The following is a 272,280-nucleotide window of genomic DNA, read 5'->3' on the forward strand; positions in this document are numbered from 1 at the left end:
CTAGCATGTGTTCCTTTAAATTTTGTTTGCCAAAAATTAAAATTCTTTCAATTTTAAGTGAGGCTGGGACATTGAGTATTTGTCAAGGAACAATAGGATTGCCTTGGCTGCCTCTGAGTAATGTGTGTGGTCCATCCCCTGGGGATGAGCCCTCTGCTCTCTCTGGGTTCTACAGACAAAGACAGAATCATAATCAACAATTAACTGTGTGCCCTGATCTGGCCCAAGTGAGAGTACCTCCCTGAGCAGTGGTGTCAGTGGTCTGAGGCCCCAAATGTTCATACCCAGGCAAACAGTGCCCTCTGCAGAGCTCAGGAGTTGGAATGCCGGGCTTGTCCACCTCTTCCCTTGCAGTGAAGTATCCTGCCTACATTAGTTTTGTCTCGTGGACAAGATCTCGAGTCTCCTTTGTAGCCCTTACGATGAGTGGATGAGCCTGGCTGGCATGGCTCAGTGGTTGAGCCTGGACCTATGAACCGTGAGGTCATAGTTCCATTCCCAGTCAGGGCACAAAGCCAGGTTGCAGGCTCAATCCCCAGTGTGGATCCCCACTGTAGGAGGCAGTAGATCAACAATTCTTTCTCATCATTGATGTTACTATCTCTTTCCCTCTCCCTCTTTCTTTTTTTTTCTTTTTTTTAAATATATATTTTATTGATTTTTTACAGAGAGGAAGAGAGAGGGATAGAGAGTTAGAAACATCGATGAGAGAGAATCATTGATCAGCTGCCTCCTGCACACCCCCTACTGGGGATGTGCCCGCAACCAATGTACATGCCCTTGACCGGAATCGAACCCGGGACCTTTCAGTCCCCAAGCCGACGCTTTATCCATTGAGCCAAACCGGTCTTGGCCCTTCCTCTTTCTTGAATGAATGAATGAATGAATGGATGAGCAGCCAAGGCACTGACAAGGTATGATGATCCTGACCAGCAGCTCTCCAGTGCCCCCAGGAAAGGCTGTCTAGGGCCAGGCCCTCCTGAAAGATCTCGATGGAGACTCTTCCTTGCCTAGTTTTTCCCATACAGTCTCAGGTATGAGCTTTCTACTTAGGAAGGTGGAGGACCACCTTGGCTCCATCATAGGACTGCCCTCCTCAAGCTCCAGCTCCTCACATCCATTTCTCCATCTATCCATCACTAACTCTTCTCTTGGGAGAACTTTATGATTACATTTATTTTAAATGGATCATCTACCTCAATGTATCATCTTCCTCAATGTATAGACAAGAAATTAGGCTTAGAGATTTTATGTGATTTTCCCAAAACTTAACACCCTGAGGAGTGGTCGGGATTCGAACCTGGGCCTTGGCTATTAAATTACTTTCAGAGTGGTGCGTCTTTGGCTTATCCCAAGGAGCTGGTAGGCAAGTTCTTTAGCATCAGCCAAGTTCTAGATTCCCCCGATTCCTCAACATCGTCCTTTAGTGGAAAACGTCAGTGGAAAACGTCCTTGAAAAACGCTAACAGTCTTTTGAGCCTCGGCCGCACCCGTCCTTTGCGTATCAACCGGAAGTAGCGGGCAGTTGGCCGGAAGTGGGGCTGTGAGGGGCAGGTGTACCTGGAGGAGTCGCCGTGTTGCCGCGCTCCGCGGGGTCTGTGATCTGTGATTGTGGTGTCCGTGCTGGCCGGGCCCAGGTGAGTGGCGGCGGCTGGGTAGAAGGGCGCACCGGCCTCTCCGTGCAAACCTGGCCCGTGGCCCGCGCCTCCTGGTCGGCCCGAGGCCCGCGCGCGCAGAAGCCGTGCCTCCCCGCACTTCTCCGTGGGTGTGACGGGCGCTTCTCACAGGCCCGGCTCTGGAGAGAACCTTGGCGACCCCAACCGCCCCGGAGTTCTGTGACCTGGCGAGCGGCTTACCCGAACCTGTGTTTTTGAGTTGTGAGCCAGAGAGAATAACAGTGCTTGTCTCACAGGCCTGTGGTGAGAGTGCACCTCCTCCCACTTCAGTGTGCTGCGGATCCCGTGGGGATCTTGAAGATTCCGATTTTGTAGGTCGGGTGGGGCCTGCGATTCGTTTTCTTACCGTTTAGCTTCCCTGGTGAGTCTGATGCGGCTGTTCCTCAGTATTTTGAGCAGTATTTTGCTTAGTATCAGGGATGGGGTGAGTCTTTAATAAATATCAAACGGTGTTTTCTTGTGCTGTGTTTTTGTTTAAGTTTCAGGTTGCACAAGCCTAACTAAGGATAGTATTGAGCCCCACTCCCTTTTTTCTCTCCAGGAGTAAGACAGATGATTACCTTTTCTCTTCATGTACAAACCATGACACAGCTCTTCTGCCCTGACTCAGGAAGTTTGGGCCCTGCCTCTGCCAGTTAGGTTCTACTGAGGTGACACTTCATTGCTCACTCGCTGTGGATCCTCGGATAGCGCTCATCCCTTGGAGCTGGTAGCCAAGTTCTTTAGCACCAGCACAGCTCATGTTTTACGCTTTAGTAATGTGCTGCTGCTGTGATATGATTGCATGTTTTCCGTACTTTGGGCACACTGTGAGTAGTTCTAACAGCTACCTTTCCAGAACTAGATTCTGCAACTCACTGCTCGGAATGGCGCTGGGATGACTTGACTACTGCCTGATAGGACAAAATGTAACCTGAACCGGGCCCGGGGCTGGGAAGGAGACCTCCCCCCAAACCCGCAGACCCAGGGGTAGGTGGCTGTGGACTTGGCCCCTTTACCAGGGGGGTAAGGATCGACTCCCTCCTCCCCTCTCCCCTTTTTTTACTAAAAACAAAACCCCCTGCCGAAGCCGGTTTGGCTCAGTGGTACACCCCCCCCCCCCCCAGGGGGTGTGCAGGAGGCAGCTGGTCGATGTTTTTCTCTCATCTCTAGCTCTCTCTCTCTCTCCCTTCCTCTCTGTTAAAAATCAATAAAATATATTTTTAAAAATGTTAGATATTTCTCTTAGTAACATTTAAAAAAAATAAAATAAAAACCCTGAAGACTCAGTGCCATATACAGTACAACTGAGAAAGTGAGACCTTTGTTAATTACACAGCTCTAATTTGTCAGTTTGGCTTTCTTCCCAATTCATTGGCTTATTTTTCTTTCTCTTATTTTTCTTTCCCGAATTATTTTTCTATTCCCCTTGTCATTCATTATGTAAGTAAGTCAACTTTGATATTAAAGAATTTGGAAGTTCCCCCTTCACTTGCCTGAAATACTGTATTGTGCAGCCTTGCAAATTTAGGAAAACTGATATAAAATCAAATGTGTGATGGAGTTAGCACTGATAGGTACTTGGACCATTTATTTGGGAATTTTCCCACATAACTGGGTATAGCTACTTCTCTCTACCTGCGTGGGTTTTGTCATTTCTCTGCTAGTCCCATTCAGATGGGCTGAGAGAACATGGGTTTCTGCTTTTTGTTACAGTCAGAGATTGTTTAACGATGAGTCTTATCACACCCTTACAGAGCGAAGGCTCTAACAGAATTATCTGTGAGGCCTTGCCAGACTATATCCTCCCCAGACCCTTCTTGTCATTCTGATAGAGAAAAAGTAGTTTTAGAAGGGGAGGAGAAGGCTAAGAACGCTAAAAGAGTTTCACAGGTTATTGTGATGTGCTGTTTTCTCACCCATAAGCATGGAACCTAGAATGAAGTAGAGGGGATAGGCTTGTTAGCCTTGATTTTGGTTTGCACGAGTGCTTTACCTTCCTGTAAGCTGTGTTCCTGTGTGGAAATAAGCATAGAAGCATCTAGCCCAGTTAGCATCTCTATTAACAGCCAGGGGTCCATACTGTCAGCCGTTAAACCCTCACCATGGGCTTAAAGCTTTGTAAACTGATCAGGAGACTCCAGCATCTAGAAAAAGTTAGTTGTTTTAATTCTTAGGGTTGCCCAATAAATTATTTACTAAGAAGAATAGGTTTTGAAGTATCCATTTATTTGTGGCAATTTTATCAGGATATGAGGTTTAAACCTTTCTAGCAGAAAGATCAGAAATCAGAATTAAGGAATGAGATCTGATAACTGGTAAATTGAAAATGCTGAGGGTGTTATATACTTAATCGACAGTTAGCATGGCTGCCTTCTTCCACCTCGCTCTCTAACTCCTGGACTGTAGTTTAAAACGAAGCTATTCGGCCTTGCTCAGACCTGTACCTGGAAAATAGAAAGGTAAGGACCTCACTCCTATGAAATCACATGATTCAGGGTGATTTGGGCAGTGCTGTTCAGAACAACCATGCTCCTGGGGTCTCCAGGGTCCACTCTGGTTCGTAAGAAACCCTGAAGAGAAGGTAGGTAGCAGGGTATACTTGGGGCACTTAAACTAGGAAAGGGGCTTTGTGGAATGATGCCACATATCTTTGAGTCTTCATAGAGGCATCAGGAGTTATTGGGCATCTCATGGTGTCCTCAGCTTTCTTAGGGATTCTCTGGGAGTCCTTAAGTAAGGAAGAACTAACTCAGCTGTTTTCTCTTACCTGGGTGACACATCCTTACCTCCTTTTCTCCCCACATTTTGCTTTGTTAGTTCTGTATCGTATTTCTTTCCTTTTTTGCAGATATAAGACCCAATTTCCGAAGTGATTACATTTCATACCTCTATATATAGATATTAGAGGCCCAGTGCACAAAATTTGGGGTGGGGGGAAGTCTCTTCAGCCTAGCCTGCATCCTCTCCAATCTGGGACCCCTTGGGATATGTCTGACTGTTGATTTAGGACTGATCCTGCAGGGCTCCTAATTGCTTGCCTAATCACCTCTAACTGCACCTTCCCCACCACCAGCCTGATCGCCCCTCACTGCCTCTGCGTGCTGGCCTGATTGTCCCTAACTTACCCCCCTGCCAGCCTGGTCGCCCTTAACTGCTATCCCCAACCCCCACCCCTGCTGCCAGCCAGGTCACCCCCAACTGCCCCTCCCTCCCTGCATGCCTGGTCGCCCCTAACTGCCCCCTCCCTGCCGGCCTGGTCACCCCCAATTGCCCCTCCTTCTGGCCTTGTCACCACCAACTGCCCCCCTCCCCTGCCAACCTGGTCACCGTTCACAGCCCCCCGGCCAGCCTGGTGGTCCCGCATAGCCTGCTGTTCAGTTGTTCGGTTGTTCCCTCACTAATCCCTCTGTGGCCTGGTCCCCCCACGTAGCCTGCTTGTTCAGTCGTTTGGTGTTCCCTCACTAACCCCTCTGTGGCCTGGTGGCCTCATGCAGGCCTGCTTGTGAGGGTATGACAGTCAATTTGCATATTACAGCTTTATTATATAGGATGGTGTCTGCGCACTTAACACTGAAAGTTCTGTGATGAAAAAGTAAGTAGCTACTGTTTGTTTATCTGCAGTTTGGCTCTGCATGCCTCTAAGATTATTCTGTTATCATTTCTGCCCATTCCGTGGGCATCCATAAAGAAATTCTAGAGACAGTAAAAAGTGCTTGCACTGGGAATAACTTTTCAACATTTTCCTTGAATATTAAGGTTACTTTCTCTGTTCACTGATTATCTTCTTCTTTTTTTTAAGATGAGTTTTGTTTTTAAAAAAATATATATTTTATTGATTTTCTACAGAGAGGAAGGGAGAGGGATAGAGAGTTAGAAACATTGATGAGAGAGAAAGAAATATCAATCAGCTGCCTCTTGCACACCCCCCTTCTGGGGATGTGCCTGCAACCAAGGTACATGCCCTTGATCGGAATAAAACCCAAGACCCTTCAGTCCACAGGCTGACACTGAGCCAAAATGGATTCGGCTGATTATCTTCTTGATGAATACTTTAATCTCCTGTTAGCACATGCATTTTGTAAATTTAAATTTTGTCAGTTATATATTGATATGGTTTACATAGTCAAATAGTTTGATAGAGCTTATAACACTAAATAGTAATTTCCTCTTTCTCTCCCTTTAATTTTGTTTTCTAGAGGCACTTTCAACTGTGTGTCTGTTTCTTTGAGCATTTATCGGTATACTAGAGGCCCAGTGCATGAAATTCGTGCACAGGGGTGGGGGTGGGGCGTCTCTCAGCCTGACCTGTATACCCTCTCCAATCTGGGAGCCCTCAGGGGATGTCCAACTGCCAGTTTAGGCCCAATCCCTGGGTCTTGAAATCTGGGACATCTGGCTCCTAACTGCTCGCCTGCCTGCCTGTCCTAACCACTCTGCCTGATCCCCCTAACTGCCCTCTCCTGCCGGCCTGGTCACCTCTATTCACTTTTTTTTTTTTTTTTTTAAAATATTATCCCCTTCACACACAGTTATATTTGACTTCCTTATTGACTTCTCCCTGTCACACAATTTTTCTCTCTCCTTTATGCAACACTTTTTCCTACTGACTCATCATTTATAAACTTTTCTTTCCTCCTTATTTCCTACTTCTGTTCCATCATCCTTCTTCCCATCTTTCTCCTACCTTCCCTCCCTCCCCACATTCCTTCTTTCCTTTATCTTTACTCCTTCCTTCCCTCCCCTTTTCCTTCCTTCCCACCTTAATTTTTTTCTTCACTTTCTCCTCGGACCTGCTTTGCTCCCTCCCCCATTTCTTTCTCCCCATTCTCCTTTTAAGCTCTATCTGCTCCCCTTTAAAACTTTTCTTCCCTCCCTCTTTTTCTCTCATCCACATTCTTCTCTACTTCCACTGTTTTAATATCTAAATACCTGCCTAATTATTCACTATCATTTTTTTTTTCTGACTCCTACTTTTAAAATCTGTCCCCAGTACACAACTATACTTGATTTTCATTATAGCTCCTACAGTTCACTCACACATCCTCTTCCTTCTTTAACTCTGTTCTCTACTAACTCCTTTATAAAGTTCTTCCCTCCCTCCTTTTCTTCTTAAAGCTTCCACTGGAGAGGGGAAGCGTTAACTCCCAACCCAGGGCTCAGCCCTGGCCAGGTGTTTGCCGCTCCCCCTTCCCCGGCCTCCCCACCACTGTCCTGCTCCTGCTCCCTGCCCGGGACACCCGGCCCAGCTGCGTGGCCGAGGCCCACACTGTCTGGGCGCTTCCGCGAAACAGGAGCAACTCCGCCCAGAAGGTTTTGGATGGTCCTCCCTTCCTGGACCCGGGGGTGACTCCCCACCGATGGCCGCCATCTTCCTCCTCCTGTGTCTGGGTGGGGTTCCCCGCCAGGCGTACCTGCTCTGCCCCCTTGCAGTCACCACCCCCTTCCGTGTGCAGTTTCCTTCCCTTTTCCATTCCTGCGGATTTTCTTGTTCTCTTTCTATATTTCTGTTTCTCCTTTCAGCCTGTCTGCATGCAGGCCTGTCTTCCTCTCCCTCTCCTTTCTTTCTTTTTTTAAAATATATTTTATTGATTATTTACAGAGAGGGATAGAGAGAAATATCAATGAGAGAGAAACATTGATCAGCTGCCTCCTGCACATATCCTTCTGGGGATGTGCCCGCAACCAATTCCTTGACTGGAATTGAACCTGGGGCCCTTCAGTCTGTAGGCCGATGCTCTATCCACTGAGCCAAACTGGTTAGGGCTCCCTCCTTTCTTATCCCCTCCTATTATATTGTATCCTACCTCGGACCTGCAGCTGCCTGAGAAGAGGGCGGGATACAGCCTGCTGATCCGGTCATGTTGTGATGCTATAATGGATAAATTTGCATACTATTCCTCTATTATTAGATTAGATTTATGAATAACATTTATGTTGCTTTTTTTTATTTCTAGGTTATCAAATTAATAGCTATAAAAATATTTTGACCTCTTTATTGAGGCTCTAGATTTCTTGTATCATTATCCACTTTCCCTAATCCTCTTCACCTCCCTTTATCTTCCAAATATAGTTTGCTAGTATTTCTTTTTTAATGTATTTTTATTGATTTCAGAGAGGAAGGGAGAGGGGGAAGGAGAGAGAGATAGAAACATGAATGAGAACCTTTGATCGGCTGCCTCCTGTATGCCCCACACTGGGGATAAGCCTGCAACCCAGGCATGAGCCCTGACCTGGTATCAAACTGTGACCTTCTAGTTCATAGGTTGATACTCACTGCTGAGCCACGCTGGCTGGGCCATTGACTTTTTTTAGGGAGAATGGAAAGGGGAGAGGGGGAAAGAGAAAAACATCAATGTGAGAGAGACACATCGATTGGTTGCCTTCCTCATGTGCCCTGACTAGGGTTGGAGATGAAACCTGTAATCTGGGTACATGACCTTGACCAGAAATCAAACCCTTGACCTTTTGGTGCACAGGACAATGCTCCCTGAGTAACACCAGCCAGGGCTGGTTGATTCTTACATGTACCCTGTCGAGATCAAACCAGCAATCAGTTTAATCAGGAAGACACTCTAACCAACTGAGCTACTTGGCCAGGACCAGTTTACTCATCATAATTTTTAATTATGTTGATATGCAAGGTTTATATTAATAAGATTATATAAATAAATATTTACAGTTGAGCAGGGAGTATATTATATTTTATTTTTTATTTTTTTAAAATATATTTTATTGATTTTTTTACACAAAGGAAAGGAGAGAAAGAGGGCTAAAAACATCGATGAGAGAGAAACATCGACCAGCTGCCTCCTGCACACCCCCCACCAGGGATGTGCCTGCAACCAAGGTACATGCTCTTGACCGGAATCGAACCCGGGACCTTTCAGTCTGTAGACCAATGCTCTATCCACTGAGTCAAACCGGTTTCGGCTATTATAGCATTTTAAAATTTTGTGCAACTTTGTTTTCCTGGAGTTAATTTTTGTTATAGTTAATTTGTTTGGTTTTCAGTCTCCCTTACCCCAGGTATCACTTAGAAGTATAAATCTGCTTTCCTCAGTAATAACCATCTCCTCCTGCATGAACTGCTTACTCTTTATGTCTGCTCACAGCTCTAGTCCTAGAATGTTTTTTCTTTTTTCTTTTTAAACCTTGCCTGAGGATATTTTCCCACTGATTTTTAGAGAGAGTGGGAGAGAGGAAAAGATAGAGAAATATAGATGTAGTGGTTGCCTCCTGTACACATCCAGACTTTGCCCTGGCCAGGGGAGGAGTTTGCAACCGAGGTACATGCCCTGGACCGGAATCGAATCCAGGACCCTTTAGTCCTCAGGCCAACGTTCTATCCACTGAGCCAAACGGGATAGGGCGTCCTGGAATCTTTTTCTCATTTTTATCCTGGGGTTTTCCTTTGCTTCTCTCCTGTGACGAACTCTAAAATCTGGATCCCATATCTCTCTTCCCAACTTTCAGGTCTTCAGTGTGACCTCTTTGCTTTGATACTGGTGGCATCTTGTAAACCCTCACCTTTATATACATTTCCCTCTGAGGTCTTTGTTCTTTCTGTGAGTGGTATAAACTAACCATAGTGATAGTTAGGGACCCAGACCTCTAGAGGTGGGTGGAGCTTTTGACCTTATCAGGCTCTAATCCTCTAGCTCTCTGGCATCCTAGAGATTGTTCAGTGTCTTCCCTACTTCCCTGTCTGCAATCTGACTCCTCTCATGCCTCTCCAGTATACCAGCAGTGTTAGTTTGGGAATGTATCAGACAATCCTTGATGTCAAACCCACTGTGTGCCTTGGCTGTGTAACCTTTGGCAGGTTTCTTCATCTTGTGAAGTCCTCTTTTCCTCATCAACAGTAGGGAGATGATAAAACCTACCTTACAGAAATGTTATAAGAATTGGAATCAATGCAGATAAAATAGCTCATAAAATGCTTGGCACAGAGGAAGCCCTAAGAAAAGTGTGGCTCTTGTTTTTTCCATATTGGGACTTTGTTTGCATTTTTACAAATGAAAAAAGTGCCACATTAATTCAAAACATGGGTTATACACCAATGAGACATTGATGTTCTAGGAAATGATTCTTGTTACTTTGAAGACCATGCATAGTAATTTTATTAAGTATTGTTAGGTAGTATTAATTGAAGTAATTTAAGTGCACTTTTAAAATTATAATTTATAACGATATTAGTTAAGTTAATCCATATATTCTTCTGTATTATCACTTTTAACCCCCCAAAATGTGGGAAAAGTTAGTTTAGCAAAGGTATTACAAAGTCTCTCTTGCAAAGAAGCAATGTATTTTAGGTGATGGCACTCATTTGTGTTCTGTTTGTTCCACTGATATTTGTATGTACTTTTTTATGTACTGCGTATGTACTGTGATTCCTGCTACACAGTTACTCTGTAAACCAGCCTCCTCCTTCTGGATGAACATTTGGGGTTGTTTTTTTTCTTTTCTTTTTTTAAAACAGTTTTTTGTTTAGATAACACAGCTATTTTTGTAAAACAATATTTTGTCTTTTTTTTTTTTTTTTAGTTATTTCTTCAGATCTACTTTCTAAGATGAGATGAAGGACTACAGATATGAATAGTTTTTGACTTTAGTTGTACATTGTGATGTACTAAATTTACATTCCAGGATCCAAAACAGGTCTTTTTTTAAAATATATTTTTATTGATTTTAGACAGGAAGGGAGATGGGGAGAGAGAATCATCAATGATAAGAGAGAATCATTGATTGGCTACCTCCTGCATGACCCACACTGGAGAGCGAGCCCACAACCCGGGCATGTGCCCTGACTGAGAATCGAACCATGACCTCCTGGTTCACAGGTCAACACTCAACCACTGAGCCATGCTGGCCGGGCCAAAACAGGTTTCTTAACAGCCCTGTTTTGTCAACTGGAGAGTCTCATTACTTGCTCTCTTTTGATTCCACCATGCCTGTGCTGCAGTATTAATTGAGATTCCTAGTGACTGTTTTGAGGCATAAATTGTCAATTATCATCTAAATATTAAAGGAAAATACAAAATTTAAGTATTATTTTCCTAATGTTTTCTAATTTTAAAAAAGTTGGCTACATGCATTTGTAGGAATAAACTTCATGTAAAAGGAAACATAGTAGATATTTTATGCTTTGTAGGCCATATATTTTCTGCCACAATTGCTCAATTTTGCTCTTATAGAGAAAAAGTAGTTATCAACAATAATGCATGGCCCTTGCTTGGTCAGATGATAATACTTTACTTACAAAAATAGGTGGAGGGCTATTTTTGAGCCATAGTTTGCTGATACCTGGCCTATGGCATCTGAACCCATAGATTGAAACTTGGTGTGCAGAATGGGTCCACAGGCCACAGAAGAGAACCAAATGTATAATGATTTCATGTGAAATAATTCTGCTCTGGTTCACAAAGAAATTGGAAGCACACATTCCTGCCATCCAGAGAAGCCTTTCTAGCTGAGTTACCTGAACAAAGCCACTAAACTGCCCGGTGAGCTCTGGAAGGAGGCTGATGGAGGTGGGCAGGCATTTCAGAAAGTCATTCTGCTTCCCTCGGAACCCTCAAGGGATTTTCTGCAATACCGGCTCTATCTGGTCCATATTTTGGCAGCTCAGGGCTACCTGGATTTTGCTTATTAGGCTTTGGATTTCTTAAGTGGAAGGAAAGACAATAAGCATTTAGAGAAAGCAGGAGTTGCCCAGCTGGTGTGGCTCAGTGGTTGAGTATCAACCCGGTCAGGGTACATGCTGGGTTGGGTTGTGCAGGAGGCACCATTGATGTTTCTGTCTCTCCCTCTTCCTTGCTCTCTAAAATCAATAAAAATATATTTAAAAAAAAAAAGTTTTGTTCTTTGGGAATAGGGAGGGTTATTTTGAGTGTAATTAATTAAACTTTATACCAAAACCTATTTTTACTTTTGGTATTAGCATAGCAGCTTTTACCAACTTTTTTTTTCTATATGGGTCTTTTATTCATTGATGTCACAGAGAGGGAATAGATTGCTCACTTTTGTTCCCAGTTGTTTTTTGTTTTTTAAATATATTTTGTTGATTTTTTTACAGAGAGGAAGGGAGAGAGATAAGAGAGCCAGAAATATCGATGAGAGAGAAACATCGACCAGCTGCCTCTTGCACACCCCCTACCGGGGATGTGCCCGCAACCAAGGTACATGCCCTTGACCGGAATCGAATCCAGGACCTTTCAATCCGCAGACTGACGCTCTACCACTGAGCCAAACTGGTTTTGGCTTTTTTTTTTTTTAATTTTAAAAAATTAATCCTCACCCAAGGATAAATTTCCATTGATTTTTAGAAAGAGTGAAAGGGTAGGAGAGAGAAACATCAATGTGATTGGTTGCCTTCCACATGGGACATAGTCAAGCCAAGCAGCCAGCAACCGAGGTTAGTACCCCTGACCGAAATTGAACCTAGGACCGACCCTTCAATTTGTAGTCCGACACTCTTATCACTGAGCCAAGCCAGTTAGGGCTCCAGTTTTCTCTTTGAAAATTGGCTTTCCTTCCTCTTGGAAGTTAGTAGAACAAATGTCTCTTCTCTGACCATCACTACATTTACCATGAAGGCCATGAAGGCAGTCTAGAGGTCAGAGGAAGTACAGAAGGAAGTCTGGACTGAGCAGCATTCTGCAGATCTGCCTAATAGTACCCTGGTTTTGAGGTTTTCTTCTGTCTTTATGCAAGTCACAGAGTTTATTCTTGATGTATGCTGTCTTTTGGTTTGGGCATCCACTAGTGTTGTATTTAAGTGGACAGCAAAGTTTTAGCCCATTTTGTATAATGTATAATTGTTGGTATTGTGATAGGTGGAAGCCACTTATTCTTCATCTATCCTTTTTTCAGTATCTGGCACCAATTCTGGCCCAGTCATTTGTGATCCATGACTCTTGTGATATGCCGAAGATTTCCAGGCAGTTTCTGTGGAACGCCTCCCTGTCCAGCTCTAATCAAGCACCATATAAACAAGAAATTGCCTGGTCAGACCTGTGAGGACTGTGTTCTGACTGCCAAAACGATCAGTATTGACACCAGAATGGCAGCCACTCTTAAATTAGTAAAACCGTTAGTATATCGAGCGTTTTGCAATCCTTTTGCCTACAGTGCAACCCAGAGTGTGGCATATTGGAATGTGGGAAGCTACACACGGCACAGGGGACAGGACCCTCCAGAACACAGCAATCTCTGCCATCCTGCCAAAAAAGTTGAGAACATTTGTAGCACCTCCTCTTCTCAGAGGATCCTGACAACCAGCAGAGCCCTCCTGGGTTTGGAATTCAGCAGGGCTTCTGCCTCTAAAGCCAGCACGTTGAGACTGGGCTCACCTAGGGCCATGAAAGTTGATGAAGAGGATGTAGAAGTTTTTGATTCCTTTGAAGACCCCCGAGTTTTCCTACAACTAAGACCAGAGTACCAGCTTCACAGCTATAACAAATCTGAACCTTGTCAGCCCCTATCTGTTTCAGAAGGCGAACTAATTTTGCACAAAGTCACAGTTTATCAAGATAATCTCCAGCCTCAAATCATTGCCGAATATTTCTGCAAGCTGAGCTCTATGCCTGCAGAACAACATCCTGTTTTGCTGTCTAGTGCCAAATTTACATTACTCTGCCAGCTGAGTGTGAAAAACATACAGCTCTTTGATACCCTCGATCTGATCAATATTTTAAAAGCGTTTGTCAGTTTAGGAATCCCTCATTCCCACTCAATGCTAGATGTGTATGAAACCAGATTTTGCCATAAAGTATGGGATATGAGTCTGGATCAACTACTACTGGTTGCTGATCTCTGGCGATACTTGGGTCGCAAAGTACCTCGGTTTTTTAAAATCTTTTTTAGTTACCTTAATTTGCACTGGAAAGACCTATCCTTGTCTCAACTGATTCACCTGATTTATATTATAGGTGAAAGCCGTCAAGTACCCCAGGACCTAATGCAAAAACTGGAATCATTGATCCTCAAGTATATAGATTTTATCAATATAGAGGAGGCTGGTGCAATCTGTTTGGGGTTCTTTAAATCAAGTAGTAGTCTCTCAGAACTTGCCATGCGAAAAATTGGAGACTTGGTGTGTGCTGATATGCAGCACCTGAGCAGTTATGCCTTAGTAAACATTCTTAAAATGCTCCGTTTCACTCACGTGGATCATGTAAATTTCATGAAGCAATTTGGGCAGATTGCTCCTCAGCGAATTCCTTCCCTGGGAGTTCAGGGTGTCATGCACTTGACTCTTGCCTGCTCTGCCTTACGCTTCCTAGATGAAGGGGTAATGAATGCTGTGGCTGCTTCTTTGCCTCCTAGAGTATCATACTGTCGAAGTAAAGATATTGCCAAGTTTCTGTGGTCATTTGGAGCTCTGAATTATAAGCCACCCAATGCAGAAGAGTTTTATTCTAGCCTGATAAATGAGATTCACAGAAAGATGCCTGAGTTCAACCATTACCCAGAACACCTGCTCACTTGCCTGCTGGGCCTGGCATTTTCTGAGTACTTTCCAGTGGAGCTCATCAATTTTGCTTTGAGTCCAGGGTTTGTTAGGTTAGCTCGGGAGACAACTAAGTTTGAACTCACTAAGGAGCTGTATACCCTTGATGGTTCAGTTGGTATTGAGTGTCCAGATTACAGAGGCAACCGTCTTAGTTCTCACCTTCAGCAAGAGGGGTCAGAAATACTGTGGAATGCAGCTAAGAAGGATATGTGCTCAAAACCTGAATTCCTAGAAGCTCTGTTTTTACTTGAGACCATGTTGGGTGGGCCCCAGTACATTAAGCACCATATGATTTTGCCCCATACCCGGTCTTCTGACTTAGAGATCCAGCTTGATGTTAATATGAAGCCATTGCCATTTAATAGAGAAGCCATACCCTCTGAAGATTTACTAGCCAAATTAAGGCTCAAACATGTGGGAATCAGTCTTACAGATGATTTGATGAATCAGTTATTAAAGGGGAAATCAGGAGGGCATTTCCAGGGGGAAACTGAGTCAGAGACTGGGCAACGGCCCATGGAATTAGAGAAGAAAGCAGTCATGCCCTCGGAGGCCTCTCTGTACAATGTGGCTGGCAGATTGGGGGCTAAGGAGATGGTCGGCCAATGCCCACCAGCCAGCATGCAGGCCCCACAAGTGAAGCTGGCTATTCAGTTGACAAACAAGAACCAGTATTGCTATGGTTCCAGAGATCTGCTTGGACTGCACAATATGAAGAGGCGGCAGCTGAATCGGCTTGGGTACCGTGTGGTAGAGTTATCCCATTGGGAATGGCTCCCACTTCTTCAACGAACTCGCTTTGAAAAGCTGGCATTCCTCCATGAGAAGGTGTTCACCTCTGCTCTCTGAAGGACCTTTGGGCATTTCTGCTTATAAATGCTGTAGATATACACTGTACCAGGTATTGTGAAACACTTATAAAAGCTAGAACGTAGGTTTGTAATAAAATTATCTATTGAGGAGACCTACTTGTGTCCTTATCTGTGGCAGATTGAAGGTAGTATATGTTATTGTGAATTAATTGTAACCTAATTTGTGCAGGTACATAACAAACATCTTAAAATGTCCTATTTTCAATTTCTCTCATTTTTCTGTCTCTGTTTATCAGCCTCTGTTCCTGAGGGGCGATCGGAGTGGCATTCGCCTTTTGCATCCACTGCCTACAATGGCCCCACTCGCACCTGCTGCTGGTGCCAGCCCTGCTCGCAGCTGTCGCTGGACCAATACTCACACCTGATCACCTCCCCCTGTTCCTGAGTGGCAATCGGGGCAGCAGCTGCTGCTTGAACCTGCTGCTGGCGCTGGCCCCAATGGCTCCGGCCCCAATGCTGTTAGTAGGTGTGAGTGGGGCCGGCGCCATCAGCAAATGGGAGCAGTGGCAGGGCTGCCGGCAGACAAGGGACCCGGGGGCCAAAGCAGGAGGGGCTGGGCGGATGTGTGGAGGATGAGCCAAGACTTGCCCCTGTGCCGACTATAGCCTCATGGCCCACAGTTCCTTTCAAGGTGCACTGGTCCTCTAGTCTTATATAACTTCACTTACATTTAAGGATTTCCCCCCATGCATGTTTTTTTCTTCACACCCTCCAAAATTAAAGTCCTTTTTATTGTTTAGGTTTGGTTGGTTGTCCCTAGTTGCTGATTCTTCCTGCTTTAAAAAGCCATTTCAAAATTAGTGAGCTTACTATCTTCCTCTTAGCCCTGTCTTCTGCATTTTGACTTCTTTTTTACCCCTGGAATATTTTCTCCCTAAAATTGAACTTAGTAGAATTATATGAGTGCCTGTTGGATCAGAGGTTATCAAATATGACCAGGCAGAATGTTTTTCATGGCAAAGTAGCTCAGATGAGAAGGAAACTCATTACTGCCCTTAACAGGAGCAGTCTGGCTTGGTTGTATTAGAGCCAATTTATGATTGTATATATGTAACAATACAAGTAACACTTGTAAATACTGGGGAGTCTCTGAGAATTTCTCTTAAAAAGGATCCCTCTTTCATTACTAGGTCTCCTCATTGGCCTGGACTGAAGGGTCCTGGGTTTGATTCCAGTCAAGAGCACATGCTCACATGCCAAGGTTGTGTACAAGAGGCAGTCTATCAATGATTCATCATTGATGTTTCTATCTCTCCCTCTCCCTTCCTCTCTGAAATCAATTTTATATATATATATATATCAAATTTTTTTAAGAGGGTTTCGACCTGGCTTTGTGGGCAGTTGGAACATCATCCCATACACTGAAAGGTTGCAGGTTCAATTCCCAGTGTGGGCACATACTTAGGTTGTGGGTTTGATCCCTGGTCAAGGTGTGTGTGGGAGACAACTAGAAAACTGATTGATGTTTCTCACATTGATGTTTCTCTCTCCCTCTCCCTCTCTCTCTTAAATCAATGAAAACATATCCTTGGGTGAGGATTTAAAATAAATAAAAGGTTTTGTATGTCAGTTGCTGGAGAGAGAACAATTAAGACTAAAACTGAAAAATCACTAATAAATTTGGTAACCAGGATATTACCAATAACCCTAACAATAGCAGTTTGAATTGAATTGTCGGCAAAAGCCAGATTGCACACCTGTTGAATGAGAGTTAAGGAAAGGGTTGCAAATGTTGAAGCAATTCTTTGAAAACTTTAGAAAAGGAGAGGAAAACTAGCAGAACTTAGAGCAGGATTAGAATTGTTGGATAAAATACAGGTTGCCCAGTTAAATATAAGTTTCAGATAAGTAATGAATAATGTTTTGTGGTAAATTACACATCAAATTGGCCATTTTAAAAAAAGTGTACAATTCAGTCATTTTTAGTGCATTGATATTGTGCAAGCAATCACGACTATTTAGTTCTGGAACATTTTCTTCACCCCAAAAGAAAACTCCATACCCATTAAGCAATCACTCTATATTTTCCTCTTTCCCCAGAGCCTGGCAACTACTAATCTGCTTTCTGTCTATGGATTTACTTACTCTGAATATTTTTTAATGAAATTATATAATATGTACTTTTTTGGGGGGGTCTGCCTTCTTTTATGTAGCATCATATTTTTAAGGTTCATCCATGTTATAGCATATGCCAGTACTTCATTGGGTAGATATACCATATTTATCAGTTGATGGGCACTGGTTTGTTTTGGCTATTATAAATAGTGCTGCTTTGACTATTTATGTGCAAGATTTTATTTGAACACCTGTTTTCAGTACATTTGAGTATTTTTACCTAGGGGTGAAATTGCTGGGTCATACGCTAATTCTATATTTAACTTTCCTACAGTGGCCGTACCATTTTAAATTCCCTATAGCAATGTACTAGGGTTCCAGTTTTGCTAACACTTGCACTTGCTATTTTCTGTAATTTAAAAAATATTCTGGTGGTTCTGAAGTGGTTTTAATTAGTATTTCCCTGGTGACTAATGGTATTTAGCATTTTTCAAAAATATGTTTTATTGAATTTTTTTTACAGAGAAGAAGGGAGAGGGATAGAGAGTTAGAAATATTGATGAGAGAGAAACAGATTAGCTGCCTCCTGCACACCCCCTACTGGGGATGTGCCCGCAACCAACGTACATGCCCTTGACTGGAATCAAACCTGGGACTCTTCAGTCTGTAGACTGTCGCTTTATTCACTGAGCCAAACAGGTTAGGGCTCAATCTTTTTTTTTCTTCTTTTTCTCCTCACCCAGGGATATGTTTTTATTGATTTTAGAGAGAGGAAAGGAGAGAGAGAGAGAGAGAGAGAGAGAGAGAGAGAGAGAGAGAGAGAGAGAAAGAAAACAAAAAACACAGCAATCAGTTGCCTCCTGTACATGCCCCAACCAGGGATCTAACCCTCAACCTGGGAAGGGAGAGGGAGAGATAGAAACATCAATGATGAGAGAGAAGTCCCTCACTGGGAATTGAGCTCACAATCTGGGCATGTGTTTTTGTTTGTTTGTTTTTAATATATTTTTATTGTTTTCAGAGAGATAGAAACATGAATGATGAGAATCATCTATCAGCTGCCTCTTGCACGCCCTACACTGAGGATTGAGCCCACAACCACGGCATATGGCCTTCCCGGGAATCAAACCACAACTTTCTGGTTCATAGGTTAATGCTGGACCATTGAACCACACCAGCTGGATAAGGCAGAGTTTTTTAATAGGCTGTTGAGGGCAGAAACTTGAATGTTGTTTCCATGTTGAGGAAAGTGTCTAGTAGTCAGAGATAAGTTGAGGATTCTGTAGAGAGAGGCAAGAACAGATGGAATAAGGCCTGAGTAGAGGGATGAAGTTAAGGTCTCATCTAGTTTCCCACAGAATTTTGCTGGCACTGCTATTAAGGTGTTGAGTAAATGGTATTAGAACTCTGAGTAAATACCATTTACTCAACACCTTAATAGTAGTGTCCTTAAAGAGTCTGTGGGTCTCTTTAAAATAAAAATAATACCCAACTATGCCTTGCTTTGAACCTATGAATTTTTAAAAACTGTCTTGTGCTTAGCATAGTACCTTGCACATATTAAACCTTTGAAGGGTAAATTGGCTCCAAGTGAGTAAGATTGCAGGCTTCTTTTGGGCCCATAGCTATGTTCTGGTCTCTGTGTACCTCTTACTGGTGGGTGTCTGTGTGGGATAGGCTGGGACAGCTATCTTTCATTTTAACAAGCTCTAAGAAGAATTCACATAAGTCAGTTTTGTTTTTTTTTTCATGGATGGACAAGTAACTCAGTTTTGAAATTATAAGAAGCATTGTACTTCTTTAAAAGCTGAAGTACCCAATTTATAAAATTGCTCAGTGCATTGGTATTCCACCCACACTTTGAGGTTAAATGCTTTTCTCTTATTTGACAGGTAATCTTTTCTTCTTCTTCTCCTCCCCACTCCCACCCCCACCCTGTAACCTGCTTGAGCCTAGACTTCAGACTGCCAGAATTACTTCCCATTACATTTTCGGGAGACTACTCAGCTATGGCAACTTCTTTGTAGGCCAAAAGAAGATGGGTGCTGAGGTGTTCAGTAAGTGTCATGGTCACCTTATTCTCTTCAAAATTATCCCTCCACACTTCCCCACCCCTACGTTCTGAGTTCTCAACAACAAAAAGGTTTGTGTAGCTGCTTCAAGCTCCAAAGAAGCAGAGACAGAAATCTTCCAGATAGGATGACCAGCTTGTCCAGTTTACCCTCCTGGTTTTAGTGCTGAGAGTTCCACATTCTGGAAAGACCTCAGTCCTAGATAGACCACATGGTTGATCAGCCTACCTTCGGGTCTCTTCTCAGCCCTTCCCTTGCACTTTCCCTTACTCGGCCTGACTGCTGGGAGACAGAGAGAAAGGTCTGTCTCCGTCTGGACATCCAATCCTATAGGGGCTGTCAGTTACAAGAAAAACGGTGGGCATGCATATAGAGTCATATTCCTCTCTGATACCGTCCTGAGACCTCAGGAACCCATGCAATTATTTAACTACTCACATCAACTTAAACATGAAAGGAAAAAAAAAAAAAGCTTATCTGACTAATATATTGTATATTTTAAGTTTCTGCATGTTCACTATTACTTCCCAAACTCTTCAACGTGTACATGTTCTTAATACAGATTTCTAACTAATGTGTGATCATAATTCTATTTTGTATTCTTTTTTTATATATACATATACATATACATATATATGTAGTGTTTTCCTACATAGTCATTTATCATTTAAGTCACCAAAAATAAATGTGTCACTCAAGTTTATTTCTTATAATGTGGGCAGTGGAATTAACTGGAGTCTTCACTTGAGGGGCTTAGAACTTAAACACTTTCGTGGTATTAGAGTATTTGGACATATAAAGTAAAAGGCTTCTTAAAGGGCCGTACAAGACATCCTTGTGAGGGAACTGTTCTGTGTCTTGATTATGGTAGTGATTACACAAATCTATGCATAGAATAAAATGTCATAGAACTAAGCACATAGGCACACACAAATGAGTGCATGCGAGACTTGTGAAATCTGAATAAGATCCATGGATTGTATCATTGTCAATTTCCTGGTTATGTTGCTATACTATAGCTATGTAAGACCTTATCATCAAGGGAAACGGCTTAACAGATCTCTCTGTGTTGGTTATTATGACTCTACAGGAACTTACAGTGATCTTAGACAGTTAATTAAAATTTTTTAAATGAAAGATTTCTTATAAGGTAGCTTTGAAATCCTTGTGAGAGATTTGGTAATATATTAAACATAGTCCATTTTTTTTCTTCCTCATCTTAAAGAATTCCCTCCCTCATAAAATTTAAAGGAAGAAAGTGTTAAGGGAAAAATGATATTGCTAGTTTATTTCTAAGTAGTTTGTACTTTGATACTCATTTTTAAAAATATATATTTTATTGATTTTACACAGAAAGGAATTGAGAGGGATAGAGAGTTAGAAACGTTGATGAGAAAAACATTGACCAGCTGCCTCTTGCACAGCCCCCACTGGGGATGTGCCCGCAACCAAGGTACTACGTACCCTTGGCCGAATTGAACCCGGGACTTTTCAGTCCGCAGGCCGACACTATCCACTGAGCCAAACCGGTTTTGGCACTTTGATACTCATTGGATGTCTTTAGGAAGCCATTTGCAAAGATAGCCCCTTGTGTGGTACAAAAAAAGATGATAGTAACACATCAGCTAGAGAAAAGGAAAACCCTGGGAGGGCAAGTGCTTCTGAGTGGTTCAGAATTGCTGCTGTTATCCAGGAGGTTAATGACAGACTTTTCATTAGTGTCATTTCTCTTCCTGGTTTTAAGCTTTCCAGGACTTCTCTCTGACCAGTGGCTTTCAACTTTTTTTACAACCCTTAGTAAGAAATACCTTTTACATCAAAATCCAGGATGGGAAGGAGGGAAGGAGAAAGATTTAGATAACTATATCTGAAACAAAAGTTTCACAAAACACTTTTCATCCTCATGTGTGCTACACTCTGACATTTTCTTTCTATTAATGTTTTTCAGTGTGGATTATGGCTTAGTAATTTAAGTTCATGATTCTTAAACATATTTCTTTATTTCAGAGAGGAACAGAGAGCGAGAGAGATAGAAACATCGATGATGAGAGAGAATCATTGATCAGCTGCCTCATACGCGCTCCCTACTGGTGATTGGGTCTGCAACCCAGGCATGTGCAAAACTGCTCTCCCCCCCTTTCCTTCTCCCTTCACCCCAGGCGGTGAAGACAATGGTTTGCCAACTACAGGTAGATGATTTTTGATCTGTGGTTTGGAAAAACAATCCCTAGGCCACCAGGTAAAGTAGTGTGGAGCCCCCTGGCACAACTTTCAAGGCCCTCACCATCTGGTTCCCTCTTCCTTTCCAGCTCTGCCTCCTCCTTCGCCCTCTAGCTAGAGGCATATTCAACATTTCTTGAACCTGCCTCACACTGTCCCATCTCTATGTCTTGTCTCTTACTGTCCTCTCCCTAGTACCATTCCTCTTCCTGTTTTCTTGAGTCTTAGCTCCTATAGGCAAGCATATATTGTCCATTGTACCATTCCTATGTCCTCTCTGTCACTCCTCAGAAATTGCCCATGAGGTCAGGCATGTGTCCTAGTTGTCCCCAGTTCAAAAGTTACTCCTGTGAATTCTTTCCTGACTTCTGAGTATACGTTTGGCTAGTGTTTTTCAATTTTTTTCCTCCAAGAGTACAATCAGAAATACATTTTATATTGAATCTGATATATACATTTGCTGTATATATTTGTATGAAACAGAAACAAAAGTTTCATCACATGCTATGTGCACTTTAATATTTTGTATTCTTTTTTTTATTCAACCCATGACTTGATTTCAAAACCACAAATTGAGAAACATTTATTTAAGCCATTCTTACCCACTCTGTCATCTGCAGAGTTCTGTTATAAACCTTTACTTTCCATAATCACTGTTAGAAGGAAGCCTGTAGTACTTCAAGACTTGCAAACAGGACCATGAAGTTAAAATTAAAAAACTACATATTAAACCAACTTACACATTTCAACATAGAAACCTTAATAATGCTTATTAAAAAAGCAATTATAAAATTATACTCATGGTATATTGTCATTAAGGTATATTAAAAATACATAAAACTACTCTATGCTGTTTGTGGATACACACACATCTATACTGATTTGAATGAGAGAAACCAACTTCACATACTTGCTTCTTGATAAAAAGGGAGAAGAAATAGGATTTGGTGGTGGTTTTTGTTTATGTCTTATAAATTTTGCTTTTGACACTGATATGAGAAGCAAACATGCTGAAATGTTAACATTTGATAAATCTAGGTGATGGATATATTTTATTTATATTATATTAATTATATTATACTATATTATACTATACTAGAGCCTCATGCATGAAATTCGTGCACAGGAGTGGGGGTCTCTCTGCACCCTCTCGCAATCCTGGACCCCTCGGGGGATGTCCAACTGCAGGGGGATGTCCAGCAGTCAGACATCCCTCTTGCAATCCAGGACAGCTGGCTCCTAACTGCTCTCCCGCCTGCCTCCTTGATTTCCCCTAACCTAGGGGTGTCGAACTCAATCAGAGAAGGGGCCAAAATCTAAAATCCAGCCTAAATCGCGGGCCGAATGGTTTACTGAACAGTCATAAACTGACAATGTCATAAACTGACAGCGGAGTGCAGTGATGACAGCGCGGTGCGGGCCACACTGCAAGGCCTGGCGGGCTGGATTTGGCCCGCGGGCCTTGTGTTTGACACATGTGCCCTAACCACTATGCATTCCTGCCTCATCGCCCCTAATCACTTGCATGCCTGCCTTATCATCACTAACTGCCTCTGCCTTGCCCCTGCCACCACAGCTTCATCTGGAAAGTTGTCCAGAAGTCCAGTCTAATTAGCATATTATTATAGATTATAATCTTTACCTTTTTATCTGAAATATTTTGTAATAAAAAGGAAGATAAATCTCTGTAATGAAAATTGACATATCTGCTTATAATCCTCTGTTAAGTTGCTATCTTATAATGCCATTATTATCTGGCTCCAAGCTACTAATCTGAACTGCAGGGAATTTTAATATCTCATTTAAAATTAAATATGAGCAATCAAATTTAGTTCAATTTGAACAACATTTTAGGAAAATCTGCCACAATCAAATAGAACCTATCCTAGGAATAAAAGTAAAGTTTAGAATTAGAAAAATGTGTTATATCTCAGTCTGTTAGATAAGAAAAATAATAAAACAATATGCAGAGAAAATCAGAACACAAAGATGTTGCTGTTGTTTAATATGTTGTTGTTTTTTAAATGATTTGAGAGAGAGAGGAAATGAGCCGGGTAAAGATTGGGGGAGGGAGAGAGAGGGAGAGAAACAGAGACATTGATGTGAGAGATAAACATCAATCGGTTGCCTCCCATACCCACCGATGAGATAGAGCCCAAAACCTTGGTATGTGCCCTGACCAGGAATCAAACCAGAGACATTTCAGTGCATGGGATTATGTTCAATCAGCTGAACCACACAGGCCAGGGCCATAGTTTTTTGTTTTGTTTTTTTGTTTTTTTTTTTAATTATGAAAATTAGAATGCTTTGTTAACTAACATAAGCAGAGTATTTCTATCTATACAATCAACCTTATGTTCAAAGATGAAGCACTGGAGTCATCTTCTAATGGGAGCAAAACAAGTAAAGCAACTCTATTATTTCTTATAATTCTGGAGGTTTTAGCTATGTGTAATAAGATGAGAGACAAATAAGTCACCATTTTGAGAAAAGGGCTCTCATTATTGAGATTGCAGAAGCCTCCAACATAACCGAAAATCTGTTAAAAATCAATGAGTTCCATCAATGCGACAACTGAACACATAATGAAGATACCAAAGTGAAAAGCTTTCCTATATATAGGAATAACTGGCTAGATAATTAATGGGATAAAATAATCCTATTCATAAATAGCAAGTTTAACAAGAAACATGTAGAAACCTTTTAGAAAAAAAGTCAAAACTGTACTAAGACACAGGATAAAGTTGCAAAAAACCTAAATGTCCAACAAAAGGAAAATGGTTTATCATTTATATACCGTCCTGTTTCAAAATTATTTTAGGGTAGCTTTCACAATATATACTGTGACATAAAATTAAGTAAAGAATTCAGGTAAAGATAAATTTGAGGGATGGACCACAGACTTTATTCTGAGCTTTGTAGCAGCCAAAGTAAGGATGATCATGATTAATTATATAATTCATATTTATACCATAAAATATCGAGTTGATTGGAAAAAATAGCTGTTCCTAGTACTGAGACTAGCGTGTTCTCATGTTCCCCAAAAGAAGATAACTGCTGCGTAGAGATGATCATTTTGATAACGTAATGCCGGGCTTTATAGAGCTGTTTCTACTGAACTCCTTGCTAAGGGGCCGCATAGAACCAAGCTCTAACAGTTTGGTAAAGATGTTTGCAGTGGAGCCGAAACTGGTTTGGCTCAGCAGTAGAGTGTCGGTCTGCGGACTGAAAGGTCCCAGGTTCGATTCCGGTCAGGGGCATGTACGTTGGTTGCGGACACATCCCCAGTAGGGGGTGTGCAAGAGGCAGCTGGTCTATGTTTCTCTCTCATTGATGTTTCTAGCTCTCTATCTCTCTCCCTTCCTCTCTGTAAAAAATCAGAAAAAAAGATGTTTGCAGTGGAGGGAGGAATGGTGACGGTTATGGCTGGGATAAACTTGAAGATAATGTAGTGCACTATGAGGGACTTCTCTATGGAGTAATACTTTAGAGACTAAAATTGTGGTTCTCAGCTGAGGTACTGTGTTACCCTGGTGTCCTGTGACTCTTCACAGATAGGCCACACTGAATTTTTGTCAATGTGTTTATTTTTTGCTATAGTTGAGGGTCCACGCTGCTAAGAAGTCTGGAATATGAATGCACAAGTCACCAGGGAGGCCAGACAAGGAGGCACAAAGTGCTACTCAGGCTGGCAATAAAAAGAATTTCATGTGGATGGACTGAATAGTCTTCGTAAATATTCTCTAAAATTAGATTTTGGCCGAAACGGGTTTGGCTCAGTGGTAGAGCGTCTGTGGATTGAAAGGTCCCAGGTTCGATTCCGGCCAGGGGCATGTACCTTGGCTGCAAGCACATCCCCAGTAGGGGCTGTGCAAGAGGCAGCTGGTCGATGTTTCTCTCTGTAAAAAAATCAATAAAATATATATTTTTAAAAAATTAGATTTTGGTAAGTACTGTGTAGAACAAGTAGGTTGTTTCTGTCAGATATAGGTTCAAATGTTTTAATAGTTGACTAATGGAACTAATTTCGGATGAGGTAAGATACTAGAAAGCTAGCCTACCTAAAGAGTTTCCTTAAAACACAATTTAAGGTTTGATCTAGCACATGTTGGAAAGGGCAGTCAATGTTTCCAAATTCCTACATAGTAATATTAGCCACCTCTCAGCATTTTTATATTACAGCAAAGTCTATATCTTTTTTCTTACCAAGTCTTTCCCATCAAGGCAAATAAGGTAATATAGAACTCCCTGTGACAGTGTATACACACACATACACGGTGGGTAAAAGTATGTTTACAGTTGTGAATATGCGAAACGGTTTATTCTTTTTTAAAAAATATATATATTTTATTGATTTTTTTACAGAGAGGAAGAGAGAGGGATAGAGAGCCAGAAACATCGATGAGAGAGAAACATCGACCAGCTGCCTCCTGCAAAGCCCCTACTGGGGATGTGCCCGTAATCCAGGTACATGCCCTTGACCGAATCAAACCCGGGACCCTTCAGTCCACAGGCCGACGCTCTATCCATTGAGCCAAACTGGTTTCAGCAAAACAGTTTGTTCTTATATTATTATTACGCTAGAGGCCCCCTATGCATGAAATTTGTGCAAGAATGGGCCTCCCTTCTTCTGGCTGCCAGCACCTGGAACCCAGGCTTTCCTCCAGCTGCCGGCACCCTGGACCCAGGAGACCCCACCCACCCGCCACAGCCGGCCAGTCAGTGGCCTAGGCCTCCCTCTGCATGGGGTGATGGCCATACCCCAAACTAATCACATTACACCCACCTTGGCTGGCCTGGCGCTGGTCGGTGTCATAGCATGGTCTCGGATGGTTGTCTGGATGGTCATTCCACTGTTCTGCCAGGTCAATTTGCATATTACTCTTTTATTATATAGTATTATTTTCATGGGAGGAACTGTAAACCTACTTTTGCCCCACTCTGTATATTTATGTATACATAAACACATGCATATATACACACACGCACAAATACTGTAATAGTAATGAAAAGGATAATTTTTTAGAAATTTAATAAAATTGATAGACCTCTAGCAACACTTATGAAAAAATAATAGAAGAAACATTATCAATATGAATGCAAAAGGAGATCCCTCTGCAGCTTAAAGGAACACTTTTTAATTGAGATAATAAAATTTATTCTCATGTGTAAATGTTTAGGTATGATCGTACTGGAAGGCATAAAGAAGTAATCAGAAGCTTTTACCAAGATATAGAATCACCTAGAATATAGACAGATGCAGACTGTCAAGTGTATTAGCATTGCTCTCAGTGCTGTGGTTTGCAGAAATGGTAAACACCTCTTGGTAAAGATCTGAACAAAAAGTACAGTCTTCTTATGACTTACATGGAAGTTCCCTTCCTAGAAAATTTAGCATATATTAAAACCATGGCCGAAACCGGTTTGGCTCAGTGGATGGAGCGTTGGCCTGTGAACTTAAGGGTCCCAGGTTCGATTCCAGTCAAGGGCATGTGCCTTGGTTATGGGCAAATCCCCAGTGGGGGGGGGGGGGGGTGTTGGAGGCGGCTGGTCGATGCTTCTCTCTCATCAATGTTTCTGACTCTGTTCCTCTCCTTTCCTCTCTGTAAAAAATCAGTAATATATATATATATATATATATATTAAAAATAAATAAAACCATGTTAAATTTACTTGGTGTTTACAGGTAAAACTGTGTTAGGGACTAGGCTGAGATAAATATTTAAAGGTCCCATGGCAGATCTTCACTGTGCAGAACCTGCCCCAAAACATTACAGGACACCCCACATGCCTGGCCTCTGCAAAGGGATTCACAGAGGGTGGCTCTGTCCCTGTTGGGCTAACGGAGTTTTTCATGGTCTTGTCGGCCAGATGGTAAAGCATAGAATGGCACCTGGCCTCACTCCAGGAGCGCAGATCCATTGGACAAGCTTGCCACTGGAAGGGATGTTCCTAGCGGCTTTTCTACGCCTCTATAGAGAGTACCAAAAGCTATTGGACATTGGATATTTTTTTCTCCCAGTTTTATTGCATTATAATTGACATAACATTGTAAAAGTTTAAGATGTACAACATAATGATTTATATACTGCAAAATGATGTAATAAATTAGTTAACATCCATCACTTCACATAGTTTTTTATGTGCTGAGAACTTTTAAGATATACTCTCTTAGCAGTTTTTAAGTATACTAGTACAGTATAGTTGTAGTCACTATATTGTACAGTATACTTTTAGAACTTATTTCTCTTATGATTAGAAGTTTATACCTTTTGATCATCTTTACCTACTTCCCCCTTCTTGGGCTTTAGTCATTAAAATGACTATTTGGTTTAGCTGTCCTTAATAAGGTGCTTTCCAATCCTAAGATTTTCTATTTCTCAATAATGTTTATTTTCCTTGTTTTTGTTTTAATAAGAAAATGTAATTGCGTGGAAGTGTTAAATAATAATGCTTAGTGCCATTGTGATTGTTTTCTGTGACCCTTTTCATCCGAAACCCTCTGGGTAAGGAGGCTTGTTCTTCCTCTGAGCTCGGTCACTTTTGGCCCTGCCTTTCCTGTGGGGAGACCCCGGCCAGCCGGGCAGACAGCCCCTCGCCTCTGGGCTTTAGAAGAGCTCCAGCCCAAGAACCAGCAGTCTCTGGATCCTGCTCAGTCTCCTCCATGTTTTTCAGACTATTTTCCCCAGCATCACATGTCGGATAAAAAGAGAATGAGTGTAGGCCAGGAGAGGTGTGTTTATGAAAGTTTTTGTTGTTATCCTATTTGATTCTCTTCTCTTAGGAATGAACTAAACGTTTGCAATTGAATTTTAACTTGTCTAATACTGAGTTTTATTTTTTATTTAAGGCTATTTCTGATGCTTGGAAACTATCCTTTCGGCCACAAAGATGGTAATAAATCTTTGCCTCCCACAGTTCAGACCAAGAATTTACTGCAACAAGGTAAACAAAAGAAGTATATACACATAAATAAATTCACTACATCTGTTTTCATGTGTGTGTTCCCCCCCAACCCCCACTCACTGCCTTGTATAGTGAACTTAAGTCAGGCTTAATGTGCTTTCACAAACCTCGTTATTTTAGATCCACCTGATGATATTGAGATAAGATTGGGTCAGGCTGCACCTCTAGAGTCAGTTCCATTGCAAGGTGAGCTGTGACTCATTTTGTGGATAGTCATATTTATTGTTCTTTTCCCTCTGATGATAAATTTTAATTTTACTCAAAGTCAGTTAAGGTTAGAGACCCTCGTTCTCATCTTTCTCACCCCCCTGTTCTTATAATTTTAAATGCTAGAAATGATGGCTTATATTTTTTATTTGTATTCCTTGTGGTCTTTCTTTCTTTCTTTCTTTCTCTTTCTCTCTCTCTCTCTCTCTCTCTCTCTCTCTCTCTCTCTCTCTCTCTCTCTCTCTCTTCTTTTTTTTTCTGTCTGACTGCCTTTATTCCTTGTTCCTTTTTTTTTTTTTAACATCCCTTAACTTTTTTAAAAAATTATTTTTTTTTTATTGATTTCAGAGAGGAAGGGAAAAGGGAGAGAGAGATAGAAACATCAATGATGAGAGAGAATCATTGATTGGCTATCTCCTGCATGCCCCTTACTGGGGATTGAGCCCGAAACCTAGGCTTGTACTGAAATCGAACTTGGAATCTTTCACTTGGCAGGCCAACACTATCCACTGAGCCAAACTGGTTAGGGCTTCCTTGTTCTTTACATGAATTAAGTTGCCTCCCCTTTTGTACAAGGATAGTGTGTTTCAACAGCTCAGAGCAGTGCATAAAGAAGTTTGAAGGGGAGAATTGAACCCCTCCCCTAATTTGGAGTTTCTGCACTCAGCATACTATTTTAGGTTCCCAGATTGTTAAGGTGGCTCCTTTAGATAAAGATATCTTAAAATTTCCATTGGTTGTAACAAGTATTAGATTAAAAGATGAAGAGATTATTTACAATCCCATCTTTTATACATGCACCATTTTAAATTTTCCATCATATTTTGTGATCCTTGTCCTTGTGCGAACAATTTTTTAAACCAAATTCCATCATTTATAGATTTAGAAGAAGCTTGTTAGTTATGCCTTCCTAGGGACCTTGTTGTAATGTGTAGTCCAAATACAAAATTGAGAACTTTAATGAACATATTTTTTACCCCCTAAATATGCATCTTTTCATTTCCTGAAATTAAAAAAAACTACCAATTTATATGCCGTGTTTCCACAGAGATGTTATTTTCAAGGGATTTTGGCTGGGTTGGGCAAAGCTTTCTTGCTCCTATTTTTTTAAGAAGAGACAGTACTTGGTGGATACTATTGCCTTCATATTGGGTGCCTACAAAAAAACCCAGGAGAATTTGAAGTAATAGAGGAAATTTTAAAATGAGGAACTTCAGATTTTCTTTAAGAAATTTTCTTAGGGAGAAACCAAGATGGCGGCATAGGGTAGACACCCGAATGCAGCCTACCACAACAAATTTGAATTTAGAATTGGAAAACAGGGGAGGCATTGCCCTGAAGCACCGGACGGCTAGCTGAGAGGAGGCTCTACCATCTGGGAAGGAGAGAGAAGGCACGCTGAACCTCAGGAACTGTGAAGAGGAAAACAGAATCACCCTATTGCTCTGATAGACGGCCCCAGACAGGGAGAGGCCGGACTGTCAGGCAGCCGGCAGAGATCTCTCAGAGGTGTGTGAAGCCAGAGGCCATTACTGCGGGACTTGGGAAGAAGCTGATAGGAAAACAAAGCTTGTTTGCACCAACCCGAGACTCCGCCCTATCCAAGTTGAGCACAGAAGCTCTCCCAGAGGCTGCCTTTCTCTAAGGAGGGACTGGCCAGAATCTAAAGCTTGTCTGCACCTTTACCAAAGAAGTGCGTGCGCCTGCAACCAATCTTCCGAAACTCACCACGAACAGGACTTTTCTAAGGCGAGACTGACAGGGAACCAAAGATTGTCTGCGCCACCCCAAGACCCCGCCCCATCCAAGCGGAGTACAGAAGCCCTCCTAGCTGAGACACTGCTGACCCTCACAGCCAATTGGCTTGGAGATCAACGCTTCCCAGTGATACCAACAATAAGTAAGGCTTAACAACAAGACTGCACACAGCCCACAAAGGGCTACATCAAGACTGTCTGCCACAGGTAATTGGGAAGGCTGTGCTATTGGGCTCTACCAGAACACCTAGCACACAAAGTTTTGATTCCATCAAAACAGGGAAACAACTAAAATGCAGAGAAGAGGCAGGACACAAAGGAGATGGAGGAAAGGAAAAGATTGGACATTGAGTTCAAAACTACAGTTATAAGGTTATTCAAGAATATCCTAAAAAAGGCCGATAATATAAATGAGACCTATGAGGATATGAAAAGGGAGCAACTAGAAATAATAAGAGATCAACTAGAAATGAAGAAAACATTGTCTGAAATAAAAAATATTACACAGAGTCCTAAAAACAGACTGGAAGATCGCAAGAATCAAGACAAAGATTTAGAACACAAAGAGCCAGAGGACACTCTTCCACAGAAGCAAGAAAAGAGAATCCAGAAAGTTGAAGATAGTGTAAGAAACTTCTGGGACAACATCAAGCGAACCAACATCAGAATTATGGGGGTGCCAGAAGAAGAGAGAGAGCAAGATACCGAAAGAATACTGGAAGAAACAGTGACAGAAAACTTCCCCAACCTGGGGAAAGAAGTAGACTTACAAGTCCAGGAAGCCCGCAGAACCCCAAACAAAAGGAATTCAAGGAGGACCACACCAAGACACATCATAATTAAAATTCCAAGAGCAAAAGACAAAGAGAGAATATTGAAAGCAGCAAGAGCAAAGCAGGTAGTTACATATAAAGGAGCACCTATACGATTATCAGCTAATTTCTCAACAGAAACCATGCAGGCCAGACGGGAATGGCAAGAAATATTCAAGGTGATGAATAGCAAGAACCTACAGCCAAAAATACTCTACCCAGCCAAGCTATCACTCAGAATCGAAGTCCAGATAAAGAGCTTCACAAATAAAAAAAAGCTAAAGGAGTTCATCACCACCAAACCAGAATTATATGAATTGCTGAAGGGGGTTATTTAGGTAGAGGAAGAAGATAAAGATAAAAATTATGAACAAGAAATATGTAACTATCAACAAGTGAATCTAAAAATCAAGGGAATTAAAAAATCAGATGAACAATATTAACTGTTGAATATAATAGAATCAGAGAGGTATGGAAGGGGAGTGGACTGACGATTCTCAGGGAAAAGGAGAGTGGGGGTGCGGGAAGAGACTGAACAAAAACTGTGTACCTATGGATGAGTTCAATGGGGGATGGGGAAAGGACAGAGGGTGGGGTGAGAACCTGATGGAAGGGAGCAATTGGAGGGGGGTGGGGGAGGAACACATTTGTAATAATCTGAACAATAAAGATTTATTTTTTTTAAAAAGAAATTTTCTTAGAAATGGCAAATTCTTGAAAACTAGTTGTCTTTATTTGGGACTCATCAATTTGCCTCATATTTGTCATTAAATCTGTAGATATCAGCTGATGGCTATGAAGTAGAAAATCTCATCTCGGAAGACCTCACAAAGAGAAGTCGTGGTTTTAGGACGGAGTATTTTATTAAGCCACCCGTCCACGTGACTGTTTCCTTTCCCTTCAGTGTGGAAATCTGTAGGATTAACATGGACCTCTCAGCTGGGGGAGGCCACAGTGTGACCGGCCTGGAAATGTACACGTCCGCCTCAGCCAGCAGAGCCCCTTGGAATGCCCCTGAGGGCCAGACCCTGGGCCCTGCTGAGCCGTCCCTCCCGGACAAGGAGGCGTTCACCTTGGTAGGCAAAGTCTTGTTGAAAAACCAAAACCAGGTGGTGTTTAGCCACAGGGGCTTCAAGGCCAGGCCACCATTTGGCCTGATGGAAGCCACACTCCCCTCCCCTGCTGCTGTGGCCCAGGAGCTCTGGAATAAAGGACCTCTTTCCCTTAATCACGTGGCCCATCTCAAGATCTGTATCACCCACGTGACGGGCAGTGGTATCCCTTGCATCAAACGGTTGGAAGTGTGGGGTCAGCCCAACAAAACCTGCTCTCCGGAGGTAATAGATAGTGTCCTGCTGGTTGCTTCCAAAACCCTCTCCCAGGACTTGGCTCCGCAGGTACCGGCCTTGCCCATGGAGAGTGACTGTGACCCTGGGGGGGAGTCTGGGGGCCGGCAGGCCCCCTCCAGCCTACAGGAGCTGGCTGAGGTATTTCAGGATGTGCCTGAGGAGTTCCTGGATCCCATCACCTTGGAGATCATGCCTTGCCCCATGCTGCTGCCCTCAGGCAAGGTCATCGACCAGGCCACACTGGAGAAGTGTAACCGCAGTGAAGCCACGTGGGGCCGCGTGCCCAGTGACCCTTTCACCGGGGTAGCCTTTACTCCACACTCCCAGCCCCTGCCTCACCCCTCCCTGAAGGCCCGCATCGACCAATTCCTGCTCCAGCATTCCATCCCTGGCTGCCACCTGCTTGGGAGAGCGCAGACTATGGGGGCATTGACCCCTTCTTCCATTGCTCTGCCATCTCGGAAAAGGAAGATGGAGCAGGCTGAATATGCCCCCGACAGTAGCCTTGACGTAAATGCTTCCTGTTTTTCTACCACAAGCCTGGTCTCACCCACTACCTCAGAGCACACTGCTAAGAAAATGAAAGCTGCCAATGAGCTCGGTCTGACACACATGGACTGCTCAACAGGTAATCCACCACCCTGTGTCCATGCCCGTTGTCACTTTACTCCTCCCAGGTGACACTCGGCACTACTGTCCTTTTTTTTTGCCTTGCCAGCCTAAGTTACCCCAAATCTTACTGGCTTAAAGCACCACTCACTCATTACCACAGCCCCTTTAGTCAGGAATCACGGTGTTGCTTGGCTGGACTGTGTGCTCCAGGCTCTTCCAAGGCTTCGGTCAGTGCTGGCAGGGCTGCAGTCATCGCAGGGCTTGGCTGGGGAAGAATCCCCCTCCAAGCTCGCTCACATGGCGGTGTAGGTTGCAGTTCCGTGCTGAACTGCGGCACTGGAGGCTTCACTTCCTTGTTGACCGGTGATTAGAGACTACACCAGTTTCTTGCCATGTGGGCCTCTCAAAGGCAGCACACCACATGGTGTCACAAGTGTGTGCAAACAAGGTGGGAGTTGGTTTTGAGTAACCATGGAAATGACATCCCATCACTTTTGCTGTATTTTGTGAAAGACAAGTCACTGAAGTCTAGCCCACTCTAAGGAGGGGAGGGTATCTCAGGGCACGAGGTGGAGTTCACTGGGACTCATTCCAGATACTCGCCCACACCACCTACTCCTGTGTTAGTCGCTGTGCTCATCTAAGACGATGATTGAATTTTTGTCTAATGTCTTTTCAGTATCAATGGAGATTAATTATAATTTTTCATCCTTAGGTTTTTAATGTGAGAAAGACATTAGTAGACTTATTAATATTGAACCATTGTTACATTCCTGGAGTAAACTCCATTCGGTCTTGCTTCTTTTAATGGGTTGCTTGATTCTGATTGCTAGTGTTTTATTTAGAATTTTTGCATTCATTGGTGAGACTGGTCTGCAATGTGTGTGGGTGTGGGTGTGCATGCGCACCATATTTATTCAGGTTTGGTGTGGATGATTTATTTGCTTCATAAGACAAATTAGAAGTTTCTTTTTCTAATCTCTGAAACAATTTAATATTAGCATCACACTGTTTCTGTTTGTCAGTCTTCACCAGAGGATATTTTTCCATTGATTTTTAGAGAGTGGAAGGGAGGGGGTGTGAAGGGAGGGAGGGAGGGAGAGAGAGAGAGAGAGAGGGAGAGAGAGAGAGAGAGAGAGAGAGAGAAACATCTATGTGAAAAAGACACACATTGACCGGTTGCCTCCCACATGCCCTGACTGGGCCAGAGATCAAACCTGCAACTCAAGTACTTGCCTTTGACCAGGAATCAAACCTGTGAGCCTTCGTGCCCAGGCTGATGCTCTAACCATTGAACATGGCCACCCAAGGTATATATTCACTCTTTACATGTTTGGTTTATTCCCTGTGATTGCCAGTGCCTGTTGCTTTGGGAGCTAGCTCTTTGGCAGTCTTTTCTTTTTCTTTATGAAAATTCATCAGTTTAGATTTTGTTCTTTTAATTTCCTCTCTTACTCTAAAAATCCTGTGCAAGTAGCACACTTAAAGGTTACAGCTGTGTCGTCTCTGTTTTCGAGTGTAATTTGTAGTTAACGTGACCCCCAGCAACTCCTGGAAGCACCTGCAGTGTGATGGGTGAGACCAAGAGAAAGGCCTTTAGACCTGGATGTCTGTGCAGGTCTCCACTGGTGTTGGCCTTGACATTTATTGGTGACACAAGACCATGCTGACCAGTGGTCCTTGAAGGGTCCAAGCTGATATCCTGTGTCCTATAAACATAGACAAAAATAATGCACTCTCCACTTCGGGCAGTTTTGTGAACCAGGCAGGTGTCTGTGTCCTTCCTTGGGCAGCTGCCCCCCTCCACCCATTGCCTTCATCTTGTGCCTATTGCTTGGCTTTCTGTAGACCACACCGAGAAGGCCCTGGATAGTGCAGTGGCAGAGTGAGCTCTTCATCGTCCCACTCAGTAATAACTGCTTTGCTTTACCCAACAGGAGAGTGTGCAGGCCAGCATCCCTGCAGAGCAGCGGGGTTTCCAGAGGGAGGAGATGGAAAGAGCGGGTTAAGGCTGCTGGGAAGGGAGAGCAGGGGTACAAGGCTGGATGTTTGCTGGCTGCAGTCATTCCCTGACCCACAGGGAGGCCTTCAGAAAGTAGGGTGCAGTTCTGCAGGGGAGCCACAAGGTGGCCCCCACCCGCCCAGCAGTTGTCCAGAAGGAGGAAAGCTAGTGCAAAGCCCAGGAATCCAGAAAGCAGCGTGGTGTGTGTGGGTAGCAACTGCCAGGGTCCCCAGTTGTGATGTATTCTCTCATCACAACCCACTAGTAGACATCGGGAGGACTTTCCTTACATCTGTGTCAGTTTAAAGTTGTAGTCCTCAGTGGAGTTTTGGTCTTTTTGGTGTTTGGGTCTTTGTTTTGCAAACCTCTCTCTGGATATTGTCAACAGAGCCAGTGTCCCATGAGCAGAAGCTGTCACAAAGCTTGGAAATTGCCTTGACATCCACCCTTGGCTCCATGCCCTCCTTCACGGCGCGGCTGACCAGGGGACAACGCCAGCACCTCGGCACAAGGAGGACCAGCACTTCCTGGAGGGCAGGCACTGGCCCGGGTAACATGGGGCCCGTCCACCTCCTTGGAGCCCTTGAATGGGGTGCTGAGCCATAACGCTGGGTCTCTCTGGCCCTTCATGCCCAGCTTCTTAGCTCCAGTACCCAGGCCTGGGGGGAACCGGGTCTCTTCCTTCTCCAGCGGGGAGCTGACAGGCTCTTCATAAAAAGAGCTTTCTTTGGGCAACTCTTAGTAATTCTGTGGATGTAGATACCCTGCTGTGTTTGTTTGTTTGTTTGTCTAATGTAAGATCTATTGTTGATTGTTCTGTCCTGAGAACTTTGGTTTCTCCTCTTTATTTATTTTTTAAAATATATTTTATTGATTTTTTACAGAGAGGAAGGGAGAGAGAGAGAGAGCTAGAAACGTCGATGAGAGAGAAACATCGACCAGCTGCCTCTTGCACACCCCCTACCGGGGATGTGCCTGCAACCAACGTACATGCCCCTGACCGGAATCAAACCTGGGACCTTTCAGTCCGCAAACTGATGCTCTACCACTGAGCCAAACCGGTTTCAGCTGGTTTCTCCTCTTTAGTTTATTTTTCTTATCTAGTCTGTCTCCCATCTGACATCTGGAGTATGTTACTTAAGTGTGAAGTTTGGGGTTGAGTATGTCACCTTCATTCTTTCCTATTAACATTTTTCTAGTCTTAGAAAAGAACAGTGGTAGCTTACTGAACCAATTTTTGCCTAAAATGAATCTGGGACCATGTGAATAATGGAACTGATTAGGATATTAAGTGGAGGCCTGATGGAATGCTGGGGCGTCTTCCCCAAGATGAGACCTGGTGGGGCTACTGATGAGGCGCTCACTTCTTCCTCCTGCCCACCCAGAACCAGGCCCTCCACTGCTGTCCAGACCACAGGCCATTGTTCTGCCTTCGTCCCGAACTCTCTGGTGTTTCCATCCTGACCATTCCCCAAAACTTGTCTTGTCCAAATGACCGGCATTTCCATGACCATAAAGAAATGGTCACTGATCCTCTGCACAATATCTGAGGTGGCTGACCGGTCCCTTCCCCTCCTCCTCCTCCTCCTCCTCCTCCTCCCCTCCTCCCCCTCCTCCCCCTCCTCCCCCTCCTCCCCCTCCCCCTCCTCCCCTCCCCCTCCTCCTCCTCCTCCCCCTCCTCCTCCCCCTCCTCCTCCTCCCCCTCCTCCTCCTCCCCCTCCTCCTCTCCCTCCCCCCCTTCTCCTCCTCCTCCTCTCCCTCCTCCTCCCCCTCCTCCTCCTCCCCTTCCTCCTCCTCCTCCTCCTCCTTCTCCTTCTTCTCCTGCTCCTCCTCCCCCTCCTCCTCCTCCCCTTCCTCCTCCCCTTCCTCCTCCTCCTCCTCCTCCTCCTCCTCCCCCTCCTCCTCCCCTTCCTCTTCCTCCTCCTTCCCCTCCTCCTCCTCCTCCTCCTTCCCCTCCTTCTCCTCCTCCTCCTTCTCCTCCTCCTCCTCCTCCTCCCCTTCCTCCTCCTCCTCCTCCTCCTTCTCCTCCTCCCCCTCTTCCTCCCCTTCCTCCTCCCCCTCCTCCTCCTCCTTCCCCTCCTCCTCCTCCTCCTTCTTCCTCCTCCTTCCCCTCCTCCTCCTCCTCCGCCTTCTCCTCCTCCTCCTCCTCCTCCTTCCCCTCCTCCCCTTCCTCCTCCTCCTCCTCCTCCTCCTCCTTCCCCTCCTCCTCCTCCTCCCCTTCCTCCTCCTCCTCCTCCTTCTCCTCCTCCTCCCCTTCCTCCTCCTCCTCCTCCTCCTTCCCCTCCTCCTCCTCCTCCTTCTCCTCCTCCTCCTCCTCCTTCCCCCTCCCATGCTCCAGCCCCTGCCTCCCTGCTCTCCATCTCATCTGGAGCCACACTCATGCCGCACACCCTCTGTCTTCTTTCTTTGATGGACCAGCCATTCCCCTTCCTCCTCCTCCTCCTCCTGCTCCTCCTCCCCTTCCTCCTCCTCCTCCTCCTCCTCCTCCTCCGCCTCCTCCTCCTCCTCCTCCCCTTCCTCCTCCTCCTCCTCCCCCCCTCCTCCCTCCCCTCCTCCCCCCTCCTCCTCCTCCCCCTCCTCCTCTTCCTCCTCCTCCTCCTCCTCCTCCTCCTTCTTCTTCTTTTAATATGGAACACTTCACGAATTTGCGTGTCATCCTTGCACAGGGGCCGTGCTAATCTATCCTTCCAATGTTAGTAAACGTGCTACTAAAGCGAGCGTGCCCTTTCTTCTGAAACACCTTCCTATCTGTTGGCCTTCTAAACGTTACACTCTTTTTCTCCCTATTCTCAGTGACTCCTCTTCAGTTTCCCTTGTTGACTCTCCTCCTCAATACTCTGGTCCTGGCCCTCTTCTCTCTGTCCTCTTTGTCACCCAAGTGAGAGCCCGCTTGGCCAGTGACTGCTCATGTTAGCCTACAGCTTTGGTCTTCCCTGGAACTCAGACCCCGACCTCCCTAACGTGGAAAACTCATGGAAATCTTGAGTGAACTTCTTAACTGAGGACTGCTCCAAAGGTTCTCCCACCCCCATCCCCTCCCACACCATTGAGGACCAAGAGCAACATCTTCTCCCATTTGCTCAGGCCCAGCACATGCAGGGCATCCTTAGTTTTCCTTCGTGTCCTCACAGTGACGTTCTGATCACCATCAGATCGTGTTCATACTCCTCCGGAGTGGATCTCAGCGTGGTCCTCTCTCCGCTGCCTCCCTGCTGTGCGCCCCAGGCCCGGCGGCAGCCCCGCTACTTCCTACCAGCCACCCTTCCCCCGCCACAGCTGCCGTCTCACAGGAGCCGGATCATACTCTTCCACTCAGAATTCCTCCATCGCATCCCGCTGAACTTGGGATAAACTGAAACTCCTGCTGCCTGTGAGGTCCCGCATGCTCCAGCCCCTGCCTCCCTGCTCTCCATCTCATCTGGAGCCACACTCATGCCTCACACCCTCTGTCTTCTTTCTTTGGTGGACCAGCCATTCTTTGTCCTTGCTGTCTCTTCCACTCTGCATGGCTGGCCCCTTTTCATTCTTACGGCTCCTCCCTGAGAGGCCAGCCCTGCCCCCTCCAGAGGGGTGTGGGTTAGAAGAGAAAGAGCCTCCTTAGGCAAGGCCATGGGAGAAGGAAGAACAGGTGAGCTTCGGGGAGGGGTGGTGGGCATCTGTCCGCCGTGGCTCTCACTCAGGAGCCCCTTTGGGAAGTGTGGAAGGAGCGGGAGCCAGCAGCACGGGGAGGGGACTGATGGTGCAGGAGGGGAGCTGCCAGGCTGCAGGGCGAAGGAGAAGCAGGCCCCAGGCTCAGCTGGCACGTCTGCTGCCGACCGATCTCAGCTCTGCCCCTCTAGTGACTTCTCTACCCCCTCGACTGCCCAACCCTGGCACACAAGAGCATTTTCTGCTTTTTCCTTTGTCCCCTCACCTTGTAATTTATCAAGGTTGTCAGTGTGAGCGTGTGCCTTGCTCTGGCCTTGGGAGCCTGTCCCAGGGGAAAGCGCTGTCTGGCTGCCCTGAGAAGCCAGCGCTCTGAGCATTTGTAAGAATGCCAAGATTTAATGATCTTGTGGGGGCCGTCCAGCTTCCCTCCTCCCGGGCTCCTCGGCTCTCAGGCCGGCCAGAGTGGCCCAGGCGGGGTGCAGCTAGACTGCTGCAGGGGCGGAGGGTGGGCAGCTTCTCTCTCGCGCCAGGCCTGTGCCCTGCCTCCAGGCTGGAGCCTGGGCTGGGCGCAGCTCTCCCTAACCCTGTCCTGTTTTCCTCCCCGATTTACCAGAGCAGCCTGGGAGTGTCCTGGGTCCCGAGTGTGCCTCCTGCAAAAGAGTCTTTTCTTCCTACTTCAAAAAGGAGCCGGTGTACCAGCTTCCCTGTGGCCACCCCCTGTGCCGGCCCTGCCTGGGTGAGAAGCAGCGCTCCCTGCCCATGACCTGCACAGCCTGCCAGCAGCCTTTCGCCAGCCAGGACGTGCTGCGGGTCCACTTTTGAGTGACTGGCCTCAACCCGAGAAGACCTATTCCTGGGAGGAGCGCAGTGGGGGTCACAGCTCCCTGGGATCTGGCCAGGCCCCAGGCACAGAGGGGCCTCTTCGTTCCCAAGGGCTTTCCCTTCTTTGCCTCCCGCAGTGTGGCACAGGCCCGGGGGAGGAGAGGGGAAGGCGGCACTCCACTCCAGCTCAAGTGGCAATAGGATAACAGAGCCATACCTGGGGCTGGGAGGCCGGGGGAGATGTTGCTGCCCTCCTGGACCTCCCTGCCACCCCCTTTCTGCCAGAGCCAGGGCCTGCTACAGCCAGCCCCCCCAGTTATTTGCACACACACACACACACACACACATACACACACACATACACACACACACATATACACACACACACACACACTCACACACACATACACACACACACATACACACACATACACACACATACATACACACACACACATACACACACACACACGTGTGCATGGGGGGGGGGCTCCCCCATCCTGCAGGGTGGATGTGCATGGAGCACAATAGTGTGTGGCTCGGGGTCTCAGAGAGCCTCTGTCTTCAGTGTCATCCAAATGTGGGTGAATGACTCAGCCCCCGACCGGCAGGCGGCGTGGAGCCTCAATAAAGTGATTGTTGGCATCGGCTGTGGGCTTCCTCCTGATGGATTGCCTGTCTGTCTGTCGTCATACTCCTGTTCCCCATCCCACCCACCTCCACCCCCCGCCACCCCCATACATAGCGGAGTTGTCCCAGGGCAGCCGTCAGCGGGCACCGCCACCCGGCCAGCTGTGACTCGGTCAGGTGCTGCTGTGAGGGCTTGCAGTGGGTGTGTGGGTGGGAGGGGGGTTGGGGCTGGGTGCCACACACACTCCCTCTGAGGGGAAAGGTGCCTCTCCCCAGGGCCCATGTCAGGAAAACGACTTGTTTGTGGGCTGCAGTGTGTTTTTCCATTCAAAATTCACTGTGGAGTCGCAGAGGGAAAATGTGTGCTTACAATTGTCTGCTGTATGGAGTAGATTCTAGTCACTGGAGGAAGGTCAGTGAGAAACTACACTGCGCTTTTCCCTCTTCTGAGCGGCACTGAGCAGCTCCGTACGTCATCCTGAGGCTCCACCGCAGGCTCCTGTGGACAGGCCGGGCCTCTGCCACTTGCGGGCTGGAGGCCGGTATTCTCCCTGGTTTTTAAGCTCTGCACACGGGGCAGGGAGAACTCCAGTCCTTGCACTGGATTTTATTAAAAATTCAGCTTCTTGGACTGCAGTCCAAACCCAAGATTCAGAGATCTGGGGTTGGGGTTCAGGAAGCTGCTTGTTAAAGCGTTCCTGGGGGATTGTGTCTCAAAGGTGGCTGCGTCCTCCCCTCTGCCTCCTGGTGGCGCTTCCCCGGAGACGCCAGGGTCTGCCCTGGTGGCTGATGAGGCTCCTGTGCCCTTGGCTCGCAGCGGCTGGGCCGTTCCAGATTCCTGCCTCACCCTCCTTCATGCTTGTGTTCTAGGAAAAGCCCCAGCATTTGTAACAGAACCACCGGGGTAGGGGTGTGTGTGTGGATTTTATCTCCAGCCTGTCGCGGTCTCGGGAACAGCCTGGCTCTCACCAGGAGGCTGACGGCCTCGGGGAGCCCCTCTCTCTGGGGCTCCCTGTTTGCCCCACCTGGAGCCAGGGGAAGCCACCAGCCTGACATGCTCGGATGAGGGCAGAGCTGCCTCCTTCCTGCCTGGGAGCCTCTGGGCTGGACGGTTCCTGTTCTCTGACCAGGTAGAGCCATGCCTGCGTCCTTGGGGATGCGCTCACTCGCATCTAATTTAAAGAGCTTCCAAAGGAAGTGGGGGTCGCACCACCCTTGTCAGAAACGCACCAAGCCCTGCTGGGCTCCGCTCTCCCCCAGAAAGTGGGAAGAACCTCTCGTGCCAGCTCGGTTCAGAGGCAGTTTGTTTCTCCCTGGAGCCTGGGGCCAGGCACAGGGCGGCAGGCACCAGGGCTCCACGGGCTCAGAGACGCGGGGCTGCACAGCCTTGAGAGACTACCATGCCCCACCATAGGCTCTGGGACACTTCTCCGCTCTCCTGTATCATGTTCTCAACACAAGCCTGTTTGGGACACGCAGCCCAGGGCCCTCCGACAGCAGGAGGCTGGGCACGGCCCCGAGGCTTTGGGGGGTCGGGCCCTGGTTCTCATCCCCACGGAGCAGAGTGAGGCCTTGCCTGCGTCCTGCTGTCCTCCCCATGGGCCAGAGGCCCAGGCCTTGAGCACTGTCCGTCCTCACTCACAGGGCTGGGCCACGCATGCTCTCTGCTGGAGCAGACGGGAACGAGGGCCGCTCAGAAGTAGTCCTGGAGGTAGAAGACGTAGAAGAACTAAACTACGAAGAAGATGAGGAGTGCTCAGTGCTCACCGAGTATGGCACCTCCTGGAGTCAGGCCGTTGGGCGCTGCTCCTGGGCCCTGGGGCAGAGCGGGTCCCCCATCCCCACGCCTGGCCTGCCGCCTCCCGCCTCCCGTGGGTCTCCAGCTTGAGGCTGCTTAGCTGCTGGGTGCTTTTCTATTCGGTCCTGGGCCACCTAGGCGGCTGTAAGTAGGTCTGTAGACAAAGAGATCTGCCCCCGGAGGAGACTGCCTGCCAGGCCCCCGCTCGCCCCCGCCTGTGGCATTGTGATGCTGGGCCGGCTGCCGCTGTGACCATTGTGAAGGCCGCGGGGTGGGTTGGGGCTGCCTCAGACCGACCCCCTCCTGCACAGCTGGCCCCTCTGTCTCCTCAGCTTCCTGCCTGGCCTCACACAGGCAGGATCCTTCCTTCCAGTTCTAGGAAGGGGAATGGCCAGGCTGAGAATTAGCCAAAGATGCACTATCCCATGTAGAACCACTAGCCTCATGTGGCTATTTAAATTAGTTTGAAATAAATTAAAACCTCAGTTCCTGAGTCACAGCAGCCACATTTCAAGTACTTCATAGCCACACGTGCTAGTGGCTATCCTATTAGACAGCAAATAGAAAACATCTCCAGGATAAAAACAGTCCTGTTAGGGCTGGCCAGGTAGGAACATGTGAGCCTGGTCCTTGGTTTTCCTTAGCTCCGTGAACCTGTCTCCTGACAGAGGCCGTAACCCAGCCCGCCTTGCTGTAATGCAGTGTTTCCCGAAGTGTGGCACGTGTGCCCCCAGGGGTATGGGAAGAGTTTGGTGGGGGTACGCGTTGCACCGGAGTTTGGTGGGGATATGCACTGCACCGTGCTTAGCTGCACCTAATTCTACGTTCTCATGAGTACAAGGGGTACTCAGCGTTACGAAAATTATAGAAGGGGCACACATATGTCAAAAGTTTGGGAGACACTGCTGTAATGCATCACCTCTCGTACAAAGAGGGGCATAGTCCAGAGGGGTGATAAGATCTCAGAGGGGACAGGGATGAGATGAAGGAGGAAGAGGCAGTTGGTAAGTTTTCATCAAGGTTTATACCAATACGAGATTATGCTACCCATCACCATACTAACAAGAGACAACTTCACAGAAGAAAAAGATAACTTCACAAGCATTTTGGATCTTTTCCCTTCCAATATCTATAATAATAAAAACATAATATGCTAATTAGACCGGACGTCCCTCCAGATGTCCTTCCAGATGAAGCCACTGCGCCTGCGAAGGCTACTCTTGCACGATTTCGTGCATCAGGCCTCTAGTTTTATTATAAGGGGAAAACGTCTGTGTGTACTGTGTGGTCGTGCTGCCTGCTAGTTCCCTTAACATTTCATTAGACACTCTTCTTCTTATAAAGATCATCTTGAAGAACAAGCCAAAATAACGGACAGTTTGAGCTTAACCCACGAATACGTAGACCAACAAAATGACTAAAAATCCAGAAATAGGTCCGGTTGCACATGGAAATGCAGTGTGCTCTGGCCGTGGCACTGGCAACGAGCTGGGGAGAGGCAGGCCTTTCCTAACTGGTGCTGGAGTCACTGACACCGTCTGAGAACCAAAAGTTTCCTCCTGAGAGAGAAACTTCCCTGAATCAAAATCCAGGTACACTAAGGCCAAAGATGGATCAATTTGACTACATTTAATTAAAAAAAAAATCTTCTAGTATGTTAATAGAAAAATATAACATCATTACAAGTAAAAATAAATTACAAGATTGGGGGAAACATATATTTTTTAATCCTCACCCGAGGGTATTTTTTCATTGATTTTTAGAGAGATTGGAAGAGAGAGGTAAAGACAGAACTATCGATGTGAGAGACACATGGCTTGGTTGCCTCCTGCATGCGAACAGGGCCCAGGCTGGCGAGGAGCCTGCCACTGAGGCATGTGCCCTTGACCAGGATTGAACCCAGAACCCTTCGGTCCGCAGGCCAATACTCTATCCACTGAGCCAAACTGGCCAGAGCTGGCAAAATATGTTTGTCACTTGTTTTGCAGTGGTTAATATCCCTAACATATAGCTCCCAAAAGTTAGAAAGATTCACAAAGAAGGGCACATGGTCTTTTAAACATGTCCAAAGATGCCCACCCTTGCTCATGATAGGATGAAATAATAACCCTGAAACACCGTTTCCTGTTCAGAAAATTGACACAAATCTCAAAGTCTGGCCACACTCCCCGGTGAGGCTGACTGTCCTGTGCTGCTGGGAGTGGCTCTGCGAAGGGAAACGTGGCAATGCCCAGGGAGGGTGCGCACCCATGGACCCCCGACCCAGCCTTCCCACTTCCAGGATTCTAGCCCGAGGATTTGCTGGCGAAAATCTGAAGAGAACACTCTCTGCTCTACCAGCAAGCAGCCTGGACAGCAGGGCAGGCCCCTGGGAGCTGGGGAGCCATCACCAGACCCCCCCCACCCCCCACCCCCCACCTCCTGTGGAAGGGCCCGCTGCACCCACATGTCTGCGCACACTACCAAGGATGCTGGGGAGACGTAGAGGGCTATCCGTGTGGGTTAAAAAACTTTGCATTCAAAAGCTTAAAAAGTTTTTATGTGTTGAGCACGCTGTCCTGGGCATTGTGCTCTGAGCGTATGTATTATCTCATTTAATCCTCACATTTAAGCTCTGGGAGGAGAGGAAGCTGAGGCTCAGTTCCACAAAGAGCTGGTCTGACTGACTCCAGGGGCTCCACCTCTTGACTCCGGAGATGCTCTGTCTGTAGCAGAGGCTGGAGAGGAGCTGACTCAAGTCCCCTCCCCCACAACAGTGTGGCCACCGCAGGGTCCTCACAGACCCTCCATGGAGCTGGGACCTGTGCAGGCCACAGGGGCACCGACGGGGCACCGAGCTATATATTAGGGATATTAACCACTGCAAAACAGCCCGCCCAGCCACCATCCACAGGGACCTAGCCACTAGGGTCCACGCTCATCAGACGACCAGAACCGGAGGCACGAAGAATCTAATTATGGAGTAACTCGTGACTAAGCTTTTGAAAACTCAATAATATTACATCTCGGGGCACAAAAATAAAAGATGTTTCTTTAATAAACGCTCAGCAGAGTTCACTTCATGTAAATGGATAAATCTCTTGGCTGAAATGCCAGTGGAAAAGTACCCGCCATGCAGTTCCTGAAGGAACGGGGTGTGGGGAGCAGGTGCCAAGTGGCTCCATCCACAGTCTCGGGCAGGCTCTGGCCACCAGCCATGGGCGGCTAGGGTCCTACCAGGTGTGGCTGCCATACTGCAGTGCCCCCCGCTGTGCGATACAGTGGCTGAGGGAGATTCCGTTTTTTGTTTTTTTAAAAAACATTTATTATTAATTTTTATATATTTTATTGGTTTTTGTTTTTTTTTTTTACAGAGAGGAAGAGAGAGGGATAGAGAGTTAGAAACATCGATGAGAGAGAAACATGGATCAGCTGCCTCTTGCACACCTCCTACTGGGGATTGCCCGAAACCAAGGTACGTGCCCTTGACCGGCATTGAACCCGGGACCCTTCAGTCCGCAGGCTGATGCTCTATCCACTGAGCCAAACTGGTTTCGGTGAGATTCAGTTTTCAAGAGAAATTGGGTGTTGTAAAACAGTAACTAAGTGAGCCCTGTGTGGTCCTGGTGAGACGGGAAGATATGAGGGATGGGCAGACTGGGGGGAAGGTGGGGAGTCCCAGGGCTGTGTTAGGAAGAGAAGGGAAGAATGGGGGCTGCTGACTCTCTATGTCGGTGGGGAGAGCTGGGTTTGAACAGAGGGAGCAGAGAAAAGGGTGGAGGAGACAGAGATACAGGCTGGTCTCCCCCTCCCACAATTCCTGCCGCCCTCCCCTTGGGCCCAGGGCTTAGCCATCGACTGTGACGCAGCTGATGAGATGCAACCCCATGGCTCATTAATTAGGAAGCCCGGAATTAGCCTGTCCCAGGGACCCGCATCCTCCAGAGAGAGCCCCTCTCACCTGCCTTCCTCTCCCTCCCAGCCCTCGATGAGATCAGGCTCCGGGGAGCTGGCCCCGGGGAGTGGGGCCGGGGAAATGAGATGCCGGGGCACGCGCGAGGCAGGAGGTGGCCTTGGCAAATTGACCTTCTCTGATGAGATGACGGAAGTGATGGCGTGCGCCTCAGGCCTTAACATCTTCTTCATTTAAGAATCTGGGGGCGGGCTGGGGGGCAGCCTTTGCTCCTGCTCCAGCCATGGGGGCCGTCTTAGAGCGAAAGAAGCACAGATTCAGGAACCAACCTGCCATTTCACACTGATGTTACTTCTTTAAATCCCCCTCTTACCCTCCACCTGCCTCCCGCGGCCCTTTCCTGCAGCTCTCCCATACCTCGCAAAGCTCCTTGGAAAAAAATCTAACCCCAAAACTCAGTCCCCCTCTTTTTCTCCCGACTTCACCCCCCTGTGACTGCTGTACATGACAGGTTGCTTGGTATTTGACACGTGTTCCATCCGAAGGGGTGCTCTGTTCCTTCTCCTGACTCTGGACAGGCGTGTGGTGGCTTCGGCCCACAGCATGTGGCTGCAGGGACCCTGCTTGACTCCGAGGCTGTCATAAAAGGCCACCTGCCTTCTGACTCATTTCCCGGAACTCGCCGGTGTCCAGCACACCCCACCGGCTGTGAAAAGCCACACACAGAGGCCACGGGGAGGCAGGGTCCTCGGCCCAGGCGCCCGGGCATGTGAGTGACGAGCCTCCTCCGGGTGACTCCAGCCCCGGACCAGGCAGAGCAGAGAACAGCTGTGCCCTGTTCGGACTCCTGACCTTCAGAGCCCACGAGCTTAATGAAATGGGGCTGCTTTGTGCACTGCGTTGGGGAGGTGTTTGTTACACAGCAAGCAGAAACCAGAGCAACCACAAAACCCTCAAGCACTCCTGCAGCGGGGTCTAGGAGGACCGGAGGGCGAAGCCAGAATCCTCTTAGCAGAGCGGGAGGGGCAGCCTGAAAACGTTCCCGTGTCCTGACAAATGTAGGCAATCGCCACCGAGAGAGAAGCTGAGGCTCATCGGGGCTGGCCAGCACGCTAACTCATTTCCTGAAGACCCAGAGTGGGCCAACGCAGGGCCTGGGGGCACACCGAAGGCAGGGACTCTGTCTGGGAGGCGGAGAGACAGGGACCTGTGAACGAGGCATTTCTAGGTCAACCCCACCAGCCTGTAGGAGGTTAGGGTGGGGGCAGGACCAACGGGACCCTGGTTCTGACTTCAGAAAGACATCTTGGGGATTTGGGGGGGCTTAGCTCCACCGTACCCACTGTCCCTTTATAATATCCTCCTGGTTTTCCTTTAAGGCATTGCCATCTCTCCCCTGGATGCAGTCGGAGGAAGCTCTGTTTGGGCGCTTACCGGAGAGGAGAGCGTATGAGCCAAGCTAAGCCAGCCAGACAGCCTTCCTTGGGATGGGAATCCGGCACAGGGACAAGGCCGGTGAAGCCATCCCCAGAATGGGCTCTGGGCTCTGCACCCCTCCTGCCCAGGTGCTGTGGGAACTGGTTGCTAATGGCTTGTTGCTGGCCTGTCTCCTCAGCCTGTGCCAGCCACCTCACCAAGAAAATGCCTGGGAAGTTCCTTCTCCCCAATCTCCTTGACCAATGACTGAGTAGTATGCAAATTAAGTATATGTGTAACGGCCCTGGCCAATGTTGCTCAGTGGGTTGAGCATTTTTCCTTTCACTGAAAGGTCACCGGTTCAATTCCCAATCAGGACACATACCTAGGTTGTGGGTGTGATCCCTGGTGGGGTGTGTGAAGGAGGCAATCCATTGATGTTTCTCTCTCTCTCTCTCTCTCTCTCTCTCTCTCTCTCTCTCTCTCTTTCTCTCTCTCTCTGTCTTTCTCTCTCCCTCCCTCTCTCTTCCTTCCTCTCTCTCAAAAAAAAAATTAAATGAAAACATATTTTTAAAAAATTGACCCTCTTGCCTCATGGTAGGACAACTCTGTGGTGCCACTCACACCCGGAGCTCTGGGGGACCAGGCTGAGGCTAGACTCCAGTTGAAACCCCATCTTTACCTGGGCTTCTCTCCTCGTCCATCCTACTTCCCTCACTCCGAGAGCCTCCCTCAGGAAGGTACAAGAGTCCCATCTCAGGCCCTGCTCCTGGGGGACCTGACACACCATTTCGTGACACTTTATGGGTTCCTGTTTCGTGGCCCTCAAGAACTATAGCTTCCAAGCCTGGCTCTGGACTCTTCCCTTAAATCGTGAGCTCTCAGTAGCCACTAGTAAATTCCTTCTGCTCAAATCATCCAAAACAGCACGGACCCAGCAGCAGAGGCCGGAGACAGGGAGCTGATGTTCATCTTCCGGTTTGGACCCGTGTCCCATGGAGGCGGGGAGGAGGCTGAGTCGTTGCAGCCACGTGCCTTCCGAGGGCCGGGCGCTGGCAGACTCAGGGGCTTAATGCTGAAGACCCAGACAAGCAGGCCCTGCCCTTGCCTTAGAGGCCTGCTCTGGCCCTCCCTGGGGTGAAGCCAGGGGAGAGAGAGAGAGAGAGAGAGAGAGAGAGAGAGAGAGAGAGAGAGGGAGAAAGACATCAACTTGTGGGTTCATTGGTTGATTTTTGTTTGTGCCCTGACGGGTTGAACCCACAACCTTGGCAAACTGCAATCTTGGGGTATGGGAACGATGCTCTCTAACAAACTGACCTACCCAGGCAGGGCCCAGAGGATTTAAAAAAAATTATATATTATTGATTTTTTACAGAGAGGAAGAGAGAAGGATAGAGAGTTAGAAACATTGATGAGAGAGAATCATCGATCAGCTGCCTCTTGCACACCACCACTGGGGATGTGTCCGCAACCAAGGTACATGCCCTTGACAGGAATCGAACCTGGGACCTTTCAGTCCTCAGGCTGATGCTCTATCCATTGAGCCAAATCGGTTCCGGCCCCAGAGGATTTTTCTAAATTGAATCCAGGAGCATCTATTAGATACCAGTTCCAAATACGCCTTCTCACTGGAGAAAATCAGCACGGTCCCCGGCTTCTCTGCAGCTACTGACTTCAGGAGGACGTGTTTTTCTTTTCTCCATCAGGAGATACAGAATACCCAGCTGTCAAAGAGGGGGGGAGTGGAGTTGTAATAATAATGAGTAGTGAGGGGCCTTGAAAACAAGGTGAAGGCCCATTTGGGGTAGCGCAGAGGTTGAGCATCGGTTCCCAGTCAGGGCACATGCCCAGGTTGCAGGCTCATGCCCCAGTGTTAGCACCATCACCTAGGAAGTGGAGAAAAAATGGATACAGGCCTGAGCCTGGGGTGCTCGGACATTAGAAGCCAAGGTCAAAGAGGAAGAGCCAGAAAAGGAGACTGCCAGTGAACATCCAGCGTGGTGGAAGGAAAACCAAGACAGCGTGGCATCCCGGGAGCCCAGGAAGCATGTTTTTGAAGAGGACAGTGCTCCCCCCGTAGATGCCGCCCGGGGATTAGGGGAAATGAGAACATAGACGTGGCCGCCGAATTGGGCAAGATGGAGGTAGCTTATCATCTTGATCACGGGCGTTTCCGTGGGTTGGTCTGGGCAGAAGCCTGAGTGGAGGGAGTTGAGAAGGAAGTGCTGATGTGTACAATCGGCAGCTGGACCACAGCGGGAAGCCAGGCGGTCCCTGCCTCCGGGAGACGCAGTAAGTTGTTCAGCGATGGAAAGGTCATCATCATAAGCCCCCGGCTCAGCGTGGAGGGCAAGTTTGCAGTCTAGCTCAAGGAGGAAAGTGAGGAAGAGGAGTCTTGGTGAAGGTGGGGCGAAGGAGAGGGAGTGGGGTACCCAGAGGGTCCTGGTGGCAGGTGAGGAGACGCATCTGCAGTGCAGCCAGCAGAGTGAGGAGACTCCCCAGCCCATGCAGCCCCAAGAAGGCAGTCCTGGGAGTAGCAGGCCCTCTGGCGTCTGTGTGGAGGTGGCGTTCGGGTTCCTCAGGGGTTCTGGTGGGGCTAGGCTTAGAATGATGATGCTGGCAGACAAGGCTGGTCTGCCCCGGGGCCTGAGCCCCTGAGTTAGAGGTGAGTTAGACGGTGACTCAGACCTGCAGGGCGGAGAGGGAGGGATGCGGGCGTAGCCCCACAGCTGGCCCCGCTGGCCCTGGCCTCCTCCCTGGCCGGCCCCGGTCGCACAGTCTCAGGAAGACCGCAGTGCACACCAAGCTTCCTTCCGGTCCGGATGGAGTGAGCCTGCTCCTCCTGGGTTCCTCCCGGGAGATCCTCACTCTGACATACGCTTGTCGGCTGTTAATAAGAATAACGGCGTTAGTAATAAGTACTCCTCCTCATTAACTTCACCCTGGCGAGCACTTTCTGAAGCTCCCACAGCGGCCCAGGCGGTGGGCGTCAGTCTCCCTGCTTCACACGGGACGGAGTGAGGCACAGAGCGGACACGGGGCCTGCCCACGTCATGTTTCCGGCAGCAGCAGCGGCCAGATGGGGCCCCAGCGTCCTCACAGCCCCTCAGGGACGTTCCCGAAAAGGTGGACACCAGGTTCTGAGGGTCGGAGCCCCCCTTCCTGGGACACTGGACCCTTCATAGCACTTTGTGGGGAGGAGGCTGCCCTGTTCCCCCTCGCCCCCCCTTCTAGAAGCTTCCTTGCAGGACCCCGGAGAGGAGGCCAAGAGCCTGGGGGCTGGAAGAGCTGGGGCCACAGGGAGACCCTGGTGCCCTGGGCGGAGGGAGGCTGAGTCTCTTTAACCCATCGGCCTGGGCTCCTTCCGCAGGCTGGGCCTCTGGCTGTGACTGCTCCCTTCCTTCACCCACAGCCCCGACGCCCTCGCCCTCAGCCAGTCTGGAGATGGCACCTGCCCTGGTCCCCGGGAACGAGCGTCCGGGTGGGGTGGCATCGGGGCAGGCTGGCTGCCAGGTTCCATGGGCCGAACCTCGCTGGGTTCCCAACCCCCACGTTCCTGCTGGGAGGGAGAGATGGGGACGTGCTGAGACGCTGCCCCGGCCGGGTCTCTGAGGCCCTCGCCCGGCTCTGGGAGTGTGCACGGGGTGGGAGCACCCCAAATTCCCCGGAGCCTGCCCGCCCGCCCTGTGGGAACGGCCCCTGCTTCCTGGCCCCTTCCCGGCGGGGCCGCCTGCCCCACAGGCTGCAGGCAGAGGCTCCTTTCCCGGAGCCCAGCACAGCCCCCTCCAGGCCGGTCCACCACCCATCCCCTCACTGGGTCAGCCCTCCGAAGGGGTCCTGCAGGCCGGCGGCCTCTCCCCGCCATCCTGGGCCCGCCAGGAGCCCCGTGAGCCCCCCTCACTCCCCCACAGGAGACAGATAGGGAACATGCACCCCGAGAAAGCTTAGAGACACCCCCCAAGTGACCCTCACGTGTCCCTCTTCCGAGCCCCTGGAGCTGCAATCACAGCCACAGCAGCTCCCGCCTCCCCGTGGCCACCCCACCGCGGAGACAGTCAGGAGGCGCCCCCCTCCCCGCACAGCGCGGCCCACGTGCGCCCCCAGGGGCCTGAGTCACCGCTGCCGGCGGGGACGGGCCCTGGGCTCCTGGGGAGCCACCGGGAGGGGCGGCGGCCACGTCACCTCGGAGGAAGCACCTGCGGCCATAAATAGGCGGCCGCGGAGGCAGACGGCACAGCCTGCCCGGAGCGCCCCACGCTGTGCCACCTGCGCCAGGATGCCCGACGCCCTGCTGCCCGCCTGCCTCCTCGGCCTGCTGGCCGTCACCTCGGCCTGCTACTTCCAGAACTGCCCGCGGGGCGGCAAGAGGGCCATGTCCGACCTGGAGCTGAGACAGGTATGACCAGGGCTGGGGAGAGGGCTGCCATGGGCTGGGGGGTCCGGACCAGTGCCCGGCAGGAGCGAGGCCAGGAGCGGGTGCAGAGGGGACCAGACCGGGCAGGCGGGGACGGGCTGCAGGGCTCCCTGGACAGTCCCATCCCGGCGCGGATGCAGGAGAGCGGTTCCCGCGGTGACTGGGCTGGGCCGGGCCGGGGCAGGGAGAACGGGCAGGAAGGCCTCTCTCCCCATTGCTCACACCCAGCATCTGAGGCCTCCCATCCAGCCCCAGCCTCTCCCGCCACAGGCCCGGCCTCCACACCGTCAGGAGCTTCCGGGGTGCTGGGTGGGTGCCGGCCCGCACTCAGTGAGTTCTGCCCACTTCTCTCCTGCGTGTCCCTCCCTCCCTCCTGCTCCGCTGCCACCGGAGCTGGTGAAAGCCCAGGCTCCGGCTCCGCTCGGCTCTGCCCAGGCCGCAGGAGGCTGGTCCCGAGCTGCTGACCCAGGAGCGGGGCAGCTGGGCAGACAGACTTCCTCCCGCTGCTCTGCTCGGCCTTCGGGCCTGAGTCACCCAGGAGCCTCGGGCCTCCTCTAGGGCTCAGGACCCTGCCCCTGGTTAGTGACAGGCAGGCGAGCAGAGGCCCCAGCTTTGGGGGGAGGGCAGGGGAAGGGGGTGGCGGGTGAGGGAGTGAGGGGGCCCGGCCAGGCCAGAGAGGGGACAGGAAACAAGGAAGGGCCTGGGGGTGGGGGGTGGGGACAGGGATGGTGCTAGAAGGGCTGGGTTAGGGGTAAACCGGTGGGCAGCGCCCGATGCTGCAGCCCTAGGAGACCCCTGCAGGGAGGTGTCTCCCTCTCTCTCTCTCTCTCTCTCTCTCTCTCTCTCTCTCTCTCTCTCTCTCTCAGGGGGAGGGAGAGGATGCTGAGTGCTTCACAGGGGGAGTGGAGGCACCTGTAACAGAGGGAGGTTGGTGGATGTTGGCTTCCCTCCTGGGTCCCTTTTGGGGCCAAAGCAGCGCCAAGGCGACCCCGAACCTTCACCCCAGGCCTCGCTCACCCTGGCTTCTCCCCCCCCCCCCCCCCCAGTGCCTGCCCTGCGGCCCCGGGGGCAAAGGGCGCTGCTTCGGGCCCAGCATCTGCTGCGGGGACGAGCTGGGCTGCTTCCTGGGCACGGCCGAGGCGCTGCGCTGCCAGGAGGAGACCTACCTGCCGTCGCCCTGCCAGTCCGGCCACAGGCCCTGCGGGAGCGGCGGGCGCTGCGCCGCCGACGGCCTCTGCTGCGACGAAGGTGCGGGGCCGGGGGCAAGTGGAGAGGGGCGGGGGGTTGAGGGGACCTTGGGGGCGGGGGCCTGGGGGGACCTGGGGGCGCGGGGGGGCCAGGGGGGTTGGAGACCTGGGGGCGGGGGCCTGGGGGGACCTGGGGCGCGGAGGCGCCAGGGGGGGTTTGGGGACCTGCGGGGCGGGCCTCCGATCCCGTGCGCTGAGCCTGTCCCCCTGCCCCGCAGAGAGCTGCGAGCCGGAGCCCGAGTGCCGGGAGGGCGGCCTCCCGCGCCGCGCCCGCGCCCACGAGCGGAGCAACGGGACGCAGCTGGACGGGGCGGGGGCGCTGCTGCTGCGGCTGGTGCAGCTGGCGGGCGCCCCCGAGCCCGCCCCCGGCGGCTACTGAGCCCGCCCCCGCCCCCCTCCGAGCGCGAAATAAACCTTTTACAATGCACCGGCTGGTGTCTGTCTGTCTGCCCGGCTGTCTATCTGGGGGTGGGGGGTGGAGAGTGGGGGGGCTTCCCGACCCCAAGACACAGGCAGATCCACCCAGCGGAGAGCCTGCCCTCAAAGGTGCCGCCGGAACAAGGACAGGCGCCGGGCGGGAGGGGAAAGAGGGCCAAGGCAGGGAGGGGGTCTGAGGGCCGAGGGGTGGGAAGAAAGGGATAAGCGTCGGGGGAAGATGTGGACACCATAGTGAGAGAGAGACAGAGAGACAGAGACAGAGACCTTGAGAGTGACGGGAGAAGAAGAGAATGACGGGAGAAGAGAAAGGCGGGAGGGACCAGCCAAGAAGCCAGCAGGGGTTCGGTCCCCATTTACTCTCCGGAGGCTGAGGGACCGGCAGCTCCAGGAACCCATCCTGGGCCCCGGGTTCTCAGCCCACTGTCTCCGTCACCCACGGCTGTGGGGTGTGTGCACGGGTGTGTGTGTGTGTGTGTGCGTGTGTGTGTGTGTGTGCGTGTGTGTGTGTGTGTGTGCAGGTGGGTGAGGGCGGGGATGGGACCAGCATGCCCAGACCCAGAGGGAAGCCACAGGAAAGGCCACCCCCTCTGGCTGTCAGCCGGCCTGAGTGACAGGCGTCCCCAAACCCTGGCCGCACGCTCCCGGCACAGCCGCGCCCACCACGCTCCCTCCGACACAGACAGGAAAAGAATGGCGAGGGCGTGCCCCGGTTTCCTGCCACAGTCACAGACACAGTCCGAGGTACACCTTCAGAAGCACAGTCACACTCAGGAACAGACACAGCAGGCCTGAGGACAGGCAGGCCCTGCACACACACACACACACACACACACACGCCACCCTCTGACACATGCCACTTCAGGGCAAAGATGTGCACTAACAGGCCAACACTGTTCTCTGTCCCACGTCCTCCTGTGCCCTTTGTCCATTTATCCCCTTTCCCCTCACTCCTCTCCCTTCCCTCCCCCCTCAACTCCAGGCCTTCTCTCCTTGTGCCCCTGCACCCCTCCCGTTCTCTTCCGCCCTCTACCCCTCTGTTACCCCTGCCCTCCTTTCTCTACCAGCCTGTTCTCGGCAGCCTCTCCCTGGGGTGTCTGGCTCCAGGGCTTGGAGGCCACGTGGAGCCCAGGCTGAGAAAAGCCCCTCTGAGCCCTGACCCCAACAACCAGCCTGGGGCACGGCCCCCTGACAGCCTCAGCCAGCCCTGAGCAGCGGAAGCCAAGGCCACGCTCTCTCTGGCCTCAGAGATCTGCTCTGCCGTCACCCCTGCCCAGGCAGGTCAGGAGGGCTTCTGGCCCTAATCAGCCAGGGCTGAGGGAGTCTCGCTCCTTGTCCGTGGTCTTGATCTCCAGGAACCCTAAGCTGCAGGGTCAGCGGCATTGACAGTGTGACATAAAAGTAAGTCACAGCAGGAGATGCTCCCTGGTGTAGCCAACACTTCTTTCCTCAGACTGGAATGCTGTCCACGGCTTCACGCTCCTGTGGAGCTCACCTGTGTGGCCCACAGTCCTCTGGGTGCACATATAGGCTTTTTCACTTTACAAATTAGTGATATTTCACAGTCCGTATGTACTAATTTGCACCATTTAAAAAAAAAATACGTTTTGCTGAAACCGGTTTGGCTCAATGGATAGAGCGTCGGCTTGGTGCCTGAAGGGTCCCGGGTTCAATTCGGGTTGTGGGCACATCCCCAGTAGGGGGTGTGCAAGAGGCAGCTGATCGATGACTCTCTCTCATTGATGTTTCTAACTCTCTCTCTCTCCCTTCCTCTCTGTACAAAATCAATAAAACATATTTTTTTTAAAAAGAAAAGAAATAAAGAGAGAAGACAAGAGATAGATTTTAAGCTGGGAGCTGGGTAGGCCGCCATTCTGTCTGTTGGAGAGGCAGGAAGAAGATGGTGACAATGATGCCGATGACCCCTCCCAGCGCATTTATTTTATACCCCCAATACCAGGAAGCAACACCGAAACTTAGGATCAAAGTAGCTTATTTGCATTTTTTTAAAATATATTTTATTGATTTTTTACAGAGAGGAAGGGAGAGGGACAGAAAGCTAGAAACATTGACCAGCACAACCAAGGTACATGCCCTTGGCCGGAATCGAACCTGGGACCCTTCAGTTTGCAGACCAACGCTCTATCCACTGAGCCAAACCGGTTTCATCTTTATTTGCATTCTTAAGTAGGCCCTATCATTCCTGTTGCTGGTCTGGATTTACATATCTAGTCCCGCCCCTGCTGATTCTGGGCTGATATGAAGGCCAAGCTGACAACATATCCACCATCTTGGGAAACATGTTCCCAAGGCGTGGCTCAGCCTCACCCTGAGTCCCGCTGACGGTAATTAAGGAAAATTGCCCATGTGCCTTCCCAGGTGGCTCTACAGCTTTTCATATCAGAACATTTACCTCTGCCATCATCTTTTAGTTTCGCAGGTTTTTATGATGAGAAATTTCAAATAGACCAAAACTAGAGCTACTTAGACCAAAACCCTGCAGGCACTCACCACCCTCAGTGATGACAATTATCATCCTGGGGTGGCTTGTTTCATTTCTACCTTCCCTCTCCTGGCCCCTGAAGTCAAGGCCAACTGTCATACCATTTCCTCTACAAACCTTCCAGGGCACATCTCAGAGATATATGGACTGTTCCGATAGCCGTGACCACAGACTGTGACCACAGACTGTTATCACTCACATGCAAACCCCAAACCAAACCTCGACCACATCTCACCACAGGCATACCTCAGAGACATGGCCCCACAGGAAAGTGAACATGGCAATAACGTGAGTTGTCATCTCTGTTCTAGTGGAGCGTCTTGCCTTCAATTTGTAAAACATGCAACATCTGTGAAGCAGAATAAAGTGAAGCAATAGAACGAGGTGTGCCTGTATCATCCAGTGTTCAGGCGTTATTCACATCCCCGCAGGCACAACAGAGAATGCTAATCCTCATGCCCCTTCTGCACCCTTGTTTCCGGACCCTCCTGCGGAGAGCGGCCTCCTGTCTTCTTCCTGTGCTCCTCACCAGCAGGTGTCACCAGATGGCTGTACGGTGTGTATGTCACCTGGAGTTATTTTGCGTGTTTAGTTACGTATTAAAATAATCATATTTAGTAATATGTTATTCTTCTTTTCTCTATGTTGCTGCCAAGACTAATTATATATATATTTTTGAAATTGAGTGCAGGTAGGCATATTATCTAGGAATTTTTTTAAAAATATATATTTTATTGATTTTTTACAGAGAGGAAGGGAGAGGGAGAGAGAGCTAGAAACATCGATGAGAGAGAAACATCGACCAGCTGCCTCTTGCACACCCCCTACCGGGGATGTGCCTGCAACCAATGTACATGCCCTTGACCGGAATCGAACCTGGGACCTTTCAGTCCTCAGACTGACGCTCTACCACTGAGCCAAACTGGCTTCAGCTATCTAGGAATTTCACTGCTAGGTAGCAAGGTGGGTTCACAGAGTACTCGTGAGACAAACGAAGAGTTGGAAACCACTGTCCTGACAAGCGCCAAGCGCTTCAGTCACCCCAGAGGCCCCGGGACTGAGCCAGGAAGAAGCGGGAAGAATGACAGCAGCTCGCTCTGCGCCCGTCTGTCTGGCCCCTGGACAACTTCACGTGGCCCTGGTCCCCTCAGCACCTCTCCCCACTCACCCATGGGACCTCGCTTGATGTCCTCAGAAAAAGGGTTGTTAATCAGACTCTGTTTTTTTGTTTATTTTTTTATTGATTTCAGAGAGGAAGGGAGGAGATAGAAACATTAATGATAAGAGAGACTCATTGATCAGCTTCCTACTGCAGGACCCTCTACTGGGGAGCGAGCATGTAACCCAGGCATATGCCCTGACTGGGAATTGAACCGTGGCCTCCTGAGTCATAGGTCGATGCTCAAGCACTGAGCCACGCCGACTGGGCCAGACTCTATGTTTTATTTTTATTGACTTCAGCGAGGAAGGGAGAGGGAGAGAGAGAAAGAGAAACATCAATGATGAGAGAATCATGAATCGGCTGCCTCCGGCATGACCTCTACTGGAGATCAAGCCTGCAACCTAGGTTTGTGTCCTTGACTGAATTGAACCTGGGACTCTTCAGTCCACAGGCCGACGCTCTACCACTGAGCTAAACCGTCCAGGGCCGGACTCTGTTTTATGATGGTGGAAAAGAAAATACTGCTGGCCTTTGGATTTAGGGAAAGAAAGGGACAGTGGATGGAATGTTGGAAGGAGGGGAACCTGAATTCAGTCCCAAGGTGAGAAAGCTCGACTGATGCTCCTCTTCTGTGTAAGCCCCTGGGGGTGGAGCAGATGCAGGGCACTTAGGCTGAGACAGAGGTCCCGGGGGGGGGGGGTGGGGGGCGACTCCGAATTCCCGCAGATGCGGTGGGTGGACACCAAGCTTGCCAAGCACAAACCCATGACCACAGCTCTCCAGCTGAGGAGCGTGGTTCCCTGTGCGGTGTCTGAGGGGCCACAGAATTCGTACGACTTTCCTCAGATATCAGTTTGCGTGAGTCACACACTTCCCCTTGGGGGCTTTGAACAGGACTCTGCTTTGTCACCTCCTGATCCTTTCCTAATAACCCCTGACTACTGCCCAATGCGGGGGTCCTGGGGACCCCAGCAAGAACCCCAGTCTAGATGGCTGTTGGTCACTGGGCCTTCCATTTCTATTATCTTCAAACCCTCAGCAATGACCTTTTTCTCACTTTTGAAAGCGTATATGCCGGTGTAGCACATACGCAAACGTGAACAATGCACACGTGTGCAGCTGGCGGGTACCATAAACGGAGCGCACCCCGTTCACCAGCTCCGGCCCAGGGGCAGACCAGGCCGCCCCAGAGGAGCCCCCACGTTCCCATCACCGCCCTCCACGACCGCTGGCGCCATGGCTGAGCGCTGCCTCTCTTTGTGATTTATATGAAGAAATTCTTCCAGGCCTCGGCAGTACCGTGTTTCCCCGAAAATAAGACATCCTCCGAAAATAAGACCTACTTACAGGTTTCCTTCTGAGTAAAATATAAGGCATCCCCCCGAAAATAAGGCCCCCCTAGACTAAACATGAGATTTGGTCCACTGATTCTGAAAGAAATGGAGTCACAAGAAATTCACCAGGAAATTCAGGAATTGGATTGTTATGATGATGTTCCAGAAGATGATGACATGATTGTCATTGAATAAATGAGTAAATTCTTGATACTGTAGGATTCACAGTTTGTCTGGTTTGTGTTGACAACTACCGTACTACCGTATACAGGTAATAAATTTCCTTTATTTTCATTTAACAATAAATGTGTACCGTATTCTTCTTCATGGAAAAATAAGACATCCCCTGAAAATAAGACCTAGCGCATCTTTGGGAGCAAAAATTAATATAAGGCACTGTCTTATTTTTGGAGAAACAGGGTATTTTTTTCTCTTCCCACTATGTCTGTGAGATCCACACAGTTAGGTGTGTGTGTGTGTGTGTGTGTGTGTGTGTGGAGGGGGGTGCAATATTCCAGTGTGAGAAAGCCACAGATGTAACTTTAAAATATTTTTTTTTATTGATTTCGGAGAGGAAGGGAGAGGGAGAAAGAGAAACACTCAATAATGAGGGAGAATCACTGATTGGCTGCCTCCTGCACGTCCCACGCTGGGGATCAAGCCTGCAACCAGGCATGTGCCCTAATCAGGATCTGAACCACGTTCATAGGTCGACACTCAACCACTGATCCACAGGAGTTACTTGTGCAGGGCAAGTAACTTTTATTTTATTTTATTTCTTAATCACTAACAGATGCGCTGTGCCCCGTCTTGTGTGGAATGGCTGGCCCAGCGGAGGTGAGTGAAGGGGTGTGCTCTGGGGAGAAGGACTAGGCTTTTATGGATTCCCAATAATCGATGAGAAGAGTCAAGGGTCATTTCTGTGGCCGTGCGTTCCCAGGAATTGGCCACATCCAAGCACCAGGGGCTCCTGTGGCCGGAGCCTGCCCTCAGCGCCTTGGGAACGGGCCTTCAGCCGCGGAAGCCCGAGGGCCCTGCCCAGCCCGCAGGTGCGCGGCCCCGTCAGGTGTGAGAAGTTTCACCTCCACCGGCCCCGCGTTAGGCCCTTTCCCCGCGGCGCGCACAGCCCCGGCCCTCCCGGGGCGGCGGCCCTCCTCTCCCCGCTGCCCCCGCTGCCAGACCCAGCCCTGCCCCCTCCTCCACCCGGGGCCCTCCCAGGGCTCACACAGACGCCAGGCGAGTTAGAGGGGAAGGTGCATTAGTTTATTGTCATTATTTCAGGGTGGCTGTGCAGGGCGCGAGGGCTGCGCCAGGTCCGGGGCGCGATGGGCTCCGCGCTGGGCGGCGGCCTAGGGGTCGCAGGCGGGGTCGGTGCGACAGCCGTCTGCGAGGAGAGACGCCGGTCAGGGCTGTCCCCGTCCCGTCCCCATCCCGGTCCCCGGCCCCGGCCCCGCCGCCGCTCACCGGGGCTGCAGCAGAGGCCGTCGGCGGCGCAGCGGCCCTCGTCCCCGCAGGGCCTGTGGCCGGACTGGCAGGGCGACGGCAGGTAGGTCTCCTCCTGGCAGCGCAGCGCCTCGGCCGTGCCCAGGAAGCAGCCCAGCTCGTCCCCGCAGCAGATGCTGGGCCCGAAGCAGTGGCCCTTGTCCCCGGGGCCGCAGGGCAGGCACTGGGGGGGGGGGGGGGGCGAGAGGCTGAGCGGGGTGGGGGTGGGGGGTAGGAGTTGGGGAGGGGTGCCCTGTGGGTGCGGGAGGCCGGGACGGAAGGGGCGCCCGGAGCTCGGTCCGCCGCGGGAGGAGGAGGGAGCGCTCACCTTGCGCACGTCCAGGTCCAGGGCGGCCCGCTTGCCGCCCACGGGGCAGTTGGTGATGTAGCAGCCGGAGGTCAGAGCCAGGAGGCCGAGCAGGCAGCAGGCGAGGCTGGGGGCCGTCATGGTGTGGCTGGGGTCTGACGTCCTCGGCTGTGGCCGGCTCTCCGGTCCGTCCTTTTATGCCCGGGCCCCGCCGGCCTAAGAGGGCTGGCGGATGCCTGGGCACGGCCGGCCGGCCGCCCGGGTCAGGCCCTGCGCGCCCTCATCTGCAGGGGTCGGCTGGTCCAGGTCACTGTGTTGGCTGCAGCCATGTGCGCGGGGGAGGGGGGTGGTGGCAAGGAAGCCTGTGGGGTGGCCTGCGCCCAGCCAGGGGTTATGCAGCTGGACTCCCCATACCCGGGGGCGGGGGAGGCACAGGAGGGCACTGGCCGCCTCCAGGGTGGAAGAAGTGTGGCAGGACGGGCAGGCCTCCCCCACCGTCCTCTACCCCTGCCACAGGCATCCTGTCCCCTGTTAGGGAGGTCTCTTCCTGAACCCACATTTCTTGGAGCTCACTCCCCTCCTCTCACCCCCACGCCCACACCAACATCCGCTTCCCCGCCTGGAACTTGCACGGGAAAGGCCTTTCTTTTCCTCTGACCTCTCACTGAAACACAGCCTTCCCTTCCCCTGTGAGGGAGCAGCAGTCCGCAGGGCAATGTGCAATACCTGGGGCTTCGTCCAAACCGGAGAGGACAGGTTTCCCCGTCACATCGCAGCTGCTGCAAAGCTCTCTGCGCAGCGGCCAGACCCCCACCCAGACCACCACCCGTCTGTACGTGGGCAGTTCCTGGACCTGCGCCAGACCTCTTACCTAAGGCTTTAAGCAAACGAGCTGCCACTGTCACAGGTGGTTGTAGCATTTGACACCTGGATGTAAATCTGGTCGGTTTCCTTGGTCTTTGTGTCATGCACTTAAAACCAGTGCTTTTTTTTGGTGTAGCATTTTAAACATATCTCAAATGAAATAATTGCACATAAAGGACAGACAGATGCCTCAGCGAAGGGCTGTGGGTCAGTGAACAAGGAGATGAGCAGCACAGATTCTCTTCAAGACGGGACGTGTCACCGAGCTGGTGGCAGCCGGTGGGCAGACCGGCCTTTGGTCCAGGCTGTGCCTCAGCCGCTGAGAACCCCCTGGCTCGCGGGCACACCTGTCCCAGGTGCCCACGGCGGACCATGCGGACCCGATGCTGGGCACCTCGGAAGGACTATTCATTCCGGACCGCCCTGTGGAGCTCGTTGCCCGAGGCCAGCGCAGAGGTCTCTCTGCCCAGCCCTGTGTCTACCCCCCCTCCCACAGAGGTGGGCCCCTGTGATAAACATCCAGCCCATTCAAGCCCATCTCAGGCTGCTCCCTGGGGAACCCACTTTGCAAAGGCGGGGACGGGATGAGTCCAATGTCAGAAAGGACAGACTCAACAGCACCAATCCCTTGAGGTCAACCCAGGGCAGAGGAGATGGGGGGGGGGGGGGAGACGGGAACAGCCAGTCCTGCACTCTCGTCTGCTCTCCCAGAGGAGGTGCTGAGGCCACCGGGGCACGGAGCCTGCTGACCCCCAGCCGCTGGGGTGAGCTCTCCAGCTCCTCCGAGCTGGTTAGGCCACCCGGGAGGACCAGTCAGAGGCCGGCCTTGTCTCTCAGCCAAACCAGCTCATTGGCATTGCTGGACGGAAAGGCCAAGTGTCTGACCCTGGAGGCGGCCCAGAAAGCCTCCCAGACACTCCGTGAGCACACTGACCTCACCGGGTTAACACATGCGCATAAATTACTGTAGCTAACGGCCCACAGCCCCGCATCCCTTTCTCTGTTCAACACGCTCATCTGAAGATGCACTGGGTCCCGGCCCAGAGGCTTGGAAACACCGGGGCACCAGGGGCTTATATTCTGTGTGTGTGTGTGTGTGTGTGTGTGTAGGTAGAGAGGGGATGGGAGGGTGACGTGAAACAATACTCTTATTTCAGCAGGTTAGGGGGCGGCGTGTGCTATGGAGAAAAGGGTGGGGCGTGCCTCAGTTTCCCTCACGGGGCTCAGTGTAGGCCTGTGAAGGTGGCACCTGCCCCTTGGAGGAGGGAGGGAGGAAGCCACGAGGATATCCGAGGGCAGACTCATGTCCTGTTGCTGTGTAACAATCTGCACAAACTGAGCAGATGGATACCCTCTTACTCTCACCAGCGTCTGTGGGTCTGGGCCAGGCCTCGCGGGCCCTTTGCTCAGGGTCTCAGGGGACGTGGCCAGGCTGTTCTTTCTGGAGCCGGAGGTTGTTGCAGGATTCACTTCCCTGTGGCTGCCGAAGGGACATGGCTTCCTGAGGCCGGCAGCAGACAGGCTCGGAGCTACGAGTTCCTGAGCTTGGGGACTGCCATCCTGTTAGCTCAGTCACGGGGATTAATTTGGACAATTGGGGCCTTAATTACATCTGCCAAACCCCCTCCCATTATCACATCTTGTAGGATAATCATGGGAGTTATACCCATTAGTTTTGCCTGCTACGAAAGTAACAGGCCCTATTTACATGCCACAGGAGTTCACAGGAAGGTGTGGATGCCAAGGGCAGGAGCCTCAGGGGTCCATGTTAAAGCTCTGCCTGCCTCGGAGGGATATTCCAGCCAGAGGAAGCGGCAGTGCTGAGCGGGGAGTCTGTCTGGCGAATTCACGAAACTGTAAGCCCCACACGGCTGGAGTGGAGTGCCCCGGGGTCAGAATGGTCAGCGAGACGGGGTCACAGAGGGCCGATGGAAATGGGGAAGCAGAGAAGGGTCTGAGCGGAGGAGCGACCCAATTGGGTTTGCATGTTCTAAGGCAACTGTGGGTACCGTGTTGTGAAGAGACCCTGGGGGAAGGTGGAGGTCGGGAGGCCAGGAAGGAGGCTCCTGTAGAGGCCCTGAGTGTGAGGACGGTGGGGAGAAGTGACCCATTCTTTGGAAGAACGTTTGGGGTTTGGGGTTTGTTGACAGGTTGGATATGGGCAGGAGAGAGGAAGAGGAGTCGAAGATGGCTCCGAGGCTTTGGGCCTGAGCAGTGGGATCGATGGCGCTGCCATCAGCTGGGAGGGGCACCCGGAGGGTGGCCAGGTCTGGGCTGGGAAGGGCAGAGCGCAGGGAGGACATGCAGACATCTGAGGCGGCCTCACACCCCCAGAGGAGACTGGGAGTTTGCATTTGGGTTGAAGAGCCCGGAGTTCAGGCAAGAGGCTCGGCTGAGGATCCATTGATCTGGTTTCACTGAAAGGCACAGGCCGGAGTGAGAGCACTGAGGAGGGGGCGGTGGGAAGAGGACCACGGGCAGAACTCTGAGGAAGGTCAGAAAAGAGGAGCACGGCGTGAAGACGGGAGGAGGAAGGGACCAGCTGAGCCAAGTGCTGTGGGCGGGAAAGTGAAACCTCTCTATTGAAACCATTTCCATCAGGCAGAGTCTCCTCGCCACCCCCTCTGCCCGCCGTCGGTGTGCACTGCGATGGTTTTCAGCGAGCAGTTGGGCTGAGAACACTGCCAGCTCCACAGACGGCCCCTCGCCCCATGGGCCATGGCTCTGCTCCAGCCCCAGAGGCCGCCGACGTGGGCGCCCCCTTTACAGCGCCACGTGCCCGCGGGGCTGGGCCGTGCGCCGTGACTCCCGCCTGCTCCCTCCTCTCACAGAGCGCGTGTGAGGTTCGCCCTCGGGACTGCGTGCGTCAGTCGTTCATTTTTCCGTATTACTGAGATGTAGTCCGAGCATGGACCGCGTTTTGTTAACGATTCACCCGCTAATGAACACTTAATGGCTTCTGATTTCAGCTCTGACAGTCACCTCGCCATGAATACTCATGTGCAGGTCTTTGTCCGGCCACGTGTTTTCATTTCTCCTGGGCAGTGGCCTCGGGGTAGAACTGCGGGGTCACAGGGTGAGTGTCTGGTTAGCTGTTAAAGAGGTGAGCGGTGATGGCCGCCCCTTCGGGGCACGTGCTCCCTGAGGCCCCGGTGTGGAGCCGGTGGAAGCCGCGGGGACTGGGCCCCCAGCGGCAGCTGGAGAAGACAGGGCGGGAGGACTTTGAGATGGGCATAAGAAGCTGTTTGACACAACCTTGGTTTTTTGTTTGTTTGTTGTTATATATTTTATTTTTTTATTTTATTTTTTTTACAGAGAGGAAGGGAGAGGGACAGAGAGCTAGAAACATCGATGAGAGAGAAACATCGATCAGCTGCCTCCTGCACACCCCCCACTAGGGATGTGCCCGCAACCAAGGTACATGCCCTTGACTGGAATCGAATCTGGGACCCTCGAGTCCACAGGCTGACGCTCTATCTACTGAGCCACACTGGTTTTGGCCACAACCTTGGTTTCTGATGCTGAAGCTGCCATCTCCATCCTTTGGCCAGAGTGGCTGAGCAGTGTGGATGGAGTCTCCCAGCTCCAGAGCGACCGCAGCCCTGGCAGCAGTGTCTACTCTCACTGAGGTCTTTGTTACTGTTCATGAGTTCTTCTTCTTTGCTGAGGCTGCCCATGCTCTCCCACGTCGCCGGCTCTGGGGAGACAGCCTGCCATCGGTGCAGAATATAAAGTACCCTGAGTTCTCTGTGAGCTGGAACCACAGTCAGCCTGCAGGAGGCTGTTCTGCTGTTCTCTGAGGCAGCTGCTTCTGTTGGGTGGTGCGTGGTGAGACCGGAGAATCCATTGCCCTCCTTCTTTTCCTTAGTCAAAAGCAGTGTGGTGGGATAGCTGTCATGCTGAGGAGGCATGCAGGGTGCCTGCCTGGCTCCGGGGAAGGATGCCCCCCCGGGTCTGTGCTATGGAGAGGGGGGCTTCCAGCAGTGGTGGTAGCCAGGCCGGCCTTGGTGATGTGAGGTGCCTGTGGTTGAGCCCACACAGGGCCTCAGTCCCTGCCACCACGGCCACTTTGTCCAAGAATCCCGAGAGCACGGATGGCGGTGGATGAGGTAGGAATGCCTGGTGTGCACAGTCACCTGTGCAGTGGGTCTTTGGGGCACAAATATTTTCCAACCTTAGGTCCATTCTGGGAGGTCCAGCCACATTCTCTCCACAAGCTGCCTCGCTTCCATCCTTCGAACACATTCCTGCTAAGTCCCAAGCCTTGGGTCATCCCTGCAAATCATTAGCTACTTCTCTGCAGTCTCTAGGATTCTCTGTTCCAGGTACAGTGGTTGCAGTGCCGTGTTCCAGGGGAAGAAACTCACCCAACGTCCTTCAGGGCTCCTCACGTGCAGGACAGGAGCCCCACGGCCATGGCCATCTGGCTGGGAGCCGCCTGAAACCTGGGCTCCATTGTTTTGCCTCTTGGTCAACAGGACATTTAAGACTCCCTATGAGATCACAATTATGAGTGAGAAAGAAGCAGGAGTCCAGAAAGAGTCTCTCTGCCTGAGCAGCTTATCTGCCCCCCAGCGAGCACACATGCCTGAATGAGCCCAGCCCGGAGCAGTGCATCAGCTGACCCACAGTCTCATGAGCAGTCATAAGTGTTTACTGTCTCGTACTACCAAGGCGTGGAATGGCTTAGTATACAGAACTAGAGGTCCGGTGCATGAATTTGTGCACAGGTGGGGTCTGATTGGTGTAGGGAAGCAGATCAAAGGCTGGGCTGGCTGGGGGGAGGAGCCACCCCCTGGTCAAACTCTTGGTGGAGGGGACAATTTGCATATTAGCCTTTTATTACAATATATAGGCTAAGCCAGTGGTTGGCAAACTCATTAGTCAACAGAGCCAAATATCAACAGTACAATGATTGAAATTTCTTTTGAGAGCCAAAATTTTAAAAAATATATATTTTATTGATTTTTTACAGAGAGGAAGGGAGAGAGATAGAGATCCAGAAACGTCGATGAGAGAGAAACATCGACCAGCTGCCTCCTGCACACCCCCCACCGGGGATGTGCCCACAACCAACGCACATGCCCCTGACCGGAATCGAACCTGGGACCCCTCGGTCTGCAGACTGACGCTCCACCACTGAGCCAAACCGGTTTCGGCGAGAGCCAAATTTAAAAAAAATATATACTTTATTGATTTTTTACAGAGAGGAAGGGAGAGGGATAGAGAGTTAGAAACATCAATGAGAGAGAAACATCAATCAGCTGCCTCCTGGGGATGTGCCTGCAACCAAAGTACTTTCCCTTGACCAGAATTGAACCTGGGACCTTTTAGTCCGCTATCCACTGAGCCAAACTAATCAGGGCGAGAGCCAAATTTTTTAAATTTAAACTATATAGTAGGTACATTGTTATTAACTTAATTGGGGTATGTGGTATTTTGTGGAAGAGCCACGGTCAAGGGGCCAAAGAGCCACATGTGGCTCGTGAGCTGCAGTTTGCCGACCACTGGGCTAAGCTAAGTGATATGCAGGCAGTCTCTAACAGGGCTGGGGGGAAGCAAAGAGCTGTCTTCAGAAGGAGCTAGTGCTTTCTCAGAAAGGGATCTAGCTTTGTTCCACCAGCCTGGGGCTTCTGACGTGACTCCCCCGGGAGCTGGCCATAGGCCCCCAGCGTTCTAATCAGCTGTGGACGTGGTGACCAGCGGGGACTCCTGGGCCACACGGCCTTAAAGGCAGAGCTGCCTGCCTTACAGCAGGGTCTGCTTTGGTGTCCTCTTACCTCGGTGGCTCTCACAGCCCTCCGCCCTCCGGTCCTGGTGAATGGGTCAGAGCAGCACGCTCCCCTGTGGCCAGTGAGGGCTCCAAACGCAGAGGCCCACCACGCACTGCATCTCTCTCAGGGACAGCGGCTTGTCATCATTGGGGAGGGGGTGGGGCAGAAAGACGGTCTCTTTTCTCATTACTATAAGAGCAATCACAGTGGTATACAATACCCAGTTATAAGAATACACTATCCTATATAATAAAAGCCTAATATGCCAAGTATCCGATTGTTCGACCAATCAAAGCATACTATGCTAATGATATGCTAAGGTAATTCCACTGCTCTCTATGATGTGCACTGACCACTAGGGGGCAGATGCTCTGACTGGTAGGCTAGCTTGCTGCTGGGGTCTGGCCAATTGGGACTGAGCGAGATGGACCAGACATGCCCTGGAGCCCTCCTGTGGTCCTTCCTTGGATGGCCAACCTCCTGCGTCCCTCCCCAGCCCCATGCAGGAGCCACCCCTGGCGGTGAGCGCACTCCCACGGGGGAGCTGCTTAGCGGCTGCAGGCAGATGGTAAGGAGCGAGGGGTCCTGGGCTGATGGAAGAATGTCTGACTGCCAGCTTAGGCCTGATCGCAGGCCAGGCTGAGGGACACCCCCTCCCCCTGCTCCAGTACATGATTTTTGTGCACTGGGCCTCTAGTACTAAAAGAAAAAGGAAAAGGAAAAGAAAACAATATATTATACTGTGCTTATCCATTATTCTGTTGATGGACTTTTGGGTTGTTTCCAGGTTTGGCTATTATCTTTTGGTGGACATAGCATCATTTCTCTTAGGTGGAATTGCTAGACTCAAGACTGTGTGTTTAGCTTTTCCTACCAGCACAGCGTGAGAATTCTCTTTCAGTTTGACAGGATCCAGAATGCTCACCCTCACTCCTCCCCTCCCCCCACCCCAGCATTCCCGGAAACTTCATGGACATGCAAGGCTCCGTGTTTTCACAGGATTTATCACCCACTTCCCAGCGCACGTGTTCTCTAAGGCATGATGTTACCTCCTGCCTCCTAGGCCCCCTTGTTTCCTGACTACCACAGGCCTTAGCTCTGCTCAGTGGACGGGAGTGGAACTCTGGGTCCCCAGTGATTCCAGGAAGGTCTGGGTATTTTTTTTAATAGTTCATTTAAATATATATATATATTTAAATCAACTATTAAATATATATATATATATATATATATATTAAATTATTATTATTATTATTTTTTAAAAGAGGTAAAAAGAGATAAAAACATCAGTGATGAGGATCATTGATTTGCTGCCTCTTGCACACCCTCCACTGGGCATGTGCCCTTGACCAGAATCAAACCTGGGACCCTTCAGTCCACAGACTGAAGCTCTATCCCCTGAGCCAAACCAGCTAGGGCGGTCTGGGTATTTTTCTTTCCTCACTGCAGTCCCACAGGTTACAAGACTCTTTGAGAAATTCTAGGAGGAAGATTTATAGTGAAATATATAAGGTGATTTCTGGGTCCTTCCTTCATGTGATGATCTGGTTACTGAGTAAAGAACTAGGGTCTATATTGTGATGGATCAGGCTAGGCCTGATCTTTTGTAATAAAAGAAACCCACATGACAATTTCATGAGAAACATCAAAAGTGCTTTATTCAAAGTAATGTCCATCACTAGCTACACATTTCCCCCATCTTTCGGGTAATTTGTGGATACCGTCTCAATAGAGCTTTTCTTGTTTTGAGGCAAACCATTCAGAAGCCTAATTTTCTAATTATTCGTAGGTTTTGAAGTGCATGTGCCATGGGTCGGAACAAGTAGTAATCTGAAGGAGCAAGGTCTGATGAATACAGCAGATGGGTTAATACTTGTCAGGCAAGATCTTTTAACGTGTCTTTAACTGGTTTTGAAGTGTGTGATGGTGTGTCATCATGAAGCAAAATTACTTTGCCGTGTCTTCTGGAACATTCTGGTTGTTTCACGATCAAAGTGTGGTTCAAATTGATTATTTGTTGTCGGTAGCGATCAGTATTAACGGTTTCACCTGGTTTTAGAAGCTCATAATACACCACCCCTTCCTGATCCCACCAAATGCAGAGCATTGTCTTCTTTCTGAAGCGATTTGGCCTTGCAGTCCATGTTGATGGTTGACCTGGATCAACCCATGAATTTGTGCATTTGGGATTCTCAAAGTTAATCCACTCTTCATTACCAGTCACAATTTGATGCAAAAAAGACTTTCTTTCGTACTGTTGAAGCAACATTTTACTGATGACTTTTTGGTTTTCCATTTGTCTTTCATTTAGTTGATGTGGCACCCATTTTCCTTCCTTTAAAATCTTTCTCATTGCTTGTAAATGATCAGAAATTGTTTGCTAAGCAAGGTTTAATCTTTCTGCAAGTTGTTTTTGAGTTTGACATGCATCTTCATCCAATAATGCTTGTACTTGTTGGTCTTAAAACTTTTTCGGTTGTCCTGGGTATTCTTTGTTTTTCACATAGAAATCATCACTTTTAAAGCGTTTAAACCAGTGTTCACAAGTATCTTGAGATGGAGCATGTTCACCATAAGCTTCCCAAAGTATACAATAATTTTCAGCGGCACTATTCTTCAAAATAAAGCAATGAATTAAAACTTCCCACAAATGCTTTTTGGGCACAGAATTCAACACCTTTAAGCATAAAAATATCTATGATGTTAACACCTTCAGAAAATTTGACATATGAAGTTTTGAAGCTTTCTGTCAATACAACAAAGTAGCATACATATCACACTGCAAATATATCATTATATGTACAACTCTATTCTATTGGGAAAAAAAACACGCATTATTAACCGGTACACCTGGTAGATGGCACAGCTGTTTGGGAAAGCTGGCAGCATTACTAAAGCTGAGCATATGCACACCGTGTGATCCAGCAATTCCACTCCCGAAGTGCATGCAGATGAGCATCAACAGACGTGTCCAAGGATGCTGATCACAGGGCACTGTGTGTCAGAGTCCAAAACTGGAGACAGCCCAGATGTCCAGCAGCAGGAAATTAAAATAAATTTATTCAGTAGAATACACAGTCCCCCCTTCTCTGTGGTTTTGTTTCCTGTGGTTTCAGTTACCCATGGCCAACCACAGTTAGAAATTATTAAATGGAAAATTCCAGAAATAATTTCTAAGTTTCAAAGTGTGTGCTGTTCTGAGCAGGATGACGATCTCTCAAGCCAGCCTGCCCCGGTCCTTCCGGAATGTGCATGTCCCTTTGCCCAGCATGTCCATGCCGCATGATCTGCCCACTGTTAGTCATTCAGTGACTGGCTGGTTACCAGATCGATGGTCTGTCATGGTATCACTTGCCTGTGTTCAGGTAACCCCCATTCTACTTAATAATGGCCCCAAAGCACAGAGTAGTCACGCTAGCAATTCAGATATGCCAAAGAGAAGCCATAAAGTGCTTCTTACAAGTGAAAAGGTGTGTATGTATAAGAAGAAAGCATAGTAGATATAGGGTTTGGTACTACCTGCAGTTTCAGGCATCCACTAGAGGTCTTACAACATATTCCAGGAGAAGGGGGGAGCGGGTAATCGAGCCAAATTTATTAATCTTACATTTTACATTTGAAAGGCCCTGTCACTGTATTGAGGAGGCTGTCATCTGCTGGAGTTAAGGGGAACTGCAGGGCAGATCTTGTCCAGCAATTCATTCCCAATTTGGCTGTATATGGCACCTGATCTTTAGTCCCTGCTATGAGTTTGAGGCCATTCTCTACTTTCATTAAAATTAATAATAATATTCGCATTGAACATGTATTGAACATTTATTATCTCCAAGGCACTTAATTCAACTTTACATGAATTTCACTTAATTGCTACAACAGTCTTATAGGTTGATACCAGTGTTTTATTTATTTTACTTTGGGGAAAACTGAGGCACAGACAGGCTAAGGAATATTTCCAAGGACACTCGGGAAGCAAGAGGAGAGTGCACTGGTGGAGGGAATGCAGCCTGGTGCAGCCACTGCGGAAAACAGCACGGAAGGTCCTAAAAAGTTAAAAATGGAATTGCATTATGACCCAACAATTCCACTTCCAGGTATATATCTGAGGAAACAAAAAATACTAATTTGAAAGAATATATGCACTCCTATTTTATTGTGTTATTTATAATACCCAAGATATGGAGGCAGGCCAAATGCGCACCATTAGAAGAGTAGATAAAGTAGCTGTGGTGTATAGATACAATGGAATATTATCTGGCCATAAAAAAAAGAACAAAATGTTACCATTTGGGTGAGCATGGATGAACCTAGGGGGTATTATAAGTAAAATAAGTCAGAGAAAGACAAATATCACATGATTCACTTATATGTAGAATCAAAAGAGCAAGATGAACAAACAAAAGTGAAACAGACTAATAGATACAGAGAAAACACTGATGGCTGCCAGAGGTGAAGTGATTAAGAAGTACAAATTGGTATCACAGAATAGTCCCGAGATGTAAGTGCAGCCTAGGCAACATAGCCTATAATATTGTAATACCTATGCACAGTGCCAGGTGAGTGCCTGAACTATCGGGGGACCGCCGCATAAAGTATGATTGTCTTACCACTATGCAGTATCTATAAAACTATCTACATTAATAAAAGCGAAACATGCAAATTGATCACCACTTCGCTACACCCACCAGCCAATTGGAGCGAGTATGCAAATTAACCCAGCAAAGATGGGGGTTAATTTGCACACACAGGCACAAAGCAAAGACTGAAGACAGGGTAGAAGAGAGAGGGAGGGAAAGTGGAAAGCGGGGTGGCAGCGGGCGGGAAAGCGTGGGGCGGTGGCAGGAGGGAAGCTCGCCTCGTCGACCTTAGCTCCCTGCTCTGCTTCGCTCAGGCCACAGGAAGCCCTATTCTTATAGGGATCTTCCTGCAAAGGGCCTCCAGTTACAAAACAATATTGAATGTAACCTGCAATTAAAAAAAAGAAAAAGGAACAGAGCACAAGGCTCCATTTAGGCTCCATCCTTCAGGACTGGACTCAGCTCTTAGGGACTTGGTTTGCCTCTGAGGGTCTTGGCTCTGCACTTTGGGTCTGGGCTCAGCTCTTCCGGGCTAGGTTTGGCTATCTGCTGGGGACTAGCTTCTCCTTTTTAGGCCTCGACTTGACTCCTTGGGCCTACCCTAGGCCCTTAGGGGCTAGGCTGCAACCTTTTGGATGGACTCAGCTGTTCGGGGCTAGGCTCCGCCCTATGGAACTTGGCTCCGCCCTCGACTGGGATACACTTTCTCCCCCTCTCCCTTCTAGCCTGTCTCCAGTCTTTGCTTTGTGCCTGTGTATGCAAATTCACCCCATCTTTGCTGTGTTAATTTGCATACTAGCTCTGATTGGCTGGTGGGCATAGCAAAGTGATGGTCAATTTGCATGTTTCTCTTTTATTAGGCACTAGGGTCATCCTTTCAGGATTAGCTGTAGCACTTAGGGCTAGCCTCAGCCCTTCCTGGCTAGACTTGGTTCTTTGGGGTTCCCTCAGCTCTTCGGGTTAGCTCTGCTTTTGGGGGTATACTCAGCTGTTCTGTGAGAGGCACATCTCTGAAGAGAGCTGAGCTTAGCCCAGAAGAATGGAGCCTATCTCTCTACTGGCATAAGTAAGCAAAGAAGTGAAGCATTCCTTAACAGAGCAGAGGGCTTTCTCTATTTTCAGTTTATTCCTATGGATTTCTGGAGGGAAGCAGTAAGTAGGGCAATCAGGCAAACACTCCCATCTCTCTTGGAGATTTCTTTACAAGGTCTTATGTTACTTCTGTAACTAGAGGCCCGGTGCACAAAATTTGTGCCGTTGGAGTGGGGGTGGTCTCTCAGCCTTGGCTGTGCCCTCTCAGTCTGGGAGCCCTTGGGGATGTGTGACTGAGGCTTGGGCCTGCTCCCTCAACTGGCAGTTGGACATCCTCAGCGCTGCCACGGAGGCAGCAGAGGCTCCCACCACCACTGCTGTGCTCGCCAGCCATGGGCCTGGCTTCTGGCTGAGCAGCGCTCCTCCTGTGAGAGCACACTGACCCACAGGGGGCAGCTCCTGCATGGAGCGTCTTTCCCCTGGTGGTCAGTGTGCATCATAGTGACCAATCTGCCATTTGGTCGGTTTGCATGTTAGCCTTTTATTATCTACTAGAGGCCTGGTGCACAAATTTGTGCATGGGTAGGGTTCCTTGGCCTGGCCGGCAATTGGGGTTGATCAGGGCCGGCCAGCAGCGGGGAGGGGCCATGGGACGTTGTCTGGCCTTGAGAGGTTGGCCAGCCATGGGAGGTTGGCTGTGGGAGTTCACTGACCACCGGAGGGCAGCTTCTGCATGGAGCGTCTTTCCCTTGGTGGTCAGTGTGTGTCATAGCAACCAGTTGACCAGTCGTTCGGTTGTTCAGTGGCTTAGGCTTTTATATATAGAGACTAGAGGCCCTATGCACAAAATTCATGCAAGAGGCCTTCCTTCCCTGACTGCTGGCACTGGCTTCCCTCTGGCACCCAGGACCCAGGCTTCCCTCGGGCTGTTGGCAGGCACCCAAGACCTGGGCTTCCCTCACAGCCCCGGCTTTGTCCAGAAGGTCGTCTGGAAGGACATCTGGTCTAATTAGCATATTACGTTTTATTAATCCTGGACGTCCTTCTGGACGAAGCCATGGTGCCCGGGGCTGAGGAAGAAGTGGCCCGGTGGTGGGAGGGGGCCGAGCCCCTGGCATGAATTTTGTGCATCGGGCCTCTATTATAGGATAGACCAGTGGTTGGCAAACTCATTAGTCAACAGAGCCAAATATCAACAGTACTACTATTTCTTGTTTTTAAAAATATATATTTTATTTATTTTTACAGAGAGGGAGAGGGATAGAAAGTTAGAAACATGGATGAGAGAGAAACTTTGATCAGCTGAATTCTGCACACGCCCTTCTGGGGATGTGCCTGCAACCAGGGTACATGCCCTTGACCAGAATCAAACCTGGGACCCTTCAGTCCATAGGCCAATGCTCTATCTGCTGAGCCAAACTGGTTAAGGCTGAAATGTCTTTTGAGAGTCAAAAAATTTTTAAAAAATGTATTTTATTGATTTTTTACAGAGAGGAAGGGAGATAGAAAGCTAGAAACATCAATGAGAGAGAAACATCGACCAGCTAACTCTTGCACACCCCCTACCAGGGATGTGCCCGCAACCAATGTACATGCCCTTGACCGGAATTGAACCTGAGACCTTTCAGTCCACAGGCCAATGCTCTATCCACTGAGCCAAACCGGTTTGGGCATCATATTTTTCAAATTAAAAGACACACTAGTGATATGCTATGTTTGTAGTTACAGATAACTTTTGTAGATTTTCAGAAAGTATAAATCCCAAATTGTCAACATATATTATAGTCTCAAATTTCATCTTCTTATTCTAAAAGTCCCCATGAAACAATTCTGTCCCACTCTAAGTGCTGTAAATTTTGAGAAACAGTGCTTCTAAAACATCGGTTTGTACGGTTGTTCATCCAAAACCTACAGCTCCTCAGGACTTCCTTTGCCACCTGGCTTCTATTATGGCAACACCCAGGAGTCACCGCAAAAGATCTGTTGTTGAGGCCAGAGGAAGGGCAGCCCCTCGGACCCCTCTGCTTTGAGGTCTGAGGCCTCGTGGCAGCGGCAGCGGGTGGATGAGTGTGGCCGGGGTTCAGGCAGGGGCTGTGGGTCAGCCAGCACCTTGCAGGCTCTGGCAATGACAGCGAAGGTGTGTGTGTGTGTGCCATGATGGACATTTTTACCTCAGTTAGGCATTTCCCAGACACAAAATCCCACTCTCTCTCTCAGTGGCTAGTATTTAAAAGGAAAAACTAGCCCAGCGGATGTGGCTCAGCAGTGGAGCGTGCCCAGACATTTGGGGGAAAGTAGTGGATGTGTGACCGCAGAGCCGCTGCGGAGCGCGGGAGGGACGGTCTGTGCAGCTCTGAGCTCCGTCAGGTCACTCCACTGCCTTTCGTGGCAACACAGGGGGACCCTTCCTTACAGGTTCTTGGCCTCAAGGCCTTGTAAACTTAACTGTGAATTTGATCCAGATGCTGTTCTGTTTCTTGACATGGATGCTCCCTTCAAAACAATTCATTAAGCTTCAAATTTATAGTTTAAGTGCCTTCCTATCGGAGGAAATACTCACCATGGGAGAAATGACCAGCATCACCACCAGGCCTGTCTTCCTCAGGATTTGGGGGTTGCAAACACTGCTTTTGGCTTGGGTAGTTCCAAGCTTGACTCTTCCTGCCAGAACTGCCCACATTTCAGCAGTGGACTAGGTATTTATTTTACCTCTACACTTACATCCGGGAAATAACCACAGGTTAAGTTCAGGGGGAACTTGTATGTGTGTGTGTGTGTGTGTGTGTGTGGTGATAACATTAAGACTTACTTCTTAGCAACTTTCAAGCACACAATACAGTGTTAACTAGTCACCACGCTGTATGTACATCCCCAGGATGTATTCATCTTATAACTGGAAGTGTGTGCTCTTCGACCCCCATCTCCATACCCTGACAACCACCATTCCACTTTGTTTCTATGAGTTTAACTAACTTGAACCTAATCGACAAGGCTCTCTGCTCTGGCTCATGCTCTCCTCTCCAGCATCATAGCGCACTGCAGCCAGCTCTTCTCTCTTATGCTCACATCACTCTGAAGTACCGAGTCCTTCTGATGTTCCCTAGCACTGTGCCTGACTCACATGGCTCCCCTGTGAGTGCCTGCACCATCTTTACTTCCTAAATACTTCTCTAGGTTTACCTCAGGCCTCTCCTCCACTGACCAGCATCCGGGCTCCCTGCTGGCCCATCCAATTTTCAGTCCCACCCTTCTTTATAAACCTGTTTTACTCCACAAAGACTTTCACCAAAGCACCTAAAAGCATTATTGCGTTTACTGTGTCAACTGAAGGTCACTGCCACCAACTCAATGCTAACGGGAATCCCAGTTTCCATGTGGTGAGGGGAGAGATGCTTTATTCCGTGCACACAGTTCAGTCCTGAAGTAGCTCCAGCGCGGCTGAGGCTGTGCGGTGGCTCCGGAGAAGCCAGTGTTCCCGCTCCGGTGCCACAGGTCCAGCCGCTGAGACAGCTCTGCTCCTGTGTTGCAGCTCAGCCAACACTGCAGCTCTAGTTGGGTAACACAATCTTCAATAGAAAACTGAAAGTGTGCTCTCCCAGGGGGGACCTTTACAGAGAGTTCAAGGACTGTTGTGTACCTGAGCCTATTCCATGCAGAAAATGTGGAGGATACTGGGAAACCATGGGAATGACTTCAGGCTGGCTCGGGCCCGGAGTGGTCTCCATGGCGGAGTAGATTAAGGAGGCACCCAGCACCCATTCATGAGGCAAATATTCTTCTCTTTTCCTGTCTACTTGGTCCACCACAAGCAGCTCTCCTTCACCTGGCAGTACATCACCACCAGCCCAAGTGGTGAACAACCACAGGTTTGTACAACTTCATCTTCAAGACCCTGACTACCCACCAGGACGTCACTTCACTGATGTCCTGCTACTCACCCCGGAGAGCTGGAGGGGCAAGAACCCAGCTGTCTTGGTAAAACATCTGTGCTTATGGGGGAGATGAATCCTGGGGTGTGTGTGTGTGTGTGCGCGTGTGTGTGCGCCTATCCAGCAAAGTTCCTGGGGGTAAAGAAAAAAACATCAGATTTTCTTGACTATCGGTGGGTAAAAACGAAGCTTGGTTTAGAGGTGGTATCAGCAGTGAACATCAGGAGTGACAGCCCCATGCAGGATACTAAATAGCAGTGAAGGGAAAACAGCCCAAAGGCAGAACTTCAAGAACGTATCACACCGTCTCCTCCACTTAAAGACCGATGACTTGTGTCTACACCCCGACTCAGAGGGGAAGGGACTTGGGAAGAATGAAACTGGACTTCCCTACACAGGCCCAGGGTCCCATGTGAGAGCTCCCCGCGGCTTCCAGGCAGGGACCAGACGGTCTGTCCACTCCTCGCCATCAAGTCCAAGGCTGTGGGGACAGCTGCCAACCCACGGCCCACATGTGTGCCCAGCAGCTCACCCCAGAAGTCATGTGGAGCATCTGAAAGGACTCCACTGTGCTGTGTCCAGGCTTAGCACCAACCGGGGAGAAGAAGGGCCATGACCAGCCTGGGGAAGGAGGCTACTGCTCCGAGGGGTACAATGCCCTGATGGGGGCGGGGTGCAGGCACAATGATAACCACGGGCTCTATGCTTACACCTGTTGCCTGCATCATCACCTGAATGTGGGGGGCTGCCCATATTTTCTAAAAGGTTTTCATTTCTTGGGGTTCCCAGACCCGCTCTACAATGTGGGAGTTCAGGAAAAGCAGCTGGGACTCTGTCCTCTTGTGGTAACTGGGCGAGTTCAAGTGAATGGTGGCCGCGGGGCTACAGCTCTGGCTCGGAGAAACAGCTCTTCCTCATCCCAGATGTTGCTCCAGAGCTTGTATGAACAGGGCAATGATCTATATGTTCACTTATTCAATATTGTGAACGTGAACTTTAACCACAAGTATTTCTGGTTCCCTCAGGGTTTGATCCAAGGGCTTGACAAATAACACTGACCTTGTAATCCCTGTATCAACCAGGCCTTCCCTGCTAGCACCCATCTGCTGGGTGGTCCAAGGAGGCTGCTAGTGCCAGGATAGAGGCAGGTCCCTGAGGCCACGGGTGGAAAGGGCTTCTAGAAGAAATGGGGTCTCCACCCTGCCTTCTGTGTCCCGAGCCACCAGGTCCTGGACAGCAAAGCCCATGGTCAAGCAGAAACAGGTGTTTGGCCAGTGGTTGGCTTGTCTCAGGTACCATGTGATAGCTGATCCTGGCCGGAGCCCTAAAACCCTAGATCAGAGGTCAGCAGACTTCTGTAAAAGCCATATAACAGCCCCTGCCAGTTTGGCTCAGTGGATAGAGTGTCAGCCTGAGGACTGAAGGGTCCCGGGTTTGATTCTGATCAGGGCACATGCCTGGGTTGTGGGCTCAGATCCCAGTAAAGGGCCTGCAGGAGGCAGCTGACCAGTGATTGTCTCTCATCATTGATGTTTCTCTCCCTCTCTCTCTGAAATCATATATATATTCAAATTATTACTTGCCAATCTTTTAAAAAAATATATTTTGTTGATTTTTTACAGAGAGGAAGAGAGAGGGATAGAGAGTTAGAAACATCAATGATAGAGAAACATCAATCTGCTGCCTCTTGCACACCCCCTACTGGGGATGTGCCTGCAACCAAGGTACAGACCCTTGACCGGAATCGAACCTGGGACCTTTCAGTCTGCAGGCCAAAGCTCTATCCACTGAGCAAAACCGGTTGGGGGGGTGGAGGGGGAAAGAATATATATTTAAAGCCATATTAACAAATATTTTAGGTTTTGCAAGTCATATATGTCCCTGTTGCAACTAATCATCTCTGCCATCGTAACATCCAAGTAGTCAATGAATGGGTGTGGCTGTATTCAAATAAACCTTTATTTACAAAAACAGGTAGTACACCAGATTTGGCCCATTTGCCAATCACTGACCACCCTCAATGATACTCAGGAGGTGATCGCACGACTGTGGTCCAGTCCAGTCTGCCCCTCTGTGAGATGGAAACCTTAGTTCTGTGCTGACAGTTGTCATTGGGGCAGAAAAGGGCACTGCTCAAGTGGTAGATGCAGAGGCCAAAACAAGAGGGCCACAGTGGAATAGGCTGAGCTTCCTCCTTCAGAAGAAACACCACTGCTTTATCCCAGGTCATACCCGTGCACACACACAGTCCTTACCGGGCCCTTAGCTGCCCTGGGGCTGTGGCCTGACCACCTGTCCCTCTTTGGTGACGGCCCAGTGGTAGCTCTTTGGGGATGGGGAGTCCAACGCTGCTTCTATCCGAGCATCCAGGTTCTCCCGGGTGATGAAAGTTTTTACATCCTCCTATTGAGAGAGAAGGCCAGCTGAATGGGAGCCCCTGGCGCAGGCCAGCCCGCCCACACTGCCTCCTGGCCTTTAGCCCACTGACCGCTCCAGCTCTCCTCTCTGAGTGCCTGGTCACCTTCCTCTTTCTTAAACATCCACTGGACAGCTCTGCCAAAACCACAGCACACCAGCTGTGACAATTTACCTCTTAGTCTCTCTCAAACGCCTCCTCCTCCCTCCATTACTTTAATTCAAGCCTCATCCACTCTTGCTGGGTCACTCCTGCCAACCTAGCCAAAATATTTACCCCTTCAGTGACACCACCCAAAAGACAAAATACAAGCTCTGTGGATTTCAGGGGTCCTCCCTCCCTCAGACACCAGTTTACCACCCACTCGCTATTTGGACACTTTACAATGTCAACTCTCATTCCAGATCTCTGCGCCTGCCAGGCACTCTCCCTGCACTCCTCTCCCAAATCCTCACCCGCTCTCCCAAGACTGCCTCTCCATCTGCCGTAGCCCGTGTCCCACCTCGCTGCACCCAGACCTCTGCCGGCCTCCCAGGACGAGCTCCCGGCCTCCAGCCCCACCCCGTGGAGACGCGACCCACCTGCAGCTGCAGCACTTCTCGCTCCTTGAGCTGCACCCAGGCCTCCCTCTCGCGGGCCTTACGGGCCTTCTCCTCGGCCTGCCGCTGCTCCTGCTCCCGCGCCTCCAGCCGCAGCCTCGCTATCCTGGGAGGAGCAAGAGGCCGAGACTGAGCGAGCTGGGTTCCCGCGGGCCAACCAGGTGGCCCGGCCCCGCCCCGCCCGCCGGTCTCACCGCAGCTCGTGCAGCCGCTGGTTCTCCGCCCGATTCCAGGCCATCAGCTCGCGGTGCTCAGTGGCGTCCTCCAGCGCCTTGCGCTCCGCCAGCACCCCGGCCCGCGCCTCGTGTACTTTCCTCCGCACCTCGGACACGAACTGCAGCCTGCCAGAGACGCGCCAAGGTCGGCACCCTCAGCCCGCCCACCCGACACTCCCGCGGCCGCCTCCCGGTTCCCGGTCCGTCACACACACCTGAGGGCGCGCATGATCTGGCGGTACTGCCGGTAACGCTCCGCCAGCACGTAGAACTCCGCAGGGTCCACCGCGGGCGGGGTCGCCACGCGCCCGACCTTGGACTTGGCCGGCGGGTCGTAGCGGGTCTTGCGGCCTCGCACGAGCAGCAGCAGCGGGGCCGGCGGCCCGCACAGGGGCCGCGCGCCCAGGTAACTCAGCGGGCGCAGCATGACCGAGGCCGCCTCGCGTCCGGCGCGCCGCAGGGCATCACGGGAGCCCGGAAGCGGCCGCGGGGCACCAAGGGACTTGAAGTCCAAGGTCTATCCTGCTACCCAGTACCCGGGAGCCACTCCAACGGCGCCCAAGGCCCTGCCCAAGTCTGCCGCCCCCCGCCGCGGCTCTGGCTGCGCCCTTTCTGCGGGCCCGATCACGTCCGTGTCCCTTCCGTTTGCGGGCCGGGTCCGCGTCCCTCCAGAACCCAAGCGGGGAAGGGGCTCAGTGTGAGAGGAAGACAGAACTTGACGCAACTTCCGGAATCTCATTAACTTTACTGGGCGGCAGTGCGTTGCGCTCGGGTCCAGTCCGCCGGGGAAGGGGACGGTCATTCCAGCGGAAGCTCAGGTCAGCTGGCCCGGCTCGTCCCTTCCCCTCCGACCTGGCTCCGCTGAGGCAGGCTCCTAGCCTAGAGGACCCAGGACTTCACCACCCTGGGCGTTATCCACCCTAAACAAACCTGATATGTAAAAACCTGAGCTCACACGGATTTAAGTTAGGCAGTAAGGTTTGCCATATAGGAATCTACTTACTACTTTCACCTTTAGTTACCATGCTCTCCTGGTGCAATTTAAAATACTATGTGCAGCCCTAACCGGTTTGGCTCAGTGGATAGAGCGTCGGCCTGCGGACTGACGAGTTCCAGGTTCGATTCTGGTCAAGGGCATGTACCTTGGTTTTGGGCACATAGCCAATAGGGAGTGTGTAGGAGGCAGCTGATCGAAGTTTCTCTCTCCTTGATGTTTTTAACTCTATTCCTCTCCCTTCCTCCCTGTAAAAAAAATCAATAAAATATATATATTTAAAAAATAAAATACTATGTGCAAAATAGTAATAATCCATCTCCACACACCTGTGTTCTGCTAGGGCTTTGGAGGACTCTGCAATCACTACCATTTCTAGTCAGTGACTCCCTGTCAGTGTGAGGTCCCACCTCTCACCTCTTCCCACTGGCAGGGGAACACAATAATTCCCTAGAAAACAAAGAAGCCTGGGAGACCCCACTGCAGTCACTATCTTTCTTTCAGAGGTTTTTTTAGTGCAGTACAATTATTTCCTACTCCATTAGTGACTTCCAATCTTCAATGTAAGTATCTTATAAATTGTTTAGTTTCTGGGAAACAGAATAGCAGACAGCACCCTGCTTGTAAGAAGCCGGGGCACTAACAGCTGGGGGTGCTGTGGTAGGGATGTCTCAGTGCTGTCTACCCCATCTTCCATTCACATGGCCCTCAGTCCTTAGCCACTATGGCCCCTGGTGGTCAATGCCTGGGGCCTCTCACCCTACTTACCAGCAGTGTCTGCACCAGGTACTGCTTCCTATGGAGGGTCCCCTGGCCTGTGGTCCTGCCCTCCCAGGGCAAACTTTGCCCCTGGAGTGTGTGTGTGTGGGGGAGCCAGGGCATTGCTTTGGAGGCTATGGCAGCCTGATCTGGGCTGCTTGCTGTAGTGCCCAGAATCCTTCCTCAAGATAGCTGAGGCTGCCCTCACTACCCCAACCCCAGGATCGAGATGGGTGAAGGAGTCCTAGCCAGAACCTTCTTCCTCCCACTCAGACTGGGGAGACCCGTCACCCACCTGGGGGCCTTGGGGCATGCTGGAGGCTCACTTTCCTCCACTGTACCAGTTGTGGGACCGTGCCCTTTCCCAGTGCTGAGTCTTTGAGGGTCCAGGTTGGGTGGGCAGCGGCAGCAGCGGCAGCAACAACAAGAGGCCTAGCTTGGAGCTGGCATGGCAGGGCTGCTCCTGATGGGGAACTCAAGAAATTAATTTTTTAGATATGTAGTTAATAGGCTTGGTCATGCATGTAGTAAAGCTATTGTTCCAGGGACTGGAATGTATGACTGGACCTGCCCACTTCAGGAGAAACACATGCAATTTGACCTTTATTCCCTAGGAGAGCTCTAAGCGACCAAGATAGTATCTGAGCCACTGTGCCCCAGGAAGAGGTCAGCTGCCCGGGATGTAGATAGAGAATCAGCACCAGTCAGCAGATGAAGGGATGCTCAGGAAATCACTTGACTGCAGCTTTTATCTGATTAACCCTTTTCCCTGAATTCCAAACCCCTCACCTACTTTCTCCTGAATAACAAACCCTTTACCTACACTTAGTGTGGGTCAGCTCAATTTTCTATCGCCTGGGGGTGGGGGACGGGCAGGGCAGCAGAGGCCTGTTTATAACAACCAATCACTGCATTTGAGCTGAAAAGCAAATGCAAAGGCCTGGCAGGTTTGACATCAGTCACTGGGAGTACAGGTGCATCAAGTCCTGTGGTAAAGATGGGGGAGGGAATGGCATAATGGGCATCATGGTAGGTCGTGGGCACCTGGAATTCAGCTGCCCAGGCAGGAGGGCATAGTACATGGATTTCCAAGTTGACTTATTTAGCAGGGACCTGAAATCGTGTTTAATTAAATTGTTTTGAGGGGGAAAAAACCAAACAGTCTTTGTTCTTAGATGCATGGATTAACCAAGTAGTTTTTAGGAAATGTTTGCTTTGTAGTTTAGTAAACATGACTGAGTTTAACATGACTTGGCTTTATAGAATGTTTATTTTAAATGGGGATGCCCTTTTTCTGTAATTTTTTGTTTTTGCTAAAAAATCCAAACCAGAACTAAGCTTCCCAGTGGAAGCACTGGGCCCTTTCTTTCTGACAACATACCTAGCTTTTCAGGAATGTTGGCTGTCCCCTTCCAGACTATAAATTCTGGCACTGATCCTCCTATTCTCAGCAGGACACAGAAAGCCATTTGTTCACTAAGTTCCAGCTGATTCTCTGCCTTGGGGAGAGGACATCCTTAGTCTGGGAGTTCTTATATGGGGAAAGGAACAAAATGGAGAAGAGGCAACACAGGAACTGCCAGGTGGGGTGGAGGTGAAAGGGGTGCAGAGAACGCCAGAGGGCTGCAGCAAGCGACAGGTGCTGTGGGTCATCCCCCCAGCAGGAAGCGGGGTATGTGGACCTGGGGCTCAGGAGGGGACTTGGGCTCGGAGAAGGGCTGAGGATCCACAGCATACAGACAGCAGGAATGCCTGACCCTGAGGAGAGAGACAGTGGACTCACTAACACCAAGGGGGACTGCAGGGGAAGTGTCCCTGGGGCTCAGTGCACAGGTCACCTTGGTAAGAACAGGTAAGAAAGGAAATGAAGTGGGAAAGAGGCAAGAGTGAGAGTGCAGACTTTTTTAAAGAAGTCTATTAAAGGGACAGAATGTAAGCCTGGAGGAAGAGATCTGCTGGGGGAAGTGATGAGAGAAACAGAAAACCTAAGAGGGAGCTGACTAGTTGAAGTGAGGTCTCTGAAGGTGTGGCAGACCCTAGAGTTCTTGGTGTGGGGTGGGCAATGGACACCACTCTTCCCCTTTGAGAAATCCTGGCTGAGGGGTGGGAAGTAGTAGCCCTGCCCTTCCCACTCAGTCATGTGTGTGAGCCCCAACACACTTTCCTTTCGGCCCAGACCAGTTCCTGTTGGGTTTGTCCCTTGAAATCACATGAACCCTGCTTGAAGATATCTGATAACCAGGTGGTATTTAAAATATTGGCCCAGCCACTGCTCAAATCAGCAAGGACTCCAGCAGAAAACCATTGGGCCAAAATAGTGTGCAGCTGCTCAGTACCCGCCTTGGTACCAGTTGGGCAGCCTGCTGGGAGGAGGGGAGCAGGGCCTGTGGAGGGCTCTTCTGCTTGTTCTGGCACAGCCCACTTACTGACCCACAGCCTGCCCTCCTCCATCCGCCTGGACTTGGTCACACAGAAGCACCGAAAAAGTAGCTTGTTCCAGGAGCCAGAGTCTTTTTCCCAAACATGGCTCCTCTCATCATAAATTTTTCAGATTCTATCACTGTTTAATTTATCCAGGCTTCTTTTAAAACTACACATACTCACCTCTTACAAGCTTCCGGAGGTGGTCTGTTGTGTCCCTGCAGACATCCTGAATGTGGCACAAAGCCTGGCCTTGGAGCCACTGTGTCCTTGTTTGCTTGGCTCCCGAGGTCCTCTGTAATGTGGCTTCATATCATCTTTCCTCCTTTCACATCTAAATATCCAGCACCCCCTGGGTCCAGTTCAAGTCCCATCTCCTCCAAGAAGCACAGCAGCACTGATATCTCAAGGGTGCCTTCCTGGACCAGGTTAGGGCCTCCTCAGTCCTGAGCTTGAGAAGGCTCAGGGCCTGGCCCTGCTCCTTAAGAGACGCCCTGCAGGCCACGCTGCAAGCCTCTCTCAGTCCTGCACTGACAGCCACAACCACCAGCTTAATCTCTTGTTCTATGATGAGCTGCTTGTGAGGATAGGAGGCAGTGGACAGGCCCCCTCTCCCAGCTGTGCTCCCAAAGACTACATTTCCCAGCCTCCCTGTAGCTAGGTGTGGCCTTATGACTAGGTTTTAACCAATGGGATTATGTATGAGAATGAAAAGTGCAAATTTTGCTTCATGTCCTTAAAAATGAAGTCGCTTGCTCTCTACACTGTTTTGGGTTCTCCATGGGAAGAGACACTGATCCAGCTCCAACCGTGAAGAAAAGAATAACACCCTAAGGGGACCCAGAACCACGAGATGGGGGGATACTGGGCCTCTGACTGGGCAATTACATGAGAAATAAATGAACATCCAACTTATTTGAGACACAAAAGTTAAATACTTTTGCCTAATATTCAGGATCAAAATAAAGTTGGAATCTAAGACTCCCACCATCCAGAATCTGAGGCAGTTCCACATAAAAGTCCTGGGAATGAGGACAGAGGTGAAAGAACATTGAAGCTATTTAACACAGTAAGTGTGAGAATAAAGACTTATTCTGGGCGCAGTGACACAACCCAGATAGTTTTGTAACAAAGTACCAGAGAGGTCAGAGGCCTTAGCCAGGAGCCTCCTCTTCTCTCCTCAATGCCCTAGGCCACCTTCCCAGAGTGCCAGGCTGGCTGGGACCACTGCACCAGAGATGGGCTGGGAGGGGAAGGCGGGTCCTTGGCATGTAGCCAAGCACTAGAAGGGCTGCACTTACTGAAAAGGAGGAGTCAGGAGGACTGGCCTCTCCGGGCGTTGAGACAAAACAGTGCCAGGAAGGTCAGGAGTGGCCTAGGAGAGCCCGGCTCTGGTATGGCTGCCCCACCCCAGACAAAGGGAGACGTTTCCTCAGGGAGGCAAAGCTTTTATTTCCTGATAATCCCTGGTGGTGACAGAGGGACCACTCTGGTCCCCTGACTCCCATGATGGTGTGGTGGCGGGAGAAGAGGCTGCGTGGAGGGGGAGGGGAGGGTTACTCACAGAGCAGGGAGGGAATAGCGGCCTGACAGGGCCCTGGGACAACCAATTTCCTCCAGAGCTCTGAGAGCTTTGTGCTTTTCTCTTAGCTGGTTCCAAGCTACCTGGAAAGGGTTTTGTGTTTCCTCTTTAGGAAAAGTTGTATAAAATACAGAACAATTCAGCCCAACTTCCAGGCAGAGAATTTCACGATATCAGTCCAAACATCACACCATTTAATTCCCCAATAAAACATTGGAAAAAGGAGTATCAGTGCTAACACATTTACATATAAAATCTCCACCTAATAAGTAATAGAAGCCTATGTACCAATTTCTAAAACAGTTATAAGATATATACACAATTTTGGGTATATTAACAAACAGAATATTACAAAATATTAAAGGCAATGCTCCTGTCCACGGGCCTCATCACCTTACTTGAAGTTGGCATAATCTGAGAACGCATCGATATATTCCTGCACCACCCTGTAGCAGAACTCGTACTGTTCCTGGAGAGCGAGAGGAGGGGAGAGGCAGGGTTACTGATGAGAACACACATGCGGTTCCTGCCCGAGTTCTGACAGCATCCCCTCCTGGGAGCGCAGCTCATCTCCTACAGGCGGAGGCGACCGGAGAAGCGGTCAATGTGTGTTGATTTGGCAGCGCCGGTGGGGAGATGGCTCTGTGTGGCCCACACCTCACTAAGACTGTCAGTTCCAGCCACCTCGTTAACTCCCACATGTCTTAAAATTTACTTTCCCCATACTCAGTGGTTACTGGTCAGACTGTCAGGAGCCAGACCTCTCCACAGGGAGCCAGAGCAGAGAGAGGAGGCAGTCCTGAGTCTTCCCTTCCCCGGGCTCATGGGAAGTGTAGACAAGCCCATGAGGCGCCCTGCCCAGGCCGGGCAGGGGGGCACCAGGAAGAGTTACTGGTGACCTGCTTTCACTGCCTCCCAAGGCTCGTCTGTCTGGGGAATTACATAGACTCTGACAACTAGGAAGAGCCTCCCCCGAGCTGCCCTGACGAAGAAGCGCTACAGTTGGTGTGGACACACGGGGCAGCATACCAGTGTCTGGACCATGTGTGGCCTCTGCAGCCGCAGGCTCTTGACGGTTTGGAAGACATCCAGAATCCCCTCTGCTTTCACCCGTTCCAGGACTGTGCTTAGGGCACAGAAGGTCCCTGTCCGTCCTGCCCCCGCACTGCAATACAGGAGACAAACAACATGCCAACCCTCTGAGCCGACAAGGTGATTGAAAGTGGCAGCGAGTAGATAAAGGCTGAAGCTGGTGCTGGGGTGGAGCAGGAGGCCCGCCTGCTCCTCACCACATAAGCCCCTCCTCATTCAGCTCTGGGGAGGCAGCTGCACCCCTGCTGCCCTCTCTGCACCGCCTACTTTGCCTGGTGAGGGACTAGCCCAGGGGACAGCACTGATCCTTTGGTGTCTACCTACAAACAAGCCTGGACTGCCCTGACCTGCTGCTCACTCATGTTAAGAGTTCTCATCCTTCTCATTCCTGTGTTCACAAGGAGGCCAGGTTCCCAGGCGCATAATGTGTGAAGTTCAAACACCAGGATCCTCTCCTATCATCTGGCCCAGTCCTAGGGTCATCAAACTTGACGGCCACGTGCTCACCAACAACCTGTTCTTGTCCACCCATCCTCACTGTCTGATCCATGCTCATGATTGCCTCCCACGGGCCTGGCTTCTCATCACTTTCTTTCTCTCCCCTCTGAGGGCTGGGATGGGCGGTACCTGCAGTGTACGGTGATGGGGTGGTTCCCTGACTGCTGCTGCTGCTTCTGCACGGCTGCGATGATGTTGATCATGCCCTTCCCATCGCCGGGGATGCCCACTTCAGGCCAGCCGTGGAAGTGGAACTGTCGGATCTGCCGGCTCTTGTTCTCCTTTGGAGGAAGGACCATCAGAGAGATAGGGGCACCCCGGTTTCCCTGTGGGAGAAGCCTCATCCACCAGCCACCTTACCCTGGTGTTGGTGACTAGGAGGTCTCTGACGGTGTAGCTCTCACATTCCTCCTCCTTCTTCAGCTCCACTGTGATGTCTCCATAGGACACCAGTCCATCTGAGGGCCAGTACTGGGCACACTTCTCCTGGAAGGACAAAAGAGGGAGTGTAAGGGGCTCAGGACATCGTGTGTGGAAGAGGCAGGGCTGCCCCATGAGCTTCTTGCCCTCTTCTCGGCACAGCTACCTATTACCCAACACACTTCACCCCCAAAGTATTGAAAACTCAGAGGGCCATAAAGTTACTTAACATTACTCCAGGACATCTATATTTAACAACTTATTTCCACTACCACAGATAATCAATTAAGTATTTGATATTACTTTGCAACACTGTCAGTCTTTGAAAAACTCGACCATCACCCCATAAGGGCATCCAACACTCAGTGGCAGGATGGAGGGAGAGGAGAAGTGAATATCTTTGTTCCAACTTCTCCCCTCCCTTTTTTTGTTTCCTTGGAGTGTTCCCACATCTTATAGCTGTTTACATGCCAGACTGCTAATCCAGAACTGAGCCCTATTATATCTCCCTTGCCTAGCCATGGTGCTTTACTGCAGCCTAGTCCACAGCTGCCGTCATTCTTCTTTCTCTATTTCTTTCATCTGCAAGGGTACATTAAAGTTGCTAGCACTTGCATGTCTGTCCTTGCTAGTGAGAAGATGGTTTGCTGTTTGTTTTTATTTTAAAGATTTTTTATTGACTTTTAGAGAGAGGGTAAGGGAGGAAGGAGGGAGGGAGGGAGGAAAGGAGAGAGAAAAAGAGGGAGGGATGGAGGAAGAAGGAGAGGGAAAAGAAAAGGAAAGGAAGAGAGATGAGAGGGCAACACTGATCAGCTGCCTCCTGCATGCCCTCTACTGGGGATTGAGCTTAAAACCTTTCAGTGCACAGGACAATGCCCAACCAACTGAGCCACACTGGCCAGGACTATCATCTTTTTTTTTTTTTTTTTTTTTTTAATACCCAACTCAGTTCCCTCTACAGCTTTTTGTGGGCTGCTTCTCTTCATCTTTGTATTCCCAGCACCTTTCACAATGTCTGCCTATGCTAGGTCTCAGTAAGTATCTGGTAAATGAATCTGTTAATGTCTGTAGAACAACCCAAGGAATATGTATAAAACAAAATCCTATTCATTTCTTTTGAGCATTTTAGGGAATATCTTAGATATTGAATTACTGGTAATTTAAAAATCCTTAATAACCTCTACCGTTGGCCTGCGGACAGAAGTGTTCGCTTCTGGTCAAGGGCATGTACCCTGGTTGCAGCTCTCAGCCCTGGTTGGAGGCATGTGGGAGGCAACCATTGGATGTGTCTCCCTCACATTGTGCTTCTGTCTCTCCCTCTCCATTCCACTCTCTAAAAATCAATGGGAAATATATCCTTGGGTGAGAATTTAAAAAAAAATCAATAAAAACACATTTAAAAAAATCCTCAACTATAAATGTGCTCTATTTTCATTATAAAAGATTTGGGGAAATTGTGTATAAAAGTAAATACCACTGATAGTTTCTCAGTCTAAATAAAATCACTACTAAGAGTCCATTTAAAAAAAATACTGCATGTTACAAAGTATAACACAAATGTACTGAATAACCATTAAAGCTTTCTGACTCTAAAAGAAAAAAAGTCAATTTCAGTAAACTTTCTTGCTTTTAATATAGTTGTGATCACTCACTATGCCCTTATACATAATAATGAGCTTATTTTAAAACACAGGGTTATTGGCCCTGGCTAAGGGGATCATTTGGCTCGATCGTTGTCCTGTTCACCAAAAGGTTGCAATTTGATTTCCAGTCCGGGTGCCTATGGGAGGCAACCAATCGATGTTTTTCTCTCTCACATTGATGTTTCTCTCCCTAAAAAGCAATAAAAAATAAAAAATGTATCCTTGGATAAGGATTAGTGGTGGATCAAATAAATGCCACAGACCAGTGCTTTTATACGTGGGCCCACTAGGAGCCAGGGGTTGCCTTGGGGTGAGTTCCTCTTTTCATTTTTTAAAAAAATATATTTTATTGATTTTTTACAGAGAGGGAGAGAGATAGTTAGAAACATCGATGAGAGAGAGACATCGATCAGCTGCCTCCGGCACACTACCTACTGGGGATGTGCCTCCAACCAAGGTACATGCCCTTGACCGGAATCGACCCCAGGACCTTTCAGTCCGCAGACCGACGCTCTATCCACTGAACCAAACCGGTTTCGGGCCCTCTCTTCATTTAATTCTAAATAAGGATCACCTTAACATAGATTATCCTGGTTTTTAGGGCACTGGCAGGTAGAATAAGTTTTTATTATATTATATTTATTATGTTATGTTATGTTATGTTATGTTATGTTATGTTATGTTATGTTATTTTTTTCTCTCCTCCCCCCGCCCCCCCAACTCGGTCTCTTTTTTAAATTGAATTTTACTTTTTAATTGATTTTTAGAGAAAGGGGAAGGAAAAAGGAGAGAAACATCAATTGGCTACTTTCTGCACATCCTTTATTGGGGAAAAACCCTGCAACCTGGGCATGTGCCCTGACCAGGAATCCAACTGGCAATCTTTTGATGCACAGGACAATGGCCAGCCAACTGAGCCACACTGGCCAGAGCTAGAATTAATTTTTCTACCACAGTTCCCTCCCAACATGCCTTTTACACAGTTAGGACTGAAGATTGGGGCTTTTGAATTATTAGAACTGATGGCAGGAACTTATCCTACTCAGCCAGATGAAGGCTACTGGATTTATTTAATCGAGCCCTCCATGTGGACAGAACAACACAAACAAGGAAGCAGGTAGGCTTAAAGCCAGCTACTTGAGAGAAAAAGAACGGAAATACATGGAACTCAAGGGTGCCTCCTGTAGCTGTGAGGTGGGAGATGGCAGGGAGCTGTTACTGAGGCAGCACTAGTTCCAAGGCTGAGTTGAGCTGCTGGAAGGCAAGGTTTTGGGGGAGAAGGTACAGGCTTTGGAATATTTTAAGAGAGCAACTTCAGTGTAGAAATCATGACTCTCCCCTAGGCAAAAGGGCAGGGACTGCCTGCCTTCCTCAGGAGGTAGAACGTGGGCCTGAGGAATCTGGACCAGGGGCTAGCAGCGGCTATACCCACTGTAGCCCAGGCTAACAATGCCTTGGGATCCCGTTGAGGATGGAGTCCTGCCCTGCCTGGGGAGGGGGGAGGAGAGCACAAAGCTAGGCGGTGGGTAGGGAGGACAAACTGTATTCAGGAGAAGAGAGGGTGTGAGCTGTCTGGAAACTGAATGCAAGCTCAGACCACACTGCTCTTTCAGTCCTGAGAGAAGCTACTGATGGCTCAGATACCAACTGGCTGGGCAGTACTGCCAGGAGCTGGCTCTTTGGGCAGTTCAAGTTAAAGAAAAGGTCCAAGCATACCTCCCCAGCTTTCATGTGGCCCCTGTCTCCTGCAGCCCAGGACCTTTCTGTGCTCACCTGGCCTCTCTCCTCCAGTTCGGTCAGCATCACGATAGAGCAGGATTTCCACTCCCAGATCATTCGCCAGAAGTCCTCGATCGTGTGGAGAAGAGGGCCCTGGCTGGCGATGTAGGAGTCCTTCTGCCGGTAGCCCTGTACAGGCCATGCCAATGGTAACAGTGAGGTGGTTTAATCAGGGAAGGGCTAGTGGAGAAGAGGCTACTAGGAAGGGATGGGGCTGCTTGGAGGCAAATCCATTTTAGGCAGAGATCCCTTTTGATCAAGGACCAAACTCTGTCTGATAAGCTGGTCTTTTTCTCTGAGGGTGAGGGAAAGAGAGAAAAGTGGGCCCGGTTGGTGATGTAGTCCTTTTGCCGGTGAATGGGAAAGATCAGAGGTTTTCAGCCTTTGGCTGTGGTTTGTGTTGTGAACTTTTCCCTGGTATAGCCCGTTTCCCACCACCTTCTGCTCTCTGGGACCTGACAGATCTAGGGTAGGGATCAGTTCTAAACTGATGATTGACTCAAAGATAACTTTCCCAGCACCTGGGGGAGGAGGGGAATGCCAGGCCCAGATGCCTCTCCATGGAGCTCTGGAGACACAGATGGCACTTACATCGATGAAGGATGCGTTCACGTAGTCTGTGTTCTCCTCACCCCTCTTAACTGGAATGATCACTCTGTTGAACTCATCTGTAAGAAGGAGAGCAGATTGTGGTTCCTTAATATCACTTGTCCTCTCTTCCCTCTCCTTCTATCTTTCCTCTCCTCCCCAGGCTCTGGGCAGATAGAATCCTAGCTGGGCAATAACATGTCTGTTCTCTGACCAGGAGGGAGAATCCCTTTGGCCTTCATGCTCTTTTATTTTCAGAAGCCATTCAAGAACAGGGGCAACGAGAGGCAATGCCGTAATTCTTGTCTCCAAGCTGATCATTAACTAGAACCTGAGAAGTGGAAAGGTGTAGGGGAAGGGTTGGAGGTGAAGGCTTTGGGTGTGGGGAGAGGGCTCTTACATGGAATGATCTGTAAAACCCGGTTCTTCTTCATGTTGGCTGGAAGGTTTCCAGTCCGCATCTTGTCATTCTGGATTTTGATTGATGTTAATTTCTGAATTGGGAAAGGGAGGGAAAACATTACTGATCCCAGTAACTAAAATTGACAAGATTACTAGTATTCCTGTCACTGAATCTGTGTCTCCAAGCCATTCTGGGTGTATACAGCTCCTCACTGTAACCATGATCTTCATTTCCATATGTCTTTGTTGGGACACTTTCTTTTATCTTTAAGCTTGGTCAACAAGTGAAAAGAGTGTTTGGGAAACTGCCTTCCTTCCAGCTCCTGTGGACCCTCTGGATTCCCCTGGGCTGGAATGTAATGATCCTGGAGCCTGACAGGAGGTCCACCTTCCCGCTCCCGCTGTTCCAGCCCAGAGGCTGTCTCTGACTCTTAGGAAAACCTTACCAAATGTATACCACTTTCTGACTCGGGTGAGGACTAACAATAACAACAACAAAAAATACCATTGCTGCTTCAGCCATGTGGCTCAGCTGGTTGGAGCGGCGTGCCTTGCACTGAAAGTTGCGGGTTTGATCCCGTCGGGGTGTGTACAGGAGGCAACCGATCGATGTTTCTCTCGCATCGATGTTTTTTCCCTCTCTCTCCCCCCCTTCCTTTCTTTAAAATCAATAATCATATCTTTGGTGAGGATAAAAAAAGTTACCATTGCCTGTTCCTCCCCAAAACAAACCAAGTGATTCTAATGTGCAGGGTGGGTTGAGAATGACCAGGCTTTGAGTAAAGGGCCAGAGATCCACCTCCTTAACCACTCACATACCCTGTAAGTGTTTTCACCATTTGTTGGTAAATCTTCAAGGAGTTCAGCAGCCCACATTTCCCAAATCACATGATTCCTTCAATCTGAAAAGGTGGTTCAGGTCCAACTCACCTTAAACTCCTCCTCTAATCCATTGTTGCTGGTCCCTGGGATTTTGTTGTAAATTTTCTGCAGATGTGTATCTAGAGAGGTCACTTCCAGTTCCGTATCTCCGTAGAGATAATGCTCCAGAAGGGCTTGGTATATGAAGACGTACTGCATCTGAAATCGGATGGTGCCCGAGTTCTAAGTTACACACATCACTGTCCTTATGGTGGCAGACCTACCCCCTCCGACCCCCATTTCCCTCCAGTCCACTTCTCCTCTGATTGGGACACTCTAATTGTCCCAATTCAGTGACACAGGACTTGAAATTCATGAGTCACTCTGGGGTGCTGAGCCTGGGAGGGAGGGTCCTACTCTGACATCCTTCTGGAGTGAAAGCCTGGAGAGAAAAACAAATCCAACTGCTGCCTATTCTGAGAGCAAAGATTTGATAGCCTGAAGGGACGATGAAAATCTGGGGACACACAAAACCTGTGCCAGCCTGCCTCCAGCACTGAGGCTAACCATAGGGTTGACCTCACAGTAAGGATAGGCTGGATGTAGCTGAACTATGTCACAATTCTGCAGGCACTACTCTTTCAGCTGCTGTGTGCCTGCTTCCCTCAGGGCCTGCTCCTTATCCTTAGAGCCCAGTGAAATGACACCTGCCTTCCCAATTCCCCTAGGTACAACGCCCTCTGTGCTCCATGTCTGTCTTAATACACAATTTACCAGGGCCCTTCATCACACTGTATGATCATCATTCACAATAACCTGGGAGGCTGAGGTGGCAGATGTTTTGGTCCTGAAATGCCCCCACCTTGCTTCACCCGCAAATCACTCACATCTGTTTGCACCATCTGGCAGCGCTGTGCCCGGATCCGGCTCACAAAGCCATACACGTCCACCTTCCGCTCTGTATGCATCATGTCCAACATGGCATCGATGACGACAAAGGTACCTGTCCGCCCTACACCCGCACTGTAGCCAGAGAGTAGGGGTGTTACAAGCTGGCCTACATGCCTTGTGGGAGCATGCAAGGAGGGGGCAGCACAGGCCAGGGCTCTTTCTTCAAGCCTCTAAATTCTAATTCTGAATTAGGCAGAGCTGGGACTCTCATGGTACCAACAAACCCCACTGTACCTTGAACTCCTTACCTCTAGAATTAGAGAACCTTTACACTTAGAGGGGCCTGAAGGCTCCTAGTGCACAAGGCAGTACTCAGCCTGGTTTCCTGGCTTCACAGCAGTGGTCCAACCCCCACCCCGCCCCCAATCTTAGAGGACTGCCCTTCCCTTTTTCCTCGAGTAATCTCCAACCAGCACCAGAGAGGAGTCCAACAGCTCCTCTGCGCTATGCCTCCTCAGCCAGGGCCTGTGCTTCCCCTTGGGAGCAGTGTGGTATAAGTGGGAAGCCAAGGGTCAGGCCACACTGACCTGCAATGGACCACGATGGCCCCTGCATATTGAGGGTTACAGGCCTTCACCTTCTTAAGGAACTTGAGCATACCGATGGGGGTGAAAGGCACCCCAAAGTCTGGCCAGCTGGTAAAGTGGAATTGAGTGATGAGGCGCTGTGGCTTTCTGTTGGTCATGTCGCCCACCTGTGAAGTAAAAAAAATACTGTGTGTTGGCCCTGATACCCTGGGATAGGTGGGGCAGTCCCAGTGGAGGGACGTAGGGGCCAGGGCCAGTTGTGGCTGTTAGTGACAATAGGGAAATGAGGGTGTACCCAAGAAAGTTTTAACAATGAACAGAGAATCTTCCCAGGAACCCCATTGGGTAAACTATTACTATTTTTCTCAGTCTACATATATGGAATATAAAATGACCTGGTCAAGGTCTCCTGACTCTTGGTAAGCTCCCTTTTCATAAGCACCCTTTTCACAGTTTACAGAAACACGATCACCTCAGCCTATTTTGCCAGTACTTGTTTAAAATAAATAAATAAATAAAAACAAAATAAACATAAAAAGGTGCCTTCTAACTTTATCAGAGTTTGATTGCTGCCCAAGAACTAGAAAGATATCCCCTCACACAGTAAATGGCAAGGTCAGTACTAAAATGCAGGTCTCCTGACTCTTGGTAAGCTCCCTTTTCATAGCACTACACTGCCCTCAGCACATGGCGACCTCTGCTTAAGCCTCCAGGGCCACTCTGGAGGGCCAGGAGCAGGGCTTATCACATCCTGATGTTAGGAGCCTTTGGAATAAAAAGAAAAAGTGAGTCGAGTACCCAGATTATACCACCTCTTGATGCAATTGATTCCTACTAAGATGATAAAACTCCATCTCAATATTCATGTTTCTCCCAGTCATAAAAACACTCCTCCTCAGTTTTCACAAAAGAAGTTCCCTGGGAGCCCAGAACTCTGGTTTCAGAGTCCAAACACAACACACAATCATCTTTCTTGACCACCCTGAGGGAAAGGGGAGATTGCCCTCTTAATGGTCAGCAGAGCCAAAGCGAGAGCTGAGAAAAGGAATTAGAAAACAGTACCTGCTGAATGCAGAACTTTCGCACTGTGTAGTCCACCAGGACGGTCACATCTTCTACGGACACACGGATATTCCCGTAGGTCCAGCAGCCTTGATCTGGCCAGTACTGGGCACACTTACACTGGAAAGGAACAGACATGCATCCCCTGACCTTAAACCTCCCGCCCTTGGTACGTGGAAAGGGCCGGAAAGAAAAGGACCACAATAGCCCAGAATGAAGTCCAGGGAAAGCCCTATGGTCTGTTCTCTCACCTCAGAAAACTACAGACTTATTTGTTTTATCTGCTCTTTTTGCAAGTTCCTGAGTTTTTATCCTGTTTAGCACAGTCTCTTAACATACACCATATACTTCTTGTTCTTTCCCATTCCCATTATTCCGTCAGTTCAGGGCAAATTTGCCACACTCTAGAGGTGAGCTTGTGGATTGATGCAGACTGTAAACTTGCCACAAGAGGCCCAAGGTCTTCTCTGGTGTCTGGTCCTTGGACAGCTTTCAAGAGCCAGAGGTCTGGTTGTAAGAAATAAACCTAAAGCCCAGACCAATGACATCCTTCCCCAGCACCGTGGAGGTGCTGATCAGCACATCAACACCCTATGGGATCAAGGGGACTCAAGGGCCATCCTGGGGGAAAACTGTCATGAATGGGGATTCCTCCCTGGGGATTAGTCCAGGACTCAGGACTGGTGTTGGCTGTGACCCAGTGATGGAGCTGGGCAGGTATGTACTTGGCAGTCAAAAATAAAAAGACCGATCAGAAGGCTGCCTCAAGAATCAGGCCAGGGCCGAAACCGGTTTGGCTCAGTGGATAGAGCGTCGGCATGCGGACTGAAAGGTCCCAGGTTCGATTCCGGTCAAGGGCATGTACCTTGGTTGCGGGCACATCTCCAGTGGGGGTGTGCAAGAGGAAGATCAATGTCTCTCTCTCATCAATGTTTCTAATTCTGTATCCCTCTCTCTTCCTCTTTGTGAAAAACCAATAATATATATATATATATATATAAAAAAAAAAAAAAAAAAAAAAAGAATCAGGCCAGGGCCTCAGCTTCCCTTGCACATGGCGCTGGGTCTCAGTTTCATATAGCTCCCTCTGCCAGCCCAGGAGGAGGGACAGGAAACCACAGGAAGGAGGAAAGGAGGAGCTAGAAAGCCAGGGAAGAAGAGCCACTCTGTGGTGCTTTCTTGGCCAATGGCCAGTCTTTCTGCCAGGCCGTTTGGAACCGGGGTGAGTTGTCTGACTACCAGTCAGAGGGAACATGCCCTAGGCACCCCTAGGGTTCATCGGAGGTCTTTGGACACAGGAAAGTCTGGTAGGCATATTGGCCTGGGCTCTGTCTGCAAGAACGACTGGCAAGGAGCCACAAAGGGTGGACAGTCCAAACACAAACACAGCTCCAGCAAAGACCTTCTGCTGGTCACGCCTGTATCAGGGGCCCTCCTAATAAATTTTCCACTTACCTCTTTTCTCTCCTTCAGGTTGGTCACCATGACGATGGTGGCTGTGTTTTGTTCCCAGATCATCCTCCAAAAATCATTTACCGTTTCTTCTTTTGGTCCTAAAGCAGCCAATAGCAAAAATGAGAGCCCATGGCAAGGGAAAGAAAGATGCTGGGAAACTGGAAACATTCATTCTTCTCTTTGGAAGCCTGCGTTCACATATCTCCAGCTAAATATCTAATGTACTGATCCATCCACCCACCTGCTAACTGAACATTCCCCAGGTATTCACCAGGCATTTGACTAAAAAGTGAAGTGGGGGTGGGAGGCTGTCAAAATATAAAGAGAACATGAACAGTGTCTCCCATAGGTATTATTGTGGGGATTTGAAAGCATGACTATTCACTCAATATCACATTATGGGCCAGATAGTGAGCTAAGTGTTTCATATCTCATTTATTTCTTTCCACCATGTTCTGAGGTAGGTGTCATCAGCCACAGAGGGGTTAGGTAAGTTGCTCAGACTGGAATTTAAAATTTACTTCCCACACAGTCCTTCCCAGAAAGCCACTAGAAGATTTCCAAACAAAAATGAAGGAGTCAACATCCATGTATCTGAATTCTTGAGAATATATTCCTAGAGAAGAATTTGGGGGTGGGGGTGGGGAGTTGAGGGAGAATCAATGTTAGCTATATAAAAACCTAAGTGAATAAGAAAAAAGGATAATCATTAACTCTCAGAAAAGAGAAAACCAAAACTGTACCAAGAAAAAAAAATCATATATTATGTGTGCTTCAGTTGTAAATGAAGTTGGTATAGTAATAATGCAAACAACAATGTTATCTTAACTTCAGATTGTAATTTAACTCTATTGGGAAGAGTGGACAATGGGGGGAAAAAGAGACATATGTAATACTTTAAATAAAGAATTAAATTAAAAAGGAAAGAGTGGGGAAAAGAGACATGTATATGCATGTCTGTCTGACTGGGTGTGAGGTTGTAAGAGAATTAAATAAAATATGTCATCTACCATAAGAAGTCAACAGATAAAAATGGTTGCATTAGATTAAAAGAGTAAGGGAGAAAAGTTATTTTTATAACCTTTGTAATAACTTTGACTTCCTTAACATTTATATTCCCCTTGGTAAAAATGAAAAAAAAAATTACAGAGGAAAAACAATGATAGAGGTGAACACATGCTAGAAAGATGTACAGAAGAATAATTGTTTCATTGCCGAGAAAGGTCAGGAAAAATCTACTAGAGTAGGTGACATCTGAGTTATATGTTAGGGTAGATGGGAGCTCAGAGAGGAAACAGGGAGAATAGGCGGCTAGGAGTAAGAAAGAGCACGAGATACCAGGGATGTAAGGAATTCAGTGAGGTAACTGTGTGGAGTGCATGGAGTGGTGGGAGCTGGAGCTGGAGCTGGAGCTGGAAAGATAGGTAAGGTACAAGGCTTGTCCTATAGACAATGGAAAATCATGAGGATCCTGACAAAAGTTTTCCTTGAGAAAGGACACTCTGGTAAAGAATGCAAGGAGCAAGGGTGAGGATTAGAGGAATCAGTCAGTAGGCTACTGTAATAGAGCTGGAAGAAAAGATGGGAATAATGCAATGTGTCAGAGAAGACATATTTTGGAGCTGGAAATAAGAGGACTAGTCATATTTAGACTAAGGGACAGGTAGAAGATCTGGATTATCCTAAATTGGCTTGGTTAATTGGATAGTTTACATTCCAGTCATGGTGATGGCCAAAGAATAAAGGAGGAAAGCAGTCTGGGGTCTAAGGAAGAGTCATGTTTGAGTTTCTGATGTTAAATCTAAAGAGTATGTGGGAGCCAAAACCGGGTTGGCTCAGTGGATAGAGCATTGGTCTGTGGACTGAAAGATCCCGGGTTCGATTCCGGTCAAGGGCATGTACCTTGGTTGCGGGCACATCCCCAGTAGGGGGTGTGCAAGAGGCAGCTGATCAATGATTCTCTCTCATCGATGTTTCTAACTCTCTATCCCTCTCTCTTCCTCTCTGAAAAAAATCAATAAAATATATATATTTTTTAAAAAGAGTGTGGGGCATCCAGATGGAAGGGCACAAAACTAGTTTGAAAATGTGGCTTAGGAGAGGTCCAGAGAAGCAGCAGCCAAAGGTGAGTATTAGATAAGCTCTCTCTAAAAGAAGACAAAAAAGAAGGGGTCAGACAGAGAATGCTGAGGACCCTCAGCAATATTCAGTTCAGATAGAATAAAACCCTGGGAAGGAGACTAAGAAGGAGCAGATGGAGAGGCAAGAGAACTGAGGGAAAATGGAGCCATGAAAGAGAGCTGGAGTCTCAAGGAGTCACCCACACATTTGGGAAGAAGCTACATTTAAGGGGCAGAATGAAGAATAAGAGCCAGGGAAAGAATATTTAGAAAAGTGAGAACAATAAAGGTAAGTGAAGATCAGGAAATAATGGAGGGGTTTCAAGGAGTGTGAAGTACTGTGGAAAGGCTTAAGAGGACGGGAGTTTGAAAAAGTCAACCAGTAAGTCACAGGAGACCTTAATTCAACAAATATTTTAATGTCAACAAAGTCCCATGGCAAATAATGAGAGGAAAATATCGCACATGGTTGTTGGTGCCAAAATCATCACTGAGTAGGTGTTAGCACAGTTGGGCCTCAGAAGGTAGATCTGAATTGACAGATGGCTATAGAGGAAAGGAAAGTGGGCCTGGTTACGAAAAAGCTTGACCCCAGTGGGAGACTGCGAGCGTAAGGAGGCTCTGAGACTTTTCCTAACTTAGTTGATCTCAATCTCTATGTTATGTCTAACAGAACTTTCTGTAATGGTGAAAGTTTTATATCTGCACTGCTATAGAAGCCTCTAACTATATGTAGATAGTGAGCTTTAAAATGTGACTTCTGCCGAAACCGGTTTGGCTCAGTGGATAGAGCGTCGGTCTGCAGACTGAAGGGTCCCAGGTTCGATTCCGGTCAGGGGCATGTACCTTGGTTGCGGGCACATCCCCAGTAGGAGGTGTGCAGGAGGCAGCTGATCGATGTTTCTAGCTCTCTATCCCTCTCCCTTCCTCTCTGTAAAAAATCAATAAAATATATTTAAAAAAAAAATGTGACTTCTATAATTGAGGAACTGAATTTAAAAATTTAATTTTAATTAATTTTTTAATTTTAAATGGCCATATGTGGCTATTGACTCCTGTATTAAGAGCATAACCAATTACGAAAATTTCTGCTTGTTTCCCTGTAAATCGTCCTCCACTAACTAAGGGGTCCATGGTACTGGGTCCCTGCTCTAGGGTTCCTAGACCACTCATCTATAATAATAAAAGCACAATAAGATAATTAGACCAGAGAGCTGAATGACCTTCCAGATGTCCTTCTGGATGACCTTCCAGACAAAGCTGTGAGGGCTGCCGAAACCAATTTGGCTCAGTGGATAGAGCGTCAGATTGCGGACTCAAGGGTCCCGGGTTCGATTCCGGTCAAGGGCATGTGTACCTTGGTTGCAGGCACATCCCCAGTAGGGGGTGTGCAAGAGGCAGCTGATCGATGATTCTCTCTCATCGATGTTTCTAACTCTCTGTCCCTCTCTCTTCCTCTCTGTACAAAAATCAATAAAATATATATTTTTTAAAAAGCTGTGAGGGCTGAGGCAGCCGCCCTGGCTGCAAGGGCCAAGCCCCTTGCATGAATTTCGTGTATTGGGCTTCTAGTCTATTAATAATAGTGGAGCTCAGGCCCATGAGTGGCAGGGAGGAAATGAGCCAGCCTGGATCTTGGGAGGTGGCCAATCCTTTTTGAAGATTGATTACAAATTCAAATTCTGAGCAGCCTAACTAGAACCTCATGTTCCCAAAGGATCACGCCATAAGTGTATAGCCTTTGCCAGTATTTTCTTCTTCTTCTGTATTTATTTTTTATTTTATTGTTTAAGGTATTACAAATAATAGTACATATGTCTCCCTTTTTCCCCCCACTGACCTCAGCCCAGCCTCCCCTACCCCCTGGCACTTGCCCTCACCATCCCACCACCCCCCGCCAGTGTCCTGTGTCTATTGGTTGTGCTTATATGCATGAATACAAATCAGTTGATCTCTTTTTTTTATTTTTTATTAAATTATTATCTGTGTACATATTTTAACATTGCCCCCCCCTCCCATACATACCCTTCCTCCTCAGAGTTTTATGAAATCAGTTGATCTCTTAAGCCCCCCTCCCCACCTTCTCCTGCCTTCCTGCTGTAATTTGACCGTCTGTTCGATGCTTCTTTGCTTCTATTATTGTTCAACAGTTTATAATGTTCTTTATATTCCACATATGAGTGAGATCATGTGGTACTTATCTTTCACTGACTGGCTTATTTCACTTAGCATAATGTTCTCTAGTTCCATTCATGCTGTTGCAAATGGTAAGAATTCCTTCTTTTTTACAGCAGTGTAATATTCCATTGTATAGTTATACCACAATGTTCTAACCCACTCATCTGCTAATGAACATTTACGCTGTTTCCAAATCTTAGCTATTGTAAATTGTGCTGCTATGAACACAGGGGTGCATATATCCTTTCTGATTGGTGTTTCTCTTCTCCAGTCTTGTTATGCACACTTACAAAAGGACTTCTTTTAAATGACCCCTGGATACTAAGTCATCAAGTTCAAGACCTTTAGTTATAAACTTGCAAGGTAGATTGCATTATTTTCAGATAGTAATCATTATAGAAAGGCATCTGCATTCAGTTTAATCTACTTAGCATTTGGAAGAAATAACCCAAACTCTATGAGCTCAAGGATAAGCCTGAGTAAAAAATTATCATTACTTGACCGGCTATAGTGGCTCCGTGGTTGAGCATTGACCTATAGACCAGGAAGTCAGAGCTCAATTCCTGGTCAGCGCACATGCCCAGGTTACAGGTTCTATTCCCACTAGGGAGTAGGCAGGAGGCAGCTGATAAATTGATTCTCTCTCATCACTAATGTCTCCCTCCCTCCCTTCCTCCCTCCCACCCCCTTTCCTACCTGGAATATTTTAAAAAAAAAATTACTTTACCTTGTGCAGCAATGAATTTGTTCTTCTCTTGGTAACCCTGAGGGGAAAGGAGAGTGGGGAAAAAAAGAAAGTTAAAACCAAAAATGGGTTGGAAATAATATTCTCCAGACTCCCAACAAGTTAACAAGTCCTCTCTGTGAAAAGGTCCAGGCAATTAACAAGAATTTCCATTCTAGAAACTTCCAAGGATTAGCTTTGGAGAGCAGGAATAAAAGATTACATGATCTAGGTAGTCTTCTCCAAATAAATTATTAATGAAGAATATCCAAATCCCAAATCCCAGGCTAGACCCTATTTCTGACGTGTTCTCAGAGCCTTACAATCTGGGTCTTAACGTTAATGGATAAAAACTCTCCAAGGCAGAAGCATATGTGATGGTTCCAGGGATGAAGCTGGGCTCATACTTGGAAGGAAAATGGTTATTTTCTTAATGATGCTTTACCCTGGTACAAAGACTTCTGGGGATAACCTGTGGGTATAGCAGGTCAGCTCCCAGTGTTCTGGGTTCTCCGCTACAGGCAATGAGAGAAGCAGAGGAGCGCTGGGATATAGCTAAGGAGCCTCTGAGAAACTGACAACTGATAGTAACTTCTAAAGACCTTACACACTCTTAGACATCTAAAGGTGAGTGAGGAGACTGGTTCCTTCTAAGACTTCAGGCTGGAAGCCCATCTGCCAACTATGCCACTGCCTGCTTTGTCTCCCCCTGTGACCAATGTCAAGTTTGCTTTCAGACCTTTGTGTTTCCAAACCACAGGTTCTAATCTCCACTGGCTGTTGCTACCTTTCCTTTCAAGATCCATCTGTGATCTTGGCTCTCTGCAAAAAGGATTGGGAAGTGATTGCCAGGGGTGGGAATGGGATTAACTGTATCTGGACAAGAAGTTTTATTGAGGTAATCAAAATGTTCTAAAACTAAGAAGCAATAACTAAAAGGGTACAGGGCTCCTTTTTGGAGGTAATAAAAAGGTTGTAAAATTGACTGATGGCTGCATATATCTGTGAATATACTAAAAACCACTAAATTATATACTTCAAATGGGTAAAAATTATAGCATATGATTTATATAATGAAGTTGTTAAAATTGTTCTTAAACAATTAGGGTGATGGTAGCATGACTTGGTAAATTTTATAAAATATACCTCAATTAAATGGGAGAGAAAAAGGATTTGGTAGGTAACTGGCAGCTTATAACAAATGGCCTTGATTTGCTTCAAAGGACACTGTCTACCCCTATACTCCAGGTCCAAGGCACATTTGCTCCCTCTTTCTCACTACATCTCTCATTTGCACCTAACCCTGCTGACCACTAAACATTTCCTCCATGCTTTACTTTTTGCCTCTGAGATGCTCTTCTCTCCCAGTCTCCTTTTATCTTATTCATGAGTGTCTCTTGCTCAATGTGTATGGCAGAGGCTGGTGGGCCTCAGGGCCCAATCTTCTCCTTCTAAGTAACTTGCAAGACCATAGCTTTGGAATATCTCCTCTGAACTTCAGGTGAATATTACCAACTCTGTGCCGATACATCCACATGGATCACTCTATTCTCTATAAGCTCTACTCTTGCAAATATACAATCAATCACCAAATCCTGTTAAGCCTACCTACAAAGTAGCTTTTATTTTGTTGCTTCCTCTTCAACCTTCCTACAGGCCCTCATCATCTGTAACAACTACTGTAACAGCTTCTATTATAGTTGGCCCTCCTAAATCCATGTTGCATACAGTAACCTGACTGACCAATATAAATGTGGCCACATCACTTATCTTTAATATCTTCGATATTACCCCATTGCCCAGAGAATGAATTAAAACCCTTAGCTGTACTGAAAATTTGCAGATACTATACGGTGGCTTACTCATTCTCACTCACTGCTATCTTGACTTTCTTTCTTTTTTTTTTTTTTAAAATATATTTTATTGATTTTTTACAGAGAGGAAGGGAGAGAGATAGAGAGCTAGAAACGTAGATGAGAGAGAAACATCGACCAGTTGCCTCTTGCACACCCCCTACCGGGGATGTGCCCGCAACCAAGGTACATGCCCTTGACGGGAATCGAACCCGGGACCTTTCAGTCCGCAGACCGACGCTCTACCACTGAGCCAAACCGGTTTCAGCTATCTTGACTTTCTTACTACAGAGGCCAAGACACTAAAAGCTAAGTTCCCTAGATTCGTTCCTTGCAGCTCAGTTTGGCACCAACCTAGCAGATGCTCCCACATAAGACCTGGGGTAGAAGTGAGTGATGTGAGAGAGTGATTGTGCTAGCAAGATTTGGTCTTTGGGCAAGCATGGCAGCAGAAGCATCCACGTCTTCTGCAGAACTTTCACTATGAGAGTCACAGGGGTAGTTGGGTATCTCTAGGAATGCTCTATTCCTCACTGAGCAGCACCTTAGCTTGTTTCATTGGCTTGCCCATAGATTTTGTAAGCTATCCAGTATCTTATTATTATTTTTTTTTAAATATATTTTATTGATTTTGTACAGAGAGGAAGTGAGAGAGATAGAGAGTTAGAAACATCGATGAGAGTCATCCATCAGTTGCCTCTTGCACACCCCCTACTGGGGATATGCCCGCAACCAAGGTACATGCCCTTGACCGGAATCGAACCCGGGTCCCTTCAGTCCCCAAGCCGACGCTCTATCCATTGAGCCAAACCGGTCTTGGCCCAGTATCTTATAATAACCCCCTTTTGCCCAGCTGGTGTGGCTCAGTGCTTGTGCATCGACCTATGAACCAGGAAGTCACAGTTCGACTCCTGGTCAGGGCACATGCCCAAGTTATGGGCTCAATCCCCAGTGGGGGTGTGCAGGAGGCAGCTGATCAATTATTCTCTCTCATCATTGATATTTCTCTCTCTCCCTCTAAAATCAATAAAAATATATGAAAATTAAAAAAAAAACAACAACTTTGTTTTCAGTCACTTAAAAAATTAGATTCCTCAGGGAAAACTTGAAATGACAAATACTCTTAACATGAAGCTGGGAAGGACTCAGTTCAAGGAAATGATGAGAAAGCTTGAGTTACTTACATTGATGAATGAAGCATTGATGTAATCGGAATCTGGAACTCCTTCAACTGGTGTCAGATGGACTCTAGAGTGATCATCTAGGGGGAAAAATAATCTTTAAATATTTAGTCAATATTAAAATAGTTAAATCCAATCTTATTTCTCACTGGTCCTGACACAACCAGGCCAGATAAGACATTTGTGCCTGTGTGTACAGAGACACATATGTATAAAGATGTCACTGAAGCAACTAATAACAGCCAATATTTGGACATATCTCAATCATCATTAGGGGACTAGTTAAATAAATTAAGATATGTCCACAGATCTGGCCGGTCTGGCTGTTGGTTGGGGATTGTCCTGTGCACTGAAAGGTTGCCAGTTTGATTCTGGTCAGGGCACATGCCTGGGTTTCAGACTTGATCCCTGGTAGAGGGCATGCAAGAGGCAGCTGATCAATGTTTTGCTCTCACACTGATGTTCCTTTCTCTCCTTCTCTCTCTAAAAATCAACAAACTATTCTTAAATGAAAAAAAAAAATATGGAAGAGTAAGCAGTTGATAAAGAGGAAAGTGAGTACTTTTGTTTCTCAACAGAAGAATTGACAATATTTTTAAAAGAAAAAAAGGTCTGCCCTGGCTAATTTGGCTCAGTGGTCAGTGTTGACCCAAGGACCAAAGGTCTCAGGTTTGATTCCTGGTCAAGGGCAAGTACCTCAGTTGCAGGTTCTCCAGCCCTGGTAAGGGCAGGGCGGGGCGAGGGGGCAACCAATTGATGTGTCTCTCTCACATTGATGCTTCTCCCACTTTCTTTTAAAAAATATATATATTTTATTGATTTTTCACAGAGAGGAAAAGAGGAAGTAGAGTTAGAAACATTGATGAGAGAGAAGCAATGATCAGCTGCCTCCTGCACGCCCCCCACTAGGGATGAGCCCGCAACTAAGGTACTTGACCGAAATCAAACCTGGGACCCTTGAGTCCTCAGGTTGATGCTCCATCCACTGAGCTAAACCGGCTAGAGCCTTCTCCCACTTTTTCTAGAAATCAATAAAAAATATATCCTTGGGTGAGGATAAAAAAAAAAGGGGGGGGGGTTCCTGAACAATGTATGTATCAATTACATTAAATATATAAATACATACATATATTCATATACAAATAGGAAGATATAAATACAGTATACTAGTATATAAATATATAGTGATCTCTAATATGTTATGCACCCAAAAATATACCAGAAGATCTTTAAAGAATAAATTATATAATTTATACACAAAAAAAGTCATTATAAAAACAAGGCAAAGTTCAAATATTTTGCTCTCTTATCCCACTGGATTATGTATATCCCACATTCTGGAGATCCCTGGTCTAGAAAAATGTCTATTAGGCTATATAGGTCAACTGATTAGTAATGACTAACTCTGGGAAGGTTTATAAAGAGAACTCTGTTTCATAATTTCTTTGCAATGAGCACTACAAAAAAACAACCACCCGTAAACAAACCACTTCCTTTCTGGTCCTAGTGAAACTGCTCTCTCTAACCTCCTAGAAACTTTAGGCCACACACACACACACACACACACACACACACACAACAAAACAAAACAAAAAACCCCACACACGCTAATTAAGCACCCCTATTGACTTTGTAAGTACTGGGGTCGCATTGGGAGCCATAAAGGCAATTTTAGCTTGACAGAAGACCTGACCTTACTCTCTTTACCAATCTCCCTATGATCAATCACAAAATTCTTTCCAGGCTCAGAAAAACTGGCTAGAGATGCAGTTTCAGATTACATTCCTAGAAACCCTACAAACACTCACAAGGCAAGATGTTTACATATCGATTTTTTTCCTTATTTTCCTCCTTGGAGGCAGCTTCACAGGTGGCCTGGATAGGACAAGCAGGGAGAGCCTGAAAGGTTAAGAGAAATTAGAGGAGTTACTAACAGGGATAAACACCAAACATGCAGACTGCTACACCAACTCTCCACCTGGCAGCAAGTTCTACCTTTCCTTGAAGGAAAATGATGGGCCCAAGGGAACACTTGCAGCCTAAAACAGAGAGTGCTCCTTTTTCTTAAGACCCTGCAAATTTTTTAAGAGTTTACCACCAAGAATCCCCAGGAGCAGAATGCCCTTCCTGTTATTATGCAGCATGCTCTTTATATGGTTACTATGTGGTTAGGGGCCTATTACAATGCTGGGTTAAATTGGACCACCCTGTTAATTGGAGTGGAGACATAAAGGGATGAGCCATTTACCCTCATGGTTACACAATGCAAAGATAAGATGCATCTCAGAATGAACCACACAGGAGTGCCTGGACGGTTAGCTGAGTTAGGTCCTCTCTACGGCCCTGACAAAGGGGCATGGCAACCCAGCCTCTAGTATCAGGTAGCAAGGAAACAAGGATAGGCAGGTGGGTGGGAGGGCAGGCATTCGGAGGGATTCAGCAGTTAGGAAGCAGAGGATCTGGTGAGGTGGCAGTGACTATGCAGCAATTTTGAAGGACATGTGTATTAGGTAGGTATATGGATAAGCATAAGTGGTTTGACACGAGATAGTCTGGATTGTCTGAACTTGAGCAAAACAGTTAAACTTTCAAACTCAAATTCCCTCATCTGTAAAATTGGGATACTAATATCTTACACATAAGGAATAAATAAAATAATCTGTCAGGGTTAGAATAAGCATTTAATAAATTAATTTTTAAAAGGAGCGGGAAGCTAAGCCCTTACACAGATAATAATTTAATTTAAAAAATGTAAAAAACAAACAAACAAACAAACAAATAAATAAAAGGAGTGGGAAGCTAAGCCTTATTATTTGAACTGTTTTCTTTTGGTGTGTCCCATATATTCAAACCTAAGAAAGCAAAAAAGAAAACAGTTAAAAATTCCAACCTAGAAACCTTTCTAATATGTGATTTGGAAATATGTTTTATAAGCTTTAAAAATAAAATTAAAAATATTCATACTCTTTGATCTAGCAACTCCACTTCTGAGAATCTAGCCTAAAGAAATACAAATCTCTATGTTCAAATTATTTACTTCATCATTGTTTAGAATGACTCAAAACTGAAAACAGCTTTAATATTCAGAAGTAGGGAAAGAGTTAAGTAAATTATGGTTCATGTGTTATTTTTCACTTATTCTAACAAATATATGTTGTATACCTCTCAGATACTGGGCTAGATACAGAGCAAACAGTGTTGAATCAATCACATATACAGTTCTTGCTCTCATAGACAATACAAACTTGTGTGTGAAAGACGACATTAAATATAAAATAATGCATCACAATATATGCAATGAAAGAACAAGACATTATTAGAGAAAGAACACCCAAACTTAGAGGAAGGATGATTGTGGAAAACAGTACTCTAGGCACAGTGATCAGCATCTGTGGTGACTGGAGAGAGAGGAGAAGGTGTGGCTTGTGGGAAGAACTAAAAGGTCAGTGAACCTATTACATAGAAAGTGTGATTGGTGGGGATGGTGAGAGGAAGTGGGAGATGAGCTTGGTAAGGCTAATTCACACATTTCCACATAGGCCCTTCAATAGGGAGCTTGAATTTTAAGTGGATGAGGAAACCATTTAAGTTTTTAAATATGCAATCAGTCAATATACATGTTAAAGAATTACTTTAGCTGATACATGGAAAATGGAGTGGCAAACAAGAATAGAAACATGGAAAGGTGATGGTACAAGGAAATAGATGCATTTGAGATATATTCTGGAGATAGAGTTACTAGATTGAGAGATGGAATAAAAGGAATGTAGATTGGATAGAAAGGGACAGGAATAAAGGATGACTTTTTGGTTTCTAATTTTGATAATAAAAAAATATATATAATTAAATAAAGGAAATGACAGACTAAAAGGAACTAATTTTACCAGATGAAAGCAAGATCTCTAAGAAGGGAACAAACATGTTTCTTGGGAATCATTAAAGACAGTAATAAAGAGAAATTAAAAGATCCTAAGATAAAGGGAGTCAGAATCTTATAGTCCATCTGCCTTCACTTACCATTTTCCGTTCAGAGTTAAACTCCTAGAGGTTCTACATGTTATTTTATTGAGAAGAAATTTCTTTAGACCCAGTGCTGCTAATACCTAAGGCGGGGGGCGGGGGGAAGAGTATCCTGAGCAGGGCTCCTACACATGAACAGAGACCCTACTTAAGACTGAAATTTCCCAATTCACAAAGGCTAGATTTCCATGTTTCCACCATGGTCAGAGCAGGATAAGATACAAGTTTTTAAAGCCCCAAAACTAATTCAGAGGCATTACTTTCCCTGTACACTTGTCTTAAATGATGTAGAACAAAGGTAGAAAGCAGGATTTGAAAATAGTCCCCAGGGTCAGTAATAATAACCATGACCACAGTCCTATCAGCATCCCTAGCTCCTCAGGTCACGATGAATAAAAACTAGGTCTCCAGCCATGCTAAGTAAGGTTCCTAAAATAAAGTGAGGAAGAAACAGGAGCTATTGTTTGACAAGAGAAAAGGGCCTGTTCTAGAGAACATGGTGCTAGATGCAAAGGGTCAGGCTGAAGAGCCTGTCAGGGATGAAAGCAAGGAGAATCTTTCTGCTTTTCATTTCTGCCCTGAAAAACCTAGCCCACAGAGTCAGCTAACCAGAAAGCTTTAGATGTTAAAATCTCTTAGAACACTAGGTGGCATCAAAGACCATTTCATCCCTTATGTAAGCCTTCACTGGAAGCAAGATTAAGCCATTTTTAAAAAACATGTTGTTTTTTAAAACATTGTTTTTCAATTTTTATATTTCTAAAAATACAAATATATCCATCACACAATTTAACTTAGAAGTTTTCTTTTGGTCTTCCCCTCATCATATACTCCTTCTTCTCACAAATAAGCTTGAAAATATTGTGTTTTTTCATTACCTTGCTTTAATTTATTTTGTATCCTATATATCTTGTATCCTTAAACAATGTGTTTTTTTATTATGTAGTCTATTTTTAAAAAAAAATATATAAAAACTGAATCATAGCCGAGACCGGTTTGGCTCAGTGGACAGAGCGTCTGCCTGCGGACTGAAAGGTCCCAAGTTCGATTCCGGTCAAGGGCATGTACCTTGGTTGCGGGCACATCCCCAGTAGGGGTGGTGCAAGAGGCAGCTGATCGATGACTCTCTCTCATCGATGTTTCTAACTCTCTATCCCTCTACCTTCCTCTGTAAGAAATCAATAAAATATATTTAAAAAAACAAAAAACAAAAAAACCCTGAATCATAATCGGTAATAACTTGTTTTTATTTTGTCCAATGTTAAGTTTTGAAGATTCATCTAGGTTGTTCCATGTAGCCAAATTCATTCATTTTATTTTGCAGTGTTCCATTTTGGGTCCATACCAACATTTATTGTCCATTCTACTACTGATGAATACTGGGGTTGTTCACAATGAACAATCCTACTTCAAACACAAATTGGTATGTTTCCTCATGCACATGTGCAAGAGTTTTAGGTATGAGTATCTATAACTTTACCTGATAAGGCCAAATTGTTTTTCAAAGTAGTTGTAACAATTTACACTCCCATCAGCAATGAAAAGTATTCCTAGTTGTTATTCCTCATCAACATTTGCTATCATCAGTCTTTAAATGTATCAAAGGTCGTAAATTTATAATTCTCCTGATTTATTAATGACGTTGACCATTTTTCCATAGATGACTGGTCAACAGGGTTACTTCTTCTGTGAACTACCAGCAAATATTTCCCCTATTTTTCTCCTGGATTGCTTGTTTGTTTTCTTGCAGAAGTTGTTTATATATTCTGGATACTCACTCTTCATCAGTTATAAGTGTTACAGATTTTTTTTTTTGCCAAGTTTATGGCCTGTCCTTTCATTTTTTTATGGTACCTATTTATGTACAAAAATTTTACATCATAATGTGGTCAAATTGGTTAATCTTTCCCTTTATCAACATTTTAAGTCTTAAGAATCCTTTCCTACTGTGAGATTATATTTTCCTACATTCATTCATGTTTCATCATTTTATCTTTTAGATTTCAGTGTGCATACTAACTGGGACTGATTTTTGTTTCTGGTATGAGATAAGAATTAATTTTCAATTTTCCCCATAGAATTACCCAATTGTCCCAGCATTATTTATTGTAAAGACCATCTTTTTATCCAACAAAACTACAACTGCATTTCTGCATTGAGTAGGCTTCTCTTTACACATAAATCTGCTTTGGGGCTCTCTATTCCATTGATCAATCCGTCTATCCCAGTGCCAATACATAATTGTCTTAATTACTAGATTTTATAACTCTTTATATCTGGTAAGGCAGATCTCCTCACCTTGTTCTTCTTCTTCGGGAATGTCTTGACTATTCTTGAATCTTTTCTCCTCCATATAAATTTTAGAATCAGCTTGTCAAGTTCCACAAAAAACCTGTTGGGATTTTTATTGGAATTGCATTGAATCTACATATCAGTTTGGGGAGAATTGACATCTTTACAATACTGAGCCTTTAATTTAGGCTGTTTCTTTAATGTCTTCAAACATTTAAATACTTTCTCTAAAGATTTTGTAAATATAGTTAAATTTATTCTTAGGTACTTTACATTTTAAATGCTACATTAAATGGCCATCTTTTAAAAATTACTATTAGATTCTGACCATGGCTTATGCAAAGAAATGCATACATTTTTAATGCTGTTTTTATCTCTATCAATCTTACTAAAATAACTTACCAATCCTGATAATTTATCTGATGAGACTTTGCATTTCTTTGAGGACACTATTCTATTCTGTGAAAAATGCCTATTCTGTTTCTTTCTTTCCAATCTTTAATACCTTTCATTTCTTTTCCTGTTTCACAATGCTAAGATCTCAAATACTGTTTTGAATCTCATTCATTCACTTTTATGTTTGAATTCCCTTTTAAATACTCTCACCTAATAGCTACCAGTGCCTGAATATACTGTTGTAATGGGGAATCAACACCTGCCAAGGTAGTTTATCTCATCCTAAAAGAGTTTATTTGGAAGGACCCAATACCCAGATACACAATTTCTTTTGCATTTCCCTTCTACTGACTAGTGTAAAACTCAGATGTAGCTGGCACCTTCTCTGCCCCTTGGAAACTCTGAAACCCCAATTCCCTAGAATGCTAAATTCAAAGCCCTTGACACAGCACCTGCTAATTTCCTATTAGCCTTTGGCTCCAATTAATTTGTTTAGAGACAACTTATCAATGTAGATGCTACTTTGCTTCTACCTCACTCCAATGTCACACAGTCCTGTCACCAGATTACACACACAAGCCTTTTCATCTGGAAATCCAAGAATTAAGCTCTTAAAGATGTAGGATCCTAAACAATGGGGTGTCACATCTTGTAATGCACAGATTTTAACCATCTCACTAGCTCCACCTCATTCCTTCTCTTCTCGCTCCTTATCCCCTCCCTCTCAGGAGCTAACCAAATTTTCCTGTGTGTGTGTGTGTGTGTGTGTGTGTGTGTGTGTGTGTGTTTCAAACTTGAACATGTGTTAGGGACCTCAATAAGTGATTTTTCAAAATGTTTCTTTTAAACAAATTCAGTGCTTCCTTCTAAGACAAATAAAGTCGCAGCTTATAATTCTAGGACAAACACAATCTCATGGAACTTTCAAACATGGTAGGGTTTCATCAAGAGGCTACACTCTCGTTTTAAAAAGCCTGGCAAATATCTGAAAACAACTGTTGTGTCCTACCTATGCTTATTGTTCCTTCAGCTGTTCACCCCCATTGGCACATTTTTTTTTCTCCAAAACAACTTCCCATTCCTTTTCACAGAGCCCTGACCACAAGACTCCTGGCATAGTTCAGGCTAGGGACATCAACTCTATTCTACATGCAGTATATCTACCCTAAATCTAAGTTCCATTAGCTTTATTTACCATATATGTTTTTTTAAACCTCTGCTTTAAAAAGACGTTATAAAAAGAATATACTTGTTGTAAAAGTCAGTCAAATAAATTCAGAAGAGGAAATTCCCTATCATGTCTCTCCTATATTCTATTTTCCCTTATAAGTAACCCATTGCTCACAGTTCACAGTATTATTCTTCCAGATTTTAAAAAAAAATGCATTAATACACTCATACATTTTTAAAGGGGTATTATACCATGTCTGTAATGTGTTTTCTATATTAACAGTACAACTTAGATCTTCCTGTGCCAACACATTTATTTTAATAACAATACAGAATTTCATAATGGACATAAGAACTCATTTAGCCATTCTGCTATTTGATAGATATCTACTTTTTATTTTCTTTACTATTAGAAATAATGCTGTAATGAACATCCACATACAAATACATATTTGGTTTTCTACTAGAGTCTCAGAAGTTAGGTCAGATAGTGCAGATATTTAAAATTTGCTTGATACTGTTAAATCATCCTTCCAATGCTATACCAATTTGAACTCTTTTTACCTGTCAATGACAGTATATGTTATCAGTCTTTTAAATTTTTCATATCTGACAGGCTCAAAATAATGGTTAGTTTTAATCTTGCCTTCCCTGATGACTAGCTATAGTTCAGCTTTTTTTCATGTTTATAAACCTTTTATTTTTCTGTGAATTGCCAATTTTGCAATAGCAATGTTTACTGTTTCCTCACAAGTTTGTAGAAGCTCTTTATTATGGAATATTCTGTTTACCAGTGGCATATAGCTTCTCCCAGTTGGCCACTTTTTAGGGAGACATTTTTCATAGAGACATTTAACATTTTAAATATATTTCAATTTATTCTATTTGGGGCTGAATCCTGTGTTTTGCTTAGAAAGGTCCTCCTTACTCCATAATCATAAAAATACTATTCTATGATAGTAGACACAAATTGGTGTGTTTGTGCTAAGTGTTATCATCAGCCTCTTTCCTGATAAGGCTGACTGATGCAAGCACAGTCACACTTGCCCCACCCTGTGCCAACCAGATTCTCTTTGCCAGGACTTTGAAAGCAGCAGAGGCTTCTTGAAAGGACCCTAGAGCCGGCAGAACAAGGCCTGTTCTGCTCAAGGGCTGATAGTCTACCTCATCTTCTGGTTCTGTCAACTTCTCCAATGTTTCCCCAACTGACAGTTTTGTTGTTTTGCTTCATGTAGTTGTATTGACTTCTCTGGTTTTTAAATAAAGGACCTTAACTGACTTAGCAGTTAATGTCAGTGAGTGGGTTGTAGTTGAGAAACTGATGGGGGAAATGTGGGTGATGTAAATCTGATTCTTGTGTTCAGATAAAGAGAAAGGAACTTCAGTTATTGCTTGAATCACCTAGAATGTGTTTCAGCTGTTGGTAAAGGGGTGGGAGAATCCCAATTAAAAGTAGATAAGAAATGTTGACACTGAGTAGAATTACTTCTGACAATATCGTGTAACAAAATAAGAAGCAGCCCAGCTCCAATATCAAATGCTCACCTCCACAAACAGGCAAGGCTCAGGGCCTTTCTATGACCGTGCTATGTTTTTTGCTGAACCAAAGGATAACATTTCAGAATTTTGATGGTTGCTAAATATTAATGACAATGGAATTCACATCTTTTCTGGGTTGCTTGTGTGCAAAACAGGGCCTTGGTGAGACAATTGAAATAATGCTGAAAGGCAACAGAGGAGTTGGCGAAGACAAACTTCTAAAAATCTCTCTACTGTATCTTGTTTTCATGATGAAAAGTTCTCTGTAACCTACCTCTCACTGCTCAAGGATATAACACGACCTAGAGGATAAAATACATAAGATAGAAAAGCAAGGAGCTAATAGAAGAAACTGAAGTAATTAATTGAGTTAGATCATCAAATACCTCCAAAAAAGGAAAGGAGGGCTTAATTTTTGTATAAGGTCAATTTGTAATTATGGTATGGTTAACTAAACTTCTGAGTTAGTATAACAGCTCAGAAAACTGGCCAGGATTCTAAAGGTGGGCTAGGTTGGCCAGTGGAAACCTGGGCTGAATTGGATTCAGTTAGGTAACAATGAAAAGTCAGGAAATCCTTGGCACAAAGTAGAGGTCAGTGTTACATGGGATCCAACAGGCTCAATCTTTTTACTGATACTTTCACCATGTCCTTGATGGGATCCACAAGTGCCTTGCTAGAGAGTGTACACTTCGCTCAGAAGTGCTTTCCTGGCTGTCTTTACCACAGTGAGATGCTGGTAGAAGGGACTGGCTTCTACCACATCAACATGCATACACCATGAACCGTCATCTTCATTTCCCCCTAAGATTCTGCAGCCATTTGCCATGGTAACTTCACTAAGTAAAGGGGAATCACCATTTGGGGTCTGGCCTTGAACTAATTCCTGAGAACCCAGAATGTCATTATTTTATGCCAGCTAGAATGGAGCTTTTGCAGGCCAGCTGATGGAAGGAGTTTTGGCCTGAACTGGCCTCACATTAGGAACAAAGTATTTTTCCAAAGTATGGTTAGAATAGATAGATATCTATAGCAAGCAGCAAAATACCTCCACTAGATTGGATGTTTGGATAAGGACTACTACAGTAGCAAGAGCAAACGCAAATTGCTGGAGCAGCAATCTCTACCAAATGTTAAGACCCTAGGTGAGTCACAGAAATCCTAAGTGCTATAGAAGACTTAAAAGTTGCAGGATAATGATGAGATAATCCATTTATATGTCTAAGTTTAGTGATGGCATAAAGTGAATGCTCAATAACTACTAGCATTAGCTAGTCTGATGCTTCCTATTACCCTCCATGCAAGCTACCAACTACACTAACACAAAAGACTACGTTTTTAAGATGTCAGTAGATTATAACAATGAAACATGTGGAGCCACAGATTTGCAGTTGCTTTTCCAGATGTACTCTCCTTCTTATAGATTAACTTAACCCCTGGTACCTGGAATATCACTATCAATGAGGCAAGTGCACGTTTTTACCCCTTTATGGTACACAATGACTACATGAAACAACTTCCCTTTCTCAAGACAGAAGCAGCCCCAGTAATAAGTCATTTTAACCTTTGCAATAATCTGGTTTATTAGGATTTTGTCTTACTGTTTTACAGGACATAACCTTGACAAAGCTGGGAGGCCTTGAAGAGCAGATACTATGTATCTTAGATGTACATGCTAGACATAAAATACAGTGGTCTGCTACCTCAGTCAGGTTTCTGAAAGTCAAAGGCTTTCGCATGTGAGGATATCCACTAAAGGACAAGTTGCTGCTTCTTCCCACCCCCATCCCAAAGGAGGAGTCATGCTTGCTGGGCTATTTTGGATTTTGGAGATAGCATATATCACATGTTGATGCCCTGCTTTGACTCATTTATCGAGTGATCTGAAAACAGAAGGCTCTCCAGCTGATCATAGCCATGGAGAAACTGGCATATGGGGCCATGTGTCTAGGTAAGGTTGAGCAGGAGAATCACATTAGAAAACCTTAAGATTTGGTAACAAGACCATGATCTTGTCAGTATACTCTGGTAGAGAATGTAAGTCTAACCATGGGACAATAGATAATGACTTCAACTAAGTATTAACAAGCCATAAATTTGGACATATCTAGCAAAACTCCACCACCAGCTGGAAGTGATGTGTACAGAACATTTGCCACACACCTACTCCCTTTAATAGGCACCTCTGACTTCCCGATGATTTCAACAGTTGACTGACAAAGCAAAATATCCAGCCTAGTATACAAATGGCTCTGAGACATGCTAGCCCATTTTGGAGGTAGATTGCTGTGGGATAATTGACTTAAGGAATGGTCCTGAATGAGAAATCCTTCTAATTTGAACTGGGGTCAGCCAGTTGCAGTAAGCCTATTTCTCCCTTGCTTATGGATGGTTTAAAAAGAAGCATGTGACAAGGGAAGTCTCCAGAGCTTTTGGGAAAGTTTTCCTCATTGATAAAAGGAGACACACAGAAAGAAACAGTCATCCTTTGTCCACTTGCCCTGGTGAAATCTCCATGTGGTATCCTGAAGTGGGGTAGCCATTTTGGTGTTACAAGGGGTGCCAGCCTAGGAGACAAAGCTCACACACACGCTTCAGTTGAAAGGTGTAAGGAGACTGAGAGTTTACCAATGCCCAAGTTGGTCCAAGGAAGTTCTGACCTGGGATCAGAACTGATGGGCTAGAATCACCGACTGGTAGAGTCATAAATATGTTCTGCTTTGTTGAAGGAGTTATAAAAAAAATATGAATCTAAATTCCCAAGATGAGGCCTTACTCTGCAGTTTGCCATGGTTCTCATTTTCCACACTGAGCTACTCCTTGACTACTTTAAGACACTCTGGGATCCCTAATCCAAACTCTAAAAGGCCACTGTTAATATAGGCTCCTACTACTATGCGCCAGTCCTTCATGTCCTATATTGCTATTTGAACTTATTTTTTTTGTTCTTATTTATAGACAGTGAATTTCTTGAGTGTAGAAACTAAATCTGTTTTTGGTCTCCGGCAAATCCCTGGAACCTAACGCATATTAGATGCTTAATAAGTATTTATTTAAAAAAGTAACAGATGTGATGATGAATGAATAGATGGATAGATAAGGGAGGTAAGACAAATTATTCATTTCCTGTCCATAATTACTTAGGAAAGGAGTCAGAAGAACTTGTTAAACATTTTCTCATCTCTTAACCCATTAAAAACCTGTTTTCTCCCCCAAGATCTGAGGTCTGCCTTCCTCTCTGCTGACACACTAGTCTCAGCAAAGAACTCACGTTGAATTCTTCTCTGAAGAGTTTGTTGTCATCGGCCATTCTCCGGTTAATCTCCTCTTCCAGCTTATCTACGGGCAGAGGTGGATACTTCCTATTGGTGCTTGGGGACCTGGCCAGAAGTGGCACGCTCTGGGGTTCTGCAATGCACAAGAGGGAAGGTTAGTCATATGTCCTGGGGACTAGCCCTTCTCTGGAAACTATTGTAAATTGGGGATTCTATCTCATGGGCCGAGCTTCCAAGAACTAGAGCTGCTCTCTTCAAGTTGTCTTCTTTTTAGGATATGGAAATCACTAATTTCTTATTTTTCTTTTCCATGAAGATTTCCCATGCCATTAAAGAGTTCCTTACCCACATCCTCAGTGCGGCCATTGGATAAGCGGAAGGAATTGGAATGGCTTCCAGCTTGCTTGTATTTCTTAAACCTAATGAGAAAATGTGAAAAACTAAGCACAGAGGCAGAAGAGACCAATCATTGGCTTTGTATTTCCAATTACCAATTTAGCCTTTCTAAATCTTCTTTACCAAATAAGTGGGATCTTTAAAAAAAATGTTTTTAACTGACCTCAGAGAGGAAGGGGGAGAGAAAGAGAAAGAGAAGGAGAGAGAGAGAGAGAGAGAGAGAGAGAGAGAGAGAGAGAGAGAGAGAGAGAGAGAGAGAGAGAGAGGAGAAAACATGTGATGAGAAAGAATCATTGATTGGCTGCCTCCTGCACACTCCTGATTGATGACTGAGCCTGCAACCCGGGCATGTGCCCTGACCAGGAATCGAACCTGGGACTCTTCAGTCTGAAGGCTGGAGCTCTATCTACTGAGCCAAACCAGCTAGGGTTAAACAGGCTCTTTTAAGAGATAGGTCCTGCACGTGCTAAGGCAGCTCCATTCCATGGTGCTCCTGCTCATCCTTAGCACACTAGAAAAGCAGCTGCCAACCTTTCAGACCTCCAGGACCACCAGTGATCACGGACCACTGGTTGGCGACCACTGCACTAGAATCCAACCCAGGTATCCCAAGAGTATATTCTAGCTTGTGTGACTCTGTGCAGCTACAGTTCCAGAACTCCCTGGAGATCATGCCAGGTGAAAAAAGGATGAGTGGGTAGAATATAATAGGGGGAAGGGAGTAGGTAAGAATATCCATATCAGCCCTAACTGGTTTGACTCAGTGCATAGAGCATCAGCCTGCGGACTGAAGGATCCTGGGTTCGATTCCGGTCAAGGGCATGTACCTTGGTTTCAGGCACATCCCCAGTGTGTGTGTGTGTGTGTGCGCGCGCGCAGGGGGCAGCTGATCAATGTTTCTAACTCTCTGTCCCTCTCCTTTCCTCTCTGTACAAAATCAATAAAATATACATATAAAAAGAATATCCATATCAAACAAAAATCCTGTTATTTTCCCAGTGCAACCAGGGAAAAGACCAGAATTTCAGACGGGGTGAGCACAGGTCTGGTCTCAAATCTCCTGCAGGATAGTGAATACACATGACAAATTATAGGGGTGTCCAACGTTCCCCTCTCTTTATATCTGCAGAACAGAAGGAGCACACAGAGCAGCCCAAGCCAAAGATAAGGGCAACGTTAAACCTAATTAGTCAGGGCAGTAGGAAGATAACAAACACACTTCCTTCTTCTCTCCCTTGGGTTCCCCTTTCTTGCTTTTGTTCCCTCTTTGAGTAGTATTATCTGGAAGACCTTGAAAGAAAGTCAGAAAGAGGAACCCTATAACTCACACAGGTTTAGTTCAGTATGCCAGGTAAGGAGTCCTAGAGGAGTTTGGGGACAAAGCCCCAGGTATAAATATTTTATATGCTTTATTATATAGAGACCAGGGGATTTTTAGGGGTTGCTTCAACAGGGCTAGATATGAAGATCTTAAACACCTATCAGTAATAATACAGACTGTGGCTTCTTCCCTCAACCTCCAAACCACCATCCTGGACTTCAGATTGCAGTAGAGTTGGGGGCTGGACTTGGATAGGTAGAAGCCAAGAGAAGGGGCTGGATTTTGAGGAACACTATGTAGCGCTTTTAAATAATTTCTAAGTAGAATTTTAATCTTAGGAGCACTATCCTGAGTCATTTCCCTCTATCTTCTTAATTATCCTTACCCTACTGTCTTCTGAGCTGTGTAGGCTTGAGCCCTGGGGTTACTGAAATAGAGTCCATGAGAACGGAGAAGCATTAGCTCACATGCTCACCTTAACATGTACAGAACTATGATAATAAAGACGATCACTAGCAGAGAGGACAGGGCCACCATCACTGCAATAATTGGTGTCTCATCTGAAATTGAGAAAAGAAAACATGTCATTACCACTGTATGCAATGGAGGACTCAGGTTGATTGCTCAGGGAAATACCCAGGAAGAAGGGCTCATTCAATGCTTCTGTAGAGACAGGGCATGGACAGAGTGAGAGAGACAGACAACACTTCATACTGTTACCCTTCTCTGCTTATCATACCTTTGTTTTCTGTCTCCCTGCATTTAAAAAATATTTTTATTGATTACAGAGGGGAAGAGAGAGGAAGAGAGAGAGAGAAATATCAATGATGAGAGAGAACCACTGACTGGTTGTTTCCTACTGGGGACCAAGTCCACAATCCGGACATATGCCCTTGACCAAAATCAAACCTAGACCCTTCAGTTTGCAGGCTGATGCTCTGTCCACTGAACAAAACCAGCTAGAGCTGTCTCCCTGCATTTGAATAAAAGTTCTTTGAAGGCATAGACTGTTTTGTTTATTGCTATAGAGCCTAAAACAGAGCTTAGTACATAAATAAATATTTGAAAGCATGAATACATCCAATCCTGATGGCAATCTAGGTATGAGGGTCAACAACATACTCTCTCCCAGCCTTAATAGGCTTCACATAGAGGAAGACAGGAGATAAAAGAATTTTCCTATCATAAACTCAGATTGTTTCTTGGCATAGAGAATACTGTTCCTTGATTGAGCACTATGTACCCAAAATGCTGGTACTCTTTTCTTCTACTTTCCACAGCCAGAATCCCAACTACAGCAAGATATGGCTTAGAGATATATTGGAAGGCAGGTTCTTGGATTTCCATTTCATAGGGCCTGGCTTCCCTTCCATCCAACACTTAGCCTTCTTTCTTATGGCAGCTAACCAGGTGCTGGCTCATCTTCCTCTACTCTCAAGCCCCTACCACCAACTACACAAAGTCTTGAGTTTGTAACTATCTTAATCATTTTCAATCCTACTAAAAGGGAGGACAAGTCCCTCCCATGTGAAAGTCAATCCTGTCACACATCTATTGCTGTTACCTCAAAAACTTGTCTTCTTGACCTCATTTTTTCTCCTCTAGACACCAACAACCCCATGCTTCACGGTTAACTTCTCACAATAGTTGTCTTATAAAACAGTCATTTTCTCTAATTCTTTACCTCTGGATAACACCTTAGCTTATTTTGTTCTTGACTCCTACCTCAGTGCTCCATTTAAACTGTTCATCAAGCGTAGCTGGTGTGGCTCAGTGGTTGAGCATAGACTGATGATGAAGCAGGAGATCAACTGTTCAATTCCCAATCATGGTACCTGCCTGGGTTGGGGGCTTGATCCCCTGTGGGGCCGTGCAGGAGGCAGCCAAGCAATGATTCTCTCTCATCACTGATGTTTCTATATCTCTCTTCCTCTCTGAAACCAATAAAAATGTATTTTAAAAATAAATAAATAAACTGCTCATCAAGAACACACAAATGGCATATTCCCCAATCCAATGGAAACATTCTCATTCACACCTGATTCAACCTCTTAGCAGCATTCATTAAAAAAAAAATTTATATAATAGACCAGCAATTGTATGCCAGCACTGTTCTAAACCATGGGGAAAGAAAAGTGAGGGGATACTGTTCATTAACAAGTAAACATAATTTCAGAAAGGGACAAGTGCTATGAAGAAAACAGTATGATTAATTCAAATGGTGGCAGAGTAAGTGGAAAGCACACTCACTTCCTCTCAGGATCAAATTGAAATTACAATTAAATTATAAAACAATAAACCTGATAACGAACTGAACTAGCTCAACAGAAGTCTTATAACCAAAGATTTACTGAAGCAGCCTGGCAGGAAGGGTGGAGTTGGGAAAAGGGCTGGTCGCACACCCATGTGTGGGGGCTGAGAATCTTGAGGGGTATCTCAGGTGCAAAGGTTCCCTCTAAGGAGGGAGGAGTCCAACCCCATGTGGGGCTCCCCAGCCTGGAGCACCGGAGCAGGGAAGAGATGCTCATATAATATCTGGCTGTGAAAGTTGGTGGAGATTCTGTCCACCAAGGAGAGATAGGAGTGTGCCAGAAACCCAGGCACCTTCTTAAAGGACCAAAGCACAAACTCTCATTTGTGGGCACTCACCCTGGGCTCCAGTGGAAGAAAGGCAGCTCAGAGGGTTGTGTGGCTTTGGGGAGAAGGCTAAAGGATCAGCTGCCAAGGTTCCTGTGCTGATTCCCTCACTGCATTGCCAACAGAAACCATCTTTCCTAGGTCAAGCACTCCCCTCCATATAGCATCAGACTAAGAAAATGCACTAGTCCCACTCTCCCAAGCTCCCCTTCCTCCACATAGCCAAAACTTGGTCTGTTTTAGCTTGATGAATTCTGCTGGCCTCACTGTGACCCCACCCACCCACCACAAAGATCCTCAGGCCCCTAGTAGGTGGCAACTGGCCTTATTGTGTACCCTGAGATTTCTGCTGAGTAGTCAGATCCAGTTCTGGTGCCAAGTCTTAATTTGTATCAACCTGGGGAACACCAATAGCCCCTACATTGTGATTCACTGAGAAGCTACCACACAACTTGCCTACCACCAGAGACTCGGTAATTTAGCCTAACAGGTAGCTGGTGGCAGATCTCAGGGTATCTTGGGCTTTTTGCTGACTTGTCCCTGAACTTGGTGCCCATAGAAGCCAGCCTTAGTATGCAATTTGCCCTCTCTCATGCATACCCATGCCCAGCAGAGGCAACCACAAACCCAAACCATGGATTGCTTTGTAGCTCCAAACATGTAGCCGAGGGCCAGGCACAGGCAGCCCCTGATACTCATCTGCACCGGAGTCCTTCTCAAAGAGGCCCCAGAACCAACACACCTGGTGACAGGCGCTTCAGACCACAAGTGGCATACCCAAAAGGAGCTCTTGGTAGGCACCAGACCCTGCAGGTGTGAATTCCATGTTGTGGGGTCAGGCCTCATACAGACAATAGAACATTGTGGTTGGTGTTGATTCTCATAGTCAGCCAATCTGAGATTCAATCCCACTCATGGACAGGCAAACTGCAAGACTCAACTACAAAAGGAGGGCTCACATGATCCACACAAGAAACATTCCCTGAGCACTTAGCACAGGCGATCAGGGAGACTGTGCCACTGAGCTCCACAAGGCACCAACTACATAAAGCCACAACACCAAGAATGGGAAACACAGCAGATATACCTAATACACAGAAACAACTACAGAGAGGCAGCCAAAATGGAGAGGGGGGAAAAAAAGCCTAAAAAAGCCTTATTTTTAAAAAAAAAGCGTAATGCCCAGTAAAAGAACTAAATGAAATGGAGGCAAGCAATCTACAAGATACAGAATTCAAAACAATGGTTATAAAAATGCTCAAAACACTTAGGGAAAGAATGAATGAATTTAGGAAGAACTTAAGCAAATATATATAGTAAACATAAAAAATGACACAGAAACCATAAAAAAGAACCAGCCATGATTGAAAAATGCAATATCTGAAGTGAAGAATATACTAAATGCAATCAATAACTTTAGGTAAAGCAGACAACTGAATCAGCAATTTGGAAGACAAGGTAGCAGAAAACATACAATCAGAGCAGCAAAAAGAGAATTTTTTTTTTTTTTAAATGAGGCTAGTTTGAGGAACTTCTGGAACATCAAGTAATAATATCTGCATCATTGGGTTCCAGATGGTATTGAAAGAGAGCAAGAGACTGAGAATCTATTTAAAGAAATAATGACTGAAAAATTCCCAAAACTGGTAAAGGAAAAAGACTCAAAAGTCCAGGAAGCTGAGAGAGTCCCAAACAAAATGAATCCAAAAAGGCCCACACCAGGATACATCATAATTAAAATGGCAAAGGTTAAAGACAAAGAGAGAATCTTAAAAACATCAAGAGAAAGATAGTTAGTTACCTACAAGAGATCTCCATAAGACCGCCAACTGATTTCTCAGCAGAAACATTTAAGGCCAGAAGAGACTGGGATGAAATATTCAAAATGATAAAAAGCAAGGACCTATAACAAAGACTACTCTACCCAGCAAGGCTATCATTTAAAATTTAAGAAGAAATAAAGAGATTCACAGACAAGAAAAAACTAAAGGAGTTTTCATTACCACCAAAACAATATTACACAAAAATGTTAAAGGGACTTCTTTAAGAAACGAAGAAAAAAAGAGATTGAACTAAATGCTCCAATTAGACATAGTACAGCTGAATGCGTAAGAAAATAACAGCCATATAAAGGATGGGGCAAAAGTCTATAGTTGTTTGTATGGAAAATAATACAATAATAAATAATATTCTAAGAGTAAACTCTACGTTTCACGTATTCACAACTATAAACCTACTTTTGCCCTACCTTGTATATGCTATTTACAACAGACCCACCTCAGAATGAAAGATATACACAGACTGAAAGTAAAAGGCTAGAAAAGGGTATTTCATGCAAATCAAAACAAAAGAAAAGGTTGGTTTGCAATACTTACATCAGACAAAACAGACTTTAAAATAAAGGCTGTAATAAGAGACAAAGAAAGACATTACCTAATGATAAAGGGATCAATTCAACAAGAACATAAAACCCTTGTAAACATTTATGTACCCAACAACATAGGAGCACATAAATATATAAAGCAAATACTGGCCCTGGCCAGGTAGCTTGGTCAGTAGGAACATCATCCTATACACCAAAAATTTCCAGGTTCGATTCTGTCAGGGCACATGTCTGGGTTACAGGTTTGATCCCTGGTTAGGGTGCACCTGGGAGGCAACTGACCATTAATTCTCTCTCACATTGATGTTTCCCTCTCCCTCTCTCTGCCCTCCCCACCCTCCCTTCCTCTCTTTCTAAAATCAATAAAAACGCCCTGGCCGGTTTGGCTCAGTGGATGGAGCGTCAGCTTGCAGACTCAAGGGTCCCAAGTTCGATTCCGATCAAGGGCATGTACCTTGGTTGTGGGCACATGCCCAGTGGGGAGTGTGCAGGAGGCAGCTGATCAATTTTTCTAACTATCCTTCTCCCTTCCTTTCTGTAAAAAATCAATAACATATTAAAGAAAAATAAAATAAAATCAATAAAAAGATATACTCGGGTGAGGATTAAATAAATAAATAAAGCAAATATTGAAGAATATAAAGGGGAGAGATCCAAAGTAAAAGCCACAGTAGGGGATTTTAATATTCTACTGACATAAATAAATAGTTCTTCCAGACAGAAAATCAATAAGGAAACAGTGGCCTTACATGATACTCTAAACCAGCTGGATTTAATTGATATTTTCAGATCATTTCACCCCAAAGCAACAGAATATACTTTCTTTTCAGATGTACATGAAACATTTTCCAGGATAGATCACATATTAGTATGCAAAACAAATCTCACTAAATTTAAGAACAATACAATCATATCAAGCACCGTAATAGTTTAAAATTAGAAATCCATTATAAGAAAAAAACTGAAAAACACGAACACATAGAGGCTAAATAATATTTACTAAAGATGAGTAAGTTAACAATGAAGTCAAAGGAAAATTTTCAAGAAATACCTGAGACAAATGAAAATGAAAACACAAAATCTATGAGACACAGTGAAAGCAGCCCTAAAGGGGAAATTCACAGAAGTGCAGGTCTACCTCAAGAAACAAAAAATATCAAGTAAACAATCATGCTATCTGATATCAAACTACTAATATACTACAAGGCTATAGTAGTCAAAACAGCATGGTACTAGCAAAAAACAAAAACAAAAAACAGACACATAAATCAATGGAAAAGAATAAAGAGCCCAGAAATAAACTCACACCTATATGGTCAAGTACTATTTGACAAAAGAGACAAGAACATGCAATAGGGTAAAGACAGTGTATTTAATAAATAGTATTTGAAACAGTGTACAGATAATATGCAAAAAATGAAATGAGACCACTTTCTTAAATTATGTAACAGATTAAAGATTTAAACTAAGACTCAAAACCAAAAAATTCATAGAAGAAAACAAGGTAGTAAAATCTCTGACATTTTTCTTAGCAATTTCCCCCCCCTGATTTATCTCCTCACAGGGAAATGAAATAAAACTAAAACAAAGAAACTGGACTACACCAAACTAAAAAGGTTTTGCAGAGCAAAGAAAACCATCAGTAAACCATCTACCAAATGAGAGAGGATATTTGCCAATGATAATTTAATAAGGGGTTAATATCCAAAATTTATAAACAACTCATACAACTGAACACCAAAAAAAACCCCACCAATTCAAAAATGGGCTGAGAACTTGAATGGACACTTTTCCAAAAAGGACATACAGATGTCGCCTTTCCCATTTACAATAGCTCAGTGGACAGAGCATCGGCCTGCAGAATGAAGGGTCCCAGATTCTATTCCAGTCAAAGGTACATGCCTGGTTGTGGGCTTGATCCCCAGTGGGTTTGTGCAGGAGGCAACCAATCAATGATTCTCTCACATCAATGATGTATCTCCCTCTCTGAAATAAAAAAAATAAATAAAAGGCCGAAACCGGTTTGGCTCAATTGATAGAGCGTCGGCTTGGGGACTGAAGGGACCCAGGTTCGATTCTGGTCAAGGGCATGTACCTTGGTTGCGGGCACATCCCCAGTAGGGGGTGTGCAAGAGGCAGCTGGTCGATGTTTCTCTCTCATCGATGTTTCTAACTATCTTTCTCTCTTCCTCTCTGTAAAAAATCAATAAAATATATTTAAAAAATAAAAAAAATAAAAAAAATAAAAGGACATACACATGCCTAATAGACATAGAAAAAGATACTCAATGTCACTAATCACCAGAGAAATGCAAATTCAAACCTCAATGAGATGTCAACTCACACCTGTCAGAATGGCTATCATCAATACATCAACAAACAATAAGTGTTGGCAAAAATGTGGAGAAAAGGGAACCTTCGAGCACTGTTGGTGGAAATGTAGCCACTATGGAAACCAGTATGGAGGGTCCTCAAAAATATTTAAAATGAAACTGCCTTATGGCCCAGCAATTCCACTTCTGGGTATTTATCCAAAGAAATCCAAAGCACTAATTCAAAAGAATATATACACTCCGATGTTCATTGCTGCATTATTTACATAGCCAAGATATGGAAGCAACCCAAATGCCCAATAGACAAGTGGATAAAAAGGTTGTGGTATATGTATACAATGGAATTTTACTCGGCAATAAAAAATAATGAAATCTTACCATTTGTGACAGCATGGATGGACCTAGAGCAGTGTTTCCCAAAGTGTGGTATGCGTACCCCCAGGGGTACGGGAAGAGTTTGGTGGGGGTATGCATTGAACTGGAGTTTGGTGGGGATATGCACTGCACCGTGCTTAGCTGCACCTAATTCTACGTTCTCATGAGTACAAGGGGTACTCAGCGTTACAAAAATTATAGAAGGGGTACACATATGTCAAAAGTTTGGGAAACACTGACCTAGAGGATATTATGCTAAGTGAAATAAGTTAAAGAAAGAGAAATTATTTCACTTACATGTGAACAAAATCAAAACAGACTCATACAGAGAACAGACTGATGGCTGTGTGTGTGGTTTGCAAGACTGGGTGATAAATGTGAAGGAAAGGATTAAGAAGTAAAAATTGGTAGTTAGAAAATAGTCCCAAGGGAATATAGTTAACAATACTATAACTATGTGTATAATGCCAAGTGGATACTGGAAATACTGGGGAGGAGGAAGCATTTTGTGAAGTATAAGATTGTCTGACCACTGTGCTCTATACCTGAAAATAATACTGAATGTAACCTGTAATTTTTTAAAAAATCAATAATTTAAAGAAAGAAAAGAATGGTAGGGAATCGCCGAAACCGGTTTGGCTCAGTGGATAGAGCATTAGCCTCCACGTACCTTGGTTGCGGACACATTCCCAGCAGGGGTGTGCAAGAGGCAGCTGATCGATGATTCTCTCTCACCCATGTTTCTAATTCTCTATCCCTCTCTCTTCCTCGGTAAAAAAAAAAAATCAATAATATATATAAAGAATGGTAGGGAATTAAGAAGGAGTGATGGATAAGAAGGGGTAGATTCAGCTATTTTAGAGTAGTTTGGGAAGGTCTTACAGATGCCAAAACATTGTTGAAGTAAAGAGTAATCAGTTCAATCTTATACTAGTGATAGATTAAGTAGAATGAAGATAGAGAAGTGAAATTGAATTTGACAAAATGGCAGCTACTGGTAAACTTTTTAAGATTGGTGAGGAAGCCTAAATGGAGTGAAATAAAGAGGGAAAGAGGAGAGAGTAAGATACCAATTCCTTATTTGAAGTGAGGAATTTTACCATAAAGGAATGCAGAGAAAAGGAGTAGCAGGTGAGGAAGATGTGGAGTGCAAAGCTGTGTTGTTTTTTTTAAAGAGATGGGAGATGACAATTTTCAACATTTCCTGGTATGTGCCTCTCATCTTAAAATGAGCATTCAAACTGGCTGACCACTCTCTCCTCTTTGAAAACTTTCCTCTTGGTTTCTACAACAGAGCACTCTTCTGATTTTCCTTCTATCTCTTGGCTGCTCCATCGTGTTTTCTTTGCTAGTTGTTCCTCTTCCAACACGAGATCTTATAAATGCCTGATTTCCTCAGGGCTCTGTCCTTGGCACTCTTCTCTATACTTTATGTAGTTGATCTGATCAGATTGTTGGCAGTGAGCAGAAATGATATGCTGGCAATCCCCACATGTGCACTGCTTGTTTAGACCTCTCTTCTGGGCCTATGTAACAATGCAAACTTTCTGTCTAAAACGTTTTCCTTACCATTCAATAAGCTAGTTCTGCCATCCACCCTGTTAAACAAGAAATGTGGGCCATTGTAATGAATGTGGATGCTTTTCTTCTATATTCAACTCAGCTGCAAGTAATATATTCTCAGGCTAAAACGAATGCCTCAAATTTCTTTGCCCTTTTTAAAAATTCTGTTGCGCTGAAACCGGTTTGGCTCAGTAGATAGAGCGTCGGCCTGCAGACCGAAAGGTCCTGGGTTCGATTCTGGTCAAGGGCATGTATGTTGGTTGTGGGCACATCCGCAGTGGGGGGTGTGCAAGAGGCAGCTGATCGATGTTTCTCTCTCATCCATGTTTTTAACTCTCTATCCCTCTCTCTTCCTCTCTGTAAAAAATCAATAAAATATATTTAAAAAAAATAAAAATTCTGTTGCCCTCACTAAAGTCTTATCCTCTCTTATCTGGATCACAGTAAGCCTCTGCCCCCTGCCAACCCATTCTACACAAAGCAGGCAGAGGGAACTCTAAGAAAGCAAATCAGATCACGTTCGTCTCATATGTAAAACCTTTGGATTCTTTCCCAAGCCTTTAGAGGAAATCTAATATCCTTACCCTGGCCCATAAAAACCTCCTCCATTCAGTCTCTGCTCACTCGGTCTCCCACCACTCTTTACTTGCTCACTAAACTTCAGCCACGGGAGTCCTTCCATGCTGAGTTCATCCCTTCCTTAGGCCTGTGCACATATTGTTCCTTCCTTCTGCTTTTACATAGCCCCCTTCCATTCTTTGCCAGGCCAACTCCTAGTCATCCAGTTCTCATTTTAAGTGTTTTTCTTCCCAGAGAGAGATTTTCTGTTTCCTAATACTAAATTAGGATCCTAAGTGTTTCTTATATCTAAAATCAGTTACTCTGTAGATTAAATGAGATTATCCATGTAAAATTCTTGGCACAGTAATTAGCACACATTATGTACTCAGTCAACGTTAGCTAGGATTTTCTTTATTATTCTCACAGAGCACTCTGTTATTTCCCTTGATATTACCTCTCACACTTTGTAATTATATATTTATTTGAGTTTAGTGACTAATGAGTGTCCCTTCTTTACACCATAAATTCTACAAGGGCAAAGATTACATACCTGCTTTGTTTCTCATGATATACCTTAAACCTAATACCAAATTTCACCCACAATTAGCAATAAACAAATACTGGACTACATACTGAGTGAATTGATAAAAGAATTAATGGTTGATATATCACTAAGTGTGTCTATTAAATGCCAATCACAGAGGATGTATACTGGTAATTAGAGATATCTAGCTCAAGATGGTTTGCTGAATCAATAATTTTACTTCTTTCTATTCATCAGCTTTATGTTGATGGGATAAAATGAGTTTATTCCCTGTCCTTGGATGTGCCTGGCACAAATTTAAAAATAATAAGTTTACTTATTTATCTTCCTAAAAGGACACTGAAATAATAAAAGAAATATAAACATACTAATGAACCAAAGCATATTGGGAAGGCAGCAAGGGTGGCCTCAGTAGATCAAACCTTTGAGGGGTGTTTATAAGACAAAACAGATGGAATTGAACTGCTGAAGAGATCAATCAGAGCCCAAGAACCTACAGTTGAAAGGCAAGTACTGGTTCTACCAGTCTGGGCCTGGAAATACCCTAGTGTTCAAGAGTCAACCAGGACTGGGGGTGAAAGTGAGCCTTGGGGTAGGAGGATGGCATTTAACCAAAGGCCTGCCAAAGCAGAGTCAGTACACCCACAAGCTGTGTAACAAGCTGTTGTGTCCCATCCTGACTCAGCTGGAAAAAGAGAGCTCTATCCAGAGTGGGGGGAGAGGAAGTTGTCACAGAGTGCTGATTGCTGCTGCTGCTGCTGCTTTTAAAAAATGCTTTATATATTTTAAACTTTTATTATGGAAACTTCCAAACTTACACAGGAGTAAAGTGAACACTATAATAAATCACTATATACTTATCACTTCAACATTATCACTATTATGCCAGTTTTTTACATCTATACTAAGGTCTCTCAACCTCTCACTAGTAATTCTCTGTTGTGTAGGGCTGTCATGGGCATTGTAGAATGCTTAAGAACACCTCTGGCCTTTACCTACTATAACCAATTGTGATGACCAAAAGTCACCTCTAGGCAATACCAATAGTCCTCTGGGGAAAAACTGTCCTGAGTTGAGAACCACTGTTCCATATCCATTCCACTGGGTTATTTTAAAGCAAATCTGAGACATATCATTGCAACTGTAATTACTTTAGTATGTATCACTAAGTGATAAGGATTATTTTTTCTTTTCTTCTTTTTTTTAATCCTCACTCCAGGATATTTTCTCGAGTGATTTTTAGACAGGAAGGAAGGGAGGAAGGGAGAAGGGAGAAGAGAGAGGGAGAAACCGATGTGAGAGACACATTGATTGGTTGCCTACAGCTCATGCCCCGACCAATCAGATCTGGAGAACAAACCTACAACTGAGGTATGTGCTCTTGATTGGGATTTGAACCAGAAACCCTTCAGTCCTCAGGACAATGCTCTAATCATTGAACAAACCAGCCAAGACAATAAAGATTCTTAACATAATCACAATACCATTATTCTATTTTAAAAAGCAACACAAGCCTGGTCTGTGTGGCTCAGTGGTTAAGCGTTGACTTATGAACCAGGAGGTCGCGGTTTGATTCCCAGTAAGGGCACATGCCTGGTTTGCAGGAAGGGGGCATGCACGAAGCAGCCAATCAATGACTCTCTCTCTCTCTCTCTCTCTTTCTTTCTCTCTCCCTCTCTCTTCCCCCTTCTCCCTCTTTCTCTCCTTCTCCCTCCCTCTCTAAAATCAATAAAAATATATATATATTTAAAAATCAACATGAATGTCTTAATATAATATTCAGTTACTATTTAAATATCCTTGATTGTATCATACACTTTTTTTTTTGGTTTGGTTAGAACTGACATCCAGAGAAGATCAATTCATTGCAATGATTGCTAGGGACACTAGGTTCACAGAAGGTTTCCTGGGTGGGCTCTGAAGACAGATAATTCTAGGCAGCCACAAGAGATGAAGAAGAGGAAAAGAGAAAGAAAGGTAGAGGATAACTGTGTCTAACTTCTTAAGCCATGACTGAACCCCTAAGTTTAGAATATGTCCCTGTTTGTTCTCCTGAAGGACGCCTACTGTGAGCACAATGCAGTTCTCAGTGCTTCAGAGCAAAACTTAACTAGAGCCCTTCAGGTGACATTCACAAAAATCAAGGAGAGCAATGGTAATCCTGGGAAGAAGTGATATGAAAAATAGAATAACTCTTTAAAAATAGCCCAGTTGGTGTGGCTCAGTAGTTGTATCAACCTATCAACAAGGACAGTGGTTGGCAAACTGCTGCTCGCGAGCCATATGCAGCTCTTTGGCTCCTTGAGTGTGGCTTTTCCACAAAATACAAGGTGTGGGCACGCACGTACAGTGTGATTAAAACTTTGTGGCCCATGCACAGAAGCTGGTTTTTGGCTCTCAAAAGAAATTACAATTGTTGTACTGTTGATACTTGGCTCTGTTAACTGAGTTTGCCGACCACTGAACTAGGAGGTCAGTTTGATTCCCAGTCAGGGCACATGCCCTGGTTGTGGGCTTGATCCCTAGTGAATGGTGTGTGGAGGACAGCCAATCAATGATTCTCTTTCATCACTGATATTAACAAGCTGACATGATTAAGATACAGTTGTTTCATTACCTGTTAAAACGCATCATAACTATTAGAATCTATAATCTACATTTAAAAAAACCTAATGAGTACTTGTCCCTGTTACTCTTTTCTATGAGATTAATATGAAAACAACTTTAGGGAAAGTAAACACGTAACAGTCACAAATGCACAACGTTACTACAAACTGTGAGCAAAGGAAACATAACAAGTATTGTACACTGTAAAAGGGTCAGACATAGGGTGAGTGGCTCACCTCTTCTGTCCGTTGTGTCAGAATTACCTGTGTTACAAGTAAAAAATAGAAACATTCATTCAAATTAAAACATTACTATTCAACCTAAGGTAAGACAAAATAAACTCGAGGAATACAGATACTTTATCTTTTATATATATTGGAGCTAGAATGAGGCACTCTCCAACACCTGGGAAATGAGATTTCCCAGATTCACTGAAATTTCAATCAGTGGTTTGTCCTTCTGAGCCTAAAAACAATGCAGCACCAATACTCATAAAAAGTACAAGAATATAGCCCTAGCTGGGTTTGGTCAGTGGTGCATCAGCTTGTGGACTGAAGGGTCTTGGGTTCCTTTCCTGGTCAAGGGCACATACCTGGGTAGTGGGTTCTCTCCCATCCCTGTTTGGGGCACATGCAGGAGGTAATCAATTGATGTGTCTCTCTCACATTAATGTTTCTCTCTCTATATATACATCTATCTATCTATCTATCTATCTATCTATCTATCCCCCCCCCCCTCTTTCTCCCTCTCTCTTTCTCCCCCTCTTCCCTGAAAAGCAATAGAAAAAATATCCTCAGGTGAGGATTAACAACAACAATGACAACAAAAACGTTCAAGAACATGAAGAGAAATACAAACAGTGGTATTAGAGGCCTTTGGTCTTTTAGGTCATTAAAATGCAACATCTCATAATTAAGTTAAAGATATGAAAAACCTAAATGATAATAGGTAATAAAATCTAGTTAATATAAACCAAATTCTATATACTAACAGAAAAACTTTTCAAAGGCTTATGAAATAGCCACAAACCCTTATAAATTCCCTACAGTAGAAATAATACAGACAATATACTGGTACTTTTATCACCCTATATAATAAAAGGCTAATATGCAAATAGACCGAATGGCAGAACAACCAAACAACTGGTCACTATGACATGTACTGACCACCAGGGGACACGCACGGAGCATGGCAGGCATCAGCCGCGTTGGGTTGGTGGAGCAGGTGCTGGGGGGGGAGGGGGGCGCACCAGACCAAGGCAAGGCAGGGCGCTGGTCACTCTCATTGGGATGAGCCTCTGGTGGTTACTGAAAAGTCTTTGTTCCCAAATGCCACAGTCCCGCCCAGCACTCACACTCGCTGCTGGTACCAGCACTACTTGCACCCGCTGCCAGCACCCAGAGCCAGCCCTGATCGCTCGGCGCTATCAGCAGGTGCAAGCAGTGGCTGCCAGCCCCAATTGTCCCTGAGGGCTTCTCCACCTCGCCCTGCTCCTGAGGGGTGAGCAGGGCAGCAGCCGCCGCTCACACCCACTGCCAGTGCTGGCCCCAATCCTCTGCGCTGTCAGTGGGCGTGAGCGGGGATGGAGCCATCAGCGTGTGGGAGTGGCAGTGGCAGGAGCAGGGCTGCTAGCTCCTGCCACCTCCCACAGTTCCTTTGAAAGTGCACAAATCCATGCACTAGGCCCCTAGTGATGTAATAAAACTAGAAATTAAAAGCCCTGTCTGGGTAGCTCAGTTGATTATAGGAAAATAAGTGGAACAACAAAATAATGTTTTTCTCTCTCTCTAAAAATCAATCAATAAAAAATTTTAAATAAATGAAACTAGAAATTAACAAGGAATCACTTAAAATTTTAAAACAAAACCAAATTGCAAAATACCTAAAAAATAACAATAGCCATGGCTAGTTTGTGTTAGTTAACAGAGCACTGACCCATGGACTGAAGGGTCCCAGGCTTGATTCTGATCAAGGGCACTTATTTCAGTTGTAGGCTTGATACCTGGCCCTGGTCAGGGCATGTGAGGGAGGCAACCAATCTATGTGTCTCTCTCACAACAACGTTTTTCTTTCTTTGTTTCTTCCCCTCCCTTCCACTCTGTCTAAAAATCAATGGGGAAAATATCCTCAGGTTAGAATTAACACAAACAAACAGTCTTGTGGCAAAATCTACCAACTCTCTCCTAATATCAATCTGTCTTTGGTATAGAACCCAATTAAAAAAAAAATCCTCACCTGAGGACATGCTGAGAGAGAGAGAGAGAGAGAGAGAGAGAGAGAGAGAGAGAGAGAGAGAGAGAGAACATTAATATGAAAGAACCATTAATCCAGCTGCCTTCCATAGGTGCCTCAATAGGAGATCGAACCCACAAACTGGGTATGTGCCTTGACTGGGTATCAAACAAACAACCTTTCAGTGAATAGGACAAGGTTCAAACAACTGAACCATACCAGCCAGGCCAGAACCCATTTTTGTTTTTTCAGCTGAGCACAAAGCTATATCTAGCTAAAAACTACATTTTTAGGACTCCTTTGTGCTAGGTGTAGTCATATAAGGAATTCAGCCAGTAGGATGTGTGAAACTGATGAAGGCAATATCTGGTCACATCCCTTGCAAAAAAAATTTGTGTTCCCTCTGCCTCTGTTTACCCTTTCCAGGGGCTGAAACCAGAACCCAATGATGAGAGCCATCTTTAACCAAACAAATGAGGGATATTTTGTTGGGATGACAGGGCCACAAGAATACAGGAACTTGGTCCTAGACAAGGAAGGAAAGTCCTCTATCTACCTCTAGAATGTGATAGGGGAAAGATACTTTTGTCTTAATTTAAGTCACTTAATTTTGCTGTGCCTTTGTCAAAGTAGTTTAGACTGCACCCTAACTTATACAACTAGTTATAAGAACATTTACAGGATATGGTTAAAGCTATACTCATAAAAAAATTCACTGAATTAAATATATTAAGCATTCAATTCAGAAAGACAGAAAAAGTACAAAATAAATCTAAGAAAAGTAGAAAAAAATAAGAATAAAAAAAGAAATTAATAAAAAGTGAAAAAGACAGAACTAATAAATATATAATAGCAGGTTCTTTGGAAGAAAAAAAAACAATGAGTCACGAAACAGATAATGGTTAGCCAATCTAAGCAAGACAAAAAAAACCCCATAAATATATAAAATATTCATAGCTACATAAGAAATTGATCTTAAGAGATGACTTTTCCTCAAATCCATTCAAATAATTTTGAAAACATGAATGAAATAGTTTTCTAGATAAACTTCAATTCTTTCCATGAAACAAAACAAAATACTGACAACTAATGTAGCACAAATATAAAGGAAACACAAAGATCAATTTCATTTGGAAATAACTTATGAATATCAATGAAAAAAATCCCAAATAAAATAATTATCAAACACATTAGAACAATTCATTGAAAAAAAAAATACAACAACCAAATTCAGTTATTTTTGTAGGAATGTAAAGAGTTCAAAAATAAAAAATCTGTTAGTATGATTCATCATAGCATGATAAAAATAAAAAAATCATATAGACCTTGCTCATTAAGGTTGAACAGATAATTGGCAAAATTTAACACCCATTTGTGACATAAGTGCTCTTTGAAACAGGAATAAAATGACAAATCCCGAATATGATAAATTTTAAATTAAAAATTTTTCTGAATTGGTAATGATAATTTCTGCAATGCAGAAAAGCTAGATGACCAACTAGGGGCAATATTTGTAGTTTTATCACAGGTTAACAAAGGGCTCATTTCCCTAACATTAAAAAGCTTCTAGTCAGAAAAGCCATGAGTCAGAAAAGCCATGTTTAATGGAAAACCACAGACAGCATCCTTCTTAGAGTCAGTATAAGACAAGGCTGCCTGCTTTTGTTATCTAACTTTGTTCTGGAGATATTTACCAATTTTTTGTTTTGTTTTGTTAATCTTCACCTGAAGATATTTTTCCCATTGCTTTTCAGAGGTGGGGAAGGGATATATATATATATATATATATATATATATATATCCATCCATCCCAACCAACGGAGACACACTGGCCAAGGCTCAGTATAGCTTTAATTTGCATTTACTGAGTAGGGTTGAACATCTTTTCAAATTTGAAAGGATCATTTATATTTCCTTTTCTGAGAACTTCCTGTTGATATGGTTTGCCTAGGCAGGGCTGAAGCCCTGAACAAACTGGCACTGCAACTCAAACGTTTCTCTGAGATCATCTCTAACTCCACCCCTGGACACAGGTCTCCCACTCCATATCTAACTGCCGAGACATCCAGACCCACTTTATTTCCCATGGTCTCCACAGATTACTCTTTTCAGGGATAATGCTATTACTCACCTCTGTATACCTGCACCTTCATCTCCTGCATAATCATTTAGCTGCCCTCTTTCTCTTATATTTTCAACATTCTTCTCTCTCTCCCTTTAAACATGATTAAACCTCCCCAATCTAACCAGGAACCCATGCAAAGCAGGACATCCTCCAGACTCTTTCTGTTTTCCTCTTAATCCTGTATTAATCAGACATTGCTGAGCATTCCCTATATCTAGATTTCATTACTTTGGGCAATTTTACTTATTTTAAGAAATTTTATGGCTAGAAAACACACAAAAAAATGATAAAGGGTGAATAAACTAAAATAGCAAAAGAAAAAACAAATAGAAACCATCTCTAGTACCTGAAGGAGGGAAAGTTTCTGGAGTGGTTGCTGCAGTGCTGGAATTTCCTTCCCAAGATTCTGTTCTGACATCTGTGAACAGGTTATCTGGAAGCCATGTTCCATTTGGTGAAATTGTAGTAACTACAAAATTGGTGCTTGCTATTCTTGTGGTCCCATTCTCAGAATCTGAAGTATTGACAGTGGTTACATAGGTAGGTCCCAGAGTTAGATTTGGGCTGAAAGTTGGTGTCACAGGAAAAGTTAGTGAAGAAGTAGGTTTTGAAGTTTTGATCTCTTCTTTTACTGACCCTGCTACCGATGCTTCATTAGTTCTTGTAGGTGAAGCTATAAACATCAAGAAAATAAGGAAACATCACATGAAGAATGTGATAGCTTAAAAGCTAATAGCACAAAGTATCAAGTTCTCAAACACCTGGACACCAATCAAAGAGTGAATAAAATAAACAAGAGTGTGGGCATGCGCGTGCGCACATACGTACACACACACACACAGACACACTTTATCTAGTGCTGGACTCTTTCTACCAGCCCCTACTAGTTCAATGAAGGAAGAAACTAAATTATTTACTTAGTTCCTCAGAATTAATATATAGGGTCTTAAATAACTTCTTTTTTGTACTTTTCAGGAATGAATACATTACCTTTTTATTTACTTAAACAAATATGTATATGGTATATGTCATAGTATATAATATGGAATATACCACAATGATGAGTATTCACTTGGAGATGTCCAAAGACACTTATTTTACCATTACTTTTAAGAAAAACTAAAATTTTTAAAACAAAATTCTACTCTGAATACAGCCTTATTAAATGACAATTTACCTGTGGTTGCATTGTTGGCACTGACATGTATCAGACTACTGACAAGTAGAGTAAGAATGACCAAGGAATCCATGCTGACCTGGAAAATAAGAGAACCATGTTAGATAAAATTCTATATTATTGTAACTATGTTCAAATACTCACCAAAGGAGTATTTTGGGTAAAATCTTCCCAGCTATTAAAATGTGCACACAGGACCAATGATTTATTAGGAATCTGATATGTACATTTTCCAGGAATCCAACTACTAAATTGAATCTTCATACACATATAAATAAGACTTAATAAGAACAAACTTTTTTAAGCAGTGATTTCAACTTTAGTTGCACTTTAGAATTATCCCAAAGAACTTTTAAAAAAAAACCCATGTTAGACTGCATCTCTGGGGATGAGAGCTAGGTAGCTGTCCTTTGAAAAGGTAATTTCTATGTGCAGTTTTAGCATCTTCAGAATAAGAAATATGAAAATGGTAGGTTGACCGCATAGCACCCTTCGAAGCAGATATTATACAGCTGTCCTCAACCTTAATTCCACCTCAAACCATATCAAAGGGCTGTGGCACATTTCTACAACTAATAGTGGCTCATTCATCTATTCAGATTTCTGTGCCCTACACTGAGGGAAACAACTGCAGAGCAATACAATCATAGGTACTATCTTCATGGGCCTCACAGTCTAGAAAGTAATTCAATATGGTAGTGCCTCTCCTGAGGAAGGGTAGGGACAAGCAGAAGGTTAATATATATCCCAGGAGTTGCCTCTGGTACCAGCAACATTACCTAAAAGGGAAATGGGGCCAGCAAGTGGCCTTTCCAAGGTGCAGTCATACAAGATTTGACCATATTCCCATTCTTCCCATCTGACCATAATCCAAAACTGGGAAAATATACAATTCCCTTCATAGGATTAGGAAACAGATCGGAAGGCTGATTATAGTATATTTATATGTCTATTCTTGATAAATCAATATGAAATGATTTTTTTTGGAAAATATGTATTTTGGGAGAGGGGGTTAGACCATTGCCTCATTTCATAGATCAAAATAAAATTCAGCTGAAGAATTAAATGTTTGAATGTACATTTTAAAAGGGAATAAATATTTATGTGAGCTCAGTATGAGGAAGAAAAACATAAAGGCAACATAAGAAAACACAAAGGTTAAAAATGGAATACCTAACAATAGAAAAAAAACCACCCAGATGATTCTAAATATAAAAGAAATAAATTAAAAATAATGTTCATTAAAAGGAAGACTTAATAATGTCATTCTTTCAATTTTGGTCTATAGATTCAATACAATCTCAATCTCCTAGCAAGTTATTTTATAGATACTGACCAGCTTACTCTAAAGTTTATAATAGAGAAAGGCAAAAAACTAAGAATAGTCAAATCAGTACTGAAGAACAAAGCTAGAGAACTAACACTATCATACTTACTATAACGCAATAGTAATCAAGACAGTGTGGTCTGGTGAAAGAACAGACAAATAGGAGGGTGGAACAGAAAAGAGAGCCAAGACACAGACCAACATAGTCAATTGATCTTTGACAAAGGAGCAAAAGCAATACAATGGAGCAATAAACTGTACTAGAACAAATGGTCATACAATGTCAAAGAATAACAAATCTAGACAGAGACCTTACACTCTTCACAAAAATTAATTTAAAATGGATCATAGACCTAAATATAAACGTAAAACTACAAAACCTAGAAGATAACATAGGAGAAAATCTACACGACCTTGGGTATGGTGATGACTTTGTAGATACCACACCCATGAAAGAAATAATCAGCTAGACTTCACTAAAATTTAAAACTTCTGCTCCGCAAAAGGCAATGTCAAGAGAATGAGAAGCCATAGATAAGTAGAAAATATTTGCAAAAGACACTTCTAAAGGATTGTTACCCAAAATATACAAAAAACTCTTAAAACTCAATAAGAAAACTATTAACGCAATTTAAAAAATGGTCAAGCCCTGGTCAGTGTGGCTCAGTTCGTTGAGCATGATTCCATATACCTAAAGGTTGCTCATTCGATTCCCAGTCAAGGCACATGCCTGGGTTGCAGGCTCAGTCCCCAGTGGAGGGCGTGTGGAGGCAGCCAATCAATGTTTTTCTCTCTCTCGAGGATGTTTGTTTCTCTCTCTCCCTTTCCCATCCTCTCTCTCTTTGTAAAATCAATAAAAACACACACACACACACACACACACACACACACACACACACACACATATATATATATATATATATATATATATATATATATATATATATATATATATTTTTTTTTAAATGGTCAAAAGGCCTGAATAGAAACCTCATCAAGGAAGATTTAGGTGGCAAGTAAGCATATGAAATGATGTTCAGCAACATATGTCATTAGGAAATTACAAATTGAAACATGAGATACCACTCACCACACACCTATCAGAATGGCCAAGATCCAAAACACCAACACCAAATCCTGGTGAGGATGTGGAGCAACAGGAACTCTCATTCATTGCTAGTGAAAATGCAAAGTGGTACACACACTTTGGAAGACAGTTTGGTGGTTTCATATAAAAACGCTTACCATAAGGAGAATCCTTAAAAGCATATATTACCAAGTGAAAGGAACCAATCTGAAAAAGCTACATACTGTATAATACTCTTGAGAAGGCAAAACTATGGAGACACTAAGATTAGTGGGTGTAGAGTTAGGAAAGAGGAAGAGAATGAATACATGGCATACAGGACTTTAAGGGCAGCCAAACTATTCTATATGATGATATAATTGGGGATACATATTATTATACAGTTGACCAAACCCATAGAATTTACAACACCAAAACTGAAGCTTAATGTAAACTATGGATTTTGGTTGATAACGATGGGTCAAAATGTAGGTTCCACAAGGATCACTGTGGCAGATGTCAATAGTGGGGGAGGCTGTGCATGTTTAGGGAAGGGGGTATTTGGGAGCTCTATAATTTCTGCTCCATTTTGCTGTGAACCTAAAACTAACCTAAAAATAGTCTTAAAAAAAAAAAAAAGAAATAAAGTGGGGGAAATTGTCACAAGTAAGAGAAAGATTAAAATAAGATATATCAATATGAAAAACATTAAAAACCCAACTTTGAAAAACCTGGAAAACCTAAACAGATAATTTACAGAAGAGAAAAACAAACTAAGGAAATACATGAAAAGTGCTTACCATCCCCACTAATCAAAGGAATATGAGATAACATTTTTATTTTCCAAATCAGAAAAGATCATTTAAAATATTCAGTGCTGGTGTAGGGGTTCACAAGAAGCCTCCCCAAAATGTGCCACTTTGGCACGTGAAGTATTTTGAGCTGAAGGCAATCAAGACCCTGCAAGCACACCAGAATTTAAATCAGGGGCCTTGCCCATAATAAGAGTTATCACCAGAAAAAAAACCCAACGTTTTGACCCATCTATATGGCAAGGCAAACTACTAATTACTGAACATCTACTCTCCTTATCATTTTGCAATGACATTTCTCCTCTCTGAAATCTCAAGGTACCTTACTCATCCTTAGCTCAAGATATCATATATCTAATTTTCTCTTTCTGTCTTTGAAGCTCTCATGTGGGATCTCTGACTCTCTCATGTACTAGTATGTGAATTTCCCATGCATACACATGTAATCAAATTTGGTTATTTTCTCTTATTAATCTGTATCAGATAAATTTAGTTATGAGACCAGTAGAAAGAACCTGGGTTAGAGTAAAGTTTCTTTTTCCCTTAAACTTGCAAGAGTCACAAAAAAGAATACAAATACTGGTGGGAATGCAAACTAACAAATTTCTTACCAGAAAGATTATACAAGAATCTTAAAAATTGTTTTCTGATCCATTTTCAAGGTTCTATTCTGAAGTGAATATAAATAAACTATAACTCAGACTAACATGATTTAGAGTCCAGCCAGCATGGCTCAGTGGTTGAGCGCTGACCTATGAACCAAGAGGTTGCAGGCTTGATTCCGAGTGTGGGGCATGCAGGAGGCAGCCAATCAATGATTCTCTCTCATCATTGATGTTTCTATCTCTCTCTCTCCTTCCTCTCTCTTCCTCTCTGCAAATAATACATATATACACATACATACATACACACACACACACACACACACACACACACACACACACACATATAATGATATAGAGATAGTCATTAAGTGGAAAAGAAGAAACAATCCAAACACCCCACTAGGGAAAACAAGGAAAAGATGAAATAAATATTATGTTGTTATTCAAGATAATACATTATTATGACTCAAAATGCTGCATTCAAAGAGTTTAAGAAAGTGGAACAAATCATTTGTTTTTCTTAAATCCTCACCCAAGGCTAAGTTTTTATTAGTTTTTTCAGGAGAGAGAGAAAAAGAAGAAAGCATTGACTGGTTTCCTCTGGTACAACCCCGACCAGAATTCCAACACCCAACCTAGGCATGTGCCCTGAACAGGAATCAAACCAGCAACCTTCTGGTATATGGGACAATGCTCCAACCAACTGGACCAACCGGCCAAGGCAAGCCCTTCATTTTTTAAGCTTAAAAAAAAAGGGGGGGGGGGGGGGGCAGCCCTGGCCAGTGTGGTTCAGTGGTTGGAGCACCAGCCTGTGGTCTCAGGTTCTGGTCAAGGGCACATACCTGGGATGCAGGTTCAATCCCAGCCCCAGTCAGGGCATATGCAGGAGGCAATAAATCAGTGTCTCTCTCACATTGATGTTTTTCTCCCTCCCTCCCTCCCTCCTTCCCTCCCACTTTCTCTAAAAATCAATGGAAAAATTATCCTTGGATGATGATTAACAAAAAAAACCACAAAAAACAAAAAAAAAACAGATCAAGACTAAATATACCATATGATCTCAACTAAATTTATAAATGTATACTGAGTGGCCAGATTATTATGATCTCTGAACACATAATAATCTGGCCACTCAGTATATATATTAGAGGCCTGGTGCATGAATTCATGCATAGGTGGGTTCCAGAGGAGACATGGGCGGTTGGACAGCCCGCCTGCTGGTCGAAGGGGACAATTTGCATATTAGCCCTTTATTATATAGGATATTATGTGTTCAGAGCTCATAATAATCTGGCCACTCAGTGTAAGACTGGAAGAGAAAATCTTTTAAAATTTTGGCATAGTACTTGATGATTTTTTTCTTCATATTGTACTTATTTTCTAAATTTAAAAAATAGCCGAAACCGGTTTGGCTCAGTGGATAGAGCATCGGCCTGCGGACTGAAGGGTCCCAGGTTCGATTCCGGTCAAGGGCATGTACATTGGTTGCAGGCACATCCCCGGTAGGGGGTGTGCAAGAGGCAGCTGTTCGATGTTTCTCTCTCATCGACGTTTTTAGCTCTCTCTCTCTCTCCTTTCCTCTCTGTAAAAAATCAATAAAATATAATAATAATAAAAATAAAATATATTTAAAAATAAAAATAAAAAAAGCATGTTATTTTTATAAGTAAAAATAATCAATACAATTAAGATAAAAAATAAATTTCACTACAGTCTGAATAAAAGAAGAAAAACTGCACAAGGAAGGCATACCTCAAGTAATAGAATGCCAGGGAAAAGAACAAACGCATAGTTGATGGCAGGCTGGAAAGGATTTGTATGCATAAAGTAGGGACTGAGAAAGATGTTAGAGTTTAAGAAGGCCCATGTCACTAAACCATCATTAGGAAAACCACAGGGAGGGCCTGATTCCTCTCAGAGGATATAAAGACCCTCATGCTAATCCCTATGATTTCCTGATCTTCAGACTCAGCTGTAACCGCACCTACGCTTACTTCCCCTCCTCTAACCACCATGTCTTGTATCCAAGCACCCTAGAGCTGCAAATCGGGATATAGGGTTGAAGTTCCCTCACTCTTCACGGATGCTATATGCAGACCGTTTTTCCTGGAGCCTGCTCTAACAATCCCTGTTCCTCTGATTTTTTTTTTTTTTTGCCTAATGATTGCTGGCACTCCTTTGTTACTACAATGTGGTTCACAGTTTTCTTTCCATCCCTAAGACCTGATATTCTCCTAGAAGGCTGTTCAACATCCTCACAGACATCAGTCACTACAACTCACATCTGGACCAGCCTCTGAGTTCCTTGACTTCCTCAACGCCAACAATCTTATACCTCTACTCCACTTGGGCCCTGTGACAATGGCTCACTCTAGGCTCTATCATCACTTAAAAAAGCTCTCATCCCACTCTCTACCACACTCCTTTATCCCTGCAGTTCTCTCCCTATTACATTCCTACAAACTGTTCTCTGACTCACCAGGCTTTTGGTTCCTTCAGCCCCTCTAATTTTCTTTCCAATATCTGTCCTGTCTTTATTTTCCTCTCTATATAATCAAAAATTTGGTGTTAGTTCAGTCACTTCCCTGTTAATATCCTAAGTTCCATTGCTACATTGTTCTATTACATCTACATGAGGGAACCCCTTCACCCAAACCCAAACCTGAACTAATCTAACACTTGTACTGCCAAATGCTGCTTAAGAAAACCAAGTAATCCATAAAACTTATATCACTATTTCGGCCTCAATAGAACTCTGAAAACCTGCAATCTTTCTGTATTTCCCTATTCAGCTTTCTCACCAATTCTCCATAGCAGCGATTTAAAAAAAGCTCTTCTTTTCTCCAACCAATTTCTCCTATACCCTTGGCTATTGGCCGTGCCTGCACTTCAAAGAAAATAGAAACCATGGGACATCCTTAATTCTCATCAGCACATTTACAAATTTCCTCCTCTGCAGTTCTTTCCAAGAATCTCAGTCCATTGGAAACCTTACCCTCTATTGCCATCTCCTAGATTTAATTCCCCCTTTCATATCAGCATTTAAACACAAGAATTTATCAAATAATTAGAACTCCTTTGAATTTGCATCAATCGTCCAGCTAGCATTCTCTCTACTACACTTTACAGACAATTTTCTAGAAAGAGTTGTGTCCATGGCAATGTCCACCACTCCACTAAAACTACCTCCATATTTTAGACTGAGCTCTTTTAAAATACTCCAACTCATTCACAAAGGACTAATTTCCCTAATATATAAAGGGCTCCTACAGATTAGATTAATAAAAAGGGGACCAAAAACCCCCAAAATGGGCAAAAGACATGAGGAAGACAATTCACAGAAAATGAAGTTTCTCTTAAATATATGAAAAGACTAGTGGCCCAGTACACAAAATTTGTGCATAGAGGAAGGGTTCCCTCAGCTCAGCCTGCACCCTCTCCAATCAGGGACCCCTTTGGGGATATCCAACTGCTGGCACCCAGGACTGTGGGGTGGGCGGCTTTGTCCCTCTCTTGGGCCAAAGGCACAGATGCTGCTGCTGGCACCTGAGACCCTAGAGCGGGTGGCCTATCCCTCTCCCAGGCTGCAGCCTGGCTGGCCCCCATTCCTCTATCCTCAGTGTTGAGTGTCTAAGCCAGGGGTCCTCAAACTTTTTAAAGTGGGGGCCAGATCACGGTCCCTCAGAGAGCTGGAGGGCCGGACTATATGAACTACTAATTCCTACTGTAACACCTTGGCTGCGCTCACTGCCCAAAAAACCTGGCGGGCAGGATTAGACTCCCCTGGGGGCTGCATGTGGCCCGAGGGCCGTAGTTTGAAGACCCCTGGTCTAAGCCATATGGTGTGATGGCATGACAGCGTGATGACTATTTGCATATTAGCTCTTTATTATATAGGATTATATAGGATACTCAGTCTCACTCATGATCAAAGAAAGCCCAATTTAAAGCTATACCTCAATATCATTTTCAACTACAGAAGCAAATATAAAAACTTGAACAACACTGTACTGGCAAATATTTTTATAAACAGATACTCTCATATAATCTATAAATATTTATCAGAATTATGAAAGCCCTTTGACACAATTCTGCCCAAGAACTTTCCAAATGTACCCATATTTTAAAAGTGACCTATGTACAAAGTTATTCAATGCAGTATTATCTGCAATAAAAAATTACTGGAAATAACCTAAATGTTTATCAACAGGAAAAGTGAACATGATTAAATAAATCATGGTATATTCACAAAATGAAATATTATGTAATTGTTAAACAGAATGAGGAGGCTTTCTAGAAATCCATTTTAGTATAGAAGACAACCTTTGATTTTGAACTTAAAAATAACTTTTTCAAATATATTAAATTAACATTCACTGGGGGGAGGAACACTGGTATTACTTTCTCTCCCCCCACATCATCTTTCCCACACCTCCCTCACAGCTTTTTTGTTGTTAAATCTCTTAACCTCTCTCTGTCACCTCTGATTCACTGATACCCCATATTGTCTCAAATTCGTCACTTCTCCACACCTCTCTGAACTGAAGATTTAAAACTTTGGTTCTGTGACTAAGGTCTAGTTTCAATATAGATGAACAAATGGTTTAAATCCAAGGAAAATATGCAGTACCAAATGTCAAAAGGAAACTAGCCCAGCCAACCAATTGTGGTCTGCATAATACCAGACACTCTGTGCACAATTCTAATAGTGGAAATGGTTCCATCTTGTCACAGGATGAGTTTTTAGGATGAGCTCTATTTGTGATATTTTAAAAATCAGTTTGTCTGACAGCATATTATAAAACGACTTTATGGTCCAGTAATTCCATTCTTATATTTTCGCCTCAGAGAAACATATGTCCACAAAGACTAGTACAAGAATGTTCATAATAACAAAAAACTGAAAATCCAGGTAACCAACAATAAGATAACATACAAACAATGGTAATATATTAACAATGGAATATTGCTCAGCAATAAAAAGAAAAAAAATTACTGATACACACTACATGGGTGAATCTAAAAAAAAAAAGAAAATCACACTGAGTAAAAAAAGCCTTATGTAAGAGCATATTATGATATGAAGTTCTAGAAAAAGTAAAACTATGGTGGGAAAAATAACAACAAATTGTTGCATGGGAAAGAGACAGGATTTACTAGAAAGGAATATAAGGGTACTTTCTGGGCAATAGTAATATTCCATATCTTAACAGGGTTCTCGGGTGTATTTCTTAGAACCCCCTGAATGGTAACTTAAGATTTGTGCATCTACGGCCTGGCCGGCATGGCACCGTGGTTAGAGCATCAGCCTGCACACCAGAGGGTCTTGGGTTGATTCCGGGTCCAGGCCTGGTATCTGGTTGGGCATTTGTTCTCTGCCCCTGGTTGGAACCAATCAATGTATAACTCTTACATCTATATATGTTTCTCTCTCTCTCTCTCTCTCTCTCTCTCTCTCTCTCTCTCTCTCTCTCTCTCTCTCTTCTTTCTCTCTCTCCCCTTCCCCCCTCCCTTCTACTGTCTAAAAATCAATGGTAAACATATCCAAGGGTGAGGATTAAAAAAAAAAAAAAAGACTTGGGCATTCACTGTACATAAATTTTACCTCTAAAAAAGACTCTACCCATTAACAAATACTATAAATGATATACATGTTCAAGTATTGGGAAGATGGGTACTGATATATGTAATTTACTTTGAAATATATTTTAAACAATATGAATTGTTGGATAAATAGTGGGATGGATAGATAGATAGCTAGATATGTGATAAAACAAGTATAATAAAATGTTAATTGTAGAATCTAGGAAGTGGATATAAAATTCTCTCAATTTTTCTCTTATTTAAAATTTTTGTAAAGAAATTTTTCTTGCCAAGCCTATGTGGCTCAGTGGCTGAGCATCGACCTATGAACCAGGAGGTCATGGTTTGATTCCAGGTCAGGGCACATGCCCAGATGACGGGCTTGTTCCCGAGTGTGGGGTGTGCACCTTTGTGGCAGGAGGAGAGGCAGCTGATCAATGATTCCCTCTCATTATTGATGTTTCTATCTCTCCCTCTCCCTTCCTCTCTGAAATAAAAAAATATATAATTTTTCTCTATTTACTCAAGTTTTATGTTGCTCAAAGTGTAACTGTGTTGTTTTTTTGTCCTATTAATCTCTGGGGAAAACATTCACGTTCTACTCTTAGCAGATGTGAATAATGTAAGACAATGTTATCAACTGCAGTCACCAATCCCTAATCCACATTCATCTTCCAGCTGAAAGTAAATGTTATTTATTAAAATTTATTTAATGTTATTTATTAAAACATTACTTTGTAATACAGGAAAGACACTGGTCCTCTTCTTCATTATAATTATAAACAACTTTAAAAAAAAAAAAAGGAAAAGCATGCTCATTACAAGATATACAAACAGAACAGAGGAATAGAAAGAAAAATATGTCTCATTCACCTCTTGCCAGTCCCATTTCCCAAAAGTGATCACTAAAATACTTTCAAAAAGTGAATCATAAGCCTTTGGCTAACTGTGAGTATAGAATAGCTGAGCAGGGAGGCTTTGGGAGATGAGTCATGAAATCTGGGCAGTTCCTCTAATTTATTGGACACAATGGCACACACATTGTGCTCTTTCTCCTACCCTACACCACACCCAGAAAAAAAGCCAATATACAGCCATTATTTCATTACAAAAACATTTCTTACTTAAAAAAATTGTTTCCACTGCACATACATTAATTAGGGTGCTCAGTTCGGAAAGTTTAACATTAAAATAAAGGAAAAGAAAAACCAATATTCCATGAGCAATACTTTGTAAAAAGCCCTAGGATAAGTGACAAAGGAGTTCTAAAAAGTTATGGCTGTCGCCCAGTTCGTGTGACCCAGGAGGTCACCAGTTCAAGTCCCCATCAGGGAGCATGCCGAGTTCTAAGCTCAATCTCCAGTAGGGGATATGCAGGAGGCAGTCAATCGAAGATTCTCTCTCATCATTGATTTTTCTATCCCTCCCTCCTTCTCCTTTCCTCTCCATGAAATCAATAAAAACAGATTTTGAAAAGAACTATGGCTGCTGTTTATCCAATATTTGTGTGTCTAAGAACATTTCCCAAATTTTCTTAAAATTCAAATTCAGCATAGTTGATCTGAGACATTTTCCAGAAATACATGTGAGGCTCTGAATTCTACAATGGGGGCATGAATAGTGGGCAGTGTCTGCTGGCTAGTAAATCATTCACACTTGTCCTCCTATCTCAAAACCCAGCTGTACTGAGTGCTTTGTATGCGCCTCCTCACTTAATCCTCCCCAACCCTATGATGCTGGTGTTACCACTTACCATATTGTGCAACTTTGTGGGGGGAGGAAAGGCTCGAACTACAGAAACCTTGAATATTAAATTCATAAGCAATCAATTATACCTGCTTACACACATATCAGGAATAAATCCTGTGAAATATATATCCTGCAACCAAGATGAAGGAATCACTCACAGGTATACTCTTTGGCTTCTGGCCAAAGAGAAATACTCCTTACCCAAACATACACTCCCTGTCAGTGGACCCCGAGGCCCTAAGAGACAAGCTATTCTGCCATCCTTGTCTAAAGCAAGGAGAGGAAGAACAAAAAAAACTGGGTGCTAAGGAGATCCTCATTCCTCAGTTAGGTGTGGACAAGTGACTAAGTTCTAGACTAGACAAGATGATATAAGATAAAGTATATTAGGAGATCTCTAGGAAGGTGGTGCAAAAGGACGGGTGTGAGTCCTTCCTCCTGAATCTGGAATTTAGATGTGATAACCAGTAGTCACTATGGACCCTGAAGTAACTTTGAGCATAGCAGAATTGAGAGTTAGAAAGGGATCAAGTTCTCTAATGATACCATGAAACTGCTATATGGGCCCTACTTACTTTCAGATTTTGTATATACTAGTGGCCTGGTGCACTGACTGATTCGTTCACATTGAAAAAAAATTAATTAGAAGAAAAATTTTAATATCACTATTCCCTCTTTCTCTATAATAGAAATATCAGAGATGAAAATTAATAAAATGCATGTGAAAATAATATATAAATTAATAAATAAACAATAACAACAAAGACATGGTATAAAAACAACAAAAACAGCCCAAACCAGTTTGGCTCAGTGGATAGAGCATCAGCCAGCCTGTGGACTCAAGGATTCCAGTTTCGATTCCAGTCAAGGGCATGTACCTTGGTTGCGGGCACATACCCATTAGGGCATGTGCAGGAGGCAGCTGATCAATGTTTCTAACTCTCTATCCCTCTCCCTTCCTCTCTGTAAAAAATCAATAAAAAATATTTTTTAAAAAACAACAAAAACATGATATAAAACATTAATAAAAACAATGACTGATAAATTAATTAAACTTATTCTAATATCTCCCTGTATACCACATTAAGAGTAAAAACACTTTCAGAGTGCTTGATTAATTTCCCTTGTGATGAAGTATTTACAACTTTAGCATCACACGTTCTTCGAACTCGAGAGAAAGCAACATATAACTGACCATGTCTGAAATGGGTTCAGGTAGGAATTTCTAATCTGTCTAGAGTTTGTCCTTGTGATTTATTAATAGTCATCGCAAATGCCAGCATCGTGGGAATCTGTCTTTGAATTTAAATGGGAGGCCAGTGTCAAAACGTGTGCGATTGGCGCCAGTGACACCTTTATTAGTATATACAGTATATCGTGCATGCGCAAGTCAATGTTTATTTCTTTTACTTTTAAATATATTTTTATTGATTTTTTACAGAGAGGAAGGTAGAGGGATAGAGAGTTAGAAACATCGATGAGAGAGAGGCATCGATCAGCTGCCTCTTGTAACCCCCCTCCCCCCCAAATGGGGATGTGCCCGCAACCAAGGTACATGCCCTTGACCGGAATCGAACCTGGGACCCTTCAGTCCGCAGGCCGATGCTCTATCCACTGAGCCAAACCGGTTTCGGCTCAATGTTTATTTTTAAATTGCCAATGTGCATCATATGTACCAGCTGGTTGGTAGATTGGCCGGTTGGACAATCAGTCACTTTGCCTTTTATATATATAGATAAGAAATAAATAAACCTGTTTCATTTTCTGATATAACAACCAACCCCAAATAGCTAGTTGTCTATACTAATAAAAGCCTAGGTGGCCCTCATGCACGATGTAGTCACAAGATGGCCACTACAAGATAGCTGCCACAAGATGGCCACACACAGAGAGAAGGCGGGGCCTGGTGGCCACTCCAGCAATAAAGCTTGGGGGTGCCGCAGCTCCAAGTGGTGTGGAGGAGGGCGTGGAGGAGGCCAGTCCTGGCAAAGGAGGCAGGTCGCGACAGGAGAGGACAGTTGTGGGTGATCAGGCCAGCAGGAGGAGGCAACTGTGGGCAATCGGGTTAGCAGGGGAGCAGTTAGGTGTCGATCAGGCTGGCAGGGAAGCAGTAAGAGGGCAATCAGGCTGGCAGGCCAGCAGGTGAGTGGTTAGGAGCCAGCAGTCCCTCTGGGATCGTGCCTAAACCGGCAGTTGGACATACCCCAAGGGGTCCCAGATTGGAGAGTGTGCTGGCCAGGCTAAGGGACACCCCACAGAGGCTAATTTCGTGCACCAGGCCACTAGTAAGGATTAAGACTTGTGATGACCTAGAAATGGAAATGAGGATGCTCATGAATGCATTTTTCTCAGCCCTCTTGATAGAAAGTACAACGCTGCATACATTTGTTTAAAAAAAAATGCTACAAGAAATCAATATTATGAAGCCCCCACTAGCAAAGGAGACCTCAGCCAATCTGCACATTCCCCGAAGTTTACGCTTTGTCTGGGATAGTGTCCATCAAGGGTCTATCTATTGAAAGTTAAGCATTCAATATTCAATACATTAATACTGATAAAATCTGATCAAATATCAGGTATGTGTTATTTCAGTTAAACCTAACAGCAACTCTACAAGCTAGATACTATTACTCCCATTTTCAGACAGAGAAATTAAAAGATGGTCACACAGCTGGTAAATTGTGGAAGTGGAGTAAATCTAGGACTACCTTTCTTCCTATATCTTATTATCCTTCAAAAGATTAAAGACTAATGAAGAGAAAAATCTTCCTAATGCGAAATAAAACTAATTCATGATTATTTCCATTTTATGAGTTTCTAAACAAAGGGGCAGTGATTTTTTTCAATGCACTCATTAATCAACCACTGATTTTCAGATATTCAATATACATATGTGTCTGCTCAAGTACTATTATAGTACTGATTTCAAGTACACTCACCTCTTTTGCAGAGAGGAATATCCTCTGGGAAAGGTATGTACTCAACTCTCAGCCTTATTAAGAATATCTTCCAGGTGTGGGAGAACCAAAAAAGTAAGTGGCAGCCAGGAATATTAAACTCTGCCCTAGGCCTTTTCCTAGAGCTGTTCACGTTCTCTGATTTGAGAAAAAGGCACCTAGAAGGAGGGTTCAGCTCCTTCAGCTAGTTGTTCACCCGATCAACATATTATTTACATTAAAAATAAAAACTATTTTTACAACTACAATCCTTGGTTGTCTATAGCAGGCACTTGTACTAGGTATTGTATACATTTTAACCCATTTAATCCTCACAACCACCTTATGAGTGAGGTATTGTTTTCCCATTTTACAGATGAAGAATCTAAAGATCACAGAGGTTAAGGAATTTGCTCAAGGCCATATATCTAAATATATAGCTATTAGAATTCAAACTCAGAACTTTTACTAATTTTTAAAAAATTTTATATATTAGAAAGGGAGAGTGAGAAACATTGATCGATCAGTTGCCTCCTATATACACACCAACCAGGAATGAACCCACAACCTAAGTATGTGCCCTGAACAGAAATCGAACTGCAATCTTCCAGTATATGGGATGATGCTCCACCAGGACAGGGCCAAAATTGAACTTTTAAAACTCCAAAGCTCACATCTTCCTTCATACTGGGAACATACAGACAGTTTAGATATGGACATTGTCATCAAGTAGCTCACTAACCAGTAGTGAGGCACAAATAAACTATGTATTCAAACCTTGAATGAACATTAGTTGTAAGATAAAGTGATAAAACTTCAGAACAGGGGAGGTAATATTTGAGCTCACTTTGGAAGGATAAAGGGTAGTTAGCCAAGAGCAGTGGTTGGCAAACTCATTAGTCAACAAAGCCAAATATCAACAGTACAATGATTGAAATTTCTTTTGAGCCGAAAACCAACTTCTGCGCATGGGCCACGAAGTTTCAATCGCACTGTACGTGCGCGTCCGTACGTGTTATTTTGTGGATGAGCCACACTCAAGGGGCCAAAGAGCCGCATGTGGCTCACGAGCCGCAGTTTGCTGACCACTGGCCAAGAGAAGGGTCAGAAACAGTCTTTCAAGCAGAGAGGACTTAGTAATATGAAAAAGCTTATCTGGTTCCAGGCATGGCAAAGAGTATGGGTATCAGGTAGGACCTCATTAAATACCTGTTAAATGACTGTGAAAATTACAAACATGTCAGATTAGAGTCTGTGAGGATATGTGGAAGAAATGCAAGTGGTGATGATAGAGGAAGCAGAGATCAGATCACAAAGGGCTGTTGGCCACATAAAAAGTTTTAACTTTGAACTGAACACATTGAGGAACCACCAAAGGCTTTAGCACAGGGAGGGTGATGGGAACAATTTGGATTTTAGAAACAATGAGTGACAGACAGCAGGGTGGAGGATCAACCAGTGGTGTTTGAGGTTAGAAGAGCCGTTAACTGAAGCCTAGCCACCAAACCAGGAGAACATCAGAGTAGGGCAGAAATATTCAGAGAAGACTGATAAGAGAATTTACAGGGAATATGCAGAACTAAAGACTTAAATGAGATGTCAGAGGTAAGAAAGGCCCATGTGACTGACTAGGGTGAAACACAATGCTATAAGCAAGAGGATGGCTGCTTTGGATCGTACCATGGGGAAGGTTATAAGCTGAACAAGGAAAATGGTCATGCTGTATCTACATAGAGCAAGAGGGGTGGAGGGGGAAGAAGGGGCAGAATGGCAGACAGGCGCAATGACAGAGCAGCTGCCACAGAAGTGAGGCAGTAAGCCAAAGAAAGAAAGAGGACAGCTGTAAGGGTGACAAAAGCAACAATGAACAAGCCAGGCAGGAGACATCTGACAAGCACAGGAGGCAAGAGTAGGTGGCACTGGTGAGTACAAAACTGATACAAGCCACTAAGGGAGGGTGGAGTAAGAACAGCACACTGAATACTTGCCAGTTAGAGAAAAGAGCTTGAAAAACTGCAGAAGGCTTCTGAAGAAGTGCTAGAACACCAGAAATAAACGTTCACTACAGATCTTTTCTTGAAAAAAAGCAATGTGCTGAGAGAGGTCCAAAATAAAGGGAGGAGGACTTCCCCAAAATCAGAGGAGTCTGAGGCCCTGAAGAGCAGCTCACTTCCACATATGAAATTAAGCAGAGAATGAAACAGGAACAGTAAGCTGTAAAAGAGGATTGTTAAATTCTACTGCCTTTAACTTTCACCTAAGGGTTAGAATTAGATTTGTTTAAGGCCTAGACAGAGGAGCCTGAAAGCAAAAAAGGTCAAGCAGATTACTTCAAATAAATAAACACAAAAAACAGTCTGGCACAAATTTATATTGCAGATTAACTAAAACAAGAAACAATATAAAAAAGTATTTGTTCTGCTTAAAGCACACCTTAAACTATCAGATATATGAAACCAAAGCAAAATATAGTTTATATGCATAAAAAATCAACAAGGACTAATTTTGAAAAGGAATAAAATGGGAGAAACCCAGTTACCCAATGTTAAAGCTTAGAATACAGCTACCATAATTAAGACAACATGGTATTAGCAAGGGATAAACATAACAGATCTATGGAATAAAACACACACAAAAAAACACAAATTCACACAAATATGCCCAAATAATTTTTTTCAAAGGTGCAAAAGTAATTCAATGGAAGAAGGCCAGCCTTTTCAAGAAATGGTGCTAGGAAACTGGATATTGAAATGCAAAAGAATGAAGTTGGATTCCTACCTTATGCCACATATAAACTGAAAATGGATCAAAGACCTAAACATAAGAACTAACACTATAAAACCCTTAGAAAAAAATATAGGAGAAAAGCATCACAACATTAGATTTAGCAATGATTTTTAAAACTATGACACCAAAAACACAGTCAACAACAAAAAAGTGGGTCAAAATTAAAAACTTCTGTGTATCAAAAGACACTATCAACAGAATGAAAAGGAAATCCACAAATGGGAGAAAACATATATAGATCAGCTATTTGATAAAGAATTGAAAACCAGAATTACAGGGTGTCCCTCCAAAATGTATATACACTTTAACAGCTGATAGCTCAATTTTGAAAATGAAATGTATTTTAATAAACACTGCCTTTATAATTATTCAAAGTGTGTGTGCATACATTTTTTGGGACACCCTATAAGCAAACTCCTATACCTCAACTACCAAAAAAAAGTCAACCTCATTAAAAAATTGGCAAAGGACTTGAATTTATACAAGTGGATAATAAGAACATGAAAAGATGCTCAACATCACTAATCATTAGAGAAATGCAAATCAAATTCACGCTGAGGCACAGCTGGAGTGGCTCAATCAGTTGAGCATTGTTCCATGCACCAAAGGGTTGCAGGTTCAATTCCTGGTCAGTTTACATTCCTGGGTTGTGGGTTTGATCCCCAGTCAGGAGCATGTAGGAGGACACAATTTGATGTTTCTCTCTCTCTCTCTCTCTCTCTCTCTCTCTCTCTCTCTCTCTCTCTCTCTGTCTCTGTCTCTCTGTCTCTCTCTCTCAGCAGTTTCTTGGGTGAGGATTAAAAAAAAAACACACACAAAAAAAACACACGGAGAAACCAAGATGGCGGCATAGGTTAATACCTAAACTGCTGCCTCGCACAACAATTTCAAAACTACAACTAAAAGACAAAACAGACATCATCCAGAACCACAGGAAGGCTGCTGAATGGAAATTCTACAACGAGAAGGAAAAATAAAAGCACACTGAGACTCAGAGGAGCTGCAGAAGGCAGAGGTATGGAGTTGGGCGGCTGGCTTTTACAACCTGGAAGAAGACAAAAAACTCCCAACAGCTCTGAACTCCAATTCCGGGAGAGACTCTGGGGACCCAGACTCATTCGGGGAGAAACTGGACTGTCTGGCAGAGGGCAAAACTCGAGAGCGGCTTTCTCTCAGAGGTGTTTGCAGCGATTATCGGATCTAGTAATAATTAATGTCGTTTTAAACATTCGTTTAAAATCTTGCTTGGCGTTGACTTGTATTGACATAACCTTCAAACACGTGGTATCTACAGAACATGTGAAGTGCAATTAACAAGTTTTGCTTGAAAAAGTTTGTGTTTGGTTTGGTTTTTGTTGCAGAACTAGGGCTAAGAGGATGGCGGATGAAGAGCATATTCGGCACTGCATGCTTTACGAGTTCCAATTAGGAAGAAAAGCAAGTGAGGCTGCAAAAAACATCTGTAGTGCTCTTGGTCAAGATGCAGTTAGCGCCAGAAAATGCCAGCGTTGGTTTGAGAAATTTCGCGAGGGAAATTTTTCGTTAGATGACAAGAGTGGTCGAGGCCGTGTGTCCAATTTTGATCAAGAGGCTCTTGAAGCTCTTTTGGTGCAAAATCCTCAAATTACCCAACAAGAGCTTGCGACAACTTTAAATTGTTCACAAAAAAACAATTTCCAATCAATTGCGTGCACTTGGCAAAGTCCAAAAGTTTGGAAAATGGGTTCCTCATGAGTTGACCGACAACAACCGTAATCAAAGAGTCACAATTTGCAGTTTGCTCCTCTCTCGTCAAAACCGTTTGCCGTTTTTAGAGCAAATTGTTACCGGAGATGAAGAATGGGTGCTGTATGTTAATTTGAAAAGGCGGCCTCAATGGTTGGACAAAAATGAGGCTCCGCAGCCCACGCCAAAACCTGACTTGCATGCGAAAAAAGTGATGTTGTGTGTTTGGTGGAATTTTAAAGGAATTCTTCATTATGAACTTTTACCATCTATCCAAACCATTACAAGTGCAGTGTATAGTGCCCAATTGGAAAGGTTAGCCCAGGCTTTAAGAGAAAAAGAACCCGCGCTGATTAATCAGAAGGGAATTCTTCACCACGATAACGCACGACCGCATATTGCAAGAATCACTGCTGAAAAACTGCGCCAGTTGGAATAGGAAGTTCTCCCTCAACCTGCATATTCTCCTGATATTGCCCCTTCCGATTACCATTTGTTTCGTTCTTTGCAAAACTTTCTTCTTGGAAAAAAATTTAATAATGAAGAATGCCTCAAAAATGCATTGACCGAATTTTTTGCATCAAAATCACAAGAATTTTACAACAGAGGGATTAAAATGCTTCCTGAGCGTTGGGCACAAGTAGTAGAAAACAACGGCAACTATATTGTTGATTAAATCTTGTTGTATTGTTTAAATAAATTCGATTTTAAAAAAGTATTAGAAAACGACATTAATTATTACTAGACCTAATACCATGTGACACTGAGACATAGGGATGACTGGAAGCCATTGCTGCCTTCTATGCACTGAGACTCCGTCCCATCCAAGCTGAGCACAGAGGCTTTTGCAAGTCTCATAAGGTTGTCTCCAGCATGGAAGTTCTCCCATTGTAGACACAGCTGATCCTTACAGCCAATTGGCCTGGAGGTCAATTCCTCCCAGTGATACCAACAACAATCAAGGCTTAAATACAACAAGACTGTACACACAGGTTTGGCTCAGTGGATAGCGCTTCGGCCTACGGACTGAAGGGTCCTAGGCTGAACTCCAGTCAAGGGCATGTACCCTGATTTTGGACACATCCCCAGTAGGGGGTGTGCAGGGGGCAGCTGATCATGTTTCTCTCTCATTGATGTTTCTAACTATCCCTCTCCCTTCCTCTATGTAAAAATCAATAAAATATATTTTTTAAAAAGACTGTGCACACAGCCTACAAAGGGTGCACCAAGAGTGTCCACCTCAGTTAACTGGGGAGGCTGAGCCACTGGGCCCTATAGGACACCTAGCACACAAAGCCACTCTATCAACTCAGGGAAGCAGCCAAAATGTGGAGACAAAGAAAAAGGTCACAAATGAAAGAAATGGAAAAAAACTAATGACTGGATATAGGGTTCAAAACCACGGTTATAAGGTTTTTCAAGAATTTTCTAGAAAAGGCCGATAAATTTAGCGAGACCCTCAAGGATATGAAAAAGGACCAACTAGAAATTAAGCATACACTGACTGAAATAAAAAATAATATACAGAGATCCAACAGCAGACTAGAGGATCGCAAGAATCAAGTCAAAGATTTGAAATACAAAGAAGTAAAAAACACCTAACCAGAAAAGAAAAAAGAATCTAAAAATATGAAGATAGTGTAAGGAGCCTCTGGGAAAACTTCAAGCATACCAACATCAGAAGCGTGCCAGAAGAAAAGAGAAAGCAAGATACTGAAAACCTATTTGAAGAAATAATGACGGAAAACTTCCCCCACTTGGTGAAACAAATAGACTTACAAGTCCAGCAAGCGCACAGAACCCCAAACAAAAGGAATCTAAAGAGGACCACACCAAGACACATCATAATTAAAATGCCAAGGGCAAAAGACAAAGAGAGAATAATAAAAGCAGCAAGAGAAAAACAATTAGTTACCTACAAGGGAGCACCCATGGGATTGTCAGCTGATTTCTCATCAGAAACTGTGCAGGCCAGATGTGAGTGGCAAGAAATATTCAAAGTGATGAATAGCAAGAACCTACAACCAAGATTACTCTACCCAGCAAAGTTATCATTCAGAATTGAAGGGCAGATAAAGAGCTTCACAGATAAGAAAAAGCTAAAGGACTTCATCACCACCAAACCAGTATTATATGAAATGCTGAAAGGTATTCTTTAAGCAGAGGAAGAAGAAAAAAGTAAAGATAAACATTATGAACCAACCTACATAAGCACCTACATCACTCACATGCAGCACATACACAGCAGTAATGAAGTGAAACAGTAAAAAACATTTAAAAGAAAGATAACAATTCCTGACCTTTATTTGTGGTAAATAAATAATAAAAAAACATAAAGCACATGTGCATACGTCGAAGTGACATAACTTTTTAAAAAAAATAAATAAATGTGATATGGCGACGTAACCAACAACGTCCGATGTAACCTGAGGACTGTCTGTATACAGTTACAGTTTCTTTGAGATATATGGATCTTAATGCCAGTAAAATAAAAATCCTTTTCTATCCCCAGATGATGCCACAAGCATCTTGTTTAATATTCCTTGTTTCAAAATTCCGTTTACTTTCCTCCTCTACTCCTGCAGTCAAAACAAACAATTTCAGTGTTATCTTCTTTTAAAAAGTGAATAATGAGTATGCAGATTATTTGAAGCATCTATCAACCTCCTAACTGATTTGACATAATTATCTAGAGGCAAATTTTATATATAACTTTAATATAAACATTTAAACTCTGGCCTAATTACTTGGCAAAAATTTGGCTGCAAGTCATTTTATTTATTAGATACTGATGACAATAACTTCTATAGCTATGACACTAATACTGAAATTTTTTATCTGGAAGGAGGACTATTCATATATTCAGTGTCTGGAACGAGTCCCTGCTGAGCTAAACATAGTGCAGTATGTACTCTATGAAAGAGTCCATGAGACAGGCTTTGCAGGGGGAGGGCAGTTTCATTCTTTCACAATGCCTGTGGAGAGGCTGGCAGCAAGGAAAGCCTAGAAAACTCATGAAAGGCCCTTTTATAATCACGGTGAATGTGGAACACAAAGCAAAGTCAGATGACCTACTTAAAGCTTTGCTTTTACTGATGATGAGAATTCTCATTCCAGATTTGTCTCTTTCTAGAAAAAGAAAACCTTACATATGGCTGAAAAATTAAGACACAAGGAGTATGACTCGACTAAGTTTTAATATTTCCCTCTCAAATATCAGCTCAAGACCTAAGATCTATAGCCAAAGACAAAATATACTTCATAAGCCTCTGAGAGGTATGCTCTTGTTTACCTCAATGTAACAATGTATTGACTGCTGGGCTACAAAGAAATTTAAATTCTATAATACATTGAAGAGATCAGAAGTTTGGGCTAATAATAAGAGGAAATAATTTATTGATCTCTTCCGGGACTTATAAAAAGAAATGGATGGTAACCTGTCTTGATAAGGACACACTCAGCAATAAGAAGGAATGGACTATAGATGTATGCAACAATATGGATAAATCTCAAGACCATTATGCTGAACTGAATCCAAAAAGTGTAAAGAACCCATACAATTTAACATAATAGACCACAGAAACTATCTGATTTAAAAATGGGCAGAGAATCTAAATAGGCATATCTCCAAAGAGGACATCCAGATGGCCAATAGACATTTGAAAAGATGCTTAATGTCACTAATCATCAGAGAAATGCAAATTAAAACCACAATGAGATATCACCTCACACCTGTCAGAATGGCTATCATCAATAAACCAGTAAACAACAAATGTTGGCAAGGATGTAAATAAAAGGGAACCCTCGTACACTGTGGGATTGCAAATTGGTGCAGCCACTATGGAAAGGTTCCTCAAAAAATTAAAATGGAATTGCTTTATGACCCAGCAACTCTACTTCTGGGTATTTATCCGAAGAAATCCAAAACACTAATTTGAAAACATATATGTATCCCTATTTTCATTACAGCATTATTTACAATAGCCAAGATATAGAAGCAATCCAAGTGCCCATCAATAGTCAAGTGGATAAAAAATTGTGGCATACATAATGGAATTTTCCTCAGCCTTAAAAAAGAATGAAATCTTACCATTAGTGACAACATGAATGGATCTAGAGGGTATTATTTTATTTTTATTTATTTTTAAAAATATATTTTATTGATTTTTTACAGAGAGGAAGGGAGAGAAATAGAGAGCTAGAAAGGTCAATGAGAGAAACATCGACCAGCTGCCTCCTGCACACCCCCTACTGGGGATGTACCCGCAACCAATGTACATGCCCTTGACTGGAATCGAACCCGGGACCTTTCAGTCCACAGACCGACGCTCTACCTCTGAGCCAAACTGGTTTCGGCTAGAGGGTATTATTTTAAATAAGTCAGACAGAGAAAAACAAATACCATATGATTTCATTTATATGTAGAATCTATAAAACAAAAATAAGCAAACAAAATTGAAACTAACTTATAAATATAGAGAACTGATGGTTGCCAGATGGGAGGGGGGTTGGGAAAAGAGGGAGAAGAGATTAAGAAGTATAAATTGCCAGTTACAAAATAGTCATGGGCTATATAAGTATAGCACAGGAAATATAATTAATAATATAATAACTATGCCAAAACCAGTTTGGCTCAGTGGTAGAGCATCGGTCTGCGGACTGAAGGGTCCTGGGTTCGATTCCAGTCAGGGGCATGTACATTGGTTGCGGGCACATCCCCGGTAGGGGTGTGCAGGAGGCAGCTGGTCAGTGTTTCTCTCTTATCGACGTTTCTAGCTCTCTATCTCTCTCCCTTTCTCTTGGTAAAAAAAAAAAAAAAAAAAAAAAAAAAAAAAAAAAAATCAATAAAAAATAATATAATAACTATGAATGTCAGGTGGTTGCTTCCTGGACTTATTGAGGCAATCATTTCATACTAAGTTATATAAATGTCTATCTAACCACTATACTGCATGCCTGAAACTAATATAAAATATTAAATGTCAACTGTAATTGAAAAATAAAATTTTAAAAAGGAAGAAGACATAACTATATGCTGTCCACAAGAAATGTATTTCAGCTATAACATAACAACCAAGGTAGGTTAAAAATAAACGTATTCAGTGTTTCAGGGATAGGGAAAGAGGAATAAATAAGTGGAGTACAAATAATTTTTAGAGTAGTGAAACTATTCTGTATGATACTGTAATGGATACACGTCATTATACATTTGTCAAAATCCATAACATGCCGGGACCGGTTTGGCTCAATGGATAGAGCGTCGGCTTGGGGACTGAAGGGTCCCGGGTTCGATTCCGGTCAAGGGCATGTACCTTGGTTGCGGGCATATCCCCGGTAGGGGGTGTGCAAGAGGCAGCTGATCGATGACTCTCTCTCATCGATGTTTCTAACTCTCTATCTCTCTCCCTTCCTCTCTGTACAAAACCAATAAAATATATTTAAAAAAAAAAAAATCCATAACATGTACAATATAAGGAATGAACCCCAATATAAATTATGGACTTTAGTTACTAATGTATCAACATTGGTTCATCAATTGCAACAAATCTACCCAGCTAATGCAAAATGTTAATAACAGGAGAAATGGGGAGGGCAAGATTGTGGAAAGGAAGTATATAGGAACTCTGTAATTTCCACTTACTTTCTATAAAACAAAAACTGCTTAAATTTTTCCTATTAATTTTTTAAAAATAGATGAAGATATACCAGGGAAATAACTAATCAAAAGAAAGCTGAGCCTAGCGGTTTTGCTACGTGATTAGAGCATCGGCCAGGTGTGTGCAGGAGGCAACCCATCCGTGTGTCTCTCTCACATAACAGTTTCTCCTCTCTCTTCCCCTTCTCCCTCCTTTTACTCTCTCTAAATAACAATGGAAAAATATCTTCGGATGAGGATTAAAAAAGAAAAACTAAAACCGTTATATTAATACCAGATAAAGTATTCTTTAAAGCAAGGAAAATTATCAGGGACAAAGAGGAACAACACGTAATGATAAAAAGGCCAATTCATCAAGAAGACATAAAAATCTAAATGTATATATGCACCAAAGAACAAAACTTCCAAATATGTGAAGCAAAAACTGGCAGAATTGGAGCAATGTCCTGAACTCTGGCCAATGTGGCTCAGCTGGTTGGAGCAATGTCCTGAACTCTGAAAGATCTCAGGTTCGGTTCCCAGTCAGGACACATACCTGGATTCTGGGTTTGGTTTCAAGTTGGGGCCCATATGGGAGGCAACACATCGATGTTTCTTTCACTCCCTCCCTCCTTTCTCTTCCTCCCTCTCCCTTCTCTCTAAATCAATGAGAATATACTTGGTGAAGTTTTTTTTTTTTTTTTTTTAAACCCACAAAATCAACAATTGTAGTTTGGAAGCTGAATACCCTCTCTCATTGACAAAACCACCAGATGAAAAATCAGCAAGGAAACAGATGAACTGATATTTTGGGGAAGCTCTATATAGCAACAGCATTTTTTTCTCCCAAGCTCCCATGGAACATTCTTCAAGACAGACCATATCCTGATTCATAACACAAAACTTCACAACTTTTTTTTAAAAAAAATATATATTTTATTGATTTTTTACAGAGAGGAAGGGAGCGATATAGAGAGCTAGAAACGTCGATGAGAGAGAAACATCGACCAGCTGCCTCTTGCACACCCCCTACTGGGGATGTGCCCGCAACTCGGGTACATGCCCTTGACCGGAATCGAACCTGGGACCTTTCAGTCCGCAGACCGACGCTCTACCACTAAGCCAAACCGGTTTCTGCCAAATCTTCACAACTTTTAAAAAAAGGAGTATCGCTATACTTAGCAGGAACATTAAGAAGGATTAGGGAAGCCAGGATGGAGTGGCTCAGTTGGTTAAGGGTCATTCTGTGCACCAAATGGTTGCCAGTTCAATTCTCAGTCAGGGCACATACCTGGGTTGGGGGTTTGATCCCTGGTTGGGGTACATACCATGAGTAACTCCACACACAGAAACCCAACAAATTAAACAAAATGGATCAATTCCTTAAAAATCACAAAGTATCAGAACTCCTACAACTATTTAAAAAATGTTTAACTTAGGAAAAATATCTTCAGGCCCAAGATGCCTTCACTGGCAAATCCCACAAAACATTCAAAGGAGGAAATAAGGAAATAATACCAATACTATACAATCTCTTCAAAAAAAAAAGAGGAGGGAATACTTTCCATCTCTCATTTTTATACCAGCATTATCCTGAAAACAAAACCAGACAGTAAATAAAAATACTCCAGACCAATTCCCCTCATGAACATAGAAAAAAAAAAAATCCTCAATAGGATATTACCAAATCAAATGCGTCAATATATAAAAAGAATAATACACCATGACCAAGTAAGGTCTATTTCAGGAATGCAAGGATGGTTCTATTTAAAAAAACACACAAAACAATGTAAATTATTGACAGAAAAAACCCACATAAGCCTATCAACTGATGTGCATTTGACACAACCCAACATCCACTCATGAGAAAAATTCTGAATAAAAGGAATCTTCCTCTACTTGATAAAAGGTGCCTTTAAAAACAAACAAAACCTAAAGTATGATTACTCCCCCCCCCAAAAAAAAACGATAAACAAGGCCAGGATGTTCACTCTCACCACTCGTATTCAACGTAAGTTTTACCCAGTGTAATAAGACAAGAAAATGGGAAAGTAGGAACTAAACTATCCCTATTTGTAGAGGACATTATAATCTACACAGAAATTCCCAAGAAACCTACAAAAAATCTCCTGGAACTAATAAATATAGCAATGTCACAGAATATAAGGTCAACACAGACACAAAAACCATTAATGTTTCTATATACTAGTAAAGACTAAATGAAAAACAAACTTAAAAACAACATTTACAATTACTCTGTTGTAGGCCAGTTAGACAGACATGAGCAGAGCAAGGACCATGTGCTAAATACCAAAGGTCACCACGGCAAAAAGCCCAGGGTGCCTAGCCACGGACAACTGTAGGGTGGGACCTTGCCACTAGGGTGACTTTTCCTCCTCTAGCATATCACTGGTCATATGGTTTGGACCCCCTGACCTTTCCTCCCTAGAGATAACATCTATGCCTCAATTGTATTTCAGCTCCAGGCCAGATAAGCAACAAAACCAGCACTGCTGACATTCAGGACCAGCTACACTAAATAATGACCCTGGTGCCAGCCAATCAATCAGTGGAGACCACAAACCTGAAAGGACACACCTGGAAAGCTGTTGAATATGCTATTAAGATCTTCCCCTGGGACCTCCCCTAGAATTTCCACCCTTAAATCTCTTAGGACAGAGAACCAAGTGTGCTCCCTGCTCTCCCTCCCTCCCAGGAGGCCCCTGCTCGCCCCCTGCTTCCCTGTCTGGTGCCCAGACATATTGACTTACTTCCTCACTCCCGAGCTCCAAAGGCCTTTCCTTTACCTCCATAACTTGTTTCCTAAGCCCATCTCTTCTAGGAATTACTTCTTCTACCTCTGCGATTTACCAAATAAATGTTCTCTACAGTTTGAGCCTTGGCTCTGAATTCTTTCTTAGGCAGAACTCCAGTACTGAAGTTGCTGAACCCAGGTTTGGTCTGACCCCACCTGCCAGACACCTGATGCTGTTCTCTCTGCCTATAACAACTTCCCCCAAAAATTTACACCTATGTATTTCCTCTAACAAACATGTTAGGATCTATATGCTGAAAAATGCAAAACACAGATAAAATAGTAATCAAATTAAAACTAAATAAATGAAAAAATTTACTGTGCTCATGTTTTGTATTCATGACCAGGATGAAGACCACCATTATAAAGAATGATAATTACAATGATTTAATCATAAAAAAATAAGCTATTCTTTTTAAAAAAATATATATTTTATTGATTTTCTTACAGAGAGGAAGGGAGAGAGATAGAGAGCTAGAAATGTCTATGAGAGAGAAACATCGACCAGCTGCCTCTTGCACACCCCCTACCGGGGATGTGCCCGCAACCAATGTACATGCCCTTGACCGGAATCGAACCTGGGACCTTTCAGTCCGCAGACCGACGCTCTACCGCTGAGCCAAACCGGTTTCGGCAAAAAAAAAAAAAAAGCTATTCTTATAGCCTGCAAATAAAATGAAATGAAGAGAACCTGATTTTAGCTTTGTTTTGTGAGAACACTAACTTGGGGGACAAAGACTCCTCACAGCTCTGGTTTTACTTCTCTTACCTTAATTATTTGAGCTGCATCATCCATCCCCACTCACTGGAATTCCATAAATACTTTTTTTTTAGTTTTGCCACCTGCAACTAAAGGAAAAAAACACACCTTTAGAAAGGTAAAACAGCTCTATGGATTGTTCCTAGGGAGTTCACTCTAAGGGGATGTTTTATAGAGCTGTGTTTAACATTTCATAAGCCATAGAACAAAGCTCCATCTTAAATAGGTTAGATCACTGAAGAGCTCATGAGAACTCAATGAGAAATTAGGTTTTTCCAGTGGAGGCAAAATGGAGCACTCCTCTCTTCTCCCAAAACCTGGACTAATCCACTGCAAGGAGGGCATTTGGCAATGCCTAAAGCTAGTTTTAATTTCTTACAAATCACAGGATAGTCTTTGCTTAACAAAGTATTGGTCAAAGACCCATCTTCCGGTCCAACTGCTGTAACTCATTAGCTAAGTGACCCAAGGCCAAACCTATTAACCTCTTTTAGCCTGTTTTTTCTCTAGGAAAAAGAGTAAAGCCTGAATTAAGTTCTCTTCTTTTCTAATTCTTACGGTACCAAAATAATCAAATTTATATGAAAATAATGCCTAACCTTTAAGCATACCCAATGGGCCAGTCATTATACTAAGTGTTTTAAGTGCTCTACCTCATTTAACCCTCAAAATAGCCCTATAAGGCTCTTTATCCAAATAAGTAACCTGATATAAAGAGACTCTTAGGGTCACAAAGTAGTAAACAGCAGATCTGGGATCTGAACTTGGCCATTCTGATTCTAGAGCCTCATTCTTATCATCTTCCCCATCCTGCTGGGCCTTGGGGAGTAATGACTGTGGTTAATCCCCTTGGACAGAGGATTAAGAATCTCATCCCTAATTTCACCACCCACTAAATACCATAGTAGACTTTCGGTTCAAAACAGCAAGGAGACACCATTTTCCAGCTACAAACTTGCCAAGATTAGGAAAACAAAATCCAAAGCTGTCGGGGACCTGATGCCATAGGTTGCTCATACTTTGCACTGACGCTGTAAAAGACAATCCCTTTCAACAGGGCCTTCTGAATGCTCACACATTTCTTTAAAATAATCCTAAATACAGTAAAAGAAAACTTCATACAAAGGCATTCAGTGACTGCCCAATGACTAGGCAATGAAGTGGTCCAAGGCCCTAGCGCTTCTATCCAGTGAGACTCTCCACTATTGGGCAATCTGGGCTGACAGAGACTCTGTCAGGTGTGCATTGCAGTCTGGTGGCTTCCCCTACCCGATCCTACCCTTTTCCTGTTTCCTCATAGTCATTACACCCCAATGACGACAAAAGAAAATTAAAACCGATAGGAAAATTTTATAAAAGTTTATTTGAACAAAATCTGAGGACACGCCCAGGAACAAGATCTTAACAAATTGAGAAAATGCTCCAGAGAATGTCAGTTTGGCAGTTCTTTTTATACATTTAGAATCAAAAGAGAAAACGTAAGAAAGGTTACATGAAATCCACTGGTGGCAGATTAAGATGGAAAAAATGCTCACAGAAGCTAGGCCCCACTAATGACATACACCTAAAGCTCTGTCTACCTTTCAGAAGCAAGGCAGCAAGGCCTACTGTTGGCGAGATCAGCATTGCAAAGTGTCAGCTAGTCCTCAGCATTAGAAGTGATATCACTTCTAAAATCAGTCCTATGAGATAATTTTAAGCATCGCTCCTAACTGTATAAACTTACAGCCTGGTTTTCTCGTTCTCACACAAACTATTGTTTTAATAAATTCCTTTTCTGTTAAATAGTCAAGGCAGAGTTCTCTTTCTTCCAATAAGAACCCTATTTATGCAGAAACATACATTGTAAATAAATTCTTAAAATAGGGCTGTTCCACTAGTTTTGGGTTCAAAAGGCTCTGATGTGGGGCCTGAACATACATTTTTAACAAAAAGTCCATAGAGATTGTGTTGATCTGTCAATATTAGGAAACAGTGAGTTAGGAAATGGCTATTTTAGTAATTTTGTGTTGTATTGGACATAGTCTTCATCTTTATAATCTCAATGAAGGTATATATTCTGAAGGACTCCATTAAAACTTTGAGTTTAGTTCTGAAAAAAAAAAACACAAAAAAACAAAGCAAGGAAATATCTAGAATAAAAAGTAAAATGGAGAGATAGTTACTTCTTTTACAGTGGTGGGGACAGAATAGTTAACATTTAACATTTACAGTAAATAGAGATGGTATGTGGGCAATAAAGTAACAATGAGGAGTTTCATGGTCATATACTCTGGTGCTCTGAGGACCCTGGAAAATTATTCTGATACTAATGCCCCCATGCAGGGATTCATGAACACTGAAAGGAAATTAATTAGAAGGTGGCTGGCAGGAGTGGGCTAGATGTGCTGTGCCTCTCCGTCCAGCCGCACCTGGGGTGGCACTGCGGCTCGAAGGGAGTCTGCAGGGTGAGCAGGGTTCCTCGGCAGGTCGGGGGGGGGGGAATCAGGCTGAAACCAGCTCTCTGATATCCCCCGAGGGGTTCCGGATTGTGAGAAGGCGTTTCTTGGGTGACATGCCTTGGAATCGGGCTCCCTTCTCTCTGGTTCCAAGGTGTGTCACCCAAGAACCACTGCTGCCAAGTCACCACAGCATAACAGCTCCTGCATTAAGCATCTCCCCCCTGTTGGTCAATGCATGTCATAGCTACCGGTCGGAGTGTCTGCCCCCTGGTGGTCATTGTACATCATAGCTAATAGTTGGACGGTTGCTTAACTTTTTATATATCTAGATTTCATACTCTGATATTTCACAGGGCTCACTTAAAGTAAAGACTGACTTTTGCAGAGAAAGCTATAGGTCTGGTGCGTGACTAACCACCTTGACCTGCCCAGTTAGCAATCTATGATCAGACCATCCTGTGTGGTCACTTTCACTCAGGTTTTCAATCTTGTGAAGCCTGTCATGTGGTACTCTAAGCTTGCCGGTTCTGTAGCCCAGTACTAAGAACTAAAAGACCAGGCAATGGGCTTTACAGACATTTCCTAAGATCAGCTTCCTCATTTGTTAATAAAAAAATTGAACTAATTTAAAGACTTTTAGAGGAGACTATGGAGGCTGCTCAGTTCACCCTCCTGTTCTCACAGATGAGGCCAATGCCCACACAGGATGACCTGATGAGCAAAGAATCACTGGCCTTGTTTTTCAATACCTAGATCTGTTTCTCTTTCCAGCTGTACTGGTAATGCATCTAAATGTAGATAGCACATTAAACACACAATTCCAAAAAGGCGAAGACTTGTAGCAAGATTCAAACCCAGATGTATCTTATTCTGAAATCTGTACTCTTATCCCCTGGATGATGTATGTCAATAGCCACATGAGGAAAGTTTTAAAAACCTGATTGAAATTTATCATAATTATCCAATAATTACAAACTCATATGGTACAATGAGACTTTATCACTGTGTGACTCAAGGAGTAAAATAAACTGGAAAGGCCAATTCCTTGATATAAAGGCCAGCTCCTAAAATTGCCATGTCAAAGATGGGAAACAAAACCTTGTGGCAGCCCTGGCCATGTGGCTGTGCACTGAAAGGTTGCCGGTTCAATTCTTGCTCAGGGTGTGTGCAGGAGACAGCCAATGGGTGTCTCTCTCTCTCTCTCTCTCTCTCTCTCTCCGCCACCCTCTCCCCCTCTAAAATTAATGAAAACATTAAAAACAAAAAAACAAAAACACACACACAATCTTATGACAAATTAAAGCAACATGGCCGTGATTTCATTTCCTACTGTTAATAGAGCCACTGCCAGGAAGTTCTCTATTTACTATAGCAACAACTGATCTTGCTAACTCACCAAGTATCTGCCTTTTTGCTTCCTCAGGAAGCAGACAGGAAAATCAGACTACTGATCACGTTTTAAAAGAGGAGCTGTCATTTAAAAAAAAGAAATTAATAAATGCATATGTAAAAAGTAATTTTATACTTTGGCTGGCATCCTGTATTTCTGTATATTAAACTCAATCTTGAAAGCACACAGTCTTATCTTTTTTATCTTGAAATACAACAATCTAGAAAAACTACTAAAACTCTCTAACTACTAAGTCTAGAAATGCTGGAAAAATGCCCTTTGAAAAGCTTAGCTAAGTTCTCAAGGAGAGAAAACTGCCAGTTGCATGAAACAAAATGTGAATCAAAATCCAGAAATGGATGTGCTGATTTTTGTATTGGCCCCAGAAGCATTTATTAAGACATTTCAGCCCTGACTGATTTGGCTCAGTGGATAGAATGTCTGCCTGCGGACTGGAGGGTTCCAGGTTCAACTCCGATCAAGGGCATGTACCTTGGTTATGGCATGTACCTTGGTTGCGGACACGTCCCCAGTAGGAGGTGTGCAGAAGGCAGATGATTGATGTTTCTCTCTCATCAATGTTTCTAACTCTCTATCTCTTTCCCTTCCTCTCTGTAAAAAGTCAATAAAACATAAAAAAAATAAAAAATAAAAATAAAAAGACATTTCAGTAATTTAGAAAAATCCCTCCAGCCTGGTTGGTATGACTCTGATTGAGCATGGACCCATGAACCAAGAAGGTTAAGGTTTGATTACCAGTCAGAGCACATGCCCAGGTTGTAGGCTCCATCCACAGTAGGGGGCATGCAAGAGTCAGCCAACTGAGATTCTCTATCATCTCTGATGTTTCTATCTCTCTGACCCTCTCCCTTCCTCTCTGAAATCAGTAAACACACATTAAATTTTTTTTTTTAAGAAAGAAAAAATCCCTCCACCTCCTTACTTCTATTGGTAGTTACTTAAAACAACAAAAATAAAATTAAAAAGCAATTTTGTCCTGGCTGGTTTGGCTCAATAAAGAGAGCATTGGGCCTCGGACTAAAGGGCTCTAGGTTCCGTTCTGGTCAAGGACGGATACCTCGGCTGCAGGCTCAATCCTTGGCCCCAATCGGGGCACTTGTGGGAGGCAACCAACCGATGTGTTTCTCTCACATTGATGTTTCTCTGTCTCTCCCCCTCCTTTCCACTGTCTCTCTAAAAAATCAATGGGCCAGGAGAGATAAACAAAAAAACTTATATGCATAGCCCATGGGCAGGGCAATAGGGTGGTGAACACCTGAGGAGATGGATAGGGGCTGGGCAGAGGGGACTAAAGGGGATGGGAGGGTGATAGGAGAACTCTGTAATACTGTCAGCAATTTATATATATATATTTTAAAATAATTACAAATTAAAAATCAATGGAAAATATTAGCTATTTCAAATTTCTAACAACACTAGAAGCCCGGTGCACTAAATTCGTGCCCGGGAGGAGTGAGGAGTGGTGGTGTCCCTCAGCCCAGCTTGCACCCTCTCCAATCCCTCTCACAATCCCTCTCACAATCCAGGACTGCTGGCTCCCAACTGCTTACCTGCCTGCCTTCCTGATTGCCCCTAACCATTTCTGCCTGCCAGCATGATAACCCCCTAACCACTCCCATGCCAGCCTGATTGATATCTAACTGCTCCCCTGCCAACCTGTTTGCCCCCAACTTCCCTCCTCTGCCGGCCTGGTCACCCCTAACTGCCCTCCTCTGCAGGGTTGATCACCCCCAACTGCCCTCCCTTGCTTGACTTATTACCCACAACTGCCCTCCCTTGCAGGCCTGGTCCCTCCCAACTGCCCTCTCCTGCGGGCCATCTTGGAGTGGCCATCTTGTGTCCACATGGGGGAAGGATCTTTGACCACATGGGGGCAGCCATTTTGTGTGTTGGAGTGATGATCAATCTGCATATATTACTTTTATTAGATAGGATAGAGGCCTGGTGCATGGGTGGGGGCCAGCTGGATTGCCCTGAAGGGTGTCCCAGATCAGGGTGGAGGTTCCCTTGGGGCGTGGGGCAACCAGGACAAGGGGCGTGCGGTGGTTTGCAGGCCAGTCACTCCTCCTAGTGACCAAAGTGGAGGCCCTGGTATCTGGAATTTATTTACCTTCTACTACTGAAACTTTGTAGCCTGGAGCGGAGCCAAGGCTTCTGCTTGCTCCATGGCTGCCACTATTTCTGTTTGGATTTGTTTACCTTCTATAATTGAAACTTTGTAGTCTTGAGTGGAGGCCTGGGCCGGCTAGGGCAAGCAGAAAGCTTGGCTTCTTCCATTGCCAGAGAAACCCAAGCCTCCCTCCTGCTCTCTATGGCTGCAGCCATCTTGGTTGGGATTAATTTGCATACTCACTCTGATTGGCTGGTGGGCATGACTGGTGGGTGTAGCAGAGGCATGGTCAATTTGCATATTACTCTTTTATCAGATAAGATTAACATTTATAAGATGCTTAATGGAACCAACAAAGTTCTATCTCAATTGAGAAATCACACCCTAAACTTTCAAGTTAACATGGCATCAATGAAAGTAATGCAAGTAATGCCAATTAGGTTGTCCTTGTGAAAAACCCAAATACCCTGTTTCCCCGAAAATAAGACAGTGGCTTATATTAATTTTTGCTCCCAAAGATGCGCTAGATCTTATTTTCAGGGGATGTCTTATTTTTCCACGCGCTAGGTCTTATTTTCGGAGGATGTCTTATTTTCGGGGAAACACGGTAGATACAAAAGGAAGAACTAGGGTGGGGAATCTGATGGAGCCTATACTTTGAATACTGTCTCTGAACAAAATATGTATAGAGAGAAAAGGCAGGATGCAAAACACAAGACAAATGATTTCAAATAGATTTCTCTGCCCTAACCAGTTTGGTTCAGTGGATAGAGCGTAAGTGGGCTTAAGGGTTACAGGTTTGATTCTAGTCAAGAGCATGCTGGCTCCATCCCCAGTAGGGATTGTGCAGGAGGCAGCTGATTGACGTTTCTCTCTCATCTATATTTCTGACTCTCTATCCTTCTCCCTTCCTCTCTGTAAAAATCAATAAATAATATTTTTTAAATAGATTTCCTTAATTCTTGATGAGCTGACACATATTACCAATACTGTTTAGTTGTTGTTTACTCAAGGAGTCAATGCCAAATTTAAAGTGAACAAAGTACTAGTAATTCAGTACAACCTATAGTGGAATCTGCTAAGATGTATTATAACTGATGGTGATAAAAATACATGTGGAGGGCTTATATTTTTATTAGCACATACACTGGAAAATATTTGAATTTATCATGTGCTACTCAATCAACAATGTTGATGATGAACTTGATTTGCTGTCATAGACTTAACAATTGTCATAAATAAAAGCTGATTAACTTGACTTGCCTGACCTCACAGCAATTTGATGGCTTAGCAGTAAAGTTTCATTGTGATTTTTTTTTAAAGACCAGAACTGAGACTGAAATTTTCAAAACAATAAAACCTCTTTCAGCCACTGTAGGGTGGGGAAAAGTAAATGTATAGTTGTTCCTGTGGAGAATAACACGATAACTAATAAATAATAATAGAATAAACTCTGTTTGCATACTCACAACTATAAGCCTACTTTTGTCTCACCCTGTAAATCCACTGGAAATGTTTGGGAGTGTAGATCTCACTTCCTGTTTGAACCTTTGGCAGCATAGGAAGTGTATAAAGCACCTTAACATGGCTCATGATTCACGTATTAGTTTCTGTCTAACTGGTGTAACTGCAGTTTCAGATTGCTCAAATAATCACCAGATTACAAAGATTACCGTGTTTCCCCGAAAATAAGACATCCTCCGAAAATAAGACCTAGTGCATGGAAAGATAAGACATCCCCTGAAAATAAGACCTAGCGCAACTTTGGGAGAAAAAATTAATATAAGACACTATCTTATTTTCGGGGAAACAGGGTACTTGTCCAAATTACTGAGTTAACCACACTCTTTATTCCTTCTCTAGAATATACTAAGTCAGTGGTCAGCAAACCGCGGCTCATGAGCCAATGCGGCTCTTTGGCCCCTTGAGTGTGGCTCTTCCACAAAATACTTGCCTGGGCAAGTCTATTTTGAAAAAGAGGTGTTAGAAGTTTAAGTTTAAAAATTGTGGCTCTCAAAAGAAATTTCAATCGTCGTACTGTTGATATTTGGCTCTGTTGACTAATAAGTTTGCCGACCACTGTATTAAGTGATTCTTAAAAATAAAAATTAACTCATGGTTAATGACTACTCTCTAGTATATCTTGCCTACTGCAATCATAGTTGAATTTTACCTATACTTTGAGGTGTCAATTTGTTCCAAACCTGTTTATGCCAGTTATATTCATCATTGTACTTTTGGAACCTAATTAAATATTATATAAACTAATGAAATGTGAGTATAAAACAGTTGTTTTTAATAAAGCTAAGTGGAAATGTTTTAAAGAATTGGATAAACACAAAATCCCCCCTCACCCAATTACTGTCTTTTTAGTTGTGAGCATGAATGCTTTGAAAGATGGGGGGAGACCTAGCTGGTTTGGCTGTGTATAGAGTGTTGGCCTGTGGACCAAAGGGTCCTCGTTTTGATTCTGGTCAAGAGCATGTACCTTGGTTGCAGGCTCCTCCCCTGCCCGGGCCCTGGTCAGGGCTCCTGCAGGAGGCAACCAATGGATGTGCTTCTATCACATCAATGTTTATCTCTGTCTTTCCCTCTCTCTTCCACTCTCCCTAAAAATCAATGGGAAAATATCCTCGGGTGGGGATTAACAAAAAAAGAAAAAAGAAAGGAAGATGGGTAGGAAATCATAATAAAGGTTTAGATGCTCAATTGTCTTATAGTTGTCTAAGTTCTTGCTCCACTTTAAAGAAATTCAAATTTGAAATCACAAATATGTATTATAGGTGTGATATATACAAGGATGAACATGTGAAACATTATTTTTAGCAGATCCATAGTCAAAGACAAGGTCTTGGCTTTCTACTAAAATACTCACTGATGAATGTACATGTGTTTAAGTAAAAAAAATCAAATAGTTGTTACTTTTTTTTTTTTTTTTGATGACCTGATTTAATGTATTTATTTTCATATAAGTAGCCCAGGTCCTATTTGTGTTGGGTTTTTTACCAATCCCTGGAGAAAATAAAGGAGATTCTTTTATATCGTTACTAGAGGCCAGGTGCACAAAATTCCTGCACTGGGGGGAGGATCCCCCAGCCTGGCCTGTGCCCTCTCACAGCGCAGGAGCCCAGCTATCAACTGCCCCAAAGAAGTAGGCCCTGCCCACCTATCCGGGGCTCCTCAATGGATGGCCCAAAGAGGCAGTCTGGAGAGGGGGTCCCGTCTCCATGGTACGCAGAGCCACAAGACCCCCAGGCCTCACTGCGCAGAGCCACCAGGCCCTGCCTCTGCATGGGATCCCCAGGCCTCGTGGTGCAGGGCTGCTGGGACCCGCCTTCATGCCTCACACACAGAGTCCGCTGTGCACGCAGCCTCCTAATGATGGATTGTGACAGCGTGAGGGCATGACGACCACATAGACTTTTATTAGTATAGATGTTAAGGGAAAGCCTTTCTCCAAAGGAGGGTCATCAAACATTTTCTGTAAAGGGCCAGAGAGTATACATTTTAGGCTTTGCAGGTCAAAAAGCAAAATTGAGATTATTACGTAGGAACTTTATAACGAGAAAAAGCACATATTCTTATTAATGAAATTCAAATAATTAATAGTTTGTTAATACTAGATCAGTAATGAATGAATTGCTACTAAGTATAATTTTTGGTAATATAGGTATATTAATGAGAAAATTCTTTTTTAGGGTGATACATTTTGTTTAGTTGGAGTTCAGAGTTAGTGTATCCTATCAAAATTGGTTTAAAATGCTAATCTATTAATGCTGATCTGTAAAGAGATTTTATGTATTTCATCTTTGAAAACATCTTCACACATATGTACAGCCAAATATTAGTATCAGTCCATAAGCATATGATTTAATTAAGCATATTAATAACTTTGGAAACACATAAAATTGTATTCAATTTTTCTTTTAATATTTACCTTTTAACATATCATTACATTGCAGGTTAATTAGTTTCAAATGAAGGTTAGGTGGAAGCTCCATAATTGTGCTGTTAGATTTTAAAATATAGAAATTTTCTTTGCACTTTCACTGAAGTCCTAAAAGTGCTTCTAGAACTGTATTTTGAGCTACAAATATAGTATTCTGGTTTCAATCTTTAAAGACAACAACAAAAGCTATACCAACAAGAACTTCATAAATATCTAATTAGTAACAATATTTAGTACCTCCTCAATATCCTTACTGTAAACTGCTTGCTACCATCTAAATTCTCTATATACATCCTATACAACCAAGAAGTGTCCTTTGTTTTAGGTGAAAATTGTGAAATTTTAAAATATAAGATTTTTCCAAGTTTAGGAGCAGATTGAATATACTTATGAAAATACCTATACTTCATAAATTACAGATCCATTCATTTCAACTACATTTATAAGTTAAGAACTTCCTTTGAAGTACAAATGACCTTTAAAGAAACATATTAAGTACAACCTCCCAGGTTTTCTTAAACCCAGACCCTCCTTCCCTGGAGCTATAAATATACTTCCTGTCATCAATAGCAATGGCTGGAGCAACCCCTCTGTTCAAAAGAACTAAAAATACATTATTGTACATATCCTTTCTTCTGCTACCACCCACCATTCCAAAAGGAACGCCCAGAGGGAAATACAGAGTTGTGTAAAGTTCAGCTGAGAGCAGTGCAGAGATTGTAATTTTTTTTAAGGCTACCTTCAATTGAATGATGTCTAGGTAGGTAATAAACAGCTATTACAGAGTCAGAGTAAATTTTAAATTTTGAGAAAAGCTATTCCTGGTTACAAGTTATATTTTGCATCTCCTGGTATTTGGGGACCTGTGTCCTTTAAACCATTAAATTAGAAATTATTGCATATTAGAACGAAACAAAGAACTGAATTGTATATAAAAATAGTGCATGGAACTAGATAGAAGTGCTCAGCCAACATTTTAGTGGGAATGGAAGCAATGGGATGGCCCTCATGATCTGAAAATATTCCTTATAGGGGGTGGAGCAAAAACGATAGAAAGCCAGATTCTCAATGTCAGAGAAAGAAGTACAAATTCAGAAAGGTGAAGATTAGAAGAAAAAACCCTGTGGTGTTGGAATGGATTTAGAGTGAAATTATGGCTTCCAATATTTATAAGCAGATATGGATGTTTATATATGTTTATATACATATATATGTATATATATGAAAATATTACAATCTTTATAACCCACAAACCCCAACATGTGTTTTACTTCCTGCCCAACAGTGGATGTTCCCACCACTGCAGTAATAAAGGCTCTCACTGCTTTCCCTTCATTTCTGCTGCCTCCTGACTGACCCTGGTGCTTTCCCCAGGTAGCCCTGCAAAGCATGGTGTCTCTTCTGTTTCTGGGAAACTATCCTAATATATAAAAACCCTGGGTTCATCACATCCACAACGACCAGAGGCTTGACCAACCGGAAGTCAGTCCTGCAACAATCCAATCAAAAAATGGGCAAAAGACGTCAATAGACACTTTTTGAAAGAGGACCAACAAAAGGCCAAGAGGCACATGAAAACATGCTCAAAGCCACTAGTCAACCCAGAAATGCAAATCAAAACAACAACGAGATATCATCTCACACCTGTCAGAAGAGCTGTCATCAACAAATGACAAGTGCTGGTGAGGATGCAGAGAAAAAGGAACCCTCTTGCACTGCTCGTGGGAATGAAGACTGGTGCCACCACTGTGAAAACAGTAGGTTCCTCAAAAAATTAAAAATGGAGCTCCCATTTGACCCAGTAATCCCACTTCTAGGAATATATCCCAAGAAATCAGAAACACCTGTCAGAAAGGATGTATGCACCCCTATGTTCATAGCAGCACACTTTACAATAGCTAAGACTTGAAAACAGCCTAAGTGCCACCAGCAGGTGAGTGGATTAAAAAACTGTGGTACATCTATACAATGAATACTACACTGGTGTTAAAAAAAAAAAAAAAAAAAAAAAAAAAGAGCCGAAACCGGTTTGAGCGTCAGCCTTCGGAATGAAAGGTCCTGGGTTTGATTCCGGTCAAGGGCATGTACCTTGGTTGCAGGCACATTCCCAGTAGGGGGTGTGCAAGAGGCAGCTAATAGATGATTCTCTCTCATCAATGTTTCTAACTCTCTATCCCTCACTGTAAAAAATCAATAAAATATATTAAAAAAAAAAAAAAAAAAAAAAAAGGGCTTAGTCGTGTTCTGAGAATCCAAGATGGCTGCTCGGGTAGGCAACTAGCCGCAGCCGCACACAACAATTTTAATAAAATACAACTAAAATATAAAATGGACAATACCCAGAACTACAGGAAAGTCGACTGACTGGAAATCCTACAACGAGAAGCAAGGAGAAAACCAGAAGGAAGCGCGGAGGAGCTGTAAAAGCCCAAGGTACGGAGACACGCGGCGCGCGGAGAGGACGGAGCCGGAGAGGAGGGAGGCCGAGTGCCTGGCGGGCGTTCCCTAGCGGAAAGGAGAGAAAACTCCGACTGTGCTGGGCCCCTGACTGCTCTGAACCCCAGTTCTGGGCCAGACCCCGGGGACTCAGGCTCAGCCATAGGGAGCTGGGCTGTAAGTCGGAACCCCGGGGTAGCGGAGAAAGGAGGTCCCGGAGGCGCGCACACTGCCCCCAGAGAAGGGACGGTCGGCTGTGCCGCGGGATTGCCCTGACGGGAAGGAGACTGGGACTCCAGACTGCTGTGAACGCCACCTCCAACTCCACTTCCAACTGAACTGAACCCCAATACCGGGCTCATTGTGGGAGAGCATAGACTGTTTGGCAGCAGGCGAAAATCGAGGGCACCTTTCTCTCAGAGGCGCCGGCAGCGAGCACTGAAGGACCCGCATAGGGCGGGGCTGACGGAAGCCAAAGCTGCAGGCTCCACCCTGAAACCCCGTCCCATCTGTAACTGCGAAATGCGACAACAAAATAGATCACAAACGAAAGAAATGGAGGACAAAAAGCGTCTGGATATAGAGTTCAAATCTACGCTTATAAGGTTTTTGAAGAATTTCCTAGAAAAGATGGATAAGACCTATGAGGATATGAAAAGAGACCATCAAGAAATGATAAGGGAACAACAAGAAATAAAGAATACATTGTCTGAAATAAAACATATTTTACAGAGTCCTAAAAACAAAAGGGAAGATCGCAAGAATCAAGTCAAAGATTTGGAACATAAAGAGCCAGAAGACACTCCTCCACAGAAGCTAGAAGGCAAGAGAATCCAGAAAATTGAAGATAATGTAAGAAACCTCTGGGACAACTTCAAGCGAACCAACATCAGAATTATGGGGGTTCCAGAAGATGAGAGAGAGCAAGATATCGAAAACATACTGAAAGAAATAGTGACAGAAAACTTCCCCCACCTGGTGAAAGAATTTGACTTACAAGTCCAGGAAGCGCACAGAACTCCAAACAAAAGGAATCCAAAGAGGACCACACCGAGACACATCATTATTAAAATTCCAAGAGCAAAAGATAAAGAGAGAATATTAAAAGAAGCAAGAGCAAAGAAGGTAGTAACTTATAAAGGAGCACCTATACGATTGTCAGCTGACTTCTCAACAGAAACCATGCAGGCCAGAAGGGAATGGCAAGAAATATTCAAGGTGATGAATAGCAAGAACCTACAGCCAAAAATAAGCTACCCAGCAAAGCTATCACTCAGAATCGAAGGCCAGATAAAGAGCTTCACTAATAAAAAAAAGCTAAAGGAGTTCATCACCACCAAACCAGAATTATATGAATTGCTGAAGGGGGTTCTTTCAGAAGAGAAAGTAAACAAAGATAAAAATTATGAACAACAAATACGTAATTATCAACAAGTGAATCTAAAAACCAAGGAAATTAAAAAAATCTGATGAACAATATTAACTGTTGAATATAATAGAATCAGAGGTATGGAAGGGGAGTGAACTGACGATTCTTGGGGAAAAGGGGAGAGGGGGGCGTGGGAAGAGACTGAACATAAACTGTGCACCTATGGATGAGGACAATGGGGAGAGGGGAAAGGGCAGAGGGTGGGGTGGGAACCTGGTGGAGGAGAGCAATGGTGGGGGGGCGGGGGGAAGGAACATTTGTAATAATATGAAAAATAAAAACTTATTAAAAAAATAATAATAAATAAATAAATAAATAAATAAATAAAAAACCAAAAAAAAAAAAAAAAAAAAAAGGCAATCTTACCATTTGCAACAGCATGGATGGACTTTGAGAGCATTATGCTAAGCGAAATAAGCCAATGGGAGAAAGACAAATATCACATGATCTCACTCATTTGTGGAATGTAATGAACAATATAAACTGATGAACCAAAATAGACTCAGGCAAAAAAAAATATTTTAAAAATATAATAGAAGTATTTGCAGGTTTAAAAAAAAAAAGTTGGGCATTTAAAATTTTTATTTATTTATTTATTTATTTATTTTCTACAGAGAGGAAGGGAGAAGGATAGACAGAAACATCAATGACAGAGAAACATCGACCAGCTGTCTCCTGCACACCCCCCACCAGGGATGTGTCCGCAACCAATGTACATTCCCTTGACTGGAATCGAACCTGGACCTTTCAGTCCGCAGGCCAATGCTCTATCCCCTGAGCCAAACCGGTTTTGGCTGGGCATTTTTTTTCCTATGAAAATTCATACAATTGCTCCCATCATGTGGTTATACACATGGCCTCTTTCTTTTTTAAAAATATATTTATTGATTTTTTTTACAGAGAGGAAGGGAGAGGGATAGAGAGTTAGAAATATCGATGAGAGAGAAAGATCAATCAGCTGCCTCCAGTACACCCACCACTCAGAATGTGCCTGCAACCAAGGTACATGCCCTTGACCAGAATCAAACCCAGGCCCCTTCAGTTCACACTCTCACTCTATCCACAGAGCCAAAGAGATTAAGGCAAGGCCTCTTTTTGGTTGTTGTTGCCTGATTATCTGGGATACACTCTTGAAGATAAAGGAAAAGAAAGAAAGAAATTTTAGGTCTCAAAATTATGTGCTTTATATGCTTAGAGTGTAGCCTAAGAGAAAAGCCTGTTTAGATTTTTTAGAATAGGAGATGGTTTTAAGAGATTTGACCCATTGATTACCTTTGATAAATTTAATTCTTTGTACATACATTCCTTGAATATCTACCATATGTCAAGTGCCATGATACTGAAGATAAATCAAGGAAAATCAATAAAATTTGATCCGTGGATTGAATTTAAAAACTTATACCAACAGGTGGGGAGGGGCTGAGGAAGGGGTAGGGCAGGGAATGAACAACAATGCACAAGATTCATTTGTTACTTTTGTGTATACATCATAACGTATTATCTAAACATGTCACTATTGAATATCAACTAGAATAAGCAATAGTCATCGATCTACTGACAATAAAATAGGTGTTAAGCCTTAAAAATATATATGCATAGAAAGATAAAGTAACAAAGTTAAGGGGATTATGGTAAAATGTTAACATTTAACATTAACAATGTGTGAAATGGATGAAGGATATACTAGTCCAAACAGCAAGTATATATTAACAATTTCCAAAAGATTGAAACCACATAGCCATATTCTTTAACCTCAATGCAATTTACTCATAAGCCCACTACAAAAAAGATAACTAGAAAAACCTCATATTTGAGGTTTAAATTAAAAGCACCCTTACAAAAAACCCATGAATTAAAGAAGCGAACCACAGTGGAAATTAGAAAATAGTCTGAACTATTACTGAAAAAAAATTCTAGCCAAAATATTAGTAATTTGATGCCATCAACATATAAAATAAAAAAGATAATACAGGCCGAAACCAGTTTGGCTCAGTGGTACAGCATTGGTCTGCGGACTGAAAGGTCCTGGGTTCAATTCCGGTCAAGGGCATGTACCTTGGTTGCGGGCACATCCCCGGTAGGGGGTGTGCAAGAGGCAGCTGGTCAATGTTTCTCTCTCATCGACGTTTCTAGCTCTCTATCTCTCTCCCTTCCTCTCTGTAAAAAATCAATAAAATATATATATAAAAAAAAAAGATAATACAGCACACATGATGACTAAATTGCATTTAATTTTTAAAACTAGTTAATGAAAGGTAGTTGCCAGAAGCTAAAGGGAAAGGGAAATGGGAAGTTGTTTAAAGGGGAGTTTCAGCTGCAGATGATGAAAAAGTTCTGAAGATGGATGCTGGTGATGGCAGCACAACAATTACTTTGTGGATGTACTCTGAACTGTACTTAAAAATAGTAATAGGGTAAATTTTAATGTATGTTTTACAATAAAAATTAGATAAAACAATGAGCTTAAAAGAAAAATAAAAGCATTTTCTCATTAAAATAATTCATGTAACAGTGAAAATTTAATTTGACTACTTAGTCAGTAAGGACAACAAAATTTAAATGTGCAAACAGTAGAGGCCCGAGAGGAGAAGGGCGCTCCTCAGCCTGGCCTGCCCTTCTGATGGTGGTTTAAATCTAGTAAGTCAAGTGAAGCTCTTGAAACCACTTTATTTTGGCCAATATAATTTGAGATCTCAGTATGTATATAGAGTTTTCTTTAAATAAATGCACAGGATCTAATGGACTGCATTCTCTGTACTAACATTCTCAGGCTGCCTCTCTCCTACCATGAGACCCTTATTTTCCCCTCACTCTGACTTCTTTACATATATCCTATATAATAAAAGAGCCTAAGCTATCAGTCGGACATCTGGGCTGCCAGAGGGATGTCTGACTGCCAGCTTAGGCATGGTCCCCAGGGAGCGGGCCTAAGCTGGCAGGTGGACTTTACCCAGGAGGGTGCAGGCCGGGATGAGGAGCCCTCTTCTCCCCTGGGGCCTCTACTGTTTGCATATTTAAATTTTATTGTAGTCAAGCATATATTATAAAAATCAAAGAACACAAAAAGAAAACACACTGAACAAAATGTATCCTTCCCACCAGCCATACAGTTCTCTAATCCCAGAGGTAGTTATTGTTACCAGTTTTCTTCATGTCTTTCTAGAAAGCTCCTAAATATACACTTTCTAAATACACACACACACACACACACACACACACACGATGATATTATCTGTATTATAGCAAATCACTTCAAATTCTCCTTAGAATAAGCTATATTCCAAAACAGGGCAAAAGTAGGTTTATAGCTATGAGTACAAGAAACAGAGTTTATTCTTGTATTATTTATTAACTATTGTGTTATTTTCCATACAAATAACTGTAAACCTACTTTTGCCACACCCTATATAAGTATACTGGTCCTAATGTTTTAGAAACTACAGTGTTTGTAGAATTAAATAATTTTAAAGATAGAAGGACCTTAAGCCATCACATCCTTTATCACCTTACAGATGAAACTCACCCAGGGAGTTGCCTAAAGTATCATAGCTAATTAGTATTACCAGAAATAGAGCTGAGGTCTGCTAATTCCAAACTCCTTCTTTATCCAAGGTGTATTCAAATTTCTTTACATTTTCCACAATCACATGGTATTTTATTTATCTTAACCATATGAAATTGGAAGCAGGATGTGCCTCTTATAATAGATCTCAGGGGGATGAAACTGGTTATTTGAGATTAAGTTGCTTAGTCACCATCTGCACAAACAGATTTGTCCATACCAAACCTAATAACATAAAAATAGCATCAATAACATTTTTGGTAATTTCCAAAAGACAAAGCTAAAATGTAGTGTAGACACATAGCCCTTCAAATCATCAAAAGAAACAAACAAAAAATTCAGCCATTGTGGCTCAGTGGTTGAGCATCAACCTATGAACCAGAGCACATGCCTGGGTTTTGGGGTTAATCCACAGTAGGAGGCACACAGGAGGCAGCTGACCAATAATTCTCTCTCATCACTGATGTTTCTATCTCTCTCTTCCTTTCCATTCCTCTCTGAAATATATATATATATATATATATATATATATATATATATATATATATATATATATATGTGTGTGTGTGTGTGTGTGTGTGTTTAAAAAAGAAAAAGCCAAAACCAGTTTGGCTCAATGGATAGAGCATTGGTCTGTGGACTGAAAGGTCCCAGGTTTTATTCCGGTCAAGGACATGTACATTGACTGCGGGCACATCCCTGATGGGGGGTGTGCAGGAGGCAGCTGGTTGATGTTTCTCTCTCATCGATGTTTCTAGCTCTCTATCCCTCTCCTTTCCTCTTCTTAAAGAATACCTTTCAGCATTTCATATAATACTGGTTTGGTGGTGATGAACTCCTTTAGCTTTTTCTTACCTGTGAAGCTCTTTATCTGCCCTTCAATTCTGAATGATAACTTTGCTGGGTAGAGTAATCTTGGTTGTAGGTTCTTGATATTCATCACTTTGAATATTTCTTGCCATTCACATCTAGCCTGCATAGTTTCTGTTGAGAAATCAGCTGACAGTCATATGGGTGCTCCCTTGTAGGTAACTAACTTTTTCTCTTGCTGCTTGTGAGATTCTCTCTTTTGCCCTTGGCATTTTAATTATGATGTATCTTGGTGTGGTCCTCTTTGGATTCCTCTTATTTGGGGTTCTGTGCACTTCCTGGACTTGTAAGACTATTTATTTCACCAGGGAAGTTTTCTGACATTATTTCTTCAAATAGGTTTTCAGTATCTTGCTCGCTCTCTTCTTCTGGCACCCCCATAATTCTGATATTGAAGTTGTCCCAGGGGCTTCTTACACTATCTTCAACTTTCTGGATTCTCTTCTCTTCTTGCTTCTCCAGAGGAGTGTCCTTTGCTTCTTTGTATTCCAAATCTTTGACTTGATTCTTGCGATCCTCTAGTCTGCTGTTGGGTCTCTGTATAATATTTTTATTTCAGTCAGTGTATGTTTAATTTCTAGCTGGTCCTTTTTCATATCCTCAGGGGTCTCGTTAAATTTATTGGCATTTTCTAGGAAATTCTTGAAAACCTTTATAACCGTGGTTTTGAACTCTATGTCCAGTCATTTGTTCTCCTCCATTTCTTTCAATTGTGATCTGTTTCTTTGTCTCCTCATTTTCACTGCTTCGCTGAGTTTGTGGGGTAGCTTTGAGTGCTAGGTGTCCTATATGGTTCAATGGGTCAGCTTCCCAGTTACCTGAGATGGACACCCTTGGTGAATCCCTTTGTGGACTGTGTACAGCTTTGTTGTAGTTAAGTCTTGATTGTTGTTGGTGTCACTGGGAGGAACTGACCTCCAGGCCAATTGGCTGTGAGGACCCACTGTGTCTATAACGGAAGAATTGCTGTGCTGGAGACACATTTATGGGGCAGGACTTGTTCCAGTAGGGCTTTGGTGCTCACTGAGTCTGCCTCTTGAATGTGTCTCTTATGAGAGTAGTTGAAATCTGGTGTCATCTCACACAGACCACTAGATACACTAGTTTCTGGATTTCCAATGCGGTGCAGTTCAGCTACTGTCTGAGGCTACCCAGCAGGAGCTACAGCAAGAACTACAGTTTTCTCCTGTTTGCTTGGGATTTGGCAGTTTTGAAGCAGTCTGATGGGAGCTGCAGTTTATTTGGTTAAGCTGCCACAGGGCAGGCCATTTATATGCAAAAGCCACTGTATGGAGCCTGGACAGGTTTATAGAATGTGTGGGGCGGGGTCTCAGGACAGGGCAGGGTTTCAGGGTGTCACTAGGCTGGGGCGTGGCAAAAAGCAATGACTGCCATCAGCCTTCTCTGCCTTTCCAGGTTTCCAAGTCCCTGCGTCCAGCGCTCCACCACAGTCAACAATGATTGCTGGGCACACCTCTGCAAAAAAGTCACCATCACTTTTCAACCCGATGGCCAATAGTCCAGCTTCTCCCCGTAGGCGTCTGGGTCCCCCGTGGGTCCCCAGAAACTGGATTTCAGAGTGATTGGGAGCTATCTCCCTTCCGGTTGAAAAAAAGCCATGCACCCAGTCGCCCGCCACCAGCCCGATCTGCGTGCCTCCATACCTCAGCTTTTCAGCGTTCGTGCTCCTTTCTCTTCTAGTTGTAAAACTTCCACTCAGCCAGCTTTCCCGTGGTTCTGGGTGATAGACGTTTTGTCCTTTAGTTGTAGTTTTGAAATTGTTGTGTGAGGTGGCAGTTTAGCTGTTTATCTTTGCCTCCATCTTGGTTTCTCCCCCTCCTCTAAAAATTTTAACTGCACAATTCCAATCCTAGATATATACCCAAGAGAAATAAAAACGTATGTCCACACAGACACTTGTACATGAATATTCATGGCAATGTTATTCATAATAGCCAAAAAGTGGAGAAAAGCCAAACAGTCACTAATTGATGGGTAAACAAAATGTGATGCCATACAGTGGAATATTGTATTATTCAGCTATAAAAAAGAAAAAAATACTGAAGCAAGTTACAACATGGGAACCCCCTCTCACAAAAAAAACAAAAAAACAAAAAAACAAAAAAACACAACATTATGCTAAATTAAAAAATCTTGTCACAAAAGCCACATATTGTATAATTCCATTTACATGAAGTGTACAGAAGAGGGGAATCCACAGAGACAGAAAGATTAGTAGTTGTCAGTGGCTGGGAGAAGGTGGAATGGGAGTAAAGCTAATGGGTACAAAGTTTCTTCCTGGGGTGATGAAAATGTTCTGAAATTAGATAATGGTGGTGATTACACAACTCCATGAATGTACTAAAAACCACTGAACTGTACATTTTTAAAGGATGAATTTCATGGTATGTAAATTATATCTCAATAAAGCTCTTTTTTAATTACAAAAAAAATGCTATGTCATAGCACATTTCTTTTCACCCACTGTTAAAATAACACCTTGAAGAGAAAGAATTAAAGATATTATTTTTTCAAATAATATTTGCTAGATAGCAATTTATCACAGGAAAGTTGGAAATTTTTTTTAATAAAAGAAAAATGTACAACATCAACAACTTTACCAGATAACCAATGAGTGGTTATCTGCCTCAATAGTCCATGAATAGGCAGTGAATAAATTTCATCTTTTTATTTGGCCAAAACACTATGGACAATTATTCCATATAGCAATGCTATTAAGATAGTTGTTTATCATTAAGAATTTCTTCTCCAGCTCAGCTGGCATGGCTTGGTGGTTGAGCATTGATCTTTGAGCCAGGAGGTCACAGTTCCATTCCTGATAAGGACCCATGTCTGGGTTGCAGGCTTGATCCCCAATGGGGGGCATGCAGGAGATAGCAATCAATGATTCTCTCTTATCTTTGATGTTTCTATCTCTCTCTCCCTTCCTCTCTGAAATCAATAAAAATATATATTTTTTTAAATTTTTCTTCTCCAGTACAACTTTCCTCCAGTAGCTCACAATATGATGAATTTTTCTTGGAATTATGTAAAGAGAATGTAGCCTGGCTGGTGTGGCTCAGTAATTGGTCATCTACATATAAACCAAGAGGTCACAGTTCAATTCTGGTCAGGGCACATGCCCAGGCTTCAGGTTCCATCTCCAACAGGAGGTGTGTAGGAGACAGCTGATGGGTGATTCTCTCACTGATGTTTCTCTCTCCCTCTCTCCTTCTTCTGTCTCTAAAATCAACAAAAACTTATCTAAAATAGAAGTAAATTGCCATTAAAAAGAGAATCTAGTGAATGCATGCTAAAAGTTTCTATACTTTTATAACTATATAGCAAAACTCCCACACTGCAAAATTTGTCCTAATATTGTTCAAATCTTCGACAACATTTTCTGCTCATCTTATAAAAGTATTTGCTGACAAAGGAATGCATTATTTTCTAAGTATTATGTGTAATTTTTTTTTTTTTAAGTGAGTCTTTTTTGGTGGGGTGGAAGAAGGGACAGACAAGACAGAAAGAACCTGCCAATGGTATGTGACTTTTTGTTCTTTGTTAAAAAAAAAAAAAAAACACACACAAAAAAACCACCCATAGAACATATACTTCAATTAGGCTAGTAAAATTATCTACAGCATCTAATAGCCTGTAACAGTGGTCTGCAAACCACTGCTCTGTTGACTAATGAATGAGTTTGCCAATCACTGCTAGACTAAATGTTACTGTGTAATTTACCTGAGTAAGTATGAACTGTTTAAGTATGAACTGATTAAGTACGAAGCTGTGAGGATTAGGCAATTGTGGCATATTTTGTGCAAAGACATAAAGGGTGCATATGACAGTGGTAGGCAAAATCATGAGAAAGAATCATTGATCGGCTGCCTCCTGCACACCCCAAACTGGGGATCAAGCCTACAACCAGGTATATGCCCTGACCAGGAATCAAACCAAGACCTCCTGGTTCATAGGTTGATGCTCAATCAAAATGAGGCATGCTGGCTGCGCTAAATCCCTGGTTTAAATGGGCTTCTTGATATTTCCAATATAATAAGAGCTGACTTATTTAATCTAATAGTTCACCAAGAGTTCATAATAGGATATGAACAATGATTAGCTCTGCTATTTTGTTTGTTTGTGCTTGAATTATTGGCATTTTCTTCAATCACTGATTTCTTTGCAGAAATCATTTTAAGCCACCTGTCCATTCTTTAAAGGTCTAATAAAAACTGCATCATATACACAGTATGTTGCAATACATTAAAAGCAAATATATAAATATGGTTTGGCAATCTCACTGTAGAAATCCCTACTCTTCCTTTAGGATACCCAAATTTCTGTAGTTAACACGGTGACACTGGTTGACCTGTAGACCCAAAAAGATAGCAGTGACAATCCTAAGTTTAATAAAAATTATTAAAAAATCAATTTAAAAAACAACAAATAAATATTCCTTGGGTAAGAGTTAAAAAAAAATATCTGGGGATGAGCATTTGCATCACTAATATTTTTAAAATATGTTTTTATTTATTTCAGAGAGGAAGAGGGAGAGAGAGCCTAGAAACATCAACAGTGAGAGAGAACCATTGATCAGCTGTCTTCTGTAACTACTAGGACCGAATCCACAACTCAAGCATGTACCCTGACTGGGCATCGAACCGTGATCTCCTGGGTCACAGGTCAATGCTCAACCACCTGCCAGCCTGCATTGCTAATCTTTATCATTTCCCCAGGTAAATGTACAGTACAGCCAGAGAAGAGAACTACCCCCTCTACCCCTTACTCATCTTGATCAGTCAGCTTCCGGTGCTCACCAAACTCTCAATTGGGTCTTGCTAGTCCACGTGTGTGACCCACCTATCAGTAGCATCTGCCTCACCTGGGAGCTTGTTAGTCTTGCAGAATCCAAAGTCCCAACCCCCCCCTAGACATACTGAATCAGGACTTGCCACTTTAACAACATCTCCAGATGTTTCATGTGAGCATTCGAGTTAGAGATGCTCTTCCCTAAGACACCAAAACCCTTCCCCAGCCCCGGGCCTCTGTAAGTGATGTTCAACTGCAAATGTGTAACACTGAACTTCTCTGGCACTCACCAGGTATCCTATTCTTCCCCTTTGATCATATCTGTAATTACCATAAAGTGATTAATGCTTGTTACTCTATTAGCCCTGTAAGGGCAGGCATCACATCTATGACACTCCATGGAGTATTCCCAATTCCTGGCACAAGATCTGCTATTTTTAATCAAACAGCATCTAGTCTTTTTTTTTTCATACCAATATGATCTTACCCTAAATTTCTACACTATTTCTGTCCCATCAATAATGCCTTTCTTCAAAAAGAAGTTGCTTTTAGTTACATAACTCTTGGGTATGATATATATCACACTTTCAAAATCTAAAGAGTTATTGGACTCTTTTTCTAAAGAAATGTAAATTAAACGTAATTCAAGGTACCTTATATTATTTTTAAATTAACAAAACCAAATATCAGTGTTTGTAATAGCACTGGCTAGACTGTCAGCACACATCAATTGCTGATGGTGTTATAAATTAACTCAGCTTTTGGTCCTGAGGCCATTTCCTGAAGTCAGTGAACCCACTTTAGTGATAAAAGTCCAAGAAAATAATCCAAAAGACATATTTGAACATGGGTGCTCAGAAGTACCATTTTAAACAGTAAAATGAAGAAAAAAATCAATATAAAAAAGAGTGCACAAACTACAATTATCAATGCATAGGACACTATTAAGTAAAAATACAATAGTTGATGCTATGCAAGAATACAAAAATAGCTGGCTAGTGTTGCTCAGTGGTTGAGCATTGACCTATGAACCAGGAGGTCACAGTTCAATTCCAGGTCAGAGCACATGCCTGAGTGTTGATATCTCTTTCCCTCTCCCTTCTCTGAAATCAATAAAAATATATATTTTTTAAAATAGATTTTATTGATTTTTATAGAGAGGAAGGGAGAGGGATAGAGAGTTAGAACATCAATGAGAGAGAAACATCGATCAGCTGCCTCCTGCATACTCCCCACTGAGGATGTGCCCACAACCAAGGTACATGGCCTTGTCCGGAATCGAACCTGAGCCCTTCAGTCCGCAGGCTGACGCTCTACCCACTGAGTCAAACCAGTTAGGGCGATAAAAAAAATATTTTTTTAAAGATAATAGAAAAATATTCTGTATGTATTGATTAGAACTTAAAAAAAGCTAGGCCTATCCAATGACACAAATGAATATGAATTTACAGTAAAGTTTAACATTTAATTATCTTTTCTATAAAGAATATATTAAAGCAAATTTTAACCTTGGGTTATTATAGTTTTTTTTTTAATATATATTTTATTGATTTTATACAGAGAGGAAGGGAGAGAGATAGTTAGAAACATTGATGAGAGAGAGTCATTGATCAGCTGCCTCTTGCACACCCCCTACTGGGGATGTGCCCGCAACCAAGGTACATGCCCTTGACCGGAATCGAACCCGGGACCCTTCAGTCCCCAAGCCGACGCTCTATCCATTGAGCCAAACCAGTTTCGGGGTTATTGTAGGTTTACTAATCAGTTTTATTAAGTTAGTGTTATAACTATTTTTTTATTTTTTTAGACTCCCTGAAAAAAACACTTCTTAAAAAAACAAACAAACAAAAACAAACATTTTTTCAGCTTCGGCATTTGAGAACATTTATTAATTATTGAACTAGAAATAAAAGACAAGATTCTAAATTTGGCCAGTTTCCTGCTTATACTTCAAACATCACTTCACCTTTTTCTCATTTTTTCCACATGAAGATGGAGAAATATAATGCAACAATGATTACTAATAGACTCTAAGCACCTCCAATAAAAGGTGTTGGGCAAATACAAATATCAGAGCTGCTTAAAAAACCACCACCACCTACACTGTCTTGCACAAGTCTCTTTATCTTTCTGAGCCTCAGTGTCTCCCCTGTAAACTGACAGAAATGTTAGACTCACATAGGGAGGGGCCCTGTGCATACTCTGATGAAGATCCACTGAGTCCCATTCACATCTGGGGGAGAGAGGATAAGTTAGTACAACCCTTTAGAAGGGGTAATGATTTGGCTATATGCCTAAAAACTTTAAATGCACATGAATTACCCTGGCCTGTGCTGCTCAGTTGGTTGGGCGTTGTCCCAAGCACCAAAAGGCTGCTGGTTTGATTTCAGGTCGGGACACCTGCCAGGTTTGTGGGCTTGATCCCAAGTGGGGAGTGCTCCTTAATGGAGGTCATGTGAGAGGCAGCCATTGGATGTACCACCCTCCTATTGATATCTCTCTTCCCCCTCTCCCTTCTTCTCTCTCAAAAAAAGTCAACAAAATGTATTTTTTAAATGCACATATATCCTTTGAGCTGGTAATTCCACTCTCAGAAGTATGTTGTTCACATAATTTTATACATGAGCCCATAAAGTATGTATAAGGAAATTCATTGTAAAACTGTAATAGGAAAACTTGGAAACAACTTACATAGGGGATGAGTATGGGTAAACAGACACATGTTTATAAAGGAACAGTGTCTATGTAAGGCCACAAAACTACAAACTTCAGCCATCTCTGGGGAAGTCAAGGTAGGAGGGAGGCTTATTTTTCTCTATATGCCCTCTTGTACACTATTGGAATTTTTTCTTATATGTATTTATCTTTTCATGAAACTGAGTAGGAATCTCTGGAGGCCTCATCCGAGTCTAAAAGGCTGTGATTCTGCCTCTGTGGAGCCTGGCCATTGCAGGGGTGACAACATCTGGCCCCACAATACCCCAATGTCCTTCCTAAAGCCCAGCCAGCCCAAGTCCCTGATTTTTTAAAAAAATTCTCCAGTGGCTTTCCTCTGGTCAAACTTTAACACAGCACCTATAGCCCTCAAACTCACCCTACTGTCATCTTCCACCCTTCTTCCTCCTATTCAGTCCAACTACGTTTAACCTCTCGACTCCCCAAGGACAGTGGGTTCCTCCCACCTCCAAGCCCACTTGTGCTGTTCCCTCTTTCCTGTATCCTGTCCACCATACACAAACTCCGATTCACCCGTCATGACCCAAAAGCCCCTACTCAGTAAAGCTTTCTTGAACCACCTAGGGAGGCAATGCTTTCTATACAGCCTGGCAGATGCTATGGAACTAGACTGCCAAGATCAAATCCTGCTTATTCTCTCATCTTCCCACTGTAGAGTCTCAGTTTCCACCCTTGTCAAATAGGAATAAGCCTCTACATGACTGTTGAAAGCATTAAATAACTCATGGAAATTTATTACATAGCTTGTCACAAAGCAAATAAACGAAAATAGTTATTATTATTGCACTTTCATACCACCTGTGATGTATTTGTATTCATCTGTCCTGCATTAGACTGTGAGCTCCTCAAACGTTAAGATTGGATCTCCTGCCCAGCGGCGTGGCTTAGTGACTGAGTGTCAACCTATGAACTAGGAGTTCAAGGTTCAATTCCCAGTCAGGGCACATGCCTGGGTTGCAGGCTCAATCCTCAGTGCGGGGTGTGCAGAAGCCGGCAGATCAATGATTCTTTCATCATTGATGTTTCTCTCTCTCTCTCTCCCTCTTCCTTACTCTCTGAAATCAATAAAAATATATATTTTTTTAAAAAGACTGGATCTCCTCACTTTTAATTTGTATCCCAAGCACTTTCCCTTAACAAACAGAAGGCGCATGAATGTGCTTAGGTCAGAGGATTGGCTTTTCTGGTTCTGAATTTCACCCAGATGGTAAATAAGCAGCTAAAAAGTCCCAGTAAACAGCCTCCTGGATCCCGTTTGCCTAGGAGCAGCGGTCCCCAACTGATGGTCCGTGAGGTCCGAAAGGTTGGCGACCGCTGTCTTAGAGTGCACGTATCATCAGACCACTTCAGGAAGGCAGAGGTGAAGACACCAGGAGGCTTTTGGCCTTTCAGAGAGAGTCAGGCAAGACTTGGATGCCAGTGGGATATGACACCTGACAGTTCCTGCCTGCTGACTACTAATGGGGGGTGTGGTGGGGAGGCACTGACTGGGATGAAAATGGGAAGATGGAGGATCAGAGATACCAAAAGTCCTAGGCATGCACTCCAAGAAAGCCTTCAGAAAACAGTCAAGAAAGATTCTTTTGGGAACTGAGTACCTGGAAGTAAACAGAGCCAAGATCTAAGTGGGAAAGAGATGGGATAGGACCTACAAGACAATTGAGAGAAAAATCCTTTGAGCATCGGAGGTGAAAAGGTGCACATGACACAGCTCCTGCCCTCAAGAAGCTGCTCTAGTGAAAGGGACTGTAAAGGAAAAGACAGAGCTGACCAGGTACGAGTGGGGAGGGAAGAGGCCACACAAGCATCGGCATCCAAACTCGTGAAAAGGCAGACAAGCAGCTCCGAATGGCTAGGGAGGGGGACACGGGGAAGGAGAAGCCAAGAATTCGGCTAAAACAGAAAGAACAAGTTGAGGCCAGACTGTCGAGGGCCTTGTATGACTTGATAAGACATTTCAGGCTTCATTCATCCCATGGGAAAAGGAGAGTGAGGGAATTTTTAAGTAAACAAGTGACAGCATCAGCTGTGTGTTTTTTTGAAGGAGTGGCCAGGCAGGAAGATGCTCGCCCATGTTCCATGTCAGGCCTCTCCCCGCCCACCATCTTCTGGTTCCTGGGCTGCCTTCAGAGCGAGCAGGTGGCCAATGAGGAGATCTTCGGGGAGATGTGATGGTTTAGAGCAGGAATCCTACCCTGGGCAAAGGCTCCTGAAATTATTCACCCTGCCTAGGGAGGTTCTGCACATTCTTTTCCTGTCTTACAAACAACCTGACTTCAGAGAGGGGAAAAAAACACACCCTTCAATATTGGGTTCAGCTCTGACATTATTATTTTTATCTTCAGGAAATACAGTTAGGACCTAATTTAAAACAACAACACGATATTCTTTATTTTATTTACTAGAAGTAAAAAAATATATCCCCCCTATATGCATTCCCAATTGGCTTATTCTGAATTCTGGGCAGCTCTGAGCCCCAATTTCCCTTTCTAAGCGGCCTCAACAGTTGGGAGTGGGCCGAATACAGAGAGGCCTGGGAGAGGGGTCTGGGGGCCGTTAAGGGGAAGAAAAGTTGGTTTCTTGCAAGAGCAAATTTTCTCATGCCAGGAGTTCTCCTCTTTCTTCCTATGAAATGGACCTAGGCAAATTCTGTTCTCACTGCTCCGAGTTTCTTCTTTCAGAATAAACTATGGCATCCCTGGTTTGCACGCAAAGTTCCTGGGCACTCGACAGGGGTCAGCGTCCTGTCCCGCACGTTTCCGGGGACCCTCCCCCCCTCCCCTTCCCTCTCCCCGGACCGTGCAAGGATGTGGGAGCCAGCTCGATTCTAGACACCCGAAGGGTTCTTCCGGAAAAATAGGGATTGGGGTTCCTGCCAGCGACCCCTCCCACCCCTGCCCGGGAGCCACCCTCTCCCGGCCCCGCCGCTTCCAAAGCCCCCGGAGCGGCGGCGGCCGCGAACACTCACCGAGCCCGGCGCTGGGCGGGACCGCCGGGGACGAGGACCGCGGCTCCGCCTCGGCTGCGCGGCGGCGGCGGCGTCTCGGCCCGCCACACGCCTTCAGGGCCGCCGCCCGGCCCGCGGCTTGGAGCCCCGCGGCGGCGGCGGCGGCCTCGCCTCCATGGCGAGCAGAAGTGGCGGAGGGGCGACTGGGGCGGGCGGCGGGGATAGCTGCCGGGGGTCCCGGGTCCGAGATGGATCGCGCGCGCGCGTCTCTGTCAGCGCCGCACTCCCCGCGGCCTCGCTCCCGAGCCGGCCTCGGCTGTAAGGCGCCTCCTCATTGGCTGTTAAGAGGTGGGCGCTGATTGGTCCGGGCCGAAAGGGCGTCTCCCGGCCTCCCGGTCCCGCCCTGGGGCGCCTCCGAGCGCCTGCCTCCTGGTTCTCACAGCCTCGCGCACCGCCCTGGAGATGTGCACCCGATCCAAGCCCTTGTCCTCGTGGGAGCAGGACCCTGGGAGCACCGGCCGCCGGTGCACCCACGCCTTCCGCCTCTCTACAGCCCCAGTCCCTTAGACCCGGGCCTTCTTCCCACTTTTCAGATGCGAAAACTGAGTCCGAATACAAGTTACGCCGAAGTCTAGCGATAAGGGCGGGCTGGAGCTCAGATGCCGTCTTTCCACTCCTCTCTCCAACTCTGTTCTATTTGGATTTTTTGTTTCCCGATTGCTGCAAGGTACTTACAGGAAGAAGCCTCTCACTAGGGAGAGAGAGGAACCTGCAAAGCCCCTAGAACGGGTCTGGCGCTGTGGGTGTCGTCTTACGTCATGTCGGCCCACGCCATCCCCACCCGAGCCCCAGGGAAATAGCCTTGGCTTCCAGATGCACCTACCGGGGCCTGGCTCGCCTCGGAGCCGGGTAGAAACCCAACACATGGTGCTCTGCAGCGGGGTGTTGTTTCCGATAAGCCTGGCGGGGGAGAGGAGGACCTAAAGATGAGTCCCCATCTCCTTTCTCCCCCCTTCCCAGGGCCGGGGACCGGATTGGGGGCGTGTAACTCCTCTCCAAGGTTCCCTATCCTAGTGTGCCTCCCCAAAGCCGGCCGTTTGTCCAGCAGGAGCGGGGTCCCAGGCTGCAGGACTTGAGCGTCATGGGCTAAAGGCCATTTAGAGTCGTGGTGGGTGGGGGGTGAGACCATTCAGCGTCCCTCTGACACACGGAGACCCTCACCGGGAGTGGAGATAGATTGAACATCAGTCTGCAAGCGGAGCTTGGCAATGACCCTTCACCCGAGACCAGGAGTCTGCGCTACCTGGGATGGGTTGCGGCGACCCGTTCCTCCTGGACCCCGAACCCTCCTCTCCCACCATCTGTCCCGTGGTTTGGCGCGCTCCAGGGGAAGGGGCTGTGGCCAGTGTCAGTTCTTCCTGGCAGGGCGAGTGCGGTGGAGACATTTTGGCGCAGGAGGAGGAGGCCACATCAGTTGCCATTTTCACGGGGTTGGTGCCCCTACTACGTTCAGTCCCCACCACTATGCACCCCCTCCCCGGTATTCGTGAAGGGAATGGCCCATCAGAGAGCTACGGCCTACAAATACGGGATGCGGTGGGCCTCCTTCGGGCCATCCCCTCCCCAGTAGAAAAGTCCCTTCTTGAGCTGGAGAAGTGTTCCTCACTCCCTTTCGGCGGGGTAGTGTGAAATGGCCAAACCCAAGCCGCCCCTGTGCGACAGACACTTCAGCTCTAAGGCCCCCAGGCCGCAAGCCCAGTCTCCTGTTAGACCCAATGAGGGCAGGTTCTTTCTTATGCCCGCTGTTCATGTTTCCCAGGAAGCCCGAACTTAGTCTCTGCACACCAATGGAAAAGTGAAAAGTCTGCGTTCAAAGTGTTTAGAAATCCTGAAAAACAATGCCTGTGAATGTAGGAAGCACCTGGGTAGCTAGAATAGCAGCGCTCCAGGACACACCTGACCAGTGTGGTTTTACTTCATCTACATCTGAGCTACACTATTATTTCTTTAATACATTTCTTCTGGCTCATTTATATTTTTACTTAATTACCTTAAAAATGTTTGACATGCTATTTATATTTTCTTACATTAAAATAAATAGCTTTGTTAATCATCTCCCAAGGAAATTTTTCTATTGATTTTTAGAATGAAAGGGAGGGACAGAGGCAGAGACACATCAATTAGTTGCGTCAAGCCTAAAACCAAGGTATGTGCCCTTGCCTGAATCGAACCCAAAACCCTAAGTCCATGGGCTGACACTCTATCCACTGAGCCAAAAAGGCTAGGGCAAAGTAGGTAGTTTTATTCTTTTAAGATCCTTAAAAAAAAAAAAAAAGGATCCCCAGCTTGTCTGAGCACACTTGGGAAAATGCTTCAATTGGGTGTGGGAGACAACCCTGGGGTTTAAGCCTCTCCATTGGCTAGTGACTTGAATATCCTTCTGCTGCTCTTCCTGGAACCTCCCAGCACTGGACTGAGAATTGCAGGCATGTACAGTTTGGCACGTAACCCTGTCTCAATAAATGCAGTTCCTTCCCTCCATGAGGCAGCTGCACTGTGGTCAGACCATTTGTGGTCTGTCACCTCAGACCAAAAAGTGGCAGGGTCTTGAGAATCTCATTCCAGAGACCTGGAGGAGAGTTCAGCTTTTTACTTAACACACATACAGTTTCCAGTGGAAGAGGAGAGAGTCCCATCCTCAGCTGCCCACCTGTGGAGACAAGCCCAGCTTCCCCATCCTGGCACTGGGGTGTACATGACTCCCCCCTCGCCCCCATTATCACAGGATAAAGGGCTATCTTCAAAGATGAGAGAAGACCTGAGATAAGGAGGGGGGACAGACTTTCTATACCAAGCCCAACCAAGTAGGAGGCCAAACCCTTTCTCCCAGGCCTACTTATCTTTTTAAAAAATATTTTATTGATTTTTTACAGCGAGGAAGGGAGAGGGATAGAGAGTTAGAAACATCTATGAGAGAGAAACCTTAATCAGCTGCCTCTTGCACACCCCAACTGGGGATGTGCTTGCAACCAAGATATAATACATGCCCTTGATCAGAATCAAACCTGGGACCTTTGAGTCCGCAGGCTGACGTTCTATCCACTGAGCCAAACCAGTTAGGGCCAGGAGCATATACCTACAGATAGGTGCCCCAAGAGTCACAGGGGTCATCAGGAAAAAACCACACTAGGAGAGCTGGAGGATGGAGTAAGCAGTGGTTGCCAACCAGTGGTCCAGGAGGTCCGGAAGGTTGGCGATTGCTGGGGTAAAGAACTGTTTCTGCAGACAAGCCACTTCCTCTCTCAGGGCCTCCTTTCCCCAAGTAGTAAATGGAACAATGTGTCAGTTACTCACAAATACTTACTGAGTGCAGACTATGTGCTAGACACATCAGGGAATAAGACAGAAAAGGTCTCTGCTCTCATGAAACATGGATGGGACAACAGACAACAAACAAGCGAATAAAAAACTTCTTAAATGCTGTAATGAAAACAAAGCAAGGCAATCCAATAGAAGGTTGAGGTAAATGAGAGCCCAGTGCCTTTCCAGGCCATTGTTCTATTCCCAAGGGTCACTTGCCAGCACTGTACCTAAGAGTGCAGCCCCCTCTCCTGAGAAGGTGCCTAGTTGCCATTAATATCCTAAACTAGAAGGCATGTTTCCAAATTCAAAAATCCTGGTCCCATGCCCAATCCTAGTCCCATCCATTGGCCAAGAGTTGGCCCCAACCAGACTGTAGGTCCAGGCCTGTCATGAAAATTGCTCAGGGTAGAAGGTTTTTATAATATATATATTTTTTATTTATTTCAGAGAGGAAGGGAGAGGGATAGAAACATCAATGATGAAAGGGAATCATTGATCAGCTGCCTCCTGCCCGTTAGACCAAGCCAGCAACCCAGCCAGGTGTCACCAGCCGGGATGGAACCTGGACGCTTCAATCCACAGGCTGACACTTTATCCACTGAGCCCAACCGGCTAGGGTGGTAGAAAGCATTTTACACAAATTTGTAAATTGATCAGTGGAGAATTTGAAGAAGAAAAAAATCCTGGTTGTTTTTAAGATATCACTGTAGGTATATGTGTGTATTTGTTAAAACTTAGCAAATGTACACTTAAGATCTGAACATTTTATATATAGATTGGGGGGAAAATTACAAATAAATAATAAACTCTAGCTAATGAAATGCATTCTGAAATATTTAGAGAAAAGTGTACTAATGACTGCAACTTACTTTGGAATTCATTAAAAATTAGTTTGCCTGGCCCTTGTGTCCCAGTGGTTGAATGTCGACCTATGAACCAGGAGGTCATGGTTTGATTCCCAGTCAGGGTATATGCCTGGGGGCTGCAGGAGGCAGCCAACCGATGATTCTCTCTCATCACTGATGTTTCTATCCCCCCCCCCCCAATCAATAAAACACATAAAATTAAAAAAATAAGGTAGTAGTAAGATGGACAAAAAGATGGAAAGATGTACGATAAGTACATTAAATGTTAATGGTAGAATCCAGGTGGTACAGGTATTCACTGTAAAATTCTTTCAACTTAGTGTATGTTTGAAAGTTTTCATGATAAAATGTTGGAGGGGGAAATCAGTGTTTTACAAAAAAAAGTACACATGGCTGCCTTTAATTTTCAACCTCATGAACATCTCCAGTGCTTCTCTAAATGTACTAACACATTTTGGTGAAGTTATGATTACTGTTTATCCTCATTGTTATTTCTCACATTTTAAAAACTTCACATGTTGAATGTTTAATGTTAACATATGACATGAGTAAATATGTTATATGGTATTTGGGGATATAGACTTTTAATTGTGTACATTCTAAAAGCACTGCCTACGGCACCCTGTCCAGAAGGTGGACTGAGTTATATGGTTCCAACTCCTTTTCATTGAGCATAACTAAAAAAGCTGGAGGAAACATTTTTAAAAGTACTGAAAAGCTACCAGGGAAATGAAGAATTAAGAGGCTAAGACTGGAGAGAAAAAAAGCCCAGGATGAGCCTAGCATTGGAGATCTTCTTTCCTTTCCCTGGAGGTGTCTGCTGATTCTAAGAGAGAAATCTGATAGACTGTGCCAGATTGTGATTCCAAAAATTGGCCACATTCCCAGTTCTACACACTCTTCCTATCAAGATTCTTGTAACTCCCCTATCAAGAACTGGAGTCATCCTCCCCCCCCTCTTTATTTTTATTATTTTAAAAATATATATTTTTTTAATATATTTTTTTTTATTGATGTTTTACAGAGAGGAAGGGAGAGAGAGAGAGAGCTAGAAACATCAATGAGAGAGAAACACTGACCAGCTGCCTCTTGCACACACCCTACCGGGGATGTGTCCCCAACCAAGGTACATGCCCTTGCCCGGAATCGAACCTGGGACCCTTCAGTCCGCAGACCGAAGCTCTACCACTGAGCCAAACCGGTTTCGGCTTAAAAAATATTTTTTTTACTGATTTCAGAGAAGAAGGGAGAGGGAGAGAAATAGAAACATAAATGATGAGAGAGAATCATTGATTAGCAGCCTCCTGCACGATTCCTACCAAGGATGGAACCCACATATGCCCTGACCGGGAATCAAATCTTGACCTCCTGGTTCATAGGTTAACATTCAACAACTGAACCATGCTGGCCAGGCTTGATTTCCCTTTAAAACTGGGTGCGGTATGTCTATGTGACCGCCTCAAGAAACAGAATGTGGCACGTGTGACTCCCAAAGCTAGGTTAGGGAAGGCAACACAGCTTTGCCTGGCCCTCCTGGGATGCTGTCATGTTGGGAGGTACTGCAGGTTGTTTGTGTTCTGACCAACAGCCCCACTAAGGTTCCAGCCAACAACCAGCTTCCGCTACCAGACTATTACCAAGACTTCAGATGATTTCAGCCTTCAAGTATCAAGTCACCTTCAATCTTTGTCTTCCAGCAGTTGCCCCAGACACTGTAGAGCGGACGAACCATCCGTTTACCTGTCCAAATTCTTGACCCTCGTGTAAGTAGTAAGCATAATAAATTGTTGTTTTACAATTTGATTTATATTTACTGGCAGGATTCTCACAAATTTACATTTACAAATCAGGTGGGGGAAGGAAAAGAAAAACCTTTCTGGGCCTCTCTCACTCGGTGATGAGGCTTACCCTCCCTCTGGACTTTGGTTTCCTCCTTTGTCTTCCTTCCAGACTAAGGGAGTAACAAGAGGAAAAAGTCATGTCCTGGGGGTTGGCCTGGGGCACTGGGACAGGAAGCCAAGGTGCACTGGATTGCAAACTGAAAGCTGGAGATAGGTTCACAAGAGGGACAAGAAGGCGCTCCTACTGACTGCGGACAAAACCTTCATTCCTGGTAGAGTGGAGCCAGTGTCTCGCTTGCAGTTCTTGGCAGAATTGCCAAAATAATTCCATCCTTTTCTCTCCAGCTCAGAAACCACTCAGGAATTGTCGCCACTGTTTAGTAGGCTGGGTCTCCAAAGACTCCACCTCCAATCCCTCCAATCTGCTGGCCACATGCTTCTCATTAGTCCTCCAATTCTCACTGCAGCGCAAACCGGGGCCCTTCTTGGGTCCCCCAGCTTACAGAGGGCCCAATTTTAGTTCCAGCTCTGAGCCATCTCTTCTGTTACCACAAACATCCAAGAAGCTCTAAGATACCCAAATGTCCAACCTGGTTTCAAATCCATTTTACCACATATTTGCTGCTACCAAACCTCCCTGGACCTCAAATTCCTCTTCTGTAAAATGGGGTTATGTTACCTGTTTCACAGGCCTGGCATGTGGAATAAATGAAACAATCGTCAAATGTTTATCACTGTTCTTGTATGTGTGTGTACAATGCTTTTCAGTACGGTTCTTCAATTGTTGCTTAAGTTTTGTGTTATCTCTTCCCACAATCTTTCTGGGGGCTGGGAGCTTGAGAGAGCTTTCCCTGGTAACTGTACAAAGGGGCAGGTCTCTTATAAATGTACCTCCTTCTCCAGACCCACCACAACCATGGAGTTTTGCTGAGATGTCTGCCTCTAGCTTGCTGTTGCTTAGGTGGGACTACATAAAGCACTCTAAGACGTTCAACTTTATTTACAACCAGACCCCTGGCTCCCTTCCTACCCCAGCTCCTCAGCTTAGCTCTGGGGGAGAAGCTGAAGGAACAGTGACTCTTCTGCCATGCCCAGGACGTGAAGAGACGTGCAGGGTGGGCCCCTCACTTCTTCTGGGCTTGTGCCCTGGCCCGCTGAATCTTGTCGGCCGTCACTCCATCTGTGGCTCCAGTGCAGTGGGACAACACAAGGCTCAGCTCTGCCTCATTCCGGCGCTCGATGGCCACGTCTGCAGCCTGAGCCACATCCCTGTGGTTTGAGCAGGAGGGGAGATGGTGTTCGGCTGACCAAGGACACAAACCATGCCCCTCACCATCCACTGGCTCAGCCACATAGCACCCACAGGGCCCTCAGCCGACGCACCCAACAAGAAGCAAGGCCTTGACCTTCTGCTCGGGACCCACGCGGGAGGCGTACTTCTTCGCCTCAAATTTGTTGTGTTGCTTCATGCAGATCTCCACAAAGGGCTTAGAGAGGAAGGGGGTAAAGGGAGAAGATAAGGCAGAGCCCCCGTGTCATCTCTTATGAGCAAAAGCCTAACTTGATACATTGCCCTTGTATATTTTATATATTTTTTAGTGTCTATAATTCCCTCACCCCTGCCCTGACCCACGCCTGCAACAGATGTGAGCTCAACATTCTCAGGGCAGAAACAACCTAAATCAAAGATCTGTTAGAGCCTATAGACCAACTATTTCCATGTATCCACCCCACCATCCGCTGCTACCCTTCCACAACAGCTGTTTCCTGCCTTCTCAGGGCCTGTGTTTTCTCTCATGGCTGCCCCACCTACCTACACCTCTGAACTGCCTGCCACAGAAAACAACCCCCTCAAAATAGCCTCCTCTGCCTGGCAGATGTGTTTTCCCTGTCCCCTCCACCCTCCACCCAAAGTGGACTTTTTCCTTGACATCTCCAGGCCGACTTAGGCCCATTCTCCTGCGTACCTGACACATGCACACAGGAAGCACCCACTATTTTCACCAGAGGAACAGATGCGCCAGTAAGTCATCAGCCCATCTCTAGACCCGGTCCTCTCCCCAGGACTGTCCTCCCTGGCGGGAGGGAGGGCCCCTGCCTCACCAGGTAGCCAATGGGTGATTTCTTGCTCTTAGAGAACTTCTCCAGTTCCTCCCAGTCTTCCAGAGCTGCCAGGGCAGTCAGCTTCAGCCACCAGAGCCTGTGGGGAAGCTGGGCTTAGAGGTGCTGTAGGAGGGACAGGGAACCCAGGACCTTTTGGAAGCCTGGGCCCTCACCAACCTCTTGTCGGGGATACGGAAGTCACGTGCCAGCTGCTCTGCACGCTTGTTGTGGCCACCCAGGATGAGGGTCGTGACTGTGTCATGTAGAGACAGGTCTAGGAACTGACCCCCCAGCTCATCTTCTAGGCGTCGCTGTAGCCGTAGGAGCCGCATTTGATCCTCTGTGGCCTGGGGACAACGGATAAGGCAGGATGGAGATGAGAGAAGGGCAAAGTGGGAAGACTGGGAGAAGAGGCAAGGGAGAAAAGGAATAGGCCAAACCTTGGCTGCAAACTCATTCTTGGCCTTGTAGAAGGCGTCGGCTGCTGTCTGCAGAGCTGCTACCCGCCCCTCAATACGCTGTGAGGGCAAGAAGGGAAGCCTGAGCTCACAGCTCAAGGTATCTCAGTCCTTCCCACCCAGGATACGGTTTTCTCCATGGTCCCTGTGCCAAGGGTCACCAGGACCAGCCTTACCCATTGGGTGAACCACTCTGGTGTCCCTAGTGGGAAGGCTAGCTCCTCTGGGACCAACCCTCATTCTGGCCTCAGGTCTTCTCAGACTCTCCCTCGAAAGTGAGGACCAGATAAGGTGTGTGCCAAATAGGAGGCCTAGATACCTGGTGAAGGAACCAGCCCAACAGCCCAGCCCACAGGCCCCACCCGCTCTGTGGGCCTCAGACCTCCTCTGCGGCGTAGCTGGCTCGGATGTGGAAGCTGCCCAGCTCCTGGTGGTTGTCATCCTGATTGTAAAGGTCCTTCAGCGTCTCTAGCTCCTGGTGCTTACAGAACTGGAGCCAGGGCAGGCAATCAGTCAGTAAAAACAACTCAGGGGCTCAGGAGGCTCCAGGCCTACCACTGCCCACTGCACACACCTGTCGGTACAGGCTCAGGGCCATGGGCTGGTTCCGAAGGGTCATGAAAAAATCTCCTCGGTTCAGCTCGTTCTTCAGGTGCAGCAACACCGTGAACACTACGAGACAATAAAGTGGGGTGGGGACTCCAGCCCAGCCCCTTGCTCAGCCCAGCGGCCCTGGCCTTGGCCTCACCCAAGCCTTGCTCACCCAAGTCAGTGTCCCCACTCTCGATGGCCTTGCTCAGTGCCAGTTTGCTCCTCTTCATTTTTAGGAGAAGAGGTACCTGCTCTCCAGAGCGAGGTTCATACTCCAGAAGCTGTGGCGTGGGAAAGGAAGACACAGAGAGAAGGAGCTGGCCTGGGGGCCTTGGAAACCCGTGTCAGAACATTTAGAAAGGGCTGGGCACCCACACCTTGATAGCCAGCTCTGTGCGGCCACAGCCATAGGCCCGAGCAGCAATGTCGGAGTAGGAGACACCAGGTGTGTCCCCCAGCTTCTGGTTAATGGCTCGAGCAACATCCTCATCAGACACGTCCTTCTGTTGTACCTGCAGAGGGCGGGGGTGGTACATACACCTGGATCTCACCCTTCACCCCGCCTGTCCTCAATCAGAACCTGGCCCTTCAGCCCTACACTTCATATTTCCTACACCTCCCCAGCGTGCGGGAGTCTCTAAATGCTCTGGACCCTGAGCTATATCCTCACCTTGTAGCAGGCCCAATGGGCCAGGATCCTGCTGACACCCTGCACTTCAGGAAGGCGCAAGTACTCGCATATCTGGATGGCCAGGGGGTAGAGCCTCCGTAACACAAGCCTGGCAAGGGTACGGGGGTGAGGTGGGGTAGAGAGAGGGTGCAGAGTGGCCACAGTCTGTAACTCCCAGATCCCAAAGAATGGGTCAGGAGCAGTGTCCATAAGAGCCCACCAGGGGCTGTAATGCTTGCCCACTTAGTGCCCTCCTCCCACAACCTTGGGCTTACCGTACCTGTCTAGCAGCACCTGGATGGTGAGCTGCTTGTATCTGCATTTTACCTGGTTAAGGATCCAGCTGGTAAACAAGCCTTATTTGCTAAAGACTTTCAGGCAGTATCTCTTCCCCCTGTATCCCTGGCAATCCCCTGCCCCCCCCAACCTGCCACCCCTGGCTATGAACACCCTTCTAGCAAATTTGGGGATACTGGCTATAGGTGAGGGGGATCCCGATGTGATAGTCCCGAATGGCATTGAGCACACGCAGGTCCTGACACATACGCACGAAGCCATCAGGTGGAAATCTGTCGAGGAAACACTTTCCGAACGAAGCAGCCTTCGGAGAAGTACCAGAGGACAAGAGACGTGAGCTCCCCTCACACCATCCCAATCTTGCCCAGTGCCCCTCCCACTAGCCCCGTAGCCCAAGCCAACCCTGAGCAGGCTCTTCTGCATGTCTGGCCGGTGCTCATGTCCCGCAGCCTCAATGCACTGCTGCACGGCCTGGGTCAGCTGCCCCAGCTCCTGGATCTCCCGCAGGTACTCATCCGCTTTCTGGCTCTCTTTCTGGGGGAAGTGGGGATGCCAGGGATAGAGCATCATGGTGGAGAACACCCCCACACCTGGCCCCCAGGCCCCCTGGCATGTGGCTCAAATGAGCTGCAGAGGTTAGAGCCCAAGCCACCTCAGCCCACTCAGTCCACCGAGGTGTGCAGTATTCCCCACAATTGCCTGTGGGTAGCCCTGATACCTCTTTTATTTTATTTTATTTTATTTTATTTTATTTTATTTTATTTTATTTTTTTTACAGAGAGAAAGGGAGAGAGATAGTTGGAAACATCAGTGAGAGTCATCGATCAGCTGCCTCTTGCACACCCCCTACTGGGGATATGCCCGCAACCAAGGTACATGCCCTTGACCAGACTTGAACCCGGACCCTTGAGTCCCCAGGCCGACGCTCTATCCACTGAGCCAAACCAGTTTCAGCTGATACCTCTTTTTTAAAAATATATTTTTATTGATTTCGGAGAGGGAGAAAGAGATGGAAATATCCTACACATCCCTTACTGGGGATCAAATCTGCAACCCTACTGGGGATCAAACCTGCATGTGCCCAAAACCGAATTTGAACCTGGGACTCTTCAGTCTGCAGGCCAACACTCTAGCCACTGAGCCAAACCAGTTAGGGCGGCCCTGAGACCTCTTGATAGTAGCCCTGACTTGTGCCTGGGCTGGGGATAGTGGGGCCTCCCTGCCCCTCCCTATTACCACATGGAGGACCCCATGTCACTTTAGTCCATCTGAGCTGGCCCTCTCCAGCCCAACCTAGTGCCCTGCCTGGACCCTTTCACAGGTGGCACCTGGCTGGGCCAATTAAGGGAAGGGAAGCATCTTGGGGCCCAGGGAGAGACCCAGGGCTTTACCTCATATTCCTTCTGGGCCTCTAATAGCAGTGCTCCGGGGGCCATTGAGGCAATTTTGAAGATCTCCTCGCTGGCCACTAGGGAAGGGATATGGTGAGTGTAGGAGGCAGGCAGGGAATCCTCTGCTCTCCCTCAGTGCTCTAATCCTGCTCTGGAGCACTGCCCCACAGCAGTGGTGCCAAGGTGCCCCCGCCCCAGGTCTTGTGGCCCTTTTGTGAGGGCCTCACCTGGAACCTCATGCAGGAACTCATGGGTGCTGCGGGAGAAGATGCGGACCCCATCCAGCTCAGGTACCAGGTAGGAGTCCTCATCCAGCACAAACCTGAGCTTGGTTAAGGTTCCTAAAATGGGATGGGACAGATGACCCCCGTTCCCTTCTCCTCTCCCATCCCCACAGGTAGCTCTCCAAGGATACTGGATGCTCTCAGGTGCATCACCCACCACCATCAGCCGCTTCTCCCAGGCCACCACAACAGCCTTCTCTTTGCTACGAGGACGGCTGCACCTGTGGGCAGCACCACACATACATGTTTGAGACATACACCGGACACCATGCCCTCAGCCAAGTCTCTCACATCACTACTTATATCACTTTGCCTTGGGATAGTCCTGTGCATGCTTCCTGCTCCTTATCCCATCCTCTGACTGACTTGAGTGAGACCCACAGCAGGCAGAGAAGATACGATGCAAGCTCCACTTGGCGTGGCCAGTGGACAGGATGAACCAAAGTGACCCAGGAAACAATGCTATGTCCAGCCTCACCCCCAGTATAAGACTCCCATCCTCACCAGACCATCTGCTTCGGGGGCGCCCGGATGTTGCAATTGAACTCGCAGAGTTTTTCCTAAAAGGATGCAGGGAATGTCATGGTCCTATCCAAGCACTCAAGTTAAAAAGCCCCTTCTCTACCCAAATCCCTGGACAAGGCAAAGTGCCCCTGTGTTTTCCCAGGAACAAACCTTGAGTGAAGCTGTCCCCATCCAGATGTAACCCGTGTCTGTGAAGAGTGCCAGGTGTCGGTAGGTGAAAGAAACAGCCATCTGCAGGAAGCTGCTCACTCCTGGGGCCAGGCCAGGGGGCGTCTGGGGAAGGGTCAGGGAGGACACCCCAAAATACTAACTTCTCAGCACCTCCTCCTGGCCTACCCCAACCCTTCCGTTTCACTCCCATTTCACAGGCCCTCACCACGGTGGAGCAGGCTGCATGGTCTAGGAGGTAAAGATCGGGCCCCACAGCCAGAAGAACGTGTGCCACTCGGTCCTGGCACAGTGTGGTCCAGCAAGAGGGTGCGCTCTGCAAACCTGTGGTCAGGGAAGAGGACAATCCCAGGATGACCAGAGCCCAGAGCTTTTGCCTCTGTGGATCCCGCGGTCTGGAAGCACATCTGTGGGCACGGAATGATTGTCTCAGGAGTGTCAGCACTCACCTGGCACTTCTGGCATTCGGCGGAGTTTGAGGTCACCCACATTGGCACTGAGGGTGAAGCGGTGGGCCCCTGTGAGGATGGCCACTCCGGAACCAAACTCAGTATGGAAGATTCGAGCATCTAGAACCCGATTCTGGAGCACCTCCTTGAGAGAGGGACAAGTGGATAGGGATGTTGAAAAAAGCACAGGGTCACAGACTCCATCCCTTTCCCCCAGCTTCCTGTGGCCCCTACATTGCCCATACTGAAGTGTCTCCGGAAGTCCCCATGGAGCCCATAGACCAGCACTACACCATCTTCCTGAACGCACAGGAGCTCCTCTTCAGCCGACCAGCCCAGGGACACCACTGGCCCACTCTTCCACTGGAGAGGAGGAGAAGTTCATGAATTATCTTGGGACGCAGGAGCGCTGCCCAGCCCCCAGCCCCAAGGCAGGCCAAAGGTGCTCACCAGCAGACTGGCCAGAGGCATGCCAGAAGCAGAGTAGATGTCAAGTACCGGCCGTACACTCGCAGGCTTCTCCTTCCGCCAGGGGTTCCTCAGCAGTGCTGCAGGGGGAGAAGAGACCTCCTGTCCTAGTTCACTAGTCCCAGCCCACGTGAAGCAGGCCTCATGAAGTAGCTCCTCAGGCCCACCACCCTATGCAGCAGGCCTCAGGAGAACCAGAATTAAAAGCATCTCAATTTGGGCGGGGAGGGTGGCATATGCCAGTGAGAACAACCCAACAATAAGACCCCTAGGAATCAAGGACCTTGACTTCATACCATGGTCCCAGGGCATGTGAGGCAGAGGGGTGACTTACCAATGGGGCCTCCATAAGGCGCAGCAGCCACCAGGCAGTCCCTGAGCTCCTCCTTCAGGTCCCAGTCCATGCTGTACAGCTCATACTTCCTGCCCACAGAAAGGCGAATAGAAATCAGCTTCCTCGTGCCCATGAATCTGGATGAAGTGAGCCCCAGAGGAACCCCTAAAGCCTCCATTTGTTCTCCACAAGAACCTGTGGCCCCTCCAGGGGTGGGAGGGAAGGTGACGACTAGAAACAATATGCATACTTAGGTGCAGCATGGAAGGATGGGGTTCTTGGGCAAGGATACATGGTGGCAGGAGTTCCTGGAACAGGCAGGCTGTGTGGCCAATATCCAGGGCACAAACTGAGATAGGACTAGGGTGGGTGGCAGGCTTGAGTTCATTTAGCAGGAAATAAAACCCTGCTAGAGGGTCTATGAGGGTGGAGAGCCTTTCTTCTATTTCTGATTATTATTTTTTAAGAATAGTTTATTGATTTTTTTTTTTTTTTTAGTTTATTGATTTTTAAAGAGAAACATCAATATGGGAACACAACATCGATCAGCTGCCCCCTATATGACTCCCTACTAAGGATTGAGCCCAGGAGCCCATAAGCCCGCAATCAGGGCTTGTGTCCTTAACAGGGAATCAAACTGGCAACCTCTTAGTGAATGAGACGACGCCCAACCAACTGAGCCACACTGACCAGGGATATTTCTGGTGCGTAACACCGAGTCAGATCATGGGCCTTATACCTGGGGTCCAGCTCAACACTAGTTAATAAAGAACTCCGTTTCAGAAGTACTGAGTTGGCAGTGCCTGAGAGAAACCCAAGAGGAGCTCTTCAATCAGTCCCGAGCTGGGGAGAATCCTGGGTTAGAGATGTCAATCTGTGAGTGCTTGGCTTACAACAGGAAACTGACATCGCAAGCCAGCACAAGATGACTGCAATCTGAGATGTGTGAAGAGAGTGTGTGCCGCATGAGAAGACAAAGTAGGAGGGGAGAAGGGAACAGAGGAGTAGGCACTATTCCAGGCTGTCAAGAAAAAACGGTGGTTAAGGAGAGTGCTTTGTCTGGCATCATTTCAGGAACCTTCCCATTAAAGATCCGAAAGATGCTTGCCATTACCTTCTTTTTATTTCACATTCTTCTTGGGGTTCTAGTCAAAGTAATTTAGGGGGGAAAAACAGAGAAGTTTCTATTTTGGAAAAGGCTCTAATTTTCTTTTCTTTATTTTTTATTAAATTTATTGGGGTGACCTTGACAAAATTATACAGGTTTCAGGTATACAATTCTATAGCACATCATCTGTATATTATATTATATATACCACCCAAGTCAAGTTTCCTTCTATCACCATTTATCTCCTCAGGTCCCTGCTGATTGCTCATTGAGGCTCCTTATGGGAACTTAGCCTCAGCCGTGGGTGCAGCCATCTCTGTAATGGAGTGATGGTCAATCAGCATATTCCCTCTTTATTAGATACACACACACACACACATATACACACACACACACACACACACACACATATATCTTTATATATATATACATATGTATACTTTTACAAGCATATTTACATATAATCACATGAATGTATAAAAATACATAGGAAAAAACGCTCGGAGGCCTCCACATTAAGCCAGACAGTGGTCACTTTGGGGGAGGGTGGTGAGTGGGGGAAGGAGATAGGAGGACTTCCAATTTATAGGCCATATACTTTTGTATTATTGGAATCTTTTACAATCCCATATGCCTTTCTTTTGACACTTTGTTACTAAAATCATGGGTAAAAATCTGATGGGAAAGTAGAGCCACACAGACCTAGCATGCCAGTTATCAATTCATTGCTGTCAGCTCCAAATTCATGCTTCAACATGTTGTGTTTAAGGGACAGCATACATTTTTTCCTTCACAGTGAGTAAGATGTTAAACTTTCTTAGTAGAGGGCTCTGGAGGGACACTGAATGAGGAAGGGGTTCTACTGCTGCTTCCAGCAAGGCTTAGCCAGGAGCCAGGGTGTGAGATAGGGGGTGGTGATCTGCCCCAGCCATGCAACAACCTAGAAGGCTTACCCAGACTAGTGATAACTTCCCTCGGCTCCCTGCACAGACACCACAATCCAGGCCTCCTGCCCAGGCTGTACTTCCTCTGCATGCCAAGATGCTTGACCACTGGCTGTCCTGCCTGCCCACTGGAGCGTTTCCTCTGATTCCCTCTGCAAACCCATGCTCCCAGCCCCTGGCTGTGGCTCACCTTACAGACACTGTGTGCTCCAGGCTGCCTGCTTGCACCAGCTACCCAGCTTGCACCAGTTACAGCTCATCTATATTCCCCTACCCACGTAGCCCCAGAGGATTTCCTCTTTTTTTTAATCCTCACTCAAGGATATCTTCCGTTTATTTCTAGAGAGAGTGGAAGGGAGGGAGAAGAGAAAGATGGAAGGGATGGAGGAAAAAAGAGAAACATTTACATGAGAGAGACACATCCATTGGTTGCTTCCTGCATGCTCCCCTATCTGAGCTGGGGTTGAAACTGAGACCCTTTGGTCTGTGGTCTGTCACTCCAAACACTGAGCCAAACTGGCGAGGGCTGAGGGTTGCTTCTTGCTTTTATAGGAACTGTGGGCCAGCAATGGCCCGGCAAACCAGTGAACTTCTCTGCCATCTAGTGGGCTAAAACTGTACAGGGTGGGGCAAAAGAACAGTTATGAGTACTTGAAAGAGAATTACTCCTGTATTATTATTTATTATTCTATTATTTTCTATATGAACAACTGTAAATTCCTGTATTTTCTCCAATGAGGCTTAAACCCCAGCCTGGGAAGGGCCCCCCTTCTAAATTTGTCATTCCTTGGGTACTCTCCCTAGGCTACCATATAACATTTTCTTATCTCTTTACTCTTTTTTTCAATTAATATAATAATTCCTTATATTTCTCAAACTTTGCCAGTTTAAATCTCCTGACTGGACCTAGACCGATAAAGACTTGACTCTGAGAGTGGTCCCAAGAGACAGACCACAAAGATGGGATTTGAGCGTTAGATTGGTCATGTACTTAAAGCTTGGGTGCAGTGCTGAGCTCCCTGACAATGGGAAATGGTTATTAGTAACCCATTGCATCCAGTGACATCATAATTAATCCAGCCTGCAGTTTTCTGTGATGAAATGCCAAGACACACATGTGCTTTGGGAGTGACTTCTGTGCCTGATTGTATGTGCCTTCTGTGACTTCTGTGCCTGATTGTATGGCAGTAATAATGATTGTGGATGGATTATTTTGAGTGCACTTGAACATTTACAAAGAGAAAATTACAAGCTTGAGTCTGTTAGCTTTCAGTTCAAGTCATGGTCTGAGAAGCAGAAAGTGTCTATAACCGCCCTAAAACAATTTAATATTTATTACAGCCATACAGCTGCTACTGCTGGAAATCAAAAGCAAATTTTAATTAAGTGGATTGTTAAATTATAACAGTTGAATTCACCAACATGTTATTTCTCATGGGAAACTTAGGGCACTAGTAAGGAAAGAAAGGAATCCTGAAAACTGGAAGGAAGATATCTGGTTAGACCCAGATGAATCTAACAATCTTGAACCCCCAATTCATTGAGTCTTCCTTACTAGTAGAAGTAGCTTGCACTCCTGTGTCTGTGGAGATTTACCTTCTTCTGCTTGAAAATCTTTTGATGACCTCAATTGGGGCAGAAGTCTTGGGAGCCTCCTTCCCCAAGGCTGAACTAGCTAACTCTACCACTCTGTGGCTAACCTGTCAACAGCAGGGACCAATGCATTCCCAGGAGGACCAACCTAAATTGATTACACTGGACCTCTTCCACCATGAAGGGGGAATGATTTGTCCTCACTGGAATACAGATACATTCTGGATGTGGATTTGTCTTCCCGACCTGTAATGCCTTTGTCAGCACCCACCATCTGTGGAATTACAGAATGCCTTATCTCATGGTGTGACATTCTGCAAAGCATTACATCTAATCAAGGAACTGTTTTCACAAAAAGGAAAGGGCGTCATGGGCTCAGGTCCATGAGATCAATTAGTCTTACCATATACCCCATCACCAGGAGTGGCTGGCCTAAATCCATTGACAACTCAGTTACAGCACCAGTTGGAAGCCAGTATCCTAAAAGGCTATTACATGGTGCTGTTTCCTCTAGAGTCAGAATCAAGGGATGGAAGTGAGAGTGGCTCTTCTCATTATTACACCTACTGACTCTTACAAAAATGTTGCTTCCAGTTCCATAACTTTGAGATCTATTGGTTTGGAGAGGTCCATCTCCCCGGGGAGAATGTTTCCACCAGGAGATACAATAGATTCACTGAATTGGAAGATAAGAGCGCCGCCTTGCCATCCTGGGTTCCTTATGCCACTGAACCAATAGGCCTAAGAAAATGGCGTTAATTTACTGGCTGAAGTGATTATCCTGATTACCAAGCGGAAACTGAGTTGCTGCTACATAATGGAGGCAAGAAGGACTATGTCTGACACTCAGGGGATCCCCTGGGGCACCTCTTTGTACTTTCTGTACCTGATTGTAAGGTTTAATGAAAAACCTCAGCAACCAAAGAAAGCAGAATGACTGAAATGACGGTTTGGGTCACTCCATTATGTAAAGAACCAGAGCAGTGGGGGTTCTGGCTGAGGACAAGAAATGGGCAGTTGAAGGAAGCCATAGACAACAACTACAATCTAATGACCAATTACAGAAATGCAGCCTGTAGTCGCTTTGCACATTTTCTTCACACTTGTTACATGCATGTGTTTATATGTATACACTAGCCATTATCTTCTCTCTCCTTCCCATTTTTTTATTTACACACAAATAATTAGAGGTTAACTTTACAATTTCATTTTTGGGTAACATGACTATTCAGTGGGACTGAGGGAGAAATTAATACAGTGATAGATATGACTGCTAAGATTGCTTTCTCATTTGGGGAAAGAGTATTTACTTGTAAGAAGAATGGTGGTAGCTTCATTAGCAGAAATATAGACTTTTGTTGTTATGAGGAAGTTCGAAAGTGTATAGAGGGTGCATATGGAGCTGAGTAGTCAAAGGGTAGACGGTGCCAGTTATCAATTTATCTATCAACTCCAAATTCACCCTTCAATACGTGCTTCACATGAACTAGATGTTAGCTTTTCTCAGTAGAGGGCAGTGTAGGGACACTGCAGGAGGAGGGAACCTGCTGGTCAGTCAGCAGTGTGGGAATGAGGACACCTGGTGATGCTCTGCCTCAAACACACACCCAGAACAAACAATCCCTTGATAACCTCACAGCCTTGGCCTAGACTGGCGTCCATTTTCCTGTGGCTCTCTCCACACAGACACTGCATGCTTTAGGTCTCCCCCTCACACTGGTGCTCTCCCTCTCTGTGCAACCTCTGGCCAACAGCTATGGCTCATCGGAGTAAAGGAGGGCTGCTTCCTGCTTGCGCAGTGACTATGGACCAGCTCTGGCTCTGGCAAACCAACCATCTTCTCCACTACCCAGTGGGCTCCAACTATACCTTTTCCATCAAGGTTGGAATGCCAATTAGGGAGGGTACTTCTATCTCCTTCTAAGTTTGTCCTTCCTTTCTCCTCAGCCCTAGGGGAGGACAGAGTTTTATCTTAGTTACTTTGTTATCACAGTTTAAGAGTTCTTTATCTGAAACTTCACTCATTTAGTCAGTCCTTGCTTTCTGTCTTTCAGTTAGACAAGTACTGATGCAACTAGTGTACCATCCCACAGACCACTTGCTTGTTACAAAGGGAGAAATATGACTTTACAATGAAGGATGTGGCATCACCATCCTAATTCCCTTGTTAATGTCAACATCCTTCATAGCAGACAACCCGATAAAATGCTGACTCCAGATGTGATGCAGCACAAACACCATGTCATTGCCTATAAAGCAATTCTGCCAAAAATGTTCAACTAGAATCTAATCCAGTGGTTCCCAACGTGGGACACATGCCTCACAGTGGAGCAATTTGATTTTTCAGAGGGGCAATTAAGAATGAGTTATTAACAGTTATATTTTTCATTTCTTATGGTTCTAGGGGCCTCATATACAGCATATAAATATATATTGTGACATATTTATGCATTTCAGTTCTCTATTATGTTTTGAAACTTTTTTTGCTATTTTTTCATATCATTTCATATTTTTTTTTTTTAATTTTCTTAGTATTTATTCCCCAGCACTTCAACTGCCTTTTTGTTCTTTTATTTTTCTCTTTCATGGATGCCATGTTCTTTGGAAGCTTGTTTAGACCAAGTTAATGGCCTTTTAGGTTTCCTCCACGTGAATAGGAGTTCACTTTTTAAAAAAATATATTTTTATTGATTTCAGAGAGGAAGGGAGAGGGAGCAATAGGAACATCAATGATGAGAATCACTGATCGGCTGCCTTCTGCACACTCCCAACTGTGATTCTCTCTCATCATTGATGTTTCTATTTCTCCTTCTCCCTTCTTCTCTGAAGTCAATGAATATATTAAAAAAAGAAGCAGCAGCTGCAGGTAGCCAGCATCTCAGGTGATTTGACGTAAGGGGTCCTGGACAACAGCAGCAGAAACACTGGCTGAGGGAGGGTGTGGGTGGATGGAACATAGTTTGTGACAAGGGAGACAGGTGTTCATCTCCTCAGAGGGGTAGGAAATAGAGGAGGCAGGTTTGCTCCAGCGACGCCTAGGTCCTTCTATACAGTGACTTCCAGTTCTCCAGGAAGCATGAGGTGAAATTAGCTGTTGGGAAGAGGGACAAAGGAGACTTTAAATGTCACTATTTCCAAAATGTTTTGTTTACAATTAAATGTTTCTTTGTATAATCTTCTGAAAGGAAAAGCAGAGCACTTGTGGTGAGTGTAGGCTGACCCCACATAACAGGATTGTGAGGGCCCACTTGAAGCTGATGCCATGGATTTGTAGTAGACTCAGCCTCTCTGTGTCAGATCCTCATAGCAGTGCTCAGCAGCCTGGGTAGAGCACAGAGATGATGAGTGCTGTGATTCTGGGCCAGTCAGGTGCAACTAAAGGGCAAGGAACCAGATTGTCAGGGAAAAGGCAAGAAAGAGACGGAAATGACTGACCATTGCTGTACACCAGCTGGACAGGGAAAGACACATTTATAGAAAGAAATTTTGCATGTGGACAGAGAACAGCGGACTCCAGGAATGAGGATCACAGTGAGGTTGAAAGACAGGTGTGTTAGAAGGTATCAGTGTCAGGGAGGACAGGAGCTTGTGGCCAGAGAGGGGGCTGTCTGAATTGAACGGTTGCAGTAGAGTAGTTCTGGATAAGAACAGCACACAGCTGGGGCGGCTGAGGTGGATAATATCACTTGAGTAGAGCTCATGGAACCCTGAAGCCAGGTGGTCAGGGAAGTTACCCTGGAACAAGAACTGGGATGCTTAGGAGGCTGTGGGCCAAAGTCTCTATTCAAACAATCAGTGAAGGGTCCAGGAAGTTGTGGGTCAGGGCAGTGACACAGGCTAGGGTGGGAAGGAGGCTCTGAAATGGGTGCACAGTAAAGGTCAGGGAGTGAAGAGCATCAAAGCAAGGACCACTTCCCAAGGCTTTGAGGTAAAGAAGGCTTCGCAGGGACAGCGAGGTGACTCAAACCTCGAGGGCAGCATGGGCTATGGATGGGCAGAGTGAAGGACAGCAGGGGGTGTGGCCTCTCAGAAAAGTCTAGGGATGTAGACTTTGTGAGGACAGGCCACACCTTCAACGAGGAATGCTGGTTATATCTCTCTCTTCTACTCGAAGATCCCAGAAGTGGAAATCCCCTGAGCACCAGTAAATGGACTCTAGAGTCTAATGCCAGGAAATCACTAAACCTAGCAGCTCTGGTCGCCTCAATTCCAGCCTCCTCGAGGAAACAGTGAAGAAATTCTCCTGCCAGCGCAGCTAAAATGCTGGAAATGTGTGGTCCACTACAGTGTGAGAAGAGTCCTGTGTGAAAATAGATGATCTCTACCTCTGGCTTAGTTGGTTGAACACTTTCTCATGCACCAAGGGATTCCTGGATCGATTCCCAGTCAGAACACTTATTAGGGTTGTAGGATTGATCTCTGGTAGGGGGCACGCAGGAGGCAGTTGATCAATGGTTCTCTCTCATCAATATTTCCTCTCTTTCACCCGTCCTCTCTCTTTAAAATAAACTAAAACATATTAAGAAAAAATACATGATCTCCAGCCTGTCCAGGCTGGGCTGATAAACCACTAGGAATGAAGAAGCACATTACATCTAGCCTTGGGGAATAATCTATTATTTATAAAATATCCAGGCCCTAAAGAGAATCCATCATCATCCCTGAAATCCCTTGACTCCTACCTCCTTCAAAAACAAATACTGCCCTGGCCTGTGTTTCTCAATGATCAGTGTCATCCCATGTACTGAAAGGTGGAAGGTTCGATTCCCAGGGAAGGGCGTGTACCTGGGTTGTAGGTTTGATCCCTGGCACCAGTTAGGGCACATGTGGAGGCAACTAATCAATGGGTTTCTTCACGTTGATGTTTCTTTGTCTCTTTCTCCCTCTATACCCCACTCCTGCCTCTCTTCCACTCTCTAAAAATCAATGGGAAAAATATCCTTGGGTGAGGATTAACAAACAAACAAAAACAAAACACAAACACAAACACAAATACTACTAAAAGAACTCTTGTACACTGTTGCTGGAAATGTAAAGTGATTCAGCTACCACAGAAAACAGTGTGACAGTTCCTAAAAATATTAAGCAGAATTACCATAGGATCTAGCTACTCCATTTCTGGGTATATATCCAATAAAATTGATAACAGGGTCTTGAAGAGCTATTTTTACGGTACTGTTCATAGCAGCATTATTCACAACAGCCGTGAGGTAGAAGTTACTTAAGGGTCCATTCGAGGATGAACAGAGAAGAAAAATAAGATATACATACAATGGACTTAACAAGAAAGGTAATTCTGATACATTCTAGTGTCATGGATGAACCTTGAGGGCAGTACGTTAAGTGACATCAACCAGTCACAAAACAGCAAATACTTATATGACCTATCTAGAGTAGTCAAATTCATAAAAACAGAAAACAGCATAATGATGGTTGCCAGGGATGGCGGAGGGAGAGAATGAGGAATTATTATTTAATGGATATAGAGGCTCAGTTTTGCAAGATGAAAAATTTCTGGAGAGTAGTTGCACAACGATGTGAAAATATCTACTACTACCAGATTGTACTTTTGCATGAATAAGATAGTAAATTTTTTATCATGTGTTAACTACAATTTAAAAAATGTTCATCTTTTTATGTGCAAAAAAGAAAACAACCCGCCAAAACCAGTTTGGCTTGGTGGATGGAGCGTCGGCCTGCGGACTGAGAGGTCCCAGTTTCGATCAAGGACATGTAACTTGGTTGCGGGCACATTCCCAGTCGGGGGTGTGCAGGAGGCAGCTGATCAGTGTTTCTCTCACATCGATGTTTCTAACTCTCTATCTCTCTCCCTTACTCTGTAAAAAGTCAATAAAATATATTAAAATAAATAAATAAATATTAGGAAACTCAAAAAATCTGCTAAAATAGTCTACTTCTAAGAAGAGTTTCAGAAATAGACAGGGTTTGGCAAAAGTAGGTTTATAGTTGTTCATATGGAAAAATATATAATCCTATCCTATACAATAAAAGCTTAATATGCAAAGTTCAACCAATCAAAGTGTAGTATGCTAAGGATATGCTAAGGCAGCTCAACCACTTGCTATGACGTGTACTGGCCACCAGGGAGCAGATAGTTGACTGGTAGACCAGTTGCTATGACATGCATTGACCACGTGCTCCAACGAGTAGTTTAGCTTACTGCTGGGGTCCAGCAATCAGGACTGAGTGAGACAGGCTGGACTTGCTCTGGAGCCCTCCCGTGGTCCCTCCTCGGCTGGCCAACCTCCCACATTGCTCCCCAGCTCCGATCGTGCACTGGAGGGGGGGGTCCCTCAGCCTGGCCTGTGCCTTCTTGCAATCCAGGACCCCTCGGAGGATGCTGGAGAGCTGGTTTCGGCCTAATCCCACAGGCCAGGCCGAGGGACCCCACTGGTACACAAATTCATGCACCAGGCCTTTAGTACAAAATAAACTCTGTTGTTATATGCTATTTTAGAATCCTATACCCTCCATTACAGTGATTATGACCAAACAAATACTGAGTCGAGAGTGTTTATCAACAATCTCCCCTGCTGGCTGTTAAGTTCTATGAGGAGAGACAGGGTCCATGTCTTTTTATTGTTGATACATTCAGCCTGGCAAAGGGGAACAAAATTAATTAATAGGATTATACCAAATTTCGTTCCTAGGATAAAAACAGCTAAAATTCTGAAGCTCCATAGAACTAATCATCATTCCCTCTCCTTGCCTTTTCCAATTAGTAAGTTTTCCGGAACACTACCTTCAAAGAAAAAGAATCCTGTTCTATAGATAGGACTCAAAATGCTCTGTCTGTCACCTGTTTATCATTCATTCATTTTACTGGAACATGTAGTAAGTCCTGGCATGAGGCTATACACAAATACAAACACCCAAATATCTGCACTTAAAGCATTTCAACTGGATGAGAAGCTAGGAAATGCTATTTTATTTTTCTGTATAAACCAAACAAACAAACCTATGCTTTAGCACAGGTTCTAGAATAAGGCTGGGTTCAAATCCTCACTCCACTACTTACTAACTGTATAAGCTGGTCACCTAACCTCTCTGTGTCTCAGTTTCCTCATCAGTGAGAAGGGTTTACCGGTAATAATGATTCCTAAAAACAAAGAACCGCCGAAACAGGTTTGGCTCAGTGGATAGAGCGTCAGCTTGCGGACTGAAGGGTTCCAGGTTCAATTCCGGTCAGGGGCATGTACCTTGGCTGTGGGTACATCCCCGGTAGGGGGTGTACAGGAGGCAGCTGATTGATGATTCTCTCTCATCAATGTTTCTAGCTCTCTATCCCTCTCTCTTCCTCTCTGTAAAAAGTCAATAAAATATATTTTTAAAAGAACCCAAACAACCAACAATGATACCTATTTTGTGGGATTGTGAGACTTAAGTTAATACAGATAAAAGTACTTAGCAAAGTGTATAGTACATAGAGAGGCACAACTTCTGCTAGCCAAAATAATATATGCTCCACAGCAAGGCTCAGACTTCTACTCCTTTCTGCAGTACAGCACACACAGGTAAACACAGGCTAGCCACGCAGGTCAACACTTCGACCTCCTGGTGCATCGACAAAGCGATAACTTCATATCATTAATACGAGTTCTGTAATAATGAGGCCATTACTCTCCTATTTAATAAGCCTGCATAGGCAACATATATTTTCAAAAGTAATACAAGTTAATATTTTCAAAAGTGTATGCTGTGTTGTTGTAGACACTAAATGTCATGCCAATTACATCCCTTCTCCACAAAAACAAGTATCGTTCTTTCCTCACTTTACTGATTTTAACTAAACTTTTGCAATTCCCCCCCCCCCCATATTGTATGGAAACATATTAGAAATAACAAATGCAACAGAGGTCTAAAAACTGCCTCAAGGCATTTGTCCCTCGTACATACGGGCAAAATGGTGTCTTCAATTGAAATAAGACTTCAATGAGATGTCTTTGTGATCTTTAGTTGCAATCAATGAAGTGTTTCTTAAAAACTTTATTGGGCAACTACTTACTGCATAGCAGGCACTGTTCTAAAGAAGCACTGGAGATAAAGAGATGTAAGAAATATGCTCTCAGCCCTCAAGAAACTTGGTTTAGCAGAAGAAACCTTCTATACAATCATTGCCCTACTGTGCCATACATAAACCCTGGCACTGGGTCCAAAGGAAGGTCAGCTGTCTCTACTGGGTTAGATCAGGGGAGAGTACAGAAAGGACCAAGTCTTAAAGGATGAGCAAGAATGGTCCAGACAAATAATGAAGGAAATGGCAGTGCCCACAGAAGGAACTGCACGCTGGGGAAAACACAGGGAGCCATGAAACCTCAAGCTATTTTGGGGTCCTGTTCTGTGCAACCGAACCCAAAATTTGGGTACAAGATGGGCAAATGAAGTTGGAGAGATAAATAGGAGCCGACTTATAGATCTAACAAGAGTAGTTTGTACCAAGGATAATGATGGAAACAATTTACACTTTAGAAAGATAAGTGGAATCTACAACTCCCATGAGAGGGCTGTCCTTAGCTGGGGGTCCCAAATCGCACAGCCCCGGATTCACCGACGACTGGTCCCCTTCTCCCCGCCTTGGTCAGCTACCCAACCCGCCGTGAGCCCCTCCGCCTCTCGGGGCGGCCCTGGGGTCTGACTTCGGCAGGAGCCTGGGCACTCGCTGTCACCAGGCGGCCTCCTCTAACGTGATGTGAGCATCATTCCGGAAGCTGACAGACCGAGGCTTCAGCGCTGGGCTCTGCCCCTGCCCGTGTGACCACTAGGCTTGCCTGCCTCAGTTTCCGCACGTTCAGCGGCAGACGCCGGGGGAGAGCCGGCGAGGGGCGGACCCCGGCGCCGAGTGACGGGGTCGCGCGCGGCGGGCTCCGCCCCGACTGGAGCCGGCGGGAGAGCGGGGTAAGCCAGGCCGTGGGTGGGAGAGCGGGACGGCTCACCGATAAAAGGCAGAGTCCCCGAGCGGGTTCCAGTTCGCCGTGTAGCAGTCCATGGCTGGTGCAGGGGGCTCCTGGGCAGCACTGACGGGGACACCCGCCTAGCGAGGGCTCCAGGCCGCCACTTCCGCTTCCGCCCTCCTGGATCACGTGGCGAGGCCGCCGCCGCCGCCTTGAGCGTTCTGGGCAGCAGCATTCGGCTGCCGCCGCTCCCCCGCCCACACCCGGGCCTAGCGCCCGCCTCGGTGGGCCTGGCTCCGGTTCCTGCCCCGGCACGGCAGCCAGCCCCGCCTCCTTCCTGTCCCCTCGGGCATTGAGGGTGCACAGGGCGGGACATGGGGGACCGGAAGTGGGAGCGATGAGCGTCGCCGCCCCGGGCGCCGAGGCTCGAGGCGCCGTCGGGGCCGCCGCGACGCACGCATGGAGAACGCTGGGCGCCGGGCTTCGCACCGACGGCTAATCGGGTCGCACGGGCTCTGCGGGGCGGGGACTGTGCAGCACCGACCGACCTCCCCGGGCGCGGGAACATGAGGCCAGCCCTGGAGCTCAGTGCAGGCGAGGCGCGCGGGGCGCGGGCCTGCCCTGTTCGCGGGTGAACTGCTTGGCGCTCCGGGAATCGGTAATTGGCGCGGGCGGGTGCGCGCGCATGCGCGAGGCCGTGGCGGCACGTGGCGGGGCGCCGGGCGGCGCCGGGCGGGAAGCGCCCCTGTGCCCCGGAGGCCTAGGCGCCTGGCGCCCCCCTGCCTCTGGCGCCAGCGGTGACCGAGGCCCGTGCCACTATGGGCCCCACCCTGCCGCCGCCACCGCCTGGTCCCTGGAGCTCTGAGCTGCCGGGGAGGGGCCGGCGCTGGTCTCCTTTATCCTGAGTTCCCGCTCTCGCGGGACTAAGTGGCCTCTTCCTGCAGCCGGGTCCTCCACAGCGGCGGCATGGTCTTCTGTCTGGAGAACAAGGAGCCGCGCTGCTCCCGGCGAGGCGCCATGGTCCACCTCCAGGCCTCGGAAGTCCAACAGCTGCTACACAACAAGTTCGTGGTCATCTTGGGGGACTCAAGTGAGTGCTCCCCTAGGATCACATTGCTCAGTCCCGCACCTGCAGCCAGTGTTCTAAGTCGGAGACTTTGCCTCCATCTCTAACCTCCTCTCTGACCCCTAGTCTATTCCAGTCCAGTAGGTTTTCTCATTTCATTTCCCTGTGCACCTTCACAGGTGTCCTGACAGATGTAGCCTTGTCAAGCTTTTCACACCATCTTGCTTAGCGGTTTTTCTCTCCCTGACCTCTCCCATAATTTCCCTTAGGGGAGCAGGTGACTCAGCTGACTCCTGCTAGCTCTCAGGTCACTGTATACTACGTTTGCGGGTGGTGCACAACTAGAAGGATCAGTGGCAGTGCCAGGACTTTTGAACCTCACCCTTTCTCCTGCCTCACAGTCAACACTCCACAGAAGTGGTGTTGGGCAACCCCAGCCTTAGGAAAATGAGGAGCCTGGACGTGGGAGACAAGGGGATGGGGTGAGGCTTGCCTTAGCCCCATGATCTGTCTCCCTACAGTCCAGCGAGCTGTGTACAAGGACCTGGTGCTCCTGCTCCAGAAAGACTCACTGCTCACAGCCGCTCAGCTGAAAGCCAAGGTGAGGGAAACTTGGTAGTAATGCCAATGGTGGGGTGGGCACAGACCCTGGCCTGGCAGGGTCTTCCTCCTTGGCACGGGTCTGACCAGCTGGGTATGGGGGTGGGCAGGGGGAACTGAGCTTTGAACAGGACCAGCTGGTGGCTGGGGGTCAGCTGGGCGAGCTGCACAACGGGACACAGTACCGAGAGGTCCGCCAATTCTGCTCGGGTTCTGGCCACCACCTTGTGCGCTTCTACTTCCTCACCCGCGTCTACTCCGAGTACCTGGAGGACGTCCTGGAGGAGCTGACGTATGGGCCTGCTCCGGACCTGGTGATCATCAACTCCTGCCTCTGGGATCTGTCCAGGTTGAGGGAACTATTGGTTGAGGGTGGAGGTATGGCTCAGAGGCCATCTACCTCTGTGCTGTTTGTTGCCCACCCACTGTGCTGCCCAACAGGTATGGCCGCTTCTCAATGGAGACTTATCGAGAGAACCTGGAGCGGGTGTTCATGCGCATGGACCAGGTGCTGCCAGACTCCTGCCTGCTGGTGTGGAATATGGCAATGCCCCTGGGAGAGCGTGTCACTGGGGGCTTCCTTCTGCCTGAGGCAAGTGACCCAGCCCCAGGATGGAAGGAGGGGACAGTTGATCAGTAGATAGAGGACCGTCCATCCCCAGCCTGCTTCATTCTGTGGCCCTTAGATGCTGTCCTTTCTCTCAGCTCCAACCCCTGGCGGCCTCTCTGCGGAGGGATGTGGTTGAAGGGAACTTCTACAGTGCTACGCTGGCCGGGGACCACTTCTTCGACGTCCTGGACCTCCACTTTCATTTCCGGCATGCAGTACGGCACCGGCACCGGGACGGTGTCCACTGGGACCAGCATGCCCACCGACATCTCTCACACTTGCTTCTGGCCCACGTGGCTGACGCCTGGGGTGTGGAGCTGCCCAAGCGTGACTACATCTCTGGTGAGCCCTGTCACGAGTGGGGAGGGTGGTGATGCAGAGCGGGCCCTCATAGCACAGGGTGCACAGACAGAACAGGACAGAGCTACTCTAGGGGAATAGAGGCCCCTTAAGGATTGCTTCTCTCTCACCCCCTGAGGAGGGTAAGATCACAGGAGCAACAGGGCAGTCCAAGGTGGTTCTTCTGGTCTGGCCATATAGTGACTTTTGGCTTCTACGAGTATTGAGTACATGAGAGCATGTCAAGAGATCTCTACCCTACAGATGAACTAGAAGGAAATGGGAGTACTCTGAGCGAGGCATGGAAGTGAGGGGTAGAAAGATACAGAGGGAGGAAGGCCAGTCCAGGCAGTGTGGCAGAAGTCCCGTCAGCCTCTCAGTTCCTGCCTGCTCCAAAGGGCATCGTGGCTGAGTGTTTCTACATCTGCTTCTCCTCTGGGTCATGTCCTCAAAGGAAAAGTTTCCTGCCTCCCTTGTTAACAGCTCATGAACCCTTTTGCTTCCGTGTTTAGCACAGTTGCTGTGTGCACAGTAGCTACAGGTTAGCGTTTGGTGAAAGAGACACGAGTTGTGTTAGAAAGCTGTTAGCCAAAGCACGGGAGGGGAAGATGGCACAGACAGACCAGCAGTGTTACAGAGGCAGACTTCTGGGGCTTGGCAGCCAGGAGTTGGAGCATCAGGGAGGTAAATTAGGATTTTGATTATCTAATGGTCCGATTTCCTTGTGTTTTAGATGAGAGAACTGATCCCCAGCAAAGAAGGGATGCTCTAAAGGCCATGAGGCTAGGTTGTGGTGGCTCAGGTCTCCTGAGCCAGTTTGTAGCTACAGAAATAGGGGCATCAAAAGGCAGAGTTGGGAGGAGATTGAGTTGGTGAGTTTGGTCAGGACGGTTCGGTCTGAGGTGCTGTGGAAATGCGGAGTAGATGTGGAGTCAGTGGTGTCCACAGAGAGATGGGAGCTGAAGGGCATGAGTGTGAACCTCGAAGGAGAGAGCAGAACCACAGCCACATTTTGGAGGTGGAAGGAAAGAGAGGCTAATGGAGGAAACAGAAGGAGATGAAGGTAGAGGCATTTTCAGGGAGGATGAGGCTATTGACCATGTCATGTGATTGTCAGGAAGAAAGGAATTTGTTAAATTTGCCAGGAAGTGGCTACATTTAGTGGGGAAAGTGTTGCATAATTGGAGCAGGGTTAAAGAGGTAGTGAGCAGTTGCTGAGGGAATGGAGATTGGACACAGTACTCCGGACATTTGAAAGGAACAGGGCACTACTGGGGGAAGAGGGTGACAGGATCTTTATGTTTATAGGAGAGAAGATTTACTAACTTATTTACTGGTCTGTGGTTAGTTGCTCGGAGAAGGAAAGACTAAAGAGCCAAGAGCTGAGCAAACAAAGGTAGAAGGCTCTTTGGAGGGGAGCATGAGGTCAGAACAAAGGTGGATCTACTGACTTTTGAGAAAGGCAAGGGAGAAGGAACACACCTGGGGCTTGGCCTGAAATGAGAGGGAGTGAGGGAAACTGGGTAGATGGCAGAAGGTACTCCCGGCTGGAGGAGGGAGTAGAGGTTTAGGGGAGCGGAGGGCTAGCGTTCAGGGCAGCCTGGCCTCTCAGGCCTTCCTAAAACAACCATCCCATTCCTAGACCCATGGATTGAGGACTGGCCAGAGCCGGATCATCTGTTCCAGGGGAGCCAGGGGCAGCCCCCAGACTTTGGGGAGCAGCTGGCCTTGCCCCCACCTTCTCCCTTGCCCCCTCCCATGCCTTTTCTCTACCCCCTTCCTCAGTCTTCCCCACCTCCCTTGTTCCCACCCCTGTCCCAGGATGCCCCTTTTTTCCCATGCCAGCCCTTCCCACCCCATGAATTCTTCAATTATAATACAACGGAAGACTGCTCAATGCCAACCCATTTAGGTAGGTGCCTCTGCAGCCTCCATTCACAACCTTCCAGCCTCTCCTCGCACCTTTCCCAGCCTGGCCTCCTGTGTCCAGGCCGGGAAACGAGAGCAGTTGGATAACACTTGTACTCCAGCCTCTCCACCCCCTCCTCAGGATTGGGTTCAGTCATAGCTGAGTCTAGAACAGCATATGTAGACTCGTTGATCAGTTCATCGATTGTCAGTTTCCTGGTTTGGAGGAAGTATGGGGAAACTGAAGCCCAAAGGAACTCACCCTGGAGGACCAGAGCAGCCTAAAGGCAGAGGGGGCTCAGTGGCTAGAAGCCCACTCTGTTAACTGACTGGTTCTTTTGTAGGATGTGGCCCTGGAGTGAATGTGGTGCCTGGCCCGCTGCCACCTCCAGTTTCTGGCCCTGTCCACCATGGTCAGCACCGGGGCCCGGTGGTCCACCGGGGAATGCCGCGCTGTGCTCCCAGCAGCCCCTACCATGTGCCGAGGATGGGGGGACCCTGCAGGCAGCGGCTCAGACACTCAGACAGACTGATCCACACGTACAAACTGGACCGGCGGCCTCCTGCACATTCGGGGACGTGGCCTGGGTAGACTGGACCTTGGGCCGGGGCTGGATGTGCCAATGGCCCTGCAGGGCCTGCCTGCCACCCAGGTGCTGGGCCATGATGCTGCTGTGCCTGGCATCGTTCTTGTCCACTGCTGTCACCAATAAAGGCATGGAAGAACAGAGTGGCATCTTCCTGAGTCTCCCAAACCACCACCTGAGGAGCTGGGAGGCTGCCTCTGGGCTCTTTCCAGCTTTGGACCTTTCACCTCACATTGTTTGGGAATCACTGAATGTGGCTTTCCTGTTGCCTCACACCCTCATTCTCACCAGAACACATGTGCACTAACAAAGATCGTGGGCAGGTTACCTCTTGTCAGCAGCTCTCTGGGATTGGAATAGCAAGGGCTGAGTTGAAATTGTCAACATTTTACTTTTATTTCTTTAATAAGTGTAGGTTGGTGAATTGATTTTAGGGAGAGGAAGAGATAAGTATTGATTTATTGTTCCACTTGTTTGTGCATTCCTTGGTTGATTTAAAAAAAAAAAAAAGATTTATTGATTTTTTAGAGAGGGAGAGAGAGAAACATCGTTGTGGGAGCACAACATTGAATCAAACCGGCAACTAGCAACTTCTTGGTGCACAGGACAGTGCCCACATTGGTTGATTCTTGTATGCGTCCTGACCAGGGATCAAACCCCCACCCTTGGTGTATTGGGGCTATGCTCTAACCAGCTGAGCTATTTGGCCAGAGCGAAATTGTCAACATTTTATGTGGATTTTATGAATCTGGCTAATTCTTACCTATACCAGTCTCTCATGCATTCATGTGTACATTCAACATTCATCTGTTCCTGGAGGTAGAAAGGCACATACCTCACCTTGCACAGTTCTTGGCATATGGTGGACACTCAGTGATTGGAACTAATCAAGAAGCTCCCAAACCCAAGTAGAGACTGATTAGAAATCCATTATTTAATACATATAATGTGCACTGAGGGCAAAGTGAACACAGACCAACTTCTTTGGTGGTGGTGGGGGAAATTCCAGGGTGGGCGTGGAGGATTGTCAAACTGTAAGGAAGAGAATACAGGGTCTCAGCTTTGACGAGGGACTTGACCTTAAGTTTGTGACTAATCATCAAGGGTGACGTGGGCTAGATGGTGGCATGGGGTGGAGAATGGCGTGTGGAGTAGGAAAATAAGGCAACAGACCCACAAATAACCTTCAAGTAGAATTGGATGGGAGAGAGGAATGCAGAGGTGTGCCAATGGCCCTGCAGGGCCTGCCTGCCAGCCAGGTGCTGGGCCATGCATTCTTTCCATACTTTTTATTGGAATTTTATCTTGGCAAAGGATATAACATGTAACAAATGGAAATGGAAATAGACCACAAAAGTGTTGATCCTTGCCAGCAATCTAAGTGCTAGTGAAGCTGCTAAGTTAGCACACACTGGTGTTGGAGAAACTGGTACATTAATAGATAGAGCCCTTTAGAGAGCAACCTCAACAGAGCAGCTGAGAACCAAACAAGACAGAGGCTGAAACAAGGTTGGTTTTCTGGGGTATAGCCCCAAAGTGGAAGGGAACATACGGAAATGAAAGCAAGCCTTTTGTTCAGGAGATAAAATTTAGGTAATTATTTTTTGCCCAAGAAAAAAAATATATATTTCCTTTGTTGATAAAACACATCCTTTGAACAGCCCTCTTCAGCCGCATCCAATTTGTCCAATCCCATGTTCATTCCTTTCTGCCTTTCCTGAAAACCTATTCTCTGAATATTTTCACCTGCTTCTGAAGCTTCTCGGTACCTCTGGAGAACACTACACCTGGACTGACTTACAGAAGAGAATGATGAGTTACTCGGCCTCATGGGACCCCTCTCTGTTAGTTGCCATCCTGTTCTCTAAGAATTCCATCACCTTCCATACTAGGCCTTTCCTAGGCTTTTCCACTCCTTGCAAACCTCATCCCCATTCTGGAACTCTCACTTTGTAAGCCCTGTGCAGAGGGCTCCATGTTCTCATCACGTTACCCCTGCACTTCTGATTTCCACCCATCTTGCTGTGTGTCTCCCAACATTTTCTTCAGCGCCCCAACTCAGATTTGAAGGTCATCATAACAGTGATGGTGATAAGTTATCTTTAGTTGTCATGTAAGCCTACAATACAAGTCACTTGACTTCTGCATTATAGATTTTATTCAGTCATGATTGAAAACAAGAAACGTAAACAGTCATGTACAAGTCATTACTTGCATTTGAATTATTTCCTGGCCACTGTTTTGAGAGATAAAAAACGATGAAAATCGTACGTTCCTCCAGAGTGTGTGTGTGTGTGTGTGTGTGTGTGTATTTCAGAGAGAGGAAGGGAGAAGGAGAGAAACATCATAATGAGAGAGAATCATCAATTAGCTGCCTCCTGCATGCCCGCTACTGGGAATTGAGCCGGCAACCTGGGCATGTGCCCTGAATGGGAATCGAACCATGATTTCCTGGTTCATGGGTCAATGCTCAACCACTAAGCCGCACCAATGGACTAGATTCTTGGTTTTATTTTTTCCCCCAGCTACATTATTTTTTTATTTCATCTACTTTAATTTTTTCCATCACCATTTATCCCTTCTATGCCCTTTTCACCTCCCCTCCCCCCCATCACCACACTGTAGTTTATGTCCATGTGCTTTCTCCTTTTTTTAATTTTTGCTCAATCTCTCCACCCCCTAACACTCCCCCAAAACACACACACTCTCACACACACACACACACACACACACACCACAGAGATGTCTGCTTTTTATGAGTCTGTCTCTATTTTGCTGTAGTTCAATTTGTTCATTAGAAACCACATATGAATTAAATCATATGGTACTTGTCTTTCTCTGCCTGGCTTATTTCACTTAGCATAATGTTCTCCACGTCCATCCATGCTGTTGCAAAGAGTAAAATTTTCTTCCTTTTAACAGCAGGGTAGTATGCCATTGTGTAAATGTACCATAACTTTTTTATCCACTCATCTACTGATGATAGTCGGGCTCCTTGCAAATGTTGGCTATTATAAATAACCCTGCAATGAACACAGAGGCTCAGATATTCTTTCGAATTTGGGTTTTGGGTTTCTTTGGATAAATTCCCAGAAAAGGAATCAGTGGGTCATAAAGCAGTTCCATTTGTAAATTTTTGAGGTGATACTGTTTTCCACTAGATTCTTGTTTTTTGAAGAATGCCTCCAGTATCCTTCTTTTGCCATACCAACATATTCCTGAATGGAGAAGAGGATGCAAGAGCACTTCAGATGTGATGCCAGCTTTTATTGTCCCAGGGCTGCCTCCCCTCCCCCTCCCGTGTGTGTGTGTGCTGGGGAGGAGGGAGAAGTCTTTTAATAAAAGAAAATTAGTGGTTTTTTTTTTTTCAAAAACAGTTTAACCAAACACAGTGTCCCAACAAAAACAGATGACCTGCCTTCTGTTATAGCGGTGGTCAGCAAACTCATTAGTCAACAGAGCCAAATATCAACAGTACAATGATTGAAATTTCTTTTGAGAGCCACATTTTTTAAACTTAAACTTCTTCTCTAAGGCCAGTTCTTCAAAATAGACTCGCCCAGGCCGTAGTATTTTGTGGAAGAGCCACACTCAAGGGGCCAAAGAGCCGCATGTAGCTCGTGAGCCACAGTTTGCGGACCACTGTGTTATATAATCCAGTTCGTTGCATAGATTGTGTATTGAGTTCATCATATGTTGGTGAAAAATAAACTTTCTGATTGCAAAGAAATAGGCCTATGCTTTTTTAAAACCTGCTTTATTGAGGTATCACTGAAGTAAACTGCACATATTTCAAATGGACGATTTGATATATTTTGACATGTATACATCTGTGAAACCATCATCACAATCAACAAAGTTTATCCTTCTGCCTCTTTATAATCCCTCCCTGCCTCCCCTCCCATCTCCCTACTCCTGTTGCCCAGCAACTATTGATACTGATCTGTTTTTTGTTACTATAGATCAATTTACATTTCCTAGAATGTGATATAAATGGAATCATTCAGTGGGTACTCTTTTTCATCTGGCTTCTTTCACTCAGTCTAATTAGATTGGTGGAACAACATCCATGTCATTGTGTGTATCAGTAGTTCACTTTTCTCATAAGTTTATCGTATTCTGTTGTATGGCTAAGTCAACTATCCTTTCACCTGTTGGTGGGCATTTGTATACTTTAATTTTTGGCTATTACAAATAAAGCTTCTATGAATATTTATGTACAAATCTTTGATGTACAAATATTTTCATTTCTTTTGGGTAAACATCTAGGAATGAAATGGATGAGTCATGTGGTAGATGTATATTTAATTTTTAAAAAAACTGCTAAATTATTTTCCAAAGTGGTTTTCTGATTTTACATTCCCCCTAGCAATGTATGAGTGTTGCAGTTCCTCCATATCATCACCAACACTTAATATTCGTTTTCTTAATATTAGTCATTCTAATAAGTGGGTAGTATGTTGGGTATTTTTAAAGATTTTCTTTTTAAATCTATTTTTAGAGAGGAGTAGGGAGAGGGGATGAGAGAGAGAGAAACATTATGTAAGAGAGACACATTGATTGGTTGCCCGGAACCCTTCGGTGTGCAGGCCGACGCTCTAACCACTGAGTGATGCTGGGCACGGTGGAAACAACAGATCTTAAATCAAGTTCTTTTATTTTTATTTTTAAAAATATATTTTATTGATTTTTTACAGAGAGGAATAGAGAGGGATAGAGTTAGAAACATCGATGAGAATCATCAATCAGCTGCCTCTTACACATCTCCCGATGTGCCTGCAACCAAGGTACATGCCCTTTGACTGGAATCGAACCTGGGTCCTTTCAGTCCCCAGGCTGACGCTCTTATCCACTGAGCCAAACCGGTTTCGGCAAGTTCTTTTATTTTTTAAAATGGAAAGTATTTGAAAAGTAAGAAGGCAGTAGTATAAAGGATGCAAGATCCAAACTATAGATGGAAATATCTCAGCAGAAAAAATGATTTGTCCAAAGTTGGTTACTTCCAGACCCCAACAGACCTCACAAAAGACAGCTTTTTACCCAGGAGGCATGGGCAGACAGACTAGGGGTGGGCCAGGAGCCTGAGTCACAGTGAAGTCTGCAAGATGGGGCCCTTCCTTCTCCAGGATTCTCAAGAGCACAGCCCTCTATGCTTCTGGGCTTCTGGTTGGGGGACCCAGATGTAAGATTTGGGGTAAGGGGTGAGGATGACTCTTCCTGGAATCCACCCTCCTGGCCTGTGAAATCTGTCTCCCCTCCAACCAGCACTCCAGCCAACCCGATCTTCTCGGCCAGAGCTGGAGATGTCCGCCAGAGGGCGCCCTTGCGCCGTCGGTCGCGGGGTCCGCAAGCTGTGATTTCCTGGCTGTCGGGTTTTTCGGGGTGGCTACCTAAAGCCTTCCCAGGGCAGGCGCCCACCACCCTCCAAATATCTAGGTTTTATATTTCCAGCCTCAGCTCCTTGTCCGCCCCGCTCCGCCCCCACGGTCAACACGCCCGCCTCGACGTCCTCCAGCCCTCTGGTCCCCCTCCCGGGCACTGGAGCCTGGGGAATTGCGCACCTCGCACCTGCTCCGGGGGCTGCCTCCCCCACCCCCTCCCGCATGGCCCGGTCTCCCCCAAGTCCTCTGTGAACAAGGAGAGCAGCTACCCTCCTCCCCCAGCGAGGACGTAGCCTCCCCTTCCCCTGCACAGAGTCTGAGAGAGAGCGCTTCCTCCTTCCAGGGATCCGTCTCCTTCCCCCAGGATGGCCACTGACGACTGTCTCAAGTGGTGCCCTGGCCTCAGGAGCCCCCTTGTCACCACCACCCTCTCGGGCCCTCCCGTGTCCTGGTCGGCCCCTGTTCCTTGGGGCAGAGGGAAACCCTACCCCGGACGCTCCTGCTCCTGCATAGGCGGCTGAGGATTCCTCTGTTTTCTTAGGTGCAAGGCCTCTGGGGGCTGACGCCTCCTCCTTCTCCTCCTCCGCTGCGTTCTTCATTCCCCGCCCAACTGATTACTTCTCTGGCCAGGCCACAGGGTTCCAGAGCCGGCTGTGGCTGGCAGGGAGGACGGGCGGAGATCAGCCTCCCAGGTCACTCCGGCCACTGGAACATCGCAGCTCTCCCTCTGGGCCCAAGCCCGAAAGGCTTGGGCCGCCTTCATTCCAGCAGGTTCACTCTGCCCGAGCTTGCATTGTTAAGCCTTTTAACCCTAAAAGGATGACTTGGTCTACATGTAAAGGGATTTCAGGAGGCGTGCTCATGATATCATTTTTCTTTAGTCTCTGTAAGGTTCCTCACTTCATTCCCTTTCATCTGAATACTCCATTCCCCTCTGCCTGCCCCCTAGAGCTAGCCATTCAACTGTTCCTTTTGTTTCCACGTGTTCTTGCCACCTCTTGCCACCTCCCGTGGGTTTTGCTGGCATGCGTTTGAAATTTGCATTCAAAGAATTGTATTATTTCTCATTCAGTTTTTCACTCAAAGCTAGGAGTTCAAGATCAATCTCTACAGCTCCTGCCCCTTCTACCTGCTGCCTCCTCTCAGCGGTGCTCACACTATGCTTCACCGCCAATAACAGCGCAATCATTGCTCTCAAACACATCCTCCTCTACGCAGCACAGTTTCTCAAACAGTGTATCACCTGGGAATCTTGTTGAAATGCAGGCTCTGAAACAAGAGGAAAAAAAATGCAGGCTCTGATTCCACAGGCCCGGAGTGGGGCCCCAAACTCTGCACGTTCAACCAGCTCCCAGGTGAGGCCTGTACGGCTGGTCCTGGGGCCACACCCTGAGCAAGGCCCGCAGGGGCCTCTGTGAGAACTCATGCTGGGTTGCTGGGTCACAGGGCATGTGTGGATCTAATTTGGTAAGTACTACCCATCTGCTACCCGGGCTGGTTGTACCACCTGACTCCACATTAGCAGAGCAGGAGAGGGAGATTTCCCCGAAAATAAGACAGTGTCTTATATTAATATTTGCTCCCAAAGATGCGCTAGGTCTTATTTTCAGGGGATGTCTTATTTTTCCATGAAGAAGAAATACGGTACACATTTATTGTTAAATGAAAATAAAGGAAATTTATTACCTGTCTACGGTACGGTAGTACGATAGTTGTCAACACAAACCAGACAAACTGTGAATCCTACAGTATCAAGAATTTACTCATTTATTCAATGACAATCATGTCATCATCTTCTGGAACATCATCATAGCAATCCAATTCCTGAATTTCCTGGTGAATTTCTTGTGACTCCATTTCTTTCAGAACCAGTGGACCAAATCTCTCATGTTTAGCCTAGGGGGCCTTATTTTCGGGGGATGCCTTATATTTCACTCAGAAGGAAACCTGTAAGTAGGTCTTATTTTTGGAGGATGTCTTATTTTGGGGAAAACATGCACACACACACACACACACACACAAACACACACACACACACACATATATATATATATATATATATATATATATATATATATATATATATATACAGAGAGAGAGAATGGGGCAAAAATAGGTTTACAGTGTATGTGAAACACTGAGTTTATTCTTGTATTATTTATTAATTATTGTATTTTCCTTAGGAACAACTGTAAACCTACTTTTGCCCCTCCCTGTATTTGTGTGGGAAAGGAAGGAGGCCTTCTCCTTGCCTCTGCCCGCATCTCGTCCCGCAATGTGGGCCCAAACCTCTACTCTCCCTTAACTGGAATGGGCTCAAGGCTCCGGAGTGACAGTGCCGACCAGCAATGCTGGGCTGTCTGTGGGGGGCCTGAGGAGACTTCAGTTGGGTTGTGCTTTCTCTGTTGCTCTCCTTTTAGGTCCTGTTAAGTAGACGAGGACTCAAACCTGGCCTCCCATAGGCGAGTAGCTGTTTTGAACCTGATTTCTCATCTCTAAAATGGAATAGTGGTAGCATAGCTATGGTTCGCAGAGGGAGGCGGCAGGCTAGTAACTTCACCCGCATGCCAGCAGCCCGTAGGAACCCTAAGACAGGGGTTCTTATCTCATTTTACCCATGAGGAAAATGAAGGCTTAGGAATTCCCACAAGGCCATGGCCATAGAAAGTGACAATGTTGGGATTCAAACCCAGCCTCAGCTAATGCTCCAGGGCCCCTGCTAGCCACGAGGCTATTCCAGCACCATGCCCTGCCTTGCCCTTGCTACAAGGCCATGTTTCAGGGACAATCACAAGGAAATGGGGTTTCAGGCATGGATGCTGAAGGCTTCTGACCAGTGGCATGGAACATTATGAAATTCTACAACAAGTGCATTTTGGCAAAAATGAGCCTGGGTTCTAGGGGCTGGTCCTCAGGGCTTGAATATTTAGGTGGCAGGAGAGGGAGACTTGGGGTCGAGGGCTTTAGGAGCAGGGTTTTTAGGCTTAGAAGTACCCTAGGTCAGGGATGGGCAGGATTTGGGAAGGTCAGGAATTGGGGGGGAGTTAGAAGTGGGGTAGGAAAAAAAACACTAACCATGATTTCATAAAAAAAAGAAAAAGAAAAAAAGAAGTGGGGTAGGGATCAGGTGGTGGAGTCTTAGCTGTGGGTAAAGCTGTCTATCATGTGCTTTATCCCATATAATAAAAGTGTAATATGCAAATCAACCAACAGCAGAATGGCCAGTTGGCAGGGGGCGGGACCAGCGAGCAGGTGGTGTCAAGCTAGCTAAGGTGAGTGCCAGGGGGCAGATGGAGGGAAAGGCAATGCAGGGTGGAAGGTGGGGCAGCACCATCCCCTGATTGGCTGGCCTGGTTGCCTGCAGAGGGAGGCCAGATTGTGGCTTAGGTGGGGAGCAGGCCTAAGCCGTCAGTAGGACATCCCTTGAAGACTCTTGGGCTGTGAGAGGGCACAAACTGGGCTGAGGGACCCCCCGCCCCCAGTGCACAAATTTTTGTGCACTGAGCCTCTAGTTTGGTAATAGTTGATCACTCACTGTTTTGTTTGGAGGGTTGGCAGATGTGCAAACAAGCCAGCACCCAGGGCCTCGGGAATGCCACCTTTCATGACCCTCATGGTAGTAGGAAGCTGGGTCCATTTTGGAAACCATGGGCTCTGCTTTTCCCACTCACAGAGCTGTGCAAGCATCTCCTGGCACTAAGCCCCGGGCCCAAGCATTTCACAATCAGAAGAGTTCGACATCTGCAGATTTTGAGATTTCATGACACATGACATTTTTACATCTTGTCCACACCCATCCCATCCTCTGTTTACCACTGTGATTCTGCTCACGGCAGAACATTTTCCCCGCAGGCCTAGGGAAGCTTCTTGCTCTTTCTATGGCCGTGGGGCTCCAAAGACCTTTTGAGTCTACAGAATGTTCTCAAGAGTTCAATAGAGTATCTTATTGTTTCCTGGACTTTACAAAGTACTTCATACATCGGTGTTGCTTTTGGCGCACTTAGCACAAGCTCAAAGAGAATTAACTGGCCAAGGCCACATGTGTAGGCGGGTGGAATGGGACTTGTTTGTTATTCCAGAACAGACCTCAGGAGACGTAAAGAGTGGGTACTCTCTGGGAACCTCACTACCCTATTCAGCCCATTTTCCAGACCCAGGGGTGTGGACTGAGGCAGGCTCTAAGGTATCTAGGGAGCAGGGGAATGTCTGGTCAGGGAGGTCTGGGAGGTGAGTTAGTTGGAGTCTCATGGGGCGTGTGGCCAGCCCCCTTCTAGCTAGGCTCCTGCCAGTGGGCCCTTCCTAGAGCAAGTGGAAAAAGAGCGTTGGTGGGAGGCATGGTGAGTCCAGGGGTACCCAGGTGGAAGTTCTCAGTGAGTCTGAAGCTGAGACAGCTGCAAGAAAAAGATGTTGCCAGTTGCTAAGGGGGCCCCAGAGGTGTCACCACACTCACATGGGAGCTCTTAGTGGCTTGGCCAAGCTCTGCCCCTAGCTAAGCCTCCTGCCCTATCCCCTTCTCCTCAAAGCCCCGGGCCCCCGACACCAAGTACCTGCAGCAGCAGCAGCAGCTTGCGGGAGGTGCCCAGGGTCAGGCCAGTCTACCATGCCAGCTCCAGCAGCATCACCCATGCCACCACCTGTGCTAGGGCCTGGACATCTGGGCCGGTTGAAGCAGGAAGGCCCTGGTCTCCCTGCCCTTCCTCCCTCTCCCTCGGGGCCTCGGGCCTCGGGCCAGGGCTAACAGACACAGGCAGCGGGATGGGTTGCCCTTCTATTGGTCCTGCGCGTAGCCTGGGTGAGACATGGAGGTGAGGAGGCCCACGAGGCTCAGCAGCGTGGAGAACAGCAGCAGGAAGGAGGCGGTGAAGAGCAGGGCCGGGAGGGCGCTGAGCACCAGCAGCAGGACGGCCGGCAGCAGATGGCGCCACGCCGCGGCCGCCACGGGCCACAGGGAGCCCAGCAGGTGGGAGCCGGTCGTGAAGAGCGCGTGGCACAGCATCAGCGCCAGCAGCAGGTAGAGGACCCCCTCCAGGTTCCACAGCATGCGCTGCAGCGGCTGCCGCCAGCTGGACGTGGCCCACCACTGGGTCCAGCTCTGAGGCACGTGGCACAGGCACCTGCGCACCCAGTCCTGCCGCGTGACCCAGGCCGTCCAGGGCAGCGCCCGCTGCGGCCCCTCGCCAGCCCCGATGGCATCCGTCTGCACTCGAGGCTGTTGCATCACAGGCGGTGCACCTGGGGAGAGGCTAGGCCAGCTGCAGGAGCAGCCCCCGGAGGTGCCGGGGGTGCAGGGGTCAGGAGGGCACCCGTGTGGGTGGGGTGGGGCTTTGAGCTGGGGTCTGGGTCTCACCTCTGGGCAGAGATCCCCTCCCTAAGTCATGTTGCTTCCTGCGGCGCCCACGATGGCCTGGCAGCCAGAGTTGAGGCCCTCTTTCACTCTCCCTCCCCCTCCCTAGAGGAGCCCCATTGTGACCCGGACTGGGGTGGGGTCCAGCCAAGAAAGGAGCCTCTCTCTGTGGACCCTCTAGGCCAGTGGGGAAGTCTGGGAGCCCACGGATGTAGCTCCTCGTGCTTTCTCGTGGAAAGCCCTCTTGGGTCCCTGCCCCTTCCCCACTGGCTAATCATGAGTCCCACTCTGCTCCCCTGCAAGTTTTTCTCTGGGCCTTCATTCTTTAGAACCCCAGGGGAGGCCAGAACGGCCAGCCCCGACCTGTAGGTTCTGAGATGGCCGTCACATCCTGTCCTGGGCTCGCTGTCGCTTCCTCATCTCACCTTCTACCATTGCCGGAGGTCTGCTGGTGCTCAGGCTGGGGACGTCCGTGTGCCCTCCCACCGGCCCCGCCCCGGACGGACGACAGGAGGCCTGGGGAAGCCGCACGGCCAGTGTATTTCCGGAGGGCAGTCAGGCCCAAGGATAGAGGCAGAGAGCCAGGCCGAGCAGGGCGAGGGGCATGCCTCGGGCTCCCAAGAGCAGCTCCAGGCCCAGGAGCAGGAGAAGCAGAGCCTCCTGGAGGCTGAGTCGTCCTGTGACTGCCACTGTACGCAGGAGCAGCGCCTCCTGCTGTCTTGGGCCCTCGCCGGCCCCTCGGCTTTGGCCCCCTGCGAGGTGTGTGTGCGGTGGCCGGGCAGGGCCCGTGGGCCTGCGGAGAGAGAGGGCAGCAGCCACGATTCGGGAGGCTGACCACCTGCACCTGCCCAACTGCCGGGCTGCTGCCCGTTTACCTGTGGAGCAGGTCGAAGGCCAGGAAGCTGACCAGCAACAGCAGCAGCAGGAGGGCGGGGCCAGCCATGGAAAAGACTGCCCGGATTGTCAACCCCAGCGCTCCCAGCCCGAGGACACTGTCCAGGAGCTGGGCCGGGCTAGGGCCCCAGACAAACACTCATGGACCCATTGAACTACCCAATCCCTCCCCAGCACCCAGGCCCCTGGGAGGAGGGACAGGGATAGGATAAGCAAGGACTTCAGGCCTGGGTAACAGAGCTGGGTCATGGGGGGTGGCGGGGGTAGTGACGGGGGCGTGTGGGAGTGTGGGAGGGGATGGCAGACAGGCACCCAAGGAGGAGCTCAGGGAGTGGGGAATTGGGCATCTTGGGAATCTCCCCCTCCCCACCCACCCACTCACCCGCCCACCCAGGCCTCCTCACCTCCTGCCACTTGGCTCTGCCATTCTGGGACTGGGCCGCTGGGGCATTGTGAGCTCTTGCCAGGCGGGGCTCCGTGGGAGGGAGGGGCCGCTGCTGGTTCTGGCCTCACAAGCAGCCATTGGCTCGGGTGGGGCTCAGCCAGAGGTCAGTTCTTTCTGAGAACGGCTACTCTCCTCTCGCCTCTGCTAATTCCCTGCCCTAGGGCCCACCCATGGGATTGAGTCCCCAAGAGGCATTCTAACCCCTCACTGCATGGGTGGCTGATCAAGGAGAGGGGCTGCTTTCTTTCTCCTGCAGGTGCTCGGAGCTGTGTCCAGGGACACGTCCTTCCATCTTCCTGCCCACTGCTCGCTCCCGAGAGGAGGGTGATGCCTGCGGGCCCTGGCGGGGGATTTTTCAGGACTGCAGCCCTGGAATGGAGAGCCTCTGGCAGGAAGGAACCAGAGGCTTCCCAAGGCTGGGCTCCCCTGTGACCTGCCCTTCTGCCTGGGGAGCAGATGGAAGGCCTACTTCCCTGGTAGCCTACAGGGTCCTATCCGGGGCAAGAGGCAGCGGTCTAAGCATTTAAGTGCTATGTGTGTAGGTGTCCGGGACACTGGGATTCCAGAAATGGCACTGAGGGCTACAACCTAGGAACCCCCAAACCGGAGTTTAGAGTCACTCCCTGAGATTGAAATGAAGGAAAATGGACACGTAATAAAGGGATTGGTCACGTGGGAAAGAAACCCACCCCTATTGATGATGTGTCATTGCACGATGGTTCCAACACATCCCCGTTTGGTGGCCTGAGAGGCAAGAATGGGAATAGGTTGTAATGGAAAGAACTTAATCTTTGTCCACATGGCATACTTTGAATAAGGTGACCAGACGTCCCGATTTTTAACAATTTGTCTCGCGTCCCACGGCGTTTTAAAAAAGCCCTAATTTTTGGAAAGAATGCACGACAAGCTAGGGAATGGCGGAAGAACGGGAAGGGAATATATGGTTTTCGGCGGCCATGGGGCTATTTAGCCAGGATATGAGTTTTATATTAATTTTATGTTAAACTTTTTTTTTTTAATATATCTTATTGATTTTTTACAGAGAAGAGGAGAGAGGAATAGAGAGCTAGAAACGTCGATGAGAGAGAAACATTGACCAGCTGCCTCTTGCACACCGCCTACTGGGAATATGCCCGCAACCAAAGTACATGCCCTTGACCGGAATCGAACCTGGGACCTTTCAGTCCGCAGACCGACGCTCTACCACTGAGCCAAACCGGTTCGGCTATAATGTTAAACTTTATTTTTTATTTTTTTGCACCAAACACATCGCATTTCTTTTCTTTTCTTTTTTTTTTTTTAAGCAAATAACAAAGACCCATTTTATCAGCTTTACTTTTTAAACCTAAGCTTAACATTGCACATTAACAATTGTCAAAACTTACTAAGTTGCCAGCATTCATGCACAACTGGAAAACATCCTCCATTTCTACTAAACCAGAGATATTACCATGGATGCATTAGTACCTTTCCCTACTCAACACGGAAAGACCGAAACTGCTCTGGGGCGCGTCCTGGCAACGTGAGCTTCACAGCAGGCCACCCTGATGGCTCAGCTTAACCACCATGGAGAGCAGGTCCGAGCTGGTGTTAGTGTAAGTCACAGCTGCCCTCGATCACGTTTAATAAAAAGCAAAGTGCATACAGAGATTTACAACAATTGCAAAGACCAAAAAGAAAAGGTCCTATCATGTGGTCCCAACAATAACTCAACAGTCTGACAAACAGGCTCCGATGAGTATAAATACTTTAGATTAGGGACAGTTATACTGAAAGTCGAGTTCGTCTGAAATCTTCAAAAAAAATGTTCCTGTTAGTCCTCAAATGGTGCTTGTCACAGTTAACATCTCTGTTACATGTGTGCGTTGAATTATCTGTTATCCAAGCGTAGCAGCTGCTCCTTGTCATTTATCGTCAAGGACTTTAACTGGCCGTCTTCTTCAACTTCTACTCTTTCTTGACCGCTCTCGACAATCCTCTTTGTAGTGATTTTTCTTCCGTTTAAAATTTTGGTAGAAGTCGATACGGACTTGAAGTTGCCCATGCCGCCACCACCAAATGACCAGGAAGAGCATGCAGTGAGACCCCCATGGCCTATTGACCCGAAGGAAGTAAATCCTGCGTCAACAGATGGAAACCCTCCACGGAAAGCCGGGAACCCCGTGAAGGCGGAGGAGAACGAGGGGGTTCCCCGGTTCCTGCTCCCACGCGGACCCCGCCGGGTTCCAAAGGAGTCATCCAATGGGTCTTCAAAGAAGCCTAATGAAAACGGGTCCCTTCCACCAAAAAATTCCCTGAACACGTCATCTGGGTTCCGGAATGTGCAGCCGAACTCGAACGGGTTGTCGAAGTGACTTCCACCTCCACCTCCATCTCCACCTCCACCTCCACCTCCACCATTGAATCCTCCTTTGCCGCATCTGTCATAGACGTCCCATTTCTTAGCATCGGAGAGCACCTCATACGCCTCAGCTACTTGTTTGAATTTCCTCTCCGCTTCTTCTTCTTCTTCTTCTTCTTCTTCTTCTTCTTCTTCTTCTTCTTCTTCTTCTTCTTCTTCTTCTTTTTTTTTTTAAATATATTTTATTGATTTTTTACAGAGAGGAGGAGAAAGGGATAGAGAGCTAGAAACGTCGATGAGAGAGAAACATCGACCAGCTGCCTCTTGCACACCCCCTACCGGGGATGTGCCCGCAACCAATGTACATTCCCTTGACTGGAATCGAACCTGGGACCTTTCAGTCCGCAGACCGATGCTCTACCACTGAGCCAAACCAGTTTCGGCATCCGCTTCTTCTTTATTCTCAGGATTTTTATCTGGGTGCCACTTCAATGCCAGTTTCCGATAGGCCTTTTCAATGTCCTCAGCGGAGGCCTGTCTCTGCACGCCTAGAACTTCACAGTAATCCACCATGTTTTACAGGCTGTTGGAGCAAGTCCTGCAGACGTGGAGCCGGCGGCGGGGCGGTGGGGCCGCAGCCCGCTCTCTTCGGCTTCTGAGCAGCAGCGCTGGTGACGGCGGCGGCCTTATAATGTTAAACTTTAATAATAACAAATAATTGATGAGAATTGCTTATCAAAGTTTGTATTGTTGATCAGTTGTTAGAATTCGACCACCACTGTTTGGACTTAATGAACAATGGCATTTTTTGGGATTGGCAACGACGAAAACATTTTGTAACTGTCTCTCGGACGATACACATGGTACTGCATGCTAGTAAGCTGGTTAAACAAGTGATGTCTTTACAAATCAGCTATTCAGATAACTTAGGTAAGTAATTTATGTTATTTATTTCATAAATACATAAATTTTCTTGAATTTAGCAGACAGTACTCATATTATTTATATTTTATAGTGGCGGCAAAAAAGTCTAGCGCCGGCCTTGAAAGAAACACATAATTTTTTAACGTGTTATATTTGTAAATTGTACTTACGTTGAAATTTTAAAAAATATATTACAACACTATTTTTGCGTTCTATGAAAATTTTTGTTGCTCCATATAGACCAAATTTTAAATCAAGACCCCCCCCCGCCCCCCCCGCCCCCCCCCCCCTCCCGTTAATGGTGTATGGCTTTACCAATGTTAAAATTTGGTCACCTTAACTTTGAAGGAAAACTGGAGGGAGTGGGAAGGGGAACAGTGGCCATACAGCCCCCAGGAGAGGAGACAAAGAATCAGGCTGCTTATTTGCCTCCAGCGGACCCTGTCCAGAGATTCAAGGGTGGTGAGCTTGACCCCTTCGATGGCGATGAGCTCCACAGTCCATGGAGCCAAGGCCACCAGCCCTTGGGACCATTTGGTGATTGCCTTCGGTCTGGCTCTTCCCCGGGCAATAAAGCAATGCCCACAAAATTTCAAGGGAAAATGATTTTCAACCTAGAAACATGTATTCGTTCATATGATTTCAAGGGTGAAGGCAGAATAAAGACATTTAAAGCCAGACGAGGTCTCAGAAATTTGATTTTGCATACACTTTTCCTTAGAAAGTTACTAAAGAGTGTACTTCAGAAAAACAGGGATTAAGCTAAGAAAGAGGACAGTATGGAATTTTAAGAGATGAGGCTAAGCCCTGGCTGGTGCCGCTCAGTGGTTAGAGTGAGGGGCATGTACCTGGGTTGCAAGTTCATCCCTGGCATGTGTGGGAGGCAACCAATCTATGTGTCTCTCTCACATCAACGTTCCTTTCTCTCTCTCTCTTACTCTCTCCCTCCCTCCTTCCCACCCTCTCTTTCTCTTAAAAAAAAAAAAAAAAAAAAAAAAAAAAAGAAAGAAAGAAAAGAAAAGAAAGAAGGAAAGAAAAGAAAAGCAATGGGAAAAATATCCTTAGGTGAGGATTAACAAAAAAATAAAAATAAATAAATGAGACTAAACACAGAAGAAGAATGATGAGAAAGGCCTGGCATGTCAGCTGTGCTCCAGGTAAAGAAAGCAGCCAGGCCAATGTGGCTCAGTTGGTTGGGCTTCATCCCATGTGCTGACCATTTGATTCCGGTCAAAGGAACAGGCCCAAGTTGTGGGCTCAATCCTCAGGATAGCTGAGAGATGTACTCTCACATCGATGTCTCCCCCTCTCCCTCTCTTCCTCTCTTTCTCTCTCTTTCTTTCTCTCTCTCTCTCAATCAATAAACTATTTAAAAAGGAAGAAAGAAAGCAACCCAGCCTGGAATCAAAAGATAGATGTTCAAAGAGGGATGTTTCCAGAAGAAAACAAAATTATCTGTTTTGAGAAATATTCAAAATAAATGTTCAGTTCTGTTGGAAACATTGGGATTGAATTTACAATTGGTGCCTGGAAAACCAAGCAAATGATAAAGTAATGAATAACCCCAGGGAACACAAAAAGTTGAACCATAACATTTGCATGGTCATAACATAAGCTCTGCATATTGACTCCAGTGATTTGGCTCTTTTGGGAAAACGGAAGGAGGGAAAGTGTATGTTTATGTGTTTGGACGCGTATGGGTGGGAGGAAAGTGAGGTTAATTCTAGAGCAAGAAACCCACAGGTAACATCTAACCATAGAAAAGTCAAGAAATAGCAATCGAAGCATAGAGGTAAATACAAGGAAAAATAACAGAATTTAATGTGGTTGGCTTGGGAATGGAGCATAGAAAAGTCTTCTATTACAAGCCTAACTGTGAGTTACCTCTAAAACGATTATAAATTATTTGATAACAATAATTTTGTTAAACAAAGGTCATACTGTGGAGGTCAGGAGTACAACCTCCCAAGATGAATGAAACCGATTTCCTAACGTTTTGTGGATGTATTCTGGGGGCTTGAGTTACCATTTTCAGTGGCAACGTCGAACTCAGAAAGCTGTGAATCTCGTGCATTTTAAGGGCAGGTGCCCTGCACCTCCAGCTAGTGCTTCTCCGCCTCTAGCAGGCACCTGACTCTCCTGGGGTTGGATCCTGTTCACATGCAAGTTCTGACTCAGGAGGTCTGGGGAGGGATTCTGCATTTTTGAGAGGCTCCTAGGGAGTGCTGATGCTGTTGGTCCTTGGCCACCCTTTGAGGAGCGAGGCTCTCCAAGACCTTGGAGTACAAGAGAGAGAGCTGGGAGGTGGCGGGGAGGGGAGGATGGGCACGTGGGAAAGTGCCTCTTGTGCATCTAGGTGCCACGGGAGTTCCCATCAATGCTCACATGCACCATGGGGTGAGGGGGGGTACCTAGTGGGCAGTGAGCTCTCCTTAGCACCAGGACAGGAGATTAGGAGACACAAGGAGGCAGTAGATTTTGATACTTTTCTATCTGTGCAGCCAAATACATAGCCTTCTTTTATTTTATTTATTTATTCATTCATTTATTTATTTTATTTTTATTTGTGATATAATGTCTTTATTGTTAAGATTATTACAGGTGTTCCTCTCCCCCCCCCATAGCTCCCCTCCTATTTATTTATTTTAAGTATATTTTATTGATTTTTTACAGAGAGGAAGGGAGAGAGATAGAGAGCTAGAAACGTCGATGAGAGAGAAACATCGACCAGCTGCCTCCTGCACACCCCCTACCGGGGATGTGCCCGCAACCAACGTACATGCCCTTGACCGGAATCGAACCTGGGACCTTTCATCCACAGACCGACGCTCTACCACTGAGCCAAACCGGTTTTGGCCTCCTTTCTTTTCTTAATATTGTTTTATTCCATCCATGTATGTGGGAGCAAGGAGATTGTGTCAAGCTGTTTTCTCCATCTTTCATTCACCTGATTAAGGTCAGGGTTCCTAGAACCACATAGTATCTCACTTTATCATCACTGCCCTGGGAAGAAAATATTATCATCCCAATTTTACAGATGAGGAAACTGAGGCTCAAAGAGGTGAAACTACTATTCAAGGATACCCGAACAAGGAAACGGCAGAAACTGGATGTGACGTTAAACCAGTGTGGCTCCAAGTCATTTATCCTCTCCGCTTTCCAGCCACCAGGCCACACTGGCGGCAGGCAATGCTGGCAGGCAATTCTCAGCACATCCCTTGAACCAAGACCCCTTCAGGCAGATGTCCCCACCCTTCTGGCTCCGTTGTGCTTGGAAAGTAGCCTTGCCCTGGTGAGGCTGCGAAAGATTCTCTCCCTGGCTCCTGGGGCTAGAGATCTGGCTGTGCAAGCATTTGTGACGGGAGGAAGGGCACTTAAGCGGAAGGGAACCACCGTTGTTTAAAGATTATTCACCGACTAACCAAAGCTGAGAGGGTTTCTGACAGACCCTGGGGAACTGGAGGATGTGTTGCAAGAAGGAAAACAGGGCTGCACAAATAAGGTGGCCTTGAAGAAGCCCAGATGGGTCCATTATTCAGAAAAGAAAATACATTTTGAGAGCAAACCGAGGACAGCACATGCTTTCACTTGGTTGCTGGGCCGGGACTCTGGCTCACTCTGGGAGTTTGCCTCAGGAATGCTGACCATTTTCTGCTCCCAGAAACGGGCTGAGCTCTATCCACCTTGTTACGGGACTTCAAGCTCCTAAGGGCAGACGCACAGACTGCAGACCCCAAAGCTCCCTTGACCCTGCTGCCCTCCCAGCTGCACAGAGCTATTTCCCCTCGCCCCTATATAATCAGCCAGCTGGCAGAAGGAAGGAGGGAGCAGCTTTTTATTTTCCAGGGTATGAAGCCCGCTGCTCATTCCGTATTGCTGGCAATATGAAATCAGTGCTCCTCAGTGGTTCCTCCCTGTCTCTGCTCATTGGCTCAGTAGTAACAGGCAGCAACGTCCTTGATTTGGGGGGGAGAGGGGGATAAATCCAGTTGTCATGGTAACGTATTAGCTGCTACGTCCAGAACCTGCTTCCAGGTTGGTGGCTTTGCAGCCCCAGAGACCAGTGGCAAGGGCCAAAGCGGAGTAAGTGGGAACACAGCGGAGTGGGAGGGGATGAGGTCACGAAGGGGCATGAGAAGGTGCTGAGGCTCAGAGGGACGTAGAGGGGCCCTAACAGACAAGGCAGAGAGACAAGGGCCACAAAGGGGTAGGAGGGGTAAGAAGGGGTACATGGGACACAAGAGGCATGAATATCCTGCAAACCCCAGCAGCTAAGGGTACGGTGGGGAGTGGCCAACATGCCCTGTCCTGCCAGTCCCTTTGTGGGGGCAGGTGTCCCGGTTCATGGCCTGCCATCCCCTGTCCCACAAAGCCTGGCACTGTTGGGAAGAGTCAACTTCTCTTATGCTCTTCTTCTTATTTTTATTGATTTTTAGAGAATAAGGAAGAGGGATAGAGAGATAGAAACATTGAGAGAGGGAGTCATTGATTGGCTGCCTCTTGCACACCCTCCACCGGGCATGTGCCCTGACGGGAATTAAACCAGTGACCTCTTGGTTCCTGGGTCGATGCTCAACCACTGAGTCACACCAGCCAGACCCTCCAACTCTCCTTGTTTCTCTCTAACCTTGAATATATTATACAAATACTTTTTGATCACTGACTAGGAACCAGGCACTTTTCTAGACCCTGAACTGCAGTGAACATTTGGGTGCAAAAGGCTTTCTTGACCCTAGCCAGTATGGCTCAGTGGATAGAGTATCTGCCTGCAGACTAAAGGGTCCCAGGTTCGATTCCAGTCAAGGGCATGTACCTTGGTTGCAGGCTCAATCCCTTGCCCTGGTCAGGGCGTTTGTGGGAGGCAACCAATCGATGTCTCTCTCACACTGATGTTCCTCTCTCTGTCTCTCTCTCTCTCTCCTTCCCACTCTCTCTAAAAATCAATCAAAAAAATCCTTGAGTGAGGATTAAAAAAAAAAAAAAAAAAAAGGCTTTCTTGGAGGGTTGCTTACCTCCTGCTGCAGGTTAGGAGAGTTTTGACAGTGAACATATAACAAATTATTATTTTAAATATATTTTATTGATTTTTGTACAGAGAGGAAGGGAGACAGATAGAGAGTTAGAAACATCAATGAGAGAGAGTCATTGATCAGCTGCCTCTTGCACACCCCCCCACTGGGGATATGCCCGCAACCAAGGCACATGCCCTTGACTGGAATCGAACCCGGGGCCCTTCAGTCCCCACGCCAACACTCTATCCACTGAGCCAAACCGGTCCCGGCAACATATAACAAATTAAACAAGATAATCTCAGTCATGTGGAGTGCCTTGAAGACAACACAATAAAAGAGGGTGAGAGCATAGAGTGTGGGTGTAGAGGAGGGAGCTTATTCCATCAGAATGGACAGGGAAGGCCCTAGGAGGCAGGTGACACTGAAGGCAATCTGAATGATGAGGATGCAAATCTGAGTAAGGAGGTGAGAGAACGCGAAGACCCGTGGCTGGATGGGCTGGTGCATTGGAGGAACAGCTCGAAAGCCTGTGTGTTTGGTGGGGTGTGAGCCAGGGGGGTGAGCGTGGGGAGGGGAGGTGGGAAAGGTGTGGGTGCAGAACCTTGTCATGAAGGGCCTTGCCCGGGAGCCCAGGAGGGACTTAAGTCAGGAGGAACTTGACAGGATTTGGTTGCTGTATGGTGACCACCTTGGAGGGGGTGAGTGCCAGAGACAGGAAAATGGACAGATTGGGCTTTGTTCAGACCTGCTTCTCACTCTACAGGTGCCTGTCCCGGCCTTCCATCCCCCACCCCCACTCCCACCAAGCCTTGGCCTGTAGAACCTTCCTTCTGCCTTTGACCCCTGTCCTTCCGCCTTTGACCCTGTCCTTCTGTTTCTGACCTGGTTGCACGTCAGGGAGCATTGGCTTTGTGCACCTACCTTCCTTGAGTTTTTCTAAGTGCCGCCCTGGCGTCTGGGATCTTGGCAGTGCCGCCGGACAGAGCACTCCAAGGTGGGTCCTGTCCAGGTTACTCCTTTCGGGCTGGGGTAGGTGGTTAGTCAGACACACGCTCAGAGCTCAGAGCTCAGAGCGAGGCTGAAGGGCCAGGCACAGGTCACCAGGGCGGACGCCCTGAGGGCCTAGCAAAGGATAATTGTAGTGTGGGTCCTTGTCATCAGGGTGACTTTGTCTCCTTACAGATAACATCTAGGCTTCAGTTGTATTTCAGCTTCAGACCCAGAAAAGGAGCAAAGCCAGAAAATCTAGGCCATACCAGAAGATTCCTGCCCACCTCAGAACCAGCTGCATTGAATAAGGAATGACCCCCTGCCCAGACAGCCAATCAATCAGTGGAGACCCGGACCCTGAAAGGACACACTTGGGAAGCAGATCTTCCCCTGGGACCTCCCCTCCAATCCCCAACCTTAAAACCCTTAGGACTGCCGAAACCGGTTTGGCTCAGTGGATAGAGCGTCGGCCCTGCGGACTGAAAGGTCCCAGGTTCGATTCCGGTCAAGGGCATGTACCTTGGTTGCGGGCACATCCCCAGTAGGGAGTGTGCAAGAGGCAGCTGATTGATGTTTCTCTCTCATCGATGTTTCTAACTCTCTATCCCTCTCCCTTCCTCTCTGTAAAAAATCCATTAAAAAAAAACACAAAAAACAAAAAAACCTCTTAGAGATGATCATTAAAAAATCCCAAACAAACAAACCCTTAGGTCTGAGGACCCAGTGCGTGTTCCGCTCCTCACCCCTCCAGGCCACGCCCCTTTGCCCTCCTCACTTCTTAGCCCCAAGAACTTATTTCCTAAGCCCATTTCTTCTACGAATTACTTCTCCTACCTCTGTGATTTTCCAAATAAGCGTTCTCTCACAGTTTGAGTCTTGGCTCTGAATTCTTTCCTAGCCAGAACTCAAGTACCGAGTTTGCTGAACCCAAGTCAGGTTGGACCCCACAAGTCTAGCACCTGGTGATGTTCGGCCGTCCACCCAGCGCGCCTACCCGCGCGGGTGGGGTGGGCCGGCCGCCTGGGGACTCCAGGGCTCCCGTGTGTGAAGGAGACTGGGCTGGTGGTATCCGCCCTCAGTCCCAGGAGTGCAGGACGGCGTTTCCCTCCAGAGATCCTGCAGACAGAGCCACCAGATCGGCCCTGAGACGCTGCTGCCTTCGGGGACTCCGATGGCTCATCTAGATAGTGGCCCTGCCGAGAACTATTTGCTCAGGGCGCTTCGTCCTCTGTTAGATGCCCGGCCGCCACCTCCGGGCTCCCCTGCCCCGCGGGGAGGACGGTCCCTCTCTGCGGGCTCCTTACCAAAGCAAAGCCTCGGCCCGAGGCGCACCGCGGCTGCATTTCCTTCCTTCTGGGAAGGCGACCCTGGGATGGGAGAGTCCATAGGGTCTTCGAGGGGGTTGGGGGGTGGGGGGGATGAACAGGGTCCTGCGCTCTGGAATCCAAGGATTGGCGTATTCCCGCGGCCGGAGACCCGAGGCTGCGGGCCGGGGGAGGAGAACGGAGGCTGCGGGCCGCGGGCTGCGAGGAAGGGGCGCGGGCAGGCGCCCAGCAAGCCGGGCCCCATCCATCGCGGGCCCGGCCCCGCGGGTATCGGCTCGGGCTCCTCTCCCAGGATTATGTAACCCCAGAACGTGGCAGCAGCCGGGCGAGCACGGGAGGCAGCGAAGGGAGGGAAGGGCGGGCGGGGAGGCGGGGTCAGGGTAGGGGGTGGGGGGTGGGGGGTTGGTGGTGCCGGGAGGCGCCGCCTCCGGCTGGGCCCCTCAGGCTGTCCATCTGGAGGATTCCTAGAGGGCCAGCCCTCCTCCATCCCATCCCCCACCCCGACTCAGTCTCAGTTTCCCCTCACGCTTCCCTGGGTCCCCTCGCCCTGGCCAGCGGCCCCTGGCTCTAGACCGGTTCCCCTCTTGGGCTGCAGTTTCCTCCTCCTCCTCCGGAGCTGTGCGGTCGTGGCCGAGGCGGCGGCCGCCGTGCGCCTCGGTTGGCCAGTTTGGAGAAGGAGGTCGGAGTGACGGGCCACGTGCAGAGCATCGGGCATGGCGCGTGGCCCTGAGTCGGTGCCCACTGCGGGGCAGGAGCCTCGAGGTTGCCCAGGGGCTTTGCAGACGGCGCGGGCAGCGCCCGAGGGAGGCCGCATGGGCGGGCACGGTCTGCGAGTGCCGAGGCGTCCAGCTGCCCGTCGGGGGTCCGCCCCGCACGCTCCGCCCCGCACGATCCGCTCCGCCCTCCCTCCCTCCCTCCCTCCCTCCCTCCCTCCCTCCCTCCCTCTTCCTCTCCCCCTCCTCCTCTCGGGGTCCCGGGCCAGCCAGCGGGCGGTGGGCGGACCCTCCGGAGGCCCCGGGGGCGTTGGCGGCGGCAGGAAGGGGCGGGGGGCTCCGGAGCCGCGGGCAGGGAAGGACCAGCCCACCGGCCGCCGACAGCCGCGGTCCGGAGCCTCCGCGCCTCTGGCCTCCGCCATGTGGGGTCTCCTGCTCACCTTGGCCACCGTCGCGCCTGCCGTCCGCCAGGGTCAGGGGGCGCCCGGCGCCCCCGAGCTGGGCCTCGGGCCACCCAGGACCACCGCGGCCCCGGTCTCCCCCTCCGCCCTGCCCGGCAGCCCGGCACCGCCGCCCGCGGGGAAGAAGAACGGCGGCTCCCCCGCGGGGCCCGCCTCTCCCACAGGTCGGTGCCCCCACCCCCCACCCCCTCCTCCGTGTGACGACCCTTCCCCAGCACACACACACACTCACACACACACTCACACACTCACAGACACACACACACACCAACACACACACACACTCACACACACTCACACACTCACAGACACACACAGACACACTCACACACACACTCACACACACACACACACACACACCAACACACACACACACACACACTCACAGACACACTCACAGACACACACTCACACACACAGACACACTCACACACACACTCACAGACACACACAGACACACACACACACTCACACACACTCACACACACAGACACACACAGACACACTCACACACACACTCACACACACACACACACACACCAACACACTCACACACACACTCACAGACACACACAGACACACACACACACACACACTCACACACACACACACTTTCCGACCCGTGCAGGAGGTGCTGACTCAGCAGCCCCAGTTCCCGGCCAGACCCAGTCAGCAGTCCCGGGACAGGAGCCAGTGGGATGCTGCCTCTTGCAGCCCCAGACCTTCCCCCTCACAGATAAGGACACGGAGACCAGAGTCAGGAGGAGGGGAGAAAGCAGCGCAGACAAAGGCGCTGACACGGAAAGGGTCAGAGCAAGACTGTGTGTGTGCCGGAGAGGGTTGGGGGGCAGGAGCTGGAAGGAAGGAACAAGAGACGGAGAGGGAGAGGGCGAGAACTCCGCTGAGGCTGTCCGGAGGAACGCGGCATTGTCCCGGCAGGGGCAGAGGCAGAGGCAGAGGCAGGCTGCCTGACTTCCAAATGTGGGAGCACATCGTGGAAACTGGTTTGGCTCAGTGGATAGAGCGTCGGTCTGTGGACTGAAAGGTCCCAGGTTCGATTCCGGTCAAGGGCATGTGGTCAAGGGCATGTACGTTGGTTGCGGGCACATCCCTGGTAGGGGGTGTGCAGGCAGCTGGTCGATGTTTCTCATCGACATTTCTGGCTCTCTACCCCTCTCCCTTCCTCTTTGTGGAAAATCAATAAAATAAAAAATGTGGGAGCACAGAGGGGTAAAAGTAAGGGGATGGCAGTCAAGGAGGGCTTCTCGGAGGAGGCATGTAGCGTTGGGTCCTTGCTCACAAAGAGCGGGCATCTCTGAATCGGGATTTGCTGAAGGGGAGGGCAGCCAAGAAGGACATCGCCTGTGCAGAGGCACAGGGCACCGGACACGAAAATGCAGTGTGTCCTGGAGGTGCCTGTGGAGCTTGCATGCGTGGGGCGCTGGTGGCGCCTGCCCCGGAAGGCCCTGTGCTGAAGGGCGAGCAGACACAGCCCAGCCCTGGGGGGCCTGAGCACCCGGCAGGCATGGCGCTGAGGACAGACTATCGCAGCCCAGAGGGCAGATGCCACGATGGAGGTGGCGCAAGGGCTTTTGGAGACGGAGTCTGGAGCTAAGGAGGGCCCCTCCAAGGGCATCTGAGATGTGAAGGAAGGATGGGAAGTAGGCAATCAAATCAGAGGTGGTGCGGAAACCGGTTTGGCTCAGTGGGTAGAACCTCGGGACTGAAGGGTCCCGGGTTTGATTCCGGTCAAGGGCATGTACCTTGGTTGCGGGCACATCTCCAACAGGGGGTGTGCAAGAGGCAGCCAAAACCGGTTTGGCTCAGTGGATAGAGTGTCAGCCTGCGGACTGAAAGGTCCCAGGTTCGATTCCGGTCAGGGGCATGTACCTTGGTTGCGGGCACATCCCCAGTAGGGGGTGTGCAAGAGGCAGCTGATCGATGATTCTCTCTCATCGATGTTTCTAACTCTCTATCCCTCTCTCTTGCTCTCTGTAAAAAAAAAAAAATCAATAAAAAAATATATATTAAAAAAAAGAGGCAGCTGGTTGATGATTCTCATCGATGTTTCTAACTATCCCTCTTTCTTCCTCTCTGTAAAAAGTCAATAAAATATATATAAAAGAGGTGGTGGTGGGTGGTGTGCTGGGGAGGGGACAGCCAGTGCAAGTGGTAAAGAGCCACACTCAGCTCTCTGGAGTGGCCAAAGAGCTCCGGGTGTAATCCTCCGTTGGAGGGGGTGAGAGGAGGCCGGCCAAGCATGTAGTCACGTCGGGAAGGAGAAGGAGCCAAGGAAGCGGCTGGAGAGGCAGGTTGTGATCAGACCGTGCCGGCCTGTACGTCCATGCTCAGCTCCGTAGGTGCTTGTGGTGGAACCTGCTGTGGCACGCAGGCCTTCTTGGGATGCAGACCTCTCCGTCTGGAACTTCATGCCATTCTTCCTTCCCGGTGCTGTTCTCCTCGGTCCCCAGGGACCTCACAACAGCGTGTCCGTGTCCGAGTCATCAAGAAGAAGAAGGTCATTGTGAAGAGACGGAAGAAGTTAACTAGCCCCGGCCCCCTGGTGACCGCCAGGCCCCCGGTGACCACTAGCCCTGCAGGGACCATGGATCTTCCTGAGGCGCAGGAACCAGGTACTGCCCCTCCGGGGGCCCTGCCCAGCTCTGCAGCCCCTGGGGCACAGAGGCACGCCTATGTAACTCTGCCTCACCAACATAGGCGTGCCCCTCGCTGGGCCAGCTTAGACTCAGCTTCTCTCTCTTGTCCTGAGCCACTGCTCTGCCCCTGCCCCCAGGCTGTCCACCCTTGGGCTTGGAGTCCCTTCGAGTGTCAGATAACCAGCTTGAGGCATCCAGCAGCCAGTCTGTGGGCCTTGGACCACACCGAGGGCGGCTCAATATCCAGGTCAGCCCCTTGCTCAGTACAAGGCAACCCCGTGAACCTCCTTTCCTGCCCTCCCCTCCCCTTCCATTCTGGTCCCCCGTACCCGCCCCCCTCGGTGTGATCGCCATGTCCTATGCCCACAGTCAGGCCTAGAGGACGGGGACCTGTACGACGGGGCCTGGTGTGCCGAGGAGCAGGATGCTGAGCCGTGGCTGCAGGTGGATGCCAGGCACCCTGTCCGCTTCTCAGGCATCATCACCCAGGGCAGGAACTCCATCTGGAGGTGAGGTGGGCTGCCCCCAGGCCGGGAACTCACGGGCAGACCCAGGAGGGCTGGCTGGGTGGGAGTCCTGGGGGCCACCGATGATCTCTCCCCACCCCTCCTGCCAGGTACGACTGGGTCACCTCCTACAAGGTCCAGTTCAGCAACGACAGCCGGACCTGGTGGGGGAGCAGGAACCGCAGCAGCGGGATGGATGCGGTGCGCGGTGCCATGCGGCGTGGGCCCTCTGTGCTGCGAGTTGGGCACCCGGCCCATTGGAGGGTGCTGGGCTGGGCTGGCCTGGGGACAAGGAACAATTCCCACTTGGGCATTCAGGAAAAGGGGTGACAGCAAGCAGGCAATCTCAGGAGCCAGGCTGCTTTGGAACATGCCCGTATTTCCTCCCCCCACCCCAATACTTCTTCCATGGGGCGGGGGGGGGTGCCACTTCATGCCAGGGCTTCTTCCTGCTGGAACAGCCCTTGTGGCGATGGCTCTCGCCTCCCCATCTCATGGACCCTTGTATACATCGGGCTGTTGTGTGGGGTCCTGGCTGGTTTTAGGTTTGGCTGCTTCCCGAGTCCTGTGGCCATATTTGCCTAATGAGCTGAGAGCCAGCCAGAAGGCATGGCTGCCTGGGGCTGCCCTTTGGCAGGATGCCAAGCGCACATTTCTACCCGAGTCCACCAGGGTGGGTTTGATGGGGAGTTCGGGTCCCGGGCCGGGTTGCTGGGGTTCGAGCAGCCCCACCGAAGTACTCGACACTCCCAGGTGTTTCCTGCCAATTCGGACCAGGAGTCGCCGGTGCTGAACCTCCTGCCGGAGCCCCAGGTGGCCCGCTTTATCCGCCTGCTGCCCCGGAGCTGGCTCCAGGGCGGTGCGTCCTGCCTCCGGGCTGAGATCCTGGCCTGCCCGGTGCCAGGTGGGCCGTCGCACAGGGGCTGGGTGGGCAGGATGCGTCCTTCGCTGCGAACTTCCCTTTAAGCATGAACTTGGCCTTCACCAGATCCCAGTGAGCCATTCCCTGGGACCCCTGCACTGGCATCCTCCGACCCTCTGGATTTCCGGCATCACGATTACAAGGCCATGAGGAAGGTCAGACTTAACGCCGGTGACCGAGAGGGAGGAGCTGCCTGCCTCCGGCCCCCGTAACCTGCTGTGACTACCCTCATGTCCCCTCCCCCACCCTCGCTGCCTCACCTTTCTTTCCGTTGACTCCTACACTCTGCTCCATTTTCCCCTGTTATGGCGCTTTCCTCCCAGTCTGAGCCTCGGCTCACTTCTGCTGCTCCCGCCTGTCCTGGGCCACGGTGTCCCCATGTGTGTGGGCCGCCTCTGGCTTTTTAAAAGTTCTTCCATGGCCACGTGGGGTCTGACCCCTGGGTCTCACATATCCCCCTCTGCTCCGCCTCCTCCTCCCCACCCCCCGCCCAGCTGATGAAGCAGGTGAACGAGCAATGCCCCAACATCACCCGCGTCTACAGCATCGGGAAGAGCTACCAGGGCCTGAAGCTGTATGTGATGGAGATGTCGGACCATCCCGGGGAGCACGAGCTGGGTACTGGCAGGGGGGGTGGTGGGAGAGGCAGGCACCGGTAGGCGCTGGGCCCGAGCCAGCCGTGAGCCCTGCGCGTTCCCAGGGGAGCCCGAGGTGCGCTACGTGGCCGGCATGCACGGGAACGAGGCCCTGGGGCGGGAGCTGCTCCTGCTCCTGATGCAGTTCCTGTGCCGCGAGTTCCTGCGAGGGAACCCGCGGGTGACCCGGCTGCTCACGGAGACGCGCATCCACCTGCTGCCCTCCATGAACCCTGACGGCTACGAGACTGCCTTCCGCCGGGTGAGCCGCCTGGGCCCAGGGCCTCGCGACTCCCTCTCCCCGGGTGCTTGGAGCCTGCGTGGCTGACCGAGCCCCCACTCCTGCAGGGTTCGGAGCTGGTGGGCTGGGCAGAGGGCCGCTGGACCCAGCAGGGCATCGACCTTAACCATAATTTTGCTGACCTCAACACACCGCTGTGGGAAGCAGAGGACGACGGGTTGACGCCCGACACTGTCCCCAACCACCACCTGCCCATGCCCGCGTATTACACCCTGCCCAATGCCACTGTGAGTGTCCTGGGGGCAGTGGAGGAGGGCCACCCCCCTGGGGACCCTTGTCTCTGACTCCCACCCGTCCTGACCTGCCCCTGTCCAGGTGGCTCCTGAGACTCGGGCCGTGATCGAGTGGATGGAGCGGATCCCCTTCGTGCTGAGTGCCAACCTCCACGGGGGCGAGCTGGTGGTGTCCTACCCATTCGACATGACCCGGACCCCGTGGGCCGCCCGCGAGCTCACACCCACCCCGGACGATCCCGTGTTTCGCTGGCTCAGCACCGTCTATGCCGGCACTAACTGGGCCATGCAGGACCCAGATCGCCGACCGTGCCACAACCAGGACTTCTCCTTACATGGCAACATCATCAACGGGGCTGACTGGCACACGGTCCCTGGGAGTATGTGCCCGAGGGTGAACTTACCCCTGCCCCCATATCCCTGCCCCGGTCAGAATCTGCTGTCTGTCACGTCCCACGGGGGAGTGTCGCTCGGAGGAGGGAACCAGGAGGGCAGGCTCCCTGCCGCCGTGGGCTCCAGTGTCTGTGGTTCCCCTAGGCATGAATGACTTCAGCTACCTCCACACCAACTGCTTTGAGGTCACGGTGGAACTGTCCTGCGACAAGTTCCCTCACGAGAACGAGCTGCCCCAGGAGTGGGAGAACAACAAGGAGGCCCTCCTCACCTACCTGGAGCAGGTGGGCCCCGCATCCCCGCCCCCTGCCGGCCCGCCACCCCCGACTGACCTGCCCCCATCCAAGGTCCCACCGCCCGCGTTCTGAGTCACAAGATGCCGCGGGTCCTCACGTTGGCGCGGAGGGCTATTGGACAGGAAGCACGGCGGCGTCAGGCATGTTTGCCTGGGGGGGTAGAGCCCGCAGCAGACTGAGCTGTGGTCCACAGAGTGCCCCGAGCCGCTCTCAGAAATGACTCACCTTGGGCAAGTGCAGGAAGTGCCGCGGCGGCGTAGACGCTTCAGATTCCGCAGGCACTCGCGTCCCTTGCAATGACTCCGAGGGTTCCAAACCGACAAGTTCATGGCCAGGGTCACTGAATGTGGGGAAGCCCTGTGATGCTCCTTCCTACCAGGGAGTGATAGTTCTCCCAGTCCTGGTGTAATTTTTAAATTATTTTTTTTTAAACATATTTTATTGATTTTTTTTCACAGAGAGGGAGAGGAATAGAGAGCTAGACACATCGATGAGAGAGAATCATCGACCAGCTGCCTCCTGCACACCCCCTACTGGGGATGTGCCCACAACCAAGGTACATGCCCTTGACCGGAATCGAACCCGGGACCTTTCAGTCTGCAGGCTGACGCTCTATCCACTGAGCCAAACCGGTTTTGGCAGTCCTGGTGTGATTTATCAAAAGGAGATACTTCTATCAGAGCCTGTCACATACTAGCTTTATCAAGTTTGCAAGGAAACAGCCAGAAAATGCACTGAAGGTCACGGTCTTGTGCAGGAGGGAAAGGGTCTGATGAGCTTTCCCCACACAGGTGCGCATGGGCATTGCGGGATTTGTGCGGGACAAGGACACGGAGCTGGGGATCGCCGATGCTGTCATCGCCGTGGACGGGATTAACCACGATGTGACGACGGGTGTGTGTGGCGGGGAGGGGGTGGTGGAGGTGTTGTGGGGAGGGCTTTAGGCTGCGCCAGAGGCTGAGGATCACTGAACCCGGATCTTGCTTTTCCCTCCTCGCAGCGTGGGGCGGAGATTACTGGCGCCTGCTGACCCCGGGGGACTATATGGTGACGGCCAGCGCTGAAGGCTACCACTCCGTGACCCGGAGCTGCAGGGTCACCTTTGAAGAGGGCCCTGTCCCCTGCAATTTCCACCTGACCAAGACCCCCAAACAGAGACTGCGAGAGCTGCTGGCAGCCGGGGCGAAGGTGCCCCCAGACCTCCGGAGGCGCCTGGAGAGGCTGAGGAGGCGGAAGGATTAACACTCCGGTCCGCTGCAGAGCCCTGGGCAGGCTGGCCCTGTCCGGAACTGAAGGAGGGGGACAGAGAGTGGGGAGGGAGGGACAAAGTGGGGCAAGGTGCTAGGGCTCATTAAAGCCACTTGGCCCCTCAGCCACTCTTTCTGTGAACTCTGTGTCCCAGATCCTCTGCCTGGGCCAGGCCTCAGTTCTCTGTCTTACCCCATCCCACACCTGCAAACTCTCATCAGTTGATTTCTGGGAAAATAGCGTGAAAAAAGGACCCCACCTGGGTTCTTTTTAAAAAACATATATTTTATTGATTTTTCACAGAAAGGAAGGGAGAGGGACAGAGAGCTAGAAACATCAATGAGAGAGAAACATCAACCAGCTGCCTCCTGCACAACTCCTACTGTGGATGTGCCCGCAACAAAGATACATGCCCTTGACTGGAATTGAACCTGGGAGCCTTCAGTCCCCAGGCCAATGCTCTATCCACTGAGCCAAACCGGTTAGGGCTGGGTTCCTTTTTTGAAGCTTAGGGTTTGGCAGAGCAACTCATCAACCCATCAACTTCTGCAGCTGGTGTCACACAGAGCTGTTGAATATTCTGGAAGCACCTGCTCAGTGCCAAGTATGCAAGCAGTCCAGGATAAACGGTCCCCCCAACCCCCAGACTGGGGCTCCCCGTCAAGGATGGGACAGTTCAGTACAGTGTGAGGGGTGCCAAGCGAGAGGCTGGTAGCTGTGGGAGCACAGATGGGAATCACATAAACGTGAAAAAAGCGCTGCAGATCCATGGGGACTCAAGCAGGCAAGGTTGCAATAAAGGTTATGGTCCTGCCGAAACCAGTTTGGCCCAGTGGATAGAGCATTGGCCTACGGACTGAAAGGTCCCGGGTTTGATTCCGGTCAAGGGCATGTACCTTGGTTGCGGGCACATCCCCAGTAGGGGGTGTGCAAGAGGCAGCTAATAGATGATTCTCTCTCATCGATGTTTCTAACTCTATCCCTCTCTCTTTCTCTCTGTAAAATATCAATAATATATATATATATATTAAAGGTGATAGTCCTAGGGGTGTAGACAGAAGGTAGGCCAAGTGTGGAGATATGGACAGGCACACCTCTAAGAAGGACACGACCAAAGACAGAGCATTTGGATCTCTGTCACCAGCCATTTTTGGGAAGTGGTGGTACACGTGGTAGGATTTGATTAATTTCAGACTGAGGGGGAAGTTGTGTGTCAGCCTGTGTTTGGCCAGGAAAACAGCCCACTCTAGGTGTTAGAAGCAGAGGGAAATGTAGTGCTGGAAATTGGATATCAAGGTGTTGGAAGCATTGGGGCGGGGGGTGGGGGGGAGGGAAGGGAGAGGGGAGGAAGGGAAGGGGAAGGGGATTTTCCCTAGAATCCAGGAAGCTGAGGACACACATGCTCTGGCACCTAGAAGCCTGTGTTTGCTGATGTTGGTGCTCTGACCCACAATGACCTGGGGCCACCTGTGATCACTGGGCTCAGCTGCCATGGCTACAGCTACACACAGAGTAAGTTCTTCCTCCTTCTTTCTCATCTTCAACCTCGGAAGTCCATTGGCAACTGTAACTGTGACCGAGCTTACAAGGGGGCCCCCAAAATGTATTTTCCAGGCATCCTGCACCCCTGCCATTTCGAGGCGAGCAAATACTACCCTGTTTCCTCAAAAATAAGACAGTGTCTTATATTAATTTTTGTTCCCAAAGATGCGCTAGATCTTATTTTCAGGGGATGTTTTATTTTTCCATGCGCTAGGTCTTATTTTTGGAGGATGTCTTATTTTTGGGGAAACACAGGTAACAGGTAACGTGGTGCGAAGACAGCCATGCGGCCTTTTGTTATGTAAGCTCTGCCCAGGGCTGGGCTGTTGTACTGTTTCTGTCTCTTGAGGTCTCTCTGTCTCTGCCTCTCATATTTTCAATCTGAGATCACCGCAGGGCTACAGTGCCACCTCTCCCTCTCCCTGTTCCTCCCCCCACCCCACCCCCATCCCCACCTCCAACTCCTATACAGCATCAACTAAAAAAAAAAAATTGTTATTATTCATCATAGTTTAATATACATAATGAAAATACACATAAGTGCACAGCTTATTGGCAGAGTGGATTAAAAGGCACGGCCTGACTGTATATTGCAGTAAGCTCACTTCAAATGTAAACGTCTAAAGCCATCTGAAAGGAAGAGAAGGAAAAAAGATGCGTCAATCAGAGGAAAGCAGGGGTGATTATCTTACTATCGGATAAAGTTGACTTCAGGACAAAGACAATCACCAGAGACGGAGAGGGATGTCGTTATATAATAACTGAACACGCCCAGGACCGTCCCTTGGGTAGCGTGGAATCAGCTGGTTCAGCACAACTGACACGGCATGCGAACTCCCCCAGCCGAGGTTCACTTCGGATTTTCCCCGTTTCTAGCAGGACAAGTCCCTGGCCTGAAACCTCCCTCAGTTGCCGAGCTGCCAAGGGGTTCCCAGGTCCCTCCTACTCCCTCATAAACATGTGCGGTTAATGGGAATGGGGCCCTCCTCCTGGAGCTCCTGTAACAGTGAGATCAGCCCTGTCTGGCTAAGCAACCCACCCTTTGGGTAAAGGGACTTTGGGGCAATATATGCGTTTTCCCAACACTTTGCCTGAGAGTTTCCCTCAGATACAACTCCGAACAAGTGTGTCCATACCAGGTGTCATGAGAGGTGTTTGCTTTTACTGTCCACTTCACATACAGATACGATGAAGAACACTTCAGCATAATCTAGTAAAACCGAAGGCACATGAAGCTCTTTGGCCCCTTGAGTGTGGCTCTTCCACAAAATACCACGGCCTGGGCGAGTCTATTTTGAAGAACCTAGAAGAAGTTTAAGTTTAAAAAATGCGGCTCTCAAAAGAAATTTCAATCGTTATACTGTTGATATTTGGCTCTGTGGACTAATGAGTTTGCCAACTACTAAGCTAGGGCTAAAATCCAGTTTTTGATGTACATTTCAGGGAGTCACATGTATAGATTCATAGGTGCAGACATGAATTCCCTTGTGCTGTTCCTTTGTATTCGGATTCCCCTCCCATTCCAACTCTAGGCAAACACGAATCACTTGTCTGTTCCTATATGTTTGCATTAATTCAATGTACTCTTAGCAAGATAAACTCAAAGAAATCTATATCTAGACGTAGAATTAAATTGTCAAAAGCCGAAGACAGAGAGAACCCCGACAGCAAGTGAAGTGACAAGTCATATACAAGAGACAAAGCAGAGTCCTTTTGTCCACTAGAAAAATTGGGTAGTTTGCTTTTTTATTTTTGAGTTTTGAGAGTTGGATAGATGTCCTTTGTCTGATATGTGATTTGCAAATACTTTCTCCCAATCAGGGGCTTGTCTTTTTATTCCCTTGCTTAAATAGTGTTCTTTGCAGAGCAGAAGTTTTAAATTTTTATAAAGTTCAGTTTGTTATTTTTTATTTTGAGATATTTTTGTGTCCTATTTGAGAAATCTTTGATTAACCATGAGTCACTGTACAGGGGGTGCTCTTCCTCATTCTTTCCGCACACAGATTTTAGTAAGTGACAATTTGACATTAATTTGTGAGCCTGTGACCCTAACCGGTTCAGCTCAATGGATAGAGCATCGGCCTGCAGACTGAGGGGTCCAAGGTTTGATTGGGATCCCTCCACTGGCTTCTTAGAACTATGAAGATTTTTCCTATCTTCTCCTCTGAGAATTTTACATATTACATTTAGATTTATAATCCCTTTTGAATTAGTGTTTATATATGTGAGATGTAAGTCAAGGTTTCTTGTTTTTGCATACGAAGGCCCAATTTTCCCAACACCTTCTATTGAAAAACTGTTCTTTATCCATTGGAATGCCATTCCTGTGGGTTTATTTCTGGAATTTATAGTTTGTTGCATTGGTATGTATCTATCCTTTCACCAATACCATGACTGTAGCTTTATGACACATCGTAAAGTTGGCTAGTATACGTGCAAAAGAATGAAATTGGACCCTTATACGAAAATTAGCTCAAAAACAGGTGAGGCCAGCCAGTGTGGCTCAGTTGGTTGAGCGTCATCCCATGCACCAAAAGGTCACTAGTTTGATTCCCGGTCAGGGCACATCCCTGAGTTGCAGGCTTGATCCCCAGTATATGGCCTGCAGGAGGCAGCCGATCCATGGTTCTGTCTCACTGATGTTTCTCTCTCTTCCTCTCCCTTCCTTTCTCTCTCTAAACAAACAAACAAACAAACAAAAACAAAAGAAATCACTGAAAACATATTTTTTAAATAGTCAAAACTTAAGGGGATCCCTGTTTTCTTCTACGAATTTTTTAGTTTTTGATAACTTCATGGATATAACCTCAAAAGCACAAGTAACAACAACAACAAAAAAGATACATTAGACTTTATCAAAATTAAAAACTTTTGTGCATCACAGAATACATAAGAGTGAAAATACTACAGGAGAGTGTAAAGGGAATCCACAGAATGAGAGAAAATATTTATAAAAATTTAACTATTTAAAGTATATAAAAAATCTACAACTCAACAACAACAAAACAAACCAATTCAAAAATGGGCAAAAGACTTGAACACATTTCTTCAAAGAAGATATACAAATGGCCAGTAAGTACACAGGAAGATGCTCAACATCATTAGTCATTTGCAAAAAGCACATCAAAACCACAATGAGTTAGCATTTCACATCCGTTAGGATGGCTATTATCAATAAAATGGAAAATAAGTGTTGGCAATAAAGTGGAGAAATTGGAACCCTTGCATGTTGCTAGTGAGAATGTAAAATGTTACATGTGCCGTTGAAAAGATTTTAGTGATTCTTCAAAAAGTTAGATATAGAATTAACAAATGACCCAGCAATTTCACCCCTAGGTATATACACTAAAAATTGTAAGCAGGAATTCAAACAGATACTTGTATACCAGTGTTCATAGAAGTATTATTCACAATAGCCAAATTTATATTTAATGCAATACTGGAAGCCCCAGCAAGTCAATAAGGCAGGAAAAAGAAATAAAAGGCTTAATATTGTAAAGGAATAAATAAAACAAACTATCCCTATTCACAGACGACATAATCATCTATGCAGAAAAATCCTACAGATCCATTTTTTAAAAAATGTCTAGAACTAATAGGCAAATTTAGCAAGGTCACTTAAGGGTCTCAGCCATGGGGGGACCAAGTGCTTTGATATATTTGTCCTAACTATTATTGTTAAGAAATACATAACCGAAACCAGTTTGGCTCAGTGGATAGAGCGTCGGCCTGCAGACTAAAAGGTCCTGGGTTCAATTCCAGTCAAGGGCATGTACCTTGGTTGTGGGCACATCCCAGGTGGAGGGTGTGCAGGAGGCAGCTGGTCGATGTTTCTCTCTCATCGATGTTTCTAGCTTTCTATCTCTCTCCCTTCCTCTCTGTGAAAAATCAATAATATATATATATATATATATATATATATATATATATATATATATATGAAATACATAATACTTGAGGAAGGGACTTCTCTTTCTAATTTGTACAGAGATATCGTATGTACTAGCATATGTTTGGGATGAAAGCTATTTGATCTTCGTGGAAAGAAAGACAAAGATCTTTCGGTCAGTGAGAGATAAATCTCAAGATAAATGCCCCCGAGTTTGTGAAAGCAGTGTGGAGGAAATAAAGGCCACAGGCTCACAATTTATTTTTTTTAAATATGTTTTATTGACTTCTTATGGAGAAGAAAGGAGAGGGAAAGAGATTTAGAAACATCAATGAGAGAGAAACATCGATCAGCTGCCTCCTGCACACCCTCCACTGGGGATGTGCCTGCAACCAAGGTACATGCCCTTGACCGGAATCAAACCTGGGACCCCTCAGTCTGCAGGCCAAGGCTCTATCCACTGAGCGGAATGGGTTAGGGCCACAGGCTCACAAATTAATATCAAATTGTCACTTACTAAAATCTGTGTGCAGAAAGAATGAGGGGAGCACACCCTGTATAGTGACCCAACTCCACTGGCTTCCTAGAACTTTGAAGTTATTTGTCTTTTTCCTTGTAGGACACGTGATCCTGTCCAAAACACCCGCAGAGACATCTGGCCCACTCCAAAACACCCTTGAAAGTAGGTCCTTCGGTGGGACCAGGGATGGAGGGGGTGCCTGTGGGGGTGGTTCCTTTTTGCTGATAGGCAGAGCGGGGAGCTCTGGCTCCAAGTGTGGTCGCCACAGTTCCTTGGGTTGGGTATAGCCTTTCCCCTCTGGGCCATGGTGGAAGTCCCTGACTCTGTTCAGTTTGCTGTGATACGATTGCAGCATGGAGGACAAGAATCACCTAGTTACTGATGAGGGAGGTGGAAATCCAACTTCCTTACATGGTTTCCACCGAGGAGCCAGTGCGAACACGTGGGGGGGGGGGGGGCGGGGAAATCTCATTACCAGCTGGTGGGGATGACAGTCTCAGCTTTCTACTCGGTCTTCTCGAACATCACTATGGAGGGGGTGTTGGGGTGCCACTACAGCCTGGAAGGCTAAAAGTTGAGGCTCCTCACTGGGGCTTTGTTGATGTGGGTGTATTACATGAACCTTTTATAAGAATTTTGTATTCAGACTCCCCTCCCATCCCAACTTCAGGCAAACATGAATCACCTGTCTGTTCCTATACTTTTGCATGAATTAGTTAGTGCGGAGGCTGGGCCAGAGAAGGAACATTTTGTCTCAAAGCTTCTGTCTCACTGAGTTGCTCCTTTCTTGGTCCCTTGGCTGGAAAGAGCACGTTTGGGGGGCGGTGTTTTGTTGTAGCTTACATAACACTTGCATTTCTGAAGTTCTGGCCTCTACAGTTCCAAATCTAGGATATATGAGTCAAAAAGAAAACCCAGTTGAAACTGGTTTGGCTCAGTGGATAGAACGTCAGCCTGTGGACTGCAGGGTCCTGGGTTCGATTCCGGTCAAGGGCATGTACCTTGGTTACGGGCACATCCCCAGTAGGGGGTGTGCAAGAGGCAGCTGATCGATGATTCTCTCTCATTGATTTTTCTAGCTCTCTATCCCTCTCCCTTCCTCTATGTAAATAATAATAATAATAATAATAATAATAATAATAATAATAAAATAAAATAAAATAAAATATATATTTTTTTAAAAAGAAGAAAACCCAAAGAGCTCACTGTTGAATCTTTCCTCAGTACTGAGGTTTTAGATAATCTTTCTCCTTTTTCCACCTTTGAGGGTCTTTTTTTTACATTTGTTTTTTATACAGCATCCAAGGTTTTAAGTTATACTTAGCGAGGGAATAGAATCTACCCCATTCTTTCAGAAGTGGAATTCTCTACTGCTCTTCTGTTGGGTTGTTTTTGTTTTTGTTTTTTGTTTTTGGTGCACAAGTGCTTTCTGCTCCTTTTTTGTTTTTTCCTAATGCTCCCTCCCATGAGCTGACCCTCCACAGCCCATTGCTATCTTTACTCTCCGGACACCATGTCACATCCCCTTGAATTTCCCTCCTTCTGTCTTTTCTCATTTCTGTGCTCTCCCCTCTATACAGTCAGTAGTGTTCACATTGCGCAGAGTAGAATTAGGATGGCTGCCCCAGAAACTCAGAGGGAGAAACAGAGCAGGCTCAGTATTTTTTGTTTTGCTTTGGAAATTGGCTCTTGAGTATCAAAAGGGAAAGCCAGGGGAAGCAGGAGTTGATGCCAAGATAATATCTTGGAAAGAGACTAGAGGGACAGCAAGACTGCCACCCTTCCCCCTACCTAGGGAACTGGCTGAGGGTCACCTGATCTCGGAGGTAGAAAAGAAGGGAAATGGGGCCCAACTTGTGTAGTGGGGTTGAGGAGGAGGAGAAGGACAAGCAAAAGAGGCTGGGTCAGCTTTCAGAGGCATCTGTGGCAATGGCTGCAGAGTCCAGGTTGGCAGAGCCAACGGAGACACCACCCATTGCCCTTCCACCAGTGGCCACTATTGAGCCAACTGTCCCACTGGCTATGTGTATCCACCTCTCCTGTGGAGTTCTGCTGAACCTCATCTCATCTCCCTGGTGGCTTCCTGCCCTTGGTGTGTCAACGGCCCAGGACACGCCCCAAAATGGCAGTGAAATATACAGAAGGGGAGCCCTCGCCACCCCAGAGGCTGTGATGTCATCAAAAAGGCCTAGTCCCAGCTCTTGGAGGTACTAGGTAGATGGAAATACTGGAGGCCCATGGTGTCCCACCCAGAGCATCCTTACCGGGCAGTGCACCATCCCCTAGCTGTGCAGAGTGTTGACTGCTAACAGCTCACAACTGCCCTCTTCCCCCAAGGACCACTGTAGGCAGAATGGGAGCTCCTTGACCCAGAGGTGACACGCTCCACCCCCTGTGGCAGTCTGCAGCCAAGGACTGGAACAGGGCTGTTATAGCCATTTCCTTGCCACCAAGAAGGTCCAACTGTGGTCCCCTTCATGCTCCAGACCCTGGTGTTAGATTCCTGCTGAGAGCACCTTTTTGTTTTGTTTTGTCTTGTTACTTGAGGATATTTTCTCCGTTGATTTCCAGAGAGAGTGGAAGGGAGGGAGACAAAGAGACACAGCCATTGTTGCCTCCCCCACATGCCCTGACCAGGGCCGGAGATTGAGCCTGCAACCGAGATACGTGCTTTTGAAGAGAATCGAACCTGGAACCCTGCAGTCCAGGGGCCAACGCTCCAACCACTGAGCCAAACCAGCAAGGGCTGAGAGCACATTCTTGCTTTCTCCGGCCTTCTCCTGCCTCTCTCACCCCTTTTCTTCCAGAGAGCACACAGATTCCCATTTCAGGCTCTGCGTTCAGGGAATCCCAGCTAATGGAGTGGGATTATGGCACGTGCTGAAGAAATGGGGGAGCTAATGGCAATGGAGCCCCCGCACGCTGCACTGCGGAGGGAAGAAGAAACCTTGATGGGGCTCTTTCTTCTGCTCTGGCAGCCCCCTGACCCCAACCCCACACGTGCATGTGTACACACGCCTCCCGCAGCCCCTCTCCCTGGCTTTCTGCTACTGAACTGCACTCCCTTTCACCCCCCACCCCCACCCCATCCCAAGGAAGGGGCTTGGAGGAATTCTTTGAGCTTTGAGGCTTGATTAGGGGGTTTTGATTATCAGGGGCGATCAAGAGGTGATGTTTCTGCCTCACTCAACAGGAGCAGAGAGATGTCCAGTGGTCTCTTGGTAACTGCTCCTGGCCCAGCTTGACCCTGGGGACCCCGTAGGGCCCCGTGCTGTGGAAACCGCAGCGGCGACACCATTGACGCGTCTGCCAGGTTGGGGCCTGCTCAGCAGCCGCTCCGCCACATTCCACCCGCAGTGCAGTTTGTCTTGGCAAGGGGGCCCTCTGGGCCCAGCGCCAAGGAGGGCCCGGGGGCAGCCCGCTTTCACCACAGAAGCCAACGCTGGCTGGCCTTGACGTGGTGCCAGCCCAAAAGCGGTCGGCCCCTCCCCGACTCCCCTAAAAGTGGACTCATGCTCTGGGAGGGTGGCGAGAGGGAGGACGAATGGAGGGAAGCCAGACCCCCAGGTGGGTGAAACCCAAGAAAGGAAGCAGAAGCAGGGACCCAGGCCAGAGGGCTTTCCTGATGACACTCCATCCTGAGACAGGCCATCAGGAACTGGACCCAAAGGGTGGCTGCCCCACTCTGGTGTGGCCCTTGGCCACAGTATCAGGTAGCCCTGTCACAGGGAGACATCCCACATCTCCTCTCCCGGCAGCTCAGCAGCTTCCCCAGCTCAGCCATGGAGCCCTGGCAGCCTCGCCCACCTGAGGGGCCCCCTCACAGCCAAGGGCGCACCAGGAGCAGCTTTCATCCCCAGGCAGGCGATGGGGAAGGAGGGGCTTCAGGGAACCAGATGCCAGGATGCTGGGCCCCCAGGAGCAGCAGGCTTGTTGCTTTACAGCGTTTTTCCGTCCCCCTTTAAAGACTTGGCTCCTCTTCTCTCAAGGAATGAAATAAAAATGTACTTGTTTCTGTTCCTGCCCTGCTGGAAAGCCTCTCCTACATCTTTAGAGCCATGAAGTCTCCTCTGTTCTGTCGCCAGTGGAAGGGGAAAGAGGGGCTGTGTACTCAGAATCCTCCCACTCGTTCTCACTGGCAGTCCCTGCAGCTCTAAACCCAGAAGCTCCCGGGCTGAGGCGAGGGGGGAGGTTTGCACACCTTCTCCTTTGGAGAGTGGACGCAGGGGCTCCTGGGCAGACTGCCCAGGAGTGCTATCCTGGAACTCCAGCAGGGGGACCCAGAGCTGAGAGGCCAGCTGGGAAGAGGCAGGATGACTTAGAGATTAACGTGTGCTTGTTCTTATGTTTTCCCCCCTCTACTTCAAGGAGTTAGCTGAAGATGGTGTGGCAGGGTGAAGTTCTGAGATTGTCTGTAGATCTCTACATTTTGTTTCCCAAAAGCCTAGCTTCTTGAGGAGAAGTGGGGAGGAAAAGAGCCAATGGGTGACTCCTGAGAGAGTAGTGCAAAGACAGAGAAAGAGAGGCATGGGGAGTGGGGTAAAAAATAGACTGGAGTTTACCATTAAAACATGTAATTAGACAGTTGATGCAATCGCTTAATATTAGACATATGAGTGTAATTTAGCACATTAACAAAAGGTTGGAGAAAGTCACACAGTTATCTCAACACATGCAGAAGAGACGTTCATAAAATTTGCATCTATTCATACTTTTAAAAATTTTAAATAAAATTAAGAATAGCCCTTGCTGGTTTGGTTCAGTGAACTGAAGCATTCCAGGTTTAATTCCAGTCAAGGGCACATGCCTGGGTTTTGGGCTCGATCCCCAGTAGGGGGTGTGCAGGAGGCAGCTGATCAATGATTCCTCATCATTGATGTTTCTATCTCTCTTTCCCTCTCCCTTCCTCTCTGAAATCTATTTTAAAAAATTAAGAATAAAGGGCTATCTATAAAGCCAAGCTTGATTCTTAATGGTGAAATGTTAAAGTTTGCCTCCCATCATTAGGAATAAACAAAGATGTTCACGAGCACTACTTTTACTCCACATAGAGTGGAGGTTCCAGTGTATTTAGCAAGAAAATGTGGCAACGAAAATAAAGACTAGACATGAAGAAATAAAACTGTGCTGCAATAATTATATTATCTTTTTAAGAAAATTCAAAATAATCTGTGGGTAGTATTACTATAACGTTTCTTGATACAAGGTTATTGTACAAAAAAATCAATTGTATCTCTATATGCCTACAACAAACAGATATTGAGATTAAGAAAATGATATAGCCGAAGGCGGTTTGGCTCAGTGGTAGAGTGTCGGATCTGCGGACTGAAAGGTCCCAGGTTCGATTCCGGTCAAGGGCATGTACCTTGGTTGCAGGCACAACCCTGGTAGGGGGTGTGCAAGAGGCAGCTGGTTGATGTTTCTCTCTCATCTATGTTTCTAGCTTTCTATCTCTCTCCCTTTCTCTCTGTTAAAAATCAATAAAATTTATTTTTTAAAAAAGGAAATGATATATTTACAATAGCATAAAAATTCAAATACTGAGGAACAAATGAAAGATGTGTAAGACTTCCATACAGAGGCTTATAAAATCCTATTAAGAAAGATTTTTTTTCTTTTTTAAAAAAAAATATATATATATTTTATTGATTTTACACAGAAAGGAAGAGAGAGGGATAGTTAGAAACATTGATGAGAGAGAGTCATCGATCAGCTGCCTCTTGCACACGCCCCCACTGGGGATGTGCCCGCAACCAAGGTATGTGCCCTTGACCAGAATCGAACCCTGGACCTTTCAGTCCGCAGGCTGACGCTCTATCCACTGAGCCAAACCGGTTTTGGCTTAAGAAAGCTTTTAAAAATTCTAAATATCCATAGATTGAAATACTGAATATATCAAAGGTGTCAATTCTTCATTAGTTGATTAACAAATTTAATGCAATCTCAAAGAAAATTCAGCAAGTTTTTTAAAAATAGGAGTTAATAAGCAGATTATAAAATTTATATGTAAATACTAAGGACCAAGTATAACCAAATAATCATGAAGAACTAAGTTAGATGACTTGCTGTATTGGGTATCAAAACTTACTAATTTGACCAGCTGGTGTAGCTCAGTGTTGGGCATTGATCCATGAACCTGGTTCAATTCCAGGTCAGGGCATATACCCAGGTTTGTAGGCTCAATCCCCAGTAGGGTGCATGCAGAAGGCAGCTGATTGATGTTTCTCTTTCATCGATGTTTCTATCTCTCTATCCCTCTCCCTTCCTCTCTCTCTAAAAAATCATTAAGAACATACTAATTTTTAAAAACTTACTAATTTAACATTTATAATAAAAAAGCATAATATGCTAGTTAGACCCGACGTCCTTCTAGACAACCTTCCAGCCGAAGCTGGGGCTGCAGCCATGAGATCAAGGAAGCCACCGTGGCTGTGAGGGAGGGATGCAGGCAGCTGCCGTGGCTGCAAAGGCCTACTCTTTCACAGATTTCGTGCATTGGGCCTCTAGTCTATAATAATAAAAGCATAATATGCTAATTAGACCAGGCGTCCTTCCTTCCAGACAAAGCTGCAGCAGGCGGGGGGGGTGGGTAGGGGAGGGGCATGAATTTCAGGCATCAGACCTCCAGTAATTCTAATAGTGTGGTATTGGTATAAAGATAGATAAAAAGATCAATGGGTCAAAATATGGAATCCAGAACAGGATACTGCAGTACAGTGAGGAAAAGATGGTCATTTCAATAAATGGTGCTGAGCTAACTGGTTATTCATACAAAAAAAATATGAAACTGATTGCTGTCTTATAGTATATACAACAATAAAAATATCTTCTTGATTTGGGGATATATAAAGATTTTTTTAAAAAGGACAAATGGCACTAACCTTAAAGAAAACATTGATAAGCTAGACAACATTCAATTAACAAGTTCTAGTCATCAAACATCCCATGAGAGTGAAGAGGAGAGTTTGAAAGAAGTGATAGGAGGACCTGTGTCCACAGAAGTGATCAGTGCCCTACACCCATCAGGACCCTCATGGTGGGGTCTTCTTGTGAACAACAGACTTCAAGCTGGTGCCTTCACGGAGGTGGCTCATTCCCTTCTATCATCCAATGACTGAGGTGGTAGTAGAGGAAGATTCAGGATATACAAGGGTATGGATGGGGAGAATGTAAGGGGACACCCTAGGCTCAGGAGCTATAAGCTTCAGAGTATCACTAATTATGAAAAGTCTCATCTAGGGGAGAAAGACACCGTGATCTGTAAACTTTTTCCTATCTGGAGAAGTTATCCTAAGGAAGAGGAAAGAAATTTGGGGGTCCATTTGAACCACCTTAAACATGCTCAATGATTGCTTCATTGTGTGTGGTGGTGAAATGGTTTGTAGACTATCTTCAAGGGCATGAAACTTTGTTTTAGTCTTCACATTGAGATCCACAATCCACCTAAAATTTTGGCGTATGATGTGAGGTAGAGGTCAAGTTTAATTTTTTTCATTTGAATATCCAATTGATCCAATGCCATTGATTAAAAAACCATCCTTTCCCCACTGCATGGCAGTTTCCATTTTTCTGGGAGACTTCTGTTTTTGGAAGAGGCTAAGGGGCCCACCAATATGGGTGGCATGGGGAGAAGGATGTTTTGCAGAATGGTCAGCAGTGGGGCTGGTCTCAGCTGCTACCTGGCTTCCCTTGAATCATTGAGTCCAGTCCCCAGTGAATCCTGTCTGAGCAAAATGCAGCTTCAGAGGCTGTCTGATCCCCAGGTAGGATGCAGAACACAGCAGCCTAGTTTTTCTGGGAAATATATGGGAAGAAAGCAGAGGATTTCTGGGAGATGCTGTCTCTCTGAAGATTGAGTAACCAGCTGTCTTATCTTTATCCTGATTGGGGGGAAAAGCCAGTGAGTGGGCTGATGCTGGGAAGGGTCTCTTTGTCACCCAGCATCTAGAAACAACCTGGGCAGTTTCTGTCACGTGGTCTCAGGAGAATTGGGACTTGGAGATAAAGGAACATTTACACCCACTCCGAATGTATCTCAAGTACAAAAACCAGCTTCCTTTTCCACAGGTTGACTGCCAGGGACTATCTCCTTGGTAGACACTTTGGTGTCCCACCCACATCTCCTCATCTTTCTCTCTTCAGTGCACACCTGTCTGACTCCATCTGTCAGCACCTGCATTTTCTTGCCTGAGGATCTTCTCTAGCTTTCGGGACCTGTTTTACCACCCCGAGGCTGACTGGAAGTGCCAGCAAGGTAATGCTCCCCTTTCTCCCAGAAGCCCTCAACCACTGACGGATGGAAGTTGGTGTATAAATGCTCCAGCTCCCTTACTCCTCGGGTGGAAAAACTCCAAGGTGTGTTCTACATTGTCTACCTCAGTGCTCCAGCAGGAAGCTTGTCTCAGACTCTGCTTCTAGGGGGAACCCAAACTAAGACACATGAAATAGGCAATTATATTAGTCACCTTGGACTACCATCACAAAGTGCCATAGACGAGGTGGCCGAAACAATAGAAATTTATTTCCTCATTGTTCTGGAAACTACAAGTACCAGCGATCAAGGTGCCAGCTGATTTGGTTCCTGGCGAGGACTCTCTTCCTGGCTTGTGGACGGTCACCTTCTCACCGTGTCCTCACAGAGTGAAGAGGGAGCTCTGGGACCTCTTCTTACAACGACACCAGTTCTATCAGATTAGGGCATGACTCTCATTACCTTATTTAACCTTAATCACCTCCTGAAAGGCTCTATCTCTAAATAGAGTCATATGGGGGAAAGGGTTAGGGCTTGAATGTATGAATTTGAGGACACAATTCAGTCCATCAAACTAATAGCAAACCTAATCGATCAGCTCTACCTACTCTGGACCAGGGAATGGGCAGTGCCGACTCAAATGGTTGAGAGATTTTTGAAGACAGATATCACACCTCATTCCTATCAACCGTGGCGTCTGACCCATCTCAGGAACCAGAATATGACCACTGTCCAGCTACCATCTGCATCCAGTCCAGTGGGCTGCAGTGGAGAGCCCCAGGCAGTAGGAACTGCTTAGAATCTGAATGGAGCAGGGTGTAGGGTGGCAGGGCTCTGCAACACAGGCTGGAAACAGGAACTGAGGGGGGAGACCAGGCAAGCACTAGAAACAGGGGAGGATGACCAGAAGGCTACCTGTTATGGTCCCAGATGTTGGCCAGGAACACTAGAGAAGGAAGCGGCAGGACCAGCCCATCTGCCTTGGCAAGTGTCTTTGCCCAGAGGGCTGCAAGGCACATGGGTTGGGGAAGAACAGGATTTCCACAGGTGAGAACCAAAGAGTGCCGCCAGGCTGGACACTGGGATCCCTGGACAATGGATCAAAAAAGTGGCTCCCATTTTTTTTTTGACCCGTGGGACCGAGATCTGGGGCACATGTCTCAGGGGGACAACCGGGATTCATCCTGGAGAGGGGGTAAATGAGTCCAGGAATCTTTCCTCTCCTTCCTCTAAAACTCTGAGACAGGAGAGGCAGGAAGTGGCTAGGCCTGGGGTCAGACTCGCTTAGATAGCAACTTTGGGAGCCAAAAGCTACCCCACCCAGCCCAAGTGAGGCCCTGCAGCCTCTAGTTAGGAAGGATCTTACTTACAGCTAGGTAATGTTTAATTTGCTCTATTCTGGTTCTTAGCAACCCCTGCCCTGGGGGGTGACAATCCCTACTTTGGTCCTGGCC

At 46.1% G+C, this 272,280-nt stretch overlaps 12 protein-coding genes across 25 annotated transcripts; 5 read left to right on the forward strand and 7 right to left on the reverse strand.

Annotated features, from left to right (window-relative positions):
- Nucleotides 1-12,720: 12,720 nt before the first annotated feature.
- Nucleotides 12,721-15,021, forward strand: FASTKD5 (FAST kinase domains 5; the record flags this gene model as incomplete). Its single annotated transcript, XM_084886869.1, has 1 exon — nt 12,721-15,021. The coding sequence occupies one exon, from the start codon at nt 12,721-12,723 to the stop codon at nt 15,019-15,021; it is 2,301 nt and encodes a 766-aa protein (XP_084742995.1).
- A 13,217-nt stretch (nt 15,022-28,238) lies between these two features.
- On the forward strand, nt 28,239-40,216 carry UBOX5 (U-box domain containing 5). Of its 7 annotated transcripts, none has more exons than XR_014795246.1 (5): nt 28,239-28,336; nt 31,913-33,110; nt 35,485-35,646; nt 39,358-39,912; nt 40,029-40,216. XR_014795246.1 is itself a non-coding variant. In XM_084886894.1 (4 exons), exons 1-4 carry the CDS (start codon nt 28,283-28,285, stop codon nt 39,564-39,566), a joined length of 1,623 nt encoding a protein of 540 aa, XP_084743020.1. In that variant the 5' UTR covers nt 28,239-28,282; the 3' UTR covers nt 39,567-40,210. The 7 variants fall into 7 exon arrangements, 3 of the variants coding, with proteins under 3 accessions (XP_084743020.1, XP_084743021.1, XP_084743022.1); XR_014795247.1 differs by having other exon boundaries at nt 40,037-40,216; XR_014795248.1 differs by lacking the exon at nt 35,485-35,646.
- Nucleotides 40,217-51,471: 11,255 nt separating this feature from the next.
- Nucleotides 51,472-53,379, forward strand: AVP (arginine vasopressin). The gene is made up of 3 exons (XM_084888972.1): nt 51,472-51,698; nt 52,763-52,964; nt 53,182-53,379. Exons 1-3 carry the CDS (start codon nt 51,579-51,581, stop codon nt 53,340-53,342), a joined length of 483 nt encoding a protein of 160 aa, XP_084745098.1. The 5' UTR covers nt 51,472-51,578; the 3' UTR covers nt 53,343-53,379.
- A 6,367-nt stretch (nt 53,380-59,746) lies between these two features.
- Nucleotides 59,747-60,340, reverse strand: OXT (oxytocin/neurophysin I prepropeptide; the record flags this gene model as incomplete). The annotated part of the gene is made up of 3 exons (XM_084889078.1): nt 60,208-60,340; nt 59,862-60,063; nt 59,747-59,781 (listed from the first exon to the last, which is right to left on the reverse strand). Exons 1-3 carry the CDS (start codon nt 60,325-60,327, stop codon nt 59,747-59,749), a joined length of 357 nt encoding a protein of 118 aa, XP_084745204.1. The 5' UTR covers nt 60,328-60,340.
- Nucleotides 60,341-78,300: 17,960 nt separating this feature from the next.
- MRPS26 (mitochondrial ribosomal protein S26) lies at nt 78,301-80,283 on the reverse strand. The gene is made up of 4 exons (XM_084886913.1): nt 79,805-80,283; nt 79,569-79,715; nt 79,357-79,480; nt 78,301-78,762 (listed from the first exon to the last, which is right to left on the reverse strand). The coding sequence occupies exons 1-4, from the start codon at nt 80,014-80,016 to the stop codon at nt 78,622-78,624; spliced, it is 624 nt and encodes a 207-aa protein (XP_084743039.1). The 5' UTR covers nt 80,017-80,283; the 3' UTR covers nt 78,301-78,621.
- A 5,235-nt stretch (nt 80,284-85,518) lies between these two features.
- Nucleotides 85,519-194,447, reverse strand: PTPRA (protein tyrosine phosphatase receptor type A). Of its 4 annotated transcripts, XM_084886878.1 has the most exons (23): nt 194,150-194,446; nt 165,435-165,514; nt 137,626-137,704; nt 136,795-137,121; nt 132,328-132,354; nt 119,564-119,648; nt 117,717-117,790; nt 117,368-117,504; nt 106,488-106,578; nt 104,683-104,759; nt 101,649-101,685; nt 96,624-96,721; nt 95,169-95,288; nt 94,107-94,273; nt 93,516-93,651; nt 92,698-92,847; nt 91,766-91,859; nt 91,369-91,445; nt 90,772-90,906; nt 87,296-87,421; nt 87,065-87,216; nt 86,375-86,510; nt 85,519-85,814 (listed from the first exon to the last, which is right to left on the reverse strand). In XM_084886878.1, exons 2-23 carry the CDS (start codon nt 165,459-165,461, stop codon nt 85,740-85,742), a joined length of 2,427 nt encoding a protein of 808 aa, XP_084743004.1. In that variant the 5' UTR covers nt 165,462-165,514; nt 194,150-194,446; the 3' UTR covers nt 85,519-85,739. The 4 variants fall into 4 exon arrangements, with proteins under 4 accessions (XP_084743004.1, XP_084743006.1, XP_084743005.1 ...); XM_084886880.1 differs by lacking the exon at nt 165,435-165,514 and having other exon boundaries at nt 194,150-194,447; XM_084886879.1 differs by lacking the exon at nt 132,328-132,354.
- A 5,698-nt stretch (nt 194,448-200,145) lies between these two features.
- On the reverse strand, nt 200,146-220,697 carry VPS16 (VPS16 core subunit of CORVET and HOPS complexes). The gene is made up of 24 exons (XM_084887144.1): nt 220,536-220,697; nt 207,937-208,025; nt 207,585-207,682; nt 207,369-207,497; nt 207,135-207,279; nt 206,894-207,009; nt 206,668-206,790; nt 206,497-206,552; nt 206,124-206,213; nt 205,936-206,030; nt 205,709-205,785; nt 204,720-204,851; nt 204,494-204,621; nt 204,301-204,336; nt 204,021-204,129; nt 203,728-203,862; nt 203,523-203,631; nt 203,334-203,431; nt 203,142-203,249; nt 202,742-202,819; nt 202,479-202,648; nt 202,302-202,398; nt 201,582-201,685; nt 200,146-201,467 (listed from the first exon to the last, which is right to left on the reverse strand). The coding sequence occupies exons 1-24, from the start codon at nt 220,586-220,588 to the stop codon at nt 201,323-201,325; spliced, it is 2,520 nt and encodes an 839-aa protein (XP_084743270.1). The 5' UTR covers nt 220,589-220,697; the 3' UTR covers nt 200,146-201,322.
- PCED1A (PC-esterase domain containing 1A) lies at nt 220,390-225,746 on the forward strand. 4 transcript variants are annotated; one of them, XM_084887146.1, is made up of 8 exons: nt 220,390-220,497; nt 221,438-221,583; nt 222,081-222,160; nt 222,270-222,508; nt 222,601-222,751; nt 222,865-223,111; nt 224,751-225,020; nt 225,361-225,746. In XM_084887146.1, exons 2-8 carry the CDS (start codon nt 221,460-221,462, stop codon nt 225,606-225,608), a joined length of 1,359 nt encoding a protein of 452 aa, XP_084743272.1. In that variant the 5' UTR covers nt 220,390-220,497; nt 221,438-221,459; the 3' UTR covers nt 225,609-225,746. The 4 variants fall into 4 exon arrangements, with proteins under 4 accessions (XP_084743272.1, XP_084743274.1, XP_084743271.1 ...); XM_084887145.1 differs by lacking the exon at nt 220,390-220,497 and adding an exon at nt 220,815-221,151; XM_084887148.1 differs by lacking the exon at nt 224,751-225,020.
- Nucleotides 225,747-235,752: 10,006 nt separating this feature from the next.
- TMEM239 (transmembrane protein 239) lies at nt 235,753-236,259 on the reverse strand (the record flags this gene model as incomplete). Its single annotated transcript, XM_084888412.1, has 1 exon — nt 235,753-236,259. The coding sequence occupies exon 1, from the start codon at nt 236,200-236,202 to the stop codon at nt 235,753-235,755; it is 450 nt and encodes a 149-aa protein (XP_084744538.1). The 5' UTR covers nt 236,203-236,259.
- A 624-nt stretch (nt 236,260-236,883) lies between these two features.
- On the reverse strand, nt 236,884-237,471 carry LOC311624131 (uncharacterized protein C20orf141; the record flags this gene model as incomplete). Its single annotated transcript, XM_084886974.1, is given in 4 exon segments — nt 236,884-237,121; nt 237,204-237,361; nt 237,365-237,456; nt 237,459-237,471. Coding segments are annotated over 4 exon segments (501 nt in total).
- Nucleotides 237,472-239,270: 1,799 nt separating this feature from the next.
- LOC311624190 (dnaJ homolog subfamily B member 6-like) lies at nt 239,271-240,685 on the reverse strand. Its single transcript, XM_084887066.1, has 2 exons — nt 240,433-240,685; nt 239,271-240,156 (listed from the first exon to the last, which is right to left on the reverse strand). The coding sequence occupies exons 1-2, from the start codon at nt 240,579-240,581 to the stop codon at nt 239,538-239,540; spliced, it is 768 nt and encodes a 255-aa protein (XP_084743192.1). The 5' UTR covers nt 240,582-240,685; the 3' UTR covers nt 239,271-239,537.
- An 8,661-nt stretch (nt 240,686-249,346) lies between these two features.
- Nucleotides 249,347-256,747, forward strand: CPXM1 (carboxypeptidase X, M14 family member 1). 2 transcript variants are annotated; one of them, XM_084889033.1, is made up of 14 exons: nt 249,347-249,597; nt 251,905-252,066; nt 252,228-252,337; nt 252,460-252,599; nt 252,707-252,797; nt 253,350-253,500; nt 253,585-253,673; nt 254,013-254,136; nt 254,219-254,415; nt 254,502-254,681; nt 254,770-255,067; nt 255,225-255,364; nt 256,168-256,270; nt 256,377-256,747. In XM_084889033.1, the coding sequence occupies exons 1-14, from the start codon at nt 249,393-249,395 to the stop codon at nt 256,616-256,618; spliced, it is 2,232 nt and encodes a 743-aa protein (XP_084745159.1). In that variant the 5' UTR covers nt 249,347-249,392; the 3' UTR covers nt 256,619-256,747. The 2 variants fall into 2 exon arrangements, with proteins under 2 accessions (XP_084745159.1, XP_084745158.1); XM_084889032.1 differs by lacking the exon at nt 249,347-249,597 and adding an exon at nt 251,653-251,789.
- The last annotated feature ends 15,533 nt before the right edge of the window (nt 256,748-272,280 follow it).

The sequence above is a fragment of the Pipistrellus hanaki genome (genome assembly GCF_964339955.1).
Source record: "Pipistrellus hanaki genome assembly, chromosome: 6".
Classification (NCBI taxonomy): Eukaryota; Metazoa; Chordata; class Mammalia; order Chiroptera; family Vespertilionidae; genus Pipistrellus; species Pipistrellus hanaki.

Excerpts from the sequence above, each read along its gene's own strand:
- MRPS26 (XM_084886913.1), bottom strand. The coding sequence starts at position 80,016 with ATGCTGCGCCCGCTGAGTTACCTGGGCGCGCGGCCCCTGTGCGGGCCG. Across the intron at positions 79,716-79,804 it reads CAGATCATGCGCGCCCTCAG|GCTGCAGTTCGTGTCCGAGG; the intron begins GTGTGTGTGACG and ends CGTCTCTGGCAG. Across the intron at positions 78,763-79,356 it reads GAGAAGTGCTGCAGCTGCAG|GAGGATGTAAAAACTTTCAT; the intron begins GTGGGTCGCGTC and ends CTCTCTCAATAG.
- PTPRA (XM_084886878.1), bottom strand. The coding sequence starts at position 165,461 with ATGGATGATGCAGCTCAAATAATTAAG. Across the intron at positions 95,289-96,623 it reads ACCTGAAGGAGAGAAAAGAG|TGTAAGTGTGCCCAGTACTG; the intron begins GTAAGTGGAAAA and ends GTTCCTTTCCAG. Across the intron at positions 94,274-95,168 it reads GAAAGTTCTGCATTCAGCAG|GTGGGCGACATGACCAACAG; the intron begins GTACTGTTTTCT and ends TTTACTTCACAG.
- LOC311624190 (XM_084887066.1), bottom strand. The coding sequence starts at position 240,581 with ATGGTGGATTACTGTGAAGTTCTAGGCGTGCAGAGACAGGCCTCCGCT. Across the intron at positions 240,157-240,432 it reads GCCGAAACTGGTTTGGCTCA|GAAATTCAAACAAGTAGCTG; the intron begins GTGGTAGAGCAT and ends AGAAGCGGAGAG.
- UBOX5 (XM_084886894.1), top strand. The coding sequence starts at position 28,283 with ATGGTAATAAATCTTTGCCTCCCACAGTTCAGACCAAGAATTTACTGC. Across the intron at positions 28,337-31,912 it reads CAAGAATTTACTGCAACAAG|ATATCAGCTGATGGCTATGA; the intron begins GTAAACAAAAGA and ends TTAAATCTGTAG. Across the intron at positions 33,111-35,484 it reads ACACATGGACTGCTCAACAG|AGCCAGTGTCCCATGAGCAG; the intron begins GTAATCCACCAC and ends TATTGTCAACAG.
- AVP (XM_084888972.1), top strand. The coding sequence starts at position 51,579 with ATGCCCGACGCCCTGCTGCCCGCCTGCCTCCTCGGCCTGCTGGCCGTC. Across the intron at positions 51,699-52,762 it reads CCGACCTGGAGCTGAGACAG|TGCCTGCCCTGCGGCCCCGG; the intron begins GTATGACCAGGG and ends CCCCCCCCCCAG. Across the intron at positions 52,965-53,181 it reads CGGCCTCTGCTGCGACGAAG|AGAGCTGCGAGCCGGAGCCC; the intron begins GTGCGGGGCCGG and ends CCTGCCCCGCAG.
- PCED1A (XM_084887146.1), top strand. The coding sequence starts at position 221,460 with ATGGTCTTCTGTCTGGAGAACAAGGAGCCGCGCTGCTCCCGGCGAGGC. Across the intron at positions 222,752-222,864 it reads GGGGCTTCCTTCTGCCTGAG|CTCCAACCCCTGGCGGCCTC; the intron begins GCAAGTGACCCA and ends CCTTTCTCTCAG. Across the intron at positions 223,112-224,750 it reads CAAGCGTGACTACATCTCTG|ACCCATGGATTGAGGACTGG; the intron begins GTGAGCCCTGTC and ends TCCCATTCCTAG.
- VPS16 (XM_084887144.1), bottom strand. The coding sequence starts at position 220,588 with ATGGACTGCTACACGGCGAACTGGAACCCGCTCGGGGACTCTGCCTTT. Across the intron at positions 207,280-207,368 it reads GACACTTCAGTATGGGCAAT|GAGGTGCTCCAGAATCGGGT; the intron begins GTAGGGGCCACA and ends CCCTCTCTCAAG. Across the intron at positions 205,786-205,935 it reads GTTCCTGCATGAGGTTCCAG|TGGCCAGCGAGGAGATCTTC; the intron begins GTGAGGCCCTCA and ends TCCCTTCCCTAG.
- CPXM1 (XM_084889033.1), top strand. The coding sequence starts at position 249,393 with ATGTGGGGTCTCCTGCTCACCTTGGCCACCGTCGCGCCTGCCGTCCGC. Across the intron at positions 254,682-254,769 it reads ACACCCTGCCCAATGCCACT|GTGGCTCCTGAGACTCGGGC; the intron begins GTGAGTGTCCTG and ends GCCCCTGTCCAG. Across the intron at positions 256,271-256,376 it reads TAACCACGATGTGACGACGG|CGTGGGGCGGAGATTACTGG; the intron begins GTGTGTGTGGCG and ends CCCTCCTCGCAG.